Source organism: Podarcis filfolensis, assembly GCF_964270895.1.
Source record: "Podarcis filfolensis genome assembly, chromosome: 2".
NCBI classification, from domain to species: domain Eukaryota; kingdom Metazoa; phylum Chordata; class Lepidosauria; order Squamata; family Lacertidae; genus Podarcis; species Podarcis filfolensis.
Genome location: NC_139605.1, coordinates 88,754,407 through 89,041,426, shown reverse-complemented (window position 1 = coordinate 89,041,426; position 287,020 = coordinate 88,754,407). Strand labels below are relative to the sequence as shown.

Sequence of the window (287,020 nt, the reverse complement as noted above, 5' to 3'; positions counted from 1 at the left end):
GATGGTTGGAGGAAAGGGAGGGATTTACTCCCACCTACCCCCTTATGTCCCTGCCCCCCTTCCATCACCAGCTTCCTAACTTTGGCACTGGGGCTCTTTCTTCTAGCCTCTGGTTAACAGATGCTACTGTAATTTTCTGCTACACGGTGACAGAATATTGTTTGCAAGAGAACTGTAGGAAACAAACAATGGCATCCACTAGCTGCCAGGAAAAGCCTCACCAATTTACTGAAACGATTGCCCCATTCTTGTCACATGCAAATGGGGCAGAGGAAATGGGGGAGCTCCCTCTGTCCAACCTGTCAGTGAAAAATCTTGTTTTGCTAGGTAGGAGTATTTGGGCTGCAAGCTATTTCCCTGCCACTCCTGCCTTCCCCCAACAGAATGATAGCAATATCACCAAGGCCAGAGGCACTTTGCATCTGCTCTCTTCTCAGTTTCATTCTCCCCAGCAGGCCCCCTATTTCCAAATCTGTGCCCTGTCCAATTCCCACCTGACCTGCCTCTTAAAATACACACAAGCTAGGAACCAGGAAAAAAAACCCTCCGAAGCCCCTTGTCCTCTGCGTACCTGCGGTTCAGCTGCCTGATTTGTTCCAATTCATAAACCATGTATGGCCGGAGGGATTGGTGAGCAGGTAAACCTGGCACAGCAGGGAGTGTAGTGATGTGTCTGCCAAGACAATAAGCAGGCAGGTTAAGCAAAGGGAGGGGTGGGAGAACGAAGCAGCTACAGGACAAGGAAGTCGTCCCTGGTTCAGCTGCTGACATCTGCTTGTCACGGAAGGGCAGGCCATGCAGGACCCTGGGCTGGCTGATGGGATGTGTTTTCCCAAGCTACCAGTTGGAGGCTGTGGTTTCCCCATCATGGCTGAGCAAGGAGGACTCAAATCCAAATCGCCTGGCTTCCAAGTCCTGTTCTGCACCTATTTTTAAACCACCACATACCCCTATAAATATTTATTGTTAATTTTCTGTCCTTCCTCCCGAAGGAGCCCAGGACAGCAGCATAAGCACACAAGCACCATAAGAGTTCCACACATGAACTTACGGGCCAGGAACCACCATTTCCAAAGGTCGGTCGCAAGAGATGCAGTGGAAATGGGCCAGGAGTCTCCTGTTTGGGTAGAAAAAGAGATGCTTAGGCCAAATGAAGGAATTACGGCAATGGGAGTATACAGCAGGTGCCAGGAGAGGGGGAAATACAGGATATGCAAATGTTTCCCTGAACGGTCCATGCGAAGGAGAGGAAAATGATAGCTTGTACACACGTTTTCATGAAGGGGGAGATGCCCTGAAGTTGAAAGGTTTGTGGACTCACAACAGCAGAAGAAGAAGCAACAACACAAGGTGTGTCTAGGGAGCTCCTTATGTGCTTGGTAACACCAGGCACTCATAGATCTCTCCGTGGATGAGGAGGAGATGCAGAAGGCACTTTTCGCACACTGCAGCACAAGCAGGCCAGGCACATTCACCTGCTGCCTTCTTACCCCGTTCCTATGTAGCTTCTGACTGCCTGGGTAGCAACATAACAGTGTGGAATTAACTTGGGTATCCTAACGCTCAGCATGGGTGCCTCTTATTTAAAACTGACCACCTGGGGAGCTGTCAGAGAGCAACAGGAGACCATTCTCGATATTTTAGAACAACACATTTTCAAAATCTAAATGTCAAATTGCATGCGAAAACAACGTTGGGAGTTGTTTTTTTAAAAAGAACGTCAACAACCTGCTTTAGAAAACAAGTACAGTGGTACCTCGGGTTACATACGCTTCAGGTTACATACGCTTCAGGTTACATACGCTTCAGGTTACAGGCTCCGCTAACCCAGAAATAGTACCTCGGGTTAAGAACTTTGCTTCAGGATGAGAACAGAAATCGTGCAGCAGCAGCACAGCAGCAGCAGGAGGCCCCATTAGCTAAAGTGGTGCTTCAGGTTAAGAACAGTTTCAGGTTAAGAACGGACCTCCATAACGAATTAAGTTCTTAACCCCGAGGTACCACTGTACTCCCCTCTTCAAAACTGCACGTTGGTTGCACTTTGTATGCACTTTGTACTGTACTTCTATTCCCTACCCCCCTTTTCCTTCTTCAAGGGAAGCAGATTCCTCTGGTGGAGATCAGGTAGCTATGGAGATCCTTCCCTCCCAAACATGACACACCTTTACCTAATCCCAACTGACTGACATTAAGGAAGCAGAGGTGAGCAGGGTTATGAGTCAGGAATTGACACCACCAGCTACTGCTGGGAAAGAGTACTTGGTGCATGGGGCAGGATTTGAGCAGCTTCAAGCCACTCTGTTCCTTGAAGATCGCCCTGGAGGAAGAGCTGGAATTAACTGCACACACACAACTTCGCCTGGGGATACCATGCTTCTTGTCGGAAAGCATTTGCTGGCGCCTTATTCCTCCACTCTTTCAAGTACAGTCACTGTTTCGTTCCGTCAAAGGATGTGGAGGGAAGCAATGGGCAAGGCCTGGGAGGCGGCCTGCCTGGCTGTTGGATCCAGTCTCTATCTTCTTACATAACGGGCAGACAGTATATGGGGGCTGCTCACTGTGCCACCACCCTCCGCCCAGCAGAATGCATTCGTAATTGCCAGTTTCCATCGCTGAGCCTATTCGCTCTCCCTTCTTCGAGGTGAGTGAGCTGTGCCCCATGTCCCCACGCATCGCAAGCACCACCACCCTCTGGTGGTGACACATGGGTGATGCAGCTTGCAGCAGTGAAGGAAAGAGCATCCATTGACAACAACGTGGAGGGGTCAGAGAGTGCCAGCTGGCCAACTGGGCCACTCCTTCCAAAAGACTTCAAAAAAACCCAAAAGAAAAAACACAGCTATGCAGCAGAGTGTGATTGAGATTCCTATAGGCAGGGGAACATCCAAGATTCAGAACCCCATCTGAACAAAATTATCAGTTTCGGGTTCTCACTTTTCCAGTCTTAAAATTCAGTTTGCCCCTTTTCCATATTAGTTTGCATTAAAAAAAGGGGAAGGGGGAAAGGTCCAGGCAAAAAAATTGTTTGCAATTTTGTGTATGTTTCTCTGTAGGTGTGCATATTATATGTAATTTTACCTAACACACACATTTCTGCTGGCAATTTTCCATAACACAATGCATTTTTGTACTCTAACATACACAATTTTGTGTGTGTGTGTGTGTGTGTGTGTGTGTTTTACTGGAGAAATGCATTGCAAAAACACTGAGGGAGGACCAGCAAACTTTGAGGGGGGGGCTGAATCATAGAACTGTAGCGTTGGAAGGGACCCTGAGGGTCATTTAGTCCAGGGGTCAGCAAACTTTTTCAGCAGGGGGCCAGTCCACTGTCCCTCAGACCTTGTGGGGGGGCCAGACCATATTTTTTGGGGGGGAATGAACAAATGCCTATGCCCCACAAATAACCCAGAGATCCATTTTAAATAAAAGCACACGTTCTACTAATGTAAAAACACGCTGATTCCTGGACTGTCCGTGGGCCAGATTTAGAAGGCGATTGGGCTGGATCCGGCCCCTGAGACTTAGTTTGCCTACCCATGACTTAGTCCAACCCCCTGCAATGCAGGAATATGCCACTGTCCCATAGGGGGATTGAACCTGCAACCTAGGTGTTATTAGCACCATACTCTAACTAACTGAGCTATCAATTCCACCACTCCTTTGACTTGCCTGGAACCAGGGAGAAGAGAGGGTGTACTCTGGGGAGAGTAAAGAGAGTAAGACAGAGAGGCTTGGAGGGACACACTTGACCCCAGGCCTACTCTAATCATACTGCAATAGTAAACGTGAAAGGATTCCAGTCTTCCAAAGCAGTTTTTTTTTAAGCACCCCCCCAAATCATAATTTCTACTCTTTGAAAGCAGAGGTTTCTAGGCAACCTAATGGCATGGGAGAATAGATATATAGGCAGGTAGGCAAGGTATACTCCTTCAAGCCAAGGGTGTATTGTTTCACAAACTGCTAACTATGCCTAGAAGCAGCAAACACTTCTGAAAAGAGCTTGAGCAGAGAGAACTAAGAAAAGCCAAGGATGGTGTAGAGCAGGGGTCAGCAACCTTTTTCAGCCATGGGCCGGTCCACCGTCCCTCAGACCATGTGGTGGGCCGGACTGTATTTTGAGAAAAAATATGAACAAATTCCTTTGCCCCACAAATAACCTAGTGATGCATTTTAAATAAAAGCACACATTCTACTCATGTAAAAACACCAGGCAGGCCCCACAAGTAAACCAGAGATGCATTTTAAATAAAAGGACAGAGTCTACTCATGTAAAAACACGCTGATTCCTGGACCGTCCGTGGGCCGGATTGAGAAGGCGATTGGGCTGCATCTGGCCCACGGGCCTTAGGTTGCCTACCTGGTGTAGAGAAAGCATCTTTGGCAAGGCTTTCGGTGTTGGAACAGGGCTCACTGTTCCCAGCGTAAGTGTCAAAAACAAATACCCGGAGCCCAAAGAGTGCAGTAGAGAAGTAGGACGTATGCACCCCAGCTTGCTGGAGAATAACCATTCTCTTCAAAGTGCTAGGTTAGGATGCAAGCTACTCCAAAGTCCTTTCTTTCAGGAACTCATACTAGATATACAAAGTGTGCTGAGGTCAGGCCAGGCCAAAGGGCCATGGTCCATCCAACACATCTTATCCTGACAGGCAGTGTCTCAGCATTCTGCTCCTCTACTTAAGACCCTTCAACTATAAAACCAGCACACGGTTCCAAGGAGCATGTTGTAGGCAGTATGCATTGGCATGCTGGAGGCTTTCGTTTTCACACCACACCCACAAACGTGAGACATGTGTGGCAACATGCATCAGATTTAGCTTGACATCTGCCCACTGTTATCATACGTCTACCAGAAGATAAGAATTGTCTGTCTTCAGACCTTCTTACCTCCTGATCCCAGCAGCTTCGTCTCCTATTTCTTGTGGCATCCTCTCCTTCAGCTGTTTCCGGATATCCTTCCAGCGCTCCTCCAGCTGCTGTCGGAAGGGGTCCAGTTCCAAGCGGTCCAGCTGCACAGAAAGGGACAGAATGGTTCTGAAGAGAGCTGTGCGTTCAAGGCACTGAGCTGCAACTCTGCCCCATTAAGTGAGTCACTGCCATTCAAAATATTGTTCAGCCCACCTTTCTGGTGTTCAAGGCAACTTACAGCAGAAAAGTCGTGCATCCATTTCAACATAAGCTGGGAAAATGGCATAGTCATTAATCAGTGCCTAAGTGGTAAAGGCCTAGATATGGAGGAGATACCCCGGGAGAGCGTTTCAAAAGGCGAGGTGCCACCACATGGTAGACCCTGTGATGGGCAGGGGAGTGTGGAGAGACAGAAGAACAAATTGAAATATTTTGTTCCCCCTTTACCAATTAAATGAAGCAAAGATTTAACTGAGGGTCATTTAACGCTTTCTCACTGCTGAAAATGAGATACTTTGAAAACAGCATGAAAGACCATAAAAGCTATATTAAATAATTAATGGCTGGATGGCAATATTAGCATACAAAAACGCATATTAACTTACACTGCATTGTTTTAGAGAGGGAGTGAGTTAGAACATTTAAGGTAAGTGTATTGTGTATAAAGACTGGAAATGTTCATATGCTTTGTATGTTTAAATTAAAAGAAACTTAAAAGGGAAAGAAGAAAAAGGTGCAGGTTCTGAAGGCAGGCTAGCAGAGAAGAGCCTCAGATGACAATTGGTATGAACAGGCAGGTTTCTATAGAAGAATGCAAGCCTTCGGCCTAGGGATGCCCAACTATTTCATTTGGCCTGTCATGTTCAAGTGACCTGGTCTGCATTCCTGGACAGCAGATTAGAACACAATTATCCTCCACTTTTTGCACCCTTATTATTTTTGCAATATAGTTCTCAGGTAAAAGATAATAAAAATACTAAAATGCATTCAAAAATGTGTATTTAAGGACAAAGTTCATACACAAATATGTATTTTATGTGATCAAACACATGAAACAGAAAAAAAATAAAAAATATGCATTAAAAAGATTGATGCAAAAATGGGATAGAATGGGACCCACGAGTGAACACATGTAAAACACACATTGGTTGGCAATTAGACCAGGATGGCCTGTCCATCCCTACTTCATTCATCCTGTTTAAAGATATTTACTGGTAAAAGCTGGCATTTCAAATTGTGTCCAGAAACAAACTAGAAGCCAGTATTTAGAGGCAGGAATCATGCGTATTCCTACCCTTCAGCCTACCCTGGCTCACCTGATTGGCAGGGACAGGCACGAGCAATGAGACATGCATGGCTGGCTTACCAGCATAACCACTTACAGTAAGTGTTGGGAACAGGGCAGAAAGGGATGTGCTTCTGCATGAGTCACTGGGTACTCCCAGCCACATTCCACAGCACTGAACCACAAACATGGGAAGCTCTCGACACTTTGGGATGCCCTCATTGGCCTGGCTGTGAATCATGGGCAAGGCAAGAGCCTTGCTTACCTTGGAGTCCATTTCAATCAAGAGTTTGTCAAGCATCTTCTGCCAATCTTGTTCTTGCCCAGCCATCTTGTTCAACAGCTCCTGCATCATCTTATGCAACTGCTCCGTGGTGGCATCGAACTGGCTACGGCTGACCTTCGCAGCAAGGGCAGCCTTATCTGCTTTCTGGAAAAGTAGGGGGAAAGATGGGGGCATATCTCTGGTAGGATCTGTATTGCAAAGAACACCCCCGGCCCTTCCCATCAGTAGCTCTGAGTGTGCATGTCCAGAGAGCATCTCCCTCCAATCTATAAGGATGGCAAGCACCAGAATCCCTGTTCAAACTGCTAATGACTGCCCTGCAGGTTGGCTGCAGAGCTGGGAGCAGAATCCAGGCCCCATCTACTTCATACGCTAGCTCCCTCTGCAAGCAGAGCTTATGCAGGAGCACCAAGCCATGGCTCGATGCGCATGGGACAACTGTGATGTGTTATCAAGTACAACTCACCACATCGATTTCCATCACAAGGCTGTCTTTGTCCGCTTTTACATTTTCTAGTCTCTCCAAGGACTTGAACAACATCTGTAAAGAACACAAAGCAAAGTAATCAAAGGTGGTTACCCAGAGACTCACATTCCTACTCAGCAGGGCAGAGGAATCTGGTGCCCTTCAGATGTTTCCAACTTCATCTCCCATCAGTCCCAGGCAGCATGGCCTATGATCAGAGATGATGGGAGTTGTTTGTAGTCCAACATCATCTGGAAGGCTACAGAGTTCTTCATTCCCACTACACTTTTATTTAAAATTATATATATATATTCATTTACTAGCACATGTTCTGCAAGGTCTCATTGCATCCAAATACTGCAAATCACACAACTGTCATTCCAAAGTGAGCCGTCTTGTGCTTCTATCTCATGAGTGATAACAGACTGTAGGCTAGTGTATTGACAAAGCATGCTTTAGGTCAACTAGCTCAACATTTTGGGAATCGATACTGGGGGCAGAGTGGGGGTGGGAGGATGCTTACTTGCCAAGGAGGGCAACAGGGTGATTTGATGGGGCCCCTGGGAACCCTACCAAAGTTTAGTGAACATCAGGTAGAACTCTTAGTCACTTGTAAGAAAAAACAAAGTTGTTTTCAACAGCAGCAAGGAGCCAAGATACTGCACATCTTAGCATCACACCTTTTTCTTTGGACAATCTGGCTGGCAGCTACTTGGTGGCTTATTATACAGCTGGTTCTCCCATGAGGGGTCTGGGTGGCAGGGAACATGATGGCCCCTGGTGAACAGGCTGCCGCCCCCGCCCAAATACCAAATGTTGACACATCTGCTGTAAGAGGTGATTTGCTGATGCTGATTGATTTGTATTTGCTTGGACCAAATGCCAACAAACCCAGCTGGATATCCAGTACTGCTACCACCACTATAGTCTCATGGCCTCAGTCACCTGCTTTGCACTTGCTTAAGCAGAGGGAGGAGAGCCAGCTGCTTCCTCCTGGAGGAAGCACCACCAAATCCTTGTGAAGCAACAACACTGGGAATGTCCCATGTCATTTGACCCTCTAACCTGGCGTCAAGATCACCTACACTTATCTCCTTCTGCTTCTGGCGATGATCTTCTACAAGAGTGCCTGCAGTGGCGTTCAGCTTCTCACAGTCATCCTGAACTTGCAGGATGGTGCTTTGGATCTGGTTGAGCATCTCTTCATCCTGGTTGCAAAGGCAACAAAGTAATGAAAGCCAACATTGGCATGGGTCTCTTTAATTAAATCCTTCCCCAAGTGTGTTAATTCCCTTTCGTTTTGCTGCAATGCGTATTTTATCTACATTGGATCAGAACTACAGCCTGAAGATGACAGTACACCATCAAGCAAAAACTTTGTACTTAGGAGCAGACACCCGTGGGTTCTGCCTTTGCATGTGTCTCCTCTCTGGATGGAAACACGTGTGTTGTTCTCACCCCTGCCCCTAGTTATCATTGATGTTGCACTGTACTTCCATTCTGCCCCTAGGTGCTGATATTAATGCACTTTCAGCATACAAAAGCAAGCACAAATCCTGGCACTTTGTTACAGAGCACAAAGAACAAAAAGATGCCATATGAGAAAACAGAATCACAAAAAAGCCATGGACATAACCATTATCTATGGTAGGGTGGCTTGTTCAATCCTTCTTAATTCCTTGCTTATGTTACCTAGGACAAGAATCTCTCTATTTCCCTTTGGAGGATGGGAGAGGGATTCAGAGATCCCGTCTCTAGGGATGGGCAGGATAATAAATGATATGAATATGTGCAGCTGCACACATAATGCCGTCTGAGGACAGCAGGTTGAATCATGCATTTGGAGAGCACTCCCAAAATGGGCCCTCTTCAGGCCTTACCACTAAGTCTCAGATCAGGCCTCAGCATCCACACAGAGCCCCCTGAAGTCCTCCCTCTGCCCTCCTCCTGGAAACCTGAGGTCACGTTCTTGCGCCGGCCTTACCTGGCGGTGCTTGGGTTTCTTGGCTAGTTTGCCTTCTGCCTGCCTTAACATGAAGTTGTTAATCAAGTCCTGCAGCTGCTCATAGCGCTTGAACAGCTGGCTAACCTTCTCACTGACATCTAAGCTGCAAGCTGCACATGTGCTCTGGACCTGCGCCACCCCAGGCTCCGGGGTAGGTGGCATGCTCATGGACAGCAGCGTGGACGAGGAAGCCATCATGTTCTCTATGACACCTCTAAGCTTGTCTAACTGTGGGCAAGGGAGAGAAGGAGGAGTCCAGCTTTAGACAAGGGAGTCAGACGACAAAATGTTTCCTATCTTCCACAGAACTGGGGTTGAGTACGGGTGGCGGCAGCTATATCGTGCTGCTCTAATTGGCCCATTCCATTGTCTCTCAAGACAGATGGACACCAACAACAATTTATTACATTATTTTCAGGCAGAAGCAGGCAGGGTCTGGCAACGCAGCCATAATGCCAAGAATCCCAGTGGCATCTTAAGAGATAAAAGTTTCTAGAGCTCATGACTTGAGATGGGGTGGAAGTTTTAGAAAGCAGGGTCTGCTAAACTCTCACGGACCAATATGGACATGACATATACCCTAGAAGCCAAAGTTTCTATTCACTCTTGAAGGGAAGCTTTCATTGGTGCCAGTAGGAGCTCTTCCACACACAGAGTTAACAGCAAGATTTGTGAAAATGATTTTTGTTAGGACTATGGGGGTTTGTAAGAGTTAAGCCAGTCTTCTGCACGTTCTGCAGTCCAATGAAAATTGGTCCTTGCCCCCTTGCAATTTGAACAGATGCATTTAGCGCAATCTCTGGTTTAGCTCTCAGGCTGTCAAGGGGGAGCGGATGGAGGTTTCGGTGGCCAAGGAGTGGCACTTATTTCACCATGTGCCGGTTCACTGCCCAACACAGGACACTCTACAGTCCCCTCCCTTTCCCCCTGCCTCTACACAGTCGCTCACAAATATCTCTTACTGCCAAGGGCATTTGCCTCGGATTTCTGTGCCACTGTTGATGCCATTTTAGCTAACACGGACCCCTTTAGGATCAGGCTGTGGCTACACTGCCACCCTTCTGCACTTCACTCATTCCCATCTGGTGTGGCTCATGGCAAAGTTGCATCTGTTTACAAATGGGTATCGTAAAGGTGTCAGAAACATGAGGCCCTTGGCTGCTGCAGCTGCTCTGAAGCTCCCTGAGAATGCATGGCAGGAGTGGGTTCCCTGGGGAGTGCAGCAGGAACCTGCCGAAAGATCTCCTTCTGAAGCCCTTCCCTGGGTATTCCTATCTTTAGAAGTGAGGCTGGGGGAAAGGGCTTTTTTGTGGTGGCACCCCATCTGTGGAATGCCTTCTCCAGAAAGTGAGCATTCCAAAAAACTAAACTGGATGGCCATGGGAAAGAAACAGGGTTACCATTGGGGGAGAGGAACAGGACAGTGTGGCCTCCTTCTCTATACCTCTAGAAGAGGTTCGGTATGTGGGAAACAGCAGGTGATGCTTTACACAACATGGAGCCAAAGATTAATACCTGCTCATAGCTGCAAAACAAATGGCTGTTAAAAGCAGAAAGCTACAGGGGCTGGTTCAAAACACTGGCAACTCCAGAGCAAAAGGCCCTGCAAGGCAGCAGGAAAGCAAGGCAACCAGAGTCTGCCCCACTGAGCAGAAGCAGCCAGAGCTTGAGTTAGCCTCCCTTATCTGGAGGATTAGGAAGAGAGCTTTTCATTAAAAATAAAAAACAGGCAGCTGTCCATGTACCAGTTGTGGGGATCCTGCAGGGACATATATCCTAAGCCAGCCCAGAGAACTCTCAGCTACCTATCTACTTGCAAAAGTGGAATCAGTCCTCCCAAATTAGATCAAAACTGTTCCTAGGCTTGTGGGCTTCCCCTCATGACAGCAGGGGATGCTTATTAAATCGAGGACAGCATCATTGCAAACTCCTGCTTAGCAAACCCAATGACACAGCTGAACCCAACGGTACAAGAAAGTTACAATTTTAGGAGTGTACTTCTTCAGGGCAACCTGAAGAAGTGTGTCTGGCAAGCTGATCACTGGGAAGGGATTCTTACTCCCTCTTTACTGTTACTCTTCCTGGCTAACTACAAGGTGGATGTCAGCTTAAGGCATCAGCAGAAGAACTTGGACCAATCTTCTTTCCTAGAATTTCTAAGCAGATTTGGCCCTGTCTGGCTCCTGCCTTAGAAAGTCTCATGGTTGTCTTTTCACTGTGAAAGAGCCACCTCTACAGAGCCTTTGCAAAGTGCATATGTTTCAAGACGAGATCTGACAGGCAAGGGACCTGAAACCAAACTAATGGCCCGGGGAAACCATGTGACTGATTCTTGGCAGCCAGGAAGAAAGACCTCACATTTCCTCTCGCTGACCTGTTCTTGCAGGTAGATGGCAGTGTCGGTCACTGACTGCTCCAGCTTGGCTTTCCCCGTATCCTGCTTGTTTCTGAGCTCCTTTAGCTCTTTCTCTATATCCTGCACTGTTGCTCTGTACCGCAAAGCCAACAACAATAGAGAGGAGTTACTCACCAAACAGGAAAAAGAAAGTCGTTTTTGGAGTGTGGGTCTCTAGGAAATCAGAAACACTCACAACACAGTTCTGGGGTAAACTGGGGTCACTGAAACTAGACCACAACCAACTCCCTAAATGCACCTTCTTGGCCAGCTTTCGAGGGTAGGGGGTTTGCTTTGGCATATTTATTTGTAATCAAGTCACATTGCACTGCAAAATGCCCCAACAATATGTGAAATCATCCTGGCAATTTGACTTCTAGCTACTTTTTTTCCAGAAATGTAGAATCAATTTGAGGAAGACAGACCACTTGCAGGGGCCTTCATGGCTGTGAATTAGAGAACTTTAAGTTTGGGGGTGTGGAGCTTAAAATATCTCTTTCTAAGGTTTTACAAATGACAACTGTCTCCTAGGAATGCCAGGTGTTTCTTATGGCAATTGTCCCTTAGAAAACTGCAAGTTCACTCTCCACATTCTACTTGTTCTGTTTGTAGTTTTTTGTAGTTGTTATCTTACTGCATTGTGAAAAACTTTTAATGCTTTTAAAAATTAACATGAGAAAACTGTGAGTACAATAGAACATAAAAGATGTTCCATATTTCAGAACACAGCGAATCCATCAAAATTTATAAGACTCACAAAATATCTACACAGTGTTCCTTCTTTCAGAGATTCTGACCCAGGAGTGCTGGGCTCCTCAGCACATTCACACTTACAATTAGAGGCATGGGGGCCATTTCCCACACAATTGTAATTAAGCTCCTGACGAGAGGAACAATATGGACCGAGTCCATCATTTGAGTCCTTCCTTCCTTCCTTCCTGGCACCCAAGGGATAGATGCAGACACTGCCAAACCATAACTGAGTCATCCTAGTTACATGTGGGGGCAGAGTGAAGTGAAAGCCCCAAAACAATGAAGTCACATCACACTTCCTCACACCCACAGACATACTATTGGAGGGACTGCATGTCAGTAGCATCCGTGATCTTCTCACAAGCACTCATATACTGGTCGCTGACGTTTATTAAGAGAGTGCTGGAACTGTGGCTGTGTGAGGGGTATGCTAAAAACTCACAGCACTCTTAGCAAACTACAACTCCCATGATTCCTTGGGAGAAGCCTGCCACGACAGTTAAAGTGGTATACTGGTGCTTTGATTGTATGGTGTTCTTTTACAGGAGGGATGCCAGAACTGGAAAAGGGGCTCCCACACTGACCTCTGGCAAGCCTCAGCTCCATCTACTGGGTCCAGTCTTAAGCAGCTGCTTAGGCCTCCCTATCTCCCCACACATGATTTATTTGGGGGATGCAAGACCTTTCTGTGGTGTACTCACACCTTTTAAGAGTTTGGCCTTGTCACAATACCTCTCAAAACTCATTTCTGCACATTCACATTTTATAACTATTTTGATATATATATATATATATATATATATATGGCAGCATAAAAATGTTTTAAGTAATTTCTAACTATGTTACAAATTAACGGGTTTGGGTGGTTGTGTTTGAAATCTCTTCTGTGTGTAAAGGTAAAGGTAAAGGGTCCATTAGGTCCGGTCGTGGCTGACTCTGGGGTTGCGGCGCTCATCTCGCTTTATTGGCCAAGGGAGCCGGTGTACAGCTTCCAGGTCATGTGGCCAGCATGACTAAGCCGCTTCTGGCGAACCAGAGCAGCACACCGAAACGCCGTTTACCTTCCCGCTGGAGTGGTACCTATTTATCTACTTGCACTTTGACGTGCTTTCGGACTGCTAGGTTGGCAGGAGCAGGGACTGAGCAACAGGAGCTCACCCTGTCGTGGGGATTCGAACCGCCGACCTTCTGATCTGCAAGACCTAGGCTCTGTGGTTTAACCCACAGCGCCACCCGCATCCCCATTTCTTCTGTGTGTACATTGGTGCTATAAAGCGAAGGAGCTACTTTGCCAACCTTCTGCCTTCCAGATGTTGCTGGACTATGACTCCCATCGTTGGAAATTGATCATTGGCCATTCTAGCTGGGGCTAGTGGAAGTTATAGTCCAAAACATCTGGAGGGCACCAGGTCCGAAAAAGCTGCTCCACACACAGAGTTTTCTATTTAATCTGCCTAGGGGGAAAGAATACTGATGACATTCCAAAATATAATTGAAAAAAATTCAGTTGAATTCTTTTTTTTTTTTTAGTGTGTATATGCTAGAAAGCCAGTGAAATTTCAAACCACTTCTAATTTTCACTGAGCAATTCTTTGCGGCATCTTATTTCAGCTGCACTTTTGAGAAAGACCCCTCAACTTCCATGGAACTATTAACTGGTAAAGATCCCATTCTGGCTTCCCACTGTACAGCAAACAATTATGTAACTCCACAATTCAGTTGGTTGTGGTGACACCAAACATGACAGGCCAATGTTTTAGCTGATAAGACTGAGACTGGACTCGCCTACTAGGCGGCTTCCTTCAGTATAGTGGCTACTTATTTACCTCAGAAAACCTATCTGCATGTTGATCTGACCAGCTCCTTCCAGTTTGTCATCTGTTTCTGCCAGCTCTCCTTCAAGTACATTCTGGATCTTGTTTAACTAGAATCACAATTGGGGTAGGGGGATCAAAAGCCATACTTGCCTTGAAGAACTTTGGTCATGAAACACTAATTTTCCTTTATGGAAAGTCCCTGGGAGAAAGGGGCACATCCTCACCTCCCCGTGTTGTAAACAGTAGATAGTTTACATCCACATATATCAGAGCTAAGGTTCAGGTCTAGAGCTTAAGAAAGTGCTTCCTATGAGGAATGTTAAACTGATTCATTGGTAACTGGAGCATCATCATGATTCACAATGTTGGGGTTCTACTGGCTGAGTTTCAAGTTTAGAGTCACAAAATCAGGCTGAAGATTAACCACCACCCATAATATCTCAAATAAAACAGAGCACGTCTTTTAAAGACCCTTAAAGACACCTCAACAACAGCAACAAAAAGTAAACTGTATGACTACATTGTGAATATACTGAAAAGGTTATATGTTTCTTAAATGAAGATCATGAGCAATAGTAATGTTGTAAAGGGAAAATAGTAGAGCGATGAATTCCCCTGTTAAAGGAACTAAGAATTACAAAAAAAGGAGAGAAAGCTTAAGCTTGACATTGGGAATACTGTCATCATATTCAGGAAGAAGGGGGGGGCAATTATAATTAAATAACAATCCCCTCCAACGATCCTGAAGGCAGATTTATTTTCAGCACATGTTTACTGCTACAACCAAGCAAAACTAGATCCTGAGCAATTGACAAAGCGTCAGCAGGAGACTCAAGGAAATGACAACAACAGGATGCAGGATCAAACTAAGCCTGGTGAAGTTAGGTGGTCACTGTGACCTAGACAGACAGGGGAACCACACTAGGCCCACCCAAATACTCCACTGAGCTTCAAGCAGCTAGTGCACATTCTATTTTAAATTGCAATTTGCAGAAGCACAGAAAAATAACAACTGAGTCTCACTGATCTCATCCATGGTAGGAATTGTGAGCACCTGATACCTCCTGTAGCTAACAAACATCACTGTAATTCAGAAATGATGAATTGCAGGAAATCAGAAATATAAAATAATTTCTACAAGTTTTGCCATTAAAGTAGCATGCAAACCAGCTTACAGTTCTCAAAATCTCAGCTTTCAATTTAAGTGGCTTGAATTTCTGATACTCAGAAGCTTGTTTCAAGTAGTAGGGCAGGCATCTCCAAACTTGGCCCTCCAGATGTTTTGGGACTACAATTCCCATCAACCCTGACCACTGGTCCTGTTAGCTAGGGATGATGGGAGTTGTAGTCCCAAAACGTTTGGAGGGCTGAGTTTGGGGATGCCCGTAGTAGGGTGTTGTCAATGGTGGCCAATTGACTGTGCAACTTCAAGAAAGTCCCCCCCCACCTTGGTGTTTAGGAAGTTGGTCAAAATATATTCCATTCATAACGCTTTAATGATTGACTGCTGATACAATGAACTTTATGTTTTGGATATGTTTTGATGGCTTCTAAGAACAGGATGCTTCTTGGGACTGGGCCAAGAAGCAAAATTACCTCTTATATGAAAACCTGATTGAAAACATTCTTGCTGCAAATAAGGCAGCATATTCTCTCCCTGACAGTCGCCTACCTTCTCTTTCTCAGTTTTCATGTCTTCTTCCATGGCCTGGAGTGCAGCCAGCTTTTCAGGAAGATCAGGTGGGATGAGAGCAATGTTCCGGTAAACTATCCAGCAAAAACACAGTAGAATTATAAATATATACAAGTGAGCCACCAGGTGACAAAACAATGTAGTGCCCAATTCAGGGCTCCAGCCAACCAGCCATGCCCTCTGTAGGGATAGTCCATCCCATCCCCCCCCCCCCCGCTTCTTTAGGGATAGTCCATTCCAAGTGAACTGAACAGTATCAGTGCACACTGTTTTGGGGTTTCGTTTTTTTTTTTGTTGTTCTTGCAAACTTTGGGGTCCCCCCTCTCCCCACAAACAAGCCTACAGCTCCCTCTTGTGGGTGGATGATGCCAGTTTAGTTAAATAAGATTCAGCACTCACAGAACGAAAGTTTGCTGTTAGTACATACAATTGTACCTTGGTTCTCGAATGCCTTCATACTCATCCGTTTTGGCTCCCAAACATCCCAAACCCGGAAGTAAGTGTTCTGGTTTGCAAATGTTTTCTGGAAGCCGAACGTCTGATGCAGCTTCCGATTGAATGCAGGAAGCTCCTGCAGCCAATGGGAAGCCAAGCCTTGGTTTTCTAATGTTTTTGGAAGTCAAAAGGACTTCCGGAATGGATTACGTTCGAGAACCAAGGTATGACTGTATAGGTAAAGGTAAAGGGACCCCTGACCATTAGGTCCAGTCGTGGCCGACTCTGGGGTTGCAGCGCTCATCTTGCTTTATTGGCCGAGGGAGCCGGCGTACAGCTTCTGGGTCATGTGGCCAGCATGACTAAGCCGCTTTTGGCGAACCAGAGCAGTGCACAGAAACGCCGTTTACCTTCCCGCCGGAGCAGTACCTATTTATCTACTTGCACTTTGACGTGCTTTCGAACTGCTAGGTTGGCAGGAGCAGGGACTGAGCAACGGGAGCTCACCCCGTCGCAGGGATTTGAACTACCGACCTTCTGATCGGCAAGTCCTAGGTTCTGTGGTTTAACCCACAGCACCACCCGCGTCCCGATGACTATATACAAGTAGGAATTAAAACATGGAAGGCTCCTATTCCAGCCAAGCTACCTTCCAGATTACTCAATGCTTCTCCATTTAGCCTCCCTGCACATGCTGAACATGCTCATTCCTCATATGGATGAGTGGCCTTTGGCCCTCCAGACATTATGCCCATAATCACTGGCCATACTGCCCAAGAAATGCTGCCAGAAAACGTCCAACAAGTTGCATGCTCCTGGTTAGCTCTAACCCCCAAATCAACCCTCCAAACATTTGGATGGGCTTACATTTTTAGATTTCCCTTCCCAGAAAAAAATGGAAGCCCAACCTGTTGGAAATTTGCCGAAGCAGGTTCCAGATATTTACCATTTAAAAGAGAAACCCAGAAAACCGGTACACATGCAATACATACGTGCATCTGTGAGGAAGTCTTGCAGCCTGCGGAGATCGGCGTAGCCACACTTGAATTGATCTAGGAGGCTGATCTGGTCTCGCAGAGCATAGTACAAGTCCGTCAGTTGAGCGAGAGACCGCAGGGCATCCACAGTCTCAGAGTAGCGGGCTGGAGCCAAAGTGGAGCCAGACTCGGACAGTGGCATGGGGGTTGTGGCGGAGAGCAGCGGAGATGCTGGAGGTGTAGCTCCAAGGACAGGCCCAGGGGGCAATACAAGCTGCATTCCAGGCTGCGCACCAGCCCCCTCACCAGGCTGGTAACCAAGAGGACTGGGCCAAAGAATCCCAGGCTGACCAAGGTACCCAGCTTGGGCATCAGGAGAACCAGGATAGAATGGAGGGGGTCCGGTAAATCCAGTTTGTATCCATGGAATGACAGCGCCTCCAGGGAAGGCTTCACCAGGCTGGGCGCCAAGGACTCCAGGATAGGCTCCGGGATAGGCTCCGGCATAGGGTGCCAGGCCTCCAGGATAGGCTGTTTCATCTCCAGGTGCGCCAGGCTGGGCCCCAGGTGCTCCAGGTTGAGCCCCAGGTGCCCCAGGCTGGGCTCCAGGTGCTCCAGGGTATGGAGCTTGGGCTCCAGGTGCACCAGGCTGGGCTCCAGGAGCCCCAGGATAGGCCCCAGGTCCTCCGGGATAGGGTGCTTGGGCTCCAGGGGCTCCGGGATAGGCCCCGGATGCCCCAGGGTATGGTGCTTGGGCTCCAGGAGCACCAGGCTGGGCTCCAGGAGCCCCAGGATAGGCCCCAGGTGCTCCAGGATAGGGTGCTTGGGCTCCAGGGGCTCCGGGATAGGCTCCAGGAGCACCAGGATAGGCCCCGGGTGCCCCAGGGTAGGGTGCTCCAGGATAGGCCCCGGGTGCCCCAGGATAGGGTGCTCCGGGATAGGCCCCGGGTGCCCCAGGATAGGGTGCTTGGGCTCCAGGGGATCCGGGATAGGCCCCAGGAGCCCCAGGATAGGGTGCTTGGGCTCCAGGGGCTCCGGGATAGGCCCCAGGTGCCCCAGGATAGGGTGCTTGGGCTCCAGGGGCTCCGGGATAGGCCCCAGGTGCCCCGGGATAGGGTGCCTGGGCCCCAGGAGCTCCTGGCTGGGTCCCTGGAGCACCAGCAACACCAGGCTGGCCTGGCTGAGCTCCAGGAATGCCTGCTGGAGCACTTCTTGGAGCCCCTGGTGCACCAGCCGGTGTTCCTTCTCTTCTGTGAGTGCCAGGCAAAGTTCCCGGAGATCCAGGAGTGGCTCTGCTTTCTGGAGAGGTTGCAGAATCAGTTGGAGAGTGTTGGACTGGACTTGTCACCTAGAAACATATAGAGAGGAGTGACAAAAGCAGGGGTGGCTTTAGCTTGGGGCATTATCACAGGCATCTCACATCTTGCAGTTGACTTCATAAGAACATCTCATGTCCACTGTGTATCAGGAACACTACCACCACCTTCAACTGCAGGGCTGCACCAGAGCAAATCCAAGATGGCGGCCAGCACCCATGCCACAACCCCTCAGCAAATCCAAGGGCGTTACATGCTGCACAATCTGAGGTGTTGACTGGATTGCCCTTAGTTGGGTAAGGCCACAAGAAATGGCCTTTTGAAGTTTCCTAAGTGTCCAAGGACAGTGTGGTGCAACAGGTAAGATTGCTGGATTCAGATCTAGGAGGCCTTTGATAGGAAATGGCATTCTACGTGTCACAAGGCGCTGCTGAAATTTGAATGATCCAAGTCCGCCCCAGTGTCGCTACTGAAAAGCTCATAAACCCTCCTTTGTATAGGAGCAGCGGCTGGGCAATTTCATTCATAAGCTTCAGTGCTTTTTCTTTGCCCACAATGGGAGTTAACTGTGGTTAACTCACTGATGAGAGGAAGACAATCTGCATGTGCTCAGAGGCAACCTTTCATTACTATTACTTGCCATGTTCAAGGGGTCTAGGCTGGTATTGAAAATAAGGACCAGAACTGAATGGCATAAACCAGTCCTTTTCCCTCAAATACTTGAATCCCTAGCCTGTATCCCTCTGGTTCTGCAATTGTTAGCTTATGCTACCTCTGTCCAAGATCTACAGGGAAATTATGCAGGAATGCATAAGAGCCATCATACACTCAGTCAGAACTACTTTTTGTTCCTGAAATATTATTGCTGTTCAGATCAAAAAGCAGAAACTGACACCTGATCCTACACTTAATAAGAAAAAGGAAAAAAGCAGGAGCCCATGGATTACAGCTGATTCTCCATCATGAAGACTTGCTTTTAGACATAGAAACAGCCTGAAAAGTACTGCTTCACTCAATTATACCATGTTGACTGAGAGACTGGAAAGACTCACTCATGGAATCAGAGTACATATAAACCAAGAGGGAATATTTCACTGCAGTGATTTCCTTCTATTGAGATTCTGATGTAGAACAAAGAATTACACTGGCCAGAAACAATTTCTATGCACATTTCAGAATAGACCAACCAAGTGCTGATTTTCCCAAAAGGTAAGAAAGCAAGTAGCTGGGTAAATTTTCTAGAATTCCTGCTATTGTACCTTTGTCAGGAATCCTAAATATTTCATTTTGCTGTTCACTGAATTCTTTTAAGTCTGGAGGTAAGAAACGGCTGGGTCCAGAGCCCAAAGCCTGGCGTCAAACCAATCATTAAGCCATGGAAAGATGCTACAGTGAAGTAGTATCTTTTTTAGATCTGTACTTTGCACATGCACAGATGATCTACGGTGATGAATCTATCATACCACTTTAAAACAGTTCATTATTTTGTGGAAACTGGCTATATATCCAAATGCAGGCATTTAACATGCATGCAAGTTTTGCCCTAACTGGCCTTATGGGACACTAGCTGCTCTGTGACTCTATGGAAATGTGAAATTAATGATGCTTACGACAATTCTAAATGGGTGCTTTGGAGCTGCACTGTTTTAAATGTTCTTCAGGGGCCGAAACAATAGCCCTGAGGTGTTCTCACATTGTTGTTTAGGTGCTAAATTGCTTTTCTCTCTCCAAACTCCTGCATGCCTTTGCTCTCAAGTGAAAGAAATACAAACTCGCATAGTCTTTATAACACTGCAACACGGTTATGCTCAGGACAAAGATTTTTCTTCAAGATATTCATCCAGGAAATGCAGTATGCACAGGAGAACCAAGTACAAATCAAAACAACAAAGAGCCTTGTGACACCTTAATAGCTAACAAATTTATTATGGCACAAGCTTTTACGGACTAGAGTTCGCTTCATCAGACTCTTCACGGGGCAAGACGACCTAAGCATTTAACACCAATTATAGCATGACTACACTAGCTACCAATTAGTTTCTGGGCTCAACTCTGATTTTGTTGAGTGCTGATTTTGACCTAATTAAGCCTTATGCAGCTAAGGACTCCAATACCTTTTGGACTGCCTCTTCACACATGAACCTACCAGGGCACAGCAATCATCAGAAAAACTTTGTTGTGTGCCTTCAACAAGAGAGGTGCGGAGGGTGGCAACATGAGAATGAGCCTTATGAGAAGGCTGGCTCCCCATGTGAGGAATGCTCTCTCCACACCTGGTACCATCATTGTCTGCTCCAGGTTCCAGGCTAAAAACATACACAAGATAAATACTGACCTTGACCAGTGGGGGAAAGCATTGTTTGTTGTTCTGCCTCAGGCAGAAAAATGTCTGGAGATGGCCTTGTGCAAACAGCTTTGTGCTTCTAACATAGGACCCTTTCTAAACACTTACCTTCTTTTGGTGGCAGTGGGAGAATAAAGCACCCATGTCAGCCATGGGATGCAGTCAAAGGGGAGGGGGTAGAACTAGCATTGTTCAAGGGGATGGGTTGGTTTCTGAGGTTGTAGAAGAGGCATGTGCTCAAGCACTGGAGAGTATAAGCAAAGCCAACCTCCTATGAGGAAAACGGAGATACCCTCCACCTCCCACACTGTCCCCAATTTAAAACCATGTGGATACATGCTTCACCATGATGCACCAGAAAACGATGACATGGCCACCTTCCAATTGGCAATTACCAACTTCACAGAAAATACCCATATTGGGGTATAATATCTGCTATTTTTCAGCAAGTACGATTAGCTTTCTGAATGCTGTATGGACAAAGAGGCTGCCAGGCTGAGATGATGTCACCAAGATGGATTAGTGATGCCTGCCAGGAAAACAGATAATGTCCAGAAAGACCAATCTTTGAACACTTGTAGCTAGATTAACTTGTGATTTCCATCCTCATGTATCTGCCCATTTTTATGCTTAAAAAGTGGCATTTTTATGTCATGCATTCAGTGCTTCATTTTATTTTTTTTTAAAGAGAGATGTTGGGGCTCAAGTCTGTTTGGAAACATCACTTTCTGTTCCAAAAGCTTTCCTTGCACCCTGCCCAACAATATTCCTGATGTGTGAAAATACTCTGCAGTTATTCAGTAGCAAGAGAAATGCACCCTGCATCTGGCTTAAGGGCACTTTCATTTAGCTTTACTTTTTGTATTCTGGGCTTGAAACTGTAGCTGAGCTGCTGGCAGATGCTGTGGCTGAGTCCTGGCAGAACAAATAAAGCCCTGTACAGTAGTATCTTCATCCAGCATCTGCCAAGATAGTGACCAGACAGATGGCAAGCAGTGGAGGTGAATGGAAAGGTCCAGAACAATCTATGTGAGCCATACACTAGCTTGTCATCAACTTTGTTGCATGCTTATTAAATACAAAAGGCAGAAAACGAAGCCCCACATTTGGCTGATCAGAGGCCACTGAAAATTAGCACAAAATAAATGTTACCCCCACCCCTGGAACTGGCCATAAGATGATGAAGAAATGTGCTTCATGGTGCACAGACTGTACGTAGAAAACTCTTTTTGTACACAATAATATAGGTCTAAGTGATGGGGATAAATAGGATGTGAGATTCAACATATAAAGGGTGCATGCATTGTCTTGGTATTTTTCATGAAGAAAACGTTCATGTGCAAACCTTTTATCCTCCAATCTTCATTTTGCTACACAAATCATACTCACGGGAGATGGGCTCCTCTTCCCTTTCACAAGGACATCCTCTAGAACGTCCCACCGCACCATATTGTTCATCTCCTCTGGGGAAGGAAACTGGCTCAGCCTCTTCTCTAAGTCTTTCTACAGACAAACAAAAACATTAAAGAGGTCACACTTTATTACCCATGAATAGTATGGAAGAGGCCATTGCAGCCACCTTCATTTATTCTTCATTAGGAAGCCTGGCTGTGGAGAGGTATCAGATGACTAGGATACATACCAGCGAAGAGCTAGTGGGTACATCAAACTATGGGACAACCCTTTTTAGAGAAGTGTCAACAGGGCGGGGATGGGAAGGTACTGAATGTTGCAACACACACACACACACACACACATACACACACACACATGGGGATTAGCAGGTGCTGCTTGAACTAACCAGTGAGGGTACATCTTCAAGGCAGCTTCTGATGCTATGAATCTGATACATTAGCACAAAGCTGGGAGTACAGAAAATGAGCAAATCATGTGCCAGCGAGTGGCTGGGTTCCCCTCTATGGACAAATTGAACACTGTATGCTAGTCTGACACTGCAGATGTGCTGGAACAGGCAGGGTGGGGAAGTAGGCTTGGGACCAGTGTGGACGGAATTTGCCAATGCCTATTGACCATGGCAATCTGATAGGTCACTGAATTTACATCTGGTCCTCTGCAAAACTAGCACACAGCAGGGAGAGGTTGCTATCTGCATGGAGACAGGTGTTCTGTAGAGGAGCTGTGTGGGAACATACCACTTCATTATCCAGACTTATCTGATCACTTAAGCAAGTCTTCAGTCGATCGTCAAATGCATGGGGGTCCAACTGCGAAAGGAAGGAAAAGATAATTTAGGATTTCCCCAGGCTGCTCAGGAATAATGTATGAGTGCAAACATGTTCTAATATTGTAAAAGGAGCACTGCAAAAGTGAGCTTGTTTTCCCCACACTTTTAGAATGCAAGAGGTGAGCACCTGGGGAAAAGCCTTGTAGGGAAAATAAAACTCAAGCACCTTTATGCACGCCCAGTTCACAGCAAATGCATAGCGCAGCGGGCCATTTTTCCTCCCAACAAGCCTTTGGGGACAGGAGCAAACATCACGTTTCCAAGAGAACAAAGAAACAAAAGCATAGCCCAGAAACCTGAATTGCTCTCATGGGATAGCCTCTGGGGATGTATCTGGGTATTCAATATTGCTCAAAAATACACAGTATTAAGCATAGCATCCCAGTGCCTGCTATGAATATGCCAGGTTGAGTTTTGGATTGCCAAGGCTGAGAACGGCTTCTTCCAACACTTCCAGACCTATGGCTAGGCCTGGGGCAAATAATACACAATGACAATCAGCCCATTTCTTTAACAGTAGGTCTCCTCAATCATATATAAAAATGGGAGCGAAGTTCCACTTTGACAAACACATTGAACATGTGGGTCAGACTGCTGAACCTCTCAGTGTTGCTTTCCTCCTGAACTCAGAGGGGTTAGGTGGACCCAACAGGAAAAGTGGTTAAATAGAAGGAAATAAGGCATGGACTAGTTTACCAATGCTAAGTGATCCTTGATTTTTTGTACTTCATCCTCTAAATTGGCTGTGGCTGCCTTCATTTTGCCAGCCTCATCTATTACATCCTGCAACAAAGATATGGCCTAGAATACAAAGAGAGATACAATATCAGTGAAAGGAATGAATGCATGGACTCCTCTAAATATCAGCCTAAATATAATTTCCAACTGACAAGAAGCTACCATGTGTTTCCTAATGTCTCTGACTGCCAAAGACAGAAGACATGCTGTAGGAAACCTCTTTTCAGGTCTTACAGAGCCCATTCCCACTTTACTCTAAGCAGCCTACACTGGAGAGGAGCTGTTTCCCCAGGATAAACTACATCCAAAAGAGGAAAAGAGGGAACAGCATCAATATAGCCCCCCAAAAGCCCACCACCTACTGCAAGGTGGTAGGATAGAACATATTGAGCAAGGGCAAGGGGGACCTCCAACAATTTTTTGATGCCCAATATGTTTTAACCATTCGCTTTTCTGCAGAGGCAACAATATTTTTCTAAACTTCAGTATAAGAAAGTCAACTATCTTCAAGCAGGTACAAACTCTTTATCTTGAAATTCAGTTATTATTGCCTTTGAAAGAGTGCTGATGCACAAAAACACCTTAGGCGTCTAAAATAGGGCTGCCATACATCTGGGATTTAAAAGGCGGAATTGACATCCAGGGGGATTTCTGAAAGGCGGCGCTTTGTTCTGGCAAGTCATTAAAAAAAGATTGCTTTTCTTTGGCGTTTTTGTAGAAAAACAACTTTCAGGGGGACCTGGTTCTTACTTTTTGAAATATGGGAACCCTATCTGTAACACTTGTCAGATCCTATCCCAGCACCTTCAGATTTGCACACAAACACCCAGACTAGATCTGTACTCCAGGAGTATCATAGGGGATTGGCATTAGACATCTGACTATAGTCTGGAGCCTTCTGGTCCTGACCACTACTGCCCATTCAGCCTTGCTCTTCAAGTGAGTAAAGTAAGGAGAAGGAGCAGTAACTTCCACAAGCTTTCTCTTGTCCCTCTGGGAAGATTAGGTCCAGAGGAAGAGACAAGTGAATGGGCAGTGAGTGGTAAGCAGGAAGTGGCTGCCGTCAGATATCTTGCCCAAGCCCTTCCAAAAATAAAACCTATAACCAGGACAGCTTTCCAGCAGCACTGCTACACTTCCCCTAAACAGCTTATTAGCCTCATAGGGATGATGTGGTGGTTGCGGAATAAAGATACTGGTTTTCTTCAACCCTGCTTCCTCCCTAAATAGTTTACCTGCCTCAAGTTGTATGTGCCTCTTGATTCTGGTGTTATGAAGAGTCACATTTAGCTATTCCCTATGTACTTCCATGTACTTAAAGTCATGCATAAGGAAAACAGCATAGCTTTCAGTTGCACCACAGGAGATGCATTAGAAAGTTGGTTTGCAGCCAGAAGAAAACCGAACAGAGCAGTCTTAAGATTCCAGTAGGATTATGTGGATGGGGGGTGTTTGTGGAAATAGTCAGCTAGCTTGCTCACAAGGACATGAACAGAATAAAGGCAACATTCTCAAAGTAAGTTTCTAGTTCTCCTGTTCGGCTACAGAAACAAACCAACCATAAAATGTGCTTGCAATATGTGCTGTCATTAATGTCCCTCAAGTTTATTCACACACATGTCCACATTGAGGTGCTTTTATGTCTTGACTAATCTGTTAAGGCCTAGGCAATGAATCATCTACTAAGGGAAATAATCAAGTCTCTGTCTTGCTTTGTTGTGGAAGCCTCCCCAAATAGGAAACCAGGAAATAGTAGTTCAAATTCAGTAAATGATTACATTTCCTACCACCCTCTTCAATGCACTAGACACCAGGAGGTTAGTTGAAAATCAGAACAGCAGCTATCTCACTAAGAATTCAAGTATAGACTTGTCCCAGGCCTTTGCCAGATGCGACTGGACATAACAATTTGCTGCTCATTAACTCATAGGCAGTTTCACACAGAGCTTGCCCTGTCATCACTATCCACTCTGAATCTGGAGTACTTATGAGCTATAGCTCCCCTCACAGACTAGTAGGGGTATGTTGTCTGGGGGGACTCTATACTGCAAAATGATTCTGTTCCTCTTATCTAATGAAACATAGAAATCTGATAAATATTATATACACTGATTAATTCAATTTAATATACCACTTTTCAGTTGACTCTCACAAAGCAGTTTACGTTAAAATCTTAAAACAAGAGGCAGCAATTAAATCTATAGAATAAGCCAGCCAAGATAATCTACAAGAGGGATATTTTTTGAAAGCTACATCTCCCCTTCCCACAGGTAAAGAGGTTCTTTGAGTAGCCCTGGGGTGGCGATTAAGGGAGCGAGAGGTCACCTCAACTCCACTACTAGGAACCAGGTTGTAGGCAGCTCTCCAGGCCAGTTTGTCTTTAGTCTCTCCTCCCTTCAGGGCAAGATGGTCCTCAGAAGGCCCCATAGTGGAGGATAGTAGAGATGGAAACCACCTCACTCACTCTCAAATGTCTGTATGTGAGTGTATGTCCGTGTCCAGAAGGACTGGAATTCAGTCCCAGATGGCGAAAATGGAAAGTGGAGCCTTCAGGGCTCCCAGCGGGGACTGGAGCTCAAAACACACACACACACACACACACACACACACACACACACACGCACCACGTCTCCTACCAAAACTGCATTCATATTAATTTGTTATCAACACTCTACAAATGATAAGCAGACCTAACTAACTGGAAGGCTGCCTGATTTAAGACATCCTGGTGTGCATCAAGAGATGGCTAGAACTAACAGGCCAAAGCCAGGCCAAGACATTTTGTTGCCTGAGGTGAGGGAGAAGATGGTGCTCCCCTTTTCCACATACAAAAGGCTATTCAACTGGCGGCTGAAACTTACTCCAGTGCTGGTTGACAGAGACAGCAGCAGCATCCTGAGAGCAGCAGGTTAGCTTAGGGGGCACAGGGCAGACTGCATGGCAGGACTGGGGGGTGTCGTTACTGCCCCCAACAGCTCCCTCACTCTGCCACAGAGGTGGAGAAGCTCAGGCTCAGGGACCAAATATGGCCTTCTAGAATTCACTGTCTGGTCCTCAGGACTCTCTCCATGCCACACCCTTTCTCCCTAGGCCCCAACCCTCCCTGCCCCTGCTGTGCTCCTTCCTTGACTGTTTTTGCCTTGCTGGTCTGTGTCCTTGAACTCTGATAATGCCTCTTGCTTGCCTGGATAGAGAGGATAGAGAAGAGTGTGGGAGCATGTGTAGAAACTAGTCTACTGTACAAAGATAAGATTTACATGAATTGCTCCACCAACATTTTGTTCTGGACTGGTCCCACCCACTAGTGACATGTGGCTCCTGGAAGACTGCCCAGATAGGAATGTGGCCCTCAGGCTGAAAAATATTCCATGTCTCTGCTCTATTTAATGTTATTCCTATGCACGGAATACAGGGAACAGACTCCTGCCCACCCAGCTGGGGTCTCAGCACAAGCCAGAATAAGCCAGCTTCTAAATAGCAAGAGATGAGTCTCTACATGTCCAGCTCACTGGAGCATCTAGAACTAATGGAAACTTAAGGAATGCAAGATATTTCAACTGCTGCTGCAGTTGCCTGTTGCAAAGCTTAGCTCTGCTGGGAGCCAATCTTGGCATAGCATACCTCACAGTTCACAAACTGAGCTGCCTTTGGTTCACCAATTCTAATGCAGGGGAAAATGTTCAGGGCAGAGGGTGGGGGCACACAGTGTTACTGGCATCCATCCAGTTTACCAATTTAGCCAGTCCCAGTGCTCCTTTGACAGGTAAATCAATGCCTGTCTGGTGTAACTTAGCAAATCCTCTGGATTTCTCAGAACTTTAGCAAAACAGTGTTTTCTCTGTTGCCAATGACTTTACGAAGCACTACAAGTAACGAAAGCTTTGGCATGCACTGTTTTTGAAATGTATGAACCAACATTTGACTAATCAGTTGCTTGAAAGAGTATTCAAACTCTTAAGTCAAAAACGTAAAACAGGAATTAATACTAATTCTGGAAATTTGGAGAAGGTGAAGCTTGTATGGACAAGGTACCTAGATGTAAATACCAAGTGCATATTTGATGCATTTTCTTAAGGGTTAAGAAATGATTCCATGGGGAAACATTTATTTATGCTTCTGTTCATTATTCCAGGATGCATCACCTCCAAGGAGGAATACGTGTGAAGCCTCAGGTACTGCCGAGATCTGCACAACAGATCTAGAATCACGGTGCAGCAGATTATGGTGTTTGCCAACACAACATAACAATGCATAATAGTTCTCTTTGTCTCTTCACTCCAATACAAGTTGACAGTTAAACATCTTTGGGGCGGGGTGGAACTTTCAGAAAGGAATGATTGACAGTTTGCTGTACTGTATCCCTGCAGCGAGCTAGGCCTTTAAAGGAAAAAAACCAAACCAAAACAGTCCGCATGCCCTTCATGCCTCCTTCAAAAACTAGTCTAAATATTGTCCGCAATCGCTATAAAGGGCACTCTTAACTCAATTCCGATGTAACCTTTGCATGCCCCTAAAATTTCAACAATCTGGGTGTTGTTTTTTTAATCATTCACATACCTTGTTGATGCCCTCTTCGTTGGCTTCAACTTTCTTCTGCAACTGCATCGCTTGCCATAGATCGGCCACAGAGCCACTCCTGGCTTTATCCATCAAGTCGGTACCAGAAGGCAGCTTCTCTAGGCCAGACATTTGCTGTTCAAACCCTTTGACCCGCTTTCCCAACCCCTGCACTTTCCCCTGGACTCCCTGCACTTGATCTTGCATTCCTTGGACCTGATCTTCCACCCCTTGCACCTGATCTGCCATCCCTTGGAGGTTAGCCTGCAGCGCGAACATTTTCTTTTCCAAGTCATCAAGGCGAGATTCTATGTCTTTGTCTGAAACCCCCTTTTCCTTCCTGGGCCTGCCTTCTTTGCCTTCTTTGCCCTCCAGGCCTTCTTTGCCTTCCTTGCCCTCCAGGCCTTCTTTGCCTTCTTTGCCTTCCTTGCCCTCCAAGCCTTCCTTGCCCTCCTTGCCTGCCCTGCCTGCCTTGCCTTCCCGGCCCTCCTTGCCTGCCCTGCCATCCTTGCCCTTCAGTAACTCTTCATCGGACAGTATCTCCCCAACCCCCGTCTCAATAGCCTCCAGCATGTCTGGCTTGGGTGGTGGGCCCCGATCCACCTTGACCTCCGTCATGGCATCCTGGATTTTGAGGTACCTGAGGATGGCATGGAGGAGGGTGTGGAGGGCATTGAAATTGACATGGCCAACCTCTGGAGTCCCTATGGAGATGTCCGCCAACTCGTACAAGGTGACTTTCAGAGACATGTCTGCACCCCTTTCGACCCACCCTTCGCTTTGCGACAACTGCCAGCTGCCTTATTTAAGAAAAATAAAATAAAATCTTCTTTTAAGAAATAAAAAAAAAAACACCTCCTAATCTTTTATTAACCCCTATGAAAATATAACGCTGGGATGGGAAGGCAGTTCAATAAATAAAATTTCATCCCTTTTTTTAACAAGGAATATCTGTCTGGAGTATATATATATATATTTAAGCCCAATTTATTGTAAGCCCATTCCTAAAAGTGAGCAGGCTGGCGCCATAAAGGGATGAGCAGCAGCGCCTCTATCTCGCTTTATCTTTTTGCTCTATTTGCCTATCCTTCTCCCCGCCCCGCCCCCCTCAAAACGACCACCCCTATTTAAAGGGCTTTTTCAAAGCTCCCCTCAGCCTAAGCGGCACCCGCCCCCAGCGCAGCTCGCAGCTCGGGCGAGCGACGGACTGACGAGCAGCTGCCCGCCGAAGCTCGGAAGAGAAGCCGCCTCCGCCGCGGACAATCCGGCCCCGTTCGAATCCTTGCGTTCCATTGGTTGCCTCACAAACCTTCTCGTTCCGGGATTGGCTTCGAGAACTGCTCATGTGCTTTTGTTTACCTCGCCGGCTGCCGGCTGATTGCGAGCCGGCGTTTGTGGTTGCTACGCGACGGGGGTGACCGCCCTCCGCCGTTCCGGGACTCGCGGCGCCGCGCGAATTATGACTCCGCGCGCTCCCCCAGCCCCCCGCCCTTGCTAAGCAGAGAGGAATGGGCGGGAGCCGAAGGAATCGGGGAGGTTTGTTAGCCAGTTTAATATATTTCCAGTTTAATTAAGCTATTTCTTTTCCAAGAGTTTCCGAGCAAAAAGTATAAAGTATAAAATAAAACTTAGACGCTACACACACACACACACACACACACACACACACACACACACACAGAAAGGGGGGGGGCTGTCCCCCTATATCTGTTGGTGGCATTCGTAGATCTGTTTACATTAAACATTTAAATTGCCCTGTAGGTTTTCCAGAAAAAAAGGGAAAAGTGCTGAAATATTGCGCAGAACCACGTGATTTAGCCCTAAGTTCATCTGGTCCAACCGTTTGCCAGAAGCAAGACTCCTGCAAAAACTCTCCTTGCAACCAAAGGCCTCGGATGGTGGAAAGCGACCTGTCTCAGGTAATGCTTAGTTTGTACCAGCCTTGTTTTCAGTGTTCAAGATACTGGGAACAGATGAACTGTGGACAGCGGCAAGTGGGGGAAATTGCTCAGTGGTGAGAAAAACAGGCTCTGCGTATCATAGAATCGTAGAGTTGGAAGGGATCTCAAGGTTCATCTGGCCAAACTCCATACACTCTATTTAATGGTTAGTTTTGCATTGATTTGTGAAATCTAAATATTATTATTATTTATTAAATTTATATAGTCATTTCTATTTTTATATATCTATAGATACAGATATAAAAACCTATGCACATTTCTTGCAGATTTATGTCCAATGGGCTTCTGGCCCAGGTCTTTAAGCATGTTTCCTCCAACAATGGGCAACTACAAAGTTCCCATGCGACAGTGAGTAAAGCAGACGGGGACTTTGTGGCCTCCTAAGTGCGGTTGGACTCCCATCAGTGCCAAGTGAGCACAGGAAGAGAGTTGCAGTCCAGCATCATCTGGAGGACCACATGGTCCTCATCCCTGGAGCCCTGATCTCTCTCTTACTCTCTCCCAAATCTCAAAGCAAACATTCACCTACACAGTGACTTCTGACAAGCAGCAGCTGTCTGTCACATCTCAACTGAAATATCCCAATGCTTTGCCTCTCTCGCAATTGGAAGGTTCTTCTTAACATCTCACTTCCGCTGTTTAATTGCAATTTGAGCTCCTTTGCTCCTGTCTTCTCCACAGTAGCACAAAAGAGCAACTGGTCCTTGCTTTCTCATAACTGAGATGGAGTGAAAAAAGGGGCAAAAGTGAAACAGATGTAGGGCCGGGATGGGGAACTCCGGCTCTCATTAGTCCCAGGCAGCTTGGCTGAGGGCCAGAAATGATGAATTTCTATATTCTTAATAGTGTTAGCAATTTCCCTATCAATAGAGCCAAAATTTCTGTGGCAGACACTTGGTAGTAAACCCCCACAGAACAGATTTGGAGGTATCTCTGAGTGAAATGCATAGGATCAGTCTACTCATGTCAGCTATTCTAGAACAAGGTGAATTGAATTTGCAGGACCTAATCATGTTCTCACGGTATGTTGACTAGTGAACAAATACCTTCATACAGTAGTTTTTGACTACTATGGTTGTATTTGTAACTATGCTATTTTTTTCCATGTTGTAAGCCAACTTGAGCATGGTTTTAGCTATGGAAAGGCGGAATACAAATAAAATGATGTATGTACGTAACATCAGCTCAGAACAGCTCTCTGTGTGTACTGAAAGGTCAATTTCTCCATTTATGGAGTGCAGTCTATATTACCATGAGGACTAGCACCTTGAATCTGGAAAAAAAATAGCAGATTCTTTGCAGAGTCTCTTATCTATGATTAGATGCCCTGATCATGTGATGAGAGCTGGTGGCTGTGCTCAGTTCCTCTCATCCAAGCCAATTGTATTTACAGATGAGAAAAATGCCCTTAAGGACCTACTGTAGAGCAGGGGTAGCCAACACATTAGTGACCACAGCTCCAGTTCTAGCTTTGGACCTGAAGGCTGGGGCTGATGGGCACCGCTAAACATCTGAAGGGCACATTGGCTACCCCTGCTTTACAGTCTGCACAGCAAATGCACATTAAGGGCAGCAGTTCCCACAGGTCTTAAGCATATGAAATTAATGCTCAACATTTGATTCATAAGTGTAAGGAATCCTGACTGAATTCTAATACAGATCACTACGGAGTTACTGTTTTAAGGTTATGCATGGGGTTGTTTATTTTTATTGCTGTTTTAATTGTGTCTTTACAAATTGCAACCCATCCTAAGACCGGCTGTTGAAGGGCAACTAAGAAATATGTAGCAGCAACAGCAACAAGGACAGCTTCCCTAAAACCATGATCAAGAATATATCTTTGCAGTATTTTCTGCTTCTCCTAAGTCTTGGGCTAGATAGCGGTGTTCTACTTCTGGCCTGACTGCATTGCAGTAGAGGTGAAATGATATTCTATATATAGTTTGTAATATACCCAGGGACCACTTTTAAAGGTGCACTGCACAGATGGGCACTGTAATGCCCTCAGATCTGAGATGCAAACAGAACAGGAAACATATGGTTAAAGGAGTGTATGTCCATGTTGGTTATGTGTGTGTGAGAGAGAGAAAGAGAGAGAGAGGGAGGGAGGGAGGGAGGGAGGTGGTCTGGATAGTGCCCAAGTGCCCTTCTCTAAACAAAGTAGGAAATTTCAAGACCCACTTATTGTGCAATGAAATCAGGGGAGCCTTACATTAGGTATGGTAGGATGCTGCATATATTTTTTTTGTATATGTGAGTGAAGCTAGACAAAAAAATCAGGATTCATTTTGGTCCATATGTGAACCCCAGTAGGTAAAACTGAATCCAGGACAAGAATCACAGACTCATGACTGTAAATGAAACAAATTAACTGGTTTGTTGATATGCAATGCTCAGAACAAGAATAGCAGTAAATGTTTTAAGTCCAAATAACTGCACAAATACCGTCTTTTTCGCTCTATAACACGCACCCGACCATAGCACGCACATAGTTTTTAGAGGAGGAAAACAAGAAAAAAAAATATTCTAAACGAAACAGTGGATGTATGATTTTTGTGGTTCATTCTGTGGCCACAGACATGTGATCTGACGGTGAGTTTGGGGTAGCCCAATGCAAAAATCCTGAGGATCCATGTGGATCCATGCTTTGTAACCACGTTTTTGCACCACTGCGGCCCCAGGCAACAGTGGGTGCGTGATTTTTTTGGTGCAAGCTGTAGCCATGGACATGCTATGTGATCTGCTGGTGAATTTGGGGTGACCCGTGTAAGCGGCTCCTCTCCTCTCCCGCTTTGCTCCTTAAAAGCAAGCAGGCTCTCTGTCCTTCTCTCCTCCCCACTCAGCGGCTCTTCTCCCGCTTTGCTGTTTCAAAGCGAGCCACGGAGGAGGGAAGAAGGGGAACCATGGATCCTCTGCTCACAACTGCAGCAGATCCCCCCGCCATCCGTAGGCATTCGCTCCATAACACGCACAGACATTTCCCCTTACTTTCTAGGAGGAAAAAAGTGAGTGTTATGGTGCAAAAAATACGGTACATAGTTCCTTGAGCTATACAAGCTGTTCCGTGTAATTGACAAGCCAATGCAACTACTTATACGATCATTTAAACAATAATTTATCATCAAACCCTCGTCTGCATCTCCCTGCCTAAACCTCCTCCAGTCCATCTAGTTTATGGGCCACAGCTCAGTGGTGTTTTACATGCAGAAGGTCCCAGGTTCAATCCCCAGTGTCTCTGGGTAGATCTGGGAATGTTCCCTGCCTGAAACCCTAGAGAACCACTGCAGTATAAGGCAGCATCTTACGTTTACAAGCTGTTCTTGGCATTTTCACGTGGAATTCATAGCTATCGATTCATTCTAGTGCATCCCCAGTTTCCCATAGGCTGGGAATAGTGAAAGAACGAAGCAGAGAGGGGGTGGGTGGGGAAACAATAGGCAGCCTAGCAAGAACAGCAGCAGAATCCTATACATGTCTACTCTGATCTAAGTCCCACAGAGTTCAATAAGATTTCTCTACCCTTCTGACATGCACTGGCTTCAACTGCAAGCAAATGTTGACATTCCACGAAGCAACTACCAAGCTGCATGAGTCTCTGGCCATACCGACCCTTAAATATACAACCAATAATAAGACAGATGTGTGCAAGCCTCCTGCAGGTGGCAGCATATTACATGAAACAGGATGTAGGCAGCTATTGACAAAGCCTCCTATGAGTGTCCACCGAGAAAGTATTCCGTTTACACACTGCACACTTTCTGTGTTGTGAATGTGACCCATATCACAGTGTTCAAGTATGCCTATATCACCCAGATCAGATAAGCACCAGAAAGCAGTGTATACAACTCTTTTGCTTTTCTTTTGACCACAAGCAAATCTGGTCTAACTAAAGAATCACAATCACTGCTGCTGCTTAAATTTGAATTTTGTCCAGAAACATCCTTCACATTTCCCCCTCATATTTTATTCTATTTTGTTAAAAAGAATATTTATGACCCACCCTTCATCTCAATGCATCCCAAGGGTGATTTAACTCCTTGATAGGTTATATCTCACCCTTGCGCCCTCCGCCTATGAGAGAGGTTGTCTTCGCATTTCAGCTGTTCAATATCCACTCCCCAACTGTGGCAGTCTTGATGCCTTACACAAAAGGGGCAATGCAAAAAAAGGCTACAAAGGTGGAAGGTACCGGCTTATCAGATGTCCTGTGATCAACATACCAGGCACAGGGAAGTGAGGCTATTAAGTGTTGAGTAAGCACAGCTAATTGGAACCAGTATGTTCAGAGGCATTGCCACTTGCCTTTGGTGACCAGATGCTGGGGACAAACAAGGAGGTGACTATTCCCAGCATGGCTTGCTCTGCTCATAAGCTTCTAGAGGCACCTGGTTGGCTGCAAGTCGGAACACTAGACTAGATGCACCTTGGCCTCATTCAGAAAAGCAATTCTTGCAGTTTTCATTTTAGTGCATAAATACTCACACTAGAGAGGGACATGGGTGGCGCTGTGGGTTAAACCACAGAGCCTAGGACTTGCCGATCAGAAGGTCGGTGGTTCGAATCCCCGTGACGGGGTGAGCTCCCGTTGCTCGGTCCCTGCTCCTGCCAACCTAGCAGTTCAAAAGCACGTCAAAGCGCAAGTAGATAAATAGGTACCGCTCCGGCGGGAAGGTAAATGGCATTTCCGTGCGCTGCTCTGGTTCGCCAGAAGCGGCTTAGTCATGCTGGCCACATGACCCGGAAGCTGTATGCCAGCTCCCTCGGCCAATAAAGCGAGATGAGCGCCACAACCCCAGAGTCAGTCACAACTGGATCTAATGGTCAGGGGTCCCCTTTACCTTTACCTTACTCACACTAGAAACTCTTAAGAGATATAGCTGTAGATTTAAAATCATGTGTTTATAAGCTTCCTCAAGTGCTTACTTGGACGCAGACAATTCTTGGCATATACTTGGAAGAAGCACAACTGTCGACTTATTTACTGTTGTGAGTGGAGCCACCTGATAACAGCTCCAAAGCCGTGGGTTACAGTACAGCATCCTTTGTTTAATTCACCCTCTGAATCCTTTTTTTGTTCCTTCACTCTTCTCAGGAAAGCGGGTGGTCAGCTTCGCTTACTAGAGATTTCTGCTCACTAATGATGTATATATAACAAGTCAGAGGGCCGCAGCTGATGTGTGTGCACTGTTTATACATAATCTGCAATTGACTCCTCATAATTGCTGGCACAACTTAATTGCTGTTTCCAGTTTAGAGATAAGTACCAGCAGCTCTTGGGATATTTTGAAGACAACAGCTGGAAAGGGAATCGGTGACCATTTTCTCTGATCTCATTGTTATAACAAGCCTTCATTCATAACTCCAATCACAGTTTGCCCCATTGGTTGTATAAACAATTCCAGGTACGTAGGGGGAGAAATGTCACATTATCTTTCAGTTGCTGGCACTCAAAAGGGCTATTAAGCCCTGGCATTGCTAAATCCAAATACCAAGTTATTAAACAAGGACCTTCAAATTACAAGAATTAAAGACTCTCTGGAATGATACTTTGATTTGCTTTTCGTTTTAACAGAATGATTCACCCACTGCATCCTTCACAAGGTCCTTAGCTAGGAGCATCAATTCTATCATAAGCATGGATCTGAAACTCTGCAACAGATTTTCCGCCTGTAAAATAGTGGATCATGTGGAATTCTCCATGTCTTGTTGAAGTTGATGTAGAAGCCTAGCTCAGTTATGTTGTATCACTACAAAATGCAGGAATCCCTTCTAAACCTTATACTGTATTTATATTCTATAAAACCTCAGGCAGATCTTCATTTCAGGAGCAAAATTTAAACCTCACGAGTCCTGCTGATCATATGATATATTCAAACACCTCACTTCCCAGGAGAAATTTATGCAGGGAAATGTGTAAGATTACACCTAAAAGGTGTAATCTTGCATGTGATAATTCTTTTGAGGAAGGATACTCACTTAACCCCCTTTAAGCCTTCTGTTATGGGAAATTATTCCCAGGGCATGTTTAGCATTTTATTGGCACTGTTCATACACTGAAAAGGAACCTTGGTTCCTTAAGGCTCATCTGATTTCCTTTTGAGCACACTTTAAAGTTCTGTGTCTGAGTGTTGTGGGGTTTTGTTTTGTTTTGTTTTTGGTCCCAGCGCTTTTCTCAGGGAAACCCATGTTTTATTGCTGAATCTGAGCAAATCTGTAAAGAATCCAATTGCCATTTTCTCCAATTCAGCAGTAAAACACGGATTTCCCTGGGGAAAGTGCTTTGGCAAAATAACAACACTTGGACACAGAGCTTTAAAGCCCTGTCCTGTGTCTAGAAACACAGCACAAAAGGCAGTCTGGATGAGCCCTTTGTGTGGAAGAGCTTTCCAGGTTATCATAAAAATACATGCAAGTGGAAGGCTGTGTCCTGTGAGATACCCAAAGGCAAGGGCGTGTACATAGATTTTTCTCTCTGTGCACCTCCCTCTAGGGTTTGCGTGCAGTTTTGCTCATGACAAAGCAAAAATTATTAAAAATCAATTGTGGGCTCCCAAACAGAAAGGAAAACTGAAAAGAAAAACAAGGTGCAACGGCTAATGGCGGATTCCCTCCGAGCTCCAGAGGGAATCGGCTCTTCAGGAGCGGGGTCTTGCCGCTGCGGTGACGCGGGGACCCTTAGAAATCACAGGCGCGGAAGCCTGTGAACTTGGTGACTCGGCGGGCACCATTTGCGCCCCCCCGACCTGTGAAGAAGCCTTTTTAAAGGCTTTGGAACGGGGGACGGGGTGAGTGGCGCGGTGCTGAGAGTCGACTGCTTCTCCTGGGGAGTGAAGCCGCGAGCCATGGTCGGAGGGCGCTGACTTTTTCCTGTGAACAATCGGACCCTAAAAGTAACAACCCGTGAGTAGTACGGAAATTGGACTTTTTAAGGAAATTTTCTTTGGAATTTGGCACGATCGGGGAAGGCGCAAACAGGAAGTCCGCCTCCCCGCCTTGTAAAAGATCTAAAGCAAGGACTAGTTAACTAAGGTCGAGAGAATTGTCTTTTCGATAAAAGATATTAATTTCACGATTTGGCGATACAAGTATAAGTAATTGTGCTGGAGGATAAGAGTTAATTTTGAGAGTTGAAGTTCCACCCCCCCCCCCCCGGACCCGGGAGCGATTCGCGAGAGAGCCTGCTGAGGAGATATAGAGAAGTTTGACAGCTGTCAAAATTAGCTGTCAAAAAGGAAAAAGAGAACTTTGTTTCTGCTGTCTCTGCTGGATACAGTTGCTGCAACTTGGTCATATTTTGTTGAAAATAAGTAAGAACTGATACAAATTAACCTGACTTTTGGATTTTAACTGGAAAGAATACTAAGTTACCAAATCCCTCTAGAGGGGGATTTGGGACACTACAAGAATGGCTGGAAGAGGGAAAATTCAGGCTGGGCTGGACAGAGTATTTGTTCTCCTGGGAAAGTTACAAGGCCAAATTGAGGTTTTGTCTACAAATGTAACAACCTTGAGCTTAAAAGTAAATAACATTACGGAACTCGATAAGGACTTGACTCAGGAAGTCCATGCAGCTGGACAAAAAGAGAACTTTGAGAATTCTGAAAGTGTGGAGAAAGAGATATATGTTGTTTCTGAGGAGAAGGAAGGAGGAGCTGTAATTTTGCAAACGACAAAGGAGAGCCAGAGGCCTGATATCATGCTCAAAAAGGGAAACAAGAAATCAAACCAAAGGCCTGACAGGATGACTACAAAGGAAAATAAGTACTGGATGATGAAATTCTGGTTTAAATTGGTGACAGAAGAATGGAGAGATCTTTTTGTGTGGAGACCTGAAGACCTATGGATTACAAATCTGATTAAAGTGGAAGCTGGAGTTTTTGTGACAATTGGACTTTTTGACCTTGCTTTCAAGTATGGAGGTCTAGCTGGAAAAAATTTGGACTTTATTGGGACAGAGCTCCTCCGAGATTTGGAGTTTAATATTAAGGACTATCAAAAAAACCGGCAGAGAGGAACTGAGAGAGAATTAAGAGCCTCGGACGTGAGATCTCCAGGCTGATAGAAGATTAAGACTTGATATTTGTTGGGGATCGAAACCGGGAAAGGGGGTGGTGGGGTTTGAGGATCCAAAGGGTGTATAATTATGATCTGTCTTATTATTATTTTTTTGTTTGGTTATTAATATGAAAATGGGGAAATTCGTGGAATGGAATTAGGGTCGACTTTAGGAAAAGGTTTGGGTATTGAGGTACAAATATTGATGTTTATAAGTTAAAGTAAGTTAAAAAAATGAATTAAATATAAAAAGGTTAAAAATTGGGGATAGGAACTTGTTGAACAAACAACTTGAATTGGAATACAAGAAGGGGAGGTGTGGGGAAGTCTGGGAAATATGGTAATGAAAATATGGAACTGTAAATTTCATGTGTTTTTAAATTTTTCTTTTCTTTTTTGCATTTTTTGCTCTTTTTGATTTTGTTTTTTATTGAATTTGAAATATCTTAATAAATATTTCATAAAAAGAAAAAAGAAAAACAAGGTGCAAAGCGCGCCATTGTCAAGAAGTGACAGTCACTGCAAGATTAATTTAAGGTGTTACAGTGGCTGCCTCCTTATGCCAACCCACAAAGCTCCATCATGGTAAGTTCCTTTCTCAGGTTAGTATGGAAGTCAATAAATAAGGTTTAAAATAACAAAGTTCCCATTCCAATGGTTGAAAAGGATCTTTGTTTGGGATTCCTAGCAGCAATCATAGCAGTTGAGAACAGGCTCTAGCAAGCTTGACAAAAAGTAGATGCTTAGATTTTTTCCCCACTTCACCCTGATTTGGAAGACTAAAAACAACTGACTGCATGTGCATGACAGCAGGCTTTTCATACTACCCACTGCACCATCAGTATCTCTGAGAAATGCACAAAGGGTTCATAGATGTTAAACACTACAGGAATATTCTGAATAAATCACCTCTTCTTTGGATACATTATAAAATTTCTGCTCAAGAAGGCAATCTTCACAGCTTGCACAAAGGAATAATACACCTAGAATGTTCAAAACAGAGGCCAGAGATCCTACCATGGTGTACAGGCTAAGGTGTTACTTTTTTGCATATAAGCCCTGATCAAACTGCCTTCTGGTTCAACAAGGAAGAGAGCAGGATCTATTAGGCAGTGCATCAGATCAGGACCAGTTTCAGCCCTGTTTCTCAAAAGCACACCAAGATTCTTTCTGAAGTATCTAGGGTTTTTTGTTTTGTTTTGCATGTCCACAGCAAGTGGCAAAATTCCACTCTTATTTTGACAGCTCTGATTAAGACTCTGCATGGTTGTAAACATAATCAAATTTGAAAAAGATAAAATGCAATGGAAGCATGCTTTTTCTGATCACGCAAGAAGGCTACTAGACATTTGCCCATATCTCAGTTGTATGGTTTGCCTCCTCTGTGAAACTTGGATCATGTTCGGTGTGCAGTTTTGTGACAAGTTGCATGGTGTGGCATGACAGAACTTCTTTTGTCTTAGAATCTCAGAAAGCTGAGGTATAAATTATACTCCCTTCTCCCATAGCTTCAGCTTGAGGCGGGCAGTTTACTTGAGACGGAGGTTGCAACTGTCTGCACTAGTAAGTGGGTTTGTTGCATCACCCTGTCACCCTAATTAAAAAGGAGCATGAAAAAAAGCAAAACAGAGCAAAATGAGAATGAGGGGGATAAATGTTAAAATGTCAAAGCAGTTAAAAAACTGGAAAAAATATTCTAAATATCTGAAAAAGAAGTGATTTCCCATTTAAAACCAAAAGCCAGCTCCCTCCAAAAGCTCTAACTTAAACTAGCAAAAATAACCTCTTCAAGTCTTCCCCAGGAGCTGGAGGTGATGGAACGGGAGAGGTTATGGGCTTTCTTTCTAAAACCTACAAGACTAAAGGGAAAATGCTGCAACAACTGGGATATGTAAGCAAAACCCTCTAGGATTAGTGTGGACAGAAACAAAATTCAAATGCCATGTGTAACACTTTTACATCACTTTAATTCTCATCCACCATCCCTCTTGTTGTAGTCCAGGGTCTTGACATATTGATTGTCTCTGCCAAATTGCTTAGAACATTAAGGACCGATATAGTGTTCAAACAAAGCAGTATGATAATGCACAGATGAACATTTTAACCCTCCAACATGAATATAGGTGGTTTTCATCGTTGTAAAACTGTCAACAGAAATCCATCATGAATATTTGAACCGCTTGAGAGCAACGGAGACCTCACGAAGTTCGGGACTTTACCCACAACTTTACACAATGCTGCTAATACTTTAACTGTTAACATTAGAAGTTTCTCAGACAATTTTGAATCCGAGTTCATAAAAATCACAGCAATGGATTAGAGTAACTTTGCTCTAATGCTCAGGATTCATAGTAAACCTATCCCAAGGTATTGCTTATGTTTAAAGCCATCTGGGAGGGCTTTTAAAAGACAGCATCTCAACAAGATGTGCACACCTAGGTAGCCGTGATGAGACAGAAAGGTAGTTAAGTTGTGTTGTGTGCACTTTTGCATACATAAACGGAGGAAACTTTACTTGCTGAACAGTTAAAAGCCTGTCCTGGACTTGCAGTTTTCTTGTCTGTAATTTAATATGGAATGATATACATTTTAAAATGTGCTTGAGTTGGAGGGAAAATATGTTGGGGAAAGGTGAAGAACAACCCCCCCCAAAGATAAGTGAAGAAGACACTCTGCATGGTACTTTTGAAAGCCTCACCTGTGTTTTTGATAACTCAGGCTATTAAGGGAGAGTTTCAACATTACAAGTTGTTTCCATTTTTATCAGTCTAGAAGATACTGTATGCTTGGGCTCTGTTCTTACAACCTCTAGTGTGAATTAGAATTGCCATTTCACCCATAAGGCACTTAAACCGTGCCTGGGTGTGCCAGAATATCTGCTTGCATGGCTGGTGAAATGTTGCTGTTTTAGCATCCTGTTGCCATGGCTATTGGGACCATTTATTGTTTGGCGTCAGAATGTGGCTGTTGATAATTAGTTAACAAATGGGTTGTTTAGTCCACAGCAGGTTTTTGTTTTCTCATCTTTCAATACAAGTATTTGAATGCACTCTCAAGATCCTATAATCCAGGTGTAGCCAATGGAATGCACTCAATAAGTTGCTGGACACCAACCTCCACCCGTTGCAGCTATTCCAGCAACACCTGAAGGGTATGCTGGCTGCCCCTGTGTATTCTCTATTGTAATGCAGTAAACAAAAAAATACTCCTTGGTAGTAAAGCTTCTGAAAGCAATTGGCTGAGCAGCTATGACACCATGGAGTATTAATTAGTCTTCTAACTGCTGAGTTAATGAAAGCTGACTTATTGAAAGCAAGCCCGATGCTCAGGCCAGGCAAGAGCTTGAGACGTGAAATTTCTGGAACAGAACATAGTATACAGTATCTGTCTTCAGTTTGACTGGGAAAAGGTCCTATGCAAGAGGCTGAGATAAGAAGAGCTGTTGTGAGCCAAGGACCTAAGTGGTTTGGCTGCTACAAAGCGTGCTAAAAGGATGATTCATACATCCTCTTTCTAAGCTTCTGGTGCCTCATGTCCACAGTGGCAGTGAGTATTTGGAATTCTCACACCTCCACTGCTTTAGTCATTACACTGTAGAAGGAGCCTGTGTTGTAATGGTCAGAGCCACTCTCAGTAGGAAGCTGGGGGGCAGTGAGCCAAGACGAAGGTTTACTACAGGTTCAATCGTAGACTGAAGCAAAGAGCTGGTGGAGTTGATAAAGTGGGACTTGGGGAAAACCCCTCACATGGTGATTTGAGTTGTTAAAATAACAAGGTGGCCAGGAGAGGGGGTTTTGGAAGCTGACAAGAACTATGGCCAGAGGTGTAGAGTTTCTTAGACCTTCAATCCCTTTAAGTCCACTCTCAGGAATAAGTATTTCATCAGGTGCAGTTTTTCTCCTGTTACACCATCACACGTGATAAGGAAAAAGCTACCTTGATCTAAATCTTCCTTCAGCTGAACTGTTAAAAAGAAATAGGGTCTGGTCCTAGAAAATGTAAGGGAACAACTGGGCCCAAAGCGGGGAAGCAGGGCTAAATGGATTGGACCAGGCAGAGCCACTGCAGAGCAAAGGACTGGGTCATGTTCCAGGGGCTCCCTCAAAGGGAACTGCCAGATCAGTATGGTGGGCAGTATCAGGCTTGCTTCCCTTTTCTCCATCTCTATGATAGCTAGTAATACTGAGTGGGCTTTTGAGTAGCAGCCACCAGGCAGCCAAGCAGTGACTGTGGCTGGTACCTAGTCCTCTCTCACCCCAGTTGCCCAGTCAGAGTGGAACGACAGCCTTAGGCCTCCAGTAGTTGGCCAATGCAACATTCTTGCTTTTAATCAAACAGTTATCAGAGTAAATACAATTAACACTAGCTGCTTTTGTGAACTGTCTTGAAGGGAGTGTTTTGTTACTTAGCAGACCTTAAAGAGGTTGGTAATTTGTCATGCTATTCATTCTTACTAATGACCAAGCGTTCTATTGCTTAGATCAGGAATGGGGAACTTAGGGCCCTCCAGGTGTTACTGGACTACAGCTTCATCAGCCCCAGCCAGCATGGCTCAATGATCAGGGAGGCTGGGAGTCATTGGACCTCAACAACTGAAAGGTACAAAGAAAAGGTTATGCTAGACAGTTGCAGGAATCTTACAGGTCAAACACTAGCACACTAGGAGAACACAGCACAAGGGGTAGGCAATTTCACTGTTAGCTGGAGGCTGCCATATAATGGGACTGTCTCAAACAGATTTGAATTTCGCATACCTTCTCAGCAAAATGTTTTAAGAAACACTGCACTGTGCAGCAGGCAGAATCACCCTATATGTTAATAGATAGCACTATAGAATTATCTCTTAGGGACGCAACAGATAAAAAACTGTTCTAGATTTACCATTCTGCATCAAGAGTACAGCTGTGTAAAACACACAGGAAGGTATTACATGGATGTTTCTATACTTTCTGGCCAATGTGCTTTAATTTTTGGCCATGAAGGAACACAGAATACCACCAGAAGCAAATCCCATTAGACCGTACTTAATCTTACAAATTTACTCACAAACTGTAGCAAGAGTCTTAAAATGTTATATACTCTTGTTACATGGCCAGCTAGGCAGAACTGGAACCTAGGGCTCTATAGAGGAGGAGAGGTAGCACATTCTAGTTTCTACCATGACTTTGGAACCCCTTAGCATCATGCTATGTTATTGCTGATCAAATTACCTAGACTGCAATAAAATGTACCTATGTGTAGATGGTTTCACAAGAGGAAGCCCTGCTGCACCCATATTAAGAATGGCTCCAAAGGCAGTAAGAGGGCATTGCACATTCCAGCAGTGCTAGAAGAATCACACCTCCTTCCAAACAGCTTGAAGACATGCATGACTAGAGAATTTATGAAGTCAAATCTCTGTAAGCAATTGAATACACAAGATCTGCTGAACAAGAACAGAAGGCCACCACTAGTATCAGTTTTTGAAACAGACTGCAATGCCTATTTGCACCCTGATCTAGCTGGCTCCGAGGACTGTTGGCCAGTGAAATTGAAATACCTGGGCCTCACGGCATCAGTCTCTTGACACCCAGACCCATAATAATGCTTCCCCCACCCAAATAGCGTCAACTTTATGGCACTGCCGATTCATGCATATTTCCTTGCACATTTCTTTTCTCCCTTCTGTTTAAGGAATGAGGATGTGGGAATGATAAAGAGAATCTAATCATCCATGGTAATGTTGCGGAAGAGGTAAGCCATGGATTCCCCATTGTGGATTCGGCGGATGGCTTCAGAGAGGATCAAACTGATATCCACAGTCTTTATCTTGGGACACTGCAGTTTCTGCACTTCATGAGGAACTGTATTGGTGACCACCACCTAGCAGTGCACAGGGAAGTAAAAAGATTAAATTTAGAAATGTGGCTGAAACATAATTCAAAGAATCTAACTTTTAAAAAATAAAATCAAACCAGAAGTTCCTTGATGGGTCACCAAACACACACAGTGTGCATTTGCATTTAAATTCCTTAATGGAAATAGAGGTTGCAGCCAAAGTTTTGAGATTGTGTAAGGTATTTGCATTTGATGCCCCACAATAGTTGGAGGTGTCATTAATATAATTATTGCAAGAACCACAAAGAAAACTATAAAGCTGCAAGAGAAAGGGGCAGCTGGTAGTAAGGAGCACAGGAGAGGCAGCTGAAAGCAACACCTGGCGCCTCTGCTCCTCAGAAGCAGCTGCTGTTGCCTGAACTGCTTGAGATAAACAGATGGGCCAGAGAAAGGAGAGTTGTGAGTCAGCAAGCAAGCTGAAACACTAGTCCTAGTATGATGTGTCAAGTAATAAGCTCAGCAGCACCCACTCACTGAAAAAGCAACAATTCACCTGGATCAAAGGTGGCTGGTGCGTTCAATGCCTGTTTGCCTAAATTTAAAACCTAGAATTTAAGACAAATCTAGCAGTACAGCTGCAGTTTTATTTAAATAGTGCTAAAATCCTAGAAAGACACTTAGACCTACAATTTCCCATGATATCTGGTCATGGGGAAAGCATATTGAGTGGTGTTCAACTAAGTTTTACTCAGAGTAGCCCCCCTGAAATGAGTGGCTAAGTTAGATCCATTAATTTCAGTAGGTGTAATCTGAGTACAACTTAACTGAATACAACTCAGTGTTTTGCATAGATGGGCACTGTGTTAATGGCTCTCGACTGTAAACCTCTAGGCCAGAAGACAAAATGCACCACAAGTATTGCCCTTGTAGCAAACTGCTGCATTTTCCTGCTTGGAAAAATGCAGCCACATCATTGCAGCTTCAAATTTCCACAATGCTTCATCCTTCTTTCTTAAGCAGTAAGACAAGGAGGCACCACAGCACAGCATTCCTCTTGGTGGGAAAAATGTTATGGTCTGAAGCAGGGGTCAGCAACCTTTTTCAGCCGTGGGCTGGTCCACTGTCCCTCAGACCATGTGATGGGCCAGACTATATTTTGGGAAAAAAATATGAACGAATTCCTATGCCCCATAAATAACCCAGAGATGCATTTTAAATAAAAGCACACATTCTACTCATGTAAAAACATGCCAATTCCCAGACCGTCTGCGGGCCTGATTGAGAAGGCGATTGGGCCTCACCTGGCCCATGGGTCTTAGGTTGCCTACCCCTGGTCTGAAGTATGAGATTACTGAGACAGGCAGCCACCACAGCACAGCTCTGTGTTTCTGTAGTCAGAAAACATTTATGTGATGAGCTATAGTAGTGGGAGAATGGGAATCCCTGTTTGTAAGGTTCTTGTTTAAACCAGCCATTCTTTTTCTTGGAGTAATGAACCAGTAGCATTTGGTCTCAATCTCAGCAAAACTCTTTAACTCAAGTTAGTTTACCATCTACTGAAAAAAATATGCTGCAGCAGGGCAGGGGGCTAGTCCTCAAGATGTTGTACTACAATTCCTGTCATTCCTGAAAATGGATCATTCTGCATGGGGCTGATAGGAATCCTAGTCCAGCAACAGCTAGATTCAAGCAGAAGCCAACTGATGCTATGTGTTTATATATTTCAGTATATGCAACAGTCTTGTACTCCATATACAAATCTGTCAACTTATTGATCAATCTAAATCCATCATTTGCTATTTAAAACAACACTAATACACAAATAGGAGGGAATCTTGCCCATAGAGCAATATACCAAGACTTACCTCATCAATTGATGACTCTTCAATTAGACGTGGAGCATCAGCAGACAGAAGCCCATGAGTTGCCATGATGAAGATCTTATAAGCACCACGCTCTTTCAGGATTTCTGCAGCTGCCACAAAGCTTTCCACATCATCAATGATGTCATCCTGAGAAGCAAAACAAATCCCAGTTAAAATCTTGCTAATAATAAGTTATTAGCAAGCACAAGCTGCTCCACTGTCCCACAAGCAGTATGTAACCACTTCAGCAAATCTGGAATAATTTGAAGATGCTTCAGTTACATATGAACTTTTGGTACATTGGCAATAAGTATTTCAGTAGCAGGTATTTATACCAGAGCATGGTATGAGTCTGCTTCCTGGACAGGGCTAAGTTCCTATAATGAGCACATGACAGGCACAAGCTTGCCAAAGATTTATGAAGGAGTGCTGTTTGGAAAATATACATGAAAATGCTTCTTTGGGCAAAGATATATTTGAAAATACAAAAATGGCTTTAGTTAGCTCTCTCTCAATGAGAGGTACAGAATGCAAGCTGCCCATACTCCTGGTTACAAACTCAAGAAGTGTCTTGTGGAAAGGCAGGCACTAGGAAGCTAGTCACACAGGCTACACAAAATGTACTGGTTTGGCACAAGGCCCTGTCAATTTTGTTGACTGTTTGAGAAACCAGAATAGGGACCTTTGGGTCGGAGGTTCTGAAAAGCTTGTTCATATGGAGTTCTATGACACAGTGGCAACATGCACACTATACAAGCTTGGATAGGCCAGGATGTCTAGTCTTGCATCTTAAAACAATCATCCCTCCAAATGGAAAGGCTACTGTACCTAGACTTTTGTCCAGGAGGTTAGCAATGAACCCCAAAGCTTCACTCAGTGAGGTGTCACTGTCTATCAGAGTTGGATTTTCTTTCCAGATAGAAAACTAACAGGAATTTATACCACAGCCTCATAAGGCCATTTAATACTGGAGGAGAGCTTCCTTATTTAATTAGTAGGGAAAAAGTGAAACCAGACAATACAATGTGACCGTTTAGTTTTCCTGCATGGCTTCTAGCCCAGTCCTGAAATCCCAACTGCATCCAGGCATAAATATTTGAGATGTAATGAAACCTAGGGAAAAAATCCCATTTGTCATCATGGCCTTTTAGTTCCTTACCACAATGATGGCAATTCTACCTCCAACATCTCCAACTACTGTTATTGGTGGCTTCTCTTTGGCCATCATAACTAAGGAATAAAAAACCCAACATCAGAATCACAGCTTCATTGTAATATGCATATTCATCTTTCATGCTTTGTATGAAAGAGACCTCATACTGGACATTTTGTTTCACTTAAATGAAAGACAGTTCAAATAGCAGCTGTTATTATTACTGAACATAAACAAACCTTGTCACATTTAAGCAATTCTGAATGAACTGTGTTGAGACACAAAAATTATGTCTCACAGCACTGATTTCAGCCACCCTTTAAAAGGTCATCTTTAGATACTCCTCAAAGGGGAGGGGAGGAGGAGGGGTGGTGGTGGTGAAACTTACCGATATTTAGGGTTTCACTTTTTGAAATTTGAAATAGCCCAGGTTTTCAGGACCAGTCCTTTCACACACAAATCACAAATCACCCAGTTTTCATTTTAGAAAGTTAATGCAGGCAGAGAGACTTCTGGTATTGCCATTTAACAACTGATTGCAGATTATTCCTGGATGTGTGCATGACCTCTGATTTAAAAGCAACTTAATTGTGCTTGGTTCCTTATCTCCCTTTAGGTAGCTACAAATTATTATGTGTGCAGAGTTTGTTTCCTCAGCAGAGAATTCAGATGGCTCTTACGCTGAATTGCCTTGCACATCAAACCAAAGGAAAATAAAAGTAAAGAAAAATGCAACAACATACAGGGTAGCTCCAGACCAGTGTGCAGAGTAGTATTTTTTACTGTTGGAGGAGAGTGACGTCCATCATCCATGTCTTGCTCTGTGCACTGAGCCTCCCCATGGATAACCGCTAGTCCTAGCCGTAGCCGCTCTGCATAAGACTGGGCCCTACATAAAAGCAACAAGATATTAGTGGGGTGAAATACATTCACTTTTGAAAAGTCCTCTGCTTTAGCTCATTTCCACGTGCTTCATTTAAACAGGATTCAGCTTGGGAAAGGAGTTTGCTTTTTCAACTAACAGTAAGTAGTTAATGCTTAAGAATGTTGCTTTTCACTATTGTTTTTCAGTTTCCTTTTAACAAAATAGACTCCATGCACAATCACCTTCTGCCACTTTAATATGAAAAGCAGATGCTATTTATTCTGGAAGTGTGTCAAACACTTCCAAAACATGATGCTCCTTTCCTCTGTCTCTGTAATAACTTCAAATGTTGAACTGAAGATATAGCCTAGGTCTGGATTAATCTAAATAGCTGTGCTGGCGGACGCCAGGGCAACAAGTACCACTAACACAATGGGGCTCCCCCCACCCCACACTCAGATCAGCCCTGGAAGGTTGGAAAATTCCTCCAGAACAGCATGCAGGAGGAGAGGGGAGACCATTCCATCTGGAAAGCAGAAATCCTTGTGCTGATGGGAGTGAGCTCCTAAGCATTATTTTACATTCCACTCAGAAGGGAAAAGAGGAAAGTGTCTCAAAGTGATAAACTGTTCAAAGTATTCCAGAAACAGGGTCTCCAAAGGTTCAAAAATATTTGTATTGGTATTCACTAGAAGCTGATGTAATTGAACAAGAAGAATCAGTACACACAAACTGTTTTTTCTATTGGCATGGATGGACTGATCCCAAGCCTTGGGGAAAAAATCAAGAAAAACCCCTAAGCAGTTTACGTATATTCTTGGTTTCCTTCAGAAGGTCTATGGGGCCACACCAGAATAGTCACATAAGAGTAATACAGCTAAGTTATCGAATAGTAAACAGATATGGGAAGGGATGAAGACTGTGCATGCACCAGGTCCAAACAGGTTGAAGATGCTGCAGTTGCATCAACTGTCACTCCATTTTCATTTTTATAAAGAGAGAATTACCACTTCAATTCAGGAAAACTAAGGGAGACATGTCAGTTGCTCTTGAGCTAGATACTGAATAAAGCTCTCCAAATATACCGGTAGGTGGTGGTCAAGAAATGCATTGGGCTATGCATCTTTTAAACACGCTATCTCCCACACTGATGGTTTTCCAGTGGCCATCCTATATTAAAAAACTGCCCTAGGTTCATGCCTATTAAATTATATTAAGAAGATCTTTCCCCACACTATCCTTCCACAGATGAACTTTTTGCAGCCCAGAGGGGGATGAATTTATCATATATCTTTAAAATCTATTTTAGGGTTTCTCGCTGGTGTTTTAAGGTATGCAGTAGAATAAGTTCTTGGTGCATCTCCTTGCTATACTTCTGATAAAAAGAAACTGTTTCCCAGCAGAGACTGTCACTTTCTCCAGCAAGAGAGAAAACAGAACCCAATCACCTTTTGATTTTCTTTTCCCAATTCCTCACATATCAACCATTTAATCTCTAGCGCTAAGGCATCCTTAAACATTGTCTGTACAAGCTGATTTTGTAGGATTTATTCACATCAAAATTAAACTGCATTTACCTCTTAGCAGCATCAGGACTCTTTGCTACAATTACTGCATTTCTGTAATCAGGAATCTGGAGCACATTGAAACCATGGTGAGACTTTAAAGCAGTTAAACTCTGACACAGAATGAATTAGATTTTTTAAATAAATAAATAAAATTGCTCTTTTGTTACATAGGGTGACAGCTGAGAGCAATGCTATCATCATTCTCAAAACACTGGGAGACATTCAACTAAAACTGGCTTTTAAATAGTTCTACACAGTTTTTACTTTCATTGCTGTAGGATGTTTAAGTAATTAGACCCCATCCATATATATATATATTTGACTAGCCTTAGCTCAGGGCCACACTAAAACATGAAACCATGGATTCATTAACAACCACCACAAGCAGGTAGAGGCAAAGTCAGAAGAAAATCTATGAAGAAAATTACTGCCAGAATTAACCAAGCTATCAGCAAATGCTTCCCAACATGCCAAGCAGCTTGCACTTTTAGCAAGGAGCCTGTTAAGATACATTACTGGGATCCCATTTAACAGCAAAGATTAGTTGCCTGTAGCAAGCATAAGCAATATACAAGTCTACAAACGACCAGCACTAAACAGTGTTCTAATCAAGCTGAGATTATAACTATTGATGGATCAAAATAAGTTCACCTCTTCTTGTATATACTGAAGCAAGAAAGGGGAAGCCCTCAGGTTATCAACAGGAAAGCTGAAAAATCCCTGGATTTCTTTTTGATGAAGATCCATAGTGATGATGTGTGTTAAGCCTATAAAAAAGAAAGAACATATGTTACACCAGGGTGGTAACTGCCAGCCTAGGGGCCTGATGCACACCCAACCCACCTTCGCAAGACCTCACTAAATCTGACAGCAATAGCAGATGGGGGAAAGAAAGTAAAGTGGACATAGTGCTGAGGTGGGTGAAATGGTGTAAGCTTCTTTCCTTCTCCACCCCACTGTCCAGTGACCTAATGCAGATGAATGGATCAGCTGAGGAGAGGGAACATGTACAATGTCTGTGTCCATGCAAGGTAACCAGCTCCCTTTCGGCCACTTCCACCCTGGGGTTTAGCAAAGGTTGAATGTGACCCTCAGGCAAAAAAAAAAAAGGTTAGTCAATTAAACTCACTTAAGAAATGCAGTAGGGTGTCAGTCACATTGAAGCACCCAGGTAACATGGGTTTAAAGCACTTCTGCTCAAAGAGGTAGTCTGCAGACCAGTGCTGGTTCACTAGTCATTGGCTGCCAGTCCACAATGGCTCCATCACAGCCAAGGTTCGGCAGGATGCTTCAGGAACTCAATATGGCACCAGTCCCTGGCACATGGTGAGGAGGGCAGGGCTTGCCAGTCCACCACATCACATAGTTTGAGAAACATTGGTTTAAAGAATCTCATTCACAAATTTTACTCCTAACAGGTAACTGATCTCTTGGGTTTGGGTAACCCATCATGATTATTGCTACACACATTTCAGCATTATAGGTGACAGGGACCATTGAACCTTAGATGGATGTACCGGATGTTGACTCACAACGGACTTTGGCAATGAAACAGTAGTAACATGTAGAGCAAGAACAAGACTAAAAAACCCCACTGCTTTATGCCAATGTTTTTGTGCAATATTTAGAACAGGGCATTTTTTTTTAAAAAAAGAGCCAGACAGGTTTTCATCCAAGGTTCAGTAGGCCCCAGACAACAGTCCTCCTGTGAACTTTGTTACTTTAGTGGTCACCTTTGCTGCTCCAGCCTTCACAAACTTATGTCTCTCAAAAAGAGGCCTGGTCTCCTATCCACAGTGAGCAAAGCCAGGAATTTTAAGGATTCCATTTCTATTTCACCCTTCGTCTAAGAAAAAACATATATGTATGTCTTTTTACCCTCTATTTTATCCTAACAAACACCGTGTGAGAAAGGTGTGGTGAAATTCAACCACTGTTTCAAGGGCACCAAAAGAGTTTCTTGTTCTATTATATAAAATCAAACTACTAGTTTGAGGGTAGCTATTTCTAGTTTTTTTCTGAATAGTAATCACTGTTAGTATTAGAAATGCCATCCCAAATATGTGGCTTGTTTTAGGATTATTTTTGGCTGTTCTTTCTGCAAAAAAGAAATGTATTCTTATAGCAGGAAGGTCTCTCTCTGCAAAAACAGCCACTCACTTCTTCAGGGTCAGATCTATTGTGGGAGGTAAAATCTTCCTGCTTCTGGTCAGCTCACTCACCTGCTTTGGCCAACATGGAAGCAAGGAGTTTGCAGACTATAGAGCCTCTCTTCCTCATCTTGCTTTGTTTGCTGTAGGGGAAGTAGGGAATTACCCCAATTATATTTTTGGCACAGGACGTCCTCAGTGCATAAGCCATGATTAACAGTTCCATCACCGCAGTGTTCACATCTCTGAAATTGTTCAAAAATATTAATCAGTAATCCATCTGCCAATCAAATTCTAGAAACAGCTTCTTCTAAGAAGAAAACAATGTCAGCCAAAATAATGTGACCAGATTTTTAAAAATCATTTATTTCATTTCTTAGACCACAGCAAATTCAAAAAGAATGTGGCGGGGGATGTTAGCAGTAGCCTTTTGCAACAGGGAGCTAAACAGTGTTGGCAGAAGGTGAAAAGGCCTAAACATGCCTAATCACTTGCTGAAGGTATTAGGGGAACTCTGGACCTGGAAGCACTCTAGAAGCACACTCTCTGAAGCACAGTGAACATTCATGCTGCAACCCTTCTTTCATCTGCACTTGGCGTTCCACCAGATTTGGACCACAGTCTTTCCTGATCATCTGAGATGATACCCTTAGGAGTCTTTTGGCTCTCAAAGACATGTGACTGATTAAGTCTGTGTTTTAGCCAGCTGCTCTCATTTCTTCCACTGTAAGCTTTCCCTCGGAAAATTAAACCCCCATTTATCTTGACACATTTGCCAACGTTCTCCAAATTGGTTTGTTCTGCCTCCTATCTCCACCACACTGCACTGTTTATATACACAAAAAAGCTTTGTTCACCATCAAGGAAGTAGCCAAGAATTACATAAAACCACTCCATCCCCCAAGCAATTAAGACAAAAAGTTAACAGTGCACAATTTCCCCCTTCTGTGGCTTAAGGTGGCAGAGGCTAAGGAAGGACAGTCATTGTTTCCTAGGACTATGCATTTCACAAGCTATCAACTTATGCTTATGATTTTAAACTAAGATTCATAATGACCAAGTATGAACAACAACAGACCCAATGCTTCAGGCACATTTACATGTTAAGGAAATAGGCCTAGGTTAAAAGTGTTCAGAAGTCTCAAGGCAGGAAAAACGGGGAGTGGGAGAGAGAAAGAACACAAGGTCTTTCCAGCATCATAGATATACAGCACTTACACGAATCTAATGCACCACTGAATCTAAAGCACGCCTCGATTTTCAAAACTTTGAAATAAAAACAGTATTTGCTGGCAAATGTGAATCTGCCATCAAATCTAATGAGAACCCTAATTTTTGTGACGTAATATGGCCCAAAAAGGTGCCCATTACATTTGAGTAAATACGGTACATGGTAGGATACCAACTATGTTACTCCTATCTATTCTTACTCACCATTCACGTCTACTGCAGTGCTGGTTAAAGAGCCATCATCCCAGCCCCATAACTCGCCTCATCATCTGGGGCATTAAGCTCTTACCAGACAGAGAGGTTTGTGTGAACTAAAACAGAATAGTTCTTTTTTTATTCTTTAAGGCTATTTCTGCACCCCAAGCTACTAACCTAGATATGTGCAGGCAAGCAAGCTACACCATATCTGGGAGGCAGGAAGAAGGAAATCTTTTATAAATTGATTTGAAAGGGTGCCTTATACATATACATCAGAGCTGTTGAGTCGCAGCTTTGCTGCGATTCAGACCTTCCCAACACCACAAACTTAAACAGCACCCATGAACTGCCCTTGCTGCTCCTTGGATATTATTATTGATTAAATTTCTATCCTGCCCTTGCTCCCAAAGTTGACCAGGGCAGGTTATCTGCATAGCAGATAAAGAGAGTGGCAGTTGAGGCACTCCACATGGAGAAAGGATAAAACTAAATACCAGGCAAGATAGGATCATTTTTTGAAGCTACAGCACACTGCCAGATAGGCAGGGAACTCCTGGGCAGATATGCTGTAACTAAACAGCACTAAAGGCTATCAAGCAGGAACATTACTGGCAAGAGGCATTTTATTATAGAGTTCTGCTATAAAGATTAATCTAGTTAAAGGAGCAAGAACCTTAAAAAAAAAAGAGGATCCCAAAATAGCAAGTAAATGGAAGAGTAACTAACACAGTCTTCAGGAGAGCTTTGCAGACTGAGGAATTGCATCGGGTTTTAATTTACTGTCACTTTTAAGTGCCACATTAAAGTGTCGGATTTAAAGTCCACACTGTTGGTGTAAAAGATTAACTAGCATTAATAACATCATGGGCTCTCTTGTTAATGATGGTGAATGGGTAGTAGGGATGGCAGAAGTATATTTACACATGTAAATAGAGAGGAAAGACTCCAGAACAAATCCACTCAACCAGAGTTCCCACATATCCAAGGATGTGGGTTTATAAAATTCAGAATTCAATCCACACATACACACACAAAACTCCCACAAACCCTCACCTGGGTATTGTCTGAATAATGAACACATCCTGACCTCGAACAGATTCTTTTATTTCAACCCTTGTTTCTGTAAAGGAAGCACAGATATTTGAAAATAATCATTGCAAATTAGCCTACTGGTACCTACGTATAAGCAACATGGCTGGAATGGGGTGGGTGGGTTTAAAGATTTAACAACAACAACTTTATTACTGTTGTAGACCAGCATAAAGACTTCACAAAATTAAAGTATTAAAATGCTTTCCAAGTGTCTATTTGAGATAATGGATCTTTAGAGTCTGTCTGATAGCTTAAACCTGCCTGATGTATTGCAGTGTTTTTAAACTTTCTTTTTTCTTTTAGCCTTCCTAGGGTTCATGTTGCATTCTAAAGCAGTTCACAATTTAAAGCTGGCTGGAGGAATACCCGTGTTGTGATCAGTGGACAGGGGCATGCGGTTTAGAGGTGGTGAGCGTGGGAAGGGATTACTAGTGCATCCAAACAGGTGGGAGGACTGCAAGTCCTACCCTGCCAAGCCATTCCCACCACCGTCCATCAACGCAACTTGGCCAAAACTCTTCCAAACCATTACACCTAAGCTCTGCCAATGGATGCCCCTCCTCATCAGCTGAAAGAACAAAGTTAATCATCCATGTTGAAAGGCAGTAGACCTTTTTGGAAACCAGGTGCTGGGGACAAACAGGGAAACACTGTTGTCCTCATGCCCTGCTCATTATGTATTTTTAATCTTTGTTGGAAGCCACCCAGAGTGGCTGGGGAAACCCAGCCATATGGGTGGGGTACAAATAATAAAATTAATAATAATAATAATAATAATAATAATAATAATAAGAAGAAGAAGAAGAAGAAGAAGCAGCAGCAGCAGCAGAAGCAGCAGCAGCAGCAGCAGCAGCAGCCTCCCAGAGACGTTTGGTTGGCCAAAGCTAGAAACACAGTAATAGGCAAGATAGGGGCAAGGGACTTGCCCAAGGTCACAAAACTAGGTACAAGTGGTGGAATCTGAACACAACTATCACTCCACAGTGGTACAAATGTGGTTCCGGGAATGAAAAAATGTGTTGTGGGGGGGGGCAATGTTTGCCACCTAGAGCTCCTTAGAGGAAAGGTGGGGTATAAATGTAATTTAAAAAACAGTTCTTTTTGCAAGGGTAAAAAAGCACAATAAGTCTTTAATACACATATTGAATAGGTTTGTCAAAGGCTCACTCAGCCATTGACAAACAAGTCTTAGCAATTTTATTTATGTGTTGTGGAAACAGCTAGAAAATCAAAGGGCTCATCTCTGGGTTCTGAAAATAGGAGAATAGTCATTGGGAAAATGGCCTTGAGACTTTAAAAAAATGATAATTTCCCCCATGGTTTTTTTTTCCAATTTTGGAATGTCTATAGTCTGTTCTTCAGTAAATGCTCTAGAAGAAAAAGAAAAACCTGACTTGCCTCCATTGGTTTCCTGATATACCACAGATTTTCCGAGCTCAGCACCAAGTCGCCTAGAAAGAGACACATAGAGAGAGATTCTCAACAATAGCTTACTAACATAGGATTTCTCACCATGCAATTCTAGAACAGCAAAGCTAAACTCAGCACTAAAAGACAGGGCTTACTGACAAACTGCTGCCTGCCACAGCAAAGTTTCAATCCTGCTTGTTGGTCAGAACAACACTCCTGAAGCAACTATTATCACAGTAAGAGCAAACACACATATCCAAGTGGCTTAGGATATCTACCCTGAGTTTTACAGCTAGTTTAAGTAGAATTTTAAAACTAAAGCCAGGGCTGCAGGATTCTTAAAGCAAATTTCCCATTAAAAAGAAGGGACTGAAAAGCATTTCAAGTCTGCATAACCTGGTCTAACTCTTCCTAGGATACTGGAACTTACATAATTCTGGCATTAGAAATTTAACTGGGGGAAACTGAAGTAGGCCTCAGGTGGCTCAAACGTTCTAGGAACAAAGAGAGATACTAAGGTATACAGGTAGAAAATTTATTCAGTTGTCTTCTAGTCGTCCCACCAGCAGGGGAAGTTCAACAGATGGTGACATGGGATAGGACCTTATTGGTGGTGCTATCCCAATTATGGAATGCTTTCCTTCTAGAAGTACTATTAATGCCAACATTGCTGACAAGGGCAGAACTAGGTTATGATCCATCTGTTTGCTTGGGCATTTATGGGATGTTCTGTTGCTGCTATTGATGTGCTGGAATTTTTATTCCTACTCTTTTTTTGTTATGTTGTAACTCTCCCTAGGATGAAGAGATGAAGGACAAGTTATATACGTCTTAAATAAATTTAAAAGAACCAGCTATTAATTAGAAATCATCACTAAGCAAATATTTTAGCAAGCATGTATGCATTATTTACAAGATAAGCAGTTACTTAATATAGTACATTTCAACTTCACAGGCTCTTTCAAGTTACACTGAAAAGCTATTTATGCTTCAAGATATTATAATCAGAGATTTGTTGGAACATGAACATCAAACCAAAAGCCAGTTTGCTTATTTGTTTTTGATATTTCACACAACACATTAGAAGGCTACCCCTTTAATCAGCTTTACGGTTTCTTTTTCATAGCCTTTGTGGGACATACTGATCCTAAACCTTTCTGAGACGGGGAAAATCATGCGCACACATTTCTGAGCTTAGGACAAATCCAAAATAGAAAGTTAAGGTTCATAAGCTTTCCAGGTTGTGAGTTTTTCATTTTCAAAAAGTATAATGAGATTATTATTATAAATATAGAATAAGAGGCTAACTAAATTATGCTTTACTGCTGTTTAAAAGGTCACAGATTTGGAGCACAGTCATTCTGAAAGTGACAACAGCAACACAGAATGAATATCTCTTTTTTCACTCTAAGCACCCTTGAGATGCTAACTGGACTAACCAAAGGGGTTTGCCCAACTTCTTTGGGAGATCTCCAGTGTTGTGCCAGTGAATGTAACGGAATTCCTTTTCCTCACCTCCCTGCCACACCCATCTTAACAGGTATCCACCGGCGCCACAGGGTTCCCCAACCGTCCAGAGCAGATTTGGGAGGATTGGGGGGGGGGGAGAAGGGGAAGTTCCACCGCACAAGCAGATGTCAGCTGTGCAAATGGGTTGCCATAGCAGGATACCATCTTTTGCTTGATCTGCAGAAACGGGACCACAAATGCTTTCACCAGTGATGGGTATATTTCTTATTCTGGCATTTGTGATGCCCAACAAATATTTGTTTCCCAGTTTGTGCATGGCTTCAGAAGCAGAGGCTTGCCCCTGTAGTCACAATGACTACTTTGCCTCCACAGTCAGAGGCAATATGCTTCTGAATACCAGTTGCTGGAAACCACAGAAGGAGAGAGTGTTGTTGTGCTCATGTTCTTCTTATGGGCTTCTAGTTGGCCACTGTGATAAGAGGATGCTGAACTAGATGAGCCACAGGCCTGTTCCAGTAAATCTATTATGTTACTACTGTACTGCTAAACTTCAGAAGCACTCCAAAGCAGAGACCCTTCTTCTTCCAAATGTCTGCAAAATCAGACCAACATCAGACACAAGGCAACACTCCTCTCCCAAATCAGGGAGAGACAGGGTTGATGCAAGAACAGATTTTAGCATATCATCAATATCAGACAAATGTTGCAGACCCACGAACAAAAGGGTAATTATTATCTTGTTTCAGTTTCAAATTCTCCAACCTACAGGAGATAAGGTAGTTAACAGTGTACTAAGAAGAAAAACTGTCAAGATTCCCAAATAAAATATGGCTATACCACATAAAACGGTTGAAAACTACAAACTCTCTTTAATAAAGCAACAAATGGAATCAACAAATGTGCACACATTGTTTATAATACACCATGAATGCTTACTTTACAAAAGGCTCAGTAAAACTCAATTTAAAATATTTAAATCTGATTAAATTGTCACTTAAAGCCCCAACGTTTTAAAGTGAAAATAAAGAGTCTTAAAAATTGGGCTCACCAAAAGTAATGCTAAGCACTTGGGTGGGTCACGCATTCTTGAAGTAGGCTGAAGTGAAATATGTAAACTCAGGCATGTGGCAAAAAGCCTATTTTAGGAAATATGGCTTACTTTCCAGTTCATATACTGTTTAATTGCAACTCATTAATACAGGAGAACAAGATGCATAAAAACGTGAGACACTCACTCAGTGATTTTCTTCGCCAGCTCTGTGCAGGCTGCTGTGGAGTTTGCCGAGAAGACCCGGTAGCCACTTCTGGCTGCGTTCATTGCCAAGGAATCATACAAACCCCTTGGAGCTCGAGGGTGAGAAAACACAGATCTATAAGGTAACAGCAATTTCCTTGGCATCCTCCTCTTCAGCCTCAAGACTACCAGACCAGGTTGGGGGGGGGGGAGGAAAGCAGTTTACAAGCAAGATCTTCCCAAACCCAATTATTACAGCAGACCAGAATTATTACAACCACCAAAAAAGGAGTATTTCAAAGAAGTTAAGAAGCCCAACAAGTCAGATCAGTGTTACTGGTCTTTACATGCCCCCTTAAAATACTCATATAGAAGAGGAGATACTATTTGCATAAACAGGTCAAGCCCCTAAGAACTAGCATGCAGAAAGCTTAGTGTGAGGGTTGAAATTTAAAAGCAAAGTAAGTATGCAATGCAAAAAATGAGAGGAAGGGCAACAAGGAGTACAACAACGAAACTTGTTTACATACAAGAAGCAAGGTGGGGTAGGCAGACTCGGGAAAGAGGGTTTCTCAAGACAACAGGAGTAGTGGCGGAGAGAGGGCTTGGCCACACACGCGGCCAGCACCAGAGAAAAGTTGCACTGGAAGTAGGCAGGGCAAAGTCTTCCTGGGAGATATGGGGCAGAGGAAGCAGGGAACACCTTACTTTAATATTAGCAATTAAAAAAAGAAGGAGGCGAGTGCCTTCCCGAGGAATGAAAGGGAATCAGAGGCGTGGAGCTACGAGACGGGAACTTTCGGAATAAGGAGAAGCGGATTTTGAAAGGGGGTGGGGGGTCGGTTAGGTGGAATATGGAAAACGATGAAGGTGCAGAAGGATCAGACTCTCTCAGGCCACCCAGAGGAGACTAGGCTGGGGTGGGCAGCTGGAAGGGACGGGGGGGGGAAGGTTGGGGGGTCTAAAAATGAGGGGGGAGGGGCTGTGAGGGATGAGGCTGGAAATGCGAGTAACGGGGAGAATGGGGGGTGGGGAGAGAGAGATGAGGGCGGATTTAGCAGAACTGCGAGGCGGTTAAAGATGCAGGAGGAGGACAGCTCCAGGCACCGCTGCGGCTTAGGCGAACACACGCTCGACTCTCTTGCAGCTACTGGTCCCTTCCTCGTCGGGACTCTTTCGGGCCCGCTCGCTCTCCAGCCCCCCAACCCAAGCGAAGCGTCAACTCCACCAGTATGGCCGGTCATAGAGACGCCGCCCTAGAGCGCCACCTTCTGCTCTCGGCGGCCATTTTGCGCAAGCAAGGCCTCTTCCCCTCTCTCTCCCGCCCGCCTGCCCGGCTGTTGAGAGAAAGATATGCAGTCCTCGCCGGTGTCACGCAGACATGTTGAGTGAGGGCAGGAGGGAAGAGCGTGCTCAGTACTCACCACTTTCCCTTCCGTTCCCTCCTCTGCTTACGCGGGGATGTTTCGGTTGACTGTCTTAAAAGGGAGGAAAAGAAAAGAAATCCCACTGCCGCTTAACTGGGAAGCGCTTCACCTCTTCCTTAAGACCATGAAGAGTTTTCCCGAAACAAAGATGGCTGCTTCCTGGAGGGAGGGGGCGAGTCCGACCAACGGCCAAGTGGGAAGTTCTAGAATGAGTCTCCTCTCGCCTTCAAAGGAAGTGGGCGGAGCCATTGCCGAGTAGGGCCGGAGAGGTCGCGAGCAGAAAGCGACAGAGGAGGAGGAGTGCAGAGAAAGGTTACGCTTCAGTCTATGAGGCTGCAGTCCTGCTCTTACTTACGTGGGAATAAGAAGACCCACGTGGAACTTGAACTCAGTGGAACTTACGCCACAGTAGACTGTACATGCATAGATTGCGCTATAAGACTTCGAGAGATAATTATTTAATAAGAAATCTGGAGGCGAGAGGGAGTTGTTCGTTTAAAGGGCAAAGAGTATAGAAGGGAAGGGACTGCTATACCGCCTTGAGTCCCATCAGAGGAAAAAGTCAGGGGTATAAATCAATATATAATAGTAATACTTGGAGGAAGAAGTCCAGGGTCCCTGTTAACAGTATGAGCAGGGCTGGCTCACCCCATACGGAACGTACTGCAATCTAAGGAGAAGCCCCGCTTCCTCCTTCCTGCAAAACCATTAAGCCCAGAGTCTAAAATTGCTGAGCTGGACCACGTGGAGATGTTCCTTTTGCTTCCTCTTCGGTAACTGCTTCATAGTGGGGATTACAGCTCCATGGTGGTGTTTGGCTGATGTTGAACGATCTAGCACTGTTTCTGCTTTAACTTATCTTTCTCCATCGCAGAGTTTCTAACTAGGTAGGTGAAGAGGTACAATTAACTCCACTCAAAGGCGACTATGGGGTTGCGGCACTCATCTCGCTTTCAGGCCGAGGGAGCCGGCGTTTGTCCACAGACAGCTTTCCAGGTCATGTGGACAGCATGACTAAACCACTTCTGGTGCAACGGAACACCGTGACACAAGCCAGAGCGCATGGAAATGCCGTTTACCTTCCTGCTGCAGCGATATCTATTTATCTACTTGCCCTGCTTTGCTTTCGAACAGCAATGTTGGCAGAAGCTCTGAACAGCAATGGGGGCTCACTCTGTCACGTGGATTCGAACTGCCGACCTTCCCTGATCAGCAAGCCCAAGAGGCTCAGTGGTTTAGACCACAGTGCCACACACGTTTCTGTAGTTTTTAACTACTAGGAGGCCTCACCATAACAACTGTTCAATAAAAGACCCAAACAGCAACTCTTAATCTATTATTTTCAGAAGACTACATTGACCTTACTCAGCTCTTAACTAATCCATGCTTGGGTGTCTCAACACAATGTAACCATCATAATAAACTGCTGCTCCAGCTTTCATTGCATTCCCAGTAATAGGATGTAACTTGAAATGGCATTAATGATTGCTTGACAAAACCAGGCAGTTTTAGTTCAGAGGCCGTTATTCTGAATTGCAAAGATAGGGTATTGTGTATCCTGTATATTATTTCTGTACAGTGCCTAGTGCATATTTGATGCAATCTAAATAATATATGATTATGAGTATGTGCCCTAAATCAGTAATTCTATAAAGGGGCAATGCAATTCAGCCAAAAGTTAGATAAGATTACTGCTACTTTAATCGAGATGCTGCTTCCTTCTAAGCAAAAAATACAAATAAGGTCATTAATGGGTGTAGTTTTAGTATAATGGGATCTTTGTAATATTGTTTTGCAAATGGCAATTTAAACATAAGTCTCTGAGATTTGTCAGCATGTAATCATAATTTATACATGGGACATTTTAACATTTATTTACATCTTAAGTAGCATTCCATTATCTAACGCTTTAAAGAGCTAGCAAACAAAGAATACCCAAAGGGTCAGCCATAAACCCAAAAACCTAATGTAAGAGCACAGGGATAGTGGGAACCGGCTTGAAAGCCACCAGATTTATTTTCCCCTTCCCAAAATTAGACAAGATCTCACTTAGTGAGAACAATGTTTGACTGCTACATGATAGGCAGGACAGAGGTCATCCTAAAGTCTTATGTTTTACCATTGTTTCAAGCAAAAGTGATTACATATCAGACCTGATATATTTCCACTTAACCCTAAATAAAAAGCATTTAAAAATCAAACACTATAATGTCTATTGCTGTAAATGTCCGATGCATCTGGGAAATCAAGTACAAACTATTCATTTCATTTCATTGCCTGCTTGCTACTTGTTTACTGATTGCACATGTCCTGAAATTTAGCCCATGGAATCTTTCAATGCATACTCTTGTTTCTTGGTGTGTAAAATAACCCAGAGTTATCAGATAATGTCTCCTTAATCTGTCTTCTTGGGCGTGTTGGAATTGAGGGCAATGAGTTGGCTAGCCAGGACAGCAATCCACTTTAGTGTTAGGCACACAGGAATCCTATTTAGCTATTTTATCCCATCTTCAAATCTCAACAGGGGTAAATGGCGAGAGCTGTTGGAAAGCCTATGTAATACAGTATTCTGTTCATCATCAAATGCATCCATGAAGACCTGCAGGTAGGAAATTGTCCTGGCTCAGCCAAGAATTTGATCCAGAGTCAATAACCAGTATCTTCTGTAGGAAAGGCCTCACCAGTATGTATATCTTGTGTTACCATTACTTTGTAGCATGTTCTGCAAGTCCATTAAATGCTTGCCAGATGCTTCAGCAAGCTTCATTTCTAGTGGAAAGTATCTCCTGTATTTTCTCTCTGTTTTTATGAGGCCGGGCTTAACCTGGCAACAGTTTTATCGAATAACGCTGAGAACTTGGATGTAGCCCACTTTTAAATTTCTCACCACCCTTAGGCTACCCTATGTGTTCTATACTATTACCATGTTCACTATCCTGGGCTCATTTTGAAGGAAGGGTGGTATATAAACATAATAAATAAATAAATGTCAGGATTGTGGGAAATGTCAGTGGTAGATAGACCCACTAGCTTGGGACAGTTGAATGCTGGGCCAATATATTTTTTTTAAGGCTAGTGCAGCTATTCCAGGTGCTGACACTGGCCCTGTTTCTGAACAAATTAAGTGTATACATTAACTGAATGGAAACCTAGAGATAGCTGTATGAAACATATTTACCAACCGTTGTACCATTTTCCTACCATGCTATATTACAGTTATGTTCTGTTGAAGTTTACTTCTATGCTGCTTTTTGGCCAAAAAAGGCCTCCAAGCTGGCTTACAAAGGATAATTCAAGCCAAAAGAAATACAGCTAACATTTCAAAAGAATCTAAAACACATTCATGTTTGTGCCAGAAGGCAAAGATGTCAGAGAGAGCAGGAACAGTTCTTTCTTCTAAGGATCAGGAGTCAGGGAGGTGAGGCAGGGCCTGCCTCTTGATGGTTCCAGCAAAGTTGCTCTCCAGGAGGAAAGCAATCTGTCATTAGATAACTAAAAACACTAATGGACTGTTTGAATTCTTCTTATTTTTTCAAAACCTAAGAAAATGTGCTCTCTCTATACTCGTGCAATAAGTTTTTTCTATAAACCTAAATGCGAGTTTAAATTAATAAAGCAGGGTCAACCATTTTACTTTCCTTTAATTGCATATCATAGTCATTTGACAAGTTGTATTTGCAGTGGGACAGCCAAAAGAAGGTCTGGTGCTTTTTCTGTCTTTTAAGTACTATATTTAAATAAAATATGTCAAGGGCGGGGGGCAAATGTTGCATAGACTGTAATGGAACTAAGGCGTAACATTACTATTCATATTATTGGTGGAATTCAGTGTTTTATTAAGGTGTTCAATCCATTGGTGCAAGCATTTCAACTTCCCCAATGGAACTATATTCCTTCCATGTGCTCTCCTGGGGGGTCTCCCGACCCCACAGAACCAATTTGAGGGACACAGGGGAGGATTTGTGCTGGCTCCTGCTGGCACAACAATAATACAGCCCATTATTATTAAATGTCTTTAAACTTTTTAACAGACAGAGTCAGGAAACATTTTCTTTTCTCTCTCTTTCTTTTAAAGACATTAAATACTCATTTCTGAAAAATTAAAAGGACACCACAAAAGAATCCGAAAGAGAATAAGAACATACCTTTTATCCAAATTGTGGGGAATCAACTCTTTATCTCTTGCAAAGCTACTTCTGGTCACAACTTAAGAAAGCTAGGCAAATGCCATTAATATGTGGCCTAAATCTGTGACAAAAATCATAGATAGAGCCACTGCATACTTGACAATTCTTGCTTCATAAAAGCACAGAGAAGAGAATGTGGGCTATTAAATTAGAAAAGGAAGGCATAGCATGAAGGCTATGAAACTTTACTGACTGGAAATGCAGTACATTGAGAATTCAGTTACATTTTGTTTTAAAGCATATTTTGTGGCCTGTTTTTAGAAAAAGGACGTCAAGTTGTCAGATCATTTGAACAAGTAGATCACTGATACAGACCCCCTTAGTTTTTTATTTGCTCCTCATTGCACTGTCTTACAGAGTTATCCGAATGCTCACAACTGAGGCTTCTTTTAAGTCCAGTATTTATGAATACTTGTATGGACTTGTTTAATGTTCTGATTCTTCTGACCTGAAAATGACTCTTAAGCCATAATAAGATTACATGGTGAAACTAGAACAAAAAAATTACTGGCATCAGATCTGAGGCACCACTGAGAAAGAATAGTCAGTCAAAAAAGTAGAAAAAGCCGCCTTGATGCCAATTAATAAGCTGAGTGAAGGAGAAAATACTACAGAAGTAAATTATGAAGTCAGAATTCTTCTAATTAAAGTTACTTTGGTGGAAAAGAATTAAGTGTATAGTTAAACCAGGAAACTGCCTCCTACAGGCGACAGTGATAGCCACCAACTTGGATGCTTTAAAAGAGGGTTAGGCAAATCCTTGGGGGAGAGAGTGTCATTGATGGTTACTAAACATAATGCCTATGCTTTGCCTCCACAGTTGTAGGCAACAACGCTTTTGAATATCAGTTGGTGGGAGCCACTTGTGCTCGAATCCCGCCTGCTGCTTTCTCCCTGTTTCAGCCCCTGTGAGAATAGGATGTGGGACTAGATGAGCCATTGACCTGATCTAGCATGCTCTTGTTATGTTCTTAATGAAGTGATATTATCTTAGCTTTCAAATATGGAGTTTCAGAAGGACCCACTGCTGCAGGGCCATAGATACAGGCTCAGCACCTCCTGCTCTGTTAAGTACAATGGTACCTCGGGTTACAGATTCTTCAGGTTACAGACTCTGCTAACCCAGAAATAGTACCTCGAGTTAAGAATTTTGCTTCAGGATGAGAACAGAAATGGCACGGTGGCAGCGCAGAGGCAACGGGAGGCCCCATTAGCTAAAGAGGTTAAGAACAGTTTCAGGTTAAGAACGGACCTCCGGAACGAATTAAGTTCTTAACCCGAGGTATCACTGTACTGTCATTTCCCTGAAGGTGGCAGCTTAAAGCGATCTTTTTGAAGGAAAATGTCATCAACAATGCTTGAGATGTAAGGGTTTTAAAGGATCCCTCAAAGCTAAATTTCAAGTGCAAAATCTGAGCATCTGAAATTCACAAAGTTCAATCTGACTTGTGAAACGATTGTTGGTTTTTTTGAACAGGATGCCAAATGTAGAAAGACCTTGGTACCAAATGCCATGACAAAAGGGAAACCAAGATCCATAGAGAAATTATGCCTAAAACTGGTTAGTAGCTGCTTAACATCCAATAAGAAAGGTGACTGCAAGCAATAAGATGGATGGATTGTCCTGGATCTGCTCCTGTCAAGAGAAGGTCTCCCTGATCCTTTCTTTAATATGCTACTGAGGGTGAAAAAGCATTCTATGCACATTTTGAGCTTTAGTCCATAGTAGGAACTTACCATTTATCTTAGGTGGTGTACGTGTTTTCCATTTTGTCCTCACAAAAGCCCTGCTAAGTAGAATAGGCTAGGCAATAGTGCCTGGCCCCAGGCCACCTAGTGACCATGATGTCTGAACAGGGATATATGCCTAGCTCTCCTGGTTTAAGGGATTGCCCATACTTCCACTTGCCCTGTGCCAAGAAACCATCTCACTTGGCTGGGAAAGCCACAGCACCGTGGCAGAAGTTTCCGTTACAGGAAAGTGTCATCAGATACCTGGTTATTCTGTTGTGTTTCTTTTAATGATGCCGCCTGCTGGACTCCAAGTATAAACGCTGCTACACTGAGATGTGTTTTACGCTTTAATTTTACATCCTTTTAAGAAGACAGTTGTGTCGAGCAATTTTATGAAGTCCTGCCTCTCGTTTTAAAAATACATTAAAAGGAAATCACCCATGCTGACCCCTCACAGGGGCATCTAAAGTCTTGTGTAGGGACAGATTATTGCAGGGGAAGGGACCAAATATAGCATAGAATAGGAGAGGCAGGAAACTACTACCAAAGGGGGCCCTAATGACAGTTTTGCAGAGTCAAGTGGCTGATATTGGAATTTATGAATATTCTAAATGAAATTCCATAAATCCTAAAAGCATTATAAGCTTACAAAATGTTAAGGTTAAGTGACTGAGTCATTAATGTGATCTGATGCATATTGTGCAAATCCAGTCATTGGTAATAGCCAAAGACACAGGTCTGAGCGATTTTCTAGGCATGGATCTGAGCAGTTTTGCCTTTGCACTTTCCTCTGGAAAACCCACTCTTTAGTGCTAAATTGGAACAAACAGCAATCTGAAGAAAACCCAATTGCTGTTTGTTCCAATTTGGCATTAAACTGTAGGTTTCCCTGCGCTAAGCAACGGAACAAGCAGAGGTGTGGATAAGCCCTAAAAAAATTTATGAGTTTGTGGGGTCTGAGACACCCTAAATTCCTAGGTCCAATAAAAGTTAGAATTAACCAAGGTTTGGGGAGTTAAACTGTGTCAAGCACTGAACCACCGGATTCAGGGCTTATGCTAAAATACAAGCCAGGCTACCCTGGTGATCGCAGAGTATGAGTCGTTAGGAAAACAAATTCTGAGAATGGCTGAGTTGTTACGCAAAGAGGCAGGGAGATGGGCGATTAACAAAGTAGCTACTCTGTGCTGGACAGCTGAGGGGTGTGAGCCCCTCCTTCCTGTATAGAGGTAATTAGCATGAGACAAAAGGCCAGAGTATTTAGGATGGTGGTTGGCAGTGATGTGCTGGCAAGAAAACTGTGACAAGCTGTAAAAAGGAGACAGAGAGCATGACTGATTTCTGTTTTAGACCCATGGGAGAAGCAAGAGACCCTCTTGGAGTGCAATACTGGGAATGTCTCCATTGTAGGCTCAAGTTGTATATATGTGTAAATAAACCATATATCATAAAGACACCACAGTCTCCGCTTTGCCTCATTTCCAAAGGAAGTTATTTTTCAGAATAGGCTAAAAATACACACCTATAGGCTTTGGGGTATTTGATTCCTACTGACAAGCAGTTAAATTATCCAGGTTCAGAAGTTGCATTGAAAATATTGTTTACCAGTACCTCTTATGAGAAGACTCTGCTAATTCACTTCCATGGGATCAATATAACACAATATGGCATTTAATGCAGAATCTAGCTGATGTAAGAGAGAGCTTGCAATCTAGGATTTTGTTTAAAGAATGGTTCTGTCCTCCAAGGATTCTGAGGGCAGGGGGAATATGAAGACATGCTGATAGGTCTTGAATGGAAGCAGAGAGAACTCTGAGATCAAGGGACTGGACTGAAACAATTTTCAGACCCTTACCCTAGAAGCAGGTCAACTAGGTGAATTTGTACAAATGTTAAATTTGCATAATCTCCAATCACAGAGTGGGGATTTTGCAATTACAGGGTTTAGACTTGAGTGGATTTTCAGCAAAGAATTCCAGAGCCTCTCCTCTTAAGTTGTGTCACATGGCTTACTTAAAAGAAATGCCCCTTTTCACCCTTTTCTCCATATTTTTGGGAGGTGTGACATTCATGCATGAACTGCCTGATCTGAGAGATTCATTCCATCCCTGTTATTCCTTCATGTGTTTATTTATTCCACAGTGGCATGAAAATCTCAACTCCTTGTAGCTGCTGATCTGTTTTAGAGGGTTTTTAAAATAAAAAAATAAACCCTATATCATTTTTTTTAAAAAAAGCTGATGGGATCAGCTGCCCAGATTTGCCAGCTGCCTTGAAGGAGGAAACCACATGTTTAATAACTTGTTCTAATGCAGCCAGGCATCCCACACTGATTGGAGCTTTAGGGCAACAAGCAATGATAACCCTTGTAGCCAGCATGAATTGCTGTGCTCTCAGCTTGTCAGCTCACAGCAGTTGCCTTCGCATCTAGATCCTTCGGCATTTTGAACAGAGAAGCCTCTGTGCCCGCATGCTACAATAGCTGCAAATGCTCTCATTAAAATATCCTAGTGTTATTTCACCATGTACCAGAGCCCTCTCCTCTTGCTTTCCTTGTGTGTAAGATGCTGTAATTAAATAATCCTTGTAACTTGTAATTTCTGATCTTCCTATAAAAAATGGGAGAGAAAGTTATTTATAGGACCACAAATGATAAACAAGACTAGAAAGATTTTAGGCATGGCCTCTTTTGAACATCTGCCTTCTTCCAGATGCGCACAAGATCACATCCTGTTGAAAGATGCAACAGCCCCATATTTTTTCAGTTCCATTAAGCTCTGTTCTTTATCAGCACTGCAGGCAATTCCATTCTCACATGACATCTTAATGCCCAGCTAGCTACCTCAACTTGCGGGCATCTTCCTCAAGGGGGCAGCAGCTCTCTCCAAAATATGGCTGTGTATATGTTGCCAGCATAAAATGCAGGAAGGTCGTTCTTTTTCTTAATTTGGATGGAAGCTAAGGGGGACGGACGGACAGATGGACGCACATCAAAATGCAATATTTATTAAGAAACAACAGGATAGATATGGATTCTGGCTTATGTCATGTGTACAGTGGTACCTCTGGTTAAGAACTTAATTTGTTCCAGAGGTCCGTTCTTAACCTGAAACTGTTCTTAACCTGAGGTGCCACTTTAGCTAATGGGGCCTCCCGCTGCCACCAGCATGCGATTTCTGTTCTCATCCTGAGGTAAAGTTCTTAACCCAAAGTACTATTTCTGGGTTAGCAGAGTCTGTAACCTGAGGTGTCTGTAACCTGAAGCGTCTGTAACCCGAGGTACCACTGTACACTGCTTCCCAGACAAGTGGTGGGAACACACTGGATGCAGAGTAAATGCGAGTGTGTAAACAGCTGGGGTACTTGGTAAGGCTAAATCAAGATGGGAATTGCTATTTTGGGGAAATGACTCAAGTGCATACCGAAATTTTAGGTTTGCAAAGTTAAAGTGGGTGAAACACTCTTATCACCTTAGTGTTTTAAAAATTTACTTTAAAAATGCACTTTCTGTGCTTAGGGAAGTGACAGTTGTGCACTGAAAAGTGTGTTATGCAAGCAAATCAGGATGAATGCTCAATAAGATTGTGTTGTTGTATAACCTCCCTACAAACAAATCAGAATGATTGCTCAATAAAGATGAGATATAATCTAACCTCTGCATAAGCTTTGGGCAAGCAAATCAGGTTGAGCACTGAATAAACAGGTAATCTAGAGGAGCCCTTTGATAATTTATAAAAGACAGCTAGTTGGGAGAAGTGATATTTCCTTAACGGTAGGGACATAAGGTAAAGAGGCATAGATAATCAGCTTGTAGTTCTGTTTGAATGGCCACAACTGCAGGGTGGAGTATCAATCGGTGCATCACAAAACTGCTGCCGCCTTTTTGCCCTTGATGGTTTGCAGAAGGAACAGCTCCCTCCACTGTCTTATTCCTTCCTGCATGAAAGATCACCAGAAGCCATGTGGGGAATAGCCCTCTGCTATTTAGGAGATTGACCTAGTGTGCTGCCCCTCTAGAACCAGAGAATACCTCGCATGCTCCCCTCTTGCAATCTGGCTCCTTTTGCTATAATGAGAGTAGCACTGGCTATGGGAATCTGGGTCAAAAACAAGTGCCATGACATGATCATTCATGACTATTTTCCACTTCCACTGTTGAGAGAATCGGAAGTGCTGCTGAACTGTGGTCCAGCTTGTGGGCTTCCCATAGCCCTGGTCCCCAAAATTATGCTTTTTAAAAACTGGAAAGAAAGAAATGTAATCAAATTGTAAAATGCTCAGTGCCTTTTGCTGAACTCCTTATTCAGGGGCAGAAAGCAATTTCCATAGTAATGCAAAATCAAGAGAGACCTTGTGTTCTTATGCCCTTGCAGCAGGTCTTCACTGCCAACTGCTGTACATTGTATTATTTGGTTGGATTTCATATATATTTGCCCCAGTTCCATTTCTTTGTGTTTGGTGCTGCCTCCACATTTCTCTCCCCTTGTCAGCCCCACCTTGCTAGAAGGTTTCTCTTAGAGGTGGCATGCAGAGAAGAGCCTCAGAGAGTGATCTCAGAGTACATGTAGGTTTATAGCGGGAGGGGAAAACAGTCCTTTAAATGTAGGTGTCCCAAGCTGTATAAGGCTTTTGGGGTCAAAACCAGCACTTGGGCCCATAAAACAAACTGGTAATCAGAGAGAGAGAGAAGAGAGGGGTGTGTGTGTGTGTGTGAGAGAGAGAGAGAGAGAGAGAGAGAGAGAAGGAAGGAAGGAAGGAAGGAAGGAAGGAAGGAAGGAAGGAAGGAAGGAAGGAAGGAAGGAACCCACTAATAACCTCTTCTGGCTCAGCCCAAGGAACATTCCCCAACACTACCCAGTCTGTGCTGGGTAAGTGTGCCAGGTACACCTTGCTTGCAAGCATGTCTGCCTTGTATCCATCCCAACCAGAAAATGGAAGTTAACACATACTCCTGGTCATACTATACATGTGGAAACACACATGTAAACATGTGCTATTAATGGAAGTGTGTTTCCTAAGCTCTCATGCAGCCACACCATTCCACAAAGAACTTGCTTTATGCACTTATACCAGTGAGAAATCAGCAGCAGGCAAAACAGAGAGTAGTTGATAAGTATTCATAGTATGCACAAAAATAGACATGGAGGCTATACAGATCCAATGTGATAACTCACTTGATTAGTTTTGTAGAGAAGGAAGTCAGGCAGAGAAACAGACAGAGGCAACGGGAGGGGATTGTTGTTGCCAAACAAGAAGATGGGAGCATGCTAAGGATGTGGTAAGTTCTAAGGGAGGCCTAGATCCCATGAGGCAAACTTGGAAGGTAAACAACATGAGATTTCAACCATGTGCAGGGAAGACAGAATGTCAAAAGGAGCATCTCATGGTTTCCAGCAACTGGTATTCAAACCTCTTCCAACAATGAAGGTAGAAGATAGTCATCATGGCTTACACTCCACAAATGTGTCCAATCCGCTTTTAAAGTCATCTCAGTTGGTGTCCATCCTTACCTCTTGTGGGAACAAATTCCACAGTTTCAACTACATGCTATGTGAAGAAGTACTTTATTTTGTCTGTGCAAGGCAGCATAACTGGCACACAGTCCCCTAATTTTTGCAGAGAACAGGAAGAAGAGTGCGCAACTGTGCATGGCTTCTTGAGGACTGTATCACACCCTCATTATGCTTTCTTCAGGCTGTTTGTTTGGAAAACTGACACAAGGAGGGGGTGGTTAAAGCAGTACTGCTGAGAAGTATCACAAAAGGAGACAGTCACTGGTAACGCTGAGACACAGTTACTGCTTCTTAAAGGAGCATTGTAAGCCTTAATCACAGAGTAATTTATGAATCACCACATTCGGCAGGGAACATTGTGGCTAGCGATAATTGTCTTGCTCAGTGTGCTATACCTACTGCGTCCAAAACTCTGAACCCTTAAGTAACCTTGTAATAATCTCAAATAATTTACTAGCAAGAACTTTCTGTTATTATTAGCTGCTTTGTTTCATTACTCAGGACATCATGACTTGGGAGCATTTAATCATAGCAAAAATAGCCAAACTGAAGAAAGTGCAAAAGCTGTTCCTCAACCATAGTAGTATTTGATAGAATTTAAAATGTTTAAACCCCCACCACTACACTTTACATACAGCTCCAATCACAAAGTTTTCTGTACCACACTTTAAAATTGGTGAAGACATAAATGTGTGTATTCATTGCTGAAACACTTGTATTTCATTAGCAGCACAGTTTGGTCTTGCCAGTGAAGTGAAGAGGGCACAAGAAATAAAAATTTTGCAAAACCAAGGCTTTTCATACGTTTTGGGTTTGATCTTTTGAAGGAACCACTACGGACCACTTGAAAACTGCTGAGGATCTTGGTTTCATTATTTTTCCTGGCTTTTGCCGCTATTGTAATGCACTGTGTTAGACGCGGCATGATTTTTAATGGTATTTCATTTCTTCGTTTCTTTTAATGCACAACAATTTTAATTCCACAGAATTCAAACTGCAATACAATCAAACACAATATAATAAATAAAAAAGACACAATAAAAAAATTAAAATCAATATGAATATTTAATGTGCTGGATGTGACATCTCCCATCTTCCACCACAAACACACAGAGAGGATCATCTGAATGTAGTTCACAACTCCCAGTTTGGGAACTGTGCCACAGGAAATCTGTGCTCCTACTACTTCTCCTGCTACCATTTCTCAAAATCCTACAGGAAGATTAGTCAGACTAATCTTTTGGGACAACCCGAAGCACATTTATTCAGAGGTAAGCCCCACGGCGATACAAGTTTAAGGTTTGGACTGAAAATTTCAGTTATCCCTGCAATCGTTCCCCCTTCCCTGATACACTTTGGTTATCATTCTGCTCATTGCCCTACTCTGAAATTAAAGCTCATGATTTCAAAATCTATCCAGGTGGTTGTATCTCATTATTCAGCCTCCCTTTTATATCACACCCAGTTGTGAGGATGAGATGAGGAAAGAGAAGCATCCTGCCCAGCAGACATTCTTTCAGAATGTTCCAGAAATTCTATGCAAACAGTGCCCAAGTAACCAAGGCTTGGCATCATGTGGCTGCACGGAGCTGCTTCTTCACTAATAGCTGTTACAGGCAGGTAACACTCTTTATTTATTTTTCTGATACGTATCACCGCCACATGCAGCCTCTAGGTGGTGCTGACTCGTGGTCCAAGCTAGAAAGAATTAATTCCCAAGAAGTCATAAGGAGAAGGTTCTGCAGGCACCAGCTTTTAACTTGGCAACTTACAGATGATTTGCCCACATAGGGAAAAAGTAGGGTGTCAAATTATTTGTGGCAGGGGTGGGGAACATCCACCCTGTGGGTCTGAGGTAGCCTGCAGGGCCTACACCTCCAGCATGCGGCCTGCTCTCCTCACCTGACCAGCCCACTCCCTACACGGCAGTTAGGTTCAAAACAGCCTTCCATTAGGGACCAAGGAAAGTCTGTTTTCAAACCTAATTGCCATGTGAGGTGGCACTGGGCTTTTGTTTTGAGGTGGGGGGGGATCCTAGTGACCATAATATAAGGAGAGGGATCCGAACCACCTCGTTTTAATTTCTAAATACAGGCTAGGGTGTATTGGTGCCAAACGGTCATTATTATCCAACACTGCAGTTTCAGAACCTGCATGGCAAAAAAGGTAACGTTGTTCGTCTCTACAAATCACTTTAGCCTCTTTAGGTACGATTCAGGGTTTTCCTTTTGTTGAAAGCATAGTCTTTGCCACCCCCTCTCAAACATAGATTTTTTTTAGAAAAACTGAAGTGACAGAAGTCAGTTTTGGACATACAAAACTGACTTCTGTCACTTCAGTTTAAAAAGATGGAACAATCCCCTTTCCTCTTCCCATGTATTGTCCAGGAGTTTTCCTGATACCCCACCCCCCAATTTTTTTTGGGGGGGGGACATGGGGAGGTGCAGAAGGGAGTGATAGCCCTGTATCAGAAGCCGGAGTCAGGGGATGGTCAGCTATAAAACACCTGGTGTCACTGAAGTCAACTCTTTATTCAAATAAGCCAAAACAGTGCAGGCCTAGTGGTCACAGCAACCCTTCCCTGTAGATCTTGCCCCTCTGAGGCAATTGCAAGGACTGAAGGTTCCCACCTTCCCACTTCTATCTAAGGCTCTTCCCCCAGTTTCTTCCTTGTCTCTTGTCTCTTTGCTCTGAACTTTGTTTATCTTGGTGTTCTGGGAGACCAGCAGGGAGGGGATCTGGTTACAGCAGGAGGGGGAGATTCCCTGGCTTCTTCTGCAGCCTGCCTCCACTCTTCCTCTTGACCCCCTCTGCTGCCGCCTCTGAGCCTAGACTGCTCTCTGCCACAGCCTCTTCCTGCTCACTAAACCCTGTGGCCTCTTCAGCTTCCAACACCTCCTCCTTCCAGTCTGCTCCCTCTTCTCCCTCTGACCATGCATCATTGTCCCACCACCAACCCCCTGGCTCTGAGCCTTCACCGGGGATTCCCTTGGGGGTCCCCATCTGGTGCCTCCCACCACTTCTCAGCATCCTGCCAGTCCAGGACACCCTGTTGCACAAGTGGAAGTCCTTGCTTGGGGCTTCCACTGACAGGACTCATTAGGTGAATCCCATCCAAAGTTTTTTAACTTATGGAGGCAGGTTCCAAAATATTAGATAAGACATACCGGTTATGAAAAGGCAGCCCCTGCTAAAGGTCAACAAACCTTTTCTGCAGAAATTTGGCTGGTGTGCATGTGCGGCAATGAGAAAAGCTGAACTGCTGCCAATTATGCATCTATTGATCAGTACAAGAGAGCTATGGGGAGTAAAGGCAAAAATGATCAGAACGAAAACGGTCAAAGGTCAGAGACCTTTTATGTTCAATATCCAACAAGGTATAATAAATAACTTGGCACAGATTCCACCCCCTGAATGTATAAGTTCTTCCATTTCTGTTGCTTCCCTAAGAATACTGCTTTTCCTCCTCACATAGCATAGGAAAGGTCAGATTCAAAAATATTGATATTTTCTTCACATTTTAGTAATAGCCTCTGCATAGAAGATGACATCATTTTAGGAACAAGATCTTTATAGCAATAGATAGCAAACTAAACGCTGTTCTCAGCTGAAATCTGTATCTCTTACTAGAGTGCCTTCATGTTTACACTGAATGGGGGATATTTTGTCTTCATCTGTTTGCCACTAGAAGCTGAATTAAAGATTAACAAATGTTATTTCTGATGAGGCCTGGGAGACTTCATAGCTAGCAACAACCTTCCCCAGCTTGGCCACACCTCTGAATCAGCTCTCCAGGACCTGGCTTCCTGGGTCATATTACAATGAAATCATATTACAATTTCCTTTGTCTTGCTTATAATGTAACTCAAGTTCCAATTACCGTACTTTTCCATGTATAAGACGATTGTCTTACAGATAGGTAGTGTTTAGGGGAGATGTGGGACTGGTTGATGCTGCGAGTTGGAGGTGGTCTGCAGCGTCTTATTGGTGTCTGTGGCAAGGGGTGGTGTTGATTGGGTGTTGCTGTGGCAGTTGGGCGGGTAATAGGCTGCTTTTGTTGGCGATGGGACAGACGTTAGGTTGTTGTGACGTGTGTGCATATTAGCATCGGCCAGGCTGGTGAGTGATTTTTGGCAATCCCCCCTAAAAAAAGCTCAACAACTCTGGACATTCCCCCTCATTTTCTTAATTTATAGCCCCCAAAATAGTGGGCATTTTATACACGGGGGCATGTTATACACGGAAAAGTACGGTAATTATCCTGCCTCTCACTTGTTTCCACATCAGACCTCAAAAGGGCTGACTCTACCATTAGGCAGAATGAGGCAATGGACTCAGGAAGCAGATGCTGGGGGCAGCAGTGAAAGACCTGCCCATCCGCCTGCTGGCAGCCATTCCCCTCAGAGTCTCTTTGGCATATCCATCTGGAGGAGGGCAGAGCAGTGTGTGACCTCCACACATCATGCATCCTCTAAACTAGCCCTGCTGCCCTCAGGTAAAGTGGATGATGGTATCTGTGATGGGATGATTAGCTGCTTGTGCGTGAAATTCCTAGTCCCTCAGAGTTTGGCTGAGTGCACAAACCTCTGTCTGTAACGGAGCTCCATAAGCATGGCTCCGTCAGTCGCTGGCAGAATCTGACAGTGGGCGTTTGCGGAACTTCTTCCAGCATAAAAGCTCCTTAACGGAAACGCGCCTTCTGGACTCTCGACGCGATAGTTTCCGGCGGGGAGTGGGCGTCCCTATGGGAGGTCCTGAAACCTCCCCGCTGTTGCTGCTGGAGGTGTCTCTACGCCATATCTCCGACTCACTATCCCTTGGAACTGCCTCTCTCCCCCTGCTGGTTCCCTCCTCAGCTGACAAGTCTCTGCCAGCCTCTGTGAGCCCCTTCCTCTCCAGTTCTCCCGATGGCAGTTCCCTGACATCCACCTCCCCTCCAGGGCCCCCTTCACCCCCTCCTTTCCCCTCCTCTGCGGGAGGCGAGGGAGCAAAACCCCTGAAAGAACCTCCCTCATTTTCCGAAGTCTCAAACATTTCCCTCCACCGGTTGCTGTTTCTGGTTTCTAAGTAGTCCTCCTCCTCGGAGTCTATTCCTTCTTCCAACCCTGATTCTGCGAACCCTTCCAGTTCCTCCTCCTCGTCAGTGGTGCCAAAGTACTCCCTCTGGAACCTCGCTACTGGCTGGGGTTTCCTGGGGAACCTTCGATGGAATGTTTCGATCAAGATCTCGTCATTGACCTCCTCTGCCGCCACCCAGGTGTTTTCTGACTCCGGTTCCCCTTCCCACGCTACCAAATACTCCACCTGATCACCCTTCCACCTGGAGTCGAGGATTTCCGCCACATGGTTGCTGTTTTCCCTTTCTTCTAAGACTGGTCCCCGTGTGGAAAACCCTTCACTTCCCCCCCTATACGGTGACAGTAATGACCTGTGGAATACTGGATGCAGTTTCATGTGGTTCGGTAACCGGAGCCTGAAAGCTACTGGGTTGACCTGTTGAATGACCTCAAAAGGTCCCAATCTTTTGGGTCTCAATTTCTTGCAACCCCCCTTGAACGGCAACCCTTGGGTTGACAGCCATACCTGATCCCCCACCCTTATGGTTTCACCTTCCCTTCTGTTCTTGTCGGCCTGCCTCTTATATTCTTCCTTGGCCCTTTCTAAGTTGAGTTGGAGTTGACGATGGATCGCTTCCATTTCTTCTACAAAATGTTCGGCTGCTGGGACGCTCCATCTCTCCCCTCCTCCCCCTGGAAATGCCCTGGGGTGGCACCCATAATTAGCCAAAAAGGGGCTCATCCCAGTGGACACATTCTCCGCATTATTGTAGGCAAACTCCGCCAGCGCCAACTTTTCGACCCAATCGTTCTCTCTGTCATTGACATAACACCTCAGGTATTGTTGGAGGATACCGTTTGCTCTTTCCGCCTGCCCATTGGTTTCAGGGTGCCGGGCAGTTGAAAAATTAACCTCTACATGCAGCAAGCTCATGAGCTTCCTCCAGAACCTGGACGTAAATTGTTTGCCTCGGTCTGATACCACCCTCAAGGGGGTGCCATGCAGCCTGAAAATATGTTCTACAAACAATTTGGCTGTCTCTTCAGCCGTGACTGCATGTGAGCAAGCTACAAAGTGGCCCATCTTAGTTAACAGGTCTACTACGACCAGGATGGCGGTTTTCCCCTTGGATTTAGGTAGGTCAGTCATAAAATCTATCGATACTGCCTCCCATGGTCGTTCTGGTGTGGGTAACGGTTCTAATAACCCCGCCGGCGCCCTCCTTTCTCCCTTGGCTCGCTGGCATTGGTCACACCCTCTTACATACTCCCTTACATCTTCCCTCACCTTGGGCCACCAAAATTCCCTGGTAACCAACCACATGGTTTTGTGTTGCCCAAAATGCCCCGCGGTGGGGCTGTCGTGCAGCTGTTTGAGAACTCTCCCTCTCAATTCCCCTTCGGGTATATACAGTGCCCCTTTGTAATACAATGCTCCGTTTCTTTCTTCAAAACTTCCGGGGTTTTCTCCCTCCCTCCGGAGACCTCTGAGCTTATTCTGGGCGTATTCATCATTCTCCGTCTCCTCTACCAGTTCCCTCTGCCCCACCAACGCCGCCCCACACACCCAGTGGTCCTCTGGGATGATATGTCTCTCTTCGGGTGCTCCCTCCCCCTCCAAATATTCAGGTTTACGTGAGAGAGCGTCCGCCCTGACGTTTTCTGGACCTGGCACATAGCAAATTTCAAAATTAAATTTGGAAAACTCCTGTGCCCATCTCACTTGCCGTTGGTTGAGCACTCGTGCTGTTCTCCAATACTCTAAATTCTTGTGGTCCGTGCATACTTGCACCTTATGTTGTGCACCAATTAGTAAGTGTCTCCATCTCCGGAACGCCTCGTGAATGGCGAGTAGTTCTCGGTCATATACCGTGTAGTTCCTCTCGGATTTGTTTAGCTTACGCGAGAAGAAGGCACACGGTCTCCACTCCGACGTACTCTTTCCCGGCTGAAGAAGCACCGCCCCCACCGCCTGGTCTGAGGCATCAGTTTCCACTCTCATTGGTTTTTGTAAATCCACATGCAAGAGTTGTTCTTCCGAAGCGAATGCCTTTTTCAAATCTTCGAATGCTTGCTGCGCCTCCTCCGTCCAAACAAATTTCTTCTTGCTGCTGAGACAGTCCGTAATGGGAGCCGTTAAGTGGGCAAAATTCTTGATGAACTTACGATAAAAGTTCCCAAACCCTAAGAATCTCTGCACATCTTTTTTCGTTTTCAGTGTTTTCCATTCCAGCACCGCCTGGACCTTGCCTGGATCCATGGCTAATCCCTTGTCTGACAAGCGGTACCCCAGGAATTCCACCTCCTTGGTGTGAAACTGACACTTCTCCAATTTCACCCACAGCTGGTTTGCTTGTAGTCGGCTTAACACCTCCCTGACGTCCTTTACATGCTGCTCTTCATTCTCTGAATATACTAACACGTCATCTAGGAAGGCCACACAATTCTTGTAGAGCAGAGGTCCCAGGACGTGGTTCATGAACGATTGAAAACATGCTGAGCCTGCTTGTAATCCGAAGGGCATAACGCGATATTCAAAAGCCCCTAGATGGGTGAACATAGTTGTCTTCCATTCATCCCCCTTCCTTATCCGTATCAGGTTGTACGCTCCCCTTAGGTCCAGTTTGGTAAAAATCTTTCCCTTCCTCACCCTGGTCAAAATGTCATCGATTCTGGGCATGGGGAAAGCCACTGGTTCTGACATCGCATTCAAGGCCCGAAAGTCCACTACAAGTCTCGGTTTATCCGTGTTTTTTTTGTCCACAAAAAACACTGGGCTGCCCCCCACCGCTCTGGACTCTCTGATGAAACCTCGCTTTAGGTTTTTATCAATAAACTCCCTTAACTCCTGCATTTCCCTGTCTGACATGGCATACAGCTTGCCCACTGGCAGCTGGGCTCCAGGGACTAGATTGATCTGGCAGTCAAAGGGCCTATGTGGCGGTAGTTTGTCTGCTTCCCTTTCGCTGAAGACATTGTTTAGGTCAGCGTATTGTTTGGGCACCTTCCCTTTGTCCGTTACTTCCGTCCCTGCTAGAAAGGCCTTTGCCCCTTCCAGAGCCTTCCCCTCTTTGCAGTGTTCTAGGCAATGTGCTGACCCAAAGGAGACCACTCTCTGATGCCAGCCCACTAGCGGATCATGCAACGCTAGCCAGCTCATTCCCAAAATAATGGGAGCCCCTCCCAAGGTGGCCACATTGAACGCTATTCTTTCAGTGTGCCTGGCCACCCTCATTATCATTGGGACAGTCTGTAAGCTGACATCTCCTCCTAACAGCTCCCTCCCATCAATCGTGGTCACCTGCAAGGGGTTACTTAAAGGGATTGTCTGTATCTGGTGTTCAGCTGCAAACTCCTTGCTCATAAAATTGCAGGAGCTGCCTGAGTCCAATAGCGCCTTTATCTTTAATGGATGTCCGTTTGGCAGCTCTAGCAACACCTCTATCACTAGGGCTGGTCTTGGAGGTTCTGGCGTGGGCACTTTTACTGCTCCTTGGCCTGGCTGCTGTGCCCTGAAGGTGGCAGCCAGGCGTTGGCTTTTACTTGCTCCTGCCCTTCCTCCTCCTTTCCCCCAACAGCTCCCGCCATCCCTTGCCATTCCTTTCTTTGTGGACAGACTCTGGCAAAATGACCTGGCTGTTGGCAGAGATAACATTTCTTGGCGCTCTTCCCTTCCTTCTTCCTCCCTTCACTGGGATTTGAAACTGCGCGCGCGCGTGCTGTACCAATTTCCATCGGCTCTCCGGGCGGGGAAGCTGGCTCTGGAATCTCTGGAATGCGGAAATCCCTCCAACGCTCCCCTTTCCCTTCCCGCTTCTCCAAGGCTCTCGCCTCCTGGCGCGCTCCAATGGCCAGCGCCGATTTGGTCAGCTGGTCCATCGACTCCGCCCTGGGCGCCCTGGAAAGTTCGTCTTTCACAGCCGAAGAAAGTCCCTCTTCGAAAAGCATTTGAATGGGTTCCGCTGATAGATCCCACCCCAATTTATGTATCAACATGGTAAACTCAGTCCAGTACTCACGGACAGATCGGCTCCCCTGTTTACAAGCCATCAACTGCCTGCGCACCACTCCCTGCTCAATGTCGCTGGAAAACATCAGGTCCATGGCGCGAAAAAACTTCCTTGCGTCCTTCAAGACCTCATTATTCCCTGCCATCAGGGGTCTAACCCAGTCTCTTGCCCCCCCTTCGAGATGGCTAACCACAAACGCCACTCGCGATTCCTCGTCGGGAAAGTCATCAAACTGCAGATTGAGAGCATACTGCATCTCTGTCCTGAAGGCTTGATAGTTCCTGGGATCCCCCCCAAACTTCTGCACCAACCCTGGCATCTTTCTTGCTTGTGGGGGGGCCTTTGCCTTTTCTGCATCCTGCGCCCTCCTCTCATCAAGCCTCGCCGTTTGCAGCGCTAGCTGGACCTCCAACACCCGGTACCTTTCTTCGAGGCTTGGACCCGCTCCAGCTCCTCCTGCTTCTCCGGTTCCGGCTGGGTTGCTCATGATGCCGCTGTGCACAAGCTGCTTTCAGGGACTGTCAGATTGCTGTGATGGGATGATTAGCTGCTTGTGCGTGAAATTCCTAGTCCCTCAGAGTTTGGCTGAGTGCACAAACCTCTGTCTGTAACGGAGCTCCATAAGCATGGCTCTGTCAGTCGCTGGCAGAATCTGACAGTGGGCGTTTGCGGAACTTCTTCCAGCATAAAAGCTCCTTAACGGAAACGCGCCTTCTGGACTCTCGACGCGATAGTTTCCGGCGGGGAGTGGGCGTCCCTATGGGAGGTCCTGAAACCTCCCCGCTGTTGCTGCTGGAGGTGTCTCTACGCCATATCTCCGACTCACTATCCCTTGGAACTGCCTCTCTCCCCCTGCTGGTTCCCTCCTCAGCTGACAAGTCTCTGCCAGCCTCTGTGAGCCCCTTCCTCTCCAGTTCTCCCGATGGCAGTTCCCTGACAGTATCCCATTGCGATAGGTGATCAATAGGTACTAGCCATGATGACTATATTCTACTTCCAACGTTGGGGGAATCAGAAGTGCTGTTGAATTCTGGTCCAGCTTGTGGGCTTCTTCCCACAGCCCTTGTCCCCAAAATTATACTTTAAAAAAAAGGAAAGAAAGAAAGGCAACCAAATTGTAAAATGCTCAGTGCATTTCCTAGTAAGGCAATATCCTAGTAAGGCAATTTCCTAGTAAGGCAATATCAAGAGAGACCTTACAGAGCAGGATGCATTCCATTCATCTGAACAGAAGAACTACCCACTAACATCCTGGATTGAGCTCCAGTCTGTTGGCTCTTATTCATCCATTGCTTAGGCCAGGTACAATTGCAGCAGATCCACTGCTACTCCTGCAGTGGGGAACCCTGGGGTCTCAAATTTCAGCGCTCTGTGCGATGCCAAAATTTGTTGCCCCCTGCTTCTTGTGCTCCATTGTAAATCAGAGTTGTGGCACCCCCAAGACTCCATGCCCAGTGCAATTCCCAGCCCGTTGTGCTCCCCTGAATCCACCTCTGTACTCCTGCTTGATCTGTAGAAAAGTAGAGTTGTGTGTCATCAGTAGCCTGATGGCAACACAAGTTGAATAAACTCCCTCATGTGGTGATTCGGGTTGTGTGTTCAATTGGGCTTGCCTTATTCCAATTGAAGGATTAATCAAATTCCTTTGTCTTCAAGGACAAAAGAAAATTCCTGTTTGACAATCACATTCCCTTAAGACACATGATAATAATGCACATTTGTCAAAAGGATGACGGGAGAGCAAGCATCTCTATTATGTTTACAAAGAAATTGGACTACCTGGGAAGAGATTACCGTAGTTTACCTGGGGATACTGCTTCTTCTTCTTCTTCCTTCAGCTGTGTTATTTTTCTAGGAGAAGAGGTGCCAGAACTCACCACGAATGCCTCCCTTGTTCTCTTAGAATGGCACTGGTGCCCACCTGAGAGGTGCTGGAACTAAGTTCCAGCGAGTTCAGGCTGAAAAAAAGCCCTGCCCTTCAGTCACATATTCCTGCAATTATCCCTCAGCTATCAGTTCATCATGCTAGGCTTGCTCCTTGGTTCAAGGGACATAGCAATCCAGAACCTCTTATAGACTGTGCCATGCAGTTGTCATTCACTTTCCTTAGACTCTAAAGTAACAGATACCTTTAACCTAGGCCACTTACACTGCAGGTGCTTTCACAAGTGCTGTTAAGAAATTGTTTTAATGTAAATAATGTAAAGTAAATGCATTTTTGTGAGAGTATTTAACATGGGGTAGGAAGCAAGACAGATAAATTTTAAAGCAAATGCACATTTGAGCCAACAAAGGTTTTGCATTTGAACTGGAGATGTGGAAAAGCAAAAAACTAATTTCAGCCTCTTTTGTGAAAACAACCGCAATCTTCAGCTGAAGAATGGCATGTCCTGGCCTTGTTCTTCTAGTGTGTCACAGCTCTGCCCAGCCGGCTCACTTAATATGATTGCATAATCTGCTGTCCCTGAGAATCTTGCCCCTGGCTGGACAATAACAAACATGAGTCATAAACATGAAGCAAGATTTGTCACCAGGGGCAGGAGGAGAAAAGGGAGGGAGAAGGAGGAGAGGAGAAGGAGTTGTGCAGAATTGCTGGGCCATGTGAGAGATTAAGCAGCCTCCTCTGAGGTAGAAAGAGGGAAGAGGGAAAAGAAAACTATGAATGGCACATATCTCAGGATCTGAGTTAGACCTTGTAGCCCTTTCACTCAGCAGAACCAGTATTGCTTCAGAAACAGGGCCCTTGGAGAAGAACTTGAGATTCTTTTTTTAATAGATAAAAAGAAAACATGATGGGGGAACAAATGAGCAGTAAGGCATTCTGAACCATCATTGGTATGAACTTTGGTAATATGAATCTCCTAATAACAGATACAGTATTGGTTGAATACTTGGCTCACTTGAGTTTAAAAGAAAGCCTGGTGTGTCATCGTCCCCCCAAGTCTCATGTCTTAAGCAAAATGCACCAATTCCTTGCTTAGGCAGAAAGCAATGTTGTTTATGGGCAGAATTTGTTCAGCAGCGAAGGGGTTTAAAGGCAGATTTGTGCGCCTGAACTCATTCCAATCAGTCCTATCTTCGGTTTCATAAAAAACAACAACAACAACTGGGAATGGTGGTGGCAAGAGAATAGAAGGTTTCTGGAGGCAGCAAATATGCTTTGAGAACAAATGAGTAATTTATAATGGTTAGTGCATAATGTTGCTTTGCTCACTGTTGTGTAGGATAATGATGAGCTGTTGCAAGTTATACCTAATGAGATGATTTCCAACTCCATATTTAATAAATGAAATGGTGTAGCCAGGATTGTATCATGCCCACTGCATGACCCACATCCCTAGCATGCTGAGAGAGCATTGTGTACTGAAGTGCACTAATTACTTAATGAAAGCTCCTTGCACCACAGTAATTGAGAGTATTGCATGATTTACGGCTATTCCCCAGTATACTCACATGTCTACAGACCTGTGTAGGATTGTGGAAGTGCTCCGTGTGTAACGTTGGGGTTGCTTGTGGACACAAAATTCTCCCCAGGACTCTCTTTTTAGGTCATAAAACACTGAAAATCATTACCACCACTTGTTACAGGGTTACTTCTTTTTTAACAGAAGAAACTCTTCCATGGGACCTCTAAATACTTGTTGGGATGCGGGTGGCGCTGTGGGTTAAACCACAGAGCCTAGGACTTGCCGATCAGAAGGTCGGCGGTTCGAATCCCTGTGCTGGGGTGAGCTCCCGTTGCTCGGTCCCTGCTCCTGCCCACCTAGCAGTTTGAAAGCACATCAAAATACAAGCAGATAAATAGGTACCGCTCCGGCAAGAAGGTAAACGGTGTTTCCGTGTGCTGCTGTGGTTCGCCAGAAGCGGCTTAGTCATGCTGGCCACATGACCCGGAAGCTGTACGTCGGCTCCCTCGGCCAATAAAGCGAGATGAGCGCCGCAACCCTTTGGTGAAATTGACTGGCAGCTTCTGGCCTGCCCACGGAGCCCACACGCTTCCGCCTGTGTGTCTCTGTCGCTCCGGGCCCCCAGCTGCCGTTAGCAGAGTTAAGTACACAGCGGTAGAAGCAGCCTTGTGTGCAGTAAATCAGTCAGACGCTCGGTTTCTTCCTTATCTTACAAAGAGCTTTAATCTCGTACAGATCAACAGATCATAAATCCCGGCGACAGCGCGCTCATTCTCGGTGCGCTCCTAACCGGAGCTGAGCTCACACAGTAGGACTTCTGATGCTTGAACCAGAGCTTCACTCCTCAGCTCTGCCACGCCACTCTCCTGAGGCGAAGTCACCTTGTGACGTATCCCCCTCTGGCGAAAGAAACTCTTTAGAGCAGACCCAGTGACCTCTGAACCACGGTCACACTTGAATCCCTGCACCTTGGTGGAGAACCTCCGTTCCACCTCTGCAACCCAATCCCTGATCAGTTGCGTTGCTTCCTCCTGCGTTCTCAGCGAAAACGCCCAGGAGTTCTGAGTAAAATCATCTAACAATGTCAGCAGAAACCTGGCTCCGCCCAGACTTGGCTGAGGCATTGGCCCAAACAGGTCTCCGTGCACAAGCTCAAAAGGCTTTGTGGTTACTCTCTCCACCCTGGGATAACTGTATCCCTTGTTCTTGGCTTTCCTGCAAGCCCTGCAATTTAGGGTTTCACCACATTCTCTTACCTTGCACCCTTTGGTGCATTCTGATAACATCTGCAAGTCATCACAAGACCCATGTGCAATCCTCTTGTGCCACACGCATGCACATGAAACATGAGTGTGAATGTTTGCTTTCCCAGCATTCCCCACTCCCTTTTCCTCCAGAGGTGTTTCCAGAACAAAGAGGTTGTTCTGACTTTTCTCAACACGTACCAGTTGCTTCCCCCCTCTGGAAATTGTACAGACATTGTTCTCAAAACAAACCATATACCCCTCCTGTAAAAGACGCGGTACAGATACAAGACAACAATTCATTCCCGGCGCCACGTAGACTTCCAGCTGCGCCTGCAAAAGAGAAACAAAAACATTCCCAGCTTTTGTTACAAGCCTCTGTGACCCATCAGCAAAACACACTGATTTCCCAGCTGAAACAGCTCTGCAGTTCTTTATCTGGACACCAGGTGTCTCAGGCACGAGATGTCTATTTGCAGCAGAGTCAACTACCCAACACAGCACTCTGCCCTTCGTTGCCTTAGCAACAGAGTTCCTTCTGCCCCCCTCTTTGGGGCCTTTGCAGGTGTCTTTCAAAACAGCCATTGAAGCAGACAGCTGATAAGCACCTCCTTCCCCCGGCCGCCTCAGCGTCTTCCCACGCTGGCCTCTTCTGCCGGGCTGGTTCCCATGGGAAATGTCCTTGGGACTTTCCTGCCCTGTCTCCATCGCTCTCTGTGGGCAGCAGCTGCGCAGATGGTTAGGGGAACCGCAAACAAAACAGCGACGAGTGGAAAACTTTACAAAGTGGCCTTTGGACTTCTGTGCCCCCCCACTCTTGCCAGCAGCACTCCTTGAGGCTTTTCTGCAACAGGGGATGCGGCCTTTGGCTTCCAGCTCGGTGGTTTCTCTGCAAACCTTCTCCAGCTCCTGCCAAACAGCCTTGGCACCCTTAAGACCCTTGGACTGGCCTGCACCACCAAACTTAGGTGCATAGCTTCCAGAGGAATGGACTGCTCCTGCCTTCCTCTTCCCAGCTCTCAGCAGCTCTCCAGCACACAGCTGCCCATCGCTCTGGCGTGTTGAAGCATTGCATCGGCTTCCAAACACTGTCCCAGCCCCCATTGGGCTTTGTGGGCATTCCCCAGCCCCTGCTGGACTCTCAGCTTCTGTGCAGCATCTGGCCCCCACTTCTGGGCATCCCTCAGGCTGGCTCCTAGCCCCCTCTGGTCTGGCTCCCACTATCTTCAGTGCCTGCCACTCGACCCAGGGCTCCTTCCCGTCCACCTCTTCAAAAGGGACTGCACACGATTCATGGCTCTCTGCCATCTTCTCCCCCGGGGCCCAGCTTACTTACGAACAGTAGTAGCTTCTCCAGCACCCGGTACAGCACAGCTCCTCCAGCGAGCTCCTTGCCTCACGATCAAAGGCACAGCTCCCCAGCTGGCTTCAGCTTTTCTCCACTGCCCTCCCTGGCAGGAGATCCAGCACACACCGGCACGGACTTGGCTTGCTTCACAGCGTCAGCTGACCTTCCATAACCTTTGGTGAAATTGACTGGCAGCTGGGGGCCTGGAGCGACAGAGACGCGCAGCGGAAGCGTGTGGGCTCCGTGGGCAGGCCAGAAGCTGCCAGTCAATTTCACCAAAAACCCCAGAGTCGGTCACGATTGGACCTAATGGTCAGGGGCCCCTTTACCTTTACCTTTATCCCCACACACAACAGGGAACCCTTTGTTAACTAAGGAGGATTCAAAAATGCTGAGTAGGGGCCAAGTGGCAGAGTGAGTGGTTAGAACTTGAGTGTAAAATTAACCCCAAAGGTCAGGGGTCCCCAACTTTTTTGGGCCCAGGAGCACGTTTGGAAACCTAGGGGACTGTCACTGATGCCACAAAATACCAATTTCACAGAAGAAACGCTGACAACGCTCCGAGCCTCTCTCCAAAACACTCTTCCCAAACAACCAAACAACAAACTCAGGAAAATGCCCCAGTCTGAGCAAAAGAAAAAGCAGGCAAAACTTATGGGAGTTGTAGTGCAACAAGACCTGGACTGCAACTTAAAAATATACGTAGGTTTGTCAGGGAAGGCAAGAATTTGCACACTTTCACAAGATATGGAAAGAACAATAAAACAGAAAGGTTCAAAGAGCCACAGCCAACTTCACACACACACTTAGCTTGATGAGCCAGCTGTCGAGTATGGAGTCTGATTTCAGATTATATGAATTCAATCCTAGGCCATCTTTAGAAGAAAAACTGCTGCTGGCACAATGGTCTCTGGCCCTGGTATCTTCAGCAAACAAAGGAGAAATCAGGGCGAGGAGGGAGGGGTTTCTCTCCTTCCCATAAGTACATTTAAGTATTCCTCCCAGAGGCAATGTTCTGAGCTTTCTCCTCTCCAGGGAAGGAACTCACTGGGCAATTTCACCCCAATTATAGTGAAACCAGAACCGGAGAAGGAAAGAAAATACGATTATTTTGGAGCAAAATGTTTCAGGCTATCACTTCTTGTGGTTACAGGGTGACACATTAGCTGGGCAGTCAAGGGGAAGGATAAAACTATCTTACCGTACTTAACTCAGGGGAGATTTGGAAAGGTGTCAGCTAAGTGGCAGACAGCTAATTTATGTGACAGAGAAACATGAGTAAGTGAGGTGTCAGGCTTCAAACAGCAATAAGGAAGAAAGGATCGTCGTAAGTCATGACCAAAGTTTGGTTCTTCCAGCTAACCTCTCACCCCCTGGAACGCTGTCCACAAAATTCAATTTGTGAAATGTTCCTCAGTGAATCGGTGTGTAGCATTATATGCCATGCCATGAGGCCAGTCATAGAATAAAGTTTTGCCACAGTATATTATTTTTAAACAGGGATGCATGCAATCCTTCCTGGGCAACGTTTGCCAATGCTGTGTGTATAAAGGGAAGCCAAGCTTATGTCATTGCTATGTGGGATGGAAAACATCCACAAATAGCAGCAATTGACCCAAAGCTTTACCTGACAATTAGTGGCTTCGGAAGAGCAAAAATAGGCTCTGAAATGTCATGCCACCTAGTTGAAATGTATTCAAGTTTTTTCAAAAGCTGCTCTCCCACAGATCATAGCAGTGGCACCGATATGTGGATGTTTTCTCGCTGGACACATTAGGCCAGATATCTTTTAAGTAAGAACACGGTTTCACAGCCTAAAAATTAGGGATAGACAAAATGGCTCCCTCCAGATGTTTTGGATTGCAACTCTTCTTATCATCCTTGGCCATTGGCTGATGGGAGTTGGCGTTCAACAACATTAAGAAGGCCATGGGTTTCCCCCATCCCTGGAATGCAGGACTGAAACCTAAGCTGGTTTCAAGCTGTTTCTGGCATATAGGACAGAAAAGAGGTAATTCCCTTAGCTGCAACAACCATCACCATACCAACAACAACAATAATATACATCTAACATATTAGTATGAAGTAAGACTAGACAGGGCAGACTGGAAAAAAATATTTTAAATGAGCAGAGTTTCCCTTCTTGCCCCCCCCCCCCCGCCGAACAAATAGCTACAATCTCTTTAGAACCGGAGAGAAATCTGATACAAGATCCAATTTCAAGATGTAAAGTAAATCCTTTGAGTAAGAAAACACATGCATTCAAGGGGTTTTATGAGAGTTTATAAATCCTGGTTTAAGACTCCTTAGAGATCAGCCTTATCCCTTATTCAAAAAGCCAACATGTTGCACAATCTGTTCCAAGTGGCACATCTGATCAGATAGAGGAGCAGAAATTATGCATTGCTCATTCCTCCCTTCCACTGTTTTATTAAAACACAACCAATGGTAGAAGTATTCCCATTGATTTTCTTCTTACTGTTCCTATAATCTTCTCTAAACTGCTTGTCATTATTACATTCATTGAGTTCATGTAGTGCTGGATTAGCTATCATACAAATATATAATGTCAACATCATACTGTATAGCTATTGGGAAAGCAAACACAAGCACACCCAGTAAAGGGACCTATTAAGATTACTCGCAGATTAGTACAAGGAGTGTGGTGACCACGTTCTCAATGTGTGGGTGCAGGAAACTTAAAGTACTGGTAGCTTGCCCAACAGAAGCAGCAGATGGACCATGTTATTTATAATGTGGCAGATTTCACGTGCAAGATCAGTAGCACATTCACCCTCAGTGAACCCTCCTTAATATGCGAACTGAGATATTTCAGAGGCTCCATAGAATCTTCATATACTGTGCAAAGTGAAAAGGATAGCCCCGTTTGGACAATGTGCCCCTTATGGATCTTGCTACCTCTAGCACCTGCCCTGCTGTTGGGTCTGCCTCTGTGAAGGGTTGTATGGCAAAAGCAGAGTAGAGTACTGCTTGAACGTTTCACAATTTATGATCTCACGGCCAGTGACAATGAATAGGCTTCTTACTAATCTACCATGGATTTTAATAACCAGTCAACGAAACACAACCAAGTAAGTGCAGGTGAAGGGAAGCAGATAGCTAAAATACAGGCAACTCAGTTAGCATTTGAAAAGTTCAGTTATCTTTCCAGAGCTAAGAGATGCAAACAACATGTTTACAGTTTCATTTGGTGGGTGTGGTTTAGGGGGTGATCCTGCTCTTCCCCTTCTAACAGCAGCCTCATATGCAGAAATTCAACAGGTAAAGCTTTTCTTAGCATGCAGCTAAATAGTGGGGAAAGTACATATCTACCATCAGAGTAACCAAGAATCCAGTTTTATTGTAGCATACAAATTTTCATGTACTAGAGTCTACTTCAGCAGCAAAAAGTTTTGGATACTCCACAATTATTGGGGTCCCATTTGGGATTAAAAAATAAATAAAATCCCAAAAGTTTGTCATTAAAAAATACGTTCATCTTTAAGACTCTTCCTTCTTTTTGCTGCAAAGACTAACATAGCTACCTGATCAGAGGCCAGACAACTGAAGCCATGGCACAAGACAGAAAAGGAGAAACCAGGAGGAACAATCGATTGCAGAGAAAGCCAGAACTGGAGAGCAAGTCAGGGCTAGAGGAGAAAGCAAGATGCATAGTCAAATAACAGGTCAGACCCAAAAAACAAAACTGAGAAGCAGGGCAGAACTAGTCAAGACCAGAGAACAAACCAAGTCTACAGGGGCACACCAATTCTAATGATCACAACACTGGTGTGTAAGCAGTCGTGTAAGCAGGGGAGTGGGAATGCACTGCCAATCCTCCCAGCATGTCATCTTTATTTTTGCTTTCTTAAACCTATGCTCAAACGTTTTACCAGCTTCGTTTCCCCACCCAAGTGCCTCCTGTTTAGGAAAAAAATATTTTTGGTATGATTTATGCATTTCTAAAAGATGTAATTGTTGTCATCCCCCACCCAGCCACCCCAAAATTGAATTTACTTAAAATATTTGATTTGGTTGACTTTTTGTCTTCCTTTTCCAAATTAGGCACCATGAGTAGAGGAGACTCCCTGCTGCAAACTGCAGTGTGGTGGTTCACCACACGGGGGAGCTGCATGCATCTCCTGTGGCTCCTGACACTATCCCTCTAGTCTAGTTACTTGCCATAATAATAAAAAAAAATATTAGGAGCTGCTTGTCACACTACAAAATTCTAACACAGAAACATATATTATAAGTAGGTATTTATAAAATCAGTTCTGCCCAAACTTTTGGCCCTCAAGGGGCTCCCCAAGGCACCTGACAAGATCAGTTTCTGAATAAACGTGGCTAATAAAGCTCCATGGTTGGTTACAACTCTAGGCATGTTTGCTAAGGACTGAGTCCCATTAATCTCAGTGGGTCTAACTTCCTTTTTCTGAGTGTTATCATTGCCTGCCACCTTTTACAAACTGGCCCTATTCTGCAGGGGTGGCTAGGGCAGTGCCACATTGTGCTCCCCTAACGGTGATGTCACTGCTGCTTTCTGGGATGGAGTGGAGCTGCGAGTTCGAATCCTGTTGGTGCTCCTGCACAGCCCTGGCCTCACTTCCACTCTGCTCTATCCTGTCCTGGAAATTTGCAGTAATGTTGCTGTTGGGAGGCCTGCTGTCTGCCACTGCCACATCACTGCCTTCACAGGTGTCCTTTGGACACGTATCTCTCAGCCATACCTGGCCATGCTGCAAGGATAGGTAAGGACATAATGTTACAGGTTGTGCTTGGCACAAGGTGGGAAAGGAATCTGGAGCCAAACCCAGTGAAGCATTAGGTTGCTGTTTCCGTCCCATGGCTGATTCTGTGCAAAGGTTTCACCTCTTCCATGGCTGTGCCGCCGCCATGCCAACAGAGGCCAGGCCATCAGAGGCACTCAAATGGGTGGGAGATTTTGCAGGTAGTGGGGCCTCTGTGGGAGCCCCCACATTGCTCAAAGGGCCTCAGGGCCATCCAGCTCAGTGGGGCTTGCCTCCCATTTTAACTGTGCAAGGGATCAAGCAAGGAGAGCCCCCCTTTTGCCCTTAAACAGCTTCCCGGCAGGCAGAAATCCAGCACTGAAACTTCAGGTCTGCAAATAATAACACCCTGAAGATCCCAGGCCCCGGGGAGATTAGACTGGCCTCGACCAGAGCCAGGGACTTTTTGGTCCTGGCCCCAGCCTGGTGGAACTCTCTCTTACAAGAGACCAGGACCCTGCGGGATTTGAAATCTTTCTGCAGGGCCTGCAAGACGGAGCTGTTCTGCCAGGCCTTTGGATGGGGTTCAGTCTGATTCGTTTCTTTCTGTATAAGAACAAGCATTATAGAAGCATTAAAGAGGTAACAGTTGGCCCTGGAGAATATTAACCACTCTCAGTTTTACTGGTGGACTGCCATCTGTCCAGATTTTAATTTGCTCTGAACTAATTTTAAGATATATTTTCATTAACTGATTGCCTGTTTTTACGTTCTTATGTTCTTTGTAGACAGTGTTAGTTTTATGATGTTAGCTGCCCTGAGCCCGGCTCCGGCAGAGGAGGGCGGGGTACAAATAAAAATTTATTATTATTTTGTCAACACTGCATCTCCATGCCAAGGAAATACTCCACCTGGAAGTTAAAGACACAGCAGCCCATCCCGTAAAAAGGAGACCAGCCCTATTCACCCAAGTGTTTGTAGGACATGATCACTACCGTTCTCACGTGGCCGAGTGAGAAACGCTGGTGCTTGATACCGTGGGCAGAGCTTTCTTATTGGGCAAAGTCGGTGCCTGCCAATGGAGGCAACGCTTAAGAAATGAAAAGCGCAGGTGGAAGCAATCCCCATTGCTTGAGCGTGGAGTTTGGCCCTTGGATTCCTGTTCGCGGCCAAAATTCATTTTATCTGCTTTGGAGGACCCGCCCCGCGCCCCTACATAGCGCTTGCTGTTGCCTAGCCTCTTAACCCGGAGGAGGCGTATGACTTGGGTGTCCCGGGACAAAAGAGAAGGGCTTGTTACGGATTAATTCCCACAGGGCTGAGTTTTGAGCAAGCACGTGCTTAGGCCGGTTCCTTGAGGTTCCCGAGCCGCAGCTCGGAAGGGCAAGTTCTTGGGGCGGGGGGGGGGGGATGTTCTCGCTTAGCAACTTTCTTTGATTATTGCGCGTTTGGAGCTTTTATGAATGAACTTGAAGTTGGTGTTCTTCCGCAGAGTCGCCGCCGGGTGGCAGCAGAGAGCAGCGCGCCCGAGCGCCCGTGTGGAAGCCAGCCCTCCGCCGCTCATTGATAAGCCAGGCAGCGAAGGGTTGCAACGCCCGGGCTCCCGGAGCAGCAGCAGCAGCAGCAGCAGCAGCGCCCTCCACACGCGCCGGGTCGTCCCCTCTCCATGAGGCTGCGGCGATGGAGCGAGGCTTGTCGGACTCAGGGGAGACCTTGCGCAGCAGCAGCAGCGGGCCTTCCCGCGAAGTTGTGCTCTCGGGGATCTTCTCGCTGGCCCCGGCGGCGGCGCCCAAGTCGAGCTGCGCCCTGAGCCTCACCAGCAGCGCCGAGCTGCTGCTCCGCCGGCTGGACACGTCCGAGCCCAGCGGCTCCATCACGGCGCTCAGCCTCTCGGACTGCATCGGCTGCTACGCTTTCCAGAGGAAAGGCGCTCCGGAGCCGGCGGCCGCCTACTTCACCGTCTTCTGCTACCCCTTCAAGAAGGGCTGGTGGGTGTCCGGGGAGTCCCGCCACAGGGTGGCCAAGACTTTCCGCGTCTTGGAGTCCCAGGAAGCCGAAGAGAACCGGAGCATCGCCGAGACCTGGGCTCGGAAGATCATGGAGCTGTCCACGCCGTCCACCCTCAGCCTACAAGGTGAGCGAGTGCCCCGCCCGGAAAGTAGAGGCGTCTCTATCGCGGGATGGAGGGAGGGGGGGACCGAGCTGGCAAGCGCGGGCTCCAGTTTCACCTGCGCTCCAGGAGGTGCATGTTTACTCGGAAGAAAGTCCCACTGTGTGTAGGAGTCTATACCTTGGTGGTTCGATCCCACGCAGGCAAGGCAGTAGGCAGGATTCCTGCATTGTAGGGGGGTTGGACTAGATGACCCTTGTGCTCCCTTGCTCTATGACCCCGAGGAGGAACCCCTCCCCCGCCTGGTCCTCAGTTTTCAGTCTGGTGAAATGGGCATAGCAGCGGCTTGCCTTTTCCCTATGTTGTAAATCGCTTTCCAGATTTATCAGTTGACTATAAAATGGTTAAAAATAAAACCCCCAAACTCTCCTTTACCTTTACCATGTGAGCCACAAATGCCTGAAACAGGCATAGTTCCCCCTGAGAGGGGCACTTTATTTTTGTGAAGCTCCTACTCAGAAAGTAATTACTTGCAGGAAAGTGTTTATTTGTAGGAATTAACTAGTGCAGTCGCTATTCTGGTTGTCTTGTGTAACAATCGCTCCTATGTGCATTTAGTGGTGGGTGGGTGCAAATGCACTTTGGGAAACAGTCACCAATTTATGCCAGCATATTGTACATGCATCAAAATGAACACAGGTCTGCAAGTCAGTTTGCAAGAGTAGACTTACACATTGCAGATTCATTCCTGTGCATAACTTAAATGCCTTTCACACAGGAAATTTGTAACATGCGAAGCGTGGGCTGTGTAGCATGGCTTTTTACTTGCTTACTCAGAAGCAAAAAGCCCATGGAATTAAATGGGACTCGAGCTGCAAACCTTATCACAATTACTGGGGAGTAAACAATTGAATTCAGCGGGGCTTATTTCTGTAAACCTGCTTAGGATTGCATGTCTACTCGGGTACATTGCTAGGTGCATGAGCGGCGGCCTATCACTCAAATCTGTATTAAGTTTGCATATGTTAATTTATGTGTATAGATGCCTCCGAGACATAATGACGGTGGTGCTTGACTAGTTCACACCAGCACTGCACTTCACAGTTGAACTTAGCATAGGGTTACACCAGGGAAGAAGAACCTGTGGTCCTCCTTATGTTGCTGAACTACAACTCCCATTATCCTGACCATTGACCATGCTGGCTGATGGGGGTTGGAGTCCGGCAGCATCTGGAGGGCAACAGGTTGGCCATTCCTATGTTAGAGTTAGATGGGTTAGAAATAAATGCAAATGAATGTTGGTCTCATTGTAAGGCTCTTTAAAATTCTCTCACACACAAATGCTCAGAGGACATACACAGCTTCCCCCTCCAGCTTGTCTGAGCAGATCAGCTGAGGAGGGAGTTATTGTGGCTCCACACTCACTGATTGATTGATCAATCAATCAATCAATCAATCAGATGGGTATGAGAGGGTGATTTGCATCCCCATTAGCAGGTTGAGCTCAGTTGAGCAGAGGGGATTACCTTCCAGGGGTGTGTCTACTAAATAATAATTTTTAAAGTAAAAAATTGGCCGCCGCCACCAAAATTAGTAGGATCTTGTGGGCCAGAAATATTTGCTTGTTGGGTCTGTGTGATCAAACCCCTGAAACGGGGGTTAGTCACCCCTGCTTTAGAAGCTTAACTCTCAAACCTGCAAACCACAGAGGCTTTACCTCTGCCATAGTCCTGCTGAACTGACCTGACCGCCAGAGGTAGCACAAAAGGGGTAGGAGTGAGGAGCACTCTGACCAGTAGCTTGCCCCCTTCACCATTGCTGGGTCCTTGCAGCTACTTGATTATAATTTAATCATCAACTGCAAATTGAAATAGCACTGATTAAAATTACAATTATCTGAAAGTTCATTCCATTAAAAACAAGTTCAGGTGACTCACAACTTACACCAATTTAACTTGTGCTCATTCAGCTTTATGCACTTGGCAAAAAGTATAAATAAATAAAAGGGGGTGGGTTTTGACTATATGCGATTTTGACTTTATGCACGATCTGCAGAACGTAACTCCCACATAAGTGGAAAGTTGTCTATACACTATTATTGCTCTTTCAGAAAACAAACTTGTGGAGCAAAGCTTAGTTCCTCCAGCCTTCCCCACAAGAGTTTTTCTGATATAGCCACTGTGGAAGTAGTCTAGTATTGCTCTGAAACAAATTGTGTATGGACTGCAGTTGCAGAAGGTGATAACAAAAAGGAAATTTTCTTGTGCTTTTTAAAGAACATAAGTGAATTGCTGGATCGGCCTTAAGCCTATCTGTCTGGTCTCTGGTTCCCAAGAGCAGCCAGGTACATTTTTTAAGTTTCAGCATCTTCCATGGCATTTCCTATTTCTTCTTGCACAATATTTGCACCTGTGTTCCAAATCTAGTTGCACAGATCATTATGGAAAACCAACTGGTTATGTCACCCTGATATTTTTTATCAGCAAAGTTGTCACCTCAGCAAAGTTTATCAGCAAAGTTGTCAACTTAAATTCTCCATATAGCAAAAATTGTGATAAAAGATGTTCAGCTTTGTTTCTAGGCCTCATGAGGGAAAGGCAGTTGCATGTAGAACCCAAATTAAAGCCCCGTATTTCAAAAGCAAAGTCACATAGGAATATTTACCTTCCTGCTAGAAGATACAGAACCTTACAGAAACATGTTGAAAGAGCTGGTGTCAAACACTTCACAGCGTGGGAAAGGAGATGGAAATCTCCTAGCTCATCTTGCTAAATGTTTGGTGAAAACCACAAGGCCAAGTGTGCTGCTGAGTCTCTGTGAAAATGAATGAACTGTGGATGAAAGCTGGAGGACTAAGTCTTTATCAGAGAGAGGAAAGGGACATATGTGCTATGCATCTTAGCAGAAGTGTCCCTGGTACCACTGAGCAAATAGCTAGATGGTCTGCAGCACAGGGCTGTGTGCTGCAATCAATGTTTCAGAGAGGCGTGTTTCTCAACAGTCAACACTAAACTCCCAAATCCTCTTAGTTTCTGCCTGTGCAATAGGTTGTGCTGACTCCCGGCTGCAAACCAGTTTGACAAGGCAAGCCTGAGTATCCCGTGTGCATATTAACAAGGTGCCTCTCCCAAAGTTGTTGTGCCACGCTCTCAAGTGACAATTCATTTCCACGCACACCCTAAGAAATTATTTTTTAAAATCCACGTGAACACCAAGAGCTGGTTGTGGCTAGATACAGGAATGTTCAGTTGTGTGCAAAACAACTTCATATTGGTTTATTTAAGAGCTTCATATCTGGTCTCTGCAAGGGTCAGAGGTTTTGCAGGTTTTTATATTGTTTTGGAAACCTCCTTGACCAGGGGAAACAGTGGGATAAGACTATGGTGCCCCATGGGAAGCCAGGCTCTCTTGAGAACTATTGTTACCATTTCATCCCTAGGTTACTCACACTGATTTGCTCTTTGCTATTTTTCTGCATCGTTGTCCAGCCTGTTGAATAATAAAAGTGGAACTTGTTTGGTGATCTGAGTCATCTAAGAAGCCGGTTGAAACATCCTTTCCCAGAAATCAGTTGAATTTATTTCCCAAGACCATTATTGCTCTTAAGGTTGTAACAATGGCTATTTTTTGTTGTCAGCTGTCTTGGCAAATCCATTTCTTGTAGTATATTCATTACATCTCTCAGTACATTCAGTACAATAAAGGAGCTCGTATTCAGTCTAATGCTAGCTCCTTTATTTCCCCCTTTGAAAACTCCGGCTTAGAAAAAAGAACTGGAATGCTGCACATCGCAAAGTTGGCCAAAGGTAGCCAGGAGGCAGTTAAAAGCACAGAGCTACCCTGAGCTATTTCTCTGGCTACAACAACTTGTCCCTCCATAAACATGTCATTGCTGCTACTCAGTTACGAGACTGTTCCAGGGATTGCCAACTTCTCCACAGCAAGACCAGACCTCACCATGTGTCAGTACTTGAATGATGGTGTGGGGCAGGAAAGAGAGAAGCATTCTTGGAGAAATCCACAAGACCAGTCCCAGAACTCCTTCCCAATCATGCCTCCCAGTAGCTGTCTAAAACCAGTATTTTTGGGGTGGAGGGCAGCACAAAAAGTAAATAAATGCCTGTGCCTTCCCTGCCTCTTCCCTCAATAAAGTGAACAGGCTTAGTCAGTTCTGGCAAGGTGTGGGCTAGGCCCATGTAAAACTATGCTCTGATGCCCACATACAAGCCCCCAACCCCCTGCTCTATCTATAGCCCCCGCCCCATGAGCCAGGCTTGAGACCTTGAGGTCTCACCAGTCCTTGTCCAATACCCTAACCACTCTAAGCCACGTTAGTTCTCAAATGATCCCTTCCACTGTGGTGCCTTCTAAAATCTTTATCTCAGTTAGATTATCTCTGTCTTAGATTTGAGTTGGTTTTCTGTACCTGATGTTATTTTAAACTGCTTTTAATCTCAATCTCTCTCTCTCTCTCTCTCTCTCTCTCTCTCTCTCTCACACACACACACACACACACACACAGATTTTGTATATGCAGTTCTTTTAACTATTTTAACATACACCACTATTTTTGTATGTTACATTCTAAGTTGCTTCTGCATACCTCATGGGAAGCAATTCACAAATGAAAATATTAACCTCAAAGAGCCAGTGTGGTGTAGTGGTTAAGAGCAGTGGACTTGTAATCTGGCGAACCGGGTTCGCTTCCCCGCTCCTCCACATGCAGCTGCTGGGTGACCTTGGGCCAGTCACACTTCTCTGAAGTCTCTCAGCCCCACTCACCTCACAGAGTGTTTGTTGTGGGGGAGGAAGGGAAAGGAGAATGTTAGCCACTTTGAGACTCCTTCAGGTAGTGATAAAGCGGGATATCAAATCCAAACTCTTCTTCTTCTTCAATAATAGTAATAATAATGATAATCTCATAGCCAGAACCCACATGATCAGAAGCTGGGTCCAGGCCTATGAGGTTGGGTCGTTTGACCATCTTCCTAGCTGCATGGAATCTGCTCCTGTAAAAAGCAGCTGCCATTTGGCTAGGGTAACATTTAGCAGGCCCCTTGTTGGCTGTTTCAGAAGAATATAAATGGACTCTTTGTCTGGGAGCAGGAGGGTGTTGTGATAAGATAATCATTCTGTGTAATGTGACTCACAAGCAGGAACATATAATCTTCTGATCACCCACCGTTCTGAAAAAATTCACGTGATTGTGTGGACCAGCTCAGTCTTTTTCTTAGGCATGCACTTGCAAAGGTGGGAAAAGTTACACGGCTTATTTAAGAAAACACCTGTTTCACAATCAGTAAGGGAGCACTACTTTAGTAAATTGAAAGGTTTTAATCCTGATTGACTAACACATTGCAGATCCAGTGGAGACCAGACCCCCGCACTGCAAGCCCAATATACTACCCTGTGTGTATGTGTGCACATAAAGCCATACATACTTTTTTTTAAAGGTCTAATTGTAGGAAATGTTGACTGTCCCCTCTCTTGAAGCCAAATTAATTCAGTGCCTTTTGAATTCTCAGGATCGAGTCTTTCACTCTAGTTAAATCCTGTGTTGAAAATGTTAGTCAGAGATGAATGTTAGCCAGAGCTCCTATTCATCAGCACAGCTAGTCATCCATGGATCTCCCATGTGACATCAGTGCATGCTGCAGAGCTGGGCCGGAGGAATTTGGAAACCACGTGACCGCTTTGAGCAGCACGTCTGGCTGGGTCTTCCGCGTGGTGACTCAGCACCCCCTCCCCACCCCATCATTAGCGCTAAATGCACAGGAGGTGGGAGCAGCAACACAGTTGGCCTTGGAGAGTGAAAAGGATTCCTCCTATACAATTTCTGTTCTCCCTCTGCGTCCTAGGCAGGAGGGAAAGTAGAGCAATTATACCACACAGCTCCTCTCTCTGTGAGAGATCTCCTGGTGGGGGATGCTAAGAGAGAGTGACACGGGGAGCGATGGCAGCTGACTCTGTGGCCAGAATGTTGCTTTGTAATCCAGTTCGTGAACTGACAGATGAGGAGAAGTGGCGGGGAGAGATAGCCAGAAGACGCTTCTTCTTGGTTTGGTCATTTTGCCTAGAGAGAAATGGAGACTTGGCCTATAAGGAGCTTCCGCCCCAACCCCCCGCTGTTTAGCAGCTTGTCTATCTAAGGCCTCCAGAAACCTTCCTGTCCCAGGCAGATTTAATCTTATCGGTAGGAGCATATGTTCTCCCCTGCCCCACCTGCTCCTCCAAAAGTGATTTGCACTTTCTCCTCTGTCCCAACTTCTCTGTGTTTTAGTCTGAAACCCTTCTGGGTGCTTCTCAAAAACAGCCGAGTGGCTGTGCCAGAATTAACCAGGCCAACAGTCCCCATAGGTTTGCATTTGTGTAAATGGAATTGGTGTGGAGAGAGTCATCTAGGAGCAGGCAGAGTGTCCCCACTCCCTACTTTAGACATAGCCAGGATTTTTAAAAGATCGATGGACATCCTAGAACTCTCTAGCCCTATGCAGAACAGAATTCCCTTCTTTTGAAGCCTTCCACACTCTCTGAAATCTGTAGGTCAGGCACACAACATGAAGAGTGTCCCTGTGTTTTGTAATTTGCTACACCATCTCTTGCTCTTGGGATGGGATCACAGAGTGCACTTCAATAAAACAGCCACTGGTACCATTTAGCATGGTGGTCACACCCATGTCAACAAAGGTGATGGCTGAACAAGTGTCTGGTTTTACTTCTCCAACATCCATTGGCATACTTTGCTCTAGGTATTTTACAGAACTCCCAACTGAGGTCAGACATGCCTTTCGCTACTGAACTTTCAGCACCTACTCAAGGCACTTATTTTAATTCCAGTGGCATTTTAATTGATGTTTGCTTTTATTAGTTTCAACTGATTTTTTTGTTTTGGTCTTAAACTGCTTAGAGACTATTGTAGGCCAGCGGTATATAATTTTTTTAAAAAAGAAAAACAACGTATTTATTTATTTATCCTACATTTATATCTCAACTTTCCTGTCATAGCACCTAGGGCAGGATGCACATTGTTCCCAGATCTATTAGCCCTCAGGATGGTGCTGGCCTCATGTGCCCTCAGACCAGACCCTGGAACATGTACAAGAAAGTGTAATCAGAGCCGATTCGGTGGCGAATGCAGATGGACTGTGTAAACTTTCTATGCCTGACAGCTTGTCGTTATCTAAATGCACTGACTGTATGTCCTGCTCTGTGGTGTAGCCAAGCAAGGCAAAGTCCAGCTGGGATAGGCATGGTTTAGGCAGGATACAAGGCAAGGCTCAGGCAGCACTCTGGGGGACAGAGAGCTCTGATGTTGCTACAAGATGCTGTTTTATCCAGGTTGCCCTGGGTCTGTTGCAGTGGAGTTCTCTGAGTCAGAGGATGGCAGTGCCACTTCCTTTTTGGGGTGGGGGTTGAGACCAGCCCTGCAGGTTCATCCGATAGCAGGGTGGCCCTGGGTCCCCTTCCTGCTTCCTGGTCAGATTCTTCACTTGCATCATCACCCAACGAAGAGGCATCTGATTCCTGGTCCCTGAGAGTGCCTTACAGAACATAGCTCCTGAAAAGTGCAGACACATTGCATCTTACCTTCTTGCACCCTTCATTATTACTGCATCCACCCCCGCCCTTATTGAAAAGCTCTACCAACCTTCTTGTGAAAACTTTGGAACAGAAGTGTTCCATCATGTGTCTTCCTGGCCCTGGGCCCAGCTCTCTAATCTTCCAAGATGTTCTTAAAATTGCTTCGAAGTGAAGAACAAAAGATGAAAGGAAATCAGGCAGTTCTACAGAGGTTGGTGTTACTGGCAAGCTGGGCAGTGGCGACAGGGGAAGGCAGGCCACCCTAACCTCAGAGCACAAAGAGCAGGTCAACGCATACCGTTTCTGTTCATTGTAGATCAGATGGTGTGCGGTTATTTAGCACGAGAACACAGATTTGGATACTTGTAGATGTGTGGCAGCCATGGCAGCCAGCCTATAGTAGCTTGACAGAATGCAGTGCCATCATTCAAAGAAATTTGCATGGGGCCAAAGCCACCGGAACTCTTCATGGTGTCCTCACAGGTCACTTCTAGTTTATTCCTAGACCTGGCCAAAGGTAGAATGGGTGACAAACAGGTCATGGCTATTTCCTGCAAGCCTTAAAGTACGTATGTCTTGGCTTATCGGCTTGGTTTTATGAGTTGTGCCACTTGTAAGCCAACATGATTGTGCCAAATGCATTTTAATTCAAACGGGGTAGCTTGCAAAGGCACATGTTTGTTTACACTTTAATTCTATATTCTCTTCTTTCAGAGCTATATCCAATATGGCTTTGGCTTACTTCGTATATCTTTGAACTGCTAATTTAAGATTCAGTGAGATGTGCCAGTTATTAATTTATGCTTGGTTGCAGTGATTAAAAATAAAATAAAAAGGCTAACATTACTGCCTCTGAAGAGGCACTGTCAGCACCCACTTGGCCGTGTGCTGGGGTATGTGTTGTGTAAAACTGATTCCTGAAGCTAAAAGGCAAGTGTTCACTTCTTTAAAAGCCCTCCTCCCAGTTACAGCCAAATATTGCCACTGGTAAGCATCTCCTTTTACTGAATTTCAAATACCGTATTTTTTGCTCTATAAGACGCACCAGACCATAAGACGCACCTAGTTTTTGGAGGAGGAAAAAAAGAAAAAGAAATATTCTGAATCTCAGAAGCCAGAACAAGAAGAGGGATCGCTGCGCAGTGAAAGCAGCAGTCCCTCTTGCTGTTCTGGCTTCTGGGATAGCTGCACAGCCTGCATTCGCTCCATAAGACGCACACACATTTCCCCTTACTTTTTAGGAGGGAAAAAGTGAGTCTTATAGAGCAAAAAATACGGTATTTTTCTCTTTGTTGTCTTCCTGATGAAGCCCTCCCAATTTATTTAGCAATGTCCCCCAGAACCTGATGCTTTCATTCAAATGTGGACCAGGTTTAGCTGGTCCCTTAGGTTAAAAAACAAACAAAAGCCCCCAAGTCATCAGAGGGTGATACCTTAATTAGGACCAACTAAAATGTCACAAAGTAGCGAGCAAGTTTTCCAGTTCTTAAATTTGACTGTATGTTAACCAGCACAGCATCTAGCAGCTGTAAAAGAGTACTGTAGGTATTATGCCAGCTTGATTATTATTATTTATTAAATTTTTATGTCATCCTTCTTCCGAGGAACACAGGGTGGTTCACAATATGAAAACACAAAAATGCATAACATAGAAAACAAACAAAAACAATACTCCCCCAACAGTTTAAAAGGACATAGATTGTTTAATTAGCCAAAGGCCTGGGAGATGAGAAACAGTTTTGCCTGGCAAAACAGACATGAAGAACAGTTGAAGGAGTTGGGAGACTGAGAGGGGATATAATAGCCACCTTCAAATATCCAAAGGGCTGTCACATGAAGGATGGAGCAAGTTTGTTTTCTCCTTCTCTGGAGGTTAGGATCTGAACCAATGGATTCAAGTTACAAGAAAGGAGATTTCGACTAATCATTGGGAAGAACTTTCTGACAGTAACATCTGTTTGACAGTAGAGCAGATTCCCATGAGAAGTGGTGGACTCTCTCCTTCCTTGAAGGTTTTTTAGCAGAGGTTGAATGGCCATCAGTCATGGATGATCTAGTTGAGATTCCTGCATTGCAAGGGGTTGGACTGTATGGCCCCTGGGGTCTCTTCCAACTCTACGATTCTATGATCTGGTCTACAACCACCTGTTAAAGAACCTTGCCCAAGAAGGGCAGCTGGCCAGTAATTAGATTTTCTGAATCCAGGACGTGCTTCTAAAGGAGTGGTCTTATCACTCCCTCCTTCAAGCAGGCAGGGACCACCCCTTCTCGTAAAGAGGCATCAGTCACCTCCCTAGCCTAGCCAGCCATCTCTTCCTTGCTAGTTTTTATCAGCCAAGAGGGGCAAGGGTCCAGAACACAAGCGGACATTAGACTTTTCCTCTGTGATCATCAGGCAAACTACAGTGTAGAAACTGGTTAGATAGGAGTACTTTGGTTGAAGTCCAATGTCATGTCTGTTGGACTATGTCCAAAAATTCCTGTTTCACTGATTAGTGCATTAGGCCTTTCATCAACTGCAACAGCCCCAATAAGCTGTAAAACTAGAATTTGGGACCCAAATATTATCTGCTTGTAAGGCATGTGGGGAACTGCTTTGCAGTTTGTGTATTGTGGTGCACAACAGCGCTTGCATTTCTACTAAGCTACATGTGCTGGCTCACGTGAGCTAAAGGGAAGCTGTGCATGTGTGCTTATTGCACTCCAGGTATTTTGAGCAGGAAATGGTCTCTAGAAAACGAGGAAGTTAATGCCACTCTGCACATTAGTGCATAGCCAGTGGTGAGTTGGAAGATGGCACTGCCCTTCCCACCGTGTCATTGCTGCAGCTTACCTGGGTGGGCTGGGCAGGGCAGCATTGCGGTGAGGCTAGGGCTGTGCAGGTGCGCCAGGGGGAAGAAGGCATGTTGACTCTCAGCTTATGATTCCCAGTACCTTTCACACCGATAGGCAGAAGATCAGTAAGATATACAGTAAACAGAGTTTACTCAAGATCCATGCCAAAGCACTTTGTGAATGATCAAAGTCCTTCACTTCCAGTGTGGGAATTTTTTTTAGCACCAATCTTGCTTAGGGGTGTTTTGTACGAATGAACATCCTTATAAGATTGCTTCCGTGTTACAGATAGGGAATATGTAGAAAAGATGGAAAGAAAACAGTTCAGAATTATAAAGTAGCAAGGGTCTGAAGGAGTTTTTCACATAATGTTTCCCTTTCTCTCTCTCTCTCGTATGCATGTTATAATTCAGTGCGATGCCCTGTGCATAGACAAGTAGTATATATATCAGGAGTTTACACCTTTGGTGTGTTCAGAGAGATAAGAACAGTGTCATAGGATTGCTGCAAGCATACAGTTTCTTTCAAAAATAGAACCAAAGTTTATTCCATAATTCCATAATTAAAGACAGCACACTAGCCCCATGGGAAGTATCCCTTTAAAGACTGGCACCCAAGGCCATCAGACTAGTGCTATTTCAATAGCATAAGCAGCATCTGTTGAATGAGCTTCCTAATGGTAATGCTAATACAAATAAGCACCAGTCTTGCTCTATACAGAAGTGTCTTCAGGTATAGGTATCAGAATAACTTATGGACCGAGTGACCATGGATACAGCAGCTCCCATAAACACAGCATTGCTTTATCCAGTTGCCTTGATTGAGTGAGTCACCGCTATTATTAAGCAGCCACAGTTGCTCGATTCATACTGTATATCGTCTCTAAGCATGCTTTCACATGGATAATTAAGACAGCTTGCATGTAGAAAGAGACGTTTTGAGTGAACTGGGGCAAAGCTTCAAGCGATACTAAGCGCATGCCCAGACAGGATCCTAGCAGTGCTCCTAGCAGTGCAGGGCTGCCTGGCTCTACCATTAGGTAGAGTATGAAGGCTGCCTCAGGTGGCAGATTCTAGGGGGCTGGGATCAAGCTGAGGTAGTGGAGGGCAGAGCTCTGTGTACACGCCACACTGTTTATCCCATGTCCCCTAAACTAGCCTGTTGGCCTCTGATGCAGTGGAAGACCACTCAGTCTGCCAGGCTTTTATACATGGAAAGGAGTTAGGGTGACATCCTATTCTTTGCCATAGGCAGCAAAATGTCTTGTGCTACCCCTGTAGAGTGGGGCTGTGGAACATAATGGTGAAGAAAGTGAAACACTGCAGAGAGAATACTTGGGTTGTTCCCTCTGATACTATTGTTCCGGAGATACTTGCCACGTAGACGGTATAGTCCAAGATCTGTACAGCCTATGGCTATTCTGCTATAAAAGCCACCATGACTTGCAGTAATCACCAGCTTCCTCTTCTGGGGTGATGGGAAGGGTGAAATGTGAAAAGATGACACAGCAAGAATGCCGGCCTCTCACGAGTTGGCAAGTCTCTTGCATCACTCCATGCTGATTCACAGCTGTCTGGCCATAGCACAAACATCTGGCAAAAATTAAAATAAAATGCAGCATTGACTCATTTTCTAGATGGGGCTTTGTGGTTTTAAAAATAAGCAAGCTTCACCTTCTGAATGTTTCCAGACAATTGACTGGGCACCTGTGTGCCTGGATCCAAGTCTTCAGAGGTTTCATAAAAACCTAAAGGTTTATCCCAAGGTTACAAAATGAATCCATGGCTCAGTGTGAAGCTGCTAGTTTTAGAAAATCCTATTTATTATAGATACATCAGTACATTGCTCTGTTTTATTTAGGGATGTTATAAATAAAAGTGCCAAGGCACTCTGGTTTTGGGGCTAGGTATGCTGTTTGGGTGCCTGGGTAAGGGGAATTGCTCTCAGGGATTTGGGACCAGGAGCTTGAAAATTCTGACCTGGTTCAGATGTTCATATTTTGATCCTTTAAAACTTTCATTTGGGGAATTAGGAATGTGGTGCAGGCTCCTCCTGTCTCTCCTGCAAATGTCAACTCTCCTCTCCCGTCCGTGTTTTCTCTAACTTTAGTTTATCATGCTATCCAAATTGGATGAATCATGGTCAGTACTAATCAGGATTGCCTTCAACCTATGGTCTGGAAGGAATGTGCTAACCATAGTTTAACTAATGGTCAGAGGAAACCAGGAAAGGGAAGAACAAATCAACAGGCAAGTGTGGAAGGAGGGTCCACCACACGATCCCAGTCCATGTTTTGGAATAATGGAACGAGACATTTGAAACAAGCCTTTCTCTAAGTTGTTGGATGCTTGGCAGTTTGCCAGCTCATATCCAGTCTTCCTCTGAAGTGCCCACATCTTTGTATACTTTTTCTCTGTGGTACATCCCTTGATCAATAATTGGCAAAAAACACTGAAGGGCATCAGCAGGCATTCTGTGGCATTGTCCCCACCATATTCACATGGCCCTTTCCTTCTAGAGTTGACATGAGAGTGGAAGAAGAATTGGCATGCCTCTTAATCATTCATTATTCTTCTATTGACTGTCGGAGGGTAGGTGGGGAAGGAAACATAGTCTGTGATGGATAATGTGTCAACAGAAGTCAATAAATATATTGTGTGGGAGACATAAATGTGTGTGTGTGTTGCTCTTCTGAAAATGGGGAGAGGAACAGCCACAAAACTTCACATGTAATGGATCACAATAGGCCTGTACTCATAGGGCTCATCCACACTTTTGCTTGACCTGTATTTTGATCATGTCTTGTGTACCAATTAATTCCCGCAGGTCCGAGAGCTTTTCTTGTCCATGGCTGTGCTTTGTGAAACCTCGCCTGCTGAATTGAAGGTTCGTTAAACAAAATCTCTCTCTAGATTTTCCATGCATCTTTTAAGACCTGATTCAGCAGGTAAGGTCAGATTTCCACAAGGCATAGCTGTGGAACAATCGGAAGAACTCGGAGCCAAGGGAATTAATCGGTGCATGATATGATCAAAATGCAGGTCAGGCGAAAGTGTGGCTGAGCCAGCAATGAAATTTATTGATAAAGGAGTGGATTTAGGCTTAGTCATCTTGCAGTAGATCTATTTGAACCAATGGGATTTAAGATGGTCAAGACTAACAATAGGTTACTCCAGGGATAGCTAACCCATGGCTTTCCAGATGTAGTCAGACTCCAACTGTCATCAGCCAGCATGGGTATTGGTCAGGAAAGAGGGGAACTGGAGTCCATGAGTGAAGATGAGCAGGGAATCATTCTCCAACAGAATGTAATGGGCAGGCACTGTGTTTTGAACTGAATAAATTTGTCAGTGAACTAAAGAAAGCGAATGGAGAACGTTTTATCCTCTTGCATGATGAGAGGATGACTGCTATAAAAGGTTTGTGCAGCAAGCTTACAGTGAACACAAGAAAGCAGCTGTAACACAGCACGAAGCTGAACTGTGTGGATTTTGTGTTCACTCACAGTACCAGTATCAGAGTTCAAAAAATGACTACTCACTCTTAGGGTCGCAGGTTTCAGCTCCATGTTGGGCAGAAAGACTTCTGCTTTGCAGGGGGTTGGACTAGATGACGCTCATCATCCCTTCCAACTCTAAATTCTATGATTCTATAAAAAGCTCTTAAAAGGTACACATTTCATTGAAGAGAGATGTTCTAGTAAGCTAGTGGCTCTGCTCTTAAGCCAACGTCCTATGATATCTCACTGACTTCTTTAATAGATGCTGTTTTATCAGATATGTATTTGTGGAATAAGGGCAATATGTGCTATGCACAATATTCATGGGCACAGACACAAGTACAACCCCATGCCCCTACGCACATTGGCTGGTAGCATGTACATACTAACCAGTCTGTAGCACAAAAGTGTAGTTTTTTCTCAATGTGGAATCATTGTGCTTGTTTGTCCCCAGAATGCTGCTTTCCATCTAGATGGATTCTAGATCCTGCTGTCCGCAAGGATGGGTGTGTTTACTGGATGCACATTTGAAAACCCTTCCCTTGGTGAGCTTAGATGTACCTTTTCCTCCCTGCCCATGCCCCAGGTGAACGAAGGAGGAAGTGGTGACTGTGAATGCATCCGCACCCACCCACCATGCCATTGTGCAAGTGTGGATAGACACACACTCCATCGCCAGGACTGCCTACATCCGTTTCCACCTATTTCCAAATGAACACACTGTGAGGTTATGAATCTGCAATGACCTTTTATTTTCAGAATGAAACCAGTTTCTCAAGAAGCACTTGTCAGAGGCAAAAAAGATATGCAGTAGTTCTAGATTGTGGTGTGGACTTAGTAGAAAAACACGTACAGTACTCAGTCTCCAGTGATTCCAGAATAAAATGGTAGGTGTATACAACCATTCTGATTACAACAACCAGGCTTCTGTAGTCAGAACAATATTGTGTTTGTTTGGATGGGGGGGGGGCACATGAAATTGAAACACTGAGTAAAGGAGAAGCTTTAATTCTGTCTTGTCTCTTCTGGCTAGTGTGGATGTGAATCTTTCAATTTTTTATTTCTCTCCGTTTCTCAGTTTCCCAATCTTAAATTCAGTTCTCCACGTTTGTTTGTTTTTTAAAAATTCTCATGGAAGATTCAGCAGCATTTTAGCGCAAAGTTATTCTATTATACAGATTTTTGCAAGCCATTTTCCCCTAATGTAAAGCACTTTTGTATGTTATTTTCACCAAGGTATTCATTTTTATGCACGCTTGCCCCCAAATACCTGTTTTTCTACACCCTGTTTGACTGGAGAACTGCATCACAAAGTTTGGTTCAGTGCAAACTGCAAAGGATAACTGTGTTTTGGTTTGCATATTGCTTTGAAAAGTGCAAATTAGGTACCATATTTTTTGCCCTATAGGACGCACTTTTCCCCCTCCAAAAATGAAGGGGAAATGTGTGTGCGTCCTATGGGGCGAATGCAGGCTTTCGCTGAAGCCTGGAGAGCGAGGGGGGTCGGTGCGCACCGACCCCTCTCGCTCTCCAGGCTTCAGGAAGCTATCCGCTAGCTGTGGGAGACGCAGATCTCCCACGGCTAGCGGAGTCCTTGCCGGCACCCAGAAGCTTGGGGCGCGCTGGGCTCAGCACGCCCCAAGCTTTGCGCTGCACTCCGCTAACTGTGGGAGAGCCGCGCGAAGTTGTGCGGCTCTCCCACGGCTAGTGGATAGCAGGCTGTTCTGGGAGCTGGGGTCGGGGGAAGCTCGGGCTTCCCCCGCCCCAGCCCCGCACCAGGAGGGGAAATAATTTTTTTCCCTTTATTTTCCCCCCAAAAAACTAGGTGCGTCCAATGGGGCGAAAAATACGGTAATTCCTCCTTCAAATGCACACAAACCCAAATTTATCCCTTGTCTTGGAACTATCTAACACTTTATCTAGCCTTTGCCTGCTCTACCTTCCCAGTAGCATATAATCCTTAAGGACAGGCTGTTGTCATTTCAGAGCTTTCTGAGCTGCAGAACAGGGTTTGCTTTCATGATGTCTGTGTGCTGTCCCATCCTCCTCTCAGACATGACCAAGCAAATATTTCTAGCAGCATCAGCATTTTCTCCAGCTCTGTGGTAGAGTCAGCAAAATCTTAACTTGATTGAGGGAGCTGGAAAGACCTAAAACTGTATCACCAACTTTCTGGAAAGCACTTTTGCTGAAAGATGCAAAGGAAGTAAGAGCAGAGAGGATCTGACAGTCTAGACATGTGAGGGGTCAGTCATCACTGGGTCATTCCCTCTACCTCTAACAAGATTTATCCAAGGCAATGTACCAAAAGCGAGCCATGTGGGTTGGGGCAGGTCTTGAAGGTCATCTAGGCAATGCAACATCTGCCACAGGGAATGTAACGTCAGCATCCCTCAGAGATGACTGTCCAGCCTCTGCTTAAATGCCTCCAGGGAAAGAGGACCCATCACCTCCAGAGGCAGTCTACCCCATTTCAACTAGCTTTTCCTGTTGGGAACAGTCTGCTAAAGTTATCCTGAAATTCTATTTTATTCCTGCCCTCTGGAGCAACAGAGAACAAGTCAGCTCCATCTTCTGTATGACCTCCCTTCAGATGGACCTATTGTTCTAACTTTCATGCAGAAATAGGCCATCTCTGAAGCTTCATTTCCTGACTGGCATAGCCAACAGATATTATCTAGGTGGGACCGCTTTCATTCATTTGATCCATCCTGCTTTGAACTCTGTTATATCACTTGATGTTGCAGACTCTGCCAGTTTCCCATGGGGTCGTGGTAGTGCTCTCTTCTTTCCTCACTACAATTGCCTCTTTATTTACCCTCCCCTTTGCCTTGAATGTGTGCCTTTGACTCCTGGCAGATGTACAACAAGGGATTGTGTGTGCTTGGTGTTAAAACTAAAATTCTGTTCCCAGACATTCTAAATTCTGAAGCCTGTAAATCACACCAATTTGCATCTTCGGTGACTTAATTTTTTTTAATTTAATATATTCCGGTTATGATACCCCACCCTAACTACTTGAAATCATACTCTCCTTCCAACACTTCAGCAGGCATTGCCTGCTTACATTCAGGTATATCTTTGTGTCCACAAGGGCTGGAACTACCCTCCTCAAAATGACAGATTCTCAGGAAGAGCAATGCAACGGATGCCCCATTCTGTGCTTTTCTGGCGGCTGTGCGCATGTTGCAATCTGTGGGAACCCAAAAAAAGCCCAGAATGTGGCACTCGGTGCAAAATTCGGCTTCCTGAGAATTACAGCTTTCATTGCGAAAAAGGAAGTTTCTTTTTTAAGAACTGGCTGAGAGCAGACGCAGGTGGAATTGGCTTTGGTTTGTCAGGTGGTGAATGTGAGTGCTTAATGAGTTTCCAGTTTTTGCTGCTGCTTTACACTCCTCGGCTTGTTGGCTCCTGGTGGCTGTGTTAATAGAAGTGTATGTGGGACCTGTACACCACTGGTAGTATTTTGGGCAGGGCAGGGCACAGGGAGAGTGTGATGGTGGGCCTCTGGTGAGCTTGTTAAGGGGGAGGGAAATTAGGCAGCTTTCTGCTATCTTCCCTTTCGGTTCATCCTCCAGTCTGAGAGAACCTGGTTGGCATGCCAGCAACTTGCCAGGTCCTTTGGTAGTGTTTCTGAATGTCAGGACCTGTGGCCAGGAAAACGGAGGAACACCTTGACCTGGCTGGTATGACTGAGACCTGTTCGGATTAACCCAACTGTGGTTTATTGGTGAAGCAACAGCAACACTGGCTCAGCGAGCAGGTAGAGTTGAAGTAATCTCTTGTGGTGTCATCCCTCCTTGTTGCTCAGCCGTCTTCCCATTTTGAGTGTCTAGTGGGTTATCAGGAGGGGCAAGGAGTTCTGCTGGTAGGGTTCCATTCATGCCACTCTCTAAGAGTCTCTCTGCTGAGCTGCTGGTCTCAAGGGTGGCCCAGATAGATTTTCTGGGGATTCCAATGTACATCTTCGATGGTGAGGAAAACTCATTTCTTTGCCACCAAGCATATCTACACAGTGTCACCCAGCAGAGGTCCTCCCCCCTCAAGAAGCAGGAGGCCTTCAGCAATCTGGGCTGCAAAAGGGGTTGGTGGAACCTGTGGTAGCCCAGTGTAACTATTTGCCAAACACATCACCGATGAATTCACCCTGATATGAGACTGAATTGGTCTTGGTTTCCCTAGTGGATGAGGGGCCTGTCAGTCTGTTGGCTCTTTTGGTTATCAGTGGTGTTCAGCACCATCAATTATGGCAGGCATAGGCAAACTTGGCTCTCTAGATGTTTTGGGACTACAACTCCCATTATCCCTAGCTAACAAGACCAGTGGTCAGGGATGATGGGAAGTGTAGTCTCAAAACATCTGGAGGGTCGAGTTTGCCTATGCCTGAATTATGGTATCCTTTGGGACTCCTTGGTGGACTTGGGGCATTGGACCATCTGTCTCCCAGCGGGTTAAATGCATAGAGATACGAAATAACATGGCAATGGGATTGATCTACAGAACCCTACAGCATGTTACCTAAAGTGTGTGTTTCTCCTCCAGCTGCTACCTTCTGGCAAAGGAGCAAAACTGGTCAGCCCCTGCACCTCAGCCAGATGTTCCAGAGAGTGTGATAAGACTTAAGAGTGTTGGGGGTGGGGATGGAGAGGGAAGCATTCCCCCTCTCTGTCCGTAGACAAAGATTGATTCTGCCAGCTAAATCCATCTCCTTTCCATAATCAGGGCCAGAAGCCAGATTGAAAAGGATCAAGGAAAGAGCTGATACCGTATTTCCCACCCCCTCTCCCTCACTTTTAAGAGAACAGTAGACTCTGCTTTATTTCTCTCTCAGCCTCTAAAATAGCTTTTAGAAAATGCTTTGGATTTATGGAATGGATGCGGTCATCACACCAAACCCAGGAACAAGGGAAATAATTGCAGTGTGAACAAAGTTCCTATGGCATTCCAACAAATGCAGGTGTTTCCTGGCTCTCCTTGCCCATGTCTGTGACCCCAGGAATGCCTGCATGCTTCTAAATTCGCCACTGCAAGATTATTGTTCATCTAGGCTAAATGCAAAGCCTGAAGGCCATTGACGGACGGCGCAGCCACCTTCTTGCTGCGCTCCAGGCAGTGTTCTCATTTTGCCGCAGAAACAATTGCTCACATCCCAGCACTCCCTGAGCAGCTTCTGCCAGTCTGAGTTACTTTTCATTTTGTTATCGCCCTAAACACTCCCCAGTTTGTCTGCTACCTATTACCTGCACTGCACGGCCATCAACAGCCGCCTCCTTGACCTTGGTAATCTGTGGGCTCTAGGAGATAAATATGTCCCGGCATTGTGAACTATGAGCCTTGCGGTGGTTGGGGAGGGGGCGGGCTGAACTCTCCTCCCCAGTTCTGCACGGGAAGAAAAGGATTGAGGAAAATGGAGTGCGTGGTTTTCTTCTTGAGGGGTTAGCAAGATTTCACGCTCTTGAAAATGCAGCTTGAAAAACGTGATGATAGGCAGTGGAAGCTTAATCCTGGGGCTAGTCGCACCGTTTCACGGAGAGGTTTGTGGCTGGCTGTTATACAAAGCTTATACTTATTTAGCTGAGGAAGAACTGGGTCAAAAGCAGTGTTCTGGCTTTGCTTCCCACCTGCCTGCTGAAGTAAATGCATTCAGCACCAAGGGCAGGGAGTCCTGAAATCAAAGATGCAATGTGCTGGCTACTTTAATGGGAGCTAATGGCACCAGCAGAATCTCTGCACTAGCTTTTAAAAATCATTGTTTCTAGTCCTCCCTGTTAAACTACTTCTGGACAAAAACAGGTTTGGGGGACATGGGAGAGGAGAGGGAAGGACCATGGCTTAGCACTGCTTTGGACCCAACCCATCCTGTTTCCTTTGCACTGAAGAGAACAAGGTGGAACAAAGTAACCACAATGTAATTGGGGAAATTACAACAAGTTATGTAATTTTGCCTAAGTAGACAGCGAGACGAATAAGTTCATTTTTGGTGGAAGATGAACTGCAGCAGTATTGAAACAGTGCTGTGTGTGACACATAGTGGGTTGGACTGGAAAATGATGTCTTCTTCCATTCTGGTGAGGCCTATTGCCTCAACAGTGAAGGTAGAACAAGAGCCATTAGATAGCTACTGATAGCCATATCGTCCATCTATTTGTCTAGTTGTCTTTTAAAGCCATCCAAGCTGTTGGCTACCACTACGCCTTTTACTACATCCTTTTAATTAAGAAGCAAAACCTCCCAAATTGAATAAAGACCCAGTCAGGAAAACGAGTAAACTTGATCTTTTTTTGCCAGTTTTATCTGTGGTTTGGCTCCCCCTTGGGACATGATAGCAGCTTCATTCGTAACAATCTGTATCAGGAAGATAAATGGGATGGACTTTTAAGCTTTTGGGGTGGGGTAGGCAGGCAGGAAGAAGGAAAGGATGCGAAGCCACAAGCATCAGTCTTCCGCTTCTGAATCATTCATGTAGCTCAGTTTCTCAGCATCGCCTACTGTAGTCCTATTAAAATAACAGAAGCGGAGCCTGGGATGGCCCCGTTTTGCAGGGTAGCAGTCAAAAAGATCTAGCTAGCAGCCAACATGTTGGAAACTAATTGGCACGCATGGTTAATTGGGTCTGATGATACTTTCTGAAAGCAACTGTAGCAACCCCTTAGCGTAGTTTCTGTGCCTGCTGCAGATGGGGGAAGGTGGTGATACTGCCTTTCTTTTGGGAACTGATATAATTAACTGCGCTATAGATGACAAACAGGTAGTGGGGTTGTCTCCTGGTTCTTGTTGAAGAACAATGCCACACCTGTGCATTCAGCTTGGCTGGTAGTTTTATTAGCTGTGCCAAAGATGTTATCTGAAATGAAGCAGGAGAGCTCAAAGCACTGATGGCACATTTTAAAGCACAGCTTTTATTTCCTTACGTTGGCGTTGTCCCTACGAAACCTTTGACATGGTTTCCGAGAGTCCCTCTGCTCTCCTTCTCCACGTGTTCAGTACCTAAGCTGTGTGTACACATCATCAGCTTTAAACAGAGCTAGGTCATTCATTTTCTCATTCAAAGCTGGTTTGGGTAAAAGGACATCAGAACATAGCGTTTCCTAAGAAACAAGTTAGATACAGGATAAATATGGATTGTGACCAATGTTGTGTGTACACTGCTTTTCAAACCAGCAGCAAGAACTCGCTGGGTGCAGAGTAAACAACAGTCTATCCTATTTGGGGTCTCATCTACCCAAGAGATGTTTTGCAATGCGCTACTTCAAAGGCATTTGAATTGGGAGTTACTTCCACCAGCCCCATCCGCCTCTTTTAATTTGTTCCAGAGAACTTCGTAACTAACACCATCTCTCATCGCAGCCCATTCCAACACCCAGCAAAAATATTTTAATTTTCCTACTTACTTCCTTTCCTGCTTGCCAATCATGCATCATGGGAGACCCACGATACGCAACAGGAAGGGGGAAGAGAGAATAGGGTGTGTTTGTGCAGGAAATTTTTTTGCATCGTTTGTGCTGGGTTATCTGCCGGCTCTGATTGCTGAGCCAGTCTACAAAACAGTGAGACTGGAAAGTTGATAACCGGGTGGACTACATTGTGAGAAATCCTCTTTATGCCAGAGCATACAGAGGGGAAGAGGAAGGCAAGATGCTCTTGGTTGATTGGAGGCATAAGGTAAATGGTGAACTTGAAGAGCATGGCAAGTGGCTCACTGCAAGGAGTAATGAATGTTGAAGGTATTTCCTCACATTGAGGAGCAACACATTACCTTTTTCTTTTTTTCTTTTAATTGCCCTACCATTCTGCATAAAAAGTCTTCAGGTCAACTCAGAACAATGTAAACAATTAAACAGCAAAACAACAACACCACCCCATCAAAATAACTAAGAGCAGCCAAAAATCTGCTGGAGAGATTTATGGCTCAGATCCAGTATTTTTTTTAAAAAACGTATTTTCCAATGTTGTACAATTGTGTTACAGCCTTTATTCTTTTTTTTTAAAAAAATAAAGCAAAGTCCTAACAAGTCCTTTCCCACCTGGGAATACGTAGTTAGAAATTCTATTTCTAAGCTGGGGATCCAAGAGATTGATTTACCACCCAGTGGGACTCTCACCCTGCCCTAGCCATCTGTTTTGGTGGGTGAGCGGGAGGCGATTTGCACCAGTTGCAAGGGGTTACAGACCTGATACTTAAGATGAAAATCTGTACACCAGTGCAAATAATAATTAAAATATTATTTATCTAACATCTGAAATACTCTCCCCTCCCTTGGTTGGCAACAGCACTCACCTGACTGCTATAGGTAATAGGCATTGGTCAGAAGGAAAAGGGACCGAGGAGTTTCTTCACCCCTCTCTCAGAACTCTGCCACACCTCTCTAATAACTCTGCCACACCTTTCTGTCTTCATCTATTTGCTAGGATTTGCTGGTGTTGCATGCTGCTGAGTGACTTTTTTCATAGGAAAATTGGTTGCTGGATGCAAAGCGCTGTTGCACTAATGTACAGCTTGCAGGCTTCCCAAATGCATCTGGTTGGCCATTGTGAGCATAGGATGCTGGACTAGACGGGCCATTGGCCTGATTCAACAGGCTCGTCTTAGATTATTTTGGTCTTGCGACCTCTCCTTAATGGGAGCTAACTGAACACACCACCCAAACTTTGAGAAATTGATTCCCACCTCCACCCTCAAAGGAAGAGGCCTTATGTAAGGCAGGGCAGGCGGTGGGCAGAATCTATTGGTCAGTCTTCCTTTGTAAACCATCCATAGGTTGCTGTCTCTTAGTTGCTGAAATAAAGTTGACAGGGAACCCAGTAGTGTATTTCTTCTGCGAAAGGGTTGTGAGCGCCATTTTGGTGCAGACCACAATTCCCAATTATGTCAGGAAAGGAGGTCTGTAGTATTTTCTCCCCCTTGCCTTGCTATCCTTGAAACATCTTTGCACATGGGAAGGTTGGGAGTGTGCAACAGAGAGAAGAGTTTTGCCTCAATTCCTGATGGTTGCATCTGCTTCTCCATTTAATTTCATTTATTCATTGTTTAAACTGGAACTCGGCTTGAGTGGTCAAACAAATGAAAAATGTATTAGGCCAGAATAAGAAAAGTAGATGCCTTAGTCCATGATGCTACACCCTTGTGCAAATTAATTGAAACAAACCATGTAGTTTCAATTTTTTTATTGTATAAAACTCACATATACAGGTACAAAACTCACATATATGGACATTAGTAACGGATATGACCTCCGCTATTTTTAAGCAGCATTTGAACACGGTTTGGCATGGAGTCTACTAGTTTTGAACAGTCACTGTTGATTTTCGGATCCCTGTACCACACTTGAATCAGCACTTGAATGAGCTTTTCCATAGTTGCACAGTCTACAGCACGGAGGCGACTTTTGCATATAGACCACAAATTCTCAATGGGATTTATGTCCGGGGAATTCCCTGGCCAATCAAGTACCTGTATTTGCTGCTCTGTCATGAATTTCTTCACCACTTTTGATGTGTGACAGGGGGCTAGGTCTTGCTTCAATAGCCCAGTACCATCAGGATACCTCTTTTCCAGCTCTGGAATAACTCTCTTGTTGAACCTCAATATATTGTGGTGAGCACATCATTCCTTCTATTGGCTGCAGGCTTCCGACACCATAATGATCAACTGACTTTTCGTGTTTGTTTTAAATACAGGATTACAAATAAGATAGAAAATATGCTTTGTTTCAATTAATTTGCACAAGGGTGTAATTCCCAATCTCCCCACCTCTGTTGTCTTTGTGCAGAAGCCACCTTTGGGCTACTCTCCCGGCCCTGCCAGGTGATGGTGTTGCTGAATCCACGCAGCGGGTCAGGCCGGGCCCTGCAGCTATTCAAGTCCCAAGTGCAGCCGATGCTGACGGAAGCCAACATAGGATTCAGCATGTTTATAACTGGTAAGTCTTGTGCCTGAACAAGACCACAGTGAAAACTGCAGTCTCTCTCTGGAATGACAGAGGACAATGCATGCACCAAGATGGCTGGAGCCCCACAAAAGTGGTTCTGCTCAAACCTTTATGTACAGCTCTGCTCTGACCCACCCACCCACACCTGTGATATTGCTGGCACTGCCAAACTGGAGGACACTCCTTTGCTCAACTGTCTGGGTAGCTAATATTTTAAGGTAGCCTTCCCCAATCTGGTTGGACTCCCAACTCTCGCCATCCCCTGCCAGCCGCTGATGGTCGGGATCTGGAGAGCACCAGGTTGGGGAAGGCTGATCTAGCAGGATCACGGCCTGCCCCGTTTAATTACAGTGCCACCTACGTGTGAACAGAAGAGTTAAAAATGCAGGTATAGGCTTGACAAGGCTCTAATCTTAGATTTTTTGCAGGGAAAGGAAACCCAAATAACTCTTCCCTCCAGCCCAACTCAGGTTGACCCTTTTCTGCAGAGTGCTGCTTTCTGAGCATGGCTGTGATTTCACTGATTTCAAAGTGCAGCAAACTTTGCTGTAAAGGTCTGGCTGATCCTGTTCATCCCATTCCAAGAAGGGATGGGAAGAGAGAACAACTCCTTGTTACACACATTTTTTGAGATGTCCATCCCCTTCAGTTCATAACCTAATTCCATGAAACATTGCTTCAAACCAGCTTGCCATTTCCACCAAATAGGATTGGCACAGGTAGCATTCCATTTGACATCAAATGATGGCCAGGAAGAACATATTTTGCCACCTCTTGGAGATAGGATTGTCCTGCCTCACCTGTAGTGTGAATTATGGTCCTTCTGTCAACTATCCCCACTTCCCCCTGCCCAATCAAATTTGTTTTGCTTTTCTCAATTTTGTGTGTGTGGGCGGGGGAGAGAAATGTCATTTCCAGAAGGCTGAGTGGACTAGCCCAAGAGGTTCATTCTACTTTTTAGTTCTATTTCCCTTCTTGGTAAAGGTTTAGCCAAGAGTAAGGCAAGAGTAGGGTCCTGCCAACCTAGCAGTTCGAAAGCACATCAAAGTGCAAGTAGATAAATAGGTACTGCTCCAGCAGGAAGGTAAACGGCATTTCTGTGTGCTGCTCTGGTTCGCCAGAAGCGGCTTAGTCATGCTGGCCACATGACCCAAAGCTGCATGCCGGCTCCCTTGGCCAATAAAGCGAGATGAGCGCCGCAACCCCAGAGTCGGGCACAACTGGACCTAATGGTCAGGGGCCCCTTTACCTTTAAGGCAAGAGGAGGATGATTAACAGTTCTCTGTGTGTAAGAATGTGCATTCTCAGCTCTTCCTGACAGGGAATGCTCACTGCCACACTCCTGATAGCTGTTGGCTCCACTTTCCACAACAATAATACTGCCAGCCTACCCCCCCCAAGCAATAATAGGAACCCTTAGAGGATGCAAAACTATATCCCCCTGGGACATAACATACAAGTCATACATGCTCATTGTCTTTGTTGCTAGAGAAGAACAACCACGCTTGGGATCTGGTGAGGAAGACGGACTTATCCATGTACAGCGCCTTGGTCATTATGGCTGGGGACGGCTTGCTATATGAGGTAAGGGGGGCAAGTAGGATCCGGCTAACTATGGGCTCCCTTGCCTGTTGTGTCTTAGCACCACAGTGCGCCTCCCATCACCAAAGACTGGATGCTGCCCAAGGTGGGCCCATGTTTAATAGTTGTAAAGGATTTTGCTACTTATTCCGATGAGACCTTCTGGCCCACTGCAGTGCAAAGTGTCTGGGAAGGGGACTGTACTTTGGAAGTGGGTGGGAACTGGCAAGGGTTGCAAATCCAGTCTTGGACAGGAAAGTCTGCAGGTCACAGTTCTCCCACTGTCTTGCAGTTGTTGAAATGTCCTCCTCCTCCTGCACAGTGGGAAACAGGTATGGGAACCCAATTCCATATTGACTCTGGTAAGTGTATGGCAGCACTGGCCAGAAAGGATTTAAATTGGAAGGAGGTTGTAAAAATAAATGAGGGAAGGCCTCCGATTTATGTTTGCAAATTTCACATGGGTAGTTTTTTAAAATGTGGAAACTAATGCCTAACAATTCACATTAAATATTTGTGTGTTTCCCCTCCCCTACCAAAGTTTGCACCTTTGGTACTGGACCAGTTTGATTTGGATTCATGTTGCATGGCAGCAATCAAAGGATAAAACCATAGTAAACTTGCAACCCTTTCCTTAAAAAGAGTCGTGGAAAATTTCTGTATGGTTGCAGGTTGTGCTACACAAGGCAAAATCTAGTAGTTTCTGCTTCAGAAACTGATAGAATACCCACTCCCCTTCCTTTTTCTTAAAGAGTCTTCCCAGTCTTCATGGCTATGGAAAGATATTTGAGAACAATAAGCAGCTTGCTAATGGCGAAGCGATCCAAAAGTTGCAGTGTTCAATAGAAGTGCAGCTTAAATGCAGGTTCTGATGCAGAACTCTAAGATGCTTCTGTGTTCTTATTTTGTGAATGTGGAGTGTATACGGTTTCCAATGGTGGGTTCAATCCAAGCATTTGACTGCAGGGTCATTCCATATCAAGAGATCCAACTTCTTTACTTCATGTCATCCAATTTTCATAATATTTTGTATGCACACTTGTTGAATGATCAAAACTAAGTTGAGATACGTCAAATTCGATTACATATGTATTTTGTTGCAATTTTCATGAAGTACTAACAATAATACGTTCAAAGCGTGTGTTCTATAACGCAACAACAAGCTATCACTCTGTTTTAGAACACATTTTTAAAAGAAAAGCCTGGCTAGCTTTTCAGATACCTTTTAATTACATAACTTTCTAAAGAAATGCCTGAATTGACTGATATTACAGTCAGAAGTTTTGTTTTTTTCTGTTATATTTTACTCCAAGAAGACCCATTTATCCTAAATAGAAGCCAGTAAGGCAGACATGTATGTACAAAATCTTTCCTCCCAGTGTGATCTCATGATGAAATATTGCAGGTAGATCTTAGAAATATGAAATAAGGGTTTGGGGATAGCTTGACTGAACTCTCACCTGTAGCATATTCTTTATTAATGTCCTCTCATTTCAAATACTGTAATTACGAGGTGTGCCTGGAACACACACTCCTCTAATAACATCCTGTGCATGTCCAAGCAGATTCAAGTCCCATTGAATTCAGTGAGATGTACTCTTAGAAAGGTGTGTATAAACTAGCAGGTTTTGCGTGCAGTTTTTCAGAGTTTGAATTGCAGTACCTGTATGTACATAACCTAAGGCCTGACCCCACCACCCTGAAGACTGGAGTTTTAAATGAACTGGCCATTTCTGTGCTGACCAAGCCAAGTCAGAGGTGGAAAAAAAACACCTCGTTCCCTTGTCCTTTCCTTTCCAGTAAACATTTTTGCTACCACGTATACTTTTTGTAGGTGATAAATGGACTGATGGAGCGCCCCGACTGGGAATCTGCTATCCAGAAGCCTCTTGCCATCCTCCCAGGGGGTTCTGGGAATGCCCTGGCTGCTTCTCTCAATCACTACACAAGGTAAGGCATCACCGGCGGTCGGACCCGTGGCAGCTCTGCATGTGTGTTTCCAGGGCCGGCCCTACCATCAGGCAGGGGGAGGTGGCTGTCTCAAGTGAATGCTGTGGGTCAAGAAGAAGCAGTGGCAAGGTGCTGGAGGAGGACAGGGTCAAGTGTGCCACACAGCTTGCCCTACACCTGCTCAACTAACCTGGTGTTCTCAGGTGGAAGATTCCATTTCCTCTTCAATGCTGGGGGCAGATTCACCCGCCAGCTTTGCTGGCTTTGGCACTAACAAATTGTGGAGTTTGGGTGTGTGCACTATCCAGCTTCAGGCAGCAAAATGTACCCATAATTGCATGTGTGAAGTTTGGGTCCTGGGGCTTCTCCATCCTAGGAACCTCAGGCCTTGGGGTAAGTGAGGGTGTGTGAAACTACTTCCCACCCATTTGGCTTATGGCACATGCTGAACTGGTGGTGTGCAGGTGCCACTACCAACAGAATCCTACTTGCGCACACCTCGCTTTACAGTTGGCTAAAAGCATGAAATTGTGTGTGTGTGTGTGCGTATACTGGCACCCACACATGGCTGATTTCTAGCAGCCACCACAGTTATGTTGAGCTCCAAGCAATGATGGGAGTTTCCAGAACAACCCCTCCATGCTGAATTATCTTTCTTTCGTCAATCTAAAATTTATGATGTTTAAAAAGATGCAGGAGCCCCAATACAGTTCCCACATTGGAGGAAAGCATGAAAGGTGGGTCATGGGGCAGCATGATTTCAAAGGCTACATAGGGTGAGAGTGAGCAAAGGGCATCTCCTGCTCTCATCCAAAAAGCCAGCCCACATTCCACACTGAGTGCTCAGGGCTGTATATGAGCACTGAGTGGTTAAATAAAAACAGATCCTGCATGAAGGCTAAGTTGTGTGGTGCAATGGTAAGCTGCAAAGTTGCAGATATCCTTTTGCAGGCTTCTGTTCTGCAAAGAATAGAAGGACAAGGAGGCATTCAGAAAACCGAAACTCTATGGGAACCCCCAGTCTTCTGCTCATTCTGACATTCTACCAGGCTTGCAGCTGGACCAAGATTGGTACCTGCTCCTGCCCTGTTTATTGCACATCTTTCTGCTTAGTGGGGCTGGCAAGGCAGCTGCACTTGACAGACTTTGCTTGACAGCCAATGGTGTCTTGTAATCTCCTACCACTGCTGTCAAAGAGGAAGGGCATCGGGGGGGGGGGACAATGTGCATTCACAAAAGAAGCTTAATTACAAGTCCTCAGCTCAGGTTTCGATCTGCTCCCTGCAATCACAACCAACATCCCCCTGCCCTGGCCTCTGCCCCTTCCACAGCTGGCCACCTTTCCCATCTGCTCTGTGACTAATCCTCATTTCTTAGTGGGCTTCATCTTGAGGAGGGAGGGGAGAGGCAATGAGGTGGGTTGAGGGTGTCGCTAATGGGTGTTTCTCTCCCTGTCCTGCTGGCTCAGCCACCTGGCTCCTGCACCCCAACTAATGCTGCTGTGTAATTCTCAGGGAAATAAGGCTTTGAGAGCATATCTGGGCCCAGTCCAAGAGAGCAAAGTGAGTCATGCGTAGGACACTGACACAGGGGTAACCAAGCTGGTGCCTTCCAGATGTTTCAAGAAACACTTCAGGCCCACCATCTTGCTTGCTCTTCTTAAAAGTTAAATAGTGTTGCTTTGCTCGCCTGTAATATCTTATTGTAGGGGAATCTGCAGCCCCTTTGGAGATGACGGATTTTGTACAGTAACAACACTAAATGGCAGCAGGGGGAATTGCCGGGTGTATAGCTCATCTGTAAAGCATGTGATTCTCATAGAAAATGCCCTATGTTCAATTCCTGACCTCTCCAGGCAAGACTGCGGAAGGCTCCTACCTTGAAACCTTGCAGAAAATAGTGAGCTAAACAGATCAAACCTCTGATATCCTCTGTATGGAAGCCTAGTTTTCTCCTGCCACCAAAGTGGCAACACTGACCTCTCCCTCCCTACTGGTTTTCAGTAGATGTTGTGAATCAGATGCCTGGAAGATGTTTAAGCACTTGATAATGGATATAAACATTCACTTATAAAACCTAGCACTGTAGAAACTCGTCTTTGGGGCATTCTTTTTTTACCCTGATCTTCCACCAACATGGTTCCCAGAGCCACATTCATGAAATTGTCCTTTTATGCTGCAAGCCTGTCGGTAGGGGCTAAGGGGGAAACCAGCAAACCCAGGTAGTAGTTCTGTGCTGTTGTTGTTGTTTAGTCGTGTCAGACTCTTTGTGACCCCATGGACCAGAGCATGCCAGGCACTCCTGTCTTCAGTTCTGTATAGTAGTCTGTATAATGAACGGCTTGAATGGAAATGCTTCAGGGTCAAGAACAGGTCAATTGGAGCTAGTTTCTCCGCAGAGCCGATGCCCTTGGCCCTGCTTCCCATCTCTCCCACTGCTGCCTCTAGGTGTGTCTTTGCCCCAAAGGCGCATCAGCTAAGAAGCCATAATGGGACACCCACAAATCCCTACTTGTGGGGGGGCACTTTTGATGATTCATGTTGGTGGGGAGAATCCAGTGCCCTCTGGTCACTCTAGCTAGTCTCAGATGATGAAACCTGACAGCTGCAATATGGCGCTGCTCCCTTGTCCATCTGCTGCTGCATCCCAGCCCCACCTTTTTTCATGCGGCTACAAGGGGCTGTTGGGACAACGGGCCGCCTATAGAATGCTTGAGAGAACAGAACCCTGATACTGTGCTTCCTGTGTGATGACCTAGCTGAAGCGAAACCACCACTGTATGGTTGACTCCCACACCAGAGGTACCACTGTACTGGCAGCACACAAGGACACCAAAGCAGGAGTCCAAAAACTGTTTTGTCCCAGCCCCCACCCTGTGGAAGAGGAAGGTAAATTGGACCTTTGACTTTCAGGATAGGAGACCTTTTGTGCAACCACTTCTTTATTTGACCATATTCCAGCTCCAACTACCCTTGGGCTGGCCCCTTCCATGCCACTGTTTTCACACGCTCCCTTTCTTTCTCCTGCTGCAGCAAGGGCCACTTCAACAAGGAGGAGCTGCTCATGAACTGCACTTACTTCCTCTGCAAAGGCCTGCACGCCCCCATGGATCTCATGTCCCTCCACACGGCTTCAGGCAAGCGACTCTTCTCCTTCCTGAGCTTCGGCTGGGGCTTCATCTCCGACGTGGACATTGCCAGTGAGAGGTACCGCAAGCTGGGAGGCGCCCGCTTCACTGTGGGCACGTTCCAGCTCCTAACGACGCTCCAGGTCTACAAGGGCCGCCTCTCCTACCTGCCCTGCGGCGACCAGAGCCCCAGCCCTGGCTCTTCACCCTCTGCGGTGGGACACGGCTCCCCATTGGCGCTGCACTCCGAACAGTTCTCCTTCAGCAGCAAGAAGTCCCTATACAGCTTCTTCCCGTCGGTCTCTTCGTGCGCCAGCAGCAAGAGCTGTTTGCTCGAGGACTCCTTGCTGGTACCCTTTGAGCAGCCTGTTCCTGAGCACTGGACTGTAGCCCCGGAGGAGGAGTTTGTCTCCATCATTTGCATCCAACACTCCCACCTGGGAGCAGACCTCCTGTTGGCCCCCCAAGCCAAGCTGTACGACGATGCCATCCACCTCTTCTACGTCACGGCGGGGGTCTCCCGGCTTTCCATGGTCAAGTTTTTCATGGCCATGGATAAAGGGACGCACCTGGCTCTCAACAGCCCCTATCTCCACTATGTGCCTGTCAAAGCTTTTCGGCTCGAGCCCCTGGTGCGCAAGGGCTCCATGACTGTGGATGGAGAATTGCTGCCCTGCGAACCTGTGCAAGGTCAAATGCACAGGCGGCTTGCCCGCGTCATCAGTAGCACAGGAAGCTGAAGGGGCGGGGTGGGAGGACCCCCGAGGCTGCACATCATCAACACTATCTCTGGCAGGGATAATTCTCAGGGGAAACTTGGCTTGCAGAGCCATTTTTTGAAACTACAACACGAGTAATGGTCGAGCCTGTCCTCCGGTGGGCATAAGACTCTCACTCTTCCCTGCAGTTTCAATGTCTTCCTGCTCTGCACTGCCCAGAGGAAGAGATGAAGCAGGTCTCCAAGACCATAGCTCTGTTTCGCCTCTCCATCCAATATCAAACCTTCTATGCACACCAACTGTGGCTGAAGCAGAGAACCTGCTGTCATCCCAATGCAGTGGCTACGTGAATAAAAATGCCTCAGTCCAATGCCACGTTGGGGACCACTTTTAATCCTCCTGTAATTTTTTTAAAAATAAACTCACTCTCTCACACACACCCAAAGTTGTATGTAGCAGCAGATTATATTCTTAAGGAGAGATGGAATAAAGATTTACCTTTTTCCAAAAGAAAAAAAGCACTATCTTGAAAAATTAAGGTTAAAATGATGCCAGCAGTAATCTTGATGCTAAGTTTTAGGTTGTTCCCTTGGTAAGGGAAGCATATCTTAACAAACCCTTTAGTCTTGCCTGCAAATGGCAGGTGGGTGGGTAACACTGGACTAATGAGAGAGCTGCTAACTTTCTCCCATAGTGGGTACACCAACAAACTGACATGCTTGCCACTTTCCTACCATACTATGACAAAACTCGCACCTTAATTTGGACTAAACTGGCACCTCTGCTTTTCTCAAGGTATCCAGTATATCATCTCGCAGACGATGGTAAAAAGATAAGAAATTTATTGCCAAAAATGGCCGAAATGATTCCTGTCCATATTTTCATAGTTATTCATTAGGTAAATGCAGACAAAATTAGAGTGGTCCATGAAGAGTCCTAACAGAAAAGGGTGATTTTTGTCAGAGGTACCCACACATGAATGTGGAACCAATATTACTATACTTGCACACCAACCTACTGGTGAAAGATTCAGATAATGTACAAGGATTCTTTATTTTAGAAAGTTAAGATTAATAGTACAACTGCTTTTAAAGCTGGTGTTCTCTCCCTCACACACACATACACACACTCCTACCAAAAAAAGTAGACAGGAGGATTTATTGTTAGCTTTTGACTTGTGGTCCTAGTGCTAGCTGAGGCAGATGGGAGTTACGAGTGCAACATCAGCTGGTGGTCCACAGGTTAACTATGTTTGCTAAAAAGCAAGCAGCAATACAGATCTCATGATGCAGCAGTCATACCTTAGGTATAAATATAATATAAATAAGAGGATTAAGTAGTCAGATGGGCAGTGATCCTGATTTCATAACTCTCAGAGCAGCTGCGAGAACCATCCCTTAAATATTTAGTATCAAATTGGTGGAATTGACACAAAAACAGTTACCAATGTTTTGCTACTGGCTTCTGGGCACTGCAGTTTTAAGACTCAGATTGAACAAACTGGAACATGTCCAGTGGAGGGGGCAACTAAGGAGCTGAGAGCTCAGGAGACCAAGTCCTTATACAAAATGGTTGGTGGCATTGGATAGGGTTAGAGAAGAGAAAAATAAAGGACTACAATAGCCATCTTTAAATATTTGCAGGGCTGTCACATAAGATGATGGAACAAGTTTGTTTTCTGTAGTTGCAGAAGGTAGGACTGAAACCACATGCCCTGAATTTCAAGAAAGTGGCTTTGGACTAAACATTAGAGAACAGCCTGATTGTATAAGCTACCTGACAGTGGAACAGACACTGTCTTAGAAGGTGGTGGATTCTCTTGCATTATAAGTTTAAGGGCAGAGACTGGATGGTCACCTATCAGGGATGCTGTAGTACCAAGAAGTTGGCCCACACAGCCTTGAGATCCCTTCGAGCTCTATGATGCTATGAAATCACATTTGAGTTTATGCAGAATATGTTTAAATTAGTACATTACCATATTTATTGTTTTTATCCTACAATTAGCTTTGATTGTACAGTGGTACCTTGGTTTATGAACTTAATCCATTCCAGAAGTCTGCTCTTAAACCAAAGCGTTCTTAAACCAATGTGTGCTTTCTCATAGCAGTGGGGGACTCAATTTACAAATGGAACACACTCAACAGGAAGCGAAACATGTTCTGCTTCCAAGGCAAAGTTCACAAACCAAAACATCTACTTCCAGGTTTGCAGTGTTATTAATTCAAGTTGTTCATAAACTAAGCTGTTCTTAAACCAAGGTACCACTGCAATAAAGAGACATTAAGCCAAGATGTTATAGATAAAGCTGTGTGCTGTAGTGCATACACTAGCTCTTAGAAGCTTTGTTATAATTGAAGCCAGCGTATGGTCCTTGTGACAAGAGCCACAAATGGACCTCAACATTTTATCAAACCAGTCTGAATGCCTGGATTTTTCGGCAAAGGCAATGGCTTGGTCTCCCACCCTGCCTTATATTAAAACTGCTGGAGATTCTGCCCTTATGGTGATGGGGCCCGGGGTCTGGAGGCCTCTGCAACATAAACTGACTATACATTGCTTTGAAGCCAGGCTGGTGCACATGATAGCACAGAATCCCAGGGGACACAGAGCATAAAAGGTTATGCAGAGGCCAGATGTATAGCGGTATGTGCAGTCTCCACTCATACATTCTGCCTCTACAAAGAAAAAAAGGGTGATCAGATTGCAGAGCGTACATGGGGGGTGGGTGGGTGGGTTGGGGTTTGCAGTCTTATCACACCAGGCAATAGCGGAACTAATCTTCAGTAGACTGAAGGATGGTGATTGTGATGAAACATATTGAAAGGTGGGGAAGAAGAGAAACTCTTTCTTACCCGTATCTCTTCTATAAAAACCCTTGAAAAACCACAGTCAAACTGGCATTTTTTTGTTTAAAAAACCCCAATCAGTTAAGACTGCAGCAGTTCTCATTTGAAAGCAATGAATGATGACTAGCTAGTTCAATTTACATGGAAAAAACTAAACATGATGCATAGCACAGTGCTGAGTGGCATGTTTACTGGAGCAAAGGAACTGGCTTATATATTTTTTCTGGAACGTCTAGTTCTTTCACCCCAGATAACAAATTCATATGTTTGTGTCTGACCTGTATAACCACAGGAGTCATGTGGTTTGAATGCTCCTCTATACCTTGATTGCACTGTCTGCCTCCTGACTCGTATTCCTGGAAGAGAACAGAAACTAGATGATCAGAAAATGTGTAAAGAAAGAAAGAAAACCTTTCCAGATATTAGTTTCACATGGTCATGAATCACTCCTGCTAGGGTCAGCAAGTACCACCACAGAATTTTAGTCGACTAATATTTAATAATGTTGTTTACATTTGATGACCTTCCCAAATAACATTTTAATTTCTGCTCCAATGTGGGCCAGGGAGGCTGAGCAAGGACACAACATGGAATACTGAGAGTTGGATATTAGGATTTACATGTGTACAGGACTTGCTGTGTCCTGACATTCCTCTCACCAACTGGGCAACTTAAGATTCCAGTTGCTGAGGTGTGTGCCTGGGTTTTCAGAAAGGAGACCTATGAGAAGTTCGGACTAAGTCATTGTCACCATTCTTAAATGTACGTACACACAGATGTTGTGAACGATTTTCATGTTTTCTTTGGTAAAGCCCACCGCTGAGGGTTGCTGGTAGAACACACTTCCAGCTACATGAGTGAACAGGTGGATGTGTCATTAGTGTGCAAAGTAACACCGAGACTCACAGAATACAGTGAGGACAGTCATTGCCTGAGTCACTACACATGATTTTGAGGGCTTCCTCAAAAATAATCAAGTAACGTAACACTGAAACACATACCTCAATAGGACAAGCAAGAATCGGACACCAGATATGCTTAAAGGGTCTCAAAGGGAAGGATTCCAGGAAAACTTTGCCAGTGGGAGACACAGGTAGAGAGTGACTCACAAGCTATAGGACTGGTCCCCCTTCCCTAGATGACATATAATAGATGGACTGGCAAAGAAGCTTCCTCCTTTCCTAGCCTTTTCAGGAATGCCTACATCCCTCTTAGTTGCGAATGAGAATTCGAGTTATATACAAATCTCGCCAGATGGACAGAGACACAGCAAGCACAACCAAACCTATTCACAGCGGCAGAACGTAATGGCAAGCCACTTTCTCTCCTTTATTACTACATCTTAGTTAGCCAAACAAAGTTTGCAAGTAAAAAAAGATTAATCACACAATACTTTATACATATATTGTAAGCAACCAAGCATTCACAGCTGCAAAAGTAACACACCTCTAAGCATTGCCCCAATATGACAGCTCCATCAGTTTTAAATACTGTACAGAAAGGCTAGAAATTCTTTTTTCTTTTTTTTTTTTGTAATATTTCTTTCCCCTCCCTCCCCAGCACTTAAACAGATAAGATTTTAAATTTATACATCACAATCATGTAGCCCATCTCAAGACTAACAATGTGCCTCATGCTTTGGCTTCTTGGGGTGTTTTAAGCATTTGCCTCTTGGAAATTTCTCTTCACTCTTTTATTACGTACATACACCAAAAAGAGGTTATAGCTGCACGGTGTGTGCTCACCAGCAACTGCATAACCTAGAGCTTCACATTATTCAAAAGCTTATAGAAAAAGAAAGTGTAAACTTCTGTGCATGCCTCTGGTGGGGCCCGACAGCAAGGATAAGGGACAGTGCTTGATGGATGCAAAAGATGGCAGCAGATCCCGAGGAGGAAAGAGTAAGCAAGATCTTCCCAAGATACAGCTCTCAGTTGCACTCTGGAAAAAGGGAGTCCCCTTGAAGCTCAGCTCTCTGCAGTCCATAGCACCATTTGCCTCCTCTTCTGTGGCTCCTCCCACCTTGCTCCCCTACTCAAAATGGAAGAGTAGCCACTTCCCAAAACAGGGTGGGCAGCTAGGTGATTGGGGGATTGGGAAAGCTTGCTTGTTTTCGTTAGTGTGTCATCATAATAAAATACGTGGCCCATTCCTCTGTCTCTTGGGGAGAAGAGGCGCTGCGACCACATCTGCATGAGGAATGTGATGACACATAGAAACACAGACAGATTCCCCCCCCCCCACTGTCTGCCCTTTCACACAATTAACAGAGTGTCTGGCAATGCAAGCAAAAAAGAAAAAAGGAGAAATCCTTTCTTGTCCCTGTCCTCAAAGGGTACTAATGTCAACTTAATTTCTTTTGCTGCTCTTTTACCAGCATGGCCACAAAAGATCGCATCCTGCAGCCTCCCAACTGGAGAACCGCTACCTCTCAAATCTTAATCTGCAACACTAGAACAACTAACTAATATCCGAGTAAACACAAGATGCGTGTCACCCTGTTCAGAACTAGATTATTCAAGTGGGAGGGTGAAAGAAGGGCACCCAGGTCATGATCAGAGGAAGGGAAATACAAGGGTGAATGTGACGCCGTGCAAAGATGTGGGTACGCTGAACAAGGAACAGAATGTAACCTCATCTAGGATGCAAAAATATGAATGTATCGCCAGTCATGATCTGTATCACAGCCGGCAGGGAGGTGGCGGTGGTGGTTGCACACAGCCTAGGATCAGGGGATAGGAAATAACAGTGACTCACAATAAAGGCTGCAATTGTAACTTAAGGATGCTGGACTAGGGAAACCCATTGTCTATATTAGCATGGAGGCTTGTTGCTATAAGGTTGGTGTAAGTCCATGGAGATACAATGTCGGGCAGAGCTGCCACTTTGCAAACACCTAAGTGAAAGGCGAAATCGGAAAATGTGGGCTGCACCATGCAATTGTTCCAGCGCCATCCTGAGGTACCTCGGTGTACAGAGTTGAATTGGTAGCAGAGTGTTCATGTATCCAGGAGAGTAGCAGGCTACGCTATATGCACTATTCCCCTCTCAAGGCAAAGTGGAAAGAGATATGCTGTTCAGAAGAAATTGTACATTTTAAATAAGACAGCAGGTAATCCTCAGAAAGCCAGAGAGGAGGTGCTGAGTGTGGACCACATCAAGGACAGCTCACCTAGCACTTCTGTCTCAAAGTGGCCCATACAGTCAAGCAAAAACAAACGCCTTATATTCACCACTTTGTGGCTCTCTTGCAGCAAAAGTCCAAGCCTACACCAATTTTCGGGGTATTTATCTCCTCAGCTCACAGCAGCGAACCAAATCACGAATGCGCTCAGGACTGGCACAGAGCTGAAAATGTGGGCTATTCAGGGCTTTCTAACTGACCGGCTTTAGTGACATTATGTCTGAAGGTAGAGAGGAGCACTGCATCTTCCTCACAAGATATAAAATCACAGCACTGCATCTTCCTCACAAGATATAAAAACAAGGCTCTCCCCAGGCTTAAATCAAAAGCCTTCTCGACCATCAAGATCACCCATAGCACCCAAGAGGATCACCCAGGGAAGAGGGAGTGTCTTTGCACCAATAGGAGTTGAGAAGATCCAACGCCAGCTTCGCACAAGATCCGGCATGGAAAGGTCACAGCTCCTATTCTCCCAGGATCAACCTGGAAACAGGAGCATGGTGTGGGTGTGTGCATGTGTATGTCGCTGTGCAGAGTTGCTCAGCCATCCTGGGCACCTGGAATGTGGGAGGGGGGAAAGAGAGAGAGCCTAAAATGAGTTATGGAAGCTTCTGCTTTCTCTATAACAAACCAAGCCGAGGAGGAATGAGTGCACTGAGAGTCTATTTATTGTTAACAACGGTTGCTAGCTGCTTCCTCCTGGCTTCCCCTCCTTTTCTGTGCATCTGTCTGCCCCTAACCTGATGTTTCATTTGTCTTCTGTCCACTCTGGGATGTTGGCCTCTACTAAGGCAGCCCGGTACTGCTGCAAGACTCCGCGGATGCTCTTTATAAACCCCTTGGACAGTGGGAAGAGGGGGAAGCCGATGTCGGGGTAGCCGCTCCTCTCCGGAAGAAAGCTCCTGTAGCTCTTTCTCCTTTTCTTTGGTTTCACACTAGGCTGAGCAGCAGAGTCTTGGGCAGCTTTACCCTCCTCCGTTGGGTCTCTGGCAAAGTGCGTTGCCCTGGCCTGGCCCATGCTCTCCGAGTCCGAATATTGATGGGCGTCGCTGGCAGCAAGCGTCGACATCGCGCAACCAGAGTCTTCCAGCTCCTCCTTGCCATCAGGCAACTGGCTAACTGTGGCAGCGGCGGCAGCAGCCCCTAACTCTAGCTCTCCCAGAGGCCCCATGCCATCTAGAGGGCTCTCTGCCAAAACACCGCAGGCTGAATGCACAAAGGAAGGCTCTCCCAGGCTGATGTGGTCATGACTCCTTTCCACCAGCTCGTTGGTCTCCACCCAGGACTCGATGCGGTGGACCAGGCGCCAACCGTTGCAGCAGAAGTGCTCAAAGATCTCCTGCTCAAAGACTTCCACCGGCTTGCGCAGCAGCTGCATCATCGACTGAACGACCCGGATCAGAGCCATCTCGTTGTAGCAGCGGCTGTTTTCATAGCCCTCTTGCAAACCGCGGTCACTGTCAAAGCCAGCCTCATTGTAATAAGGCTCGTTGACTAGGATAAGCCCTGATGTGAGAAAATGGAAGGGGAGGAAGAAGAGGGAGCAGGGAGAATAAAGAATTTAGAAGTTTGCAATGATGTGGGAAATGCACACAGCTGCCTTAGAGCAAACTATGGGACACGGCTGGAAAAGGAAAAAAAGGCAAGGAATTAAATGTACCAGGAAGATGGAAGCACTATTTAGAATTTAAGGGAGGGGTGGAAGTAACCTGAGTTTTGAAAAAAAACCCAAACTATTCAGGCTCTGAAGCCCAACAATTACTCCAAATTTAAGGTGGTTTTAACACCCATTTCATAATTCTAACCCAGAATTACTAGGCTCATTATGTAATGAAGCTGAAACCTCCACCATGCAAAGTTTTGATGAAAATTAAAGCACAATTCCATAGGGTGACAGCACTTTTGGAAAGTTTTCTTTTAAGAAAAAAAACACCTCTATGGGTTTTGGATGCCTTAATTACTGCCAGTAGACAAACTGTTCTAACTGAAAGTCCTCCTAGCTTCTTTAGAAAACGGTTATAGTCCAGGCACACTAATTATGTTAAATTATCATAGGGGACAAATCACCCAACAATTTCTCATGAGAAGAATGCACTTCTTAATGTCTTCTACCTGCATGAGACCCATTGTCCCCTGAAATATACATCCTACACACAAAGCTACTCATGTAAGCGCTCCAACCTGCCTCTGGACATGCCAGGTTGGGTGCTGAATCATATGCAACAGTGGCCCTTCCCTTGGAGCAAGTAGACTGCGGAACGCCCACCTGCAGAGAGCAACAGTGATGTAAAATAAACACTGTGTGGGCTGGCTTGGTTGCTTATTGGCTTTTAATGGCCAGCCAAGCTCAAGGAGTTACTTGCAGCTCCTTCTGTGAGCTGGCAGCTGTCTAGGTGGTGGTGGTTTTCCTTTCAGGACATGAAATAGAAAGTAAATGCGTATGGGCATCCACAATTATAGGGTAATGAAATTAGCCTACAAAGGCAGCTAGCTGCGGAAGAAATAGGTTATTCTACCTATTTTCTCATATTCCCTTGCTGAAGGGTACTCTTGGGCCCCATGTTTCTCCCCTGCTCCAACACTGGAATTTACCTTGGATTGAGATGAGTACTTGGAGAAGGCTGGATTTACTGGTCCACCTCTCTGTGCCCTGGAATAGACAAACAAAAAAGTAAGCCAATGTATTTAATGTTATTTATTTTAAAGCTTTACATGAGAACAATGAGTTTAATATCATGTGGATGGGCTGGGCATTCTATGTAATTATGGGTGTAACATCTGCATTATGTTAGAGGCAGCTTCCAAGACCTGTGCTGATGCTCAGAACTGTGGTGACGCCACACATGGCAGAGCATCACCTTCTAAGTTATGTGGTAAGGGCTGCCTGTAGCATTGCTGGGTCCTGGTGGCCGGAGACTACACTGCTCCACTAGCCCAAAGATCACTGCACTGAAGAACAGGGCTGCTACTTGAGCTGCACATTGCAAGCCAAATGAAGGCCAATGCAGCTGCAGAACTGGACACAGCCAAGAGACGGCGCTGTTGCGACAACGCACCGTATTTTTTCGCTCTATAAGATGCACCAGACCACAAGACGCACCTAGTTTTTGGAGGAGGAAAATAAGAAAAAAAATATTCTAAATCCCAGAAGCCAGAACAGCAAGAGGGATCGCTGTGCAGCGAAAGCAGCGTTCCCTCTTGCTGTTCCTGGCTTCTGGGATAGCTGCGCAGCCTGCATTCGCTCCATAAGACGCACACACATTTCCCCTTACTTTTTAGGAGGGGAAAAGTGAGTCTTATAGAGCAAAAAATACGGTATATAAGATCTGGTGGAATGATTGTGTTTTGAGCCACAACGGATTTCAGTAGTGAGATTCCACTTATATATCATGTCAGCTTTTAATAGTGAGGTCAGCTCTAAAGTGTGTCGTGAAGAAAGGAAGTATTTTCTGACGAAAGCTTCTTGTGTCATTTTGCTATGTGTTGTTCTGCTTCCTTCATAAACTTAGGAGCACTTCTCTGAGCTGTGGCTGTGACCGGCTGGGAGAATGGAAGCCCTTCCAGCAGAAAGCTATGGAGCCCATTAACTAAACCAATGGTTTAACACTTGCAAGCTACAGTTAAGGGGTGCATATATACTTCTGAGATATGTGCATGGGCAGCAAACTGTAGTTTAGAGTAGTATCTTCAGACTGCTAGCACAGCACCCTAACCTTGTCTTTTGAGAGGAAAAGATGAAGGAGATGAAGAAGAAGAAGAAGAAGAAGAAGAAGAAGAAGAAGAAGAAGAAGTAGGGCAATCTGAGGCAATTTATACAATGGTACTTGGAGGAGCCAATGGAAATAGTTTGAAGTTGTATTACCTTGCCTATCCAGGTCCCCAAAAGGCTTACGCAGACTTTTCCATTGTCATACAAGTTGGGGTTCAGCCTCCCACTGCACTGGGAGAGGTAACGGAAAAGAGGGGGGACAGCCGGGTAGATGTTGGGAAGCTGGATGTCAAATAAAAAGAGGCCATCCTCATATGGTGTGCGCGTAGGTCCTTTGACGAGTGCCGAAAAGAGATCCTGTGAAGAGATCACAAGCCAAAGCATAATTCCATGAAGAAAAATCAACTTCAACTTCCGGGGAGCCTCTGCAGTGTTAACTAGGAACATAGCAACATTACATTACATGGGCTGCATGCCAGATAACAGCACTGTGTTGGTAAAGCTATTGAACTTCACCCCCTGCTCCCCCACTTGTTCCATTTATGAAAATATCAGAGCAAAAGTACTTAACTTAACCCAGCTCCTAGAATTTAGTTCCTGTCGAGTTAGCAAAAGAGTTATTTTACTTGCTGGTGTAACAGAATGCAACATTGAAAGCATTTATTTGTCATTGCCATGGCCAAAGAGAATGCCAGATTTCTTTTGGTGTGATAGATAACCCCTCTCGTTATTTACGGTGGCTATTTCAGTCAATTTTGTGGGTGCTTAAGGAAGTTTTCTGGAATATATTGCCATTTTTCTGCTCTTTATTCTTTTTTATAGCACTCAGTTATGTTTGAATGAATGCAAAATTTCTACACTGTACTCTATGCAAAAGTGCGAGATGAACACACAGGACACAATAATGGGATTATTCACAACTGCTGTATAAGCTGAGCAAGTCAGAAGCAGAGATGCTAGTGACTGATGGCTGCAGGAGGAAAATGAAACCCTTTTTCTATCTGCCTGAAGGCTGGCCAAGGTCTTCACAAATGAGCGATACGGTTCCTTCAACTAGGGTGCATCTTAGATGATGGAGTCGTTGTTTGGATCCTGGCTTGTGTTTCAGTGGTGACAGCTCTAACAAGGATGAGGAGTACCAAAACACTCTTGCTTGTGTGAACTTACCATTCTGTCTTCAAAGGTTTTGACCATGATACCATCTGGCAACGAGGTTGCTAGCAGGGCCATTTCTTTCCTCACTGTGCTGAAAAACTTCTTGGCTTCTGGTGGCTGGAATTCCATTTTCTTAAAGGCATGGCTATCTAATGGGACCATGAAAAAACCAAGACAGTGGGTTAAAAGAACCTCCCGCCCCACACAACCATGCAATTATCCTTAAGGAGATTGTGTTGCTTTTGCCTAATATTGGTCAGAAATTGCTTAAAATATTATGCTAGCCCTTCTATTTGTGGTCAAAAAAGCTAGCAGGTGTTTCCATCACATCTTTCCTCCCAGGCCACATAAAAAGCTCAGCCATGAAAACACCTCTCAGAGACAAAGAAGAATAATCCATGGCCAGTTATTACACCAAGATACAATGTAAAAAGTCAGGACGACCTGACTTTTACTAAACTAAATTTTACTCAGTAGGTAATTATTCATGAAAAACAGCAATGATAAAATACAATCCATATTTGTAAAATGCAGGTAATTGCAGTGTAACAGTCTACAAACTGTAACAGTCTACAAACACCTACAGCGCCAAAGGCCTTCTGGCGGTTCCCTCACTGCAAGGAGGTTACAGGGAACCAGGCAGAGGGCCTTCTCGGTAGTGGTGCCCGCCCTGTGGAACACCCTCCCATCAGATGTCAAGGAAATAAACAGCTATCTGACTTTTCTTCTAAGACACCTGAAGGCAACCATCTGAAGGTCTGATGTTTTATTGTGTTTTTCATGTTCTGTTGGGAGCCGCCCAGAGTGACTGGGGAAACCCAGCCAGATGGGCGGGGTATAAATAAATTGTTGTTGTTGTAGCAGCTGCCAAACAATGGGATAAAATGGCTTCTAAGTACAGTAACAAAATGCAATGTGTTTTGAAAGTGTTGTTGTTTATTTGCAACAGACCATTAAGTGCAAGAGACTGAATGCAAGTTGAGGCACATGCTGAAGTACAGACACAAATTCTGCAAAGTTTACCTTTATCCCACCTTTAAATACAGGCTTCTATAGAATGAAAGAGGGATGCTGCCGCTTTATTGTCCAGCACTGCCTTCCCTGAAAGGCGGTTGCCTGCTACTCACCTGGGGCACACTCCAGTACAGAGAAGACTTCCCCCTTGGCACTGGTGAATGTAACGCCAGGCTTGCCTCCATTCTGCTGGCAAAGCACAGGAGTCTCGCTAGGCCACTCTGACGTCACTGGGGTCTGCGTCTGCGCCTCTCTCTCTTCCTTCTTTTCTGCCTCTGCCATGGCCTCCATCTTTTCTTCTTCCACAATCGCTACGTTGTCCAGGGTCTTCTTCAGATTCTCCTGCAGCTTCTTGATATCGTCCAGGAACTTCTTCTCGCGGGTGGGCTTCTCGGGTTCGACCGTCGGAGAAGTCGGGTAGCCTGTCAACAGCTGCTCAACGGTCATGTTCTTCAGGCTCTCCAAGATCTTGATGGCCTCCTTCAACTCTCGGAAGCTCTTGGGGGTCCCTTCCTTGCCTGATTTATCAGCTGCCAAGTCGGCCACTGCCATTGCCACAGCACCTTGAACTTGCTCCTCCACCTTTTTCACCTCTTCCACAGGTGGCTCCTCAGGCTCAGCTTCCTCTGCTTTGGAGTGGTCATCTTCCATGAGGCCGTTGTCCGTCTCCCAGCTGTCACTCTCATCTTCCCACTCATCTGAGGAGGCGCCACTCGTGCTGCCATCTATGGAATCAAGGTCTGTTTCTTCATCCATCTCGGATTCTATGTTATACAAATGCTAGAAGCCAGAGAGAGAGAGAGAGAGATCCATTAATTAAGAAAAGGTTTGTCATCCCACCAGTAAAAGGGGATGAGCTACAGAAGCATTTCTTCACGCTAAGGACACATCGGAAGCAGACACTGGGGGAGAAATTAGTTTGGTTTGCATTTTAATGCAAGTCTACCTGATGCTCACTTCCTAAAATAACACACGAACCAAAACACAGCTATCCTGCTCTTTCTGAATGGTGTGATGCACTTCTCCAACCAAAAATAAATAAATAAAAAGAGGACAAAGTATATATGAGGGAAAGTGTGTGCAAAATACTTATATTAGTGAAAGTCATGTACAAAAATGCTTTCTATTGTAAGGGAAAGCTACACCCCAAAACACAGCACCAGATTCAACTAACCGGAAGCAAGACCAAGGACTTCTGCAACTGCAATGGAGCTACCCCCTCCCACAATTCAGCTCTATGGGGAAGTTGGGAGAATCCCCAGAGAAGCGCTAAGGGGAAGGAGAGGGGAAATTGATGGAACAATCTGTTTAGTGCTCTGTGGAAACCTCCCTCATATATTAAGCAAAAACATGTACAATTTTCATGCGGACTTCAAAAAAATTGCACACATACTGATGTGGAAATGAGGAGAACTGAATTTGAAATTGAACGAATGAGTAGCTAAGAAAAAACAAAATGGACAGATTTGCCCATCGCTAGGCAAACTCCCACTGGACTGACTTTCAGGTGGATCCTACATGCCTCGACTGCAGATCTTATGCAATACCCATCTACAGGATTCTGAATCAGCACTTTACCCTCAAAAAGTAGGGCACCCTGGGTTAACTGGAGCAGTTTATAAAAAGGCTACAGTGAGCTTGAAGATCTGCAGCAGACTAGAGCAGCACGCATTAACTCTGCTAGACGGAAGATCCCAGGATACTGAACTCCTCTTAACAAGTCTATTTGCTCCATGCTGCCATTTATCACATTTCTCCCTTGCCGTTTTTGATAAGCTGCTTGATGTTTTTGTCGGAACAGGACCGAACCCTCCACTTTCAAAGTGACAACCTGTGAACTACACGGAAATGCCTATCGCTTTCCTCCTACACGGAGCTGTTCTTATGATCCGAATAATCCTCAGGCTGCTGCACTCCACAGCGCTCTTGTTTCCACGGTGTGCCCCTTCTGATCTCTGTTGTGTATATTAGGGATGTGACTTTTCAGAATACGGCCCTCTTGTCCTCCACCACCCAGCCCAATTTTCTTTCTGCTCAAACTGCAGGGGGATTTAACAAAGATGTCTTGGAGGTTGCATGAGATGTACAGATACCCTTCTGCATATGGGCTTCGGTACACCTTTTCACAGATCCCTGCCATGATGGAGGAAAAAAATATATATATATATAGAAGCATCGGTAGCTGCAGAAGTAGTTTCCTCGGGAACCTCTGTTTGCTGTACACCTTAATCTACAACCACAAATCAAATTAACAGGGTTTTTTTAAAACGATATAAACTTTTATTATAGGTTGGGTGCAGACTTGTATGGAGACAGTTGTCCTTTGTGGAAGTGTACGCCAGACCTGTGATCTGATCACATGTGACAGGAGTGGGAAGGGAGACAGCAGAGGGCTTTGTATCCCACTTCCATAGCTCAGGCACTGGACCATTCTGCTGCAATTAAAGGAGAACTGCTGGTTCAGAAAAAGAAAGCCTCGAATGCCAAGCATTTATGCACATGAACAGGCTTCTGAGGCAAAAGCAAACCACTGCGGGTGCTGGCTATAGCAGAGACGCAGCAGCTATCTGGAAATGAAGAGACCAGGCATGAGCTAAAAAGCTTTCAGTACTGCGGTCTCCTCTAACATTGCTTTGGGACAAATTTAGCTATAATGCCTCTCCCAGCGGATCTTTTTCACCTAGAAACACCAGCTTATGCAAGGATGCTACACACACTCTGATCATCAGTGTTCTAGAAGCAGGAAAACTGGAAATGGGGGCAGGGAGCATGGCTGCTGCACTGCAGATGTTTGAGCTAGTGAAACCCTTGGGGTAGTCAACAGTTTGCCCTCCAGATAAATGTTGGACTCAAACTCCCATAATCCTGGGCCACTGGTCATGCTGGCTGAGGCTGATGGGAGATGGAGTCTAACAGCACCTGAAAGTTGCCATGTTGCCTGCCCTGCCCCATAAGCTTATTCCCAAACCATTCTATTTCATCTGCTCCTCCTCCCTTTCTCTAATTCAACTAAGGGTATTATTTTACAATCGTTCATGCATGTGGAGACATGCTAGGGCAGTGCTTTTCCATGAACCCCGGGCTTCCTTGAAAGCTCTGTTCTGTCAATGAGATCCACTGTGTACAAGTGTTTATAACACAGCTATCGGAAAAGCGTTGAGGGCATGAACTGAATGCACCCTGCAATGTGTGACAACGTAGGCCAACAGTCCTAACCAGGACCCTGCTTCAACTGTGTGCATACCCTAGCACCTCCTTACAAAGAACCTTCTGCAATATGTAGAGTTTCCTTGACATGCAAGTAAATATGAAAAATTAGAAAGCTGTTGAACTAGAGCAATGGGTTTCTCCTTTGGGGTTTATTTTGGAGAAATGTGCCTACCTGCACTTGCTCTCTATGCAAGCGTTGAGAGGGCTACATGCTACACCTACTTTAACTCAAAAATTACCTTCATGGGAATCAGTGGCACAAGTGCCATAGCTGAGGTTTTATTTTATACCTTTCATCCCATCAAGGTGGCTCCACAGAGCCCTCAAAGCAGCTAATCATACGAGAAAATGAAAAGGATGGCTTGGATCCAAATAGCCCTTTGCGCACCATCCAAACAGGTCCTGCAAAGCTGCAGGAGATGGTTCTGGAAGGACACAAAAGGGTCTGCACACCCAGGAAGGTGAGAGCGGGGAAGCCCTATGGCATGAGTGGAACTCTGCTCGCAATTCCTTGGATCCACTTAAAATTGGGAGTGGGAGCATCTCCAGATGTTGGTGAACTCCAAATCCCATCAGGCACACCCAGCATGACCACTCATCGTTAGGGGCAATGGGAGCTGTGGTCCATCACCATTTGGATGGCCACATGCTCCTCTTCCCTGACTTAAGTTAAAATCCAGCAGAGAGAGTACAAGTCAGCAGCATCAGAAAACCCAAAACTCTATCTAGCAGTTCCTGCTGCTGTAACCTAAAGTTCCAAATAACTTGTTAATCTACAGGCCTCGACATGCAAAGGCCCACTGAAACAAAAGAAGTCTTCATCGACCTTCTGAAAACGTGTGAGGTGTATGTCAGAGATGCATGAGCAAGAAAAGGATGGGCTAAGGACAAAGGAGACCTGGACCATAAAGAAGGCTGATCGCCGAAGAATTGATGCTTTTGAATTATGGTGCTGGAGGAGACTCTTGCGAGCCCCATGGACTGCAAGAAGATCAAACCTATCCATTCTTATGGAAATCAGCCCTGAGTGCTCACTGGAAGGGCAGATCCTGAAGCTGAGGCTCCAATACTTTGGCCACCTCATGAGAAGAGAAGACTCCCTGGAAAAGACCCTGATGTTGGGAAAGATGGAGGGCACAAGGAGAAGGGGACGACAGAGGACGAGATGGTTGGAGAGTGTTCTCGAAGCTACCAGCATGAGTTTGACCAAACTGCAGGAGGCAGTGGAAGACAGGGGTGCCTGGCGTGCTCTGGTCCATGGGGTCATGAAGAGTCGGACACGACTAAACGACAACAACAAGGACAAAGGGGGAACTGCAGATTGCAGGCAGGAGCTACTAGCAAAATTCCTTGTGTATAAAATTTCCCTGCAAAGGCATTCCCTGCAAAGGCAGAAAATGAAAACGGAAGAAGCAAGTTTAGGCTGCAGAATAAAGAGACACCAGTAGTGCCACAAGTGGGTTTCATCAACAGCTTGCATCCAGAGCAGCAATTGCCAACCTTTTAGGACCAGGGGGCACATTTTTAATTCTCTGAGTGTGCAGAGGGCTCCAGTCACAAAATAGCTGCTTTTGGGGTGGGTGGGGGTGGCATACCACAAAATGGCTGCCACAAGCTGCATGGCTTAACCCAAAATTAGAGAGAAAGCCACTCCTGACAAGCTTATGCTTAACATGGGAAGTCAGCTATGTTCCGCTCATCCTGATTGTGAGATCGCACAATATTGATTTTACACACACACATATAGATGCTGCCACTGTCTAATAGCAACAAGAAATGTTCCTCAGTATCAGGAAAAATATACAAAGTGGCCACACCATACTCACTCTCATGTCACAGGAATTGCTTGGAAGGTTTTGCCCCATAGCTTTCTTTTAATGAAAGTTCAGAGTCTTGGGCATCAGCCCAGGAGCACAAGTAAAAATGTTCATGGGCACCATGGTGCCCACAGTCACTGACCTAGTGACCCCTGACTTAGAGCAATCCATTTCAAAGGTTCAACAAATTCAAAGCAAATCTAAGAGCTGATGAAAAGAGAAGAAACAAGCATTCCCAGTTTCAGACAAAATGCCCCCTCCTTGCTATAAAGGCATGGGACCCAATGAACAACAGCTCCACCAAGTAGAGGCAGCTTACCTGTGGCAGAACGATTGTCCTGGAGTTATCAGCCCACACAACTTCCACTTTGCTGCTGAAATCCACACGGGCCACCTGACCCACAGAGGGCTACGGAAACAAACACAACAAGCCTTAGAGCCAGCTTAACTCAACCTTCTGGAATACCAGCGGTTAGCAACTACTTTCTTCAAGCAAGTGGGGTGCATAAGCAAGAGAAGGATATCAACAGAGTAAGCCAAGAGAAATTGTAATGATTCTTGCTGCTGCAATTTTACGGAGGGGGACGTCACGCGCAGGACATTTCCCAAACAAATCCACCTCAAAGACAGTGAACTGTACATTAAAACGACCTCAGCGCTACTCATCTCCAGTCTCTCTGAAGAATCCATTTTTAAAGTATTTGACAGGGCTGCCATCTTGCGGTGGATTGAGGAACTGGCATTTTGAGCCTTTCAAACCCTTTCCCCCTCGGCAGATGGCGTCTTTATGTGGCTTTCTCACAGAGATGATCCACGCTAAACCTGGCTTTGTATATATGCTGAACATGTTCACAATAGGCTGTCTCTGTCACTTGCTCAGCAATGTTCAATACGATGCCGGAGACGAGAATTTAAAAAGCCCAATTAAAATTGTACCCGAAGCCGAGTGATATGTTGGTGTTCATAAGCTGTTTAGAAGTTTCAGGTCTGCAGATTTCTCTGCACAGCTTCATTACTGAAGAAGGCAATTAGGAAGAGGCACGATGGCCTTTTAGGCTATTAATTCACGCATGTATCATCTCTCCACTCAAATTATGTAAGCTTTACGCTTCTGCGGCCGATAGATTCCGATGACCTCATTGTTACGTTCCGGTTAGCTATTGCATCTGCTACAAGGGGAGGACCTCAGTTCTATGTATGTGCCGAAAGAGAAGAGCCTCCCTTCTTCTAGAAAGTGTGCAAGGATGCATGTCTATTAGGAACACTAAGCAGGACAAGATGGCCTATTCCTTTTCAGTCCAAACCAAGGCACAGAGGAATCTGACAACTGCATTTCCCCCTCCCGCAGTATTAGGCCCCAAGGACATGCAAGACCTACCTCATTTTCACCAACTGAAGCACCATCCTCCGCATTGCCAATACGGATCACAAAATCAGTCGTGCGGAAGCGGAAGTCTGGGTGATCAGCGATGTCATACACACTGACATCCTCCTCCTCCCCAATCAGCTGGCAAAGAACACACCATGTTTAAGACCAATCCTCGTTCAGATTTTCCAATTCCTAAATGCTTCCAAGAACAACAGCCTGAAACTCAAGACATTCTGCTCAATGCTGCTGCATTGAGATATCTGGTACAAGGCCTCATGCATATATAATCTTTAAAAGAGCTCTGAAGAGTTGACTAAAACAGGTAGGCACTCACAACTTTTACCACAGTGCGGTGGAAGATTCAGAACAAGAAACCTCCACGTGCATTTCCAAAGTGGTAGAGTCACGTGAAAGGAGGACTGTACAGTCCTGTCCATCTGCACCAAGCTCTAACCTTCTACAATACACTCATTCAGGGCTCCTGTTCTCCCCCACATGGCACCAAAACAGAGGATGAGAACAAATCAATCTGCCCAGGTTAACATTTAACATAAAGGAGGATCCAGTAAGAGGATCTGAGAGTATCCTCTCAGGTTAGGAGAGGTTACTTACACCTAACCTTGATCTGGCATTGAAAAAAGATAAAATCCGCATTAGGGTTTATTGGGGAAAAGATTGGAAAGGAAAAAAGTCAGCGCAGTATCTATCACTTTTAAATACAGCTTTTCCAGTATACTGAAGTGTACAATGAATAAAAGTCCACATAAACATAATAAGGGCACACAAGACGAGGACCTTTGCTTCTTACCTCAACATCATCTCCACTAGGCCTCAACTTGAACCATTTCACCACACAGGTGCGGCCAACATGGTCACCTGACTGCACCACTCCATACATCCCAGGATCCTGAGAACCCTGTGCTATTTAGGGTTGAAGAAAGAAGACTCCAATAAGAGAGAGCAGCATACTGAAGCGTCAAATCCTCTTTCTCTAGAGGCTTAGGCAAACAACAGTGGGAAAAGGACTAATATTCCACCAGGATTAGAATAATAGGATTGCAAAATTGGAAGGCACCCCAAGGGTCATCCAGTCCAATCGCCTGCAACGCAAGAATCTCAACTAGATCAGGCATGTCCAACAGGTAGATCGTGATCTACCGGTAGATCACTGGACGTGCATGGTAGATCACTGGTAGATCACTGGCTCCCCCCAAAGAAGCTCAATAACTTTGGCTTCCCTAAAGAGGCTCAACATTTTAGCTCTGCACCCCCTCAAAAAACAGTGCTTTTTTCCCTCCTCCCTAAAAAAGCTCAACAACTTGACCTGAACCCCACAAAAGGGGGTAGATAACTGCCAGTTTTTAACTCTGTGAGTAGATTGCAGTCTCTTGGGAGTTGGCCACCCCTGAACTAGATCATCCATAACAGATGGCCATCCAACCTCTGCTTAAAAGCCTCCAAAGGAAAGAGAGTCCACCACCTCTCATGGGAGTCTGTTATGGACTGGAAGTCTCTTAATAGATAAGTAGAAAGTATATTCAAACACTTACTTGCGCTCCTTGGGTCATATTCAACATAGAATTAAGTGGATTGTTTCCCTCTCCTCCCCCTGTGCACCCACTAAATCTGGTCTGAGGGTTCCCCCAACTCTCTGGAGCAGATTTGGGGATAGCATGGGGCACACATAGGGGGGAAATCACACTGCGCTAGTGCTAATCCTATTTAAATGAATACAGCCCCTTTTCCTTTCATCTATGGTCCACTAATGAAAATACTGTATGGAGACAGATTTTAGACACAAACTGAAGAGTGGCTTATTTTCTTTGGAGAAATTCTATCTGCCAAATATAATAGGCACAGTTGCCATATTGTATCTGAGGTACTTGATATCTCAAGAGGAGGACTACCTGTATGTTTTTTTTGAAACACCAGGATAGATCAATTTACAATATGGTGAATAGGCAAAAACACCTTTCACTACTGCCTGAATACGAAGGGGTGCCACATTTTCCAATTTATTACTTTAACAATTGTGAGGGTCAAAGATCATCAACAAGATAAGATTCTCAGGAAAAATGGTAAAAGCGGACAATGTTGGTGTTATTACATTCAATGTCTAAAGATCAAGACTCAAAACACAATTGTAAAGGTGAAAAACCATGCACATCACACCAATTACCTCTTTTGTCCACCACAAAATCCCCAGGGCAAAACTCATTGTTGTCCAAGTGATGGACAGGAAACAGCTCATTGGAACGAATGGTTTTCTCCACTGTGCCATCCTGCCACATCACATCAGCTGAAGTCATTGTGGTCACCACTTCCACAGCAACCCTGTGACCAAAAAAGGCAGCGAATTACAGAAGACGCCTCCTACAGCAAGTGGAGTCAGACAAAATGGGGCCTTCTGATCCCACCAATAGCAATCACATCAGATGAAACTGGATCCTTTCAACTATGTGCTTCAGCAGCTTCTGTTCTCATCAAGCACCAACCATTGTTCTATCTAACTGGGAAGAACAAGTGGCCCAAAATGTCTCAAGAATGATCTTGGCCAGCTGCTGCAGAAAACACTCTGGGTACCACTAATTTCTAAAAAAGCTTTTATATATATTTTTAGGCTTGAAGGACACGATTCAAGATGAACTTGCAATTTTATCTAATTGGCTGGAAGCAATGGGTAGTGACTAACAGATAACCTAGCTGTCCGTACTGTATGTACTTGATTTTAAACCACCTTATAGTCAAAATGGTGACGCATGCCTATTGCCTCACAGCTTAATTTCCCCCTCTTTTTGATGGTGGTAAAAGAGGTTGGACTGACATCTTACAGCTGAATGGGCATGATACTGCAGGTCATATACAGTACAGTGGTACCTCGGGTTAAGAACTTAATTCGTTCTGGAGGTCTGTTCTTAATCTGAAACTGTTCTTAACCTGAGATACCACTTTAGCTAATGGGGCCTCCTGTTGCCGCCATGCGATTTCTGTTCTCATCCTGAAGCAAAGTTCTTAACCCGAGGTTCTATTTCTGGGTCTGTAACCTGAAGCGTCTGAAGCGTCTGTAACCCGAGGTACCACTGTACTTCTTAAAGCAGGAGTGGAGAACCCTAGGCCAATGGTTTAAACGTAGTCCCCCAAGCCCCTCTATTTGCCCTTCCTTGGGACTCTTCACAGGCCTCTCTATCTCCCCTCCCCAGCCCCATCCAGTACTGGCCCTTGACTATGTTTGCCTGGATGGAATGCGCCAACCAATGCGGATAATGCTTTTTCCTTCCCTTGATGGAGGATACATAGGAGTGTGGAGTGTATGTGTAGAGACTAGTGTCCTGTATAAAGAGTAAGTGCTACCTTTCTTTACTGCTCTGTCCTCCTTGACTCCATTTCTGAGGTGCAGGGATCTGGAGCAGAGCCCCCTCGCCCCACCCCCACATCTCATCCTCCACCCCTGCCAGCTGACGCCCTCCGCTTCATGCCTTCCATTGGCAGTGGCCCGGACGCTGAGACCGAGGCAGAGCTCCGAGTCACCGGCTGCAAGCTCATTCAGGCCCCCGGGATCCTCCTGAACCCCCTTAGCATATTTATTGTGGCCTCTTTCTCTCTCCTGCCTGGTGGACTCAACTACCCACCCAGCTTGCTCCCCTCATTGGCCACTTTTGCCACCACATAGGCCAAGATGTGGATGAAGAAGTGGGAGGAGCTGGTGGTGGATGGGCTGTGGCACCGCTGGATTTCCCAGATGGCCTCTACACCGAGAGCAGCAGAAACGCCAGAATGGAGAAAATTCTACTCCAAACACTTTCCAAAAGTGTTTTTTAAATCCCCACATATATCGGAAGGCATCCGTTTATAAGGCTGCAGTAGAAACTGGGGTTTTGGGTTACTTGGTTCCAGTGAATGGGAAAAGGCAGTCAGACTGGTGCCTTTAATTGGGTTAATTTTATTCATTCTACAGAGATCTGTGAGGCCTGAATTCACACACTCGCCTCATACTGGGCATCCATGGAGTCATCGCAGTTTGCTCTTTGCATTTCTCTTGAAACATGACCAAGGTGAACGTTCTACACAGGCTGTCGAACTAAAAACCCATCCTTATGAGGTTGCACAAATCCTTGTGCCACGGGCATTTTAAACATGAACTCACATTTGACTGTGAAAACTCAGAACTGGCAGGATTTAACGGCATGTTTAAGGGCAGCCTTACCTGTCGCCTGGCTTAAACTCACGGGAAACCTTGGTTTTCTTCTTCTTATGTTTCCTCTTGAGGTTTTTGATGGAGAGTGGGATACTCTTCTTGCGCCCTGTGCCACTGCCGCTTTGGGAAGAGGCTGTGGAGCTGGCAGAAGAGGTCACAGAGCTGGTGTCGTCTGTGTCATCTGCTGCTTCGTCGTCAGCATCCTGTTCTATTGACTGGAGCTTGTAGTCTGAGGAGCCATCATTCCGCTTCAGAACAAATGGTGGTTGCAACTGCAGCCCAGCTGCTTCGCAAGGGACGCCTTTTCCCGTTCCATCAAGGTGCTCTTCCTTTACTTCTTGTAAGCTTACAGCATCATGGGCAGAGTCCTCTAGTTCACATTTTAAGCCGGCTTTAGGTTCTTCAGATGGTTGGTCACCTGCTGCGGCAGATTCTGCTTCAGGGAGGTCAAGGGCACCCTGCGAGTCTGGGGATATGGACATGATCTTCACTATCTGCTTCTTCAACAATCTCCTCACCTACAGAAAATAAAGGATGGTCAACAGATGTAGCCCAAGATGTAGGAAGAGTTTTTAGCCAGAACTCATGCTGCTGAGTTGAGCAGATGAACGGTTTTGTATTCTATGCAATTCTTGGACTCTATTTTCCTTTAGCATTTTGGCCCTTGAGTTAAGACAGCTTTCACTGGAAGACTGATGGGCAAGTCTTCCTTGCTAGCCCGGAGTTCTCTACAGGAGTAGTGACCACTCTATTGAGAAGCAACAAGCAACTGGGTTGCATCCAGCAATCTTGTCCCATTAGCACAAGGACTTCTGCCTGTACACTTGGCTCAATTCAAAGGACTTCCTTGCCCAGAGCAGATATTGGGGGGGGGCACAGGGGGGAGAGGAGAGGGAGAGGAAGTCCTTTTGCATAGGCAGAGGGGTCCTTGTACCAACATTACTAAAACCCACAGTGGTTATGAATGGCTGACCCAGGAAACACCCCTGGCAAGCCATTTCTAGATTTCTCCATCAGAGTGACTCAGTTCTGGATGTCACAAAGTAGGTCCAGTCCATTAAGGAGAGCAATGAAGACAAACCAGCACGACAACATCATGTCACTTTCAGGAATCCAAGGTGATGTGGATAAAAGCACAAGTAGCCAAAGGCCAACAGAGGCCTTAAAGAGGCCAGCATTGGGCCAGGAAAATACAGTAAGAGGAGAGTGTGGAGGAAGAGACTTTAAAAGTTCATAAATGCTGTAAATGCACTGGCAAGGTGAAACACAACAGTTCTCAAGACATTCTTAAGAAGACCTTATTAATATACTATGTTGCCCAGTTGCGACTCAGTTGCCTAGCCTTCTTTACAATGTACCTCTCTCATCAATTTTTTCTTAATAGCACCATTACTATGGTTTTCTGTTCAAACTTATTTCTTAAGTATGTTTACTGGCATTTAGCAGAAATTGCACTGCAAAAAGTGGCAGGAACAAATCTCTGAAGTCGTGAAGCTATCCTTGCTTTCCAGGAGGAAGATTAACTTTTTCTAGGAGGACTTCATATCCCCAACACTACATCTAGCTTCATAGCAATAAATCTAAAGCCATTATACCTTAATGTTAAGTCGTGGAGGGAATAACAAAGATTCAGCTATGATTAAATATAAAACTAAAACCTTATTCATTAGTCAAAGCCAGCAGAGCACCGTCCCCAACAACGGTACTCCCCACCAGATTCTGTTCTCTTTCCACCCAAGAGCCACTCACCCCAACAGAAAGTTTAGTAATCAATTTATACATTTAACCCCCCCCCCCAAACTCCTGTCACTCTAGTTTAGGGACTGAGAACCTCCAGCCTGTGGGCAATTTCCCCCAAATTGCACTCACTTGCCCCACATCTGACATTATATGCGCAACCAGGTGTGTGGCAGGTATAGACATGGCTGGATTGGAAGAGCAACCGACTTTCCCAATGGGGAACTGCAGCTGATCCCTGCAGAAAGCAGGATTGAAGTCACTGCCCATCAGCTAGTTTGTGGTGGCAAGTATCAATATAAAAACCTAAGTTCTTGGGCTCATTACAGTCTATAATGTGTCATAACTGACACAAGGCAATTCAGAGTATTGTCATGTCAACACATACCAACACAGAGAAAAGTGAGGTTCCCAACTGTGTTTCCCTCATATTGCAAATACAAAAGGTGGGGAGAAAGAGAAGAGGATGTGTGTGGGAGAATCAGAAAGCGGAATACTTTAAACATTATTTTTCTGCACCGTCAGTTCTCCCCTGTAAATGCGCAACCCAGATGTTAGTAACTGGTTCCCACATATATCCTGCCAAGTTTCAAAACCAGAAGTACGTCATGATGCGGAGAAAATTCCCTAGGAGGTACTTGCACAAGAGAACTTCCAGGTTTAGGAGGCATTTATGCTCTCCTCCCTCCCTAAGTGTCCTCATACCTACAATCCTCTCACTACAGCAAATAAGAGCTTAGAAACCTGGATGGTAATATTTAGTTGCACTAACTGGAGTGGATACCATTTAGGTTGCCCCCATTGAGTTCTGTAACAAAGGAAATAAGCAGCATCTAAGGCAGCCATGAGAGGAGAAAACATGTCAATTATTCCAGACACTGCCATCATCAAGGGCAGGCCATGCTCCTGTCTCCAGGTGATAAGATATTATCTACTTCTATAGCAAAATGCAAAGCACTGTTGTCAGGGGAGCAAGACCTGCCAACACCCCTTCTGCCTGGTGACCTCAACCAGCAGGAGCCTCCTCTGTCAGGATGGGGAGATAAGTGTTGCTGTGAATATTATACAGATTTCAGTTAAAACATGCACTTTCCTCCTGGCATATCTCTATCATGCGGACGGACATGAATCTTATTATTACTAATTTAGAAGATTATCAAAATTATACAAAATGAAGTTAGAATTGGCTAAGCTGCTCTTAAAAAGGTTAAGATAACCTTTCCCTGGAGGAGGAATTATGGCACTTAAAAAGAATGACACCTACAAATAGACTCTTCTTAAGCAATGTGGGTTTATCTAGAAAGAGATCAACAAATGTCAAAATCTGCTGATGAGTTTACATGGAAAAATAAGCTATTTAGAACACTAACAGCCTTTTTGGAGGAAGGTGGCATTTGAATGCTGAAATTGGAGACAGGAGGAAGTTCAAGGCTTTTAAAAAACAGATATAGAATAAGTGTTTAGTACAGTACCTTTTCAGGCTTTACGTTGGATACGAAACAAGGACAGGCCATCTGCAATATTAAACACCACAGTTTTGGTATTATTGATGAAAGCATGGGAATATTTGAAGAGGAAAATTAAGTCCAAAGAAATGATTCACAGTTTGATTGCATCTTTTTCATATTTTAACCCAAAGGGGAGATTTAGAAAATTTTGGTTCTGTTTTCTTAGAAGTAAATTCTGATTTTGTAGGAAAAAAAGACCACTATAGTGACACATGAAACCACTTAACGCAGGCTGCTAAACTAGTGAGCTAAGCAGACAGACAACCATGTTTCGTGGCCTGTCAGACGCTTAACAACCTCCCTCAAAAAGATCACAAAAACAGGGGGTTAATTGAGCCTATGGTAAACCACTATTAATGCCTGTAGACTGCACTTGGTTGGATCTGCAAGCAGGATTAAGGAATGTAGTCCCCTCAATTCTCATTAAAGAAATACTGTAATGAGAGACACAGACCTACCTGTTACTAACAGAGCTAAGCAAATTGCACTATGAACAGTTAGAGTAAATTGTCCATAAACTAAAACTACAAGGGCAGAAATGAAACTTAGCACGTTATTACAACAAGACACTGGAAGACGCTGATAAGCTGTCCTATCCAAGTTAAATAAGAGCATTCTTTAGAAATATGTGAATTTCCATATTTTGTTCATTATTAACAAATATGTTAAACTCTTTTTCACTGTCAAAAGTAGCTGCTAGAATGGTATACATCTGATAATGGAAAGATACCAAAACCCTCAATATATTTGAATGGCTATTAAAGTGAAGATATTTAGCAATTGTAAGTATTAAGAAGCTGCATCCACAGGCTAGGCAGGAAAAAAAAAATAAATTCACTGAAACATAAGTAGAGCAGAAAGGTCCAAAAGTACTTCAAAAAGGAAGGAGGCAGCTATATCTAGCACAGTACACCTTAGCTGTATTATTTTAATTGTGTAGTTTCCTTTCTACACTTGGTAGAAGTAATATAAACATGCATGGGAGAGGGACAGAAACCATGACAAATGCATATTCATACTTGACCTAAGAGAGGTGCTTGTTAAATTCAATCGATACACACAATTCTGAGCTAGTTACTTTCCCCCTCACTATGCAATGAAGTGAATGAATAATCTCGGGGGGGGGGGGATCCCATGTAAGCGTGAGTTGTAGAGAGCCACTGACCTGGGTTGAATCTAGAAACATACAAAAAATGCTGTGAAAGTGCTTTTTTAAAAGCATTTTGAAAAATATATTGAATTTGCCATAAGCTTGCCATTGCCATCTAGTGTCACATTTGTATAATAAACTTAAAACACACGTAAAACATTCTGTTTGCAGCTGTATAGCTGAGTCCCTGCTACACATATAACACCAAGCCAAACCATGCCTTAGTGGGAATGTGCAGACTCTTGGAGAGGCAATTGTGGGTGCTTTTCAAATTCTCTGCTCCTGCTGCGCTGTTCTGAGCCAAGCAATGGTTTGGCTCCATCTTTTTGTCTACACCCAGGGCTGGTGGTTTGTTTTGCTCTAGACAATCATGAGCCCAGGTTTGGACAACACACTAAGCCAATATCATTGGTTTAGCTTAGAACAGTAGCAAACAGGGCCAGAAGAGGAGCAAAGCAGCTGGGACTTCTCCAGGAAGGAGCCTGTGCATTCATGCTAAGTCATGGTTTGGATAAATATTACATGAGAACAGAGCCACTGTCTCAGAATGGTGGAATGAATATGTTGGATGGTCAAAGCTAAAAAAAGAGAGAATTTTTTTCTACTCGAAATCTCTGAAAGAATTTAAACAACCACCTGCAATGTGGATTCTAAACAAATCTCCATCTCGCATTTAGGATCACTGAAGGGGCCAATCAACAGAGATTTACTCTGAAGACAGAGACCATCAGTGGAATGCATCAAAATCGGGTAGACATTCATATGCCCGTTAACATATTTTTCACATAAATTGATTTTTCACATAAAATAAATCACTTCTCAATCAGTTCTTATCTAATGAATGCAACAGTTGCCAAATGAAGGCAAACTCATCCCATAACAACTCTGTCTATAGACCATTCAGCTCAACAAGTTCACATTTTCTCTGATCATCAAGTATCATATCTTTTGTGCCACAGTGCTACTGGCAATTTGCTTTCTTAACTGTGGGATCACACAGTTTCACTGAGCCACTGCCTCCTTCCTGACATATATTTTAGAGAAACATGAACACCAGACATGGAATTATGGTTAAGGCTAAGCAGGTACTTCACTTAATTGGTATTCTTCTGGCACCTGAAGATGGTTAAGAATATTGGTTAAGCAGGGCACCAACTCAAGCCCTAATTGCAATCAACACTGGTGCAAGTATTTCTCTTACGTGTGGGTAAGGGAAAATGTGCTCTCAATACAGAGGAGGCTGCAGAAGGAGTACAAGGGTGCATAGTTCCCGAAAGCTCACTACCATTATCTTAATCACATCAGCGGATTATCATCTTAACAAGACTGTCAAAACAGTCTAGAGAAATTCTGAATAAAAGAACTTTCCAAAGAAGTTTGATGTTCTGTGAAGCAGTTTGATATTATCAGCCAAACGATGCCAGCATACATACCTTTTTGGCAACAGATCCTTCTCCCAGAACACAGTTTCTCTCTGGGCACTCACATGTGATTTTTGCCGGCTCCACCTTCTCAGGAAACACATAGAGACACCTTTCTCCAAGTTGCCGCTCAGCATGGTCAAAGCACCCCAGGCGCTTTACCCTGTCAAAAACAAGGTGACCGTGATACCACCTTACTGCTGGCTGATACAGTTTTCCCCAAAGTCCTAGCACTGCCTGACACCTCATAGAATCATAGAATTCTACCTCTACAGGGGCTTTCATATACTTACAAGATGATAACTTTTTTTGGGGGGGGGGGGAACTGTTTAGGAGACAATGACAGTACTTCCTCATTTTACATGGGTTTAGGCTTAATTCAACAGTGCAAAAGTATTTGTTAATGCAGGACAAAGGGGAATGTTCTCTTATATGAAGCATACTATGAAGTTTGAATGTGCAGGAGGAAAATAAGCAGATTGTTAAAGTCCTTTTGCTCTGTAACAGCACACAAACAGCTGTACACATGCCATTTCAGATTATTAGATCATTCACCATCCCACCTCAAATGTTTGCACTAAATACTATAGCAATAACTTTGTTTTCATCCAAGTAAACTATTGCTTTTCTGGTAGCAGCCTTCTGGCAGAAAGTAATTTAATGGGGGAGTGCTTTTAGGGTATTAATATGAAGAACTCCTTACCTAGACAAGTTCTCTTGGGTGATTAAAGACGGTGGGGGACTTATACTATCTGTACCTCCAGGACAGAAACTTTTAGTGATCCAAGTCACTTTCAACTCCACCACCTGCACCTAAGGAAAACAAGGCAGAGGAGAGAAGAGAATGGTTTTAGAAAATTTCACGAGATTAAATATCAAGTAGCATTTTGTTACTGAAGTTGTTAAGACACTCATACTTTGATATCTTTTGTCCAACACACAGAATGCCTTTAGTTTGTCTAGGACTATTATCTTGGTTTTGGTGCTGCATAACCGTATCAGACCTAAGTAGCTATAGCATGAAGAAGCAGTTATTTGCTTTTTGGAAACAATTCAAACAAACCTGCTTTTTATCAAGCTGGCATCACTTACTGAGGATTGTTCCATTCATATACCAACATTGATACAATCTAAAATAAAGGCTATTTTCATCCTACAGATTTTTCATGGCTGGGCTTGAGTGGGGACTCAAATCAAAGAACCAATCAGGGAGTGGAAGTGAAAATGGGGTCATTTCTAGTTTAACCAAAGTACAAATGATAGACGAGGTCCTCACTCACAAGTTGTACATAATTTAAAAACAATTATTGATCCTAAACTTTTGTAGAATATTTTTTCATCGCGTTTGGTTCAAAGGACACAATGCAGCTTGTTTTACGGAAAACTCCAGGCAAGGCAGTGATCCCTTAACACAGTCAAGTTCACTGAGCCATACCTCTTCCACCACAACTCTGAACTTGCTCTTTGTGCTAAGAACAGGTTTCACTCCTGAAAGCCACTGCACATTCGAGAAGACTTTCGATGGGCCAATGAGAACTTGCCCGGGGTAAAAGCCATATGAATCATCGAAGAAGAGGCCCTGAAAAGAAGAAGCAATACAAGAGAGAAGTGCATGTCAGACCCAGGTATGATTAAGACCACATTTTGTCCCTGTGGAACGAGATTCCTGCGTTCCGGTCCAATGCTAGTCACTAACAAAATTCTTAAGTGAACAGAACGTGTTCTAAGATTCCTTGGTCCTGAAGTGCTCTTTCTCTGCTACAGTCAACCACAACAGCAGTTTCTAAGGCAACTAGGGAAATCTTAGGTACGAAGGATAATGAATAGTGGAGGAAACATCATAAGGTACTAGAAACGAACAGATCCTAGTTTCATTTGAATTACTTCAGTACCAAGTAGCAGGTGGAAAATCTACCATGAAAATATGATTGAATTATCTTCAGTGGCTTCTGGAGTTCTTGCATTCAATGGCTCTATTTCCCTAGTTATAAAGGTGGAAACAATTGTTCCTAACATATGAAATTTCAAACAGACAAGGTGGACATCTGAACAGTGTGAGAGCTGTAAATTTCTTGACACCCGTAATAACAATGTGATAATAATAATTTATTATTTATATGTTGCTCATCTGAGTGGGTTGCCCCAGCCACTCTGGGAGGCTTCCAACAAATTAAAAACATTAAACACAGTAAAGCATCAAACATTAAAAACTTCCCTATACAGAGCTGCATTCAGATGTCTTCTAAAAGTCAGATAGTTGTTTATTTCCTTGACATTTGATGGGAGGCCGTTCCACTGGAGAGGGGGGTGCCACTACTGGGAAGGCCCTCTGCTTGGCTCACTTCTTATAATGATGGAACCGCCACAAGGTGCTCAGAGCACTTACTGACATTTTCTACTGATATCCAACCCATCTTTGCAAATTGCTAAATTCTTTGCTATAACGTTTTCCTTTTGGTAAGGCATTTCACAGTTCAGTAATCCTCAAATTAAATACAGACTTTGCTTTGGAGGCACTGTGACTCAGCCTCCACATTTTAGGCTGATTTGGAGGTTCTAAGTGTGGGCTTTTTCTTTTATACCTTTCCCTTCCCATATATGTCTCAAAAGTACTCAAAAGTACCCATCTCCTGCAACTTTTTCCATTCTCCTTTCACACATGCTACAGTGTGGTTAGGGGGCTGGGCTGTGGAGGCTGTGGTCCTGAGGCCCACTGGTGGGTCCTGGTCCACCATTTGAGAGTAAGCTGATCTGTTGATTAATGATGTTTTCTGTGTTTGTGCTCTATATGGGGCTACAACTAATCCAGAATGTGGCTGCCAGAATGGTGACTTGGAGCAGCCACCGGGACCATATTACAGTACACTAGTCCTGAAAGACCCACATTGAATTGTGCTCTGAAATGTACTTGGAGCCAAAGTATTGGTGCTGACCTTTAAAGCCCTAAACGGCCTCTGCACTGTATACCTAAAGTAGTGTCTCCAACCCCATCGTTCAGCTCATACAATGAGATCCAGCACCGAGGACCTTCTGGCGATTCCCTCACTGCGAGAAGTGACGTTAAGGGAACCAGGCAAGAGGGCCTTCTCAGCAGTGGCACCCACTCTGTGGAATGCCATCCCATCAGATGTCAAAGAGATACAGTAAGTAACTATATAATCTTTAGAAGACATCTGAAGGAAGCACTGAATCGGGAAGTTGTTTATGAATAATGTTTCATTGTATTTTTATATATTCTGTTGGAAGCCACCCAGAGTGGCTGGGGCAACCCAGTTTGATGGGCAGAGTATAAGTAAGTAAGTAAGTAAGTAGTAATAATAATGATGATGATGATGATGATGGTGTATAGAAATATTCTTATATGAAAACATGTACTTTCTCCCATATAAATGGAAGGCTGTCAATCACTGTGTGGGGGAGAGGCACTTTACTATTGTTGTGGTAGCAACGAAGCCTGCTCCTTACCTCCAAATTTCAAACACTGGATAATCCATCAGATAGATGTGAACCCCACAAGTGGGACCCATATAATAAAAGGTATCTCTACAAACTGAGAACTATTCTAACAAAGAAGGGGAACTTACTGAGTCGCTGACATGTGGACAGACATCATAGAGCTTTGCTGCATCCTCTGTGCTCATAGAACACCTAAGGAAAAGCAAGAATTGTTAAAAACACACACAGAGATTTTGCAAGAGTCAGCACTACTTTTTTAATGGCAAATATGTGTTAGCATGCTCTTATATCTAGATTTAACAACACTAAGCCATGCAGATGGAAGATATTGGATATCATTCCATTTAAAAAGTACTATTCAATGTGTTTAATCTGGAATAGGTATGGAGATGCTTTGAGAAGTATTACAGGTCAGGGACAAACTATCATATTATCTATCATATCATATTATCTATCATATCATATCAAACTATCATATGGGGATTATCTAATTGATTTTTAAATTTTATTGTCATTCATGTTTTTATACTGTATTTTATGCTGTTTTTATAATTAAGTGTTTTAAAGTGTTCTAAATTTGTTGTTAGCCACCCTGAGCCTGGTTTTTGAACCGGGAAGGGCAGGGTATAAATAAATTATTATTATTATTATTATTATTATTATTATTATTATTATCCCCTACGACAATTTTGTAGGATTTGCACAGGCAGCCTATATTAGGGGTGAGGAAGCTGCAGTCTGCAAGGCCTAATTAGGCCCACCAGTCCCTTTTGCCCAAGCCTCACTTATCTGCCCTTTGCCTGATGTAATATATGACATCAGGTGTAGGACCAGTAAAACTGTAGCTGGATCAAAAGGGGGCTCGGCTGATTGGTGGCACCTGCGAAGTCCTGTGTCACGTACTTTGACACCCCCCACTATCAGCTGATTGTCTGTGCTTGAAGAAAGCCCTGCATGGCCAAAGCTTCAACAATCAACTGGAATTGGCTGTGGAAGGGAGACCCCCCCCCACTTTGGAATCTTCCTAGTGCTGTCGAGGGGACTGCAGGAAGCAGCTTAGATTCAAAGTGATTACTGCGATGCTTTGAATGCAAACTGCTTTCTCTGGAAAGAAAAAAAAAATCAGTTTAAAACCTGAGCTTTTTTTTCTTTCCAGAGAAGGCAGTCTTCAAACCAATGGAGGAAGCATTTTGAAGGTGAACTGCTTTCTCAACAGAAGGCAAGATGATCCATTTTTAGGAACATTTTGCCCCCCTGCAGAGACTCCAAAGGGGCTCCCTGTCACCAACGATCAGATGATGGACAGTTGCAGCAACCTGCTTTGAGCTTTGTCAGGTGTCAATCACCTGTTGCCATTGTGACATCAGATGATTCACTGGTGGGGGGTTCTGCCTAGCTGTTGAAGTTGGGCTACACATGTGAAGGAGGAGGAGATACTGATCAGGTTCACTGACCAAATCAAGGTCTGGCCTATATCTTACCGGGTCAAATTCAAGGTGCTAAGATTAAAGGCTTTATGTGTTAAAGATGTGGGACCTGGGTATTTGTTGCAGCATCTCTCCTCATACCAAACTACCTGAGTCCAGAGAACCAGTCTCTTTTGGCGCGGGGGGGGGGGGGGGGCTTCAGATGCTTGCCTGCATAGCTGAGCGCACAAGCATAGGAAGATCTTTAGCAATATAACTGCCCGGTCCTGTGAGTGTTTATGCAGACGTTCTATCAAGTTTAATGGGACTTGTCCCATGAAGTCAAGGTGCACAGGATAGCTGAAATCTGCCACCCTTCCCCAACCCGGTGCCCCCTCCAGTTGTTTTGGATGACAACTCCCATCAGCTCAAGCCAGTATAGCCGAAGAGAGTTGAAATAATAATTAAAAAAACATATGGGAAGGCTGTCTTACATTTACTCAACCAAGAAATTAAAGGCATGCTCTGTAACAGAAGCAACAGACATACCTGGCACCATTAGAGAGCTTCAGGATGATTTGGTTCTTTAAATCATACACTTTTCCAAGCCACCAGTCATAGGCAATGCAGTCACCGTACATGAAAGGCTGAGGGGTAGAAGAAAGTTATGATGCCTGCTTCCTTGGTTCATATAGTCACAACTAGAGAACGTTGTTCAGCTCATGGAATAAAATGAACTGAAGTTCAGGATTAGGGTACATCCGGCATATAAAAGAATTTAACACTTGTACATTTCCCAGATTACTGAAATAGGTTTTTCTGCCACCCCACCATACTACAAGATTGGGGAGATGGAAAAGTGTGTTACTGACAAATTTCATGGGAAAGATGAACAGTAACATATCAAGTATACTGGGTAAACTCCAGGGTAATCTCGCAATCACAGTTAAGTGATTGAGGAAGCGCAATTGCCCTTCTTTCTTACAATCAATTTGGAGTTGCATCTCTCTGCCTTGTTAAGAATACCAGCAGAAATATTTATCTTCGTTTTGGAAGGTTTCGGACTATAGCCAAAACCATTTTGTAGACCCATTCCCTGCCCCCTTTGACAAAAACAGTAAAAAATGAAATAAAGGTAGGAAATATCTAGAATGAACAAACGAACTCAGAAGTTACAGGCAGCCAGTTCCTCTACATTTTTTATGTACATATTTTGTTCCTTTAAAGATTTTACTAACACCATGTTTTAACTGTACTGCAGCTCAGGATCACGCTGTTGCCTTGATCAAGTGATCATCCTAGCTAATCACTATGTAGAAGCTTCTCACCCCATTTGTTATAGACTAAGCCTTTGCTCAGTCTGACAGAAGCTAGCAACATATTCAGAAAAGAACTAGTGTGGCCGTAATGCAAGTATTGCATCATTTACTTCAAATATTTATTTACCACCCTTCAATATTAAAAGTTCCAGGGCAGCAGTTTACAGAGATTAACAATTAAAAACAATTAGAAAGTGTGACAGCAGATAAGGAACTCCTCAAAATTAAGTCAGAGTAGAGAACTAAGCCAGTTACAAACTGGGATTAGTTTTTTTTTAAGGGCTTTTACTTTGTCTTTATAGTACCAGACAAATTAGGTTTGCTTGGCCCCAGGAAAGGCTTCCCAGAATCAGGATACTACAACCAAAAAGGTCATAATCCATATAAGAGAACCCAGGGAAGTGCCTTACAACTAACATCTTAATGTGCAGACAAGTTTATGTGGTAGTAAGCAGTCCTTCAGGTCTCTGAATTGCATCTCATGCAGGGCTTAGGAGCATTACTCTCTTCAGAGAAGACTCTAGTCTTGTTAAAAGAAACCACTCACATCAGGGGATGTAACATCATCCCTGCCTGTTCCTGATTAAATCTGTTAAGTTGTTAGCTTTCCTGCTGTGTGAGGATAAGTAGTATTAAACACACTCACCCAGATATTCTGAAGATCTTTGCTGTTGACCGGATAAAGGATACAGTTGGTCCCCACCAGTTTTACGGCACACTCTATATTCACATCAATTACTGTTCCACACTGGCTGTCCTGGAAAGGTGAACGAAAGGTTTTTCAACTGCAGGACACACAAGTTGTGCAGAAACAGACAGCCCTGAGAGTTTCACCTGCTATTTATCAGTAGAACACAAATTCAAGACCCAAGAAAAAAAGCAAAAAACAGAGTCCCTTTTATGCCTTCTTTCTTGAGAGAATTATAGAGTCCGCATTCTTTGCCTGCTTGACCTCCTGTCAACCTTCTTTGGAACCCAGTTTATATAGGTTCCTTTCCCTTGGGGACCCCTGTACATCATCAGATAGTTTGCTTGCTAATCTAGATGGTAGCTGCCTAATAAGTAAGCTCTCAGACCAAGACTGGTCTCTTCATTTTACCCACAAGCCGAACGAAAGTAATATGGTAATTTCTGTAAAAAGTCGGCATTCTCTCAACCTCACTATATTGCAATGTGGGGATAAGACTAATGTAACAATATTCAGGTATCGTGCTCTTTCAAACACTTGAAATATGCTGCAGAAATGTCAGATATTTTGCCCGCTATCTGCAGAACAAGTATCAGAGCAAAGTATTAATTAATAAATAAGCCTTGTTTATTGTGTCGCTTTGAGCCTGTAAAGAAAAGCTCAATTGTGCCTGCATACTGTTTGGCTTGCTGAGGAAGAGGATATGAACCCAGATGCATCATTAACTCATAACTCAACTAATTCTTAGTCAACTGGCAGCTGCTGTAATAACCTATTTTTATTTATTAATGAGCATAGTCCATTACAAAATGCAGCTGATGGCTGGGTTCTGTAGCTGTTCCCAAACATCAGGGTCTATTAATGGAAACACACATAGACACACACATTTCGGAGGGTAGGTGCTTTATAATATATGAATTAGCTCACTAACCATATGATGATGCTTTTCTCCCTTCCTCCACCTACTGCTGAAACACATTTTAAAAATTGCTCTCATTGCTAAATAGGTGTCTTTGTTCATCCAAAGGGGAAGAGTAGAACCTTTATGAACTAGTGTGGCCCAGAAAGTCTTTGGACATTCCATGAACGTGGGGTGGGGTGTGGAATGCTCTGAGTTTCTGGGAAATGGGTAGACTCCCAAAGCTGGGCTTTTAACTTGTAATACAGGTCAACTGGCACATTAACCTGCATTAACTTGTAATACAAGTCAGGACCGTGATTCAGAGAAGTACAAGCTATTTTGTTATATGTATGCCACTCTTTTCCTTCTCCCATTCTTCAAGTGTCTTGCTCTCCCCTTTTAAAAATGACCAAGGCCAGCTCATGGTCTGAGGTGGCAAGGTACATTTGGATGATGCTACCAACATAATGCTTTGTATTTTGTTTCTTGAAAAGGTAATATACTCGTCGATCCCTGTATAGAATATCTTGCAGCCGATGAGAACACAGTCAATACACACAAAAGTGCTAACTGCAACATAACCATGAGCTGGGGGGCTTTAAATCAGTTGGGGTTCAGAAATTCTCATGATCACCAAAAGCAGTTGAAAGAAACATCAAAAAGGGTTCCAGGAAGAGCGTTTCCAACGTTAGCTACTACACGTCACTTGTTTTTGGCAAGTACAGGCATTCCCAAGCATCCTAGCACATGTATTGTTCTCTTCTTCATCTGAACACTGTGTTGCATGTCTTTAAAAAAATTATGATGGAAGGCAAGAATATTTAACTTCATACGTCTGAACTGGGGTGACAAAATAAGGCTGAGAGTGTTGAATCCCTCTTCAACAGTTCACAAAGAATCTCCACCATGAGAATAGCAAACACTGGTTAGTGTTTGGTACCCTCATTGTTCATGCAAGGCAACTGAATGTGAAACTGAACTGTGCAAATTAGCTGCAAGGTGTATCGTGTCCCTTGGTGTCACCCCTAATTGCCCTCACCCAATCCAGATGCATTTTCAATATTGAGTTTGATATTGAGTTAAGAATCCATCAAACCCCCGATACAGGATTTCACGCTTACATCTTGCCATGGAAAAGAGAACAAGAGTGTTTACTAAATCCTGAATAAGGCTACTGATCGGACACAAACTGAAAGAGTACCATTAAATCTACCTTTTCATTTTATAGCTACATTTGTTCCAGGACTCTGAGTAATGCTGCAAACTGCTCTCTGCAGAAATCAACATCTGAGCCACAGCGTCATTTGGAAAGGCTTACAGCAATGCACCTCCAATGCTGACACTGCTATTCTGGCCAAAAGGTTCAACGCACAAGATGCATATTAATATGGCTGGCTTTGGCTGCAGCTTTGCTGTAATGTGTTAAGACACTGTATTTGATTCTATAGAATGCCATGCCTGAAACACAGCAAATGAATTTTACAATACAGTCCGATCACATTCAAAGCCAAGTATTTCCTATGTTGCAGATTCAGACTATGCAAAATTTACTACTGAAACACTAGGCTTTGGTTTCTCGTGTCTATACACAAAACAGCAGCACTTACCCGTGAGCCCATGTGCCTGACAACATCCCGAGGTACCACTGACCGGTCTTCAAGCTTCAGCTGAAGGGGAGGTGGTGAGGAAAAGACAAAAGAGAGAGAATATAATTAAGATGGATCCTCACCATACCTTCATATGTACAGCCTGATTTCGAATCAAGTGGACTACCAGGTTGGTCTTTTTTAAATTTTTACACATATAATATGTGTGTGTACACACACATTTTGTACCAATATAAGCTGTAGCTGCACAATGAAGTAATTATCTGTACATTCATACAATGCTGCTGGTGTTCATAATTCCACTTTAGTGATGGACATGGCAACAAGACAAGACTATATGGGGTTTTATTTTGTTATTCCATCATTTAATTTTGTTTACTTGTATTCCACCTTTCTTCCAAGAAGCTCAGACTTGCATAAATAGGTTCTCTGAACTTTTCCCATCCAGTTATTAGTATTGTTAGCATCAAAAGTGGAACTTCGGGCTGCTCTTTGTATCTGGGATGAGTATCACTACATAGCATTTACTACTAGAAATGTAGTAGAAATCTTGCTCTCTATCAGATTCCTTAGAAAAAAACTACACGGGCCATTCTGATTAGCAGAGAGAAATATGTTTTACCTCTGCCCAGAGCAGAGACATTTCAAAGCACAGAGGAATGTGGCTCACACAACAAGTGGTAATTGACAGTGCTAGTTTGGAGCGTGTGGGTTAAGAGGAAGATTCTAGGATATATACAGTGGTACTTCTGGTTACGTACTTAATTCGTTCCGGAGGTCTGTTCTTAACCTGAAACTGTTCTTAACCTGAAGCACCACTTTAGCTAATGGGGCCTCCCACTGCCGCCGCGCTGCCACAGCATGCTTTCTGTTCTCATTCTGAAGCAAAGTTCTTAACCCGAGGTACTATTTCTGGGTTAGTGGAGTCTGTAACCTGAAGCGTATGTAACCTGAGGTACCACTGTAAAATGGTATGCATGCTTGCTTGATCAGATGTGCCTCTATCTCCAGATTGTTTTTGGAGCAAAGCCATTTCCACAGCATATTGTGCCAAATCTTAATAATAATAATAATAATAATAATAATAATAATAATAATGCCGTCGCCAAGGCACTACAGACATGCATGCACAAAAAGTAAGAGATAGGTGTTTTATTCAAAATATGCTGTGCAATTCAAATATTATCGATCTGTCAAATGAACAAGCAGATCAAAGCAAAGGGTACTTGATGGCCAAGTCATTCTGTCTAAGAAAAGGCTATCAGTTGTGATGGCAAGAAAGAGCATTTTCAAACCACTCGTCCTCCCACTGAGCTGGAACTCAATGACAATCAACACTACGATACAGCATCTGCATTATGAACACCTGCGGAAATGTGAAATAGCAGCTCTACAGATAAATGCTCACCTCACTAAACTTGATCATGCCCGCCACACAACCCTTTCTTTACAACAGACTCATGCTTCTGCCCTAGTCAGCACATTCGGTTGCCTCCCTTCCAACACCGTCTTATGTATCCTCCTTTTCAGCTCACTAAAAATCTATAGCTAGAAGGGCTCCATTCTCACCTTGGCAGCGCAATGCTTGTCTGCAATATTTTCTTAGTTTGTCTAACAACCATAACAACAACAACAGCAGGGTATTATTTAGCATGAGGGAAACACAAGCTCTCATTGCATTCAACAGCATTCTCAAGTCTTCTTGGCAGTTTAGAGATAATCAGCTGCCTGGTTTTGAGAAACACATAGGTGTCACTGCAAGCTTTATGCATCTCGGAAAGCACCAGGATTAACTGTATACTGCAAAGCTATGCTGATAGTGAATCTCTAGCTGTGCAGTCAGCAGAATAATGAGGTTCACCAGCAGCACAGCAGATAATTGGATTGGGTCCTCTCAGCCTCTACCCAAGTCTTCCTAAAAATCTATGTCTTTAATGAAATGGTGGGGTGAAAATAAAGGGGTCATTTAGGCCTCCTTGAGATATTGAAGAGACCGTGCCCCAGTAAGCTTATCCACTCCATTTCAGCCAGCAGGAAAATCTGGAGCAGGATCTCCAATACAGATTGGAGAGTATGGGATAGAACTGTCCAAGTTACAATCTATTTATAACTTTAAAAGCAATAACCATAACCTTGAATTGTGCCCACATATAAATAGTTTGTAGATGAAGATCACAAAGAAGCAGAGTAATATATTTCAGTTAGCCAAGGATCTGAACCTGTGTCTCCAGGTCCAATGCTCCTATAACTACAAAACACTGTCTCATGGGATAGATCTTTTTGTGAGGTTTCCCCAATGTACCATCATGTACACTTGCACAACATACCAAGCAAAGATATCCACAAGATTGGACTCAGTTCAACGTGCACAGCATTGCACCCTGAGGTTGTGCTGGTCTGCTAAATATTTCAAGGCAGCAATAGTTATTTGGTTAGATGATGAAATCAAAATCACACTTGACTCTTAGGCATACAAGAAATAATCTAAGTTTCACTAAGTCTTCACATCAAGCATTGAAGATGACACTTCCCTGAAATCCAGTTGCATTGTGTGTACCCAAGACCTGCATTTAATTTCCCTGATAAACAGAAGAGCCACTCCCGTCGCTCACAATGCAGAAGGAGTGTGTGAAAGCTACCGGGACAATGCAGCACAATTGCATCACTGCCGGAAAACTCGGCTGCAATTTCTATTCACTGAAACAGTTTTAACTCCCTCTCCTTTGCAGCGATGCATGAGCTGTGGTGGAGGGATGGGGTTAGGAAGAGACATTTTCGAAGATATGCATAAGCCAAGCTGAGCTGTACACAGCACACCTGCCGCACTGAATACCTCAGCAGCCACATTGCTCTGCATTCTAGAGATGCAATTCTCCACAAGGAAACTGGCTGAGGATAGATGAGAACATTTTGCAATCAAAATGGCTCACACGCCTTTGTGCAGGAAAGCTGCATTTACTTTCAGTGTCAAGACAAGAGTCAAGTACAATATAAATAATGAAATATCAGAGAATGGAACAATAAAGGGACTGAAAGCTGTAAAAACTGCTTATTGTACAATTCCGATTCCAGGCAAAATTCCCAGGACTCCCAAACAAAACTGAATTGCCTGAGGTGAGATATAGCTGAAACTTCATGTTTCTAGTGCTTTTTCCATTTTTAGTACTTTTTTGGCGAGACCACAGGAGCAGCTATCTGCAATAGCTTCAGATCAAGATGCCAGCTATATATCCATATACCAATATCTTCCTTTAAAATCATCATCATTCTCTCTCTCTCTCTCTCTCTCTCACACACCCACACGCCCACCCACCCACCCTTTCTAGTCCACTTAAAGCAGTCAAGGCATATTTTTCTATGTTTAAAGATTACACATATAACAAAACTGGTCCATGAGGCCCCTGTGCTGGGAGATTATTTTTAATTCCTGGAAGGGCTACAAATACTGTATGTTCTTCTGTAGAAGATGTGCTAGTGGAAATAAGAGAAGTAAAAACTCTTGGAAAAGTAAACAGATGGAAATTCATATAGGGAATAGTTCCCCCCCCCATATTTACAGAACTATATGGCAACCTCTAGCCTTGCTTTCCTACTACAGTCAAAAGTGTCTGTAGAAATATGATATGGGCCAGAATTCAGCAGCATCTCAGCATTTTTCTTTAAATTAAGTTTCTAGTCCTTATGGTTATCTAGCCTGGCTTCAACGTTCATTGGTAACACAGCAGGTGAGGTCACAGGGCAAGATTATCAGCTCCACACTTCTTTTCCCTCTTTCCTGGATAGCAAAACTATTTTAAAATATTTTGCAAATATTTTAAAAACACTTAAATCTATATGTATGTGTAAAGGAATGGGGCATTACTGCCCTGAACTGCCTGTGTATTATATAGAATGCATATTTTTGCTTGTTTATACTATGGGAATATATGTTTTGCTTGCATGCAAGTGGGATTATAGGGGTAACTTGGGAGTCCTAGCAAGTACCCCACACCTTTTAACATCAAGACTGTTATGTACTGAAGTTCTCACCCTGGGCCAGCAGGGGGATACTGTAGATAGTTATGCAAATGAAGGATCGAAAGTGACGTTCAGTGATTGGCTAGTTACAGAATATGGTTACTGTTGCATTCTAGTGGAGCTCTATATAAGCAGGCTGACTGAGCTCCTCAGTTCAGTTCTGTTCCAGCTTACAAATAAAGAGCTGCTTTGGAAGAATCGCTGTGTCGTCTGATATGTTCGCCCACAACTTAACAAAGACGAAGGTATCCACCACTGCTGATGCACAGAACTGCACATCTCTTGCTCCTGCCTATAGACATTAGGGAGACTCCTTCATTGCACTTGTTCAGATGCCTGCCAAAAATTTGAGTTACATGTTTGTTGATTTTAACATACCTGTTTTATGTATACCACTCAGAGATTTAAAAAAATATTTTTAAAGCAAGTTATAATTAAATTTTATTTTAAGAAATTATAAGTACGGTAATAGTTTGAAGTCAAAATGATGTTGCAAATTTTATTTACCAAGGTACCAAACCCATCCCTGCCTTGGACATCTGAATTATATTGCTCCCGCCTGTCCATGGATGCAGTCTGAGAAACTAATCAATAGCCACTCTATAAAATGCATTTTGATCTAGATGATGGGCCAGTTACCACTGAGGGGAAAGCCCTTTGCTTCTTACAAATCAGTAATGTGCTGGGAAATTTCTCCTCAATTAGGAAACAAGGTGGAGCTATGTGGTTTCACTCTGCAATCCAGATTTCTTTGACTGGAAGATCCAAAATCCACCACATTTCAGATTGGCTATTCTTTACCATTAGGTCATTGATGTGCCATAGACTGTGTAATTAACACAAAAGGTTATTCTGGAATCTGTCAGACCTAACATCCTGTAAAAGCCTAGTGCAACTTTGACTGGGTTCCAAATGCAATTCACCAGCATCTCTACCTCTAATGTTGATGACAGAAGTAGTATTAAGACAGTCAGTGTCCCTTCTGAATGACATAGCACTTAATAGTAGAGAAATCTGATTTATGAAGCATCTGTCAACTACAAATGTTATATGATTCTGTACCAAAACAGTAAAGATTACTCATATAAAGGCAAGGAAAAAAGCAGTCCTGGCAATCTGAGCCATATCCATGTAATTTTCTTTGATATTATATTTGTACTCTGCTATTAGGTCCTGGAATAAACGGAAAGCTAATTTATGAGCATTAGACACTCTACAACACCATATGGCCTAAGAATAGTGTGTGAGAATTGGTTACGATTGAAGTTTTACTTCTTTATTTACAACAATTACATGCTGCCCCCAAAAAGTGCTCTCTGGATAACTTACTGTTATCAATCTTTTTTTTTTAAAAAAAAGGATGGGGGGAACCAACAATGAAGCATTAACACAAGGTTAACTCAATTCTAATAAGATTAGTAAGTTAGAAGAGATCTTTAAAAACCTTAAGATGCCTGGAAGTGGGTGGAGACCTTTATCTGGTGCTGAAATTAGGAGGAACTAGGTGAGCCTCCCTGGAAAGACTATTCCATAGCCATAGCACCATCACTGAAATAGCTTTCCACATAGTGGGCACCTATCATGCTTCACTTTGCAGTGCCACTTTGAGATGATCATCTGACACCGTTCTCTAAGACTGGATAAGGGAAAATGGGAGGAGAGGACTTTTCAAGTACCCTAGTCCCAAGCTGTTATGGACTTTCAAAGTCAAAACCAACATGCTGAACTGTCCTTAGAGATGGTCTGGAAGCCAGCACAAATGATGAAGCACTAACATAATACATTCAGTTGTCCAGTGCAGGTTAACCATCCAGCTGCCTCTTCCCAGGCTTACTGGTTCTGGACTGTTTCAAAGGAAACTCCACGTAACACACTGCGGTGATCCAAACAGGCAGGTAACGGAAGGCAGGCAGGGCTGCAATTAGCATATCAGCCTAAGCCACAGAGGCCTCTTGATTCCCTGCTTATCAAAGCTGGATCAATGAACACCCCTCAACAGTGCACCTGATCATTTTAAGAGGAGTGCCACCACCTCCAGAACAGGATGACCACCACTCAACTAAGCAGTACCTCTATATTGTCTGGAATGGGGCTCATAGATAATTGGCCATCATCTGCTGAGAAGTTCAAGAAAACAATCTCTCTCAGAGGATAGAATGATTGGGACCAAAAAGTCTCTTTCAGCTTCATACACTATTATTTTGCTTTTTTAGTAAATTTCCCCAGCATTGTGTTGTACTGGATAGCAGCACCAGATTTCCTTTTCTATCTTGAGAAAAATGTCTTCACCACTCTCACATCACCACAATGCCTCTTTCTACAGCAGAGAATAGGGTCAGAGAATAGCCACGTATTTTAACTAAAATTCCTAAGCATACACGCTCATATACAACCACCTCCACTAGTCCAATAATTTAAATATTCTTCTAAAGCATCTGCCGGGAAGTATTATTTGACTACTGCATTTATGTTAATGAATTCTTCAGATTCATTCAAAGCCAAGCACATTCCCTCTTCGAAGCAATGCCACCCCCTTCTCCCTTGTCATTTGCCAATGCATATTCATTTCTCATTACCCAAGAGCTATGCACGTTTGAGCTGCAGACAGACATATATGCTATGTCAGGTTTATCCTGTTAGGTACTTAATGGTGTCACACTTCACTGACTCCCCCCCCCCCCACTTCCAGTTACTCTTGAAGGGTGGAAATGCATAAGAGAAAAGAGGCAGCAACACAGAACAGAGAATGCTTACAGTGCTAAGCTCCTAAACATCATTTATAACAATGTGAAAGCCTGGGAATAAACCAGAAAAATGGGGGAGTCCCCTCATTTTTGTGTCCCCCCCAATTTGTTTCAAAAAAATTATGGCTGCCTTTTCTGCTTGCTATTGCATGCTCTTAAAGGCTAGAAGAAACCATAAATGAGACTACTCTGGCTACCAATCCTGGCTTTGAAGAACTAATGCAGGCACCTGAGGAATCTTTGCATCAAGTGGTAAAAAGTGGAATAAGGCACCCTTCCCCAACCTGGTGCTCCCCCATATGACTACAACCCTCATTCTCCCCAGCCAGTGGGGATGCTCACAGAAGATGCTTCTACTGGTTCAATGCCACTAGGAACACCAATTGCATATCTACCATTGCTTTAAAATATATTATGTAAAAAATAATATGACATGAAAGTATACTGTTCTCAACTGTCAAGTCATCATAGGTATGACATAAATAGTGGTGATCAAAACATAGAAAACCCAAAGCCTTTAAAAAAAGAAAATCTTACCTTGGTTTTCGAATGTAATCCGTTCTGGAAGGCCATTCGACTTCCAAAACATTCGAAAACCAAAAACTGAAAGCAGAAGCCTCAATACAATAGGGAAACTCAAAACGGAAGCCGCGTGGCACGTTTGGCTTCCGAAAATTGTTCGAAAACCGAAGCAGTTGCTTCTGGGTTTTCGGTGTTCGAAAGCCAAAACGTTCAACTTCCGAGACACTTGAAAATCGAGGTTCCACTGTACTTAGGCTAAGAAATATTGAATATTGACACACACACAACATTTCTGTTTTGAAGGTGAGACTATCCAAGTGTACTTTTTTTAAGCCGTTGAAACAATGTCTTCATGTAAATCTAATTTAGTAGACTGGATCACTGAGGTGGTGAATTTTGATAGCCAGCATGACTATTAGGAAAGAACTGCCTCCTGTTTTAAAGTGCAGCATGTAGCCTACTGTGGGCAATTGTAACACTGCTTTCCTTACTCTGCAGGCAGTGCATCTACCCTACTGACTCTAAGTATCAGGTTGCTAGTGGGGTGCACTACACTGTGCAAAGCTTCACATACTTAAACAACAGGACCGTGAGAAAGTCAGTCGGAAAGTACAGCAGACACTTCAGCAGCACTGTATACTTTCTCCTTTCTGTATGCTACCCTTTCTTGCCAAAGCCCAGTATAGGAAAAAAAGGGTGGAAAACTTAAGAGGAATCTTATGAGATGCTTCCTTTTTCAAAGTGGAGCGAATTTATGTTCACTGCATTACAGATTTGGTAGCCAAACAATGAGCTTGCTAACTTCATTTCAGCTATGGCAAATTATGGTCTGTTTGCCCAAACTGAGGGAACTTGGTATAAGAGGGGAAAGGGGGAACGTGAACAGGCAGAAAGCTTTGACCATATAGTTAAACCATGGTTTCTGCATGACACCTGAATCAGTCTACTCCTGACCTGTCCAACCGGTCGATCGTGATATACTGGTCGATTGCAGGATGTCCCTGGTCGTTAGTGGTATCCTGACCTCCCCTCCCCCCACCAAAAAAGAGGGGGAAGCAGCTCTGGTCAATCTAATGGGTAGATCACTGCCAGTTGTTTTTTAATAGTTTTATAGTACAATCACAGTTTCTTGGAAGTTGTACATGCCTGGTCTACTCTAACATGTTCATAACAGATTCAACACACACATGCTATCAGGAGATCAATCAAACCATATCCTTTATCACCTGAGGATAAGAGAGCAACAACAGCTTACTATTTGCATAGTGCACACAGCTTTTCTATCATTCAAACGTGTAATTATCTCTAATGTATTAATACCTCTGTGTCAAAGGACAGCCATCTCCTACTCTCAGCTTTTTTTGCCAAACCAACTATATCTCCCATCTTGAGGTTTTAGGGCTGTGTGTGTGTGTGTTTGTGTTTAAAGTGCTTTTCTTGCAGCTTTTCCGTTACCCTCCTTGAAGAGGAGAGATAAATTGCATGTTTTATTCCAGGTCAGTCCCACCAACGCCTTAATATTTACTTAGCACCTATTATTAGAAAGCCTTACTTGCTACAAACCTGCGTCCTTTGTAGCTGCATCATTTTTTGTCATTTGGTCATTGTGCAATCCCCTAGGTCGCCTCCCATCCCTCCCAGGGCAATTCTGCTGCTAGCTGATGAGCCCACAGGAGACGGCAGAAGTGCTTATTACTAGTCCCCAACTACATGACCTTACACTCTGCACTATCAAATTTCATCCAATTTCTATTTCTCTATTCTGAAGTCATGCATTACTTTCCTAATCCTTTTTTGTATTGACTATGCCTATTGATTGCCAGTCATCAGCAAAATTTGGCAAACAGTTATCATAACTCTTAAGACATTAGAAACAATGAAACTGCATTTAGGCTAGACTGTTGCAATTGTTTCACTTTTAAAAACTTGGGTTTAGTCAGTCAGATCTACTTCACTTCCTTTTGTGTACTGTTTCAAACTCAGGCTCATAAAACAATTTTTTTATTATCAATTAGTTTCATTTAAATACAAAAACAATGTCTATTCTGCTTTATCTGTCCCCAATAACTTTTGAAAGTTACAAAATGTAAGTATGTAACAAAACTAAGCTTCTCTTGTTCTTAGCTTGTCATAAATATAAAGAATTTAATGAGATCTATCAATGTGACTGAAATATACATTTTTAAAACCCATAATTTTAATCTCTTTGCACATTTCAAGTCAAGTTCAAAACACACAATATTAACATCACTCAGGCCCAGTGGCGTAGCGTCGGTTGTCAGCACCCGGGGCAAGGCAAGTAATTTGCGCCCCCTAACCCGTGGATTTGCGCCCCCTAACCCGTGAATTTGCGCCCCCTAACCCATGGATTTGCCCTAACCCCAGATGTTGCGCCCGGTGCAGCCCGCCCCCCCTGCACCCCCCACGCTACGCCACTGCTCAGGCCTCAATCACAGGGCCAAACTGGAGAAGAGGTTAGCAGATTCAAGGCTTCCCTTATTTTTAGAAGATAAACTTAGCTAGGAAAACGGGATGAGAGAAAGAGAGGGGGGTTAATCTTTCCCCTTGAACTGTTTCCTTAGTGTTAACCTCCCATGGTGTGGAGGGTACATGCATATTTTCTTGCTGTGGAGCAAAGAACTGCTGCTGAGAAAGCGATTTTAAAGAGTAGGTAATGGCACCGGCATAAAGGGTTAAACCCTGTTCCCTGAGGAATGCAGCCTTGATTTGATCTCCTTGGCTGCATTCTTTCTTTCGAGTTGACTCACTCTACCAACATTTCCCCTAGTTTGGCTCTCACTGAGATGGGAAAGTCATGCCTGCACTGCACCAATTCAACAGGGAACATTGGAAGAGCCACTGGCCCATCTAGACCAGCATCCTGTTCTTGTGGAGGCCAACTAGATGCCTGTGGGAAACCCGCAAGCACTCGCCCCTCCTGTGGTTTCCAGTAACTGGTATTCAGAAGCACAACTGCTTCCAACAGTGGAGGTAGAGCACAGCCATTGTGGTTGGTAGCCATTGATAGCCTCCTCCTTCATTAATCTGTCTAATCCTCTTCTAAAGCCATCTAGGTTGGTGGCCACCAAAGTACCTTTCTGTTCCTGAATTCAGCTTCATTGCATCTCCATGAGTTCTGGCATTATGTGAGGGGGAATCCTTTCTCTCTGTCATACATAATTTTATAAACTTCTATGGTTGCCTCTCATTCACCTTTTCGCCAAGCTAAAAAGTCCCAAACATTGCAACCTTTCATCACAGGGAAGACGCTCCAACCCCTTGATCATTTTGGTTGCCCTTTTCTGAACTTTTCTCAACTCTACAATATCCTTTTTGAGGTGAATTGACCAGAACAGTATTCCAAATGTGGTTGCACCACAGATTTGTGTAATATCACTGTGATATTGGCAATTTTATTTTCAATTCCCTAGCATGGAATTTGCCTTTTTCACAGCCGCCACACACTAGGTCAACATCTTCAGTGAGCTATCTACTATGACCCCAAGGTCTCAATTCCTGGTCCATCACCACCAGTTCACATCCCATATGTGTATATGTGAAATAAAGATATTTTGCCCCGACATGCATCATTTTACATTATCTACTATGACCCAAAGGTGTCGTTCCTGGTTCATCACTTCACTTCTCCTTCATGCTCCACCACTGGGCAAAGAGCTACAGCCTGGCTTGCTCCTTGTGAGAGGGTTATCACACAGTTAACTTAGAGGGGAGGCAATCTTCGGGCAACTATAAATTAGTACAAGCTTTGCCTCTCCACATTTCTTTTGTTTGTCTGAAGGATCTGCCAACTAACGGGCAGCAACCCTGTGTCAGAAAAGGTAGCCAGGATTCACAATTGCAAAGGATCACTTTAAGAATGGTTATAGACAAGACTAGTTTCTTCTTTGTAGTTTGTGCAATCCCACAAAGCCTCTTTGGAGGGAGGGCAGGAAAAGCATGCCAGGAACACACTGAACAGGATGGGCTGCAGCTCAGGGGTAGAACATATGCAGGCCAAAGGGCCCCGGTTCAGTCTTGGAAAAATTCATGTCCATAGTCCTAGGGAGTAGCTACTGAAACAACACTAAACTACAGTGGTACTTCGGGTTAAGAACTTAAATCGTTCTGGAGGTCCCTTCTTAACCTGAAACTGTTCTTAACCGGAGGCACCACTTTAGCTAATGGAGCCTCCCGCTGCTGCCGCACGATTTCTGTTCTCATCTTGAAGCAAAGTTCTTAACCTGAGGTACTATTTCTGGGTTAGTGGAGCCTGTAACCGGAAGTGTCTGTAACCCGAGGTACCACTGTACATGGACCAATGAGCTGATTTAGTCTCAGGTATCTTCTCGGATCAGGCTTACACTTTGCCTCCAAACACCACTTTCTAGGCATTAGTGTTTTGCATGTGTGCTCATTTCTTGAAGACAGCAGCAGCAGCAGCAGCAGCAGCAACATATTAGAAGGCATCCTTAGATTTCTAGGAAACAAGTTACACTTGTATGGCAAACCCAGCCACCTGTGCAGACTTTAAATGAAGTGTCTGGAACTTGCCTAATCAAGCTACTTTAATATTCCACTTCCAATTCCACTGTAAATTCTACCGTAATCATGCATTCACAGAAACACTAGCTTAAAAAGTGAGGTCTAAAATAGCAACAGGAAACTGTTCTCCAAAGGCTTTCCCAGGACAATGAAATGACAGAGGTACAGAGAACTTTTCCCTTGTGCCAACACTTGGTTCAGACATGGTACAAACCACTTTACAAGAAAATTCATTTGTACACTTACTATAGTAAGAGCAGTAGACAACAATCCAGTGCCCCAATATAATGCTAGAAACAATGGACAAAATTAATTGATGACTTTAAAAAGGGGACAGAGAATTTAAGTATGGTACAAATGATGTAACACATCTTATCCCATTATAGATAGGAATTTCTAGATGCCCAGCCTAAGAAATCTTAGAAGAATGGGCTTCATGCTTTTCACGTATGCATTCAGCTGAACACAATTCATTAATGTAAAAACAGCAAGACTAATCCATATCCTTTTGCATGAAGTGGGAAAGCTTTAGAAAGCATTTTTCCAGCAAGGTCTTCCTCACCTGGCTTCTAAAGAGATCAGGTAGCACAGTGAAGGAAGGCACCACCAGGAGAAAGTGCCTCACATCGTTACACCAAAATAATACTTTTCTTATCAACAGCAAACAGTTTCTATTCATCATCCACACCCACCTAGACTCCAGCAAGCTGCAATGACTGAAGTGATGGATAGGACACTAGACCCCTCAGAGGGGAAGAGAGAAAGGTTAGAATCCGTAGTTGTGTGTCTTCATTTGAAATGAAGCCTGCTCAAAAGCAGTTCCAGGGCACTTTTCTGCCCTGTATTATTGCCACATAACCTTGGAAGCTGGGCAAAGAGTAATTGCTTTCTAAAAGGATAAATAGTAGGTACACCCTGAAAACGCAAGGGAGATATGAGTCAGAAGAAGCCTGTGACCAATAAGGAGAGGCCTCCTATTAGAACAGAAAAATCTACTACTACTACTAGGAACAAAAATTTTATTATTTATACCCCACCCATCTGGCTGAATTTCCCCAGCTACTCTAAGCAGCTTACAGCATATATAAAACATAGCAAATCATCAAACATTAAAAATTTCCCGATACAGGGCTGACTTCAGATGTCTTCTAAAAGTTATGTAGTTCTTTTGTCTCCTTGACATCTGAAGGGAGGGTGTTCCATACCTACTCAAACTTTTAAAAACTGCATAGAAAATATTGGGAGGGGATCAGTTCTACTGCTTATTTAGATTATGCTCTGTGCTCAAAATTATTTACCAACAGCAAAATGGCATATAATATTAAGAACATTCACATCTGATTCATGTCATAGTTCAAATGAAGACTTGAAGGTCATAACCTTAAAATGTGCAATAATTGTGTGCTTAATCTCTGATGCCCTATTAGCCTCTGCATAAAAATGATGCAGTATAAAATGGCAGGTACAATTCTGAAAAATTACAGGTCTGTAGGCAGTACTGTACTAAGGGTTGTACTATAGATGCACCCAGTGCTATTCTTCTAGAAAAAGGAGTGCTGGAACTCACCATGAACGCCTCCCCTATTCTCTTATAATGGCAACAGCGCCCACCTGAGAGGTGCCAAAACTGAGTTCTGGAAAGTTCCGGCTGAAAAAAAGCCCTGGATATACCAACTAGAGCCCACCCTGGGACCTTGCAATGAAGCATACCAGTAAGTAAGAAATCTAAGAAAGAATTAAATATGCGCCTATATCACATTTACATGCTATTTCTACTGGCGTCTTTAGTTCAACTGGCAAGAGTATGCTGTACCACATTCTTCTTCCAGGAAATATACAGCATGTTGAGGATGGAATTTAGGTGGGGTAGTGAAGCAAGATGTGGCACAAACACATGGTCTAATATACCTGAGTCTTGAAAAGGCTATGTCTACAACTCTCTGATCAGGCATCTTTTAAACTGAAACTGCCAACTTTTACTGGCTGCCACTGCATCTCTGCCTGTTAACAACCAGTTCTTTGGGTGACATTAGCAGGGGGGGGTTACATTGGTTCCTATACCCTCCAATCACCCTGATTGATTTCTGCATATTGTATGGTTGTGAAAGGTACAGGAGAAGGCCCAGCTGAAGGTTTTCAGATCAACTGGCAATTATCCTTTAAATAGGGAATTCAGCAGCTAAACCAAGCATAGCCGCCCTAAAATCTCCCGCCTACCTTTCTTCCGTGAAGTCTCTGCTGTGCCTACAAAAGGCTGTGCCTCTGCTGTGCCTGCCAGAAATCCAGCTGCTGTGCACATCAGAAATATTTCCTGCTCTCCCACACACTGCTCAAAACTATTTTTACTTATACCCTGTGATTTTTTTCGCTCATCTCCTTTAACACCTAACTTTTAACATCTTGGCCTACCTGAGCTGAAAACTCTTCAGGGCCTGGTCTCTGAGAATCTTGGTTATCAATAGCAAGCTTTTATAGTTCTAGAGGCTAACATGAGATAGGAACAATTGCATAGACAGAAATCATTGCACAGCAGAATTAGCAAGTCTGTTGACCAACACTGGCAAAAAAATGCCCTTTTCAAATTATTTATCTGAATTTTGGTGAAGGTTCTTGCTTGTACCAGTGCCATTTTTCTAGAATAAGAAGTTATAATAGCAATGTTGCCCACCAGAGAGGTGCCGGAACTGAGTTCTGGTGAGTTCTGGCTGAAAAGAGCTAAAACAAAACCAGAATGAAAGAAGAAAAATACCTTTTTATTAAAAACTACAACCATGTTACAACATTCAGAGGTAAAAAGTGCATTCTAGATGTCCCCCACCCTTTACCTAAAACAACTCATTTTATAAAGCCCGCAGTAGAAACAGAAGTCTCTCCAGAAAAATCAGGACAGCGAAGTCTATGGGAAGAAAGCTTGCAATATCAGTCAAGATGCCAGAGTCCCTCATCAAATACTTACCTCATTCAAAACAAGCAATTTCTTATAATTTATACCCTGAATTTTGCAAAGATCACACAAACACTTTCCCTACACTGCCAAGTTTCAAAATAAACTGCTGAGCCATTTTGAGCAATAAGCCATAGAATCTACTGCCCTTCGCCCCATTTCTCATTGTGCCATTCAACCTTAACACAGGGCTATGATTGTGGTCTGAAGTACTGTAAGTTAATAATATTCATAATAAATCAAAACAGAGGCATTTAATTTTTCTGCTCCTGTACCTTCCCCCACTACTACATATTTTTTTTAGAAAATGTATTATAGGAGCTGAATTTCCATTTTAATTTCTCATGGACACAGTTTTGTACAATGCATCTACAGCAAGAAGAAATCATAGATGCTAAGGTAATAGAAGGTGGACAAGGTCACTTCACAAATCCAGACTACTGAATTTTCCCACTTCTGCTCTACATCTAAACATATATTGCACTACGTTTTCTCCCTCATCTTCCTTTTCACATGTACAATTTAGTTGCATTTGCTGAAAGTAGGGATGTCAGTACACAAGATCTCAAGGTTCGATTTTAGGCATGGTTATGATTTGCTGAATGTTTCCTATTAAAAATGTATAGGTATACAACTGGTCAATGTGGTAGTAAAGAACTGGATTCAAGACCTCATTTATTACTCAATAATGCAGAATAGATCAGCCCCATTCCACTTCTCCTATTACTACAATTACTAAAGTATTCCTGGTTATTAAAAAAATAGCATTTGGGAAGTAAAAGAATTATCAAATCAAAAACAGGACTATTTCTGAACTGCACAGAACGAAGTAGAATCAGCCCTTTAGCTTGGAAGTGAAAAGCGGCAGCTGACAAATTAGCTCGCTTATCTAGATGGCTCCACAGATGTTCTGTAATACAGGTAGCCATTGTGCCAACATAAAAGCAATCCATTATGGCTGCATTCATTATAATCCTCTCAAAAGGTCTTTGTTCTAAACATACCCATATTCTAATACTAGAAAGGTCTTTGAGGGCTAAGGAGTGGGGCCAACACCACCTTGCTCAAGCCACAATTTCTATAATGTATAATGCACTTTTAAACAGACATCCTGACAGCTCATTAAGTATGAATCTTAGCCTGTATACTGGCTGCAAACAAGTGGGTTTTTTTTTAAAAAATGCTGCTAGTTATCAAATTGCTTTGGCAATTGCTCAGCTACAGCTCCAAGTTTCTACAGACTCCAGGTAATTGTGAGTGGCTAGCTAAGCTCTTTCTTAGTTGTTAGCCCTTCTCATGAATGCACACCAAACCATAGCAGAATGTAGCATAGGCCCACTGGGGTTGCAAAGGACCAGGACAACAACTTAGATGGCTTCATCACTACTTCTTACTCTGGGATTGCCACCCTTTATTCACCCATTTTTAAAATGGGGAATCCAGACTCTGTTGTTGGGAATCCAGTGGTTTGACTTATCTTGTTTTTTCAGACTTCATTTGCAGTAGGGGTGGTTTGTTTGTTTGTTTGCAAAACAAATCAATTGCATTACCAGTTGCCCCGTGTGAAGAGGCAAGGCACTCTTGTGCAATTGGGACTGCTATATTTTTAGGGAAATACATCCACAGCTTTCTTCTTTCCTTCCCCCTTTTTATCATACTTTGTGATGAATGAGCAGATTAGTGATATCAATTGCCTTAGTGTCAGTATCTGCTCAGCTGATAATGAGGGTACAGTATAATCATTTCCTCTAATATTTTCTCGCAAGAAAATAGTACTATTTTGCTATTAAAAAGTGAAAAGAGAAAATAATGTAGTATGATTAGTAATTAAATCTTTCCCCTGGGGGGACAAACAAGAGACTGACACTAGGGCAATATGGCCGGGGGAGGGGGAGGGGGGACACGGGACTTTTCTTTCTGGCTGCAATCAAAAGGAAGGAAATATGGACAGAATCTGAAAACAGGAAACTTTTCATTAACACTGGAAATAACTTTTGAGTGGCACTTATAAGTAAACATTGTAGATGGATCTTGGCTAAGGAACAGAGCACAGTGCTATACTAAGTGTAGTGTGGAATCTCAGTTTTAACAACATTTACAGTGGTACCTCGGGTTACATACGCTTCAGGTTACATACGCTTCAGGTTACAGACTCCGCTAACCCAGAAATAGTACCTCGGGTTAAGAACTTTGCTTCAGGATGAGAACAGAAATCGTGCTCCGGCAGCGCGGCAGCAGCAGGAGGCCCCATTAGCTAAAGTGGCGCTTCAGGTTAAGAACAGTTTCAGGTTAAGAACGGACCTCCGGAACGAATTAAGTACTTAACCAGAGGTACCACTGTATAGCTAACTATAAAAGAACAATGCTGCACTAAAGTATGGAACCACCCTAAAAAAAACAGGCACTGCAATTCTCTTTTTCAGATAAATGGTGTTACCCTTCAGAATAGCAAGGGCACATGCTTCAAAGAGACTAATTCCTGCTCTTCCAGTAGCTGTTTTCTTAGATACAAAAATTCTTATTGCGTTATGGTGACTAAAATACTGCTTTCCTCTTTATCTTCCGCCTACTCCAAACAGTGCCTTGGGAAAACAACTGGAAGCTCCAAATCTCTTAACTGAGCAATTATTCAATGATCACATACCGTATTTTTTGCTCTATAAGACTCACTTTTTCCCTCCTAAAAAGTAAGGGGAAATGTGTGTGCATCTTATGGAGTGAATGCAGGCTGCGCAGCTATCACAGAAACCAGAACAGCAAGAGGGATTGCTGCTTTCACTGTGCAGCGATCCCTCTTGCTGTTCTGGCTTCTGAGATTCAGAATATTTTTTTTCTTGTTTTCCTCCTCCAAAAACTAGGTGCGCCTTGTAGTCTGGTGCGTCTTATAGAGCGAAAAATACGGTACTTTTATCTTACTGCAAGAATTTTATCTTTTCACCAGATTTAACATCAGCAGCTACTTTTAAAATTATTTACATATACTATTATGAAAGCTGAAGAAGTGATACTGTTTCACAGCTTAAAACAGTAACTGCTAAAACCACATTGTTTCCAATAAACTGAAAACAGGAATTCAAGGCAGAACATTAAAAAGTAATAAAAAAATCTGTTTGCAGGTGTCCTCTGAAGTAAACGCTACAGAAAAAAGCATGCATAAGTTGCCCTTCATTCCAAACACCTTCTGTTAAGCACATGTTTTTTAAAGATATCCAATACTTTTGCGCATATTACAATATGGTAAGTTGCAGTTTAGATTACAAGACCAATAAGAAAAAAAAAATTAGAAAGCCACACCATTTACAGCTGCTCAGTCTTAAAGCACAATATCTCAACCAGGTCACATTCACCTGTACAACAGATTAAGAATGATTACTTCTGATCTGACACTATATGATAGTAGAACTAGAACCCTATTAAAATACATTTTATTCCACTGAAACACATGCAATTAAGTGCTCGCTTCTGTCCTTGGAAAAAGCAAACGTGTAAGGCACTTTAATCATTTAATAATCTTCTATTATCACAACTTTTGGTTATACAGCAAAATCCAATGTTACTCAGAGTAAACCCATTGAAATCAATGGACTTTAACTTACACCCATTAATTTTAATTGGTTTTAAGTTTTATATGTTATACTAAGGTGTAGTTTAATGCTAGACTTTCGAAAACATACACATTTGGGATTTAAACATTATGATTATACATTCATTCCTGGTTTTTGTCTCTTAGTCAAACTGCTGTAGCCTAATCTCTGCCCCAAACAAGGAACCATACATTAGTTCTTGTCTGTATGGCTTATTCTGAACGCAGTGTGGTGGTGTTTTTTTTAACTGTTTGTGGTACAAAATACATACCCCAGCGAATAACTGTACCTGGAGATGAAGATATTCTGTTAGAGGAAGAGGGACAATGCAAAAAATCTCCTCATGCTAATAATTCTGAATTCAAAGCATTTAAATGGAAAAAGAGGGAAAGCTATTCCAGATACACTAACAGCTGCCATCCAAATTACTTAACTTACTTACTTGCTGTATACACATCTGTGCTTCAATTCTGATTCACAAAACAACCTGAAATAATGACTTGAGGAAAAAGAATTCAACAACAGAGAAGTCAAGGACTGAGATAAGATTTTCCCAATCTGGGTGCTGTCAGACTTCGAGCCTGCGAAATCCCTCACATAAATAGTCAAAACTATTTATGTCAAAACTCAAGAGGGGGAAGAAGCTTTTCTCTATGCACTCATCATTTACTACCTCAGTTTCTTACATTCACAGATATGAGGCAATACTTTGCAGAAAAACACATTCAAAATAACGTGTTTACTTTAGTTATAACAAAAACATTTTTAAAAGAGGGACACAAGAACAAAGGTAAAATATTTACTCTAGACAACTGATCAAAATAGTTTGCTACAAAGGCAAAACGCATATTTTCAAGAGGAGATGAAAATTAAGTGTCTCTATCTCCTTAGAAGTGCTTTGTACATAGAACTTGTGCATTTTGGAGCAGTGAGGAAGCTCATTTACATCCTAAGTATTTTGAATACTTATGTAGCTACTGCTTAACTTCCCATTATAGTTTGAACATATCTTTTTGTTTTCTTATTTTATCATCGGGTTATTGCTTTTTAAAAAATAATGTGCAATTAAATCTCTTGAGCAGCACTTCTTTGAAAAATTATGGGATTAAAATATATATGCAATGATCATCTTATCTCTCCTGCAACACTGCAGCAGATTAGTTGATGCAGTTTGTGTTACAACTGGCTGCAGACAGAACAGAGACAATGACTCCTCATCCTAAAGACATCTGGAGAGCAAGGAATACATACATTTGCTACATAGAAAGGTAAAAGACTTCCCGCAGCAAATATCAGTATACTTGGTGTTTTCACTACTTTCTGTATATTTTAAGACATTTCAATTTTAAGAATTCTATGCTTAAAAAAATAAGATCCCCCCCCCAAATCATTAGTCTAACCATCCTTCCTGTTACCCAAATGAATTAAACATATTATAACAAATGCAGCCATAACAAACTTTGTTTGCAGTTTGCATAGAAGTCACATGTATCACATAACATCCTGGGAACCATTTAGGTAATGACTTAATCACTTGTCCTTTTATTGGAGTAGAAGATATTTCTATTTCATTACTTCATTTTGAACAGGGCATTAAAGAGGTCTGTTACTCGTTATATATCTGTGAAACCCTTACATAGAATGATCCAGAACTATGAGGTGAATAGTATTTGGTATGCTAATGAGACTCAGCTCTGTTTTCTACTTTTCATCAGACCCAGGTCTGACAGTGGAATTACCTGACTGGTTGATTAGAGGGTGTTAACAACTATTTTAGGGCAGTGGGCATATTTGGGAATGTAATAAACTTTGGGGGCACCACACACACGGTCTGCAACTATGCACACATCTTATACACTCACCCCTCCCACCAAACACTTAGGCTCGAAAGTACAGTGGTACCTGGGGTTAAGAACTTAATTCATTCTGGAGGTCCGTTCTTAACCTGAAACTGTTCTTAACCTGAAGCACCACTTTAGCTAATGGGGCCTCCTCCTGCCCGATTTCTGTTCTCATCCTGAAGCAAAGTTCTTAACCCGAGGTACTATTTCTGGGTTAGCGGAGTCTGTAACCTGAAGCGTCTGTAACCCGAGGCACCACTGTAGTCTTCTCTTGACTACATTTTTCCTCGCCTTTTGCAATTAAGCTCAAAAACTAAATCCAATAGACTCTTTCAAATCTAATTGGGGAGTAATCTTCCAGGAGAGTGCAACCAAGGAAAGGGTTAACTTTGTGCATTAAATCACCTTCTGTTGGAACCAAATTTCAGGCCTAATTGCTGAGTGTAAGAGGTGATGTAGCCAATAGAAGGTTTATTCCAAGCCTAGCAGCAGCTTCACAAACACAATTTCATCAGGTTGGGCACAGCTGGGGCGGGGACAAATTATATTTTCATCCCCAGTGGTGACCCCCCCCCAAATGCCCCCACACTGCAATTAGCCTTCAAAAAATTCAAGACCTAATATTAAGGAAGGGGAGGGAGTCACTGTGGGGGCCATGAAGGTCCTGGCAGGAACACATGCACCCACAAGCGCTATGTTGGTAGTTCCAAGGGTTAGGCTGAGGAGGAACAAAGCCAGATATGATGACAGGGAGACTTGGGGCTACCTCCCTTCATTCTCACAACCACCCTGTGAAGCATAGCTGCCAATGTTTCCCATTTTTTAAGGGAAATTCCCTTATTCCGAATAGGATTCCTCACAAGAAAAGATAAAAGTTGACAGCTATGCTGTGAAGTGAGCTTGTCAGAGCATGAACGATTTACTCAAAGTCACCCAGTGAACTTCATAAATGAGCTGCGAGATGAACTCCAATTTTGCTGGCCTGAGTCAAAATTCTAACTACTACAATAAATTCTGGCATTACTAAACTTGGAATACTTAGCTCTCACTTGTGGCTCTTGGAAGCCGTCAGCATGTGACAGTGGCCACACCTGGGGAATGGCTTTGACCGGCCAGCTAAACCAGGTGAGGGTAGCAGATGTGTCTCAAACCCTCAGCAGTGGCGTAGCGTGGGTTGTCAGCACCCGGGGCAAGGCAAGTAATTTGCGCCCCCTAACCCGTGGATTTGCGCCCCCTAACCCATGGATTTGCGCCCCCTAACCCATGGATTTGCCCTAACCCCAGATGTTGCGCCCGGTGCGGCCGGCCCCCTCTGCACCCCCCACGCTACGCCACTGACCCTCAGTGAGTTTGGGAATTCCCCTGCGAGACTCCAGCAGATTGAGCGGACGAGACCAATAGTGGGTTCAATGGTCAAGAAGGCGGTTCTACATGTGCTGTAGAGGGAAGTGCGGGCAAATGGGGGCTCATCAATTTGGGAAGGCAGCCTATTTGGGAAGGAAGTCTCTGATCCTAAACCTTCACTGTCTTGTGGGAAAAGGCTAAGGAGTAAATCCTACATAGTGGAGTCCCCAAGATGGTTTTATGCCTCCTTCCAGCAACTTCTGCAGCCAAGCTGGTGCCAAATGTATTGACCTGCTTTCCTTTGGACCACATTAGTGAGGTCGAGGGTGGGTCTTGATGTCTGGGCAGCCTAGGACGTCCATACACAATGCCAGACTTGCACCCCGGGGAGGTCACTTCAGAGCTGCTAACACAGCGGTTTGACTTCACACTCAGAGGTGCGCTCCACTGTCTCTTGAGACGGATGGATGCTAACAGCACACAGTAACATTAGCTAACAAAATCCACACTAGCCAATGAATCTTGGGTGTAAGTACTAACCAGAAAGATAAGATTCCCATCACTGCTCTGAGACAGGCTGCTGGAATAGTTATTCAAGGAGACACTTAAAAATAAAGATTTCAAAAGCACAAGCCCCAAGTTTATATACTGAAATAAAATTAATCACAGACTTTAACCTGCAGAGCGAACTAAGGAAAGTAAATGGCGAGTAACCTTGCAATAAATACAACAGTAATGGAGCAGGCTATTCATTCAATTCTACAGACCTACAGCAATTCCAGTAAGCCTTTTGTTTTCCTTCAGTCTCAAACCACTGTGAATGCCAGGTGGTTCCTAAGTAATCCCCCAAGAGAGTAAAATAAATGTCAGAAGCAAGAGGTTTGCTAGATGTGGTTTCTTAGGTGGGTAACATAGAATAATGCTTCAGAACATTAAAAACCTAAGCTAAGCATCAGAACTCCCAATTCTTCAAACCAATCAGCATTTATTCTTACCCCCTCAACAATATTTAATGCGAGGGCTGTTTATCTTTCTGATATCCTCTACATACTGAGAGATTTGAAATATATATTGACAATTATGACTCACATTAATGTTTGTAATGAATAAATGCTGATTGCCCTGAGAAAAGTTGAGAGTTCGGGATGCTATTTTAGCTGAAAAGCACAACAAAATCAAAGGGGGGAAATAATACCAGCTTTTGTTTTGCTACAGCAGCATTTATTTTATTTTGTTGTACACCACCCTTCAACTCAAGAGTCACAGGGCGGTGAGCAATAAAATACAAGAAAACACATGAGACTTCCCCAAGTCATTTCCTGAACTGCAAGGGTATCATAAAGGGCTCAGGATTACTCTAACTGCCACAAACTTATAAACAATCAGCACACAAGGTTCAGGGACAAGAAAGAGTTCAATGTTCTTGGTGTAAAAGGAATGAATTAAGAAACACTCATGAACGTGGGTGGCGCTGTGGTCTAAACCACTGAGCCTAGGGCTTTCCGATCGGAAGGTTGGCGGTTCGAATCCCCGCGATGGGGTGAGCTCCCGTCACTTGGTCCCAGCCCCTGCCAACTTAGCAGTTCAAAAGCACGTCAAAGTGCAAGTAGATAAATAGGTACCGCTGCAGCGGAAGGTAAACGGTGTTTCCGTGCGCTACTCTGGTTTGCTAGAAGCGGCTTAGTCATGTTGGCCACATGACCTGGAAAAACTGTCTGCAGACAAACGTCGGCTCCCTCGGCCAGTAAAGCGAGATGAGCGTCGCAACCCCAGAGTCGTTCGCGACTGGACTTAACAGTCAGGGGTCCTTTACCTTTTACATGAACATAGACATGTTTCTAGAAACAGAGAACACATCCACAGGTCTCTATGCACCTCTCCACTGGTCTACATATTTGAACTGTTAGTAATCAAACTCATCACCTACCTCTCCAACTATGAGGCTTCCCCAAACCACCATTTTCCTGCATTTTCTGCATGATATGCTTATACAATTTTGTTAAAACATAAGTTAGACCAAAGCTAGGGGCAGAGGCAGGTGGAAGGGTGACAGCATTTTGTACGGTTTCATCCAAAGCCCATGAAATTGTATAGTTTGAGTCTTTTAGATTTATTAGAATATATTTTAATACTTAAGAAGACGGTCTGTATAACCTAAGGCTTTAACCTCCTGGTTAAAGACATCTTAGTCAATAGAGTATGAGTTTTAATCAATTCACTTTGCATGTATGTACATAAATCCCACAGAATTACTCTCCGGAAAGTGGTGCATGAACGAATCACAGAAAGTAGATGGAGAGGGTGTGTGTGTATGTGTGAAATAAACAGTTTCAACATCATTTCTTTAAATAAACTAGTACAGTGGTACCTCGGGTTACATACGCTTCAGGTTACATATGCTTCAGGTTACAGATTCCCCTAACCCAGAAATAGTACCTCGGGTTAAGAACTTTGCTTCAGGATGAGAACAGAAATCGTGCTCCGGCGGTGCAGCAGCAGCAGGAGGCCCCATTAGCTAAAGTTGTGCTTCAGGTTAAGAACAGTTTCAGGTTAAGAACGGACCTCCAGAACGAATTAAGTACGTAGCCAGAGGTACCACTGTATTTGAAAAATTGAAGTGTGTACAATATTAAACATGAAACAGAACGTAAAGAATACAAGTGGTGGAATTCAACATCAAGCCGTGCATTGTAGCTTGCCAGATGGAATGATTCCCCCTTTCCCTCCTTGTGCACTGCTCTAAGGGCTCTTTTGACACACATACCCCAGCCAATTTCAAAGAGACACAAAGCAAGAGAAGGGGGGAAACCCTTATAGGGCTCCTTAGGCAAATCCTGCCCAAGGTTTGCAGGCTTTAGTATTGTGCACCTTTTACAGCAGGGGTGACTAACTTATATTCATCCTTGGCCAATCCGGGGGTGGGGGGGGCACATGCCAGCAGGGATGCAACCAAAATGAGTCTCACACAAAATACAAACCTTCCTCCTCAGCTGATATGTCCAGATTATCTGGGAAGGGGGCACTGACTTGATGAATGGGGAGGTGGCAATTTGTATCTCCATCAGCGAGCTGGGTTCTGTGGATGCGAATTACCCCCTTCCCAGCTCATCATATCAGTCACCTGATGAATGTAAGTCACCGGACCCAGCTCATCACATGTTGAACCTGATATCTGGAGGGGGCAATTTCCATTACCATCAGAGCGCTGAGCTGGGAAGAGAATTCTGCATCTCCTTTTTTTGTTTTCTTTTTGCTTCCTCCAGCACCAAAATCAGTTGGGCCTTGAGTGCCAGATCAGGCCCCCAGGTTGGGAGTTAGCCACTTCTGTTTTACAGTATCATTCTTTAAGCAACAGTACATCTAGCACTAGGTAAATACCACGCCAAGAGGAGGATACACCTCCAAAGCAAATTCTGGACAATTGGCATTTGTACATTACCATGAGCAGGATTTACTTGAAAAATAAATAAAAGGAGCCCAAAATATTTCCAAATTAAACAGGAACACTGTTTTTATTTATCATACTCAACTGAACACATGTTGCAACTCTAGTATAACGGAGAAACCAACCTACAAGGCAAGTTAAATAGCAAGTAACCAATTTATGACCTATTCTTACATGCACTTACACATGGGTAGGCAAACTAAGGCCCGGGGGCTGGATCCGGCCCAGTCACCTTCTCAATCCAGCCCGTGGACAGTCCTGGAATCAGCGTGTTTTTACATGAGTAGTATGTGTCCTTTTATTTAAAATGCATCTCTGGGTTATTTGTGGGCCATAGGAATTTGTTCATTTTTTCTTCTTCTCCAAAATATAGTCCGGCCCCCCACAAGGTCTGAGGGACAGTGGACCGGCCCCCTACTGAAAAAGTTTGCCGACCCCTGCACTTACACAACTATAGCTTAAAATAAGCCTACACTATGCGAAGCAAACCAAAGAAAAAGAACTCAGAACAGATTTTTCAGTAATCTCATTTATGAGTCAGCAGGCAAGGCTAAGAAATCAATGGAACAAACCATAGGGGGAGAAGGAATGTGCATGCAACTTCTGGTGGTAGATAGAAATTAATACCAATAACCCAGTAAGTCCTACAAACTGACATGAAATCAATAAAGTTTTCATTTTAAGAAAATTTCAAAAAAGAAATGGCTAAAGATATATTATTAATTCCAACTTACTGCAGTAATTGTGTCTAATTCTCCAAAATGCTGAGGATTTGCAAGTTTTACACAAAGCCACCACTAATAGCCTAGAAAGTATCTTTATTTTGCCAAAATACCTAACAGTTAATATGCAGAAACAAGTACCGTTATTAGCCCAAATATAAGCCACACTCCCCACCAATTCTGACTGCAAAAAGTTAAAATGCGGCTTATATTTGCAACCTTATGATATTGCTGCTAAAACAGCTGCCCTAGGTCCGCCACCTTGCCTTGCCTTTCAAGGCCGGAATGAAAAGTGTGCTCCCATCCAGGATACCATCATGAGGGCCGTTGGGGATGGGGGACAACAGCGCCTCTCCCGACCACGGCTCCCAAGCCTCCCCCAAACCACCGGAAAGAAGGGGGAAGGTGAGGAGGCTGCCAGCAAAGCGGCACAGCTCCCCCCACCCCAGGAAGCAGCCCGGGAGCGCGGGGGAACAGTAGCCGTAGGATTTTCTTCTACAGTTGCCTGTGGAATTTAAAGGGAACGACTTATATTTGGGTATTGTCTCCCCCCCCCATTTTAAAGGTGTGGCTTATTTGCGGGTACGGCTTACATTTGGACCAATACAGCACCACCCCTTTTCTGTTTCTACTGATGCAGCTGCTATTTTACAATATCTGTATTCCTCACCCTAACAGACTTGAGACAAATGAAAATGAAAGAACTGGGTTGGGCTCTTTGCATTATTGTAAGTGTTACGATTGGATTAATGAGAGATAATTTTACAAAATTGCTCAGTAGCACTTCACAACAAAGCAATGAACCACAACCTATGTATTATGTCCATTATTTCAGACATGGCTTCCTAAACTGCGCCACCTAATTCCCAGAGGGGGAGGAAGAGGAGAAAAAGGTGTAATGGGAAATGATTGTTTATATAGTTACCTGGCTTGCATGGGGAAGTACAAACCTGGTTGAAAGTATACACACAGATCTGGAAACATTTCCTGTGACACCTATTTATTGTGACAAAGACAGGAAACTCCAAAAATTACTGGCTAGTTGGTATACATTGTGAGATATGCTGGTGAGTTTTGATCCACTCCACCTAATTAGAGAGAAGTAAAAAATTCATGGTAGGTCTGAATCTGAGAAAGGGATTGGTCAAAGTTTTTAAGCCTCTTATCTATGGAAAAAACAGGATGTTCACTCATGCAATTGTAATCCTATGGATTTTAAGCTAGCTGAAACCTAAAATAAAATGTAAATTAAATTCACTCATTTGACACTCAAAGAATATACATTTTGGCATAAATACTGAGTAGTGGATGGCAGTGCTTATTTATTTATTACATTATATCCCACCCATCCTCTAAAAAACTCAAGGTGAAATTTATGGTTCTCATCCTCCCCTATTTTATTCTAATCTATTGCAACGGGACAGTCACCATAACTTAGCTCAGGTCAAGAACACTCAGTGAAGTTCTTGGCTCTGTGGGGATTTGAACCAGAATCTCCCCAATCAGCATCAGGATCTCTATCATTTTATTATTTATACCTCACCCATCTGACTGAGTTTCCCCAGCCACTCCAGGCGGCTTCCAACATATATAAAAACAAAATAAAACATTTAATATTTAACAATTTGCCTATCACCACACCATACTTATGGCTTTATAGCTGGAATTCCATGTAAAGTTGAATTTCTAGTACCGTATCGTGTTGGGTGGGTGGGTCTGAATATATGGGAGCTATATATAAATTTAGAAAGGCGCTGTAATGAAGTCTACACCTACTATTTTGAAATTCCATGATTTCCAAGTTCTGTCTCACTGTGGAAATAAGGAAAACTAGATAGAATGCAAAATTCTGATGCAGAACCTAGAAATCACACAGAAAAAGCTTCCAAGCTTATTCTTGCAAAGGAGAAAGCTCATACTTTTTTGAGAAATATGTCCATTTATGTAGCAACAGAAGCCTTTTACTTTTAGGTTGTAGCTTTGAAGGTCTCCCCGGCCCCCAAGTGACGTTGATATCTGCTCTGTATGAACTTAATGGACTGTGTTGCAGGGTTGGGGGTGGGGAGACTAAAAGTGACTTAAAACATGCCGATTTTAAAATTAATGCACCACTTCCTTTGAGAGGCGCACACAATTTCCATATCAAAGACACTGCTACTCAGAATTGCTTATAGTACTTCCACCCATCATAGCATGCAGTTCTGTTACTATATCACAAGCTTTTCGATCCATGCAACATTCATTTATAAGTCCTCTTGGTATTACTTTAGTGTCCACCCCTTCCCGCTAATCTCGTGCCTTATATGTATCACCACTCAATGAAATTTGAGAAGTAGTTAGAGTTCACTAGACATAAGGCCCTTGTCAACATTCCAAATAACATGTAGTTACTAGCCTACAGATGCAGTTGTGAGGAAAAATGTAGAGTCATGAACTCACTCAGGTCTGCACCCCATGGGCATACACAGGAGTCTTTTTATTTAGGCCTCAACTTTGCGCTCATTATGTAAGTTACACAGCACAAACACTTACCCATTTCCTATGTAAAGAGGGGGTTAGGGAGGTTGCAGGGGGTTTTGCCCCAATGAATTCCTAGCCTTCAACATCTCACACTTGCAACATTCCCTCTGCTTATGCCACAAAGCAATGTCTAGTACAGTGTAGCAAAAAACTGAAAACAACCATATTAGTATAAAATATTTGTTTGGGGTTTAACAACAGATTGTGGAGAACAATATTAATACCCTCATCATGTTTTAGCAAGCAGCATTACAGAAACCTAAATTAATCTAAATGATTGCTAATGAAATGCACATTAAGTTATAATTATTCCCGGTAGCTTTCTGTACACCCTAAACAATCTCCATCCCCACATATATTTGAAATCCTACAGCTTTACTGTATCCTTAAAAAAACTGTAGCTTAAAAAAACAAAACTGAATTTTATGCAGTTCCCCAGAACAAGAAACCCTCAGCAGATATCACTGCAGGAAGTCAGAGAGGCCACAATTAAGCTCAAGAACGAAGATTTCCAATAGATCACCTGAATTCCCACCCAATACAGAATTGCAGGTAGATGCCCAGATCAGGAGCAAGCAGAACTGAGATCGTATCTCTTGGGGAATATATTCACTATTGCGGAACATAATATTTTCAGGAGCTATGAGCAAAGAGAGAAGAATGTGGTTCTCTCTTTCCTTTGTGGTGCAGAGAGCATAATGGGTGGGAGAGAGGAGGCCTAACGAATAGAAAACCCGTTTGGTCCAGAAGCTGCTGCGCATCCTTAACTGGTGCAAGGTGGGCCCCTGCAAGGCGTGATTGAGACACGAGGCCAGGAGCTGCCTTTCCGCAACCCCCGAGTCAGAGGCCAGGCTCAACCTTCGGGGGTGGGGGGGCACCCCGGATACTACACCCACATGGCCTGGAGCCTCTCACCCCACGGAGGCCCTGCCATTCCTCCTAAGGAGCCCCCCTCCCCAGCTACTATCCCCCTCCCTCGCCGCCGTGTATGCAGATGAGATGCAGATGAGATGCAAACGAGGCCCAGGGCGGCGGCTGCTGCTGCTTCTCCTCCTCGGTTACCTTGGTCTCCTTGACGTGCTGCTTAATGCCCTCCGGGTACCACTGGACGCGCACGTAGCCGCGGCGGAGGGGGCTTCCTCGGCTCTCCTCCCCGCCGCAGGGGCCCCCGGACTCGGAGCCCCCCGAGCTGCCCGCTCCGCCTCCCCCGGGGCCGCCGCCGCCACTGCTCCCTCCGCCGCCGCCGCCGCCTCCTCCTGCTCCGGGGCCTCGCCCCCCGTCGTCGTCCTCAGAGTCGGAGTCCTCGCCGTGCATGACGCGGACGAGGCCGAAGCGCACCGAGCCCCGGTAGCGGCCGGACACCAGGTCGTGGGTGAAGAGCAGCCTCTGGGAGCCGGCGGCGGGGAGGGCGGCCGTGGCCGGGGCTGCCGGCGGGGCAGCGGGAGCAGGCGGCTCCGCCATGGTGGTGGCTTGGCCGGCTGAGGCGGGGAGAAGGAAGGGAGGGGGAGAAGGAGGGAAGGAGGAGGAGGAGGAGAAGGAGAAGAAGAAACGAGGAGGAGGAGGGAAGAGGAGGAGGAGGAGGAAGAGGAAGGGATGGCGGCAGCAGCAGCAGCAGCAACGGCGGCCGCTTGGCCCACACAGCGCAGTCACCGTTCGGCGGGGGCGGGGCTACAACGACCAGGCCCCGCCCCGTCCGCCAAATAGAGGCCGGAGAGGGGCGGGGCCGAGGCAGAGCGCGGAGTGCGCTGGTGGGAGGGGCACGTGCGTGAGGGAGCGAGGAGGAGAAAAACGGTGGGGGAGGGGGAGAGGGAGAGTGAGGGGAATAATCAGGGCAGGGGGGTGGGAAGGGCTTGGAGGAGGGCAAGGCCGGTGGGGTATAGGGACATAAGGAGGAAAGCTGGGGTGAAAGGTGAGGTGGGTGGGGAGGAAATGTGTGGGGGGGGGGGACCAGGACACTGTCTACCTCTCCACAAAGAAAGGGGCCTGAGTTGAAGATGGAGGGAGGGTAAACAGATAAAACGGAAATAGTGGGGGTGGGGGTGGGGGAGAGCATAGGAACCAACTCCTAGGGGCCGAGGTCCCTTTGCCCCCCCCCCGTTATAAAATATTTGAGAGGGCCAGCCTCCCCCACCCCCAGTTAATGGACATTGCCATTCAAATAGGGTGCGTGTGCTACGTCATGTGATTGATTATGCGCGGCGGGGCTCCCCCCCCCAAATATTTTATTCACGTTGGCACCCCTGGGAGAGTGAGAAGACACCAAGGTGGGGAGGGAAGCCCAGCCGGACTGAGCTGCTCAGATTTAGGGATGATCCGACTTGCCACCTTTTGGTTTTTCTGTGCACTCTGCTCTTTTGCGCCTCCTGTCATCGTCGGGTAGACTCAGGATGGCAAAAGTGAGGAGGCAGGAGGACCAGCGGGAACAAAGGGCGGTGGGGAGGGAGACCAGGAGAAGATGATGGGGAAGAAAAAGAGGCTGGTGAAAAGAGAGAGACGGCCAAAAAGAGACAGGATGAGAGATTGTAGTCCACAAAGGTAGGGGGAATTGAAGAAGATGGGGAGAAAAATGGTTGAAGTGGATCAGGCGCAGCAGGAGTTAGAGGCGTGGAGGTAAGGAAGAGAGGAACTTGTTTCCTTACTTAATAGGTACCATCTAGTGAACTCCTAATGACAGTGTTGTTTCTGCACCAGGGAAGGTCTTAAAGATCCTAGCAACAACCTGAGCATGGGAACATCTTGTACCCACATAACCTTTCCGGCCACAGATTGCTGCCAGTTTAGATGAAAACAAGTTAAGGGAGTCCATTGATGGCATGGAAGCTTAGAGGTAGGGATGTCAACAAGGGAGTTGCTGGAGTTAACACCTCTCACCAGCAGGAAACTAGCGCTAGTCCTCATGAGAGAGGTTGAGGATAAAAGCCAGATAATTGAACTGGTTGGAGCATAGTGGCAAATCTGGCCAGTGCAACTCTGTTGTTTGCAGAAACAGAGCTAATGGGGATTACTCACACTAATAAATGGGTGTACTGCAGTCGTTTGAGTGTTTTATCATTTATGTCTTCCTTTTAAAAAGCAAAGTCCACTTAGTATATGAATGGCAGTAACAGCCATGCTTAAAATTAGTAAACTTTGAGCCCAGCAGCAAGATTGCAGTATAGACGGGGGGAGGGGGTACAAGACAATTTTTAAGACTCTTGGCAATCCACTTCTGAAGTTAGGAAGACAAGCCATGTTTCCTACAGTATGGTACACAGGCGGTCTCTAGAGAAGATAGGAGTTTTTTGTTGCTAGGATACACACAGCTCAGGAAATTCCTAGGCTCTCAGCTTCGTGGTGTACATTTTATGTTTATAGCAGCATTCTATAATGTCCCATACTCTCATAAGATTGTATTCATGTTGAAAATCTTATGTTGATGGAATTTTGATGTACTTGTGTGGAATGTAATTACCCTAGGCTGGATGAAGGGACTTGAGTTCCTTATACAGAAGAATACTTTACCTCTCCATCTTTAATCATAATGTATAGGTTCTCCTTTTGCCAACACTTACTAAACGGGGTGGGGGCATGCAGACTCACATGAGATTTCTCATTCCTGTTTCTTCCTCCTGAAATCTCCTGAAATCTCCTGCATACTCTTCTTATTCAATTAACCTGCCAAGTATTTGATTTCAATTTCCCCACTGCTTGGATAACAGCCACAATGAGGGAGAGGCCACCATTGTCCACGTTACTGGGCTTTTCTTTTTAAAGAGTACAAACATCAGGATAATATTGAGGCTTAGTTGTGTTACCTGTGATAATTTGGAAGATTGGTCTAGATCACTGTTCTTCAACCTTTGGTCACCAGATGTTGTTGGACTACAACTTCCATCATTCCCAGCTTAGCCAGTTGCCAGGAATAATGGGCATTGTGGTTCAACACCTGGGGATACATAGAAGAACAATGTCCTATCATTGGTGTGACTCAGCATAAGACAGTTCCTTATTTATCCCTTATTTGTTACCCATATGAAGTTTTCCTGGGCAAGATCAGTCTCACATTTTCATTGCACCCAGATCCTGCAACCTCATGGTGCCTAGGAGAGAATTACTGTAAATCAAGTTCAAACTGATAAATAACTCTCAAAACGTTTGAATCATGATTGTACAGTTTTATGAGCATTTTTTTCTCCTTTGAGACACTTCAGCCAAACAATCAGGAGGCGAAACAAGAGGCTGGATAAAATTACTCTAAAACGTTAAGCAAATATGTTACTAGCCAAAGCAGATTTGGAGTTCCTGAACCTCAGGTGCACCAAACTTGACCTGCCTGCCTACATTTCTGCTTATCTTATGAATGACTCTTGCTCCATCTTGTGGGCGTTTTGTTATCCAACTGGAAGCACTTTATAAGGACTTCCACACCAGTTAGTGAGGGGAAATGATTCATGATGTTTACAGAAGGGAAAAAGTGACCAGGATACTTATCTATATTCCCTTGGAGTAAACCTGGGAAATGCTCAGTCACTTACATTTTTGGTGGCATCTGAGGAATAGCACTCTACTGGACAAAGCTGCTGCCTCATGTTCCCATGTTGCATTCCTCTGTGCTGTTCAATCTCTAGAGGTGTCCTCAGGCCTATGATCCTGGAGTTACTCTCTTTAAAAATGCCCTTCAAATGCTTGGAAACAGGTTTTTTTCTGGAAGCAAGTGACAAAGAAATGAGCACTAAACTTGCACTATATTCCGCTGCAGTTCCAGAAGCAGCTTTAATGTAGTGTGAAAGTTCAAATATAATGCAGAATGTAACCATTAGGGAAGTCTCGAAAATAGAATAAACTGCGATGTGAATGCAGCCTGCTTCTCTCTTCCAGATGGACACTTGTGTGGCACTCATAGGTTTCTGAGGTTTTGTGGTGAGGGAACAAACTCAGGCTTTGAGTGGGGGGATTAGACCCACTATGAGAAGATGGAATCTGACCCAGGGAAACTCAGGATAGCTCAGTCGGTAGAGCATGAGACTCTTAATATCAGGGTCATGCGTTCAAGCCCCACTTGGGGCAAACTATTCCTGCATTGCAGGAGTTTGGATTATATGACCCTTGTGGTCCCTTCTAGCTCTACAGTTCTATGATTCTATGCCTTAGCATGTATGTGGGTTGATGTTGTTCTTGTCTGGGGTGTGGGGGTGAGGGTGGTCAGACTGCATTAAGACATTTTGTGGTTATTCCTGTGCTAGGTGAGCAGCCAAGTGTATAGTTTGGGAGTCGGGTATGTTGTTGCCATGATCAGTAGTGTACACAGGAGCAGGGCTGTTGCAGTAGCAAGAAGCTGACAGGCCAGGCAACAGGAAGTAGGGTTAGACAGCATCAGTTTATCCTATTCCCACTATTCTCTCCTAACTGGAATTTTTCTGGTTGTTGTGTCTACAGTCCCCTTGCTTAATGTAGTGCTGTTGACTGCCCAGTTAGCAAACAGGAAAACATACTCAGTACATGACTTTATGGCAGCTGTGGTGACTGGTACTTGAGATGCTGACATCAGGAAGCAGGTTTCTCTTATCATCATCCTTTTATTTGCATGGCTCTCGTCAAGATCACAGCCATAGCGGCTTACAGCATTTCAAATTAACAGTCATAACAATAAAAAGAAAGACACATAGGGTTGCATTCAATTAAGTTCTACTCAGGGCAGACCAGTTGGAATTAATGGGCTTGAGTCATCTTAAATCATTAATTTGAGTGGGTCTGTTTTGAGCAGATTAATGCAACCCGTAATAAGGACACTTACAAATAATGTGAGTAAGTAACTACATAATAATTAAAAAACAGTACCATCATAAAAACAACAAGCAAAACAAATTTAGCAGCTTAAAACAAAGCTGGAGTGAGAATGAAGCCTAACGCAGAAATAAAAATAGTAAAGTATAAGGCCACAATGATCTCCATTCCACAAAGGTTCTCCACTATTTACTTGCATTATTAGATGGCAGCCACACTCTTCACTTGTGGCAGCCTCTTCCCTGCTGTCACCAGCATCTCTTCCCTCAGTTCTTTACTGGAGAGGTCAAGATGGCTCCTCCTTCAAGCCCCACATACACTTGCAGTTTTGATATTGCTTCCTCTGCTCCTCTTTCAAATACTTTTCTCTCTCTGCATTGCCTTCTAGACAGAATGCTTTGTGAAGCTCCAGGAGAGGTGGGGCAAAGCTCTGGAGGTGGAAAAAGATGACTCAGCAGGCTCTTCAATCCCAGACACAAACTCTAGACGCCTGAGTCCCACTAGCTTTTAAAGAATTCTAGAGAATGGGAAGCTCAGTGTGATCCACCCATATGCCTATGAATCCAATGTTCTGTAAACACATGCCACTCTGTTTTTCTCCTTGATGTGTTTTGAAAAGATTAATTTCCTTTCTGTTTCTTAAAATGTCAGTTTGGTGTATTTCATGTTTCCCAACAGATGGCGCTCTTTGACAATATAGCTTTGACTAGAGTAGATCGTAAGTACACAGTAAATTGTGCTAAACCCAGATATGTTAACATTTTCACGTTTCTGATATAATGTCCAAACTAACGTTGCAATAAATATAGTGAGCCTCAATCCATGAAGTACAGAGACAGCTGCTTAAAACATCCTGCTGTTTCTTGAAATATGTTGTTGGCATTTTTCTGTCTCGAGAGACAGTGGAAGAGGGCACCATCAGGGATAAAGTCAAACCATTAGAGCGTTACAGCACTTGCTGTGCCTGAAGAGTTCAATACAGGAGAGAGATGTTTTATTGCAGCTGGGGCAGACGAAGGTGTCCGGTTTTGCTGTTTTTGATGCACCATGGCATTTATTCTCTCTGTGCTCCTCCCTGCAGTCATTTATCCTCTGGTCACTGCTGTAGATACACAGCCTGTCTGTCTCCAGGCACTGTGGTCATCTGCACTGTGGTTGTTCCAGATTTGTACATTCAAAGGCCTAGATGTCTTTGCATACAGAGTTTATCACACGGGCATGAAATGACCTAGATGATGCCTCCTCTATTGTAAGCCAAAAAAATCAGAAATGGAAGTGTTGCGTTTTTTCCAATTGTTTTGTCATGGCAAGCATTTCTGCTTGCCAAATGGAACAATCCCCACCCCTTGTCTCTGGTTTTGTCCATAGCACCCAAAGGAGTGTTTTTACAATAAACACATTGAACTACAACAAAGCGCAATGCCATCAGCAAGCGCTGGAGCCTGGTTTCCCTTTTTTTTTTTTAAGTTCCCTTTCCATCTTTTCTTATTTATTATTGAATAGTAGTCTCTTTAAAGTGTTCTGCAGATGGCTGTGTTTCACTTCTTGCCACCTAATAGCAGAGGAAGAAATGCACAACAACATGAATTTGGGAAAGCAGTGTGACACTTGGCTCCCTAGGACTCCCGCAAACAGTAAATTATCCACACAATTGTGGCTGACACTCCAGAAGCTGCAGTTTTTCTGGTATCTGCAAAAACTTTATCCTATCTGGTTCTTATTTTCTGGAGATGCCCTTTTTGAATTTTGTTAATGTACCCCAGAGGGGATCATGGAAGTTACAGGCTGGCTGCTGGCTAGCTTGGGAATGCTGGTGGAAAGCATTATTAAAGGTAGAATGACGTCCTTTGTTAACCTAATCATACCAATATTTGGGCATTACATTTGGAAAAGAACTCCCCCCCCCTTTTAAAAGCAACTCCACAATACAACCATTTGCTGATGTGGCAGCTCTGGAGAATTAAGCTATGGGACGCTGCAGCTCAAGGGCAAATCCAGGAGGGCAATTGCGTTTACAGTAATATTGGCAGAGCTTTATTCACATTCAAGGAAGATGCCACGGTAGAGTTTATTGATCCAGTAAAAGCATGCAATGTGTTTCTGCTTCACCTGTTTTCTGTCAGCACCCATCGCCTGACTATTCACCTGTGGCTTGTACAATGCCCTTTGTATCTAGCAATCAGCTAAAACACTTTATCCCTCAGCAGAAAACCATGCCAAGAAAATAAAGCCTGTGGGGATCCTTTTGTTGCCATGTCACCTCCAAGCCCTTTTGCAAGTGTCTGTCACATGAGGGTTTAGAAATGTCTTAAGAGGACCATCACGTGCTTTAGAAATAACAAATATATAAGCTGCAGTTCCCGAAGTCTCTGCAGAATAAAAGCTGGAAGCGCACCAGGAGTCCCTACAGCCCACACTATCTGCTCTCTTCTTTCTGGCAGCAAATCTGCAAGAACCTCAGTCTTCTCTCCAGAGAGGGCCACACATTGGAATCCTGAAAGAAAACTTAATGCATAGGTAAGATCAGTTATTTCGGTTCTAACATCTGCGATGCTGACTGCCAAAGCTTTTATTTGCTTACTTTATTAAATTTATATACAGCCAAGGATTCAAAAAGGGAATGCACTTATTTTCTATAGCAGCAGAGGGTTTTTTTTTGAATAGCTGTTACTTTAAATGATTACAAGAGGAAAAATATCACAGAGTAATTGGAGGGCACAGCCCCCTCCACAGTTCTGTGTGTTTCGTTTATTGCTAATCTGGAAACTGTGTCCCCACCCCAATTTTGGTTTGTATGTTTTAGCAAAATCATCACATTCAGCTAGGTAGTAACTAAATACAGGCACTAGTTAAGTAGGGCTTACATGCATGCAGCTTTGCATTAAATCATAACCATTTTCTTTTTACTGTTATTTGTTACTATTAGACACAGTCTTGTTCATGGTTCATGGTTCCGTGCAAATTTTATATACAATATAGACACACATTATGTATGGAACATAAGCTGGGTTAGCAGTGTCCAAGGCCGCAGCTTGTAATCCTAAACACTGCAGGTGGAATTCAGAGTTGCTCTCTTCCAAGCGTCCTGTCTGCACAAGGATTTCAGCTTGCCAGTTAGAATGACCTCGCTTTCCTCCGCCTTCTGTGCTGTTTCTGGGGTTCTCCCAAGCCAGTCTGGGGTGGAGGTTGGAGAGTGAGGACCCCATTGCGCAAGCAGAAGTCCTTGTGCAGGGTGTCTGATGGGGCTGGGTTAGGTGAATTCCACCCAGTAGGTGTAGGATTGAGGTTTTAATCTTGCTTTTAACTGATTGATTGTTGGAGTAACAGTTACCTAATATAAATATTACATAATGTCAAAGCAAATTATAGGCAGGGATATTTGATGAAGGTTGCAGTTTAGGCAAATGATTTGTGGCCCTAATAATAATTGAGAAACACATTTTCTGATTCCTTTTCCCCCAAACAAAAATGCTACCAACACTGAAAACCTTCTGCAAGGGGGCACTTTTAATTGAAATCTGTATTTTTGGATCAGCAGCTAATCTGTTATTACATATTTATTAATGCTTTCAAGTCTGGGGAAAAGGAAACATGAAGGAATTCCCAGATCTCAACTTGTGGCTTGTAATCAGAAAGCATCCTCACATTTTCCAGTAGAACTATGGTAAATTAGTGACTCCAATGCAGATAGTTTGTGGTTAAATTTACTAGGCATGTCCATTCTGAGAGTGCATATGAGAGCCTATTCTGTGCACATAAATATGGATTGTACATCTCTATATCTAGAGATACATATAATCTTCTAGGGCATGATTATGAATGAGAGACGTCAATCTCCATGGTGCCACATATGGTGTTGGCTTGAAAGACCATTATAATTAAAGTCAGGGACAGTCTGTTCTTTCTGTTTGTGCCTTGGATAAAGGTCCGTGCTTCTGCTTGAATCACCTCCCCTTGTGTGAAAAGAGCATCTAGGCCCATTGGCTATGTTATTCTGGATTCACAAAGCCTGCCTTTTCCATCATTATATTCTTGTGCTCCATGAATGCTGTATGAAAAGATCAGCATCCAGTAGCACTTTCTGCACTTTTATAGATTGCAGCATCCAGTTAGCCCTGTAGGTTGCCTAAGAATTTCCCAGATCCTGTCCTATGGGGTCTTTCAGTACAGTTTCATGCTGAAGACCCCAAACCTAGCAGCCTTTGCCATCAACAGATACCCTCAGCTGAGTTCACAGCTCAGAAGGTGGACAGGTTATGGAGTGTGCAATAAGCCTATATATTAAGGAAGACTTGAACCAGCCAAACTGGGCAGATTTGACCAAATCTGGAGTTACCCTTATCACTGCTGTCACTTCCTATTGGCTCTTATTTTGCCAACAACCACATACATTCCGTCCCTAGAAAGATAGTTGAGAGGGTTGCATAAGACGTCTGTGTCCCGATCACTTGTCACGACTATGCACTAAGCTCCAGGACCTGCCATAATGAATGGGCTAATCTCCTTCACCTGACCTGTCCCTCGGTTCCCTTTCACTCTGCAAAGCACATTGAGAAACGGCACACTGAGATGTCATACATTGAGCACAGGCACGTATATGGCATTCCCATTGTTCCCTAGGTGTTTAGGGGTCATCACCTCTGCAACGAAGCTGCGTCAAAAGCTCCCGCCTGGGCACTCACAGGGCCGTAGGAGCACAAACCCTCACAATCCCAGGAAATGGCAGCACTCAAACAGCCCTGCCCACCCTTTTCAGTTCACCCACAGCTGCTAGTGCTGCAATTATTTTGTTTGGCTTTTACTTCAGATCCCATTAGCCACATTGCTAGCCTGCAATTAGATAGGAAAGTGAACACCCGTTAATTATCAGTAATGATGCAGCTATGCTTTTTCTCTTTGCATGGAAACTTGGGAACTATATATTCATATATGTAGACCCTTGGTCCATCTATCTCAGTATTCTCTACCCTGACTGACAGCAGTTCTCCAGGGTTTCAGACATCGTCTTCCTGAAGATGCCAGGGGCATTTGGCATGCAAAACAGATGCCCTGCCACTGAGCTGTAGCCCTTCTCTGCAACAAATTGTGCTAGGCATATATCCCAAGTTGAGCAAAACTTCATGGAGAAAGCCTAACATGACATTTGGAGCCCAGGTTTGGTCTGACATCGTGAACACTTTCAGACCACAGGCCCCGAACCTGGCAGATTTTGCCCAAAATAGACATCATGAATCATGCATGTTCCTTGATGCCTCCAACTCAGTTCACAGCTTGGCAAGCGCTAGGTCTATAATGATTGCCCAAAATAGGCAATGTGAATAAATCGTAAGACGCACCAGCTTGGTTTGGCTGCTGCTTTCCTGTAGATATTATAGCTCATTAGACATCTGCCCAAACCCACACAGGCCATTTGGTGTAAAATGTATGAGAAATATGCTTCGGGGATATAGTTGTTGATTTCAAAGCTTGAAAGAATAAACAAGAGGTATCCTTGTACATAAAAAGTTAAAGTTTAGGAAGGAGCCAGGCTTGCTAGATTGAAAAAAAAATATGGTAGAAACGGGTGAATCTCTTGAATTACAGTGTCTGGAATAAAGGGTGCTCCATGTAGCTTTTGGAGCTGTCATAGTTGACCAGGGATGAGGAACCTGTGACTCTTCGGATGTAGCTGGGACCCCACTTCCATCATTCCTGACCATTGATCAAGCCAGTGAGGGATGATGGGAGCTGGAGACCAACAACAGGTGGAGGGTCACAGGTTCTGCATCCCTGCTGTAAAGTAATGGAAAAGACTTCTGTTCTCCAAGGATATTGGGTTGCATCCAATGGTGGTGATCAGCTGATGGTAAGGCTTTGGTCAGAAATTCCCCCCTCCTTCCTAGATCTGCTCTGGAGACTCCCCCAAACCTCTGGAGCAGATTTAGTGGCTTGAGGGCTGCAAGGGAGAGGAGGAATTGCCCAAAATATGTCCCTCCCCCATTCCTCTGTAAGGGGCATTTAAGACACCAGCCCAAAATGAAGGCAATACTTGGTGTTTATAGAAGCATAGGACATTCACAACAGAACAGGGCAACCAGGCAGAGAGCATCATTTCCCAAACCGATTTGGAATGTTTTGCTGGCTCTCTTTGTCATTGGCTGGTGGGTTTAAGAAAGCTGATTTCTCGGTAAAGGGATTGTCTGCAGCAGCCTTTCCACAAGAACACCTGATTAACTTGCCCTTTCAAAAGATTAAGGTTCCCACCCTGGCTATCTCTTAAGAGCACTCTGCTGTACCTTTATTTTCCTTTGAAAGAAGAAACCCTCGTTCCCACAATTGCTTTCTTCTTTCAAAGGGAAAATAACTCTGGTCTCACATCTTTTGATTTGGCTGGTTAATTAACAATCACAGGAAAGCTTTCCAGAAGGCGGAAGATTGGTTTGACAGCATTAAGAGTCTGATTCTGTGCGGAGACCCAGCATGCTCTTCCTGACTCTGAGCTCTGTCTTGTGCCCCTGCAATCTGAGGCACCCAGTACCTAGCAGGAAGCGATCTGTATCTGTCAGGATTAGGTCCTAAGAGCGCTTTTGAGTCATCCAATCCAGCTTCTTGGTGACCTCAGAATAACTATTCCTTCACAGCCCACGTCAGTATTAACCCTGACTATCTTGCCACTTAACCTTGCCAGCAAGCCTCCAAGCTATAAAAGCCACTTCTGATTCCGCCCCCCTGTCATTACTGCTCTAATGCACAGCATCTGGACATTTGCTGGATTTCTGCTTTTGTGAGTCAGACATTAGCGAGGACCCACCTCTGCGACCTGACGGACCTTCCGTTTCCACAGCACTGGTGGTGATGAGGACTAAGGTGCCTGAAGTCTCAGCGGATGTGTGTGCCTATATAAAGAGACGCAAGCGACTTAACTTGACATGCATTTTGCAGGTATTTTCAGCTGCTGGCTGACTGCTCTGGAGGTGGTGGACTGAAATAGCAGCGCGGCTACTCCAAAAGCGGGCAGAGCATTTACAGAAGGCACAGGAATAAACTAGAGAAGATGTCTGTGATCAGCGCCCTGCCGTTTCTCAAGCCCATCCACCTCAAACCTCCGCGGAGCTCCCCTGGGCGCCAACGCAGGCACACTCTGCCCGCCAGCGAGTTCCGGTGCCTCACCCCCGAGGATGCCATCAGCGTGTTCGAAATAGAGAGAGAAGGTAAGGCGCCAATTCCTTTGTCTCCTACGTTTTCTGAACCGCCCTCCACCTCATCCCCCAAATAAATAAAAGGCACTTCTGTACTTTAGAAGCACTGAGTTACTTGGGGTCCTTTATTGAGGGCAGAGTAGGAGAGGAAAGAAAAGGCAGGAGGTGGAAGGGAAAACATCCAAGCAAATAGGTTACACAAGTGGCAGCCAGCTTGCTTAATGTGAGCAATTTAACACCAAGACACAGCAAGAGAGGGGCTGGAATGTCGGCCTTCTTGTGCCTATCAGGCGTGCGGCATTATGGGAATCACCCAGATATGGCTTACAGCCCCCAAGTGGTTAGAGTGTTCAGTGTAAGATTGAATGCAGGAAGAAAGTAAAAAATGGACGTGTACAGTGTGGGAAGAATCACATTCCTAACCTCTCAGGTGAAAGGGTAATGGAAGCATCGAGATCATTGATAAACTGGAGCATCAGTAGCACACTAAAGATCAGTCAGAAGCATTAGGGAAGTGGAGGCTGAGTGAATGTGCTCCTTACAGGCCACCTACTCAAAAGCCTGACAGCTGGAAATTAATGTTTTCCACATCTGAATTTCAGTGGTAAGATCTGAACACTGGTGGTTAAATTCAGGTATCTTTATTCGTACTTGGGTGGCTAAACAAATCCCGTTATGGACATTTTGAGTTTTGCAGCCGAATTTGAATATTCTGAAACTGAGTTTAAAAACAAACAAACAAACAAACAAAAAACAAAGGAAGACAAAGGAAATAAATGTATTTGAATATGATGGTGCACTAAGTGCTAGGTCAGACTGGCAGCTGCTGAGAGAGAAATACTTGTTAGCATCAAAGGTATCCTAATAAGACAATAGATTTATCCCACTGAGGTATGACTCAGCTCATCCTGCAATGGGAAGCTGAAGGTAGGCTACTGAAGTTTATAAAATATGCCTGGCCTAGCTTAGAATGGGCTTACCTTTCTCCTCTACCTGATGAAGAATTCTAATAAAAGATGCCACCAATAAATTTCACCACCAGTGGGAAGGGTTAACTATTCTGTCTTGCCCACCCCCAGGAACCTCAGCTTTCACTTATTGAACAGAAGCAAACAAAAGTCAAATAGGAATCAAATTACCCTGAAAACTGCAGTCCACTAGATTCAGGAATTCAGTTCCAACCTTCCACCTAGTTCCATTTTTGAACTTTTGTTCTCAGGGCAGGTCTAACATGTCTCCAGCGACCAGGAAACTGCAGCCTGGATCTAGACAGCAGCATGACATTAACCCTTCAACTCCTCTCTTTGTTGTCCTCTACAGCATTCATTTCGGTGTCGGGAGACTGCCCCCTCCACCTGGATGAGATTCGCCACTTTCTGAACTTGTGTCCGGAGCTGTCGCTCGGCTGGTTTGAAGAAGGCCGGCTTGTTGCTTTCATTATTGGCTCTCTCTGGGATCAGGAACGACTCAGCCAGGTAGGAAATGGAAATCCTTTTAAATGCATCACTTTCCCATTACGTAACTGACGGAGAGAGAACATAGACAGACTCCGGCGTAAAGACACATCACCTTCTTATACTGATGGAGAGTACAATGGTACCTTGGTTCTCAAACTTAATCCATCCTGGAAGTCCGTTCTAAAACCAAAGCGTTCCAAAACCATGGCATGCTTTCTCATAGAAAGTAGTGCAAAATGGATTAATCTGTTCCAGACTTTTAAAAACAACCCCTAAAACAGCAAATTAACATGAATTTTATTATCTAACAATACCATTTCTGGGTTAGGGCTAGGGTTAATTTTAGGATTGGGTTAGGGGAAGGATTAGAATTAGGGTTAGGGTCAGTGTTGTTTTATTTTTTGTGATTTTGATTCATTTGCGGTTGGTTTGTTTTTTCAATTTGTTGTGTTGCTGCTTTTTCATGAGTTGCAAGTTTGTTGGCTTTGTGGTTTTCTGGATAGTTTCAGTTTTAATTTAAAATGCTCAGCTGTGGAACATGAAGCCTCTGCTTCCCAGCTGAGAGATCCCCAGCCCCGCTCCTGCTTGCACGCAAGTAGGAGTTGGATGGGGCTGCTCAGCTGGGGAGATGCAGGCTCCGTCACACTTTCCATTGAGGGGTTCGCGGCTGTGGGCTCTTTTAAACTTCTCCGCTCAAGGGAGAAGTTTAAAGGAGCCCCCACGTCAGCATCGGAGCCCATGTACCACCTGAAGGCAGCCAAACAGAATAGTTGCTGGGGTGGTGAAGGTGGAGGCAGCCCGGCAGCTACATCAGAGAACCCCTAAACCGCTGCTGAGGCAGCTGTTGGGCTGTCTCTGCATTGCCACCGATGCTCCTTTAAACTTCTTTATTGAGGTGAATGCAGCCACGCACCCCTCAATGGAAAAGTGTGACAGAGCCTACACCTCTCCAGGTGAGCAGCCCCATCCAGCTCCTACTCCCATGCAAGCAGGAGCTGGGGCACTCAGAACGGAAGTGTGGCACTGAAAAAGGAAGTGTAACACTCAAAACAGATTCCAAAAAAAGTTCGTAAACCGGAACATCTACTTCTGGGTTTGTGGCGTTCGAATTCCATGTTGTTTGTGAACTAAGCTGTTTGAAAACCGAGGTACCACTGTAGTACAGGCTTCCTCAACCTCGGCCCTCCAGATGTTTTGAGACTACAATTCCCATCATCCCTGACCACTGGTCCTGCTAGCTAGGGATCATGAGAGTTGTAGGCCAACAACATCTAGAGGGCCGAGGTTGAGGAAGCCTGCTGTAGTACATATGGCTTGGGAACTCTTCTCTTACTTTTCACATGCTTTGGTGAATGGGCTAGTATCATGCTTGCCCCACACTTTAACATCCCTTCACTCAGCTGCTGAAGTTCATTCAGTTTTCACTAGCCAGTATGCTGCCCCACTGTGGAACAAATGTAATGGCGCTCCAACAAAACAATTTTTCATTACGCAGCAGTGTCTGCTTTAAAAGCCATCGTTGTTCTTATATTTATACCCTGCCTTTTCCCTGATGGGACTCAAGAGGATTTGGGATTTTTGCAGGCATGAGCCAGTATGGTACCTGTACAAACACATAAATGCAATAATAAGAAACCACATTATTCTCCTTGAGAAGACTACTGATCAGGAGTCTTGCCCTGGAGCAGCTCTAAGGCAGATGCTGGATTCAGTGTGAAACGAACATTTCACTTTTTAACATTCTGAATACTGGAGAGGCTGCACAGCTCTCTTTAAATTGGGAGTGGGTGAACCTGTGGCCCTCCTGTAGTTGTTGGACTCCAACTCCCAGCAGCCCCAACCAGCATGGCCACGGGTTAGAAATGATGAGGCTTGCAGTCAAAAATGCCATAGGTTCCTCACTCCTGCTCTAAATATTAGAGCATTTCAGCTCTTTCTCCCGCCGCATGAATCTCATCACATTAGCCTAAATCAGGTCAAGTACAATGTGATTTGGAACCAGTGGCTTTCCCAATGCATGCCAGTCAAGAAACTATTTGATTCTTCATCATCATCATCCTATAGAAGAAAGTTGTCCCTTGTCTACTATAAGTAGTAGAGACAGTCTGCGCTAGGGTGTTAACAGTGGGTGGACCACATCTCTTAACAACCATCTGCTCTCTTTCTCCTCCCTCGGCAGGATGCTCTGACCCTGCACAAGCCTCATGGATCCACAGTCCATATCCATGTTCTGGCAGTCCACCGCACCTTCCGCCAGCAAGGCAAGGGCTCCATCTTGATGTGGCGCTACCTGCAGTACCTGTGCTGCCTGCCGTACGTGCGTCGAGCCACACTGATGTGTGAGGATTTTCTCGTCCCCTTCTACTCCAAGTGTGGTTTCAAGGCATTGGGCCCCTGTGAGATCACGGTGGGCTCTCTGACCTTCATCGAGATGGACCATGCCGTTCGTGGCCATGCCTTCATGCGCAGAAACAGTGGTTGCTGAGGAGGCGCCTCCCATTTCCATCCACATCTGGCTGGTGTTCTTGGAGGCAAAGAAGCCCAGTTTCCCAATGATTCCCACCAATGGGTCAGGGGAGTCCGATGGGTGGGTCACAAAGTTGCCAAGTTCTCTTCTCTGGGATAAGGAACTTCCACATCAGTGGTGAATTAGGCAAGTGAGCCTACACACACATATTAAAGTTACTGATGGGTCCCTTTTTAAGAAGTTTGAGAACCACTGCAATACGCAGATTGGTATGTTAACCCAAGCAACTCCTATCATAGCTATTGCTGCAAAGGCAACACAGATTTTAATGCGTAGTAGCGTTTTAGTAGCCAGTAATAGGTGTCGTAGCATTATAACCTCACAACTGCCTTTCAAACTGGTAGCTAAAATGCACCCCAGTTGTCTTCTCATTTGTGTCTTAGCTGAATTTGCGCCCTGCAGCAGTGACCATTGTATACATGGGGCAATGAAAGGCAGTAACTGCTCTTTCCTCAATTTAGCTATGAAGATGACAACAGCATGACATGGTGGTGAAGTTGTAGCCGCTAAGCATTATTCCCATCAACTAAGGGAGCAACTAAGTGACTGTTGTTGCCAGTACACTATAGGTCTGCAGGTTAGAATTTGGCAATTTTCAGAGTAACCATTGACTGTCAACCAGGGCCCCAGCTGCCTTTCTGCCTTATGACATTGGTTACCATCACCCATCAAAATGGTTGTAAGAAGACAAATGCTGCATCTATAACTATGAAGCAAGTCACAATATTGGCATATACAAATGCTTTCAGAAATCAAGCTTTCTGTTCTCAAAAGTGTGGTTTCTGTTGTAGCAGACTGCTTGCTATTTTTGGAATTAATAGAGCAATTAGGAAAAACATTACTTGAGAAGTAGAATCATTCAGTTACATCTGCCATTTTGTGGAATTACTGTTTGCCTTTGGAAAGGAGCAGCCGTCGCAGATGAAATTGTTGTCTCTTTGCTTGCAGTGGAGAAACTCCATGTCTTCTTGCACTGGCTGCTCTGTTGTTGTGAAATGCATGGAATCTGTGCTTGTATATTCTGTAAAAATATGTATATAAATGTGGTCTATGTGCTAAAACCAGAGCAGGCTTCTTTCTTAGCCGAGTTCCTCCCCAGATAAGTATTTGCCTGACAGATAAATCCAAGTCCCTGTTGACAAGGGGCAAGCCACATTTGCTTTAGGGTGTTTCCCTTTCTGGCTTTGACAAGAGCTACCCACAGCACAGAGGTGCAGAACCTACTCCCTCCTCCTCCTCCTGCAGCCCAGGTGCAACAAAGGTCTACAACTAGCAGGAGCAATGGATTTGTTAAATTTGAGGCTGTGCAGCGAGTACTTAACTCATTGCAGTTAATGTACATGCTTTGAAATGCAGTGACTTACTGCTGAAGCAAAAGCACTCGGCGCATGCCCCGAGAATGAGTATGTCCCTATGCCCCTGGGAGGACTGTGTCGATATTAGCAGGTGCTCATATGTAAGAGCTGATGATCATTCATGGTGGTGGGAGAGGAGGGGGTGCTCATGTGTACAATGCTCATCACACCCACAGAGATAAATAGCACATAGTGGGTGGTGGGTGGGGTCCAGCTGCTAGCACCCAATATGCTTCCTGACCCTCCTCATCCTTTTGATGTTTGGCGAGTGGGTAGGCGTTTGCCATGTTTCCTGTCCCTTGAAAGGTAAATTGGCTCCTTCAGCATGAACTAGAGGTCTGCATATCGAGTTTAAGGACAGAGTCCAACATGCATCTTCAGTAATTAATCTAGTCTGCACTGAATGTAAGGAAGGAATGTGCCCTCACCATGAAACAAGGCAGGCCTAGGGAAATAATGTTTGGAAGTTGGCAAAAACCACCATGACACAGCTTTCATAGTTGCATGCGTTGTAGCTCAATGGCTACAACTAAAGTAGAAATGCTTTTTAAGTTTAGTTATGGTCCGGTGCAAACATGGGCATTCTCTTGTGCTAGATTACCTACACATTACAGTTGCAGGGAAAGCAAAAACTGAGGAGGAGCAAGTTTTGGATCCCAAAGTGATCTACTTAAGATGGGTTTCTTATATGCCTTTCTCATGGCCAGAGCAGGTGCCTGTTTCTTAAAAGCTCTGGGGTTGGGGAAGGGTTTCACAAGTGAAATAAGTGTAATCTGTTTGAGGTTATACTAACTGTAAAATGGCTGGATTGAAATGTATGTTATCTTGGTGCCCAAGGCATGCGGGTTAGCCCTGGACGCTGATCAACACTTGTAGCTCCTTCCACTAAGCAAGAAAAAGCATTTGTTTTCTCCCCCTCCCACAACCCTTTGCATGCCATTTTTCACTTTGTTGAGTCAGCAAATAAATAACAGTGGTTTTTTTTTTCTAAGAGGGTCTTGCTTTTTATACACCCTTCCTTCACCACTCCCAATTATGTAATCAAATCAGGCAGTGATAAGATGGTGGGATGTAATTTTGTGCAGGCAATGGGGCAGGTTTAAGACCTGGATGGGAGGTGGAGAGAAAGGTTACAAGAAGTTAAAAATACTTATATTGTGATCAACTGAAGGTCCTGAGGGACATCCGAGTGGTATACAGAAGGCGGCTGGCAAGGGCACAGGGTAATGCAACTTGGGAAGTGGCTGGTTAGACAATGTGAGCAACATAAGAAGGCTAGGGCTCTTCCAGACATTAGCTGAATAACAGCTGTAGGTAGACCTAGATATACCTGCAATGGGACCTTACCCCATGGACCTCCTGTGCTCTGATGGCAATCTCATGAAAACTTGCTAAATCTAGAGAACTGCAAGGAATTACACATTAAATAAAAGGGAGGGTTTGGGGTTTCTTTAATACATTTTTTCTTCATAAACGCGTTCTAAAAATAAAGTCAGTCACTGGAGCAACAACATTTTGTAGATTTACCAACGTCTATTACGTGGGGCCACTTACAAGACAAGCTATTTCCATCCCTGGCTAAAAGGTTTACACAAGGCACTAAATAAATCACATTTTTTAAAAAAACACACATTTGCTTTTGATAAATTTAAATTTAATTTATTTAGACCAAAAATATCCTCCTCCACCCTCCACACAACGATCTCATCTGTCGCTACAGCGTGAGCCTGGCCTCTTCATCAGAGTGAAGTTATCCTTCAAGTCTGCTACAGAAATTTAAATTCACTCCGTATAAATACTGGACGAGGTACTAGCACTTCTTCCAGATGGCACAAGGTTTCTTTCAAAGCATCAACGCTACTTGCCATAAAGTGTTTGGTAGCAGAGATCGCAAATGTAAAGAAGGGGCAGGGGAGAAGAGAAATGCATATAAAATATCCCTTGGGCAAAAAAGACCAGGTTGTTTGTTTTCACAGTACAATTCACAGTACCACAAAAAGGCACTAAGGCAGGGAAGATTGCCACAAAGTCCAAGCACCATCTTGTGCCATAAGGCAATTAGGAAAGGGGCCCCCAAAACCAGGAGTTGCATAAAAGGAGGAACTTCAAGTAGGAAACCATAGACACAGGCAGACGGTAAATACGAGCAGTTCAACAGGATGTTGCCTCATCACTAAAGTGCTCTTTTGAAGTGACTGCCTCCCAGGCCTCCATCCCACAAAGGACCTAGTCAGTCCTATGGATGAAGGATGGCATTGGTTGCTTTGGCAGCTCATAGAAAGGAACTCAACCTAAGAGGCAGAGCTTGTAGATTCTCTACTACATTCCAAATGGTTGGTGGTTATCGCAACATCGAAACTTCAGCAAAGATTGCCACCCGCTGCAGGCACTGTAGTGGAGAAGCCTCTCGTAAGAGACTCTGACCCAATTCGGACACCAACAGGGTGATGTTGCTTCAAAGCTATACCTCTCAATGATGGCTCCTTGTGCCCAGAACTGTCAGAGAGGAACATACAAGAGACAGGTTGGCTTATGACTTTATCCCTTGCACCTAGGAGTTTTGCAAAAGGTAACAGGTGTTCTGCTTCAGCACTTGGAGCGTGAATGTTTCACGAGTGGTACAGGGAAAGCTGGAGAAGTGCAGATGTTTTGCCTTTTTTGACTGCCAGTGTTGCCTCTGTCTATTCCACTGCTGCTCAACATCAGACAGGTATCCCAAGTTTAAAATCCTCTCCTGCAAGCCCCATTCCACAGCCTCCCAGCTCCATCAATGCAAGACCTGGTTCAGATCATACTTCTCGCAAAACCTGTCAGTGAAAGGCAGGCAAGTGAGGTGCTCAATCCAGTGCCAGTTAATAGGGTACACATAGAGCCAGATCACCAGAGATGCGAAGAGCCCGACGAAGACCAGCATCGAGACGATGATCATGACTCTCTTGCGGTACTTGTCCATCGTGCCAAAGGTGATGTAGGGCAGGAAGGCGAAAGAGAGCAGCAGGCCGCTCAGGAAGCCAAAGATGTGTGCAATGTTGTCAATCCATGGCAGGAGGCCGCAGAGGAAGAGGAAGAGGACGATCCCAGAAAGGTTCAGGAAAGCCTTCATGGGCTTCTCGAGGACCTGCCAGCTCTGGAAAAGCTCCACAAAAAGGCAGGCTAACAAGCCGAACTGGGATCCTGCAGGGCCCACCTAGAAGAGGGAAGGAGGAAAAAGAAACTTAAAAATAAATCACGCAAGATGCAGTCCGCTCTTAGGCCAGCCAGGCTTTCTCCTCTCTCCACAACAGAGAACCCTGGAAAAGCAAATGGGCAGCAGAGTCCCAGAAGCTGTTAGTACAGTGATTTATTGTTCTGCATGGTAAACTTACCGTTATTCTCATTAAGCCTTAACGGTTGGTTTGTTGATCAAGGGGAATGAGTATTGGTTCCACTGCAAGAACTTTGAGGTTCAGATCTTGAACCTAGGTTCAGTTTCATTTCCTCTGGGGTTGTGGTTTCAAATCCCTCAGATCACAGTGCCAAGAGCAAGTTTTGGCCTCTACCAGTAAATGTCTCAGGTGGGGCACATATTTGTACACACACAAAGCCCCACATTCAGTGGGAGGAGAGCTTAAGAACTTGATGTTGCCACTCAGGGTAGAGAACACTGAGCTAGAGCTCAGAGGACAAAACGGGATGAAAGCAACTCATCAGGGCAACAAGTCGGGAGGTTGGGGGTTGTAATAAGCCGTACTTATGACCCAACCCTTTGACCCCCAAAGGAGGGGTGGGGAAAATCTCTGGCTCTCCAGGGGTTGTTGGATTCCTAGCTGCCATCAACTCCAGTGGTCAGGGATGCTAAAAGTTGCAATCCAACATATGGAGGCCCACAGGTTTCCTTGCCCTGGAAGGTAACAGCTTTGTGTTGTGTCAATTCCAGATAGCACAAGCTTAAACATATGTATTCTATGAATTTAGTTAGATTCTCTCCCTATTACATGAGTTTAGGATGGAAGTCTTCATCCTGGTTTTGCAAAGGTTGCACTATAATCACTAAAGATCTTCAGATGAAGGGTGGTACAGTATATAAATTTAATAATAATAATGATGATGATGATGATGATGATGATGATGTTGTTATGTTTTGCATGGCAGGGCCCTTCTGTTCTGCCCTAAAAGATTTCTCAATCTGTGCTAAAGAAACCCCTTTTTTTGGGGGGGGACCAAACATGTAAGTTCGGCATCAAAGGGCATGTTGGTCATTTTGCAAAATATTGCATGCTTTATTCTCAATCTGATATTTGAGTTTTTGTAGGGTTTAAAAAATAATAATTAAAAACAACATTTGGAATTCATGAGATACAGGTACGTAGCTAAACAGGTACGGCTGACAGTCCCTACCTGAACGCCAGGCCCTTTGCACGAACGTTTATAAAAATATCTTGCCCAACCATGAGAGCTAAACATTTCCTGTAGCCTAAAACAAAGGAAGTTTAGATCTCAAATCTGCATCACCTACTTTCTTTCACATGGGCTTTGACTTCTGCCATCATTCAGCAGCTAATCCCCACTGTGCAAGCCACCTTCCCTGTCCTCAAACAGAACTGGACAGAGTCACACTGAAACTTTCCTTCCATCAGAGCAACACTTAGAAACACCAATATTCAGAATTCAGCTCATAGGTCTTGAGCAGAGCACAGAACTGCCAAGTCAAAATAAAGCATACTTGGGGTTCTTTGCTATGTTTTTACCTTGGTTTAGGCCCTAGAACTCATACAGCAAAAGAGAAAGGCCCGAGTCATATTAAAACAAGAGGGAAATTAAAGGTTATTCAAGGTTACAGTGTGTTTGTCTAAATCAAGGGACCATAAATTCACTAGATAATCGAGTCCTTGCCAGATATTTTGGCCTGCTGCTCCCATCAGCTCCAGCCAGCACAATGAAGTTGTCGTCCAAAACAACCAGAGGCCACTCAGTTGGCAAAGGATGGGCCAACCAGCCCCATGAAAGTCAGGCTATTGTGCTGGGATGCTAGAACTCAGCAAAGAGTGTGCAGCCCATCTTGGCTGATTGGAGCCCTTCAGAATGGCCTTAATTTCCTTGTGCCTTCCCCAAGTGCTGGATTAAAGGAGATGGGGGTCCTGCAGGAATGGAATATTCTATGCTCTCCTCTGCCTGCACTCAGGGATACAGACAATCAATCAATCAATCAATCAGTCAATCAATCAATCAATCAATCAATCAATCAACCAACCAACCAACCAACCACATGCAGAAGCAAGTCCTGTGGTTAGTATGCCCCATACATCCTGAGGGACATAGGTTAAGGCCAGGGCAATGTTTTCTGCAATTTTGCTCAAGAGCAGTAGCACTGCTTCATTTGGCACCAAGCCCAGAATTCAGAAACCTCTGAATAACAGGATTTTGTAGTAGTAGCAGTAGCAATAAAACAACAACACTACGAGGTATAATGTCCCTGTTTCAGCTGGGCTGGTTGTTTTGCGAGCATGTGGTTTTCGTTGTATCTGTTGTATTTTATAGAAGTTCTTAGCTGGCTTGAGGGTTCTAGTAAAAAAGCAGGATATATACTCCTCATGAAGATAGCCTCAAAACTAATGGGCAACATCTGGTGAGGACACAGAAGCTGGAGTAGAATGACAATGTCCAGTACAGCTCCTTGCCTAGAAGCAGAGTGAACTGAGTAAATTTCAATCATTTAGACCAGTGGCAGCATCCAGTTTTCCTAAGCACCAAGAGTTTGCGCCTTCTGTGCGCACAGAGTACTGGTAAAGGTGTGTGTGTGTGTGTGTGTGTGTGTGTGTGTGTGTGCTTAGCAGTTTAAAAAGTTTCACGCCAGGGAACTAGAGTTGTGCAAAGTGATTAACAATAACCTCTTCATGTTAGAATGCCATTCATTTTGACAACCAAATGAAGAGATAAGTTTAAGAAACTGAAGGTGAAAACACTCCATTTACCTATAAAACGGTACCACATACGAAGACTGTAAATAGTCTGCATAATAAAGTATTATTTAAAAAACCAAAAAATGAACACCACCCAGACAAGTAATGGTACCTCTTCAATTATATGGTGGTTTCCAGTTGGCAGATCATTCCTTTTTTTAAATATGAACTTAACAACATAGGGCAGCCCCTAAAACCACCAATGAAGCTGCAATGCTTGAGAGTTATTTCAGAAGGGGAAGGCTCAGGAGCTTGCAGTGACTCAGCAGCCGGCTGCAGCCGCTGCCCCACAAGGCTGTAGGTGGAGAAGCTGCTGATGAGATCCAAGGGATTAGATGGGTGATCTCCTTTAGAGCCTGTCAGGACGTCAGATTAGCCACCTGCCTGTTCCATCAACTAAAAAAGGGGGGGTGGGCACCCTCACGTGTGAACAAATAGGGCAGCCAGCATGTGCTGGTCCAGCACATGGAAACCAGACAGCTGCAATTGCTAAAGCATCATTTCGCTCCCACATCTGACTGAAGAGAATAAAACCAGTGAGGCTGTCCACAACAGCCAGCCAAAAAGAGGCACTGACACCTCACTGTCAGCATCTACCTTGCTGTAAGCTCATATAATGGCCTTCTTTTTTTTTTTGCCAGGAGAGCTGAATTGCGTACATACGTAGAATATCTATTTAAGTCTTTCTAATGAAATTACGTACAAGACAATATTCTTTGTCATTTTGCAGGTGCAGAGGTTTCTGCCATCCCTCTTTCTTCCAAACAGGAAGTCTAAAGTTCTGATCCAAAGCACATTTATCTTCAAGTCAAGGTCCATTGGGATTATTTTTTTTTTAAAAAAAACACACAACCCCACAGTTGTAAGCTTCTTTCACCATCTTCTGGAGGATTAAAGTGCAATTAGTTCTCCAAAGGGTTGATAAGACACTAGACAGCTAAAGGCTAATTCACACTAATTTTTGAAGAGTCACCATCAGTGTTATTACATAGATAACTCCCCCCACCCCACAACATCCATGGGAGTGTGTTGTGAAAGAGCTCTCAGAGTAGTATAAACACACACATATATATCCCTCAGCAAAAAAAAGGGGGGGTGGAAAGATTGCTACACTTGCTCTCAAGGAAATTCTATGCCTCTAAATTGTGCACATCAGACAGAGCTTTTGTTTTGCCTTTAAGCAATGGAATTTCTTGGGGACACAAACTCAATAATCCTGGCCAGCAGCCCTCCACCTCTGGTGTTATCCCCCCACCTCTTAAGTTATTCTGGATTTCTGTAAACCTTGGGAGAGGGGTCTCCTAAGTCTGCTGATACCTTCCTTCTTGTGTATGGACAATGCCATTTGAATAGGCACTCAAATAATGAGTTTAGTCTTAGTATAGATAGCAGTGGCGGTGAATCTTTCCCATACCAAGGGTTACATTCCATAATGAACAACTTTGTGGGGGCCACATGCTGGGGTGGGTGGGGTCAGAGGCAAAACTAACTGGAGCCACATATATGATGTACAGTAGAGTACATTCTAGCTACAAACAGAAGGTCAGGCCTACACACATAAACACCCCTCTATCAACTGCGGGAGGCAGTGGAAGACAGGAGTGCCTGGTGTGCTCTGGTCCATGGGGTCACGAAGAGTCAAACACGTCTAAACGACTAAACAACAACAACATCCCATCCAGTCAAGCAAGGGGCATCACCACACATTCAAGTCAAAAGCACTCGTGGAGGGTTTGGAGCAGGGAAGTGGAAGGCTGTAGCCTGGAAGTTTCATGAGGGACACAACGAGGGGTCTTGAGGTTTACAAGCATCCCCTCTGGCCTGAGTTTTCCCAGCCTTGGTACACAGGAGCTGGTCACTGCCTGCAAGGGGAAGGCCCTTCCAGCTTGAACACCACACTGAGCCAGACCACCTTTGCTCCAGAGGAACATGACATTGGAGAGATGCTTTATTACCTGACATTGGTTTGAGAGACACTCTGAGAGCCCTTTGTGTTGAAGAGCATGCAAGAACACATACACACAAATCGCGTGGAAGGGGAATTTAAAGCTTGAGTAAAAGGATAGCTCCACCTTGCTGGCTGTAGCTGCTTATGACTCTCTGCAAAATCTCCTTTCTCATATCTTCAAGGAAACCAAAGCAGAGCTTCTTTTTGCTCTCACGTGCCTGGGCGATGTCAGGAGTCAGCTGGCAGCTGGCCAGCTGGCAGCTCGCTCAGGGTCATGACATCACTCACCTGCAGTAACATCCCCTTCACGTGGGCCGAGAGGAGCAGAGGAGGTGGGAGGATAAATCTAAGGGAAAGCAGCTCCTGAAATAATCCCTCCAAGGCGAGGGAACACAACAGGAGGCCAATGTGCCAGATGCAGCTCACAGATTTCCCTTTTAAAACCCCATTAGCCAGTTTGCTCCACAGTAAGATTGACAATGGGCCCAGATGTTTCCATGGCAGATGACAAAAGTCCACCTTCATTTCTAAGCAACAATTGTGGGGGCAGAGGGAGTGTGCAGGGTGTGTGTGCGCTTTGTTCAATATCCTGGTCCTGCCATGCACCACCAAGATCTTCCTGCATCAAGGATGAAGGCCTGAAGGGGGCATCTGAGCACGTTCAGATGAACACAACTTAAAAGTGTGCAGGATTTCCAACCACATAGAGGTTTCCAACAGGGGGTTTCCTAGATAGAAGCCCTCTTTAGACCTTCACAAATCGATGCAAACGCTGGGGCAAGGCTTGCATGCACAACCCCACCGCTTCTTTGCGTTTTCTTTTCCAGGCATTCAAAGGGTTGTCATCATGAGCAACTCAAGTTGTCAGCCACCTATCAAAAATGAGTGCAGAAGAGGGCACTGACTCCATAATGGCCAAGAGAACTATGGGGAGGCCTACTCAAATATGCTGAAATATCAAATGACACAAGCCCTCTTGGGACTGCCCGTCTCCAGATATCAATGCTTCTCAATGCACAGGCCTTTCCACCTGTACACAGAAAGCCAGGAACATGCCTGAAATCCTAGAGAGCCACTGCCAGTTACTGTAGACAATACCAAGCTAGATGGACAAATGGTTTGACTCAGTAAAAGACAGCTTCCTATGTCCAGTTTACTTTCAATTACACCTGAGATTCAAACCAAACATGGCATTAGAACACCACTTCCATACTTCTCTTTTTCTGGGGTGGCAAGAAATGCGAGAGCATGTGTGGCGACTTCTGTGTGACTTCAGGAACTAGAGGGATACCTCGAGTAGAGTTTCCAATAGGCAGACATGGTGCAGGAGGGTGCAAGAACTACAGCCACCTTATTTACATTGTTCACGGGGTGCCTTCCCTAGTCTTTCTTATCTTCCCCCCCACTCAGCAGATACTTCCTTCTTCTCTTTCCCAAATATTTTTAACACCTGAACATCTGGTGCTAAAATCACAGTGGCATCGTACGGATCACACACACTGCTCATTATCAACCTCATTTCTGCACTGTCAATTTCAGAGCTTGTTGTATAGAGGAAAGGCATTCTTGCCGGCTGCTCAGACTTATCGAACCCCCTTCCCTTTAAACATAGGGATGGGGGAAACCTGCAGCCTGCCAGATCTCAAGGGCCTCCAAATCCCCATCACCCCTAGACAGCATAGCAAATGGTCAGGGATGATGGGAGTTGTAGTCCTACCACATCTGCAGGGCTGCAGGCTTTAGGTCTTCCGGCACTTCTGATTCCATGGGCATGCCCAGTTCTGAATACAGCTGGGGCATTTTCTACTTAGGTTGTCACACACAAGAGGAAGTCACATGAAGACAAAATGCTGCTGTATGGAGTGCTCTCATTCAATTGGTCCAGCTAGCCCATGGGTAGGCAAACTAAGGCCCGGGGGACCAGATCCAGCCCAATCGCCTTCAAAATCCGACCCGTGGACGGTCTGGGAATCAGCATGTTTTTACATGAGTAAAAATTTAAAATGCATCTCTGGGTTATTTGTGGGGCACAAGGTCTGAGGGACAGTGGACTGGCCCCCTGCTGAAAAAGTTTGCTGAGCCCTGAGCTAGCCAGCCAGCCAGAGCCTGCTGATTTCTCCTTCTTGAGAGTGCATCCATAAGAACTGCTGCTCAGATAAGGAGTTCACTATTTAGTCACTCTCCAAAAAAGGGGTTTTAACCTCCCCACTGCATGAAGGTGGCACTTACCTCTGCTCTGTATGGAAGGAAGATGGCACTCGCCAGATTGCCCGTGATGCCACTGAGGATGTAAATGATGGAGATTCTATGCCAGCCTGCCAGCTTCTCCAAATCCCTGAGGACTGTCATCTGAAAGATCACCGACACCAGGCAGTGGATAACCCTACAGGGCAAAGACAGACGGATGCTTTGCATTTGAGCTCCTAGTTGGCATCGCAACAGCATTCCTTCCTCCATTCTTATCTGAGAAACTCACAAGTAATGTCCGTCATGCTAAATGGGCCTTTGGCAATCTTGAATCAGTGGCTCATGTTCTCCTGTCCTGTCCCCTTTATAAAGATCTGAGGAATGAGATCATTACCCCACTCTTACCATCCTAGGCTGCCCATCTGAGGCCACATTGTTCTTTCTTTTATCAGATCAAAATGATCAGACAACAGCAAAGGTTGCTAGGTTTATCGAGGGTGCAATGAGATTAAGGGCCACTATCTGAACGATAATCTTGGTCATTTGATTGCCATTTTTACCCATTGCTGTCTTTTTTATTTGTATATATTGCTTGTTTTATGTTGCCATGGTCGTTGGCTAATGCGAATAAAGTTATCTATCTATCTATGGGCCTTTGGCAATTTGAGAAACATCCCTGGATTTGTGCAAGTGGTTGTGAAGTCAATATTCAAAAAGGGACAGTTTGCCAGGGCACGTTGCCAGGACTCAGTCACAGAATCAAAGGTCAAATTTAGAGGGTCGTGAGGGGGGCAAAGGCCCAAGGATAGGTTAGGCATCCTTGCAAGATAAAGTCCTGAGCAATAAACCCAAGACCATAAATCCAGGCCACAACCAGAAGAGTTCCATTTAAACTGTCTGGGTCAGACTGACAGAAACAGGTGTGTCAGTTATAATAACAAAATAGGAATCCAGGAAGGATGGGGTGTCACAGAAACAAAGTTAGAAGGTGGAATGTCTCTAGAGCCTGAGATTCCTAATGCAAAATAAATTCAGGCAGATTTCAATCTATTTCTTGCAGCTTGACAGGCAAGGCGGGGCCAAAGGCACTTGAAACCAGTGATCAGCTGGAGTGGTACACTGGGCAGAGTGTCTAACAAGGACTGGGGAGACCAGGGTTCAAATTCTTAATCATCCACAGCCACCATCTCTCTGCCTGACTGACCAACGCAGCAGAGTGCTGGGGAGAAAATAACTGCACAAGGTCTTGAAAAATGTGTGGAATATAAAAGCTTCAATGAAAAGGCTTTGACAGGCAAAACAAAAAACCAGCCACAGAGCCCAAAAGGCTCAGACCCAAGGCACTGCACTCCCCACAATCTTCTCACCTACCCTGCATGAAGAAATAAGGACAACCAGAGTCTATAAATCTGATCAGGACTCTCTGGGTTCCGAAACGGCAAAAGGCCACACACCTCATCCATGCAGTGTACCTGGGGGGAGGGGAGGGGAGAGAGAGAGAGCATTAAAGCATGTAGACAAATGGAACTCTCTGAACCCAGTTTTGCTGTGATAGAATTGATGTTCGTTCACCTTCTTACTGGACTTTCCTAGCATGTAAGTGGTCATATTAACTTCAAGAAAGGCTGAACTTTAAAAGGATTTCCCACCTACAAACCCTGGGACATTACTTGCCTGTGAACAGAGAGTTGCTTCTTCATGAAAGTAGCCATGCATGAATTCGCAGTACTCTCGAGTAGTGATCTGACAACTAGTACAAAGAGAGAGAAATGTCGTTATAGGGGTTTGTTCCTGTGGAAAGTCTCAGTTAATATCCCCTTAACAATCCAAAGTATGTTTGCTTTCCCTGCTCAGTCTCTCCTACACAGGCCATTATGCCACCCCCCCACCCCACAGCAGCCATTTTGGATTTACTGGTGCCCATGCCACTTCCTCAAAATTCCAAATCTACTCACTGGCCAAAAAACATTGGTGACTCCTCAGTTAAAATTATTTCTTTTACCTACCTAAACCTAAGGAGCTAGATCTCAGGATTCTGAAGATACAAGCTTTCTAAAAGCTCAGCTCTGGTGTTGCTGAGTGTTCTTTGTAATTCAGCATGTTAAGAAAGGATAATTTCCCTTAACTGACCTGGGATTGCTAAGGAAGCTGACGGGATCAAAGGCAAGTTCCTACCCAAATAAGAGAAGCAGGCAGGTCTGTGGCTGCTAACACCATCACTTAGGGCCGCATGAGACATGAGTACTTACCTGCCTTTGGTTCCAAGACAGCATGGCCTTCCTTTAATGTCACAGTCTATATGTAACAACCCAGTGTGGTTACTTTTGGCCTGATCAGTACATATCTGTAAATAAAAGGTTTACAATTAGAAGAAAAGGCTTTAAGTAAATCCATGTGTAATTTACCTTCAGCATACTTGCCAGTTTTATCATTTAACCACTACTGTCAGTTACTACAATGACCTACCAGGCGACAGACAGACTGGAACACAACCAAGAGGATATCCTAAACCAGAGATTAGGAGCCCATAAAGCATCCAATGATGCAGGGTTCCAATTCCCATCACCCCTGACAATGGGCTAGGTTGTCTGGGGCTGATGGGAGTTGGAGACTAACAACATTTGGTAGGGGGCAGAGGTTCTCCTGTCCCTGTCCTAAACCAACAGTCCTCTTAAAATTGTTTGCACATCTAGTATAAACTCAGGTTCAGGGATTCTAAGACCCCTAGCTATTTTCTCATGACTAGTCCTCCAGCCAGAGCACATTATTTTCCAACAGGCAATCACCAAGCGGAAAGATTTGCTAGGAGAAATTTGCTTATTTATTCATAAAATTGCTATGCCTCCCTTCATCTGAGGATCACAGGGCAGTTTGCAATAGAAAAAACACCCCCCAAAAATGCATAACATAGCAACAAACAATACCGTCTACCAACAGTATTTAGTTTGGTGTGGATTACAACAGAGAGGAATAAAAGAGGTTTGAGTAGTACCATTTCATCATCAACCAAACCAGGATTCAGCCATCATGAGTCATTAGTCAAGTGTGGGTGAGAACATGAGAACACCACAGTTTATCCTTCCAGCAGGTACTACCTAACTACAGTGAGTGTTTCTACCTTATCTTCTGTCCAAAATTTAATTGACAGCAACTAGGTGGAACATGTCCATGTATCTAGGGGTGTGAATCATGATATCACCAAGTCCTGGGCTGTGATTTTTTTAAAAAGCTTACTAGAGTCTATAATCCTACACACAGAAAGATTTAGGATCCGTTTCACTGGAAGGCAGAAGGAAAATGGAAGAAGAGATTGGCGTTTGAGCGTGTGCATTTGCGTGTACAGTGGTACCTTGGGTTACAAAAACCTCAGGTTACAGACTCCACTAACCCGGAAGTAGTACCTCGGGTTAAGAACTTTACATCAGGTTGAGAACAGAAATTGTGTGCCAGCAGCGCGGCGGCAATGGGAGGCCCTATTAGCTGAAGTGGTACCTCAGGTTAAGAACAGTTTCAGGTTAAAAATGAACTTCTGGAACAAATTAAGTTCGTAACCAGAGGTACCACTGTATGTGCACATGTAAATACATTCCTTAAAATACACACACACACACACACACACACACAATGCACAGCTACAGCCTTCTTCCCTCTTCATCCACGTCTGCATGCATCTGGAAATAAAGGGGGAATCTCAAACCTCAAACCTTTGTCTTTCAGTAAGACCATCTCTGTTAAAGTTCAGCCTTGCATGCCATGCAAAAGACTAGCGTACCCAAGTCTTTCCTTGCTTGAGTTTGATGGACAGGGATGCATGCATGCAGCTGCATGCAGTATATGTCCAATGCCTTCCTCAGTGGACTGTCCCATTCGTAAGGCAGTCTCCATGAAGCAGCTTGGACTTTGCATTAGATAACATGGCAGTCATAAACAAATCACTTCTGTGTGTGTGTGTGCGTGTGTGTGCCCCCCCCGCCCGCACTCAGCAAAAGTTTCTAAAAGGGCATCCACCTCTGTTTGCACCGTACAAATATTTTGCAAGATAAATTTGTGCCAAACAATTTAAGGAAGGAAGGAAGGAAGGAATATTTACCGGCCACTTGGTGATGTCATCAGGCCAGATGTGTGGCAGATTTGAAGCAGGTTCCTCACAAGTCCTGTTGGGGGACAGATAGCCAACAAGTAATGAGGGGTTACCATACACAGCATCACCTCCCCCAGCTCCACTACAGCTCTAAACATATGTATCCCCTCTTCCCCCCCTCCACATGCCCCTTCTTACCTGGGATCCTGAGCGCACACAGCTCCTGAAATCCTCTTCCGACTGGAATTGTTGAGGTCAAAAGCTGGTGAATTATCCGGCCACTTTACAAAAGTAGCCAGTGTTTCCTATGCGCGAAACAAAGAAACGACTTTCTAAATTTCTCTCTCACTCGTACATACATAATTAGTGCTCATTTCTCTCTCACACACTTTTATTTTTCAAAGGAGCAGAATCCCACCAGAGAGGCCTGCTCATACAAATGTTCTACTTGACACAGGAAATATTTTCTTAATGGCTGGGGACATCACTGAGAATGTGTTACCTCAGGTCTGCCTCCGCCAAAGCATTCCAATTTTAAGACATAAAGGTAAAGGTAAAGGGACCCCTGACCATTAGGTCCAGTCGCGGACGACTCTGGGGCTGCGGCGCTCATCTCGCTTTACTGGCCGAGGGAGCTGGTGTACAGCTTCTGGGTCATGTGGCCAGCATGACTAAGCCCCTTCTGGCGAACCAGAGCAGTGCAGTGCACGGAAACGCCGTTTACCTTCCCGCCGGAATGGTACCTATTTATCTACTTGCAGTTCGTGCTTTCGAACTGCTAGGTTGGCAGCAGCAGGGACTGAGCAACAGGAGCTCACCCCGTCACGGGGATTCGAACCGCCGACCTTCTGATCGGCAAGCCCTAGGCTCTGTGGTTTAACCCACAGCGCCATTCTATGAATGGTTTTTTAAATCTGAAACAATCATTAACTTCTCTGGGCTCTGGCTGGTCACATAAATTGCAATTTATCCAAAATGTGAGCAAACAATACTGATGGCAAAGGGGCATTTTCCTACTCAAGTAGTGCCCCTCTGCCTTATCATCCAGAGAACTGAGACCTCTCATGGCATGACAGATAAAGGCAACGTTAATGCAGGGCCACCAAGCCACAGATTGAAATATGCCAACGTTTAAAGGAGTTAGTTGCCGCTACCAGAGAAACCCTGATGCAATTTCACTCACTGAGCAGTCCACCTGCAGAGTCTGAACACAACCGGAGTTGTCATTCTGGACGCAGCAACCTGACTCGCGTTCTTGATCCCTCTCTTTCTGGATCAACTTCTCAATCTGTTGGTCCTTCCTCATGCAGGGAGAGTACTTGGCTCCCAGGTGGATCAAGTCAATCTGAAACGAAAAGGGGTGGCGGGGAGAGTCACAATGAAAAAGAAGTTTGGCAGACTAACTTCTCAATGCCAACGCTGCCACCCTGGCATCATGTCGGCCTCATCCATATACAGTGGTACCTTGGGTTAAGTACTTAATTCGTTCCGGAGGTCCGTTATTAACCTGAAACTGTTCTTAACCTGAAGCACCACTTTAGCTAATGGGGCCTCCTGCTGCCACCGTGCTGCCAGAGCACAATTTCTGTTCTCACCCTGAAGCAAAGTTCTTAACCCAAGGTAATATTTCTGGGTTAGCGGAGTCTGTAACCTGAAGCGTGTGTAACCTGAAGCGTATGTAACCCGAGGTACCACTGTATCAAGGCAAGCCAAAGTTACTCTAGGTCACTTTGCTCCTCCCTAGTAGCACACGGGAGAAACAATCCAACATCCCTGGTTTAGTGTTCTGTCCAAACCAGCAAATCATGCTTCATTTCACTCCAGACAAGCTACGGTCTAGTGTAAGGCAAGCTTTATGGGGGTGTGGATGATTCAAGGCACTCTGAAGAGCCGTACACTGAATTTCCTTTAAACAGCACGATCTCAACAAGGCAAACGAAACAGAAGCACAACATTTACCGAGCTTGGGCCAATCCAGAAGTTCTCTTGCTGCATGTACTTCACACTCTCATAGACGCCTTTGTTTCGCAGCACCTGTAGACACAGCAGAGAAATTCCCTGGCTAAGAGATGTGGCAAGCACCCAGAGACAAAGGCCAGATCGGACTCTCCCCACTCCGCCATCAGGGAAGGCAGGTGGGATTCCATGCCAAGCTAAAGGAGGCCTAACCCAAAACTTTAGCTGAACTGCATTTGTGACCAGTGTCACACATCTGGCAGGATACATTCAGTCCTTGCTTGTTTAGTGTAAAGTTATTCTGTTTAGATATGCTGGCATTTCTAGTTGCAATTTTTTGCAAAGCTTTTGACTCCCAGATAGCCAGTTCACTCTACAGCAGTGATTCCTACTCTATGGGGACAACTTGAAAATTGCTGAGAATCTTGGCAGACTACTTAAAAGGTTTTTCTGCCCGTGGCAGCAATTGTAGTGCATAGTGCTAGGTGCTGTATGATTTTAATTGCTTCTTGTATTTCCTGCAGATCACATTTTATTGTGTTACAATTTGAATTCCATAGGGTTAAATCTGTAATACAATAAATTAAAAGAAGCAATGAAAACACAATTAAATATAAATATGAATACTGAATGTGATGGATGTACCGTCTTTTGTCTTCAACCACAAATCCGCAGACACTTAGTTAACCACCTTAATGAAGCTCACAGCCATGGTTTGGGGGGGGGTGGAGTCCAAAGAGCACTGCAATTTGTTTCTGCCTAATAGAGGGCTGCCTTGGTAGACTCTGGAAATGCCAGTCACTCCAAAATGTGCCAGCACTTGGCCTGTCGTTTGCAGCTAGTTTTAGAAAAGCTGTAACATCTGTGCTGAAAGCCCTACACTGGGAGACAGACAGTTTCGAGGTACAATCCACAGTGCTGTTTTTGACCTTTCAAGTCCTAAGAAGATTGGGTCCAGGGTATATTGCAGAATGCCACCAACTGCACGTGTGCTTGTCTAATACTTGGCTGGTAAAAGAGGCAGAGTACTCTAAGTGGTGACTCCTTCATTATGAATATACTTCCTTAAGAGGTCAATGTTATCTCAGATCTCAGACTCTTTATGGCAGGGGTGAGGACCTGGATCTGGCCAGTGGATCAGATTCTTAATTTTCCCAGCTGCCGCAGGCCAACATTGGTTGACTGGCAGCTGTCAACGTTCAACAAGGTCACTGTAACCACTAATCAATTGGTTTCCCACAAATGGAGAAAGTGAACCTCTTCAGCTGGACTAGGAACAGCCCTGCAGGATCACACCAAAGGCCCATCTAAATTATTTGCATTGTAGTGATCTGATGTTTTTAATTGTTATTAGCCACTCTGAGGCTTTTTAAAGGACAGTACTGTAGAATGCCATTCACATAGTTAAGACTCACCAATGCTGTTGTCAGATGCTGGGCAAAGCCAATGGGAGCAATCCCATAGGTGCAAATGATCAGAAGGGTGATGATGATATGGACGAAGGTGATCCAGTAGGTGAAGTAGGGTCTAGTCACGACATGGAAGAAAAGATGGGAGAGGAGACAAGCACCACAGGCCATGGTTATTCCTAGAAGAGCTTTCATTAACAAAATACTCTTAGCAATGTACACCTTGAAGGACTTTGCCTGAGACGTGCAAAGACACATCTAATCTGACATATAGAACTGAAGGAATGCACAGCAGCTAGGAACCAATGAGGTGATGCAGATATGTTCCTTGTCATTTAAAAAAAGAAAAAAGGAACCACTGTGGAACCAGGAGGGTTTTTGCAAGATGGTCAAAGCCTTGTTCAGACTCCTGCAAGCAGATGATGTGTTATAGTGACGGCGGCAGCATGCTTTAAGTGAAAAAGTCATGCTCCCACCTGTGGCTGTCCGTGAGCTCCAGCTGGGAGCGCACCATGCTGCTGATGCTCCGCCGATACGTCCTGTTCAGCCACTTGCCCACCACTCCCAGCCCGTAGTATCGCTTCTTGCGGTCAAAGGCAAAGTGTTTCACCCGGGAAGCAATCCGCTTGCCCCGTTTTGGACCAGCTGCCACCGCTGGCAGACCCCGAGAAGGTCCTGCCCGCCTGAAAGAGAAGAAAGGGCTTATGTGATTTGAAGTACGGAAAGCAGCACAGATACCCAAACTGAACCATTTCTGGATACCAATGCTTTAAAATGCTTCTGTCCCCACTGCCCCTCATAAATATAGAGGGTTGGTTTCTTCTCCTGTATTTTAGGAGAGCACCCATTTGCTCAGGCATCAAATGTGGTTTTGTTTTGCCTCCCCTACAACACCCATTCCCATCCCCCAGATCTTTCTTTTGGGGGGGCGGGGTTGCTGTTTCTGATATGACAAAGCAGGCACCAGGCAAGCCTCTTTGGCAAGAGGATTCCACAATCAGGGGGGCCACCACCAAAGAGGGAGTTTCTTGGCTAGCCAACCATCGCACTGTAGGCATTGAGGATAAATGTTTGCCTTCACTTCCATGCAATGCTGCTGGTGGCAATCTCTTAGATATGGCTACAGGCTGAAGAGACTTGCAGAAATGCATTGCTATGAAGATCTTGGGGCCGTTCTGAAGCGGAACCCAAGACTTACTGAAATGGCTGCTCAGCATCAGGTGACTTGCCATCCTCTGGCTGAGGAAGCCCTCGGAAGTAAGTGGCAGAGAGGGGTGGGGACTCAAACACATCATCTGGCATGGAGCACAACTCATCATGAGCGTCAACCTGCAAGAGAGACAGAAATGTTGGGTTATATCCAACACTGCTTCTATCAGAACAACAGACTTCTGCTTGTGCAATGGAACTTTCCCTCTACTTCTCCCTGAAGCCCCCGCTCCCCACACACCCTCAAAATCTGTTCCAGAGGGTTGGAGGAGCTTCCAGAGCAGATTTTGAGGGGAGATGGGGAAGTCTCACTGGAAACAACTCTCTGCTTGTCATTGTCTAGTTGGCAAGAACAAGACTCAGTCTTGTTAAATGACCGACATAGTTGCCCAACTTTATGAGAGCCACTGGAACAATGCTAGCTGCAGCACCACTGCAGGCAGTTACAGGAAACAACATGCTCACGTTCCAGACATTGGTCAATTAAGTCCATCTTAACAGACGATGGGAAGATTTGTGGCTAACAACAACACATGGATCAATTGCTTAAATGTTGCATTATTTTAGCTGGCTGGTTTCAGTGAATGCACTGTGGCTGCTCCATGGGGAAAAAGCAGTACATGAATATGAAAGAAGAAAACAGCTTCGGCATCCCATTAGGCAAGAGGGGAGGGATGGGAGCGAGGATTCAGTAAAGCTAAGATCCTCCTACAGCCAACAGAGGGGCTTCATTGAGAAATGGTCGCAGTTCTTTCCCCATGAGAGATTATGGTGGTGGTGGTAGTCCTGAGACATCATCAAAGCGGGGGTGGGGGGGTGTCTTGGGAAGGGGTGGAGCAGGGAGGCCATGGAACCATGCTTGCCTTGCTGAAGAACGAGGAGTCAAACGTATCCATGCCATCTACCACATCCTCATCCATGAAGCTGGGGTACATAAAGCTCTGCTTGTTGCATCTCCGCTTCGGTGCCGAGGGCTCCAGAACCGAACGACCCTTTTCAGAGAAATCAAATTGGAACAGTGAGTGAGCAAGTTCGAAACACTTTCTATTAATAGTCGAGAGGTCCTGGTGTTCGTTACTGGGGTGCTGCCCTTTTGAAGATGGAAAGGGCAAGGTGAAGAGTTCACGTCGAGACTCTTGAACCTACAAATATGGGTTAACTGAGAACGACACACAAGAGCAACACAGCTACACCAGCATCCTGTTCAGCCAGACTGTTGGGATACAAGCCAATTGCACAAATATCAGGAGGGTAGCTTTGCACACAGAAAAACCAAGCACTAATACTGAATGGTTTCCAAGGCAGTTGTTCTCAGTCCTAGCCTGCCTCACTTCCTCTGAGCCATACAACAGCATCATCTGGTGGTTCTTCTGATTTATTATCTTCTTATGGATGGTTTGTAAACTGCTTTTTCAATGTTTGCACATGGGGTGAAGGGGAAATGCTTCAAATAAGCAAATAAAATTAATGGCTCGGGTCGGCAGATCACGGGATTATGTCACAATCCATAGCTGTGCGTCTGTCAGGATTTCCAATGCTTCTAAAAGTTTGATTGAAAGCAAGAGTGTTTTGAAAAGATCCACCAGTTTGACACTAAAAACAGCACAGGAGAGCAGCAGCAGCAGCAACCAACTTACTTTTGAAAGTTCAGAATCAAAAAGCATTGGCATCCCATGCCATCTGGAGTAGTCTATTTAAGTACTGAATTTAAAAGTTGAAAAAGGGGCTTGGAGATGCCAAGCAATGCGCCCACCCCAAGGACTAACAGTGCAATCCTAACCATGTCTACTCAGAAGTAAGTCAAACTGAATTTAATTGGGCTTACTTCTAGGGAAGCAGGGTTAATTCCAGCCTTAGGGTCTAATGCTTCTCTGTGCACAAGCAGAACGGATTTATGCTTGCACTTCGGGCTTCCCCTCATGCTCTCAAAAATCTGCTCTGGAGGGTTGAAATTATAACAACTATTTAAAAAGAAAAAGGGAGCTCCATTGTCCAAGTGGAAGTGCAGTTGCACAACACTGGAGTCTGCCCAATAATCACTGGCTCTTGGGGTCTCACTGAAATTAGGATTTGGTATCAATTTAGCGCGTTTTGCCAGCTAAATGTACAGTATTATCAATGACACTGTTTGCGTTGATCCTACAAAACAAGTTTTTCTTTTCTGCTCATGGTGATTACAATGATACCATTCCACCCTTTAAAATGCATGTGTTGGGGTGGGCCTACGACATACTTTCATATTGACATATATCATATTTTATTCCACACCACACACACAAAAAACCCCAACCCACTCAAAAAACTTTATCCCGCATGGAGCTTCACAGCCATGATATCAGAAGGAATAAGATTACTTGGAAGAACTGGAGAATACTAGGATTTCTCTTTATTTCGTTTTTCACCCGAATTGAAACTTCTGAAGAAGGACAACACAAACTCCCCGTGTTTTCAGATATCTGGTTGTACTGTTGCTGAGAAGAGGGGTAAGGAAGCAGCACCCCCACACACAAAAAAGCATCTTCTACAGCAGTAAAGAAAGAGGAGAGGAACAAAACAAAACAACTCACTCTGATTATAGCTGCAGCTGCCTTGAAACTCATATGGGCCACCGATTCCCTCTTCCTGCGGGGAAGGCGGCCGTAGCCGGACCGTACACTGCCAAACGATGTCAAGGACATGACGCCAGGGGTCACTGGGGCCAGGGCAGGGTGTGGAGTGCGTGGGCGATCCATCTCATCCGGGTGCCGGAAGGGACGGCCTCGGGCCAGGGGATCAACAATCTGAAAGACCAAACAAGAGCCCAAATGGCTGCCATTATCCATTACCCTCCATGTAGCAGCCTTCTGACTTGCCTCACCTCGGTCCAGTATTATCTGAAGGAGTGTCTCCAACCCCATCGTTCTGCCAGGACACTGAGGTCCAGCGCTGAGGGCCTTCTGGCGGTCCCCTCACTGCGAGAAGCCGAGTTACAGGGAACCAGGCAGAGGGCCTTCTCGGTAGTGGCACCCGCCCTGTGGAACGCCCTCCCACCAGATGTCAAAGAGAATAGCAACTACCAGATTTTAGAAGACATCTGAAGGCAGCCCTGTTTAGGGAAGCTTTTAATGTTTGATGCATTACTGTATTTTAATATTTTGTTGGAAGCTGCCCACAGTGGCTGGGGAAGCCCAGCCAGATGGGTGGGGTATGTATGCATGCATAAATAAATAATATATTATTATTATTATTATTATCATCACCACCACCACCACCACCTACCTCCACAACTAATATACAACTAAACAAACAAAGGAAGGAAGGCTGCTGGAGAATTTAGCCTTGTATTTCTGTCTCCTCTGATGGGCAGTGGCGTTGCAGCATCTTAGGCAGAGGTCTTCCAACATCACCTCTTACTTGGTCCTTTCAAGTGGACATGCCATGCATGGAACCTGGGACCTCCTTCATGCAAGGCACATGCTCTACCAGCCCTCCTCCAGAAAGCTCTATATCCAAATTGGGATCTAAATCCAGCTCCGCTCCCCCCCTCAGCCCCGCTCCCACAAGCAAATCCAGGAGTAGCTGATCCACTCGTGCTCTGAAGCACAAGGCAACCACCTCCACCACCAAGGGGTGACCAACCTTGGGCATTTTCTGTGGCTTTGGAGACTCTGTGCCTTGGAAGGAAGGCACTTCCTGGCTGGGCAGCTCCATTTCTCGGTAGGCAGGTTTGAGCTTCCCATACCGCAGGCTGCAGTGCTGCAGGCTTTTGCGCTGCCAATGCTGCCGCTTTCCGTCACAGTCGCTGCTGACTCCAAACCACTGAGCTGCTCCCCTGGGTGTAGGAAACAGAAAAAGGACAACGCACATGAAGAAGCCCAGCAAAGTAGCCCAGGTTAACATTGCCTGGAAGATGCCAACAGCCTGCACCCAGTCTAACAAGATCTTTCCTCCAGAAACTCTCCACCCTTGCCTTCCAAAATGGCTGCCCTCTGGGAGGGTTTCCGCATGGCAGCGACTCTGGGGGAGAGATGGCTTCTTATTCCTCAGAAACCAAACCAGCTAACCTGTGGCTTGACACATAAATATCCACGCTGCCATGCCCCATGAACCTGCACTGCTTTTGTCCCCTTCCCCAATGACATGCTCCAGTGCAGGGTTTCCCAAACTTGGGTCTCCAGCTGTTTTTGGACTACATTTCCCATCATCCCTGACCACTGGTCCTGCTAGCTACGGATGATGGGAGTTGTAGTCCAAAAACATCAGGAAACCCAAATTTAGGAAACATTGCCTGAGTGGCAATCCTCCCCACTTCTGCAAAAGCTTTCAGCATACACACACTGCCTCATTTAAAAAGTCTACTGTGAGAAGAGCATCAGTTGTATTATCAGCAACCTGTCTTTTTCTAGCAAGTGCACATCACAGGAACATACATACACTGCAGGGAGTCATAACTGATTCCCAACACATAGGCTTATATTTATGGCTTGTACATAAGATGGAAAGAGCGGGGAAATGACATTTGTCTGTCTCATTTTATGCAGTACAGTGGTACCTCGGGTTAAGTACTTAATTCGTTCCGGAGGTCCGTTCTTAACCTGAAACTGTTCTTAACCTGAAGCACCACTTTAGCTAATGGGGCCTGCTGCTGTCGCCGCGCTGCCGGAGCATGATTTCTGTTCTCATCCTGAAGCAAAGTTCTTAACCCGAGGTACTATTTCTTGGTTAATGGAGACTGTAACCTCAAGCGCACGTAACCTGAAGCGTATGTAACCCAAGGTACCACTGTATAAGGAGGTATGGACAAAATACTTAAAATGCATCTGCTTCCACTTTCCTTGTGTGAAGCAGATCTCAAGTCTTCTGAACAAAGCAAGGCCCAAAAGCAACACCTTATTTTGAAGCATTCTTCTTGTCAAAATCATTATCACCATGAGCAAAATTTTGGAGTCCACAACATGGCCTGTTGTGAAAGCTCATGATTATCTCAGTACAGACTCTGCCTTCAAGGTAAGGGACAAGAGAACCAAGAACGCCAAGCAGTAACTCTGCTCAATGCCTTCAAAGGTAAGGAAAAAAACACCTTTCATGGCCATCACCCCCACCCAACCCAAAATGGCGGCCTAAGCATCTCCTTACTTGCGAATACTGTGGGACAGTGAAGTTTGCCTGTGCAAGCCAGGATGTCTTTCAAAGTTGCTGTCCTGCCTTTTCATCCCGGACTCTTGGAGGCTCACACTCTTCTGATAAACTGGGTTTTTCTTCAGAGGCTAGAAGAAATGTTAAAGTCGAAGAAAGATTGTAAGGAAGATATGATTCAGACACAGAACACCCAACTGATGAATGGGCAATATCCTGAGGTCTGTCCTTGTTATGCAGCTCCCATAACTACAAATCACACTTCTCAACCAGGGAGGGAGAAAACCAGAAGAATCTTCTTGACTACAATTGTACCTTGGAAGCCAAACACTTTGGCACTCAAAACGTTTTGGCTCCTGAGCGCTGCAAACCCGGAAGTGAGTGTTCTGGTTTGCGAACGTTCTTTTGGAACCCGAATGTCCGGCGCAGCTTCCGAACGTTTTGAAGTTGAACAGCCTTCTGGAACGGATTCTGTTCAGCTTCCAAAGTACCACTGTACTTGGATAGGGAGCCTGGATAGGTGGCCAGGATAGTGCTAGATGCATACAGGTATGTAGGTATGGAGGCAGGGCGTTATGTGAAATCACACATCTATGTGGAGCATCATGCATGTTTGATTACAAAGCTTCACTTTTTATGCAGTTTACAACTGGGGGGGCTGTGGAGGAGAGAGAAAGAAATGGACTTAAGGTATGGCTGAAGGTTCTACACTATTAGTAACATTCAGGAAGTGTCTTGATTGAATATTTGGAGTAAAAAAGAAATTTGCTGGAACTTAGCGCAAAGCAGGGTTCATGAAGGATGTCTGCTCCTCACTGATTCAGGAAGGGACTCTTATTTTCCCCTACCTCAAAGATGCTGTGAGTGTAAGCGAGAATATCTGGGGCTCAAACACAGCATGGTGTGAAGGTGCATTTTTAAGAAAACTCAACTGGCCAGTAATCTCTGACAGTTATTTGTTTTGGGGAAGGATGTTCCTCCCCAAGTCATAATGTGTATCCATAAAATGCAAGAGCTATACCTGAACCCCATGGGTCCAGTTTAGTCCCAGTCCCCAAAAGAGAGGGGTCTTTCCACATGCCTGAGGTGGCACACAATCTTTTTTGAGCTTCCAGAAAAGGCAGTCTAGATTTCTACATAGAAGCCACAAAGGATGCTTCTCTAAGTGCCAATGCACTGGTTAAATATCCATGGTCACATTGCAGATTGTGACAGCACATGGGCAAAAGCAATTTGGCAGGTGTGGCGGAATCAGATTTAACTTCAAGATCCTGACAGCAACTAACAGACACCTCTCCATCTCAAGTAACCATAGACATGAAACAGGCCCGTAAGCATTTAGGGAAAACTGTAGCCAGTCATACCACTGTTTGGCTGTTCACATCCTCGGCTGCTTCCACGGGTGGAATTGTGATGGACAGGTTTGGGGGCTTCTTGCTCTGTAGGCGACTGCTGCTGGTACTGGAGCGCCTGGTCCCATTCTTGTCACTGTCCGCCATGTTGAATTGGATTATTTAGTCAGCCTGATAGGAGGGGAAAGAAACAGGAGTCAGGGTCCTACAGAGCTCCTGGGCTGAAGCCCAAAAGAAGAAGCACAAGAAGCTGCCTTATACAGAGTCCGACCTTTCTCAATATTGTCTGCAGTAACTAGCAGTGGCTCTCCAGGGCTTCAGGCAGGATCCTTCCCGGCTCTCACTGGAGATGCCAGGGATTAAACCTGTGAGGACCTTCTGCAAGCAAAGTGGAAAAACTGCTTCCTCTAAAGTATTTTTTTCTTTTAAAGGCGGATTAAATATTGAGGCTATCAAGGGGACCACTCTGTCTTATGTCTACTTTCACGGTTTATCAGAACCTCTAAAGAGCTGCATACTATTGTTGCTTAAGAAGGGACAGAAAACTTGGAACGCATCCAGGACCAATGCAGGAACACATGAGTCAGTGGGAGAACTCCAGCTCAGCTGCATATCAATATTTATTATCAATTCTTTGGTACCATGCCTTCGTAAACCCCCAGTAATACAACAACAAAGAGGCAACAAATAGGGATAGTGTCCATGTTGGATACAGTGCCACAGCTGGTAGGTAAAGGTAAAGGGAACCCTGACCATTAGGTCCAGTTGTGACCGATTCTGGGGTTGCGGCGCTCATCTCGCTGTATTGGCTGAGGGAGCCAGCGTACAGCTTCCGGGTCAGAATAATAATAATAATAATTTATTATTTGTACCCCGCCCATCTGGTTGGGTTTCCCCAGCCACTCTGGGCGGCTTCCAACAAAGATGAAAAATACACTAAAATGTCACATATTAAAAACTTCCCTGAACAGGGCTGCCTTCAGATGTCTTCTGAATGTCAGGTAGTTGTTTATCACTTTGACATCTGATGGGAGGGCGTTCCACAGGGCGGGCGCCACTACCGAGAAGGCCCTCTGCCTGGTTCCCTGTAACTTGGCCTCTCGCAGTGAGGGAACCGCCAGAAGGCCCTCGGAGCTGGACCTCAGTGTCCGGGAAGAACGATGGGGGAGGAGACGCTCCTTCAGATATACTGGACCGAGGACATTTAGGGCTTTAAAGGTCAGCACCAACACTTTGAATTGTGCTCAGAAACGTACTGGGAGCCAATGTAGGTCTTTCAAGACCGGTGTTATATGGTCTCGGCGGCCGCTCCCAGTCACCAGTCTAGCTGCCGCATTCTGGATTAGTTGTAGTTTCCGGGTCACCTTCAAAGGTAGCCCCACGTAGAGCGCATTGCAGTAGTCCAAGCAGGAGATAACCAGAGCATGCACCACTCTGGCGAGACAGTCTGCAGGCAGATAGGGTCTCAGCCTACGTACCAGATGGAGCTGGTAAACAGCTGCCCTGGATACAGATTTGACCTGTGCCTCCATGGACAGCTGTGAGTCCAAAATGACTCCCAGGCTGCACACCTGGTCCTTCAGGGGCACAGTTACCCCATTCAGGACCAGGGAATCCTCCACACCTGCCCGCCTCCTGTCCCCCAAAAACAGTACTTCTGTCTTGTCAGGATTCAACCTCAATCTGTTAGCCGCCATCCATCCTCCAACCGCCTCCAGACACTCACATAGGACCTTCACCGCCTTCACTAGTTCTGATTTAAAAGAGAGGTAGAGCTGGGTATCATCCGCATACTGATGAACACCCAGCCCAAACTTCCTGATGATCTCTCCCAGTGGCTGCATGTAAATGTTGAAAAGCATGGGGGAGAGGACAGAACCCTGAGGCACCCCACAAGTGAGAGCCCAGGGGTCTGAACACTCATCCCCCACCACCACTTTCTGAACACGGCCCAGGAGGAAGGAGCGGAACCACTGTATGACAGTGCCCCCAGCTCCCAGCCCCTCAAGACGGTCCAGATGTTATGGTCGATGGTATCAAACGCCGCTGAGAGATCCAGCAGAACTAGGAAACAGCTCTCACCTTTGTCCCTTGCCCGCCGGAGATCATCAACCAGTGCGACCAAGGCAGTTTCAGTCCCATGATGAGGCCTGAATGCCGACTGGAAGGGATCCATGTGCTGGTCATGTGGTCAGCATGACTAAGCCGCTTCTGGCGAACCAGAGCAGCACACGGAAACGCCGTTTACCTTCCCACCAGAGTGGTACCTATTTATCTACTTGCACTTTGACGTGCTTTCGAACTGCTAGGTTGGCAGGAGCAGGGACCGAGCAACGGGAGCTCACCCCGTCGCGGGGATTTGAACTGCCGACCTTCTGATCGGCAAGTCCTAGGCTCTGTGGTTTAAGCCACAGCACCAGGCTGAATTCCATTTTCAGGAAAACTGTTTCTGTCATGATGGGAACAAGTAGGCCATGTCCTCTCTTATTGGCTTTGTAGTGCCACCCCCTTGACACACACATACACTCTCTCTTATGACTAGCAAAATTAGACCCATGCACAATAAATGTTGCAGGATAACTTATGTGAAACAAGAAAAGGCATGTGAAGTTCATCAGTCAGTGGCATGCATTTGCAGAAGAGGCTTTGCAGATTTGTTTCTCTTGTAAAATTTAATTGCCTGGATGTAGAATTTTCCCAGTTTTGGGGGGGAGGGTGACGTTAGCATGGAGGATACACGTGGCCCTAGCCACAATAATACACAGGACCTAGCCGTAATGTTTGGTGTTAGTATGTGCCGTGTTTCTTTTTTATTAGTGCTTTTGGGCTTGAAAGCCACGCCTCCAGGTTCCCCTCTGCCCCTGTAGGGATTAGAACTCCATTTGTACAGAGTACATTGGAATTCCCCCAGCTTCCAAGCCAGATGGGGCTGCATTGCATCACCACATGAAACCCCATGGGCAAAAACAATCAACATTCTTCCTGTCGCCAAGCCCAGGGTAGGCACCATTTGCTTGAATACCTTAAGAACTGGTGCTATTTCCCAATCAGCCTAAGTGTGTTACACAAGGGAGCCCCTAGCGCCTTCTTTAATAATCCTGACTTTATTCAGGATGGCCAATGATCTCATCCTCTGCAGGTGCAAGGCAGAACATACAGCCAATGCCGGCAGTCACATTAACAAGGGGCTTCCCACACAACAAGATGGGAAGACTCTGGATGGGATTAATGCTGCAGAGTGGGTCAAGCCAGGGTTAACGATCCAGCTCAGTGGTCTCACCCACTCTGCGATTGAAGCTATGTAGGTTAGGCTGTCTAAGCCCAGAGATCGGTCAACACTAGCATGAGAAGGGTTAACGCCTCCAGACAGGTAGCAAAAGGAGGCAACACACAAAAGTGACAACATCTTATTGGTACAAAGTAGATGGTGATCCAGCTATTGTAGGTTTCAGGTCAGTGATCTCTCTCTAAAGCTCCATTCCATTCAAACATCCTAACCAAATCAACTATTGTTTGGATTTAACCAGAATTTAAAAACACACACACCATGCCATGGTTTGAGCTACCAAATATACAAGCAAGCAAACCATGTTTTAGAGCTGTTTGGTTTGCTTTATGTTTGCTATGACCACCATCCCTCAACGAGCAAATGCCCTGCTATTTCAGAAGCATTCTAAAAAAAAACCACAACAATTTCTCACTGGTCAGTGTGCTGTTCCTTTATCCAGGATTAACCTCCCACAAATTCATAGATGCCTCCAGCTGTCTGCATTTGTGCCTTCAATATTTCACCTTTAAGAAACTCCTGTGCATCTTGGATGTTCAATTCCTGACACTAGGGGTAAAGCTTTTCAGATATGCCATATGGACACAGCAAGCAGGAGGCAAGGCAGAGGAGATCTCGAGTTGAAAGCTTAAGCAATAGGAAAACATACTCTAAAAGTCCCTTTCAAACTCCACAGTCTAAAGTATATATTTCCTCCAAACATGGAAAGTTCATCTCAAATGCATGAAATAAATAGCCACAAGGTGGCGGCAGCACACTTTCAAATCTTTCTCAGCTAGCCTACAAACAAACTGAAGTCTTTACTGTGTGGGTATAGAAGGAAAAAAATGGTAAACAGTGAAGCTAAAAGGCCACGGAATACAAGACATACAGTCTGTGACATTTCTACTCAAAGTTCAAAAGCACACTGACCATTCACAACAGCCATAATGGTCACTGCACTTCTCTTGTATACAGCTAAACGTTACATGGAAATGTCACAGGCATTTCATGACCTTTTGGCCCAACTCTGTACCCTTTTCTCCTCCACGTTCATACTCATGGGAAGCCATCTCTCTCTGCCAACCCAGGATATAGCAAACTTCAAAAATCTCACAAGGTGAGCCCACAAAACCTCATGACACCAATAAATCTGCTAAGTATTTTTTAAGATGCCGTACAACTCTCCTGACAGTTTTTTGCTTTTTGCTGCAAGAGACTATTTATTCCATTGTTACTTATTAAATTTCTATACCACCCTTCAACCAAAGTTTGCAGGCTGGTTTGCAATATAAAAAGGCATAAGCCTATCCCATATTTCATGCTCCCTCTTCCACTACATCCCATCCTCAAATTAATTCAGCTTCAGGCTAAAACAGCTCTGAAAGTCCAGTCTACATCCAGTAGCAATGCCACACAGGAACCAGTGTTAGATAGTGAGACAGGGAAGCTAGGAGCTAAATGGCACCTTTAAAACAGGCTATGGCCGCAACAACGCAAAGTCTATAACAAGAATACAAAGCTGGAAATGAACTGCAGCTAAAATGTTATGTTCATTTTTCACATGGTCCTTCCCTTGTTCACCCCCCCCCCCAAATATTCTTAAGAGAGTCTCTTCTCCAGTTTTCAGAGTAGCTGGAAGTGGGGAGGCAGAAAAAAAGTCCTCCTTTCCTTCCTCTCTGCAGTTTTAATCTTGAAATGTTAGGCGAACTATTGTGCCCAGAGTTCAGAAACTGCTCGTGCTAATGAAATTCCCTGTCGCAAAATATGCCTAGAACAATGGGAGTTTTGAACGCGGACAGGAACAGCCCTCCCTCCAGACGCTGCACCAGAGACTTCTTGTCCCTTGAACCAGCTCTCTAGCAGCAGTGGAGGAACCACCGGCCAAAGAGCCAAATGTGGTTGCTCCAGCTAACCCTTGGGACTCTCTCTAGACCACACTCCTTAACCCAGGCCACACTCCTCACCATCCCTTGCCCATGTCTCCCTTAAGTGCTTTTACCAGGCCGGAAGGTATCTGAGCTGTAATGATGTTTCTAGCTCACTTGGATGGAGGTATGTGTGTACAAACCTATGGCACTTGTACAGCTGGAATGTAACCACCTGCACAAAAGGGAAGAGTCACATCCATTGCTCCAGCCATGGAGGAATGTTGCCCTCAGGGTGGAAAGGATTCCCAGCTGTTGATTCACAGTATGCAGGAGGCAGGCTTTAAAACTATTCTTTTACCTGGGCGCTGCTGTTTTCAGTTAATCCTAACATAATTGTTATTTAACAAATTTCCGAATATTTTACTTTACGCTGCCCTAACAACTTATTCGAAGGGTGGGGTATAAATACAGACAGAAAGAAAATAAAAGAAAGACTGTGGCTATCTTGCAATAAGATTCCCCTTATGTTCCGAGGCTTGGAAAGAGCAGCAGCTTCTGAAGCAAAGTATCCCACCGGGAGCGCATTACAGACACCCCCATATATTTCAAGGGAGATGATGAGACCATAAATGTTTAAGGAGGTCCCTCTCAGCAAGAAGAGCACCGTAATCAATAACTCAGGACCAGAAGCATCCAGGGGGAATGAGCATCCTATCCGGCAATTCTCAAAAGTGCTTGAGTGGGCAAGCAAAGAGAGCTCATGTCAATGGTGCACCGAGGGAACTGGCGCCTCAAGCTGCTTATGTCATCCATAATATGCTTTATAGCCAGAGCCATCTCCGAACTTCGAGGGGAAAGGAAATGTTTATAGTCCATTCAACCCACATAACGGGAAAGCAGAATCAGAAAGCAACAGAGGTCTTTGGGGCTGATGGAAGAGGCACAACTGCCATACAAACAGCCATGCAGACAGTCTTTCCAGGAGTTTTGTGTCAACAACCCCGCGTACAGTCATGCTTTACCTTCCACCTTCATCATCTCCCCGAATAGAAATGCAGTACAGACAAAACTCCAACGATGCTCAAGTTGGCTCTAAGGACCACTTCTGCATGCAGTGCTTGTTCCAAGGATTGGAAGTGCTCCTGCAGCATTTCAAATGCACCGTACTCCAGCTCCTACTAGTTATCTACATTCACCTGGTTGATGCCGCTGAACAAGTGCAGAGAACCAGGTGCAAGTCTACGTGGCTGGCAGAGGAGGAGTCGTCTTGTTGTTTTCCCAGGGCTTTCCCTGTCTTTTGAGTGTGAACAGCTGGTTGCTGGAAGCATCCCTTTCCATATAGGAGTCCCTCAGGTGGCACAAGGGGTCAGCGCATCTGGCTGTTAACCAAAAGGTTGGTGGTTCGAGCCCACCCAAAGACAGCTACGGGTAGGATTCCTGCATTGCAGGGAGCTGGACTAGAGGACCTTCAGGGTCCCTTCCAACTCTACACTTCTATATGATTCTATAACCATACATGCTCTTGTACACATATGTTCATGTCATATGAAAGGCATGATGTTAGATAGGTCATCAATCTCAGCGACTTTGGTATTAAAGCAAAAACCCAAGAATTTCTATGCATCACTTTCACGAGTTAACTCTTAATTTCCTTCACGGCGCATGAGGCTTTAGGTCAGGCTGAGCAAAGCGGCATAGTTTACCCTTTCATTCTCTCAGAAAGTGTATGACACCAAAAGACAGAGAGTAAGAAAGAAAGAGAGACTGGCTGAGATTGTGCAAGAACAACCCCAAGCCCAGCTCTCAGCATTGTCTTAGAGATTTTCCATGATGCAACTGAGTCATCAGGAGAGGATCAGCTTCCCTTTCCACTTCAATCCAACCTCCTTCCTAGAACTACTAGCAAATTAGCAAGAGTCCTCACTTCCAAAGGCACAACCCCCTGACTCATAAGCTACTGGGAAAAGGCAGTCGAGATCCTAGATGGACCCAAACTTTCTTATTAAAACAATAACAATGCACCACCAAACAGCAACAATATTTGTATAACCAAGGCATATGTGTGTAACAAAGGAAGTATCATTAGCAATAGTGGCAGGTGCTATTTAGCTCTAATGGTGGTCGCTTACATACTTTTTCAAACGGATGACTGCAACTATGTGGAGAGCCTGTTATCTATTGTATCCACACAGTCAGCAATGTACCATATCTAGGCAAGCAACCAATCAATCAGGAATGTGTGAGGAGGTATTTTATGAGATAGAATTTGTCTCAGGGTACAGTGAGATGCCTGCGGAAGAGATAGACAATCTGATTCTGAAGTTGTCCTTTGATGAGACCACCGCATGGCCTATGCTGTCCACTGTGGTCACAGAAACAGGAGAGCAGGAAATGTCTACAGCTGCATGCACAGGGACATAAAGAAACAGAACTTAATGCCCCACCAATGTTTCCCAGGGCTTGAGAGTGCCAATACCTGTTGGAATTAGAAGCCCTTCATCCTACTCACTCTCCAAATGAAACCCATAGGGATCTCAGGACATGTCATGCATTTATCTCTGCATCTAATCTTCATATGTGCAAATGTGCACCCTATTTTCTTTATGACACAATGTTTTTAGGAACATAAAGCCACTGGCATAGTGTAGGACGGGGTGGGGGATGTGTCACAGGGTGAACGCAAAATTGTTAGGGGTGAAAATTTTCAAACACCCAGTACTGCCTCAATACAGCTGCGCACTCCCGTTACTGGACTCCATTGAAAACGGCATCTCCATGCGAACCAGGAAGTGGCCTCTCCAGAAAACAGAATGACTCTTCTTTTCTCATCTCTGTATCTGCAATCTCCTGAGTGAAGCGGATGCCGTTAGGCAGTTGAATGAGCATGCGTACTCTGTCCATCTGTCCCCCACCTCCACGTGGCTCCCGGGCACTGACAACCCACGCTATGCCACCTCAGAAAGCATTAGAGTGAAAAAACTATGAGCAGGAACTCATGTGCAATTGTTATGGAAAGAGACTGTCATGCTCAGAAACTAGAGGGTCTTTTAGAATGTGACATCACCCCCCTCTTGGGTTACTGAGGCCATCCTGCCATCTGTAATACTCTATTTAACATGGTTGCCCGACACCGATCTGCACCTAATGCTAAGGCATATTTTATTAACCAGTGGTTTATTATGTGTGAACTCCATCCTGTGACTTATCCAGACTTCGCTTACTGCCAACAAAATACAGTCTGAAACTATGGTTTCTTATAAACCTTGGTTTGTTTTATCTATGGCTAGCATTACATGTGAATCCAGGACCCTTCCTTAATCATGGTTTCTTTGGTCACTAACTTGCCCACGTGAGCCTAAAGGTCACCGAGCCTAAAGGACATATTGCAAGAATAGATGGAAAACACCAGCCAAACTTTGGAGAAACAAGTCATGGTTTGTTTGAAAGAGTGTGGGACAGCTTGTGGTTAACTTTAACGAATCGTGGCTTAGCATTCTGAGCGCTCTGCCACATAGGAAGTGGTTGGCCCTGAAAGTTTCAGTCACTAATACGTAAGCCTGGCCTGTGGCCTGTAAACAAAGACCACATAAAGGAATAGTTTACCAGGCAAAAGTGTTTTTTATAACCCACTGTTGATTATGCCACTGAATATTATTTAGTCACTGCAAGGACAAATCAGGAAGGAATGTTTTTTCAGGTTACGTTTGAATTTAAATTCAACTTAAATTACATTATGCACTCCCAAACAACTTTTTTATTAAAAATATTCCATTTCCCAAACTTCCTTCTGCCAAGACTTGGCAGCCAATGGAAAATTCATAAACTTTGCACATCAAGCAAAGCCATTTGGCATGGCTCTATAATTTGAAAACTTAGATCATTACTGCACTTTGGTAGCAGAAATCCTTCAAAGCTGCCTGATCATGTAACACACACGCACAAGAGAAACACTGGTGCTCTTTATTCAGTTTGCTTACATGTTTATAGCTAACACCTTGGAATGGATCCATCAGGCAAAAGAGAGGCTTAAGCTGGATGGAAAGTTTCCCCTTCAAAGTCTCTGTGGGGAGTTCGGGGAGAGATTTATTTTCCCTCAGGAAGGGAGACAGCACACCAGCCAGACGTGTCAGTCGCAATAGTCAACACCTTGGAGCAGCAGAGGGGGAAGGAGGAGGAGAGGAGGCACTGAAAGCAGAACAAGTAAGAGATCGTGCAATGGTTTATCAGAACAAGGTCAGCAACAGCGGAACAGATGTCCGAGATTCCTTTTGCCATGTTACCAACATAGCTGACATATCTCAGCTGGTTTCCATAACAATGCAAGGTCCTGCCCGGCTCGTTGTGCCAAACCAAGACGGCTTTCACAATGCCAGCTTATAGAGATGCCACAGCTGAGTGGCTGGGCTGGCGGGAGAAAAGCAGACATGACTCACAAGCCTAAGGACAATGAGTGCCTGAGATTTTTATTTTTTTTACCTACAGGAGGAATGAAAGCTTCAAAAGAAGAAGAGGAGGACATTGAAAGTGGCAAGCGAGAAGAACGCAGCCAGTGACCAGCCATTTCATGACACAACATGCACATGCAGTCAGGCAAAATGGGAGGGAGACTGCAAGCCTTGAAAATCCAGAAAGCACAAAGTTACCTGTAAGGTTTGGTAGTAGCAAGTGGAAAGGAGAGATGGAGACACTTGGAGGCGCCACAGAGGTGGCTCTCCAAATTCTTAACTATACTTGGGATACAACCTCCCCTTCCCTCCTCCTTTCACATTAAATGAATCTCCTGTATCCTTCACCAAGCAATAGCTCGCGAAGAGGCAACTGACAACAGTGATGCCTTTTGGTGGAACAGTTGTCGGGATGGAGGATAATATAATGATATAAATTTATTATTTATAACCTGCCCATCTGGCTGGGTTTCCCCAGCCACTCTGAGCAGTTCCCAACAGAAAATTAAAAGCATGATAAAACGTCAAATATTAAAAACTTCCCTAAACAGGGTTGCCTTCAAATATCTTCTAAAATTCAGGTAGTTCTTTATTTCCTTTGCATCTGATGAGAAGCATTCCACAAGGCGGGTGCCACTACCGAGAAGGCCCTCATTTCTTGTAACTTTGCTTCTTGCAGTAAGGGAACCGCCAGAAGGCCCTTGGAGCTGGACCTCAGTGTCTGGTGTCCGATGGGGGTGGAGACGCTCCTTCAGGTATGCTGGACTACAACTCCCATCATCTCACACCACTGGCCATGGTGGCTGAGGCTGATGGAATGTTGAGGCCAACAACATCTGGAGGGCTTTATGGGTAATCCAACTGTAGGGGGTGACTCCTCAAACCAAAGACACTGCAGAGGGAGATGTGTGTGTAAAAATCCCCGACAGTTGCCTCAGAACTGTCAGAGACAGTGTCAGAAAAAGAGTGGACTGAGAGTTTCTAGTTTGGAACTAACTGAAACTGAGCCTTGGGGTGGGGTCAGCTTAAGTGGCTCTCTGAGGATCTGCTGCCAGTCATAGGAGTGACTGTATGCTTCTACAGTGCTTTACTTGTACATTTGCAACTAAAAAAGAGAGATCATCCAAAGAGAAAAACTAAACCCTTTAGCGCTGTCCCCGAAACTTCTCGTTGCAGGGAGCAGGGAGCATATTATTAAAGAGTTCAGTTGCTATCTAAGAAAAACCGAGTTAAACATATACTTCGTCTCTAAGGTTTTTTGGTTCAAGGCCCCCAACCATCTCTGTGTATTTGAGAGAACCCAAAAGCCCCAGCTGACACTCTTTGAGGGTATATAGCAGGGGTCAGCAACCTTTTTCAGCCATGGGCCGGTCCACCGTCCCTCAGACCATGTGGTGGGCCGGACTATATTTTTTTGGGGGAAATGAACAAATTCCTATGCCCCACAAAGATGCATTTTAAATAAAAGCACACATTCTACTCATGTAAAAACACGCTGATTCCCGGATTGTCCGTGGGCCGGACTGAGAAGGCGATTGGGCCGCATCTGGCCCACGGGCCATAGGTTGCCTACCCGGGTATACAGTAAAGGCCCAGTTCTCCCCCCACCTCACCCTCTCTCTCTATAATGCAACAGGGACATGGCTAAAACCATTCTTCCTGACATCTAGTTCTGTTCCGTTTTTGTCTGGAGAGGTGGCTTTTTAAAATGGTGGAACATACTACCGCATGAGCCCCTTTCCATAGCCTGAAGTGGTACAGCCCAGATGCAGGTTTGTCACAGTTTTATCACTGGCATCAACTTCCCAGTTTTTGTTCTAATTACCAGCTTTATTCCTCCCTGTCCAACAGCATTCAGGGTTACAGCGACATGCCACAGCTAGCAGCCACTTCCCACCCTTCTCAAATATATTCTGTCAAGCAGGTGCCAAGCCAAGAATTGAATCAGCTCCAAAAACAATAACAGGACAAGGGCCAATCCTAGGAATGGGAAGCAGGCAAATTCTAAAGAAAAATCCTACCTACCCTCCTAGCCTCGCCCCAAGGAATACATGGGGAATCCCTGCCTACTGGAGAAGTTTCATTCAACAAGTCCCAACACAGCTCTCTCCGAAGCCTACCCAGGCAGCACCTGTTTGCACTGTTTGGTAGCCAGAAGGCTTAAGGGCAATTACAGGGTGACATTCCTTACTCATGCTGGCCCAAGGACAAGGATGTTTCAGAGCATCACATTACCAGAAGCAGCGAAGGGAGAGTATATTATTTTGAGCTGGAAACACATAATAAGAGGGAACAAAACCAAGACACAAACCAACAATTCTAGGAAACAGGCCGGGTGTCACCTCGATTCCCAGTGAAAGCTGCTGTTGAACAGAGCCCACTTAAATTATAGAGCTAAATTAGCTGGTAGATTTACATTACACCTGTGTGTATGTGCAATAAAAATATTACACATATGTACTCAGTGAAGCCAAAGGGCCATACAGTGCAAGAGACTTAGTCTCAAACATGTCTGGGCAAAACTCAAAGTGTGTATACAAGTACGATGAGCCCCACCCTCACAAATGCAGTAACAGGCAATGAAATAAATTAGCAGAACAGAGATAGGATGATTATCATGAGTTATTGCCATTGTGAATAATCTCTGTGCTTGTATACATTTGGGCTTTATGCAGATGTGGCACAATGTTATTGAAGGATTTAAAAGAAGAAGCCCAGGACCTTGACATTTGATACTATTGTTTTTAAATAAATAAAAACTGAACAAGGCAAACGCTCCAGAATTAAAACAAAGACTGTGCTGCTGCAAACCTGACGGTGATCACAAAATTTCACTGTGTAATTAAATGAAAGTTTTTGTTTTCAATATCCTTCTCCATTTTTTGGTACAGTACTCCAACTGCACTTTCCAATGGAGTACTGTACCAGGGCAGAGCAGGGGTGGGTGTGGGTGTGAGGGGGGTGAGGTAGGAACACTCTCTTGATTTCCAGCATAAAGAAAAAGTAGAGATAGGAATTAGTGACTTCCTTGTCTTGTAAAAAGGGACAGCACAAACTAGGGGGGACAGCATTTCATTCTCTGATATCCAAAAGACAAAATATGTACCATATTAAAATACACACAGCAGGTGGCATTTAGCAAAGCTCCTTTAAACAGGAAGAGGTGACCAAGTAAAAATAATAAATATCATATATTCCTCATTTGGTTAGTACTAGAAAGCCTTGCCCTTCAAAACTCCCAAGAGAAATGCCAGACACTGAAGTAACTTTTGGGCTGGGTGCTTCACAACTGCCTCACAACAGACCTCTAAGCAGCCTTGCCCCAACAAGATACTGTGCTTAACTCCCTAAAGCAGCCCAATACATCAAGGCAAAAGCACAGGTTGCCACTATCCAATACTGGGCCCTCTGCCCAGGAGAGACGTGCGGCCCAGGCGCACTGCAGGCCCCATGGTGAGTGCCACCCAGCATTTTGTCACACCCCCCCCTAGTGGTGACACCCAGGGCGGCCCGCACCTACTGCAGCCGCTTCCTCCACCACAGCCTCTGCCCAGACCACTTAACTTGGATCTCCTTTATCTTCTTACCTTAAGATCTTCCTCAAAACTCTGCTTTTCAAGAATATGTTCCTTGATCAGATACAGTTTCTACAGTGAAGATCTCCACCCGTTTCCTTACAAAACGGAATCCTGATACGAAATGGCTCAGATTTATGTTTTCAAAGTGTGATAGGGAAGCATAAGGGTTAAAAGGCATGAAAATAAGGCCAGAAAAATAACAACCCTGGTTTGCATGACTAGGGACTTTCCTTGAGAGACTGATTGCTTTATTTTGATGGAGTACACCTGGTAAGTTTCGGTGCACTTTAAGAAAAGCAGTTTCTAAAATCCTCTGGGGGAAAGGACACTGGGTGACAGCCAACTTTAGTTGTACTCCGAGTCGCAGCACTGAAATTAATGGACATGACTTAGGTCCATTAGTTTTAATGCATTTACAACCCACTGCAACCAAAACGAGCAGCTAGCATCAATAACTTGGGGGAAAGCTTTAAGACACTTTTGACAACTTATTTGGAACATATCTGAATACCTCTTTTATTTCCAAGCCCAATAGTGAAGTGGCTATTGTCTAGGCCCAATCACCAGGAGGTCTAAGTTTGCATATGAAACCAACACCTGAGAGTCACAAAAACCAAGTTCTGTAACAGTTGTTTGCAGCCAAGTGGAACATGCACGATCTAATCTGCTTTTTCTTACGCACATAAAAATGAAGTTCAAAACTGGCTGCCACCTGTGGGACACATCACAGAGCTGTGCCGCAGAATAAAAATAATAACAACACAGCTTTTAGAAATTTGTTAGCAACAGAATATTCATACCTCAACCTAGAAGTCTCTCTAATGAGCTACGAAACTGTGTGGAAGTGAGTACACTATGAACCAGAAGACAGAAGTGAGGGAGGCTAGACTAGCAGAGATGAAGGTGAGTTTCATAGATAAGTTTTCAGCTAACCAATTTACACCAGGTATCTAATAAGACAGACACCATAGAAACAATAAAAATATATCAAATCAGTCATTGTTTTAGAACCAGCTGCACAGAGTTGAATGTAGGGTCCCAAAATAAATTGTATGATCCCAGCAGACTCCAATTGGAGAGACTAGGATCCCAATGCCACAATAAAACAAGATAAAGAAGTTCAGCTTACTATTGCTGTCAAAACCTGATGTTATGATGGAGACCAGTGCCACTTGCCAACAGAGGCAATAAATTTAATCCTAGCTTGCTACTCCTGGTGCCCAGATATAATAATAATAGTAATAATAAAACTCTGCCTGTCTTGTCAGTTTTAAATGGATGGCCATGCCTGCTCATTGCTGGTACTGAGGTCCAAATGGTGGAGCTCCCATCTGGCACCAGGGGACTGAAGACTTGTTTGAACACATTGAGGCAAGTTGTATTGTCCCCCTTCAGCAAAAGACATTCTTTCTTTGACAACTGGCAGGCTGCAAAACCATCTCCACAAAGAGGAAGAGCCAAGTTTATTATTTTTAACTCAGTGTATGTTTTGCATACAACCGACCCTTGCCTCAGTTTGCTTGCTTGAATGTATGAATGTATAATCCTGGAAAAGAGTTCACACTTTTTTAATCTAACCAAATGAGAATGCCTCATTGTGGCTTCTCAGTATATATTCTTTCTAGCTTCTAAAACTAAAAAGAAAAAAACCCACTGAACTTAAAAGCCCAAATGAAAAAATAGGCAAGGTAATAAAGATACCCTTCAGAAAATAAGGTTTTTGGCGAGGACTTCGAGGAAAGAACTGGGTTTTACACATTCAGGGTTAAAACTGGAATATTTGGAACAAAGATTTCACTTAAATCACATTAACCATGGGAGGTTGGGAAACTTTGACTGAAGAAGGTAGGATTCCTTCCAGGACTGCCATCCCAAGTGTTGAAAATGAGGCAGAATTGTCACATGTTATTGAAAAGCTGTTAGCATTTTGCTACCTGAAGTGAAGCAGCAAAAGTGTCCCTTCCCTGAAAGCCAAGGTGTGCATTATCTGAAACCAAGCCAAGTTATTTTGGTACCCCAGACAGAAAATCCCACAAGTGTTTCTCCCCCGCCCTGACATTAAAAACACAACACCACCACAACAGACTAGCCAACCATTTACTATTGCCTTTTCATGGCACCCAAAATCAGCGCCTGAAGCGGCCACCTTCCTCTGTTTAATGCCCCGTCAAAGCTCCTTCCCTCCCCAACATAGGTCATCGTAAAGCACAGTTAAATACAGTCAGCACAAAGAACTGACCTTTTAAAAAAAAATGTCACTGACAACAGCTATTTCTGGAAGAATGAAATGTAGGAAGTGAACTCACATACATTCATCACTGTTGTGCAATACGCCCGCAGCTGGTTTCAAAGAACTGCTTCTTGCCCAGTCTCCTTTCCTATCAAGTGTCTCCTTGTCACCCAGGCGTCATCACCAAGGTCCTATTCCCGATGATAACAGACTATCTGGGCGGCAGCAAGGCAGGCTCATCAAAGAAGGCTTTCAAATGCATATAGAGGTTTCTTCTTTTTTTTCCAGGAAAGGGGGTGGGGTGGAACCCATTCATTTGCAAGTTTCAGTGTGGTTAAATTTGTGGTAGTGATGTCAGTGCTAGTGTTTCAACACACTCCTCCCAAGACTGTGTATGTACACATTTCTGGACACAGCAGACCTCCACAGCCAGCTTTCTCCATCATCTTACTGCTACTGCCTTGTGCTGTCAAACACTGGAGTTGCGAGGAAAATATTTCAGGGGGACAGCCAAACTGTGACTTGTGGACCAGAGCGAGCTCCCAAATGCACCGGGCAAATAAGGGTATGGTTTAGCAATGCCTTTTAAGGCCCCTGTGTATAATCAGCAATGAAAGGATTTTCTACCAGGAATAAGTATAATTAATTTGAATGCTAAAACAGTGGTACCTCAGGTTACAGACGCTTCAGGTTACAGACTCCGCTAACCCAGAAATAGTACCTTGGGTTAAGAACTTTGCTTCAGGATGAGAACCGAAATTGTGTGGCGGCGGCGCAGCAGCGGGAGGGCCCATTAGCTAAAGTGGTACCTCAGGTTAAGAACAGTTTCAGGTTAAGAACGGACCTCCAGAATGAATTAAGTTCCTAACCCGAGGTACCACTGTATATGCTGCTGGGCTTCAGAGAAATGTTTCTCCAGCCAGTGTGGTCAATGGGCAGGGATGATGCGAGTTCTGGCAGCAAAATATCTTTGGGCAGCGGTGAATGAATGCCAAAATGTAAGAATTAAAAGGGAAACATTACAGAGCAGTAAAACATACTAGAGCCAACCGGGTGGTTTAGAAAACACACAGGTGGGCAGGAAATATCCAATAAGAGAGAGAAGCTTCCTACCACAGTGTGACAAAAGAAATTGGCAAGACTGAGTGACATAAGCCAGTCTTTCTGGGCTCATGGAAAGGCCAACAAGGAGGAATGGTGGTGAGAACACCAGTTTCCAAGCAGACCTGCCTGTTCTCCTTGGACTGAAGCAAGAAGCAGAATTCCATAAACTATTCCATGGCAAGCACAAGAATATGCCATGCCTGCATTGCTGGTAGTGGCTCAAAGACTGCCAGCCATGACAATTCCATTGTTGCCCCAGTCTGCAGTGCAGCCACACTCCCGTTTTAAGAGGACCATTTCTTACTTCAGGAGGAAGAGAGAAATCAAGTACAAGAGGGGTGAGTTCTGAAAAATAGGAAAACTTTTAATAGTGTATTAAATTGCTCAGCACGTTTCAGAGGAACCTTCCTCAGAGACACAAGAATTCAGTTTGTTGTTATTCTGGTGAAGCAAAATTGCTCAGCTAATTGAATTCTTATGCCCCCAATGAAGATTTGCACTGAAACATTAAGGTTCTCTGTATTATTTTTCAGTGCCATTTTGAGGCTTGCCACCCCCAGCTCTTATTAAAGAACATTAAAGCCAAAAACTTTTAATGGGGCCACAAAGAGGACTCTATTCTCAGTGAACTCAAATCCGATACTCCCAAGACAGGGATGGTTTTATGCTTCTGAAGAGAATCTTGTGACAATGTCAAGGTCTCACTAATTCCCCCTCATCAGTAGGTAATTATCAGTATATTTTAAACACACAGAGTTTTAACTCGTATCAACATTTAATTGTTTTAACATGATTTTCCTCTCTGTTTTCAGCTGTTCCTATTTTTATCTGTAAGCCGCCTTGAATGCTTCCCAGTTAGGGAAATATAAATATCTAATAATGTTAATGTTAATGCCCTACTAGAATGCCGTCTGTTCCAAAATGCAGCTGGCAGCAACATGTTTGCTTAGCCACTACCATCGCCTCGCCCCCTGCTTCTGCTTCCTGCGAAAACAAGACACAGCAGGAAATAGCCAAGAGATAGGATGAGAAAGATGACAGAGACATGGGAGTGGGAAGAAAGAGGTCTGAAACAACCCAGGCAAGGCCCGAATACAGCAGAAGGCTCATGGGTGGGGGGGGGGCAAGAAATGAGACTGGCTTACGTCTAACTTTGCCCTCATCAACAGAAGCCATGCCCCAAAGGACAGCACATAAATGGAAGCAAGAGGGAGCAAGAGGGAACCACACCAGGACAGAAGCGCCATCAAAGTAATGGACTCTTCGATGGAATCCCAAACAGCAAGCACTAAATAGAGACCATCCAGCACTGAGGTGGGGAACCTTTTTCAGACTAAGGACCACATGGCGGCAGTGAAGGCATATGCCAGTGATTTATGGGCTGTGGCTGCTGAGGAGGCCAGAGACCATCTTGGCTGTGAATCCTGGAAGACCTTGCAGGCCTTTTCCCCCTGGCCTTGGAGAGTAGGTCCCTGACTGACTGCAGCTACAACAGCTGAGGCTGGGGTGCTGTTTGGGGGTCTTTTGGGGGGGGTCAGGGCAGAGGAGATTATTCCTGTTGTCTTTTTGTATCTTTATTTTAGACCTTGTTTTGATTCATGTGGAAATTGTTCAGTTTCGTTGTGTATATTTAAAAGTTTAATTTATTGTTTACAGCTACTTTCGTTATGTTGTGGTCACGTATTTGTTTCATGTTGTAAGCCGCTTTGAGCATGGTTTGAACTGTGGAAAGGCAGCATGCAAATAAAAATTATGTGTGTGGGGCCAGAGGCAGAAGAGGTCAGAGCTATAAATGCGAGCTTTACCTGTGCACTCAGTGGGGTAGTTCCTTAACACACACACACACACCCATAGCCCTCCATCCTCCACCCAGGAAAGCAAACAGCTTTCTCCGATTCCAAGGACCCATTCTAGCCAAGGAGAGTGAAAAGAAGGGCTGGAGAGGGGGCATGGCTCAGAGGGGTTTATCACTTGACTCCTAAGAGCCACAGAGAGAGGCCTGGAGGAAAGCAATTGCCCTCTTTACCTGAGGCTCCAAATTGCTGATAAGAACCATAAAATTGTAGCGTTGGAAGGGACCACCAAAGTCATCTAATCCAAATTCCTGCAATACAGGAATCTTTTGCCCAATGTGAGGCTTGAACTCACAACCATGAGGTTAAGAGTTTCATGCTCTACTGACTGAGCTATCCAGCAGCTGCAGAACAAAAACCATCTTTTCTCCCTGGACTCCAACTATTTGTAACCTGGAAGGTTATACCGGCCTACCTACTAACATTTAATGCGGGGTTGGGGTGGGGGTGGGGAGAGAACAAGCTCACGTCTTTGCTTCACATTAAGAAAAGGAACAGATCATGGAGGTGGTGAGTGAATCAGCCGAGGAAGAAATTTTAATGAGGCCCAGTGGTGTGCGATACAAGGAAATGTTTTCATGGGAATCTGCTGCCCCGCCAGAATATTTTCACAAGTCTTCTCTTACTGGACAGGCAGCACATTTTCAAGTTCAGACATACCTGCCTGTTTTCAATGTCAATTCTCAAGTTATTATCAAAGGGTCAAGTTCAAAATAATAAAAAAGACTAGTAAAGCTACAGGATACAATGAATAATTGATACAGTTAACTGAAGTTCTAGATAAAAAATACACAACACCAGTGTTTTCTTCTTGCTGCAGCGTCAAACATCTCGGCACAAGTTACAAACATAACACAAAAATCACTGGAAATGGTTTCTGCAGAATGATTTGCGCCACCAACAGCCAAAGCATGCAATCTAGCACAATGGCTATTAGCTATGATGGCTCTGCTCTGCTTTCACAACCAGAGGCAATAATGCTTCTGCATTCCAATTGCTGGAAACGGCCAGAAGGGAGACTGCTCTTGTTCTTGAATCCTGCTTGCAGGTTTCTCACGGGCATCTAACTGACCACTGTGAGAACAGGATGCTGGACTAGGTGAGCCCCTGTGGCCTGATCCAACAGGCTCTTATGATGTTCTAAACGAGGAGTTCCATCAGCAGATGTAGTTCAATAACACCAGATGGAGTTCCATAACTCCTGGAGGGCACCACGTTGGCTACCCCTGCTCTACCAGCATTCCTGTGGTGATTAGGGATGAGAAACTCACCAGAGGAGCTCACATCTTATGGCTGCAGCAAGGCTAAGCTGCTCCCCACAGCTTATGCTCAATATCCGCCTGTTCTGCACTCTGACTACAAAACTAGGCAGTTGCAGAGTGCGGTGCATATGTGTCAAGAGACCTTAGCAAGGCATTTGCTTTTTAAATGTCCCGTCATAACCTACAGTGCAAAGAAGTCAGGAAGAATGACATCACTACTAACCCCAGCCTAGGCAGAAAGGGGAAGTAGGGGGCTGCCTGTGCAGACACAAAACAAAGTGTGTTTGCGTTAGTAAGATGACCCATGTTTGAGCCATGTGAATTCCCACCAGCGTTGGCTGCAGCAGGTGACCCTTCCCTAGGGTAGCCTCATGTTATGAGGTGGTTTGCTGCACAGCAAGCAGTTTCACCCCCTACAGCCCAGTCAGACTGGGAAATGCAGAAGTCAGAGTGCTCGGTCTTAGGACATCAAAGTTTTACGAGGAAACTGTCTTCCTCTTCTCACTGTTAAGAGTGGTGCAGGGAAGAAGAAAAAACAGGTCACAACTAGTATGAGAAGCATTGCAAGATGACCACTCTCCACTTTCTGAACTACATGTAAGAAAGATGCAGCATACAGTATTTGTAATGTAACCAGAGAAATTACTACATGGAGGATAAGGGGAGGGGGAGAGATAACATGTTGAAACCTTGTGCTCCAAATAATGCTGTCAGGGAACTGTCATCTGAGACGAAGGAGGTGAAAGGGCTCATGGAGGGTGAGAGAGACCACTCAGCGGAGGAGGGGACCAGCAGGGGGAGAAGTGGAGTTACAAGGGAAAGTGAGTCGGAGGGAGAGCTCAGAGATACTTCAAGCGGGAACAGTGGAGAGGTTTCAGGACCTCCCGTAGGCACACCCACTCCTCGGCGGAAACTGTCACGCCGAGAGTCCAGAAGACGCGTTTCCGTCAAGGAGCTTTTATGCTGGAAGAAGTTCCGTAAACGCCCACTGTCCGATTCAACGAGCGATTGATGGAGCCATGCTTAAGGAGCTCCATCACAGACAGAGGTTTGGGAACTTAGCCAAACTCTGAGGGATCAGGATTTTACGCACAAGCAGCTCACCATCCCATCACAGCAATCGGACAGTCCCTGAAAGCAGCTTGTGCAGAGAGGCATCATGAGCAACCCAGCTGGAGCCGGAGGAGCAGCAGGAGCTGGAGAAGGTCCAACTCTGGAAGAAAGGTACAGAGTTTTGGAACTCCAGCTAGCAATGCAAACGGCGAGGCTAGAAGAAAGGAGGGCGCAGGATGCAGAAAAGGCAAAAGGCGCTACACTAGCAAGAAAGATGCCAGGAATGGTGCAGAAGTTTGGGGGGGACCCCAGGAACTACCAAGCCTTTAGGACAGAGATGCAGTATGCTCTTGAACTGCAGTTTAACGACTTTCCCGATGAGGCATCGCGAGTGGCGTTTGTGATTGGCCATCTCGAAGGGGGGGCGAGAGACTGGGTCCGGCCCCTGATGGCAGGGAATAGTGACATGCTGAAGGACGCGAGGAAGTTTTTTCGCGCCATGGATTTGATGTTTTCCAGCGAGATTGAACAGGGACTGGTGCGCAGACAATTGATGGCTTGCAAACAGGGGAGCCGATCGGTTCGTGAGTACTGGACTGAGTTTACAATGTTGATACATAAATTGGGGTGGGACCTATCGGCGGAACCCATTCAAATGCTCTTTGAAGAGGGGCTTTCTTCGGCGGTGAAAGACGAACTTTCCCGGGCGCCCAGGGCGGAGTCTATGGACCAGCTGACCAAATCAGCGCTGACCATTGGAGCGCGCCAGGAGGCAAGAGCCTTGGAGAAGCGGGAGGGGAAAGGAGAGCGTTGGAGGGATTTCCGCATTCCAGAGATTCCAGAACCCAGTTTCCCGCCCGGAGAGCCGATGGAAGTTGGAACAGCGCGCGCGCGCGCAGTTTCAAATCCCAGTGAAGGGAGGAAGAAGGAGGGAAAGAGCGCCAAGAAATGTTACCTCTGCCAGCGGCCAGGTCACTTTGCCAGAGTCTGCCCACAAAGAAAGGAATGGCAAGGGATGGCGGGAGCTGTTGGGGGGAAGGAGGAGGAAGTCCAGGAGCCAGTAAAAGCCAACGCCTGTCTGCCGCTGTCAGGGCACTGCAGACAGGCCAAGGAGCAGTAAAAGTGCCCACTCCGGAACCTCCAAGACCAGCTCTAGTAATAGAGGTGCTGCTAGAGCTGGCAAACGGATACCCACTAAAGACCAAGGCGCTGTTGGACTCAGGCAGCTCCTGTAATTTTATGAGCAAGGAGTTTGCAGCTGAACACCAGATACAGACACTCCCTTTAAGCAACCCCCTGCAGGTCACCACGATCGATGGGAGGGAGCTGTTGGGGGGAGAAGTTAGCCTACAGACCGTCCCAATGGTTATGAGGGTGGCAAGGCACACTGAAAGGATAGCGTTCAATGTAGCCACCCTGGGAGGGGCGCCAGTCATTTTGGGAATGAGCTGGCTAGCGTTGCATGACCCGCTAGTGGGCTGGCATCAGAGAGTGGTCTCCTTTGGGTCAGCACATTGCCTGGAACACTGCAAAGAGGGAAAGGTGCCAGAAGGGGCAAAAGCCTCCCTAGCAGGGATGGAAGTGGCGGACAAAGGGAAGGTGCCCAAACAATACGCTGACCTGAGCAAGGTCTTCAGCGAAAGGGAAGCAGATAAACTACCACCGCATAGAGACTTTGACTGCCAAATTAACCTGGTCCCTGGGGCCCAGCTCCCCGTGGGCAAGCTGTACGCCATGTCAGACAGGGAAATGCAGGAGTTGAGGGAGTTTATTGACAAAAACCTGAAGAGAGGTTTCATCAGAGAGTCCAGAGCGGTGGGGGGCAGCCCAGTGTTTTTTGTGGACAAAAAAAACACGGATAAACCGAGATTGATCGTGGACTACCGGCGGCTAAATGCCGTGTCAGAACCAGTGACTTTCCCCATGCCCAGGATTGATGACATTTTGACCAGGGTGAGGAAGGGAAAGATATTCACGAAACTGGACCTGAGAGGAGCGTACAACCTGATACGAATAAAGAAGGGGGATGAATGGAAGACAACGATGTTCACCCCCCTAGGGGCTTTCGAATATCTCGTTATGCCCTTTGGATTACAAGCAGGCTCCGCCTGTTTTCAATCGCTCATGAACCATGTACTGGGACCTTTGCTCTACAAGAATTGCGTGGCCTTTCTCGATGACGTGCTGATATATTCAGAGAATGAGGAGCAGCATGTAAAGGATGTCAGGGAAGTGCTGAGCCAGCTGCAAGCAAACCAGTTGTGGGTGAAATTGGAGAAGTGTCAGTTCCACGCCAAGGAGGTGGAATTCCTGGGGTACCGCCTATCAGACAAGGGATTAGCCATGGATCCAGGCAAGGTACAGGCGGTGCTGGAATGGAAGACACCGAAAACGAAAAAAGATGTGCAAAGGTTCTTAGGGTTTGGGAACTTTTACCGTAAATTCATCAAGAACTTTGCCCACTTAACGGCTCCCATCACGGACTGTCTGAGCAGCAAGAAGAAATTCGTTTGGACGGCGGAGGCGGAGCACGCTTTTGAGGAATTGAAAAAGGCATTCGCTTCGGAAGAACAGCTCCTGCATGTGGATTTACAAAAACCCATGAGAGTGGAAACTGATGCCTCAGACCGCGCGGTGGGGGCGGTGCTGCTTCAGCCAGGGAGCAATAAGTCGGAATGGAGACCGTGTGCCTTCTTTTCGCGTAAGCTGAACAAATCCGAGAGGAACTACACGGTATATGACCGAGAACTACTCGCCATTCACGAAGCGTTCCGGAGATGGAGACACTTACTAATTGGTGCACAGCATAAGGTACAAGTATGTACGGACCACAAGAATTTGGAGTATTGGAGAACGGCACGAGTGCTCAACCAACGACAAGTGAGATGGGCCCAGGAGTTCTCCAAATTCCATTTTGAAATCTGCTATGTGCCAGGTCCAGAAAACATCAGAGCGGACGCTCTCTCTCGCAAACCTGAATATTTGGAGGGGGAGGGAGCGCCAGAAGAGAGACATATTATCCCAGAGGACCACTGGGTGTGTGGTGCGGCCTGGGTGGGGCAAAGAGAACTGGTAGAGGGAACGGTAAATGATGAGTACGCCCAGGATAAGCTCAGAGGTTTAAGGGGAGAGGGAGAAGACCCCGGAGGTTTTGAAGAAAGAAACGGGGCATTGTATTACAAAGGGGCGCTATATATACCCGAAGGGGAATTGAGGGGGAGAGTACTCAAACAGCTGCACGACAATCCCACAGCGGGGCATTTTGGGCAACACAAGACCATGTGGTTGGTGACCAGGGAGTTTTGGTGGCCCAAGGTGAGGGAGGATGTACGGGAGTATGTGAGAAGGTGTGACCAATGCCAGAGAGCCAAAGGAGAAAGGCGGGCACCAGCGGGGTATTTAGAACCGTTACCCACACCAGAACGACCGTGGGAGGCGGTGTCGATAGATTTTATGACTGATCTGCCCAAATCCCAGGGGAAAACCGCCATACTAGTCGTAGTAGACCAGTTAACTAAGATGGGTCACTTTGTAGCTTGCTCACATGCAGTCACGGCGGAAGAGACAGCAAAATTGTTTGTCGAACATATTTTTAGGCTGCATGGCGCCCCCTTGAGGCTGGTTTCCGACAGAGGGAAACAGTTCACGTCCAGATTCTGGAGGAAGCTTATGAGCTTGTTGCACGTAGAGGTCAACTTTTCGACTGCCAGGCACCCTGAGACCAATGGGCAGGCGGAGAGGGCAAACGGTATCCTTCAACAATACCTGAGGTGTTATGTCAATGACAGAGAAAACGATTGGGTCGAAAAGTTGGCACTAGCGGAATTTGCTTACAATAATGCAGAGAATGTGTCCACCGGGATGAGCCCCTTTTTGGCTAATTATGGGTGCCACCCCAGGGCGTTTCCAGGGGAAGGAGGAGAGAGATGGAGTGTTCCGGCCGCTGAACTTTTTGTAGAAGAAATGGAAGCGATCCATCGTCAACTCCAACACAACTTAGAAAGGGCCAAAGAAGAATATAAGAGGCAGGCAGACAAGAGCAGAAGGGAAGGTGAAACAATTAGGGTGGGGAGTCGGGTCTGGCTATCAACCCAAGGGTTGCCGTTCAAGGGTAGTTGCAAGAAATTGAGACCCAAAAGATTGGGACCATTTGAGGTCATCCAACAGGTCAACCCAGTGGCTTTCAGACTCCGGTTACCGAACCACATGAAACTGCACCCAGTATTCCACAGGTCATTACTGTCACCATACAGGGGGGAAGGTGAAGGGGTATCCACACGGGGGCCAGCCATAGAAGAAAGGGAAAGCCGCAACTATGTGGCGGAAATCATCGACTCCAGGTGGAAGGGTAATCAGGTGGAGTATTTGGTCGCGTGGGAAGGGGAACCGGAGTCGGAAAACACCTGGGTGAAGGCAGAGGAGGTCCATGACGAGGTCTTGATCGAAACGTTCCACCAAAGGTTCCCCAGGAAACCTCAACCAGTAGCGAGGTTCCGGAGGGAGTACTTTGGCACCACCGACGATGAGGAGGAACTGGAGGGATTCAGGGAATCGGAGTTGGAAGAGGGTACAGACTCCGAGGAGGAGGAGTACTTGGAAACCGGGAACAGCAAAAGGTGGAGGGAAGTGTTCGAAACTTCGGAAGATGAGGGAGGTTCCTTCAGGGGTTTTGCTCCCTCGCCTCCCGCAGAGGAGGGGAGGGAAGGGGGTGAAGGGGGCCCTAGAGGGGAGGTGGATGTCAGGGAACTGTCATCTGAGACGAAGGAGGTGAAAGGGCTCATGGAGGGTGAGAGAGACCACTCAGCGGAGGAGGGGACCAGCAGGGGGAGAAGTGGAGTTACAAGGGAAAGTGAGTCGGAGGGAGAGCTCAGAGATACTTCAAGCGGGAACAGTGGAGAGGTTTCAGGACCTCCCGTAGGCACACCCACTCCTCGGCGGAAACTGTCACGCCGAGAGTCCAGAAGACGCGTTTCCGTCAAGGAGCTTTTATGCTGGAAGAAGTTCCGTAAACGCCCACTGTCCGATTCAACGAGCGATTGATGGAGCCATGCTTAAGGAGCTCCATCACAGACAGAGGTTTGGGAACTTAGCCAAACTCTGAGGGATCAGGATTTTACGCACAAGCAGCTCACCATCCCATCACAAATGCACACACTAATTTAGTCTGAAATCAGTATATCACCATTGGTAAAAACAAAAACGAAACCCTGCAGCCTTTTCACACAAGGAAATGGAAAGAGCAGCAGTATCTGTTGCAATGTTGGGAAATCATGGTCCTCCAGATGTTGTACTACAACTCCCATCATCCCTGACCCTTGGAGCCTAATACCTGCAGGGCCACAGGTTCCCCATCTGTGATCTAGGTTACATTGATACCATACATTTAAATCACATGGCTTCTTCCAAAGAATCCTGGGAACTGTAGTTTGTTGAGAGTGCTCTGGTAGGGATGAATTACAGTTCCCAAGGTTCTTTAGAGGAAGCCATGTGCTTTCAAACTACCTTAAATGTGCTTTAAACTTTACCCTAATCAAACTAGGAAGAATGCATACATCAAATATAAAATTTGACCAGAGTTTCAGAGTATTCTAAACAATCCGAAAGTACCTTTCTATTTGGGAGAGGAAAGAAAAAGCTTCACCATAAAAATTGACCAGAATCTGGATTAGACTCTGCTATCAATTCAGCACATATAAAAATAGTTTAGACAAAAATAGCACTCAGGCCCTGTGTTTTGTGGTGACATGTTGGTTCCATTTAACGACATTTTCTAGGACAGAAGAATTCCATACACATTCAGCAGCCACATTGGAATTAACATACACATGCTCAACAGAATGATATAGCTGAAAACACAGCAATTTTTACTACCCCCCCCCAAAGCAGGACAAGGCAGTATCATTCTACACCAGTTCCCAGGATACAACTGGTAAAACAACTATTAACGTCATAGTTCTTTTTTGCTTTCCTTTAGTTTGCATTTTGTTCCACATGTATTCACAGGATAGGGACGCTCTCCCCATTGCTTCCTCACCGCAGAAAAACCTCTGGGAGAGTTCCATGCATATATATATATTTTAAGGGAGGGAAGTTTCACAGAAAATTAATTTAAAATCAGTGTTAGGGGGTCTGGCATATTTTTAGATTTCTAAAAGAAGATACACACGCAACACTCCTGAGAGGGGAATGACAGCTCCCTCTGCACCTATGTAGAATTTTGACTATGTTATGGCCTCAGACTGTGAGCCAGTGTGGTGCAGTGGTTAAGAGCGGTAGTCTCGTAATCTGGGGAACTGGGTTCGCGTCTCCGCATCTCTACATGCAGCTGCTGGGTGACCTTGGGCTAGCCACACTTCTCTGAAGTCTCTCAGCCCCACTCACCTCACAGAGTGTTTGTTGTGGGGGAGGAAGGGAAAGGAGAATGTTAGCCGCTTTGAGACTCCTTCGGGTAGTGATAAAGCGGGATATCAAATCCAAACTCTTCTTCTCTTCTTCTTCAGACTGGCCAAGAGCTCCTCTTTTAAAAATGAATACACATAACTCTAGAAGGGCTTTCAGCATATGTATCTTTGTGAGCTACAAGAGCAATTCCTCTTTATAAATCCCCATCACTTCTCATTGAAACATGCACCCTTTGTAATGAATGAATTCATGTTCCATTAAAATTCCCTACAATCTCAACATATGGAGGCGAGGCGTAAAAGCACGTACACCAAAGTTCAAACACTGTGCAAGACATCCCTTCGTCATGCAACTCGGGCAACACAGAGATTCTTCTGCGCTGGGCATCTATCCCTGAAGAGCATTCCTGGGCTGAAGGCAAGGCTACTAACAGTGTGTTTGTGTCACGTCCCAGGGAACAGTCTCCCTTCAAGTTCACCATCCACCCTACTATCACTGATATGTATTGGTACAGCCAGAACGCGATAAGGTGTGATAATCCCTTTGCCTTATCCAGCAGCAGCTCGCAGTAGAGTCAGAAATGTCAGGTCTCGTCAAGGAACATCTCACCTGCTCTTTTACACAGAGAGCACCACCTTTCCCTTTGTCAAGAAGCCAACTCCTCAATCTTACATGATGTAGACAACTCACTAGGCCGCAAGAGACAAAATAAAACTGGCCATTCTTACTTTTATGACTTCTTGGCACAGCATGCCACTTGTCAGAATCACCTCTACTACATTTTCTTCCATCCCAATGCAACAAGTGGCTACTATTATTTTTTAATTACGTTTATATCCCACTTTCCCTCCAAGGTGCTCAAGATGGCACCAATGGTTCTCCTTCTCCCCCTTCTTGTTCCCCTCACAACCACCCAATGAGTTATCTGAGGCTAAGGAGCAATGACTGGACCAAGGTCATCCAGTGAGCTTTGTGGCCAAGCAGAGATTTGGACCCAGTCTCCCTAGCCCAATACTCGAACCACTATTTCCCAAAATTCTAGTCCTCCAGAAGAAGTGAATGAGCTTCAGAAAGGCTGCTCAGAACATTCTGGGGTGTCACACTGGAGCTGGGGGAGGGAGCTGGGGTTGGAGAAAGAGGTAGAGGGAGAAGGAGCCTGTGTGGCAAGCTTTAACCATTACAGAAAAAGAGAGTGGGTGCAGAGAAAAATGGGTCTGACAACGCTATTCTTCAAAGGGCATATTTTCCATGAAAACTGCACAACTTCATACTGTATAGCAGCTTTCACTTCCTGCCCAGATTTAAAAAGCAGGCTGTTCCAGCAGAGGCAAGCAAATCAGAGCTGGTCAGATTTACAGATAGCACATGACAATGCTTAGCCCAGAGCTAATAAAATAAGGTCACACTCATGTCAGAGCCAATATAATAAGGTCGCACTCATGCCAGCCTATGAATTACAGAGATAATCTCAAATAATCCCCCAGCACCAACAACCGCATAATAAAAAAAATGTGTTTGACTAGGCAAGTTATGCGCAGACAGTTGAGGACGAACATGCACCACATGACCCCCAATGTTCCTGGCTCAGTGATATTTGGACTAGTGAGAAGAGGTGCCTGAACCACAAGAGCAAGAGCTCAGCTGCCAACTGCCAGAGCCAGATATCCTTTTTATTGTGCATTTGTGACGGGTTGTGGTCTTGACGGTATCAGGGAGGTTAGACGCAATCCCACTTCCAATACTGTTTGCGCCTGCAAATGCTTTGGGGCAGACATACTGCTTTTGTTTCCAATTAGTGCACATCCCAACAATTTCAACACAATCCCACAGCTCTGCCACACCGGTGCAAAGCTGGCCAAAGTGCTGGAGCATTAAAAACAGTCCCAGGAATGATCTATTTAACTCCCTCAAAGGGGCACCCAAACCACAAACTCCGAAGAGCCCAATAGGCAGTTGCCTTATACCAAACCAGACCGGCAATCTGTTTAGTTTGGGGTTCCCCAAACTTGGGTCTCCAGCTGTTTTTGAACTACAGTTCTCATAATCCCTGACCAGTGAGTCCTGCTAGCTAGGGATAGTGGGAGTTGTAGACAGCTGGAGACCCAAGTTTGGGAAACCCTGATTTAGCTCAATATTGTCTACACTGGCTGGCAATGGCTCCAGTCATGACTGGAAATGCCAGGGACCTTTTGGACGGAAAGGGCAGGTGCTCTACCCACCAAGTTACTGGCCTTCATCATGGGCACTTTTCTCTAGTGGACTAGGCTTGGCTCTGCAGCCAACTTTTACTTTTCTACACATCCAATAAGGAAGAGGAGCAAGGCCAGTCCCTTTGGCTTCAGGCTGCACCTGAACTCTAGCCACAACAGCAGAAATCTAATATGTCAAAAGTATCCAATATCACACTTGTTTCCGGGCCACCTGCCAATGCTTCTGGTTTGACAATTATGTTTCCCTCGCACAACATGTGTTTTTCCCTATTCTTGCTGCGTGTCTCAGAACAGGACGGAATCAATAAAATTCAATGGCACGCTTTTGACTGGAGAAACACTTGTCGCTGTTGTTTACGGAGCAGTCCTATATGCATCCACTGAGAAGCCAATCCTATTGATTTCAATGGGTCTTACTCTCAGCTAAGCACGCACAGGACTGCCATCTTAAATCTGGCAGTTCTCTTAAACCAATACAGTACAAAAACCAGACAGAGACCAAGGCTCTCTTTGTCCCGCTCTTTGCAACGAAGAAGAAGCTGGTAGGCTTCAAGACACACAACCATTCATACCACAGCTCACACTGTGAGAAGATCTGTGCTGACCAGCTGCTCAGCAGCTGCAGTCTTAGAAGTCAGGCCAAGCCTGTAGCCAGAACTTTTGTGGCTTGGGAGCACATACATACTTCTTGGGGGGGGGTCACCGAGTACTTCTTCATGCAGTTTAACTATGGAACTCGCTACTGCAGAAGCTGTGGTGGCCGCCAACTTATATGGCTTTATCAAAGGATTCAACAAAGACTATCAGCAGCTGCTAGCCAGGATGGCTGTGGTCTACCTAAACTGTTGGAGCTCTTTGAATACCAGTTTCTGGGAATTGCAGGTGGGCAGTGCTGCTGCGCTTAAGTCCTGCTTGCATGCACACCACAGACACCTGGTCCACAGTAGTCAACTTTTCCCTTTTCTTGTGAGGAATCCTATTCAGAATAAGGGAATTTCCCTTAAAAAAAGGGAAAAGTTGGCAGCTATGACCTGGTCTGTCCCTGTGAGAACAGGATGCTGGACTAGATGGGCCATTCACCTAATCCAGAAGGATTCGTCTTATGCTCTTATGGACATACTGGGGGGGGGGGGGTGAACCCATGCAAAACAGCCTGAACTTTTCTACTGAATATTAATACAGTGGTACCTCGGGTTACAGATGCTTCAGGTTACAGATGTTTCAGGTTACAGACTCTGCTAACCTAGAAATAGTACCTCAGGTTAAGAACTTTGCTTCAGGATGAGAACAGAAATTGTGTGGCGGTGGCGCGGGAGGCCCCATTAGTTAAAGTGGTACCTCAGGTTAAGAACAGTTTCAGGTTAAGAACGGACCTCCGGAACGAATTAAGTTCTTAACCTGAGGTACCACTTTACAGTCAAACCTCAGCTGTCGAAGGCAATCCATTCTGGAAGATAGTTTGATTTCCGAAACGTTCGACAACCGAGACACGGCTTCCGATTGGTTGCAAGAGCTTCCTGCACTCAAGCAGAAGCCGTGTCAGACGTTCGGGTTCTGAAAAACGTTCGGAAACTGGAGCATTTACTTCTAGGTTTTCGGCATTTGGGAGCCGAAACGTATGGTAACAGAGGCGTTCGGGAACCGAGGTTTAACTGTAAGATAAAAATATCACATTTTACCCACTGGCTGGAAGACTGGGAGGTGGGGGGTGGGGAGATGTAGGATATCAACTACAGTGGTACCTCAGGTTAAGTACTTAATTCGTTCCGGAGGTCCGTTCTTAACCTGAAACTGTTCTTAACCTGAGGTACCACTTTAACTAATGGGGCCTCCCGCGCCACCGCCACACAATTTCTGTTCTCATCCTGAAGCAAAGTTCTTAACCTGAGGTCCCATTGTTTTCAGTAGGACTTGTTTCTGAGCAGACCATGGTTAGGTTTGCACTGGAAGGTGTCTTGATGTCTATTGGAGAATCTCAGTCATTATGAATCTACACCTCTCCTGTGTCCCTCCCTCCACCAAGCCAACATCATTCAGTTAGTGAGGCCTAAGAAGAAAAGTTGGACACTTTCAGGTCAGAACAGGAGCCTCTCCTTTTTCAGGCTTTCAGATGCTAGCAGTAGAAGCAGGTAGACATGGAAAGCTGGGACTAAGTTAGCTCTGCACATGTAGGATGAATATGCTGCAGGTTGTGGTGGCGAGTTTCTCTTGGACAGGAAAAGGGGAAGCTTACAGGAAGCATGGCGGAAGAGAGGCCCAGAATTCTCTGAACACACTCAAGTAGATTTATGTGCAAGTTTCATGTGAATTTTAGTCAGATGCATTTCAACTGCAGTAACAGCTCTCAAAAAGAAATATAACCGAATATTTAACAGAAGCTTTTCAAATTCAGAATTCTCAGTACAGTGGTACCTCGGGTTAAGAACTTAATTTGTTCCGGAGGTCTGTTCTTAACCTGAAACTGTTCTTAACCTGAGGTACCACTTTAGCTAATGGGGCCTCCGCTGCCACCGCGCCTCCTCCTCGCGATTTCTGTTCTCATCCTAAAGCAAAGTTCTTAACCCGAGGTACTATTTCTGGGTTAGAAGAGTCTGTAACCTGAAGAGTCTGTAACCTGAGGTACCACTGTACTTGTGCTTATTTAAGTTTCAGGTTTGGAGGAACCCTTAAAATACTAAATACATTGCATATAATATGGAAGAACATTCATAGTTTCTTCTTAGCTACACCACTTTACATCCTTCTACCACTAACCCAACAGTATACATAACTAGGAATAATGTACCAAATATAAATAAATAAATATATATATATATATATATATATATATATATATATATATATATATTAGGAGAATCTTGTTGGGACATTTTTCTCCATTATGGAGCAACATGCCTTCCTTTGCTCTCCATCCCCCACCAAAGCTAGTTTCACTTCTAGAAACAGAATACAGTTGTCACTGCCCCCCACCTGCAATGTTTGTGGCGGGGGGATCAGGTTACACTGTGGATCGTTTGCTTCCAGATATGAGACCAGCCATATATTATGGAAAAGCCATTACAAACGTTTCCGCTGTAATTATCCACACTCTTCTAAGCGGAGAGCGGAAGCAAACGAAGAGAATTTTCCCCAAAACGCATCTGAACATACCATACCCTCCGTACCACTTGCTTACAAAGTTCGCAGGATTCTTCCACCAGCCGCTGAACACAATTTAAAAACACAGCTGTGTAGGGGGAGAGTTCCTGATCCGACAGGAGAATGTCAGCGAACACCCACCCTTTGGAAAGCAAGAAGGCAGATGCAAGAGCCTGCTGGGGATTCAGGGTGGGAGTCCAGCAGCTGTTGCATGGCTCTGGGAAGAAGAAGAGGAAAAAGAGAGAGGGCAACCACATCCAAAACTTCCATTAGTACATGTTGTTCACAGAATCGCAAGGCTGTGAAACAGTTGGCAAGGCTAAGCAAGCACCAAGGCAATTTCCCGCATTTTTGTCTCCTAACAGAATGGCCCGTAGAAGACATCTTTGCCATGCCTGCTTTGCAGCTCGAAGCTGAAGCAGAGTTAGAAACTCAAGATATACAGTGGTACCTCGGGTTAAGTACTTAATTCGTTCCGGAGGTCTGTACTTAACCTGAAACTGTTCTTAACCTGAAGCACCACTTTAGCTAATGGGGCCTCCAGCTGCCGCCGGAGCACGATTTCTGTTCTCAACCTGAAGCAAAGTTCTTAACCTGAAACACTATTTCTGGGTTAGCGGAGTCTGTAACCTGAAGCGTATGTAACTCGAGGTACCACTGTATACGCTAGGTGCCAAACATCACAAAAGAATGCATATTGTAATAAGCAAACACTAGACTTCTGCCCCCACTCTGCTCATGCATTTTTCTGAAAGAAAAACATCCACGGATATCTTATGCTCAGATTTTTTACATGCGTATTCTTCCAGGGCAGGCACGGTTTGTGTTGAAACTGGTCTACTGACGAGCCAGTCTTAGAAACTTTAAGCTGGTGTAGATTCCCCCTCATCTCCTAAGAAATTTCCTGCTATATGCTTTTCTACTGTTAAGACGCAGATTTGATCATCAGATAGGCATTGTTTCCTTGTCAAGAACGTAGACTGCACAGATGTCCGAATGCACAGATGTCCACAGCCTTGAAGGAAATGGGCATTTTGTCTCTGCCTGCTCCCAGGATATTCAGCTTGCACAATGACAGGTCTGTGCAGAGTCAGCTTCCTGTCACTAACAAGATGAGGCTGCCAGCACAGTGCCTGACTTCCCAGGAAGGGAGGCGTTTTTGCGCTGACAGACTTTCAGAAAAGCTGCAAAAACCAGTTAGGAAAGCAATATTGCAACACACATTAAACGGGTAGAGCTCTATTGCATGATTAAGATTGGTTCTATCATGCTGGGTGTCTGGCAAACTGGGCTCTCCCTCTGGTCATCTCCTCATTTGTTTCAGCTCCTGTCCACTTTGCTGGGACCACAGATTCTGGCCAGATTGGAAAAGATGGCATAACTGACTGAGTGCTGAAGGAAACACAGCAACTTATCTTTGAAGCCCACTTATCAGACTGCGTTTAGCTGGGGACCTTTTCATTCTAAAAAAATCTTTTGAGTTGTTTCACTAGTCAGTGTTTTGTGAAGTTTTAATGTTAAGGTGTAGTGGTTAGGAGCGGTAGACTTGTAATCTGGTGAACCGGGTTCGCGTCTCCGCTCCTCCACATGCAGCTGCTGGGTGACCTTGGGCTAGACACACTTCTCTGAAGTCTCTCAGCCTCACTCACCTCACAGAGTGTTTGTTGTGGGGGAGGAAGGGAAAGGAGATTGTTAGCCGCTTTCAGACTCCTTAGGGTAGTGATAAAGCGGGATGTCAAATCCAAACTCCTCCTCCTCCTCTTCTTCTTTTATTGTATTTTTAATATTTTGTTGGAAGTCGCCCAGACTGGCTGGGGAAACCCAGCCAGATGGGCAGGGTACAAATGAATTGTTGTTGTTGTTGTTGTTGTTGTTGTTGTTGTTGTTGTTGTTGTTGTTAAAATGTGGCATTGATGGTAGTGTTCACTGGGGCTGTCTTGCTGTCTTGCTACTTTGTTGTTTTGATTCTGTTTCAACATGAAAGATTTTATTTTGCTCATTTTTGAAATGTGGTAAGCATAATCAAAGCATGGGGTGGGGAAGAACAATGAATGGCAATCTTACCCAACTATGGGCCATCCAGATGTTCCAATACAATTGCCATAATCTCTCATTATTGACCATGCTGGCTAGAACTGATGGGAGATAGAATCATAGGGGCAGGGAGGAACTGGAGCCTGACTGATCATGTCCTGAGCATTCTAGAGAAAGGGTGGGATAAAAATGTAATACATTTTTGTTTTTGTTTTAATAAACACTGTCTGCTATTAAGCTGGGGCTACAAAAACAAGGATATGTGAATTTTTGGAGAGTTTTCTATATTTGCTCCTTTTTATGCATGTATGAAAAACAGCAGGAAATACTACACAAAACAGGAATCTTGTCAGCTTCATTCTTTCTTTGAGCTTTTGTGCACAAGATACTGATCTTATCTGAGCAAATAGGAAAATGGAGGAATCATTTGGCACCACAAGGAAGTTTTTCTTCATTGGTCTTCTCCGAGCTACAAGGCATTCACATCATTTATAGGTAACATGCAAACACTACAGAGTAACTTAGGACATTTCTCTGAAAACAGTGGCAAACCCTGCCACTATCCTAATGAGATCCAAAAGCCTTTAAGACACAGGTGGTGAACATCTGTGGTCTTCCAGATGTTGCTGGACTATAACTTCCCTTGTCCCTGAACATATGCTAGGGCTGATGGGGGTTCTCTACCCCTGCTTTAAGATATAAGTGTTGCATTGTCTTCCCTCTTTGGTAAATACCCTACACACAACCTCTTCCTCAATGCAATCACATAGAATGGGAAAACAGAGAACTAGCTGGCAAGTTCATATGTTTTTAATACAAAGTGGGAAGTTAGACTTTGCAAGAAAAGGGGGGTCATGGTTTGCTCTTCCTAGGGTATGTGGTGCAACAGAGAAAGTTATTTAAACCCTCTCTAATAACTCAGAATCAGTAGGCAAGAAAAACACTGCAGAATAAAAAAAAGACATTTTTTGTGGCACACTGAGCACATCTTTCATACATTAAACTAGGGCCCACTTCGTCAGATGTAACAATTCTGCAGAACGTTGTTTGGGCCATTTAAAAATTAATATGGCAAACAGACCAATGATGTCTAAGTTACAAGGGAACATTAAAAGGGGAGTGGTTTTCTAAAAATTAAGTAAAAGCATTACAGTATTATTCCCAGAACGCTCAAGACAAATGAGATCTCAAAGACAAGATGACTTTTCTACCAGTTTCACAACATGCCCAAGTAAACCGAAAGCAACAGTTTCCTCCACAGCTCTGGAAAAAACAGAAAGGGCTTGGGCTGATGAGTAGGTCAAAGCCTTGCCAAGCAGAAGCACTTATGATTCAGCATCATTTAATAGCCTAATATTAATTGCTCATTATAGGTTTCTATTTATATGGAACCCAATAGAAGCCTTTTGGTCATTAAGCAGTGAGTGTAAGCCACAAGCCTTATAATCAATGGAATTCACAGACAGCACCCATCAAAAGTGCTGTTTGACCAAATGGAAGAAACCACTGTAGCTGCTATACACAGCTTAGACCCTGAAGCACTACTTTTAGTAAGAGCTCATGGATGATGGAAGCCACTGTTCTGCACTCTCCCCAATCCTCATTCTTAGAGTCATTTCTCAATTTTTTTTGAGAGCTAAGGACCATTTTGTATGTGAGAGTTAGCAGGTAGTAAACATTTATAGAGAACTTTAAAATTGTTCATATCACTTTTGAACAGCATTCTCTCAATCTTGCCAACAATCCAGTATTTTTTATTTACAGTGATACCTCAGGTTACATACGCTTCAGGTTACACACTCCACTAAGCCAGAAATAGTGCTCCAGCGGCGCGGCGGCAGCAGGAGGCCCCATTAGCTAAAGCGGTGCTTCAGGTTAAGAACAGTTTCAGGTTAAGAACGGACCTCCGGAACAAATTAAGTACTTAACCCGAGGTACCACTGTATTGCATTTCTATACCACCCTTTTCTCCAAGGAGCTCAAGATAGCATACAGAGTTTCTCCCCTCCTAATTTAATCCCCACACAACAACCCTGTGAGGCAAGTTAGGCTGACTGGCTGAAGGTCATCCAGTGAGCTTCATGACTGGATAGATGTTTGAACCCTGGTCTCCCGCAAGGCCTAGCCCAGTGTTTCCCAAACTTGGGTCTCCAGCTTTTTTTGGACTACAATTCCCATCACCCCTGAACACTGGTCCTGCTAGCTAGAGATGATGGGAGTTGTAGTCCAAAAACAGCTGGAAGACCCAAGTTTGGGAAACACTGGCCTAGTCCAACACATAGAATCATGAACATTCAGGACTTACATCTCCAGAGTAAATACAGTCTATCCATCTAGGTTTCAGCTTCTACTAGGCACATCCCAGGCAAATGATCTGTTAAACACACACACACAAAACAGCAAGGCAGAGTTCCTGGCCAGATGGCAGGAAGGGAGTTTTCCGCTGCATCACAACCCACACTTTACTGCTATGAGTTCATTTTCCAGGCACTGTAGAATGCGAAAGCCATAATATCAAATCAGATGTAGTCATCTCACCAAGTTTCATTTAGTGATCTCGGGCATGACTCTCTCATCACATAAAAATGAACATTTACAGCCTTACAGCATCTCAGTACAAGATACTTCAGCAACAAGACGTTACAGCAGCATCTTAATAATCTATTTTAGGTTAATACTGGTTTTACTGCTGAAGATCAATGGTTCAAAGGCAGATTTTATTTAAGTTCACTGGACTGGTCCAAAGACTAAGAAATATTATTAGGTGACATTGAAGATCAATGATCATATGGCAGGAAAGACTCTAGTAAGCGCTTTCTTAGGATATTTAAGTGAAACTGCAATAAACAACAAGGTTAAATGGTGTATTTTGGAACTCACAGACTTGCACCATTTGCCAAACTGCAGTTTCTGCTTTCAATAACACATTTAGGAAATTCCCTGTAAGAGTTCTTGAAGCCCCCATTAAAAAGCTGTTAAAAACCCCAAGTCTACAAACTCACATAAAGGAAGATGTAAACAACACAAGTAATTTAACAAGCTAAAGTAGCTGTATCTCTAATCTCTGTAACTTGGGCTGATATTCCAGCTGTGGCCATTCCTGAAGCACAAAAGCCTGACCACAGTGATATGTGTATTGCTAACCTCAAGGCTTGATTACTGTAATGTGCTTCATGTGGAGATGCCCTTGTATTGGGTCTAGAAGCTGCAGCTAGTGCAGAACGCAGCAGCCAGGCTGCTCACAGGAGCAAGAAGTACATTGGCCATTCATTGCCTTGTTAGTGGAAGGCTCAGATTTCTACACTTTCTTCAGGACAGGAGGTTGCCAACCTTTTTGGACCAGGGGACCCATTTTGAATTTTGAGAGACTGTGAGGGTACAAGTCACAAAATAAGCTCAGATTGTGGGGCACCAGTGAAAGCCAGTACAGTGGTACGTCTAGTTACGAACTTAATTCGTTCCGGAGGTCCGTTCTTAACCTAAAACTGTTCTTAAGTAGAGGCGTGCTTTCGCTAATGGGGCCTCTTGCTGCCGCTGGCACACGATTTCCGTTCTCATCCTGGGGCAAAGTTCTCAACTCGAGGTAACGCTTTCAGGTTAGCGGAGTATGTAACATGAAGTGTTTGTAACCTGAGGCGTTTGTAACTCGAGGTACTACTGTATCTGCAGACACTGGGCTGGTGATACCTGTTTTAGAAAAGAAGACAGTATTATACCACCTGAAAGGCAAGAGCAATTTTTTGCGATAACCTTCCAAGGACCAGAGTCCACTTCAAATGCATGAAGCATAATTCTAACTTGTCAGGCATGTGTGATACACATACACCCACAGTTGGGTGGGATGGGAACAGAGAGGAATGAGGTCAAACCAAATGCTAAAAGATCAGATATAATTATGTATAAGAAAATCAATTGCAGTGACCATTGACAAGGCAGTGTTTGCAGTAACACATACGGTCTTGGCACTGACAACAGTGGTATGCAGCATGATAAACATCTGTAATCTTCAAGCAGCAGATAACAGAACTGATGAGTTGTAATTCATAGTCATTCCACCCTAGTGCAAAAACACACATTCACCACAAAGCGAGATATGCCTAACCCCAACTGGGTACGGTTTAGAATGCACCATCATTACAGAGGTATTACTTGTGATATCAGCCTAATGTACTAAGTTGTGCAATATTTGCAATAGCATTATAACGTCTAACCACTAGATATAATGGATGCAGATTTGTGCCAACATAAAGAATGCCAATATAAAGGAAGCAAATTTGCACACTCATTTCTCTACCATGACTGCCCTTTTCCACAAAAGACTTTCCCATGAGTTTGTAAATAATGCATCTGACAATCATGGCTACACATCTTTAACCGCATACATACCATACATATAAAGCACATTATCCCCAACCCCAAGAATCCTGGGAACTGTAGTTAGTGGGAGCTGTAGCTCTGTATGTGGGGTAAACTATAATTCCCAGGATTCTTTGAGTATCTACTTTAAATGGATGCTTCAATGACTCAACCTATACTTTGCAGTGCAATAGCACCAACCCACTCTACTTAATAGGCTGTAATCCTATGCAGTTATCTGGCACTGGATGCAGCAGATAAGTGGTCAAATGTTTTTCTTGTACACTGAGAATGTGGGGGGGGGGAGAGCACCCCTGATTAGCACAGCCCTCTGCAATGCCATGTAAAACATTAAGAAGAAAGGGTCCTGTGCACAAAGGGCTCTGCCATGCAATGGGAAACACTGGCTAATCAAGGCCCCCAATTGCAAGGAAAGGACCATGCATACAATTGGATGTGTCCATGACCTTCTCATGAGTATACAACTTTGGGATTTTTGATGGGCCATGAGACTCTAATTTCAGGGTCATAGGTTTGAGCCCCACATTGGGGAAAAGATTCCTGCATTGCAGACTTTTTAAAAAGTCTGTACATGAAAAAACTAATCTTCTGCAGGTAAGTAAATGCTATTTCTATTTATCTCTATCTTAGTTCTGGCCTTTCGAATTGCTGCTTTTGCTGGAATCGGTAGCTCCTTGTGTTATGCATCTGATGATGTGGACCCTAGTTCACAGAAACTTGCTTCATAAAAAGTTGCAATCATAAGCACACCTATCTGGGAATAAGCCCCACCACAGTCAATAGTGTTTATTTCTGAGGAGGCATGGCTAGGATTGTAGAAGCAATGAGCCTTTAAAGCACCACAAGACTGCTAGGATTGCCTTGCTGTTCTCCCCCCTCCAAAATTAGGCCACAGACCTTTTTGCTTTGTCTGCTGCAATGGACTAACATAGTTACCGCTTGCGTTTTATCATGATGGTGGTCTAATGTATGTTGTGCTTCTGTTTTTATTTATTTTTTACTGCTAAAGGCCACCTTGACTTATTTTCCCTTTCTGCATGGTGATAGAAAGCAGGATATCTGGCTTATAAAAAAAAAACATATCAGAAATAAAACGAACAAGGACACAACCAACACTGCAAACCCTCTGTACAATTACTTGGAAGTAAACCATGCAGATATCAAGCCTATTTCTGAGTAAATAAATATGGCATACATTTTCACTGTGAACTATTTTCACCTTCTGAGTAAATAAACATGGCACACATGTGTTATCCATAGCTAGAGGTTTCCTACTGCTCGAACTTACAGAAAAGTTGGGGGAAAGAAAGAATTGGAGGAGAGATCTGCTGGTTTGTCACTGGAATAAAACTTCGGGGCGGGTGGGCGGAAAGAGAAGCCAAGTGACAAGGAAGAGAGAAGGCCCAAGGCAAGTGCATGATGAAATGAGGGAAGTTCCAAGCTGCATCCATGCTGCCTTAGTAGCACCTCATCCCCGGCGGGGAAACAGGCAGGCTGAGGAAGGAGACGCAGCCTTGCAACATGGCCAGAAATACACACTGTCGGGACAGGGGCGGGTGCGCGGAGAGAGAGAAAGGGGAGGAAGCGCGGGAACAAAAAAAGGCGAAGGAGGACCCAGGCAAGAAACCATTCACACCTACTCAAGAAACTATTTCAGAGAGGAAGCAAGTGACACAGGCGAGCGGAAAGGAGAAAGAGAAAGGAGGAGGCGGCGGTGGAAGAAGCAGCCCCAGCAGCAACAGACGGGGCAAAGAGAAAGGGAGCAAGCCGCGCAGACACTTACTTAGCCGCGACCCCGCGGAAGTTGCGCTGCCTTCGGCCGCCTCAGCGCCGTCGATGCGAGTCGCCAGGCCGTTCCCGCGCGCCCGCCTTCCTTCCACTCATCTGTTTCCGACCCTCCACCTCCAGCGCTCAGGCTGCGCGTCGCCGTTGGGAAAAGGGCGCAGGCGGGCGGGCGGGCGGGTAGGTGGGTGGGGCGGAGAGCGGCGGGAGGGACCGGATTGCCCCGCTCGACTGTCAAACAAGGAAGCCGGCGGAAAGGAAGCGAGGCGTGCTCGCCCAACACGAGGGCAAAACCACCTCCCGGCCGGGTCGCTGGAGCGCCTCCCTCTGCTGCCTTCCCTCCCCGCCCCGGAGCCGCCGGAGAGGAAGCGCCCGAGCCAGCGCGCCGCCCCTCGACGACGCTCTACCTGGGGAAGGAGCGGGGCGGAGGCGCCGAGGGGGCGGGGAGAAGGGGAAGGGCGCCGCCCCCCTTCGGCAGGTGAAAGGGCCCTGTGGCCTCGGGGAGCCGCCGCCGCCGCTTTCCCAAAGGCCCCTCGCAGCCAATTCGGTTTGTCCCGCTCCCCAGACGCGCCGCTGCTTCGGAACGCCGCCCTGCGCTTCCATGCGCTTTTGCGCGCCAAACTCGGTACGGAATCGGGGCGTGGCTGCCGCGCTCCCGCCTGGTTACCGGCGAGGTTTCGGTGGAAAATCGGGTGCAGCTTTTCATTCCAGATGTTGTGGATTCCGTCTCCCCACCCTCATCCCATCCTGCCGGGGAGATGTTTTCCAAAATATACTCTTTAATTTTGATTAATTTATCCACACAATCACCACTTCCCCCGCACACCTGTTTTATTAATAGGCTTGTGGACTGGATTTGCACGCACGAAGTGTGTCAGATCAGGTGTCTTCAACCTTTTCAGACCCAAGACTTAATTTTAACTCAAACATGCATTTGGGGGATCCATTTCTTAATCTTTTATCACATATGTGCATGGTGGTAGTGCTTCTGTCGTGACCTGCCTTGGATCAGACTGCAACCCACTAGTGGGTCCTGACCCACTCGTTGAAAACCACTGAGTTAGACCCAGTTGCGTAAATCATACAGCCCCTGAAAGTAAAGTAATCATAATTAGCTCGATTTTAGCTGGTCTCTTCTGAACTGTGATGGCGGATCCACACCATAGACTCAAAGTACATCTAATGCACATTTAAAGTACATGCCTTTCCCCAAAGAATTCTGGGAGCTGGATTTCCTTGTCACAAACTACAGTTCCCGGTACCCTTAAACTACAGTTCCCAGGATTCTTTGGTGAGAAGTCATGGGTTTTATATGTATGGTGTGAGATCTAGCCAGAAAATACACAGCGGGAAATGCTTCCAATAAGCTTGCATAGGGTGGTAGCTGTCTATCCAGGGAAGCAGAAGAAACAAAAGGGTGATGACTAGAGTTTATGAGTGCCATGGCACTAGAAATGTGCAAAATTCCTGCCTGACCTTAGATACTCAAGTGACACCAGATGGTGCTATGGAGTTCTGTTTGTGCTTTTACTCAATTTCTCATACAAAGTTTGCTGCGCGTTTAACTGAAACATGTCTTTGATGTGTCTAGATCCAGTCAAAGACCCAGTTTGGCACACTCTCACACCCACGGATTTGCGTACACACACCCACACAGGCTAGGATCCTCAATGGAGGCTTTGGATACCCTCTGCATGCTTCACCTGGGACAAAAAAGTTTACAAGGTTGAAAAACCATAAACAGGACAAGCAAATAGCAGAAAGTATGAGAGAAAGGAAAGATTACCGTTAGAATGTAACAACAGACCCCATACATTCCATTTTTCTTTATGTCTAAAGAGGACGCACAAAACTCAGAAGATAGACTTGCGTTAAGGAGGAAACATAAGAATAAAAAATAAGACGCTTATGATTTACAGTGGTACCTCAGTTTTTGAGTGTCTCGGAAGCTGAACGTTCCAGTTTTCGAATGCCAAAAACCCAGAAATAATTGCTTCCGTCTTTGAACGCACCTCAGAAGTCGAACGGCTTCCACTGCGTGTTTTCCAATTTTTCCAATTGAACTTGCAGCCAGCCCTTTGTGCCTCGGTTTCCAAACATTTCGGAAGTCGAACGGTTTTCCGGAATGGATTACATTCGCGAACCGAGGTACTACTGTATTTGATACCTTGTGTTTTCTGAGACAAGACAACTTCCTTACCCCCCATCTCTGTGCATAAAAGCATAGAGGGGAAAACGGACAATTAAATTAATAGAACTTGGAAATTATTTGTGTGCAAGCAGGACAAAAAAAAAAAACTTTGTAAAAGAAAAAAGAGACAGTAAATGGAATCTGCAAATAGTTGATAAACTGGACTTTAAAAGAACAATATTTTAATAAGGGACAGTATCATTTATGTTTGAGTGTTCCCAAATTCTACCTAAGGAGAAAGTTAGGAGAAATAATCTATAATAACTTAGACAAAACAACAGCTGCACTCAAGGACAAGGGAGAGTAACCATTGCAATAGAACTGGAAGAGAGCAAAGGAATAAGCTGACAAAAAGCAAAGATGACTGATGACACATGCCCAGGGCCGGATTTAGGTTTGATGAGGCCCTAAGCTATTGAAGGGTAATGGGGCCCTTTATATATCCAGCTGTCCTTTGTCAACAACTAATTGTTGCTGTTTTTTGTGTTTAATATATGCTATATGGTAATTTATGGACCTAATAGGTATCTAAAGCCACTTGTACATGTTGCCATGCAACCAATCCATGCAGAATGTAGGCACCCTATATATATAGAAATGAGCAAACCAGTGATATTTTAGGGATCAGGCTAGCAGGCGGGTCCCATTACTTACATCACAGGAGCCTACACAACACGAAATCCTGTTGCTGTATGTACATTTTATTTTATTTGTTTTTTATCTTATATTTTGGAAATGTACATCCAGTTTTTTTCTTTTAATTTTTTGGGGGACCCCCAAGAGAGTGGGGCCCTAAGCTATAGCTTGTTTAGCTTATATGTAAATCAGGTACTTCACATGCCTGAGCATCCAAATGTACAAATCAGAAATTATTTACTGGAAAGTGAAGAGGAAGAGGCCAACAGAGCAGTGGATAAAATTTACAGAGTGAAATCACCTTGTGCAAAAAGTAAGAGATTACCAGGTGACTGTCTAGTGATATTCAATTCCAGAAATTTCAAGGATAATGAACTGCAAGTCCACTTTCGGAAAGGACTGGTAATTCAGGAACAAAAAAGCATCATCTTAAAGGAAATCCCGGTAAGACTTCTTTTTTTAAAAGGGTTGAATACAAATTCTTGACACAAGAAGAAAAAGGTTTCGTTCCAGTGGGAATACCCAGAGGCAGTGTCGGATTTACATATAAGCTAAACAAACTATAGCTTAGGGCCCCACTCTCTTGGGGGCCCCAAAAAAATTTAAAGAAAAAAAAACCATGGATGTACATTTCTAAAATATAAGATAAAAAAACAAAATAAAACCTACATGCAGCCACAGTGTTTTGTGTTGTGTAGGCTCCTATGATGTAAGTAAAGGAAATAAACAAGGATGTGTGGAAGTAATGAAAGCCAGATCATTTGTGAGACAATATAAAAAAGACTTTGGACAATCAGTAGAATGTCAACAAGAGGAGGTGGAAGAAGGAGAAAGAGGAAATGCAGTTTCTGCAGGTGAGGCAGTGGAAGTGCTGGACCAGTCTCTTGCCTCGGTAATGAGAGCCAACAACCTGAAACTCAATCCAGGAAAGTCTGAGGCACTGTTAGTGGGTGGTTCCCTAGACCAGATGGGTGGGAGATCCCCTGCTCTTGATGGGTTTACGCTTCCCCTGAAGGAGCAGGTTCGTAGCTTGGGGGGGCGGGGTTCCTGACTCCTTTGCTGTCGCTCAAGGTTCAGGTGGCCTCAGTGGCCCAGAGTGCCTTCCATCAGCTTCGGCTGGTGGCCCAGCTACGTCCCTATCGACAGGGATAGCCTAACTAGTGTTGTCTGTGCTCTGGTAACCTCAAGGTTAGATTACTGCAATGTGTTATACGCTGGGCTGCCTCTGAAGACGGTTTGGAAACTTCAGCTAGTGCAGAATTCAGTGGTCCAGTTGCTCACTGGAGCAAGACAGCATATTACACCAATCCTGATCCGACTGCCCTGGCTATCCAATTAGTTTCTGGGCCCAATTCAAAGTGCTGGTTTTGACCTATAAAGCCTTAAAACAGCTCAGAACCACAATACCTCAAGAACCGCCTCTTTCCATATGAACCTACCTGGACCCTGAGATCATCTTCTAAGGCCCTCTTGTGCCTCCTCCTTTAGAGGTCCTGAGGATGGCAACATGAGAACAGGCCTTCTCTGCAGTGGCTCCCCGTCTGTGGAATGCTCTCCGCAGGGAAGCTCACCTGGCGCCTTTAGGTGCCAGGCAAAAACGTTCCTTTTTAAGCAGGCCTTTGGTTGATCTGATTGACATCCTAGACTGTTTTAAAAAGTGGCTTTTTTGGGGGGGTGTTATTGGGTTGTTTTTATTTTGATTATATATATATTGTGGTTTTTATGTTGATCTTTTATGTGAACTGCCCGGAGACCTCCGGGTATAGGGCGGTCTATAAATTCAATAAATAAATAAATAATAATAATAAGTGAAGAAGGAGAGTAGATAGGTAGAGACAGAGAGGAGTAAGGAGGAAAGGAGGAGGTGGGAGGGAAGAAGAAGGGTCAAGAGTAAAATAAAAAATGATCACCAAGGCCTTTATCAGATCACAATAATGGTAATCCTACATGGGGAGGTGAGATCACAATGTTGATGGAGATTGAATGAAGAAATATTAAGCAATATAGAAATAGAAGAGGAAGTTAAAAAAAAAGACTGTTTTAATTTCAATCTCAATCAAGGGGTGGGTGAGGAAGCGGTCTGGGACGCAAGGCAGTTCTCAGGGGCAGTGGTGGTGAGTGTCCCTCTGGTGGTGGTGTGGCAGAGCACGGTGACACCTCCTGTTTTGCCTCAAGTGGAAAAATGGGACGTATCAGACGCAAGATCTACCCACCTTGGAAGAATGGCAGATGCAAGTAATTGACTATATGGAGATGGCTGAGATGACTGGCAGAATCCGAGACCAGGGAGAAGAGTTGGTGGAAGAAGATTGGAGGAAATTTAAAATTTATTTACAGAAGTACTGTAAAATGTATGAATGTGGATGATATTGAAATAAAAATAAGAAGTTCTAGTAACAAGAGATAAAAATTGGAAACTATAAATTTGGGAGGTAAAATATTTAAGGACAAAGTAGTACGATATGAATTTGCTGAGCTAATTGTTAAAGAGGGATACAAAAAAGGGAGGTGCGAGGAAGTCAGGAAAATAAGTTATCCAAAGATGAATAATTAGAAAAGAGTGATTTGTGTTTGTCTTATGTTATTTATGTCACTTGTGCTGTTTCAGATTGCTTTTTTTCTTTTCTTTTTTTGTGAAAGATTGTATTGTTGTTTTTTACTTTTCTGTGTGTTTTATGTATCTTTTTATTGTTAAACTTAATAAAATATTATTATAAAAAAAGAAAAAAGAAAAAAAGAAAAATGGGACGTATCACCCCAGAACTTACAGCTGTCAGTTTTGAGGGAAGACAGGCAAGAATCCACAGACCAGATGGGGCTTGCTAGCTCGGGGAGGAGGTGTGTGATTCCTCAGCTGGAGAAGGCTCAGGTGAGGGTCCCATGTCTTGTTAAACCCAGAATATATACACTGGTACCTCGGGTTACAGACGCTTAAGGTTACAGACGCTTCAGGTTACAGACTCCGCTAACCCAGAAATAGTACCTCAGGTTAAGAACTTTGCTTCAGGATGAGAACAAAAATCGTGCTCCGGCAGCACGGCAGCAGCGGGAGGCCCCATTAGTTAAAGTGGTGCTTCAGGTTAAGAACAGTTCCAGGTTAAGATCGGACCTCCAGAACAAATTAAGTTCTTAACCCGAGGTACCTGTAATAGGAAAGCCTTCCTGAGTCCTGGCCACCAGGCTATAGCTCTCCTGAGACATGATTTGGACTGGAGCCTCAGTGTGGAGATACAGCCACAGACGAGACCATGAAAACCACACTCAGCCTCCCAGTTTGGGATACCCCACCCTTGATCTACAACCTGCTGCTTAACCAGCCTTATCAGGACCCGAAAGAGGCTTACAGTAATTCAGCCAACACTACAAAACAAACATCCTAGAATGAACAACTGTAAACAGATTCTGAAAGCAAAGAATCAGACCAAACATGAGGTCCAATAAAAGTTGTTTCATCTACTCCTCCTCCAGGAACCAAAATGTCTCCCGAAGCTGAAAGTTCTTCATCGCTGGAAGAGAATCAGCCAGGCACCAACTCTTAGGAAGGGAGTCCTAGAAGGTGGGTAGTCAGAATGCCCTAAATTTCACTGCTCAGGGAAGATCACAGAGCACAACCCTAGATGTGCATCTGATGAACATTGTTTGGGAGACATCCTAATAATATTCCCCACATATTCGGGGGAAGGGGAGTTCTCTCCCATTTTGAGATTTGGTTTGATACTAAATGTGCTGTATTGATAATGGGATCTCAGGAATGCAAAAGTCTAACAGCTTGATAGGAAGTTGAATGAAAAAGTCAAGAGGGAGCAGATAGTTTTGATATCACCTCTGAACTTGTTTGAACCGTTTGCCTTGCCTCGTCCCTGCGCTTTGAGATGTGACACTGTGGATGGCACCCTCTTCTCCATGTGTTTGGATTTATACTTGACCCTCAACACACCATTCTGCTTTGTTAGATGTTTTGCGGTGCTTTCCCAATGCTGCTGCATTATTGCAATCTGGAGGGGCTCTCTTGCACTTTGGCACTATAGAAGAAGAGCCAGTGTGGCCTAATGGTTAGAGCATCAGGCAAGGATCTGGGAGACCAGGGTTCAAATTCCCATTTGGCCAAGAAGCTCACTGGGTAGTGACCTTGAGTCAGTTGCTGCCTCTCAGACTAACCTACCTCACAGGGTTGTTGTAGGGATTCAATGAGGAGGGGGGAGAAAACTATGTAAGGAGCAGCTGGGGGGGGGGAAGGTGGGATGTAAATGCAATAAATAAATAAATAAAGTGGGACAAGAAAACAACCCCAGAATATTTGTAGCATGAAAGGATTTGTAATACGCAGGATTTCAGCAGGGACCTAAGGGAAATACAGCACCCCCCCAAAAAAAAACTTTTGCAGCTGTAAATAATGACAGCAGGATTGCGTGTAACTGCCCCAATATCATTATGAACAAAAATCATGTCTAGAGGAACTCTGAATAAAATACAGTGGTACCTCGGGTTACAGACGCTTTAGGTTACAGACTCTGCTAACCCAGAAATAGTACCTCAGGTTAAGAACTTTGCTTCAGGATGAGAACAGAAATCGCATGGCGGCAGCGGGAGGCCCCATTGGCTAAAGTGGTACCTCAGGTTAAGAACAGTTTCAGGTTAAGAACAGACCTCCAGAACGAATTAAGTTCTTAACCTGAGGTACCACTGTATCTGCTAAGAGGATCATTTCATTTTTCACTTATCCCTGTTTTGAACACCGGAGGGCAGTCTGAGTCCACTGTTGCTCTAGCTAAATCCTTTGCAAATGTTGTTTTCCTACCCTCTCCAGCTATAATGACAGATGTTACATAAAGGCCCCGTAGTAGATAAACCAGTTCTCGCTGATGTTTTGGTACAAAAATGAAAGTTCATTTTTTCTGGAACATTTCTGTAAAATGTTTTCAGAATAAAAAGAGTCTGACGAGCCAGGAACCTATTTTCAGAGTCGGGTTGTATTTACTCAGATCTCCAATTCTCCTTCCAGGTTTGAAAAAATGGCAGCAAGTGTCAACCTGGCACCCTTCAGATGTTACTGGACTCCATCATCCGTCAGTCCCATAGGAGTTGCAATTCATCAATATCTGGAGCTCATCAACTTTGCTATCTATGGCATTACCGTAGCACCCAGGCACTTGATAAGATTGCTAGGGCTCTGAGAGTCCCAGGGCCCTTTCTCCTGGCAACAGCATGGCGGTGTGGGGACTGCAGCAAGACTATGTCCTGAGCCTCACAGGCTTGGATTGGCAGGCTGCGATGCAGGAGGAGCAGGAAGAGGAAGAAATGGAGGAGGGGGCTGAATGGCAGGGAGCTGGGTTGGAGGAGGGGGGCTCTGCCCTTTCCACCCTGACTTCAGTCACTTTAGAAGGGGGACCAGAGATGCCAGCTCTGCCTTCTGACCTGCCCAGGAGCAGAGAGACTTAGAGGTGACTGGAGAAGGCTTTGATCAGCTGAGGGGGGGGAGACTGAAAAGGAGGAGGCAGGGACCGGACAGGAAAATGTAGCATTGTCCATAAGGCAGATGAGAGCAGACCCACCCAATGTTGGTGGAGTGCAACCTTGCAAGCTTGACATTCCTGTAAGGTGAGAGAGTCTTGGGAGTAAGAACACCACCTCTTGCCCTTCAGGCCAGTGGAGTGGGAAGCTTATTTGGGCATCTTTGTCATTTCTTGCCCTTCTCTGGACCTCCTGAACTGTGACTCCTGGGCATCGTATTTGCTGCCAAGCCTATCACAACTTCCAGCATCTACTGAAGACTCTTTGTTCCAGCAGGCATAATAAATGAATTATGATTTAATAGTTTAAACCAATTTATATTGTATTCCGTTCCTTGTACACTGCTTAGGGGCCACTGCAATGAAGCAACATGTAAATTGTCTAAATAAATGGTAAGTTTGAGAGAAAGTAAGAGAATGAAAAAGAGTTATTTAAAATGTCGGACAATGTTTGTTTTAGTTTTAATATGTACATAAGCAGCAGTTCTTTCCCGTTGCTCTGTCCCAGCTTCTGCCAACCTAGCAGTTCGAAAGCACGGCAGTGCAAATAGATATATATGTACTGCTGCGGTGGGAAGGTAAACGGCGTTTCCATGCGCTCTGGTTTCCGTCACAGTGTTCTGTTGCGCCAGTAGCAGTTTAGTCATGCTGGCCACATGACCTGGAAAACTGACTGTGGACAAATGCCAGCTCCATTGGCCTGAAAGCGAGATGAGCGCCACAACCCCATAGTTTCCTTTGACTGGACTTAACCATCTAGGGGTCCTTTGCCTTTTTACCTTTTACAATCAAGCAGCATATAAATTTAAATAAACTGTATTGGTTACAGATTATCTTGTTGGCACCATGTGGTTTAGAAGAAGCCCTGACAGCAAAGAGGCAGAGTTTGTGTTTTCCCCCTCTGAAAGTTGGCCTAAATTTGTATCTAAGCATAAACATTTGCCTGTGCAAATTTGTGTTACAAGCCTGTGCCCTAAGTCTTTGAAGTACGTAGCAATGCCCATGAATGGAGACTTTCTGCATGCAACACACTGAGCTATGGATCCTTCCCTAAAGTGAAGTGTTGGACATTTGGTGAAGCTAACTTCTCCTTCTGCTGAACTCTGCACAAACCTATTAAAAAACTGGTCTCGTGCTCTACAGCCTTCCACGAAAGGCACCGGAGCAGCATAGAGGAGTGTTTGTCTTTGCCGCTCTCAAGCACACGCACACAGTGCGGTAAGGAAGCATTAGTGATTACATTTGACTGCCCAGTGGGATATTTTTGTTTTACTGCTTTCCCAAAGCATAAACATATGCCAGGGACTATGGGAGTACAGTACTTTAGTTCAACAGGAAGACAACACGCTTCCCCCTGGCACATTTTGCTGGAGCATGGTTTAGATGTTCTGATCTTTATTCCCACATAAATGTCCGCCCAGTGAGACATCGTGGCTATAAATAGATCCCCTGGTCTGGTCCCAGAAATAGGCCCCGTAGGGATTTCAAAAGCAGGAGGCACGTTCTCAAGATCCAGGTTGCACTGGGAGATGAAGTCGAGAGGTCAACGGAGAAGAACTTGGGATAAACAGATGGGCTGTGTTTAAGACCACGTGCAAGCACACCCTAGTGGGCAGAAGGAAGGCCCACTGTAGAAAATGGGGCTTGCTCCGAGGGAAGTGCAGAGTAGCTTTGGAGCCGTGAGAGTACTTAAAGTTGTACCATTGGATTTCCCTTTGATCACAAAATACAAAAGCAGTAACAGCAATTGGGCAAACCCACTTGAGAACATAAGAGCCTGCTGGATCAGGCCAGTGGTCCATCTAGTCCTGCATCCTGTTCTCGCAGTGGTCAACCAGATGCCTATGGAAAACCCACAAGCAGGATTCAAGCCAAAGAGCAGTCTTCCCTCCTGTGGTTTCCAGCAACTGGCATTCAGAAGCATTGCTGCCTCCAACTGTGGAGATAGAGCATAGTTATAATGGTTGGTATCCAGCAACTGCCCTTTTCTTGATGAATTTGTCTAATCCTCTTTTAAAGCCATCCACATTGGTGGCCATGCCGGTGTTATGTATTCAGTGGCCTGTGTTTGCCTGAGCTTGAGTCTGGACTAAGGAATCTGAGCCCCTGTGTTCTGATTTGATATGTGATATCCAATCACAGAACATTTCAGGATTTGGGCCTCTGCCATTGGCCCTTAAACTTTGACTTATGATTCGCAGCTTGGAAGTTTGGACAGCCAATCCCGTTTGGAGTGGGAGTGGCCCAGGCCTTCAGAAATGTATATAAGCAGTAGTTGTCCAGTTCTGTTTGTTCAATAAAGGTTCTCACTGTGTCTTGCCTTGTGGGAACCCACCTACACTTCAGTGACTGCCTCCTGGGAGAGCAGGTTCCATAGTTTCACTATGCACTGCGTGAGGAAGGATTTTCTTTCATTAGTTTTGAATCTTCCAACATTTCGCTTCATTGATGTCTATGAGTTCTGGTGTTATGAGAAAGGGAGAAACCTTTATCCACTTTCTCCATGCTGCACATGATTTTATACACCTCTGTCATGTCGCCTCTTACTCGCCTTTTTCTCAAAACTAAAAAGCCCCAAATGCTGCAACCTTTCTTCCTAGAGGGAGTTGCTCCATCCCCTTGATTATTTTGGCTGCCCTGAACCCTGACTAGGAAGCGGAGAGCAAGAGGAAGGGAAAACCACATAAAAGAGGAGTAGAATACAGTGGTACCTCGGGTTACATACGCTTCAGGTTACATACGCTTCAGGTTACACACTCTGCTAACCCAGAAATAGTGCTTCAGTTTAAGAACTTTGCTTCAGGATGAGAACAGAAATTGTGCTCCGGCAGCGTGGCAGCAGCAGGAGGCCCCATTAGCTAAAGTGGTGCTTCAGGTTAAGAACAGTTTCAGGTTAAGAACGGACCTCCAGAACGAATTAAGTACTTAACCCGAGGTACCACTGTAGTAGCAAGTAGTGGATGATGGAGGGTGTGTGTGTGTGCTCTTTGAAACAAACAATTTTAGACTTCAAAAGGCCAACCGCTTTCCAGTCACATCCGATGCACATTAGAAAGCACATGGGGACGTGTGTTCAATGAACCAAGCTGGAGACCTTCCATATGGCTTTGGCGCCACTGAGTCCATGCAGCCACTACAGGTTCTGCAGAGACATCTCTCCCACTTCAGATCATGGTGTCAGCGTTCCTGTTCCCCAAGCAGGCGTCCTGGGAAGACATCTGCCAACGTCTGCTCTGTGTAAGTGAAAGTATGAAACGGTCCTTGGAGGCGCTTTCATTTTTCAGGTGGCCAGTCTGCAAGTGATGCGTGTCTTCGGCTGCTGTTTAAATAGGCTTCCCAGGGGCAGTGGGACTTGCCTGGGAGCAAGCTTGCAATTCAGACTTACGCTGTCAGCATTGGTTTCCAGCGCTTCTCGGTCACTGGTCTGCAAAGTGGTCGAGTTTATGGAGCAGGGATAAATCCTCCTCTTGGAATTCCCTCCATTAGTGTCCGGACTATGCAAAAAAACTACCTCGAAGACTAGCTGCCTCATTTGAAATTTCCCTCCTCCTTCTTTTGGATATGTTTATTGCCTCTTGTCTCCTGTAAGAGGGCAGGGGCTACAACAGAATCATAGAGTTGGAGGGACCCTGAGGATCATCAATAATGTTTGATGTGTTTTTAATATTCCATTGGGAAATGTTTTGTACTGAAGTTCTCACCCTGGGTTCTGCATATAAGGAAACCATTACGATTGTAACTAATGCCTTATCTCGGTGGGGAGGGGTGTTTTGTACTGAAGTTCTCACCCTGGGCCAGCAGGGGGATACTGTAGATAGTTCAGGTCCACATATGCAAATAAGGGATCGAAAGTGACGTTCAGTGATTGGATAGTTACAGAAAATGGTTACTGTTGTGTTCTAGTAGAGCTCTATATAAGCCGGCTGGCTGAACCCTTCAGTTCAGTTCTGTTCTGGCCTGTGAATAAACAAGAGCTGTTTGAAGAATCGCTGTGTCGTCTGATATGTTCATCCACAACTTAACAGGAAACCCAGCCAGATAATTAATTAATTAATTAATTAATTAATTAATTCACCCAATCCCCTGCAAAGCAGGAATATGCAGTCATCCCATACAGGGATCGAACCTGCAACCTTGGCGTTATCAGCACCCCGCTCTAACCAACTGAGCTATCCAGGCTGACGATAAGATAGCAACAGACAGAAGTCTTCAATCCGCCAATTCTGCAGCGCCTGACCTTGTGTATGAACAGCAGTGCAACACATCTGGGTGGAGCTTCCAGTTTCCCTTGGCATATGTTCCGTTGGGAAGAATGCACGTAGCTTCAGAGGCCAGGTGCTCGCTACAAGAGCCAATGCTAGAGAAGGAACAGAGAGAGGAGTTTGCCCAGGATTAACAGTGCGCTGCTGG

The 287,020-nt window shown here is 44.7% G+C and overlaps 6 protein-coding genes and 4 long non-coding RNA genes across 37 annotated transcripts in view; 6 read left to right on the top strand and 4 right to left on the bottom strand.

Annotated features, from left to right (window-relative positions):
• Positions 1-29,574, bottom strand: part of QRICH2 (glutamine rich 2) — a 41,521-nt gene extending 11,947 nt beyond the window's left edge. Inside the window, exons 1-16 of one of the 3 annotated variants that reach the window (XM_083597855.1) lie at positions 28,631-29,063; positions 28,218-28,576; positions 23,619-23,723; positions 22,831-22,902; positions 22,067-22,180; positions 17,033-18,365; positions 15,585-15,679; positions 13,922-14,019; positions 11,322-11,436; positions 8,927-9,175; positions 8,028-8,150; positions 6,943-7,017; positions 6,456-6,620; positions 4,885-5,006; positions 1,052-1,117; positions 572-673 (exon numbers count right to left, since the gene is read on the bottom strand). In XM_083597855.1, coding sequence (XP_083453981.1) covers positions 572-673; positions 1,052-1,117; positions 4,885-5,006; positions 6,456-6,620; positions 6,943-7,017; positions 8,028-8,150; positions 8,927-9,175; positions 11,322-11,436; positions 13,922-14,019; positions 15,585-15,679; positions 17,033-18,365; positions 22,067-22,180; positions 22,831-22,902; positions 23,619-23,723; positions 28,218-28,576; positions 28,631-28,967 — 3,530 coding nt within the window. In that variant the 5' untranslated portion in view covers positions 28,968-29,063. Of the gene's footprint in view, positions 1-571; positions 674-1,051; positions 1,118-4,884; positions 5,007-6,455; positions 6,621-6,942; positions 7,018-8,027; positions 8,151-8,926; positions 9,176-11,321; positions 11,437-13,921; positions 14,020-15,584; positions 15,680-17,032; positions 18,366-22,066; positions 22,181-22,830; positions 22,903-23,618; positions 23,724-28,217 lie in introns of all 3 variants that reach the window. The other 2 variants (XM_083597854.1, XM_083597856.1) reach the window with 2 other exon arrangements.
• A 37-nt stretch (positions 29,575-29,611) lies between these two features.
• On the top strand, positions 29,612-43,994 carry LOC310755346. Of its 2 annotated transcripts, XR_014544313.1 has the most exons (6): positions 29,612-29,753; positions 29,979-30,136; positions 35,271-35,580; positions 36,669-36,762; positions 38,718-38,835; positions 43,907-43,994. It is a non-coding gene; the product is annotated as an uncharacterized lncRNA (long non-coding RNA). The 2 variants fall into 2 exon arrangements; XR_014544314.1 differs by lacking the exons at positions 36,669-36,762; positions 38,718-38,835; positions 43,907-43,994 and having other exon boundaries at positions 29,618-29,753; positions 35,271-35,707.
• PRPSAP1 (phosphoribosyl pyrophosphate synthetase associated protein 1) lies at positions 40,181-59,917 on the bottom strand. Of its 5 annotated transcripts, none has more exons than XM_083597942.1 (11): positions 59,710-59,917; positions 58,287-58,421; positions 55,570-55,622; positions 54,133-54,199; positions 51,724-51,896; positions 50,153-50,268; positions 49,511-49,566; positions 47,812-47,957; positions 47,075-47,145; positions 45,916-46,062; positions 40,181-44,095 (listed from the first exon to the last, which is right to left on the bottom strand). In XM_083597942.1, exons 2-11 carry the CDS (start codon positions 58,367-58,369, stop codon positions 43,937-43,939), a joined length of 1,071 nt encoding a protein of 356 aa, XP_083454068.1. In that variant the 5' UTR covers positions 58,370-58,421; positions 59,710-59,917; the 3' UTR covers positions 40,181-43,936. The 5 variants fall into 5 exon arrangements, with proteins under 5 accessions (XP_083454068.1, XP_083454069.1, XP_083454070.1 ...); XM_083597943.1 differs by having other exon boundaries at positions 58,287-58,398; positions 59,710-59,868; XM_083597944.1 differs by lacking the exon at positions 59,710-59,917 and adding an exon at positions 58,816-59,579.
• On the top strand, positions 47,966-58,250 carry LOC310755350. Of its 2 annotated transcripts, none has more exons than XR_014544319.1 (3): positions 47,966-48,091; positions 54,475-54,579; positions 57,798-58,250. It is a non-coding gene; the product is annotated as an uncharacterized lncRNA (long non-coding RNA). The 2 variants fall into 2 exon arrangements; XR_014544320.1 differs by lacking the exon at positions 57,798-58,250 and adding an exon at positions 55,028-55,556 and having other exon boundaries at positions 54,475-54,848.
• Positions 59,918-60,001: 84 nt separating the features above from the next.
• On the top strand, positions 60,002-67,089 carry LOC310755348. Its single transcript, XR_014544316.1, has 3 exons — positions 60,002-60,127; positions 62,237-62,317; positions 65,377-67,089. It is a non-coding gene; the product is annotated as an uncharacterized lncRNA (long non-coding RNA).
• Positions 67,090-72,605: 5,516 nt separating this feature from the next.
• Positions 72,606-124,712, top strand: SPHK1 (sphingosine kinase 1). Of its 5 annotated transcripts, none has more exons than XM_083597904.1 (7): positions 72,606-72,762; positions 89,744-89,898; positions 92,435-93,076; positions 116,738-116,887; positions 118,386-118,480; positions 120,312-120,427; positions 123,460-124,712. In XM_083597904.1, the coding sequence occupies exons 2-7, from the start codon at positions 89,880-89,882 to the stop codon at positions 124,292-124,294; spliced, it is 1,857 nt and encodes a 618-aa protein (XP_083454030.1). In that variant the 5' UTR covers positions 72,606-72,762; positions 89,744-89,879; the 3' UTR covers positions 124,295-124,712. The 5 variants fall into 5 exon arrangements, with proteins under 5 accessions (XP_083454030.1, XP_083454029.1, XP_083454031.1 ...); XM_083597903.1 differs by having other exon boundaries at positions 72,656-72,766; XM_083597905.1 differs by having other exon boundaries at positions 72,677-72,766; positions 89,768-89,898.
• Positions 124,713-128,406: 3,694 nt separating this feature from the next.
• UBE2O (ubiquitin conjugating enzyme E2 O) lies at positions 128,407-191,826 on the bottom strand. Of its 2 annotated transcripts, XM_083597858.1 has the most exons (19): positions 191,256-191,825; positions 161,969-162,028; positions 159,419-159,529; positions 158,003-158,100; positions 156,176-156,239; positions 154,027-154,170; positions 153,295-153,404; positions 152,604-152,754; positions 149,985-150,026; positions 146,785-147,293; positions 144,760-144,914; positions 143,389-143,501; positions 142,590-142,718; positions 141,531-141,620; positions 136,298-136,964; positions 135,183-135,319; positions 134,169-134,372; positions 132,899-132,956; positions 128,407-131,812 (listed from the first exon to the last, which is right to left on the bottom strand). In XM_083597858.1, exons 1-19 carry the CDS (start codon positions 191,652-191,654, stop codon positions 131,055-131,057), a joined length of 3,999 nt encoding a protein of 1,332 aa, XP_083453984.1. In that variant the 5' UTR covers positions 191,655-191,825; the 3' UTR covers positions 128,407-131,054. The 2 variants fall into 2 exon arrangements, with proteins under 2 accessions (XP_083453984.1, XP_083453983.1); XM_083597857.1 differs by lacking the exon at positions 149,985-150,026 and having other exon boundaries at positions 191,256-191,826.
• On the top strand, positions 162,042-209,464 carry AANAT (aralkylamine N-acetyltransferase). Of its 12 annotated transcripts, none has more exons than XM_083597978.1 (7): positions 191,891-191,954; positions 192,885-193,020; positions 196,635-196,674; positions 198,398-198,473; positions 202,878-203,146; positions 204,455-204,609; positions 206,771-209,464. In XM_083597978.1, exons 5-7 carry the CDS (start codon positions 202,990-202,992, stop codon positions 207,074-207,076), a joined length of 618 nt encoding a protein of 205 aa, XP_083454104.1. In that variant the 5' UTR covers positions 191,891-191,954; positions 192,885-193,020; positions 196,635-196,674; positions 198,398-198,473; positions 202,878-202,989; the 3' UTR covers positions 207,077-209,464. The 12 variants fall into 12 exon arrangements, with proteins under 12 accessions (XP_083454103.1, XP_083454104.1, XP_083454101.1 ...); XM_083597979.1 differs by lacking the exon at positions 191,891-191,954 and adding an exon at positions 191,966-191,984; XM_083597977.1 differs by lacking the exons at positions 191,891-191,954; positions 192,885-193,020; positions 196,635-196,674 and adding exons at positions 162,042-162,137; positions 181,475-181,589.
• A 443-nt stretch (positions 209,465-209,907) lies between these two features.
• RHBDF2 (rhomboid 5 homolog 2) lies at positions 209,908-274,892 on the bottom strand. 3 transcript variants are annotated; one of them, XM_083597859.1, is made up of 18 exons: positions 274,275-274,892; positions 233,682-233,840; positions 232,318-232,448; positions 230,821-231,013; positions 229,770-229,982; positions 228,066-228,194; positions 227,192-227,322; positions 226,470-226,676; positions 226,000-226,111; positions 224,588-224,662; positions 223,812-223,973; positions 222,827-222,933; positions 222,638-222,701; positions 220,797-220,891; positions 220,222-220,297; positions 219,919-220,019; positions 218,590-218,743; positions 209,908-211,660 (listed from the first exon to the last, which is right to left on the bottom strand). In XM_083597859.1, exons 2-18 carry the CDS (start codon positions 233,814-233,816, stop codon positions 211,241-211,243), a joined length of 2,505 nt encoding a protein of 834 aa, XP_083453985.1. In that variant the 5' UTR covers positions 233,817-233,840; positions 274,275-274,892; the 3' UTR covers positions 209,908-211,240. The 3 variants fall into 3 exon arrangements, with proteins under 3 accessions (XP_083453985.1, XP_083453986.1, XP_083453987.1); XM_083597860.1 differs by lacking the exon at positions 274,275-274,892 and adding an exon at positions 249,139-249,270; XM_083597861.1 differs by lacking the exon at positions 274,275-274,892 and adding an exon at positions 242,783-243,210.
• Positions 274,781-282,964, top strand: LOC310755356. 2 transcript variants are annotated; one of them, XR_014544327.1, is made up of 3 exons: positions 274,781-274,898; positions 280,569-280,656; positions 282,103-282,962. It is a non-coding gene; the product is annotated as an uncharacterized lncRNA (long non-coding RNA). The 2 variants fall into 2 exon arrangements; XR_014544326.1 differs by lacking the exon at positions 274,781-274,898 and adding an exon at positions 277,771-277,954 and having other exon boundaries at positions 282,103-282,964.
• The last annotated feature ends 4,056 nt before the right edge of the window (positions 282,965-287,020 follow it).

Bases quoted from the DNA above. Each gene is read 5' to 3' on its own strand.
- RHBDF2 (XM_083597859.1), bottom strand. From the start codon at position 233,816: ATGGCGGACAGTGACAAGAATGGGACCAGGCGCTCCAGTACCAGCAGC. The intron at 232,449-233,681 runs GTATGACTGGCT...CATTTCTTCTAG, and splicing joins ATGTGAACAGCCAAACAGTG to CCTCTGAAGAAAAACCCAGT. The intron at 226,112-226,469 runs GTGGGAGCATGA...TGTCGTGACTAG, and splicing joins GAGCTCACGGACAGCCACAG to ACCCTACTTCACCTACTGGA.
- AANAT (XM_083597977.1), top strand. From the start codon at position 202,990: ATGTCTGTGATCAGCGCCCTGCCGTTTCTCAAGCCCATCCACCTCAAA. The intron at 203,147-204,454 runs GTAAGGCGCCAA...TGTCCTCTACAG, and splicing joins GTTCGAAATAGAGAGAGAAG to CATTCATTTCGGTGTCGGGA. The intron at 204,610-206,770 runs GTAGGAAATGGA...CTCCCTCGGCAG, and splicing joins ATCAGGAACGACTCAGCCAG to GATGCTCTGACCCTGCACAA.
- UBE2O (XM_083597858.1), bottom strand. From the start codon at position 191,654: ATGGCGGAGCCGCCTGCTCCCGCTGCCCCGCCGGCAGCCCCGGCCACG. The intron at 150,027-152,603 runs GTATGTATGCTG...TTAATATTGCAG, and splicing joins AAGGATCTGTTGCCAAAAAG to ATGGCCTGTCCTTGTTTCGT. The intron at 142,719-143,388 runs GTAAGAAGCAAA...GTTCTTTGCCAG, and splicing joins CTAGTGGAGATGATGTTGAG to CTGATTGGGGAGGAGGAGGA.
- SPHK1 (XM_083597904.1), top strand. The intron at 116,888-118,385 runs GTAAGTCTTGTG...CTTTGTTGCTAG, and splicing joins ATTCAGCATGTTTATAACTG to AGAAGAACAACCACGCTTGG. The intron at 120,428-123,459 runs GTAAGGCATCAC...CTCCTGCTGCAG, and splicing joins TCTCTCAATCACTACACAAG to CAAGGGCCACTTCAACAAGG.
- PRPSAP1 (XM_083597941.1), bottom strand. From the start codon at position 58,450: ATGCCAAGGAAATTGCTGTTACCTTATAGATCTGTGTTTTCTCACCCT. The intron at 55,623-58,286 runs GTGAGTGTCTCA...GTCTCTTTCTAG, and splicing joins CTGGCGAAGAAAATCACTGA to GCGACTTGGTGCTGAGCTCG. The intron at 44,096-45,915 runs GTAAGTCTTGGT...GTGCACTGCTAG, and splicing joins AAGAGTCATCAATTGATGAG to GTGGTGGTCACCAATACAGT.